This window comes from Pseudopipra pipra, chromosome 2, assembly GCF_036250125.1.
Source record: "Pseudopipra pipra isolate bDixPip1 chromosome 2, bDixPip1.hap1, whole genome shotgun sequence".
NCBI classification, from domain to species: domain Eukaryota; kingdom Metazoa; phylum Chordata; class Aves; order Passeriformes; family Pipridae; genus Pseudopipra; species Pseudopipra pipra.
Genome location: NC_087550.1, coordinates 29,399,362 through 29,640,407, shown reverse-complemented (window position 1 = coordinate 29,640,407; position 241,046 = coordinate 29,399,362). Strand labels below are relative to the sequence as shown.

Genomic DNA, 241,046 nt, shown 5'->3' with positions numbered 1-241,046 from the left:
GGAGATATGGTGGATCTGATAATGAGAAACTGGCACAGCTCTCAATGTGTAAGTCCTATTCTTTCTGCACCTTTGTTTTTCCCATCATTTTGATCTGACCCAAATTAGTCTTAGCTGGGAGAGAAACTAAGCAGGAAATACTACTGGGCATTTGTTCTTAAAGCAGTAATATTAGTTGCATACGTGCTAATGCAACGTTCTTGAAATCCCAGAGAGATCTTAAAATAAAGATGGAAGCATATTAAACTGTTCAATATGAATCCTAAAGGCAGGCCTAGTGGATGGAAACAGCTCCTAGGCTGCTATAGGCTCTTTGGTTCAGAAACATAAAAGACAGGGAATGATTTCTTGCTCTTTTAGGGGTGTCTCATTCTCATTGAAGTTCTTCTGCTGAATTTGGTAGCAGTAGGATAGGGGTTTGTTACTGTTGGCAAAGTTATTGTATTATACTTTACTTGGTGTGCTCCTCTACTCGCTGGTATTAACAGCTCTCTAAATCTCTCAGTTGACATTGAATTAGGTTTCCTGTTCCTGGTACAGAAGACAAGCAAAACCTTCCCTGTGATTTACAAGTTGAGCTAAGAGTTTGTGTGTAGTCTTGTGAAATGGACCTATGGACAGATTCCTTCTTTGGCAGAGTCAGGAATCTCATCCTCTCTGCCACAGTGTCAAACTGTTGTACACAACTGCAGTTTGGAACTAGTTCAGAACTAAGAAAGACCCTTAAGTTATCCTGGGGCTGAAAGCCCTGCCAGGAAAGAAGGTGGAGACGCTGTACCACTGTTAACTCTTGTATCTCTTGAACTGTACAGTCTATTGAGTTTCTGTCTTATTCCATCCCTTAATGTGTTCTATATAGAATTATTATTTTCTCACTGGAAGATGGAATTCACTTCTTTTGTCCCAAAATGGGAGAAAAAAACCAGAAGCAAACTAACTTCACCAGAATGCATTAAGGTAAAGGCTATGGTAACCATAACTGGCTCTGGTAATTTAGTTCAATTTAGAGACTACATAAATGGGTGGATGTATTCCAGAGGCTGGAATTTGTGATCATTTACTTTGATTCAATCGACATTTCCAAAGAAGGTGAACCATTGCACTGTCTGTAAGAAAACAGCTGAAAATCATGAAGAAAGCAAAGGATTTTTTTTTTTAATGTTTAATTGAATTGAGCCTTTTATTAAAGGAAAAGTAATACTAATTTACTATGGGAAAAAAAGGCTTTATTTTATAAACTGCATAACAAAATTATTTGGATAGAATACAGATAGGTTTGGGGAATTAAGTCTCTTAAGTTTGCCCAGCTCTCTGCTTTCTGTTCTAAGTGGAATAGTTTGCTTCCACATTACCTCCAGTAAAGGAAAAAAGAAAATCAACCCACCACTAAAAAACTTGCATTCTCCTGAGTGAATTTCCATCTGCAGTTGACTGGAGTCCTGCAAACAATCTGTGTGATGATTCACAGGAAGGAATAGGTTTCAATTCCTTCTCTTTGAGCTGTGTTGATTTGGCAAGGAAATGGGAGCAAAACAATATGTTAGTCACATAATTATGAGACCTAGCCTAGAGTTCGCAGTGAATATGTGTGACGAGAAGTGAACTACCTTTCATATATGTTTTTTTATTAAACTGCATGTTTTTAAATAGGCCATGGTAGAATTAGTGGCTAAATCATTACAGGGCTTTATATAACAAACAAAAACCACACAAAATAATTTCATTGAATTTTGTAACATCATCTTATTTATATTGTATGTACTCTCGGTTGTATCAGAAAACCTTATTTTTATGAAATTGATGGGGTTTGCCACTTGGTTTCTGAGGCCTTAGGCCACATTTAGGACCTGATTTCAGTCTTTTCTCTGCAACTTGAAAGAGTTACGAACTTTTTTAGCTTTAGGTTCTTACCAAAAACTGAGATTTTTTTAAAATTCCATTTCTACAATATACTGAAGTTTTAAAGAAAGCCAACTATGTTATAACTCTTTGCAGGTAGTTATATGCACACCAGGCATCTCTGAAAAAGTTACCTGCTAGAGCCGTGGAAAAGTTTATTTTGCTGATGTAGCTGCGTTCCCAGAGGTGCTACTAGGATGTAGTTACATTTACTAAACTTGCTCAGCCTGGTATCAGCATTTTCTAGCGCAGCACGCTGGCACTCCTGTATGAACGGACAGGAAAAGAGCAGCTTCGACGTGAGACTGAGAAAACCCACAGGGGACATCGCTTTGCTGTTAGGCGAGTAGTTTGCCGCCTGGGATAACCACTCTGCCGTGTTGGGGTTGAGTTGCTCGTTTCGCAGGGGTTCAGCTATGCTGGGTGGAAATCACAGCACGTCTCTAAGGGGCTTGGAAGCAGCGCTGCCGGCGGGCCGGGACCGGCTGGCAGGGATTACCCAGGGAAGCCGTGTCCTGCCCGGGCGGGCGGGAGTGTCCCCGGCACCGGAGCCCCCTCACCGGGCGCTCTGCCCATCGCCGGAGTCCCGCCCCGGAGAAAGCACCAGGCAAGCAGCGGCGTTCCCAGGGATCTTCCCCCTGCTGAGGTCGGCCCTTCGCGGCCGCAGACTCCAACTTCTCCTGTGGCCGGGCGCCGCGCCCGCTCTCGATCCCTGGAGGCGGCGGCCGCGTCCCGCCCGCTCCCAGAGCTCCCGAGCCGCCCCCTTCCCCCGCTCCCGGAGTTTCCTTCCCCCGCCCCCGCGGGCCCCTCTTCCGGCCATTGCCCGCGTTCCCTCCGCCCCGGTCACACGCAGCCCCCGGCCGGGGACTGCCCGACCCCGCTGGGTTTTGTTCCCAACGCCGCCTCGGCCCTTCTCCTGCTGCCCCCCGCCCCCGGCAGTCCCCTCCCAGCCCCGTCCCAGCCCCTGCTCTAGCCAGCAGTCCCCTCCCTCCCTCGGCCGCGTTCATTTCATACCAACTCTCATTCCTAGCATTCCTCACTTCCTCCTTTCAAACTCCAGGGGAAATAAAATCCCTCCCTTTTCCTCCCAAACTCCTGCCCGGCCGCCCCCCCGCCCCGCTCGCCGCTCCGCCGGCCGCTCCGCGCTCCTCAGGTGAGTGTGCGCTTTGTGCCTGCGCTCCTGCCGGCCCGGCCGCCCCCCCGCTCCTCTCCCATCCCATCTCATCCCATCCCATCCACTCCCGGCCGCCCGCCCGGCCCCGCATTGTTCGCGTCTCCCCGCCGCCGCGGGACCGAGGAAAGGGGAGCCCCGAGGGCCCACCCCGGAGCCGCTCCTCGCCAACTTTTTTTTCTTTCTCTCGGACTTAGAGGCGGCGATGCTGAGCGAGAGGCTGACCCGCCCGCTCCCCCTGTCCCAGCCCCCGCTCCCACCCCTGAGGGCTCGGGGGTGGGGATCGGGCGGGAGCGAGGGGCAGGCGCGCAGTAACAGCGCTCAGTGCTCTTTTGGCAGAAAGTCCTGGAGCTGAAGGAGGATTTGAAGCCGGTCCCCGCTGCCCCTACGGAACCGCAGCCGCTCTTGCCTCGCTCAGGTCAGGACACGCTGTTTTACGGTCGCTTTCGCGCGGGGCGAAGGGGCGCGGGTGCCTGAGGGAGACGGGCTGGAAGGGAGAGTTCGGACCCGGTCATGTGCGACAGAGGAGGCACAGGCGTACAAAGGAAGCGATGGGAACATCCTCAATGGAGGCTCCGGCGGCTTCTCCCGTCGGGAAGGGGCTGCCGGCGATGGCACTTGGGGAACTCGGTCTCTTGTCGCATCGGCTGAAAACTACAGCGCTAATGTGAAAAAAAAGAAAAAAAAAAGGTTTCTGTACCGTTCGTAGAGATGTGCTTGGGGAGGGTAGAGAGGAAAAGCAGTGCTTTCTGTAATAGATTTTAATGTAAATTATGGAAGATGTTTTTTAGAAAAACAAAACAAAATTTCCTAAGGAAGCCTATCTGAGAGAAGGAGTGTGGGTTGTTGCAGAGTATTTACCAAAAGATGAGGGAATAATGTTTTTCCCAGTTCAGTTTTTCTGAAGTTAAGGGTTCAGTTTTAGTGGCATGCCGTCGGAAAGGATTAAAAACAACAAACAAACAGACATAAAAACAAACAAAAAGCTTTCCCAAGGAATTTCTTATCTGACGTAGATAATTCCGTTTAAATAATCTCTTGCATGGGATGGTAAAGATGGGCCTTTTTTGCAGAAGAACGTAACTCAACGCGCTTAAGGACTTCTGTAAAGTGTTTTAAAGTGAATGGTCATATGTAAGTTAAAAAAACGCCCAAAACCAAACAAAACCCCAGAACTAACCACAACTAATTACCAATTTTGCCTTTGTTCAACCTGAAGTTACACTCGTGTTGCTTTCTTGCCTTAAAAGTTGAGTTCTGCGGCTCCTCTACAAATAAACAGCAAAAATACTTTTTCAAACGCGGGGGACTGGGTGGGAGAGAAGGAGATTTAGGGTTTTTTCCCCCCACCCCTTTTCCTATTACTGCGAACAGATCGGCTTCCCCAAGACCTTATTGCGGTGTCTGTGTGCAAAGTGAGCGGAGCATTCGTTCACCTGTCTGTCCATCTGTCTGTATAGATGTAAGAGGTTTTATTGTTCTCCTGCAGAAGGAAGTAGGCAGTAGGACAGGGCAGAGAGTAACGGGGAGGAGCGAGAGGAACAGAACAAGGGGGAAAGCAGAGTGGATATATAGCAAGTTGAAGCTGCTGTGTTATCACCTGTGCAGTTAAAGCCTTGGTTTTGATAGGCTTCTTTCTCACGACTGAAAAGCGTGGTTCATCCTGTAGTGAATACAGGGGGGCTTCTTTATTAGAGCTGCTGAATGCTGAGGGACTCCAGTTTTCTCTGGAACTTGGATTGGCAGAATCCAAGGTCAGCCAGCCAGTGGGTGCAGTCACCTTCTGAGTTCTTACTAAATCCCTCTGTGGATGGCTCCCTCGAACTCAAGCAGGCAACAAAGTCTATCAGTCTCTAAACTGGACTATCAGCTCATTGTTTGTATCCTCTTGGAGGTGATCTTGGAAGCAAATAAGTGTGCATGAGAATGGGTGCTAGGAATTTCTCCACTGTCTTGGTTTCTGCTACATCTTTTGGATTTTAAATTAGTTCTACCAATGGCTTTGAAATATTTAAGGTTATTATTGTGGCAAGTGTCTTAATGTTGGTGTTTTACAGAACACTTGTGGCAATATGGTATGAAAATAGTATCACGAAATTTTAAATAGAAAAATGGCTCTATGGCACCCAATCTTGCTTGTGGCTTACATAAAATCACAGTTGCCGTTGACTTTCTTACTCAGGTATTTGTTTCACAGAATTTAAATACAGTCCGTAGTTTCGAGAGGGTTGCTGAAAACTACAGTCACCAAGAGATGCTACTTTCATCTCTGTTTGGAGTGACGTTGTGCTTATTCACAGCTTTCCTTCCTTAGTATTGTGTCCTTTTCTGATTGTATCTTTCAGCTCTTGGTTCTGTCCCAGCATAACCCAAGGGGTGGGTCCACAAAGACTTCAGGCTGGCACTGCTGTGGAGAAAACCTGTCCACACGTCCTCAAACTGTCCATTTCCTTACTTGTTACACCTCTCTGCTTTGTTGCTGGCATGGACACTGGCACTGCTGTTCACTGACTTGGGTCAGGGGGCTGATCCAGATGAAAAATAACACTCTTTTAGCAAGTTAGTTTTCAGCCACATCTGTTCTCCAGGCAAGTTAATCATACGGTCACGTGCTGGAGTGTCTGGAGGAGGGGGTGCAATGACTAGAGGGTGAGCAGTCGGGGAAGAATGGGGGTATTTTCTTAGCAACATTGCCATTTTTCCACACCTTAAGTTGTTCCTTGGATCACATCTACAGTAGTTCCTGTGATAGTGAAATGAATTTCTGGCCACAACTGTATCTTAAGAAAGTGAAAATTCAGTGTTACCTTTCTTTAAAGATCTATTATACTTTCCCTTTAGCTGAGTTTTGTCTTTTGTTCATTTGTTGGATTTGGTTTGGTTCCCATCCCCTCAAATACTACGTAAAATTTTCTTGGGCAACTTTTTCATCACCCAATGTACATCAGAAAAGTTTTCTTACTCTGTTGGAACAGTTTTTGCCTTGCTGTTTCTCCGAATGATTCTTTATTCTCTAGCTCTGCATTTGCATCTTTTAAGTTCCTAAAGCTACTACTGAGGCTAAAATTTTAATATTTTTCAATGTCTATTATTCTAGTCCTAATGTGTTTTTTTAATACTCTTTTCACTTTCTTCGGTTTATCTGTGTTCCTTCTGCAGAATGAGATTGGATATTCCATGAATTGGAGGTGATTCATCTCTCTTTGTTGCCTGAAGTGATATCTGAGCCCAGGCAGATTAAAGTCACATCGGTCATTTTGCAGAAGCATTTGCTTTGCTGACAACTCTGTCATTTGTTCAACATTCTCACTTTTGCATGTCTTTTGCATGTCTTTAGCTCCTGCTTCTGGCAGGGCTTTTTTCCTTGATTTTATCTCTGGGGTTCTTTTCATTGTTATTTTTTCATTTTCTTTGCATTACTTTTTCCACATAGTCTTATTTGTCTCCCTTGCTTCTTTCATTTGTTTTTATGCAAACTCCCTTTGAGTAGTTTCTATCCACCAGTGTTTGTAAATGTCATTCTGTATCATGCAAGTTTCATTAACATTACCTTTATTCAGTCTTAGACCTTTAATTAAGATGTCAAAGGCAACTGGACTAGCAAAGATCCCTGCAGCAATCCAGTAGATGCATGCCCCTGTACCTGTTGGTTTTGTTTGTATATCATTATACATCATATCTATGTTATATAACATATGTATCATTATGCTTATTTTTGAAGCTGTTAATTTCCTAATAATATGAACAACCAAAGCCAATTTTTAGCTATGATTTCCTTAAAGAATAACAAATAGTATTCTAAGTCTAAACTTATTACGTTGTGCACTGTATTCTTTCCATTCTCTACCTTCACAGCAATTCTATCCTGCTCTGAAGAGCAATCAAGTTTATTAGTAAGGTTTATAGTAACGGATGCTCCTCTCTCCAGCTTCTGTCAACCACCCTGTTAAATAAATGCCCAACGTGTTCCTTTGTAGAGCCTTGTAAAAAAAGTCAGGAATTCGCATGCGTGGAGCTCTTTACAAGATCTGAGACTACATGATTAGAAAGAGTTCTTTAGGGTTTGGAGGTGGTATTTTGGGTTCTTGGGTTTTTGGGTTCTTTTTGGTGGGGGAGGGTTGGTGGATTTTTGTTTTTATTGTTCCTGCCCCTCAGGTCCTCCTTTTTCTGGAGATGATGCAGTCACTCTGCTTTGTTTTTAACACCATATGAATTAGACGTTTTCCTGCTAGGGAGGGGCAGGTTTTCCAGTTCCTGGTGCCACTGGCTGAGTCACTGGCTCTGTTTTTCTGTTCTGTTGTAGATTTATAATTACCTTGTTCTTACCTTTGTTAGAATGTGATTGCCAAAGGGTAGGTGTTTTACTTTGGTGTATTTCTAAGACATGAGTGCCAGTGGCTTTCAGGGCCTGGGTACAAGCTTTTGAAGCATCTGCTTTGCTATTGCCAAAGAGAAAATAAATCAGTGTAGTCCTCCAAGTGCCTCCTTTCCAACAGTATGGTAACCATTAATGACAGATGTGCAGGTAAAGTCTAATTTCTTATAACCAGGACTGCTTTAACTGAAGCAGGAAATGTCAAGAGAGCATGGAGCATGTGTGTGCTGAAATGGAAAGGGAGGATTTGCTGATGTGTCTTAAGTTCGTTTTACCTGATCATACATCTCCATAGCAGGTCCTCAAAATAAAGCTCATTGGTAGCAGATTAGCCAGACTTAGACTGGTCTTTTGGTCTGAAAATCTTGTCAGCTTAGGGAAAAAAAAAAGGGAGGTGTAAAAGAGAGGTTGGTATAAGAAGATTATCTCCAAGCACACTCACTGCTCTTTGAATTATTTTTATAAAAATAATAAAATCCTCTTTATTTCTCTGCTCTATTTGTGAAAGGTCTGTATGGTCAGAAGAAAATAACTGTGCAGGGGAAACAATGTAAATCTGTTTCTATCCAGCTTGTATGCTAACTGAAAAATAGAGAAGTGTCTTTTTCTGTTCCTTTTGGTCACAGGTTTTATTTGTAAGAACATGCTTTAAAAACTGGAGTAGAGTCTGTTGTTGGCTGTGTCCCTTTAAGAATCTAGTTTTGCTTGGCTAGCTGCCCTTGTTCTCCTGTAGATTAATCCAACAGAAGGTATATAACCTGTTGACCTTCCTGGCGAGAAGGGTCTGGAAGGGCAAAGAGATAATTTAGAAGGTTTGTGCTTTCCTGTAATATCTGGGGACAAGTTTAACTTTTTCAGTTTTGGCATTTCTTTTTATTTTTTTTTTTTTCTTTTTTTCTTTCTTACTGATACCTGTTTGAGGATTGGGGTTGTAATTACAGATTCTCATTATTTTCATTTGCTTTCTGTGAAATCACTCTGTTTTCAGCAGGTTGGAAATGACAGCTTGTTTATGCCATATTTAGAGAAAGGACAGAGTTTTGAACTCAAAATTACACTACTCTGAGTTGAGGACAGCTTTACTGTCCCATGTATCAAGCTAATAGGAGAACTGGAATCTGGTTTAAATAGCTGATGTGTGTTTGTCTGCTAGGAAATCTCAGACTCTTACAGGAAACCAAATCTGTTTGACTTTCCCCAGTGTCAGCCTTAAGAAGTGACCAACTTTGCTGTAAGCTGTGAATGTTTACCTTCTGCATGTTCCAGATGGAGCGTGTGCTCCAAAAGTGAGCTGGGTGTCCGAGTACCCCGAGGGAGGGAAGCTTGGTTGGTAGCCATGAGTAGGGTTCATTTCATATGATGAAGATCTTTCATGACAGGTATTCTTTACTTAGTCATTGTGTTATCACAAGTTTCAAACTCCTTTAAGCTCATGTCTGACTACTACTAAAATCAAAGCACATGTGTAATTGGTTGACTGAAGGAGGAAAAGTCAATGGAGCACTAAGCATTGCTCCCATTTTATATACCTGTTCTGCCTGATTGTGGTTTGCATTTGTCTTGAGGCTTTAGTAGAGGGCTTAGCCCTGGCCAGACAGGTCATGCCCACAAAACAGACCACCTGCAAGCACCGCAGAAGTGGAAGTCACAGGTTGTGTGGTCAGTGTCTCTGTCTGTTTTCTTGTAAGGCTCTTAGCCCAGGTTCATCTATTTCGTTTCTTGGAGACTGACTATAGTCTTGGAGCTAAACATTTTCACCACTTTGGATGAGGTTTGCAAACATCTGTCTTCTGTCTGAGTTCATGTGCAGTTCTGCCATTAGTGTCATGGGAAGCTAAGTACGTCACAGTTGTGAGTTTTATCTGGAACATCTACCTTTGAGTCCTAAACAAGAGGTTGAAAGATGTCAGGAGCAGGAGGCAGGATTAGGAAATAAGGATTTGATTTGGATATCATAAAATGGGCATTATGAGTCTCAATTTAGTGTTAATTGCCAGTAAATACTCAAAAGATGTTCTATTTCCAGACAGTGTTGAACATGAGTCCCTCTGAAGTTAAACCACTTGCAATTGCAAATCGCTTTTAAAGTTAACCTTTTCTTGTCTTGAAGTTCTTGTCTAGATTTTAACTCCACTCTGATTTTGCTGTTGGGTGGTTCACTTTCGTCTTTGTGCTGTACTTTTTTTCATAGGTAAAATGCAGGCTTTTGAGCCTGATGGTGAGATTTTCAGGACAACTGAGTTTTGGTGGGTTTAGGAGCAAGGGTTTTTTTAGTTTACTATTAAAGGTTCCCTATCCTCTAATAATTAAGTGAATAATACTCTTTGGGAAAATGCTCAGCTTTGTTTATTTTTGTCTCTAGCTTGGTTTGGTAAGACTCAAGTAATTTTAATCTGTCAATATCTACACTTGTCTGTAGTTCAAGGGACAGTTATAATTTTAACACATTAACTAACACTACCAGTGATTCTGTGATAGAAAAGGGACTGATTATCTGACTCCCTCCTGGGTCTTTGCTTTCTAAACAGCTCTGTGCTTGATGGGAGAATGACTCCTGGTCACTGCTGCTGCCAGCACGAGGGTGACTAACCATTTTCACCCTGCCACAACCTTCATCTGTTTGGGAAGCTGGGAAACACATGCCACATGTCTTGGAAAGTCAGGGAGAATGGGAGCTCTGGGAACAGTTCCCGCATGGGAGATAACAGTGACTCCCCAGGAATTCCACTGTTCCTTTGAGAGCTGGGGCCAGCCCACTGTGTGGCTCAATCCCAGGACAACCTGGCAGTGTCAATCTCTGCTGCCCTTGCTGGCTTGTTTTTTCCCTCCCAGCTGAGACATTAATCACGCCGTAGTCATTTTGTCAGTCCAAGGCTGATGGCCTTATGATGTGGCCTGTGCCTGGGAGCTGTGCATCAGTTACCCATCACCCAGGATTGATCCCCAAGCTGGCCACCCCTAGACTAGTGGGATCAGAACCAGCCTTTGGGTTTTGTTGTTGGTTCGTGGGGTTTTTTTCTTCCCTCCTCAGGGCAGCAAGGCTCTGTGCTCTGTTTCCTTTATCGCAAATGTAACCGATTGGATGGTGTGCAAGGCCACCCACAGCCTTATCTCATCACATCCTGTTTGACTGCATTATCCAGGGCTGCACTGATAGAAGTTCTGCTCTCTCCTTGCTTTGATTTATATCACTCTGCTGGACACTACATCCTCTCTCTGTTTCAGCCAGAGCTAGCTACTGCAATAATTTAAGAGTTGTTTTGCTTTGCTCGGGAAGTCAGGTGCCTTTTGAACAGCAGCTGCTGCAGGCGGTTTTGGTGTAGCAAACAAAGCGAGCTTGATTTTGCGTTAGGCAGTGTGACAACCATTCAGCTGGAGCCCGACCTTATGCTGGATATGATCTGAGGATTGTAGTGCTTGGTCCTTCGTAAACCAGTCTTATTCAGAGGTGAGACAGAGGTAAAAATCTCACCATGCAGCTTTTAGATGTAATGAGTAAATTACCTTGCCCAATACATAGAGGAAAATATCAGTTCTTTCCTCTTTGTCTGGCACTGCTGCCAGCTAAGAGCTTTTGCTTCACCTGCAGCAAGTAACACTTACCTTAACTGGTTTTATTCATTGGATTATGCAGCATTACTCTGGTGTCCTAGGTGGATAGGGCTCTTCACTGGGAATAGCCAGCATTGCTCAGGATTGCAGGATGCTCTGGGCAAAAAGTAAGATTATAGCCAGGTTCACCATTTGGCTAAGCTGTTATGGAGTGCTTGAGTGAAGCCCCCTCAAAAGGCTCAGTGAACTGCACCCACCCATCTCCACTGTCCCCGGATCTTGTGCTGAAACTGAGTGGCTCTGGCTCCAGGCTGGCTTAATGATGGGAGTGCAGCTCCTAAGGGGCCTTAGAAACTTGTTGCTGTCTGGTGCTGCAAAAATGCTGTTACCTTCCTAGATACAGTTCAGTGCTAATTAGTACTTACTGCAGTTGCATCTTTATTTTTCTCTGTAAACATGTCCATGATTTTTGTCCTCTTTTGCCTGCAAGCTTTAACAGACCTTGAGTTATCGTTGGATAGCTGTTTTCCCATCTTTTCCCCTTCTAGTATGTTTTTCCTGCAGTCTTTGAGTTGAACTGTCTTGAAGCTGCTCATCTACTGATTGCACTCATTCTTCTCTTTCAGAGGAACTAAGATACTATTGTAGTGTCCCATAGAATTTCCCAGCCTTCTTCCTCTGGTAAGTTGGAATGCTATCTTCCATCCTGTACCTTGCGCAATAGGTTTCTTAGTATTTCAAATCGTTGTTCCCCTAAACCCAAATTTCCTTGTATGACTGCATTGTGTATGCTCATTTGTTAGCTGTTCTGGATTGAAGTAATCGACTGGTCGTTCCTGTTACCAGATTATCTTATTGTTATAAACTGCTCTATGGTTTGAGCATCTGTTCTGGTTGAACTAAATTTTTTTAATTCGCAGTTTGACTGCTGATCAGATATGAAAATGTTGTAGTTCAGATCCTCTATAGTAGCAGTATTTGGTTCACGTTACCAGTTGAATACCGGTATTGTTTGGTTTTGTTTGCATTACAATGACACCAAGGAATACCTGTAAGGAGAAGCAGCCCCTGCCCCCACAGCTTGCAGTTCCATTGAATGACACCAGGGATGATGGGATGTTCTTAGTAAAGCACAGTGACTTTCTCAGAGCGCTGCCAGCTCAGGAGCAGGAGTGGAACTGCACTGTCAGACTCCACACGGCTGTGCTGGCAAGCGTTCCTACCTTGGAGAGGTGAGTGAATAGGGACCTCTCTGGTTAGTGTGTTGTGATCAATTCCAACAGGGAAAGGGGATGGCCATGGAGTAGGGGGAGTTTCTTTGGACAGAGCAGCTCTAAGAAAACTGAACAACTGGAGGCAGCTGGCTGCAATTTTTCAGATCCTCAGGAAAGTATGATTTTGTGTTGAGCAGCTGCCACAAACACTTAAGAGGGAGCTGTTACCAACAGTAATGACTGAGGGATTAATATTAGAAAGCAGATGTGTCAGACTATGGAGTCTGTTAAAGATGTGCTCCCTGTCAATGAGACCTTGCTGAAGGGCTCTTGGCAGCTGTCTAGCCCTGCAGGATCTCTGAATCTCAATGAGATACCATGTGTGAAAGGAAACAGAGTTAGTGTTGAAATTACCAAAATTGGAACACTTAAACCAAAGCTGCTGGAGCTGAAAGATTTTTGTGCTTTCTCCATGGTTTTGCTTTCCTCAGACCCCAAAACCTGTCTTTGTGAGTGACTCGTTAAGAGATGGGCCATGGCAGAAAGAAGAACAGGGAACAAGATGAATAAGAAACAGTAATTTGACAGAGGGAAACATGAAGAAGGAAATAGAGATACTGTGGTGAGGAGGTGGATGTGCTGTGAGGGGCCTTCTGTCTTCGATCCTGGGAGAGAACCCATGACTTGACCCCACGAAAAATAATTGTTCATCATCTCTCAGTAAAATAAGAGTGGGATCAGAATAAGAAAAACTGTAAGGTACAATTGCAGATATACAAGAGCCAAGGAATGGGGCATAAGTTTTAACTGAGGGAATCTAAACAGAACAAACACTAAGCCCTATGACCTCTGGCAAAACTTGCTATTATGAGAACGGGACAACATCCTCTGACACCTCTGATCTTAAGAACTGTGCCTGTTGAGGGAATTCAGATGGGGAAGGAATTGTCTGAGCATGTCTGGGATGTCTGTTTAGTGCTTTCAGAATCAAATTCCCTCCATGTCAGAAGAAAGCTTTGTGATTACAAACTCTTCCACAGGCAAAACTTGAGAAAAAATACAAGTACTAAAATATTTACAATATTAGAACACTCAGTAATAGAAATCACCATTAGAGTAACCAAGATGTATGCATATAGCAACTATTGATTGGATGCTAACTGAAACATTTCTATTTTGTTAAAGTAGTTACTAATGAATATTATTCAAGCCTTTATTACAAATAAGACACTCAACATTCTCACATTTCTGAAAAATGCTCTGTTTTTCATCAGATTGCTCATTCCATGGGAAGTGATTCCACTGCCAGTTTTTTAATTTGCCATTTACCACAGGGTTTAGCTCCCAGATTCTTTGGTTTGCTTTGCTTAGTTTAATGAGTGGTCACCTTGGCCACCAGTGAGTACATATCAACAATGCAGGAAACAGGCCTGAAGTGTTCAGTGAAAGCAGAGCCACAGACCCCAGATAGAACCCAACTGGAACTCCCTGAATTACTGTTTATTGCCTCTGAGCATAGAGTATTGCCTGGAATTGCACTTGGAGCTTGCTAGTTAAGCAATATCATTTAAGAAAACTTTGCAGGCCCTTTCAGCCCTTGGCATCTTACTAATCTAGAGGCATAGAGTTATAAGGATTTTCATGGCTATTTCAATCCCTGGAATTTCTTCAGAAGTTATCGAAAAGAAGTCCAATTTGTGTTAGTGTCTGGGTGGTTACAGAGTTTGCAGCTGGAGATGGCCAACATCCTTGATTTTATAGTCTGTACAGTTCCACTTTTATCATCATCCATCAGGAATAGCTTTTGTACCAAGAAGGGAAAGCAGAATAAGGCCCCAAGGTATAGAAAAGTTGGGATTGCCCACAATAACACATTCAGTTTCTACTGACCTAGCTGTAGCTTGGGACAGGACTAGCATTGCTGGTTGAGGCACAAAAAGTAAGAAGCATAAAAAAATATATCTAGTCGCTTCAAGATTTATATAATTTCTTTTGTCACTGCTATTATGTTCCATATCTCTCTTGATTTACACCAATGTGAGAGAAAGCTCACATATTCAGTGTCTTGCTTGGTGGACTTCCCTGAATGTAAAAATGACATCTGCTCAAGTTGGTGCAACTTTTCTTTCATGTTTGGAGAAGAGAGTCTGGAGAGCTGACACTAAACTGAAGAGAATGTTTTTTCTCCTCCAGTTATTCTGGAGGAATGGAAAGGACCTAGAGATTCCTTTGTCACCAAAAGCACTTAGTGCTAGTGCTGATGCAGAGCCTTGTAAAACATGGAATGATCAGGCAACTACTCCTAGGGTGTGAATGTGGGAGGAGGAGAGTTGTGCTTCAGATATATTTACTTAGTTTCAACCTAGGAGTGTGCCATGATAAAATCATCTGCTAGGTATTCTGTGTCAGCATGGACATTAAGGAGATGAAAATAACTGGATTCAAAGTAGGTGCTTTTTATGGTCATGATAGTCATTCATTCCCTAGATGACTTTGTCTGCTTGTATGCATTGCTAAGAGATTTGGCTTGACAGCAGAGGAGTAGCTTCCAGTGACCATGGCTATGGGAGTCACACAGCTGAGCAGGCAGAGCATGTTTTCTCTTCGTGTGGAGCCTGCTGGCTGTTATGAGACTTGCAGCTCTCAGTGCAGGTGGTACCATGAATACACATCCTGTCACGCCTTAGGATTCTTTCTGAACCCTTCCATTTCTCAGTCTGTCAGCCTGAGTTAAAACTAGTCTGTGCCTTGTGTTTGTGGAGATTTTAATGCACATAAACTACAGGGGGTTTTGAGAGCCTCTAGGGACTAGGGATGTTTTGGGAAATTTCAAAAGAAGAAGAACATTTGGAACTTCTGTTTGTCTGTCAGAGTCTCCCTGTGGAAAGCTTACTCCTCAACACTAATTCTGCAGCAGGACAATCTCTTGAATGCCCATATAAGGTTTTATTAGCATCTGTCAGTAAAAGGTGATGTGTTCGTGGTAGATTCTTGGTACGGGAAGCAACTGTTACCCTTCATTTCAGGGTCTCTTAAAGTCACATTGTCTGCTTTGGTGCCATTGACAGTGTGCTTGAGATGCCTGTCCCATTGGTAAAGGCCAAGTGTGAGTTGCCCTTTCTGCCCTGCCCCTTTCAACTCCCATTTCATTTTTTCTTCTCACGTTCCTTTGAGTTCTGAAAATGTATACTGTGGGTCAAGAGGATTGAAATAATCTGATATAGGGGCTGAAATGGATGGATGGAGAGTAGTTCACCTGTTCTAACAGGAAATAAGTTGTAAACTGGGTTTTCTAAATGTCTTTGTGAAGCACTTGTTAAAATGCTGCACAGTACAATGTGTCTAGAAATTACTAAAAGGCCCAGTGTTGTCTTACTTGTTTCCTTACCTTTTGGTGGGTTATAGAGATATAAAATATGCATCTGCTCCCACCTAAAGTCATTAAGGAGCAGAAAAACCTTCTGAAAGCCAGTGTTGTCAAATCTTTTTACAACTTCAGCTCTTGAAATGTTAAAATTCCTAAAGAGTATCAGTTTTTCTTAAAAAAAATAAATAGTCTCATCATTATGGTCTCAGAGAAGATTTTTGTAAACAAAATCCAAAGAGGTAAGAAACCAAAGAAAGACTTAAAAAAATTTGATGTCAGAAGAGTTTCTGGAGCCATGAGTCCTGAATTTTTAAACTTCTGAAGTGTAACAAATGGATCTGCTTTTCCTCTTTATCAACTAGGGCATAGCATGACTGCATGGTTTTATTTTCTATCTAGTTTTGGACATAGACTATGCTCCAGTTTCTCCCCCCTTTATATTTTTAATGTGATATTTCTGAGCTATAGACTTGGCATGTCAGAGCCCTCTCCTTACTCTCTTTTTCAGTACAGGTTTGATTCTGTTGCTCACAGAAAAAAAAATCCTTATTCTGATTTTCTTGCTACACAACTCAGTGTTAATACACAGGGAAGTGTTGAACTCTCTGGCTGGCTTCTCAGATGCTGGCTTATGAATATTCTTTGTAGCCCGGATAAGCAAAACTATTAAAATGGTAAACGAACAGCTTTGGGATTAAGCAAGAGGAGTGATCTGTGTCTTTAGGAGGCATTTGTCTTCCTGATGGTTGACTGGAAGTGTCTGTGTGGTCTTAAGTCTTTCTCAGTGAGTGTTTCATCAGCTCCGCTCAGTGGCTTCAGCCTCTACAGCCTCTACCATAGGCATTTATAAGTAGACTGTAATTTATTGTAGTTTCCAAGAGCTAGCAGCTGCCTGCTTAGGTTCAATGAGAAACTAATTTCTGCTCCTGCCCAGTGGCAAATCTAATAGCCTGGGACCGGTAAAGGATAAGGGGGCAGAGAGGCAGATGGAACTGAAGGAATTTGCCAAAGGTCGATCTGAAGGTGAGCAGTAGAAATAGGCAGAGCACCTAGGTTCTTGACCTGCAACCTAGTGCTTTTATGCCTTTACTCATGGTGCTTTCTGCTCCTGCCAGAATATGGTCCTGAGATTTGGGAGACATTGCATTAAACTGTCAGGCTCCAGGAACAGCTTTTAAAAGCGCAGATGATCCTTGAGAAGAAATGTCAGTGTTAAAAATGACACTGACTGCTAACTCTGATCCAGTGAAACAGTATCTAAGAAGATTTCAACCCCAGTGCTCCCGTGCTCAGTGATTACTAGATACATCACTGCTATATTTTGTATAGTCTTTCACACAGACTGAATCCCTGTGTGTGTGCTTCAAAGAGTTAAATAACAGTTACACGGATAATAACAGCAGAGGGAGAAAGAAATAAGGAGATAAAGACAGATAAGAAGACACATCTGAGGAAAATTGGGAAGTGACAGAGAGTTAATGAGCCAAAGAGAGATTGGAGCAGGTTGTTTTGTCAGAAAAGATTTTCATCTCAACATAAATAGAAATCAAGCACATGGTTGAGTTACCGTTTAAGGTAAACTTGAAGTAAAACCTCTCCTCACTTGTTGTGGACGACGGGAAAGTATCACACGATCACAGTATTGATCACGACTAATCCAACTTTATTGCTGTAAGCTCCATGCTTATAAAGGTTAATAATTAGGCTCATTAATATTCCAAATACAAGCTCATCATTGGCTCCTAATTACCTAAGTTATATTTGCGCAAATGCTGCCTCTTTCTCATGGCTATAGTTACTTTATTTACTATTTGCTACTTTCTCTACCTTTCCCATCCTGTTGCTCTAATTTTTCTATCACGTATGCAGTTTCTTAAACAATACAGCTTCACAGCAGACAATGCAGCCTTGCAGTTTCTTAGACAAAGCAGTTTCACAAACACACTGATCAGTGACCTTCTAATAGTTTTCTTGCTTTAGCGTGAGACCAGCGGTATAGAATCTTTAATGTGTCCTCTCTCTACCAACCAGGTTTCTGCAATATCTTCCACACTCACTGACGTTTTTTAACTTTTTTTTTTTCCTTTAGTATCTCCACATTTTCCTAGAGAGGAAAACTTGCAACTGACATGCGCTGTGCTCGCCATTGCAGGTTCTGAGTCTGCTTCTCCACGTGGCACCTTGGAGTTTCTAGCTGGCACCATTACCTCCAACGAGTGGAGTTCTCCCACCTCCCCTGAGGGGAGCAACGACTCGGGGGGCAGCGAGGCCTTGGATAAACCCATTGACAATGACGCCGAGGGGGTGTGGAGTCCGGACATCGAGCAGAGCTTCCAGGAAGCGCTAGCCATCTACCCACCATGTGGTCGGCGGAAGATTATCTTGTCAGACGAAGGCAAGATGTACGGTAAGGAGAAAGAAAGGGCACGTCACGCCACTCCAGGCAGCCTGCCCCATGCAAGCCACTTGTCTTGTGCCAAGTGACGTTCTGAATGAATTCCCTTCTCTCAGGTGTTCCCAAGCTGATGCAGTTGGTTGCTTCAAGTTGTATTTTGGGGAATCGGTTAAGATTTTAACATTCACATATCAGAAAGAGTTACAGATGTCTTTTTCAGGGGACTATCAAGGTAGATCCCAGAATTGGGCATACTACTGAACTAATCTTTAGATACACGTAATCTAGTGGCTTCATGATATGCTAAGTATTTTTTATGGTATCTCTCTCTGCTGTCTCCACTGTTCTTGTTGGAGGTAGGAACAGGTAAAGGTCTGCATCTCTGATCCTGCAGGGCAGAAGTTCAGCTCCTGAACCCCTGAATAGCTCTGCTGATGTGCGAACACCTACGGTTTGCTAAGTAGCTACAGTTTTCAGACCTTAAGAAGGGCAGAAAGCAGACTTTTCTGTCCACTCCCTTTTGTTGTAGTTTGCTTTCTCATAGTCCTGACACAAATACCTTTCACATGGGTTATTCTCATCTAGCTAGCTAGATACCCAGCCCTGAATGCAGAGGAGCACTGGCTAGGAGCTGTAGCAGAATTCAACTTTATAGGTGGTACACATGCTTTTGAATTTGATTTTTGACCTTTTCCACAGTTGAAATTTCTCTCTTGATTTTGTCCACAAAAAGCTGGTCTGGCCTGGATCCTCTAGCCTAGCATTGGAAGAAGCCACCTGGTACTTCTGTGACTAAAAAGCAAAGGCAGAGTGCCCAGTATTTGGTTACAAGTCCCAAGGTGGACTGTTTCTCAAAGCAGTAGCAAGGATCTTATGGAAGGCAGCCCTGTAATTATCCAGTCAGTGCTTGTTTTGTTTTTTTTTTTTCCCTCCTACCTTGGAATCTGCTTGGCTCTGCAGGCCCCATCAGGGGATGCTCCATGCATGCCTCGAAGTTTCATATGGAGCACTTCACAACTCATTTTGCTCGTTTCTGTCCACCCCTCAGGCTGTTGTTCCCTGAGCAAGGAAATAGATTGCTCTGACTGTGGGGGCATAGGTGGGGTCTTGTTTACATGGCCTTATCTACAATGGATGGTTTTACTGGGTACACACATCATTGTATCTGGAAAGAGCAATATATATTGGGTGATGCTGATCACCCTGAGGCTAAGCAAGTGTTAGTATTCTCAGCCAGACATCAATTCCTGCTCTATGCTGGCACAAACATTTTTGTGCTTGTGCTATGGAGTCAACCAGGGGAGTGATCTAGCTTAAAACTGACACAGCCAGAAAGGGAAAAAAACTGAACCTCAATCTGGATGCTGCTCTACTGCTTGGGTTTACAAGGACGATGAGAGTGGGAATGAGCAGCCATGGTTGAGGCGAGGGTAGGACTGCTTCTTTCAGGATTAATACTTGCTTAAAATGTTACTCAAACTGAAATATAACTTGAGAGTCCACCCCATGGTTTTTAAGCATAAATTAGTGACACAGTCCTTGTTGCTCTATGTCTGCATTACTTTTCACGATGGGTGACTTTTAAAGTTACTGGTGAAAAATTACAGTTGTGTTTTAAGACTCTATTAATTTACGAAACATTCTGCATGGTCCCTGGAATATTTCAGCTTTGCAGTGAATGTGTCAGAGCAGAGAGTGAAATGAACCACAAAAGAAATGAGTGAGAGCAAAAGCAAAGTACAGTGGACTACAATGGAACTTAGCTGGGGCCTGACCTAGCGTGGACTGGTGTTTGGTAGAACACATCTAGTTGACTGGACTGGTGAACTGCAGAAGGTAAATAACCCACTTGCAGGGTGAAAAGTTAAGAGTAGGCTCCAGGAGAGGAACAGCTTCTCTGCAAGCCCTCCCCCACTACTCCAAATGGGACAGTGTCCCTGCTTGCCTTCAGTGCACCTGTTCCAAGTATGGATGGTTGGTTCAGTGTGCTTCTGACAGAACTCGAGGCAATGATTTATGCCCTCCTTTGCTTACTAGTCTCCAGGATCCTGTTCAAGGAAGCAGGGCCCAGCCTGCGATCTATAGAAAGATATGACCGGGCAGGGAGAATAAATATAGTCCCTGATTTCATCTTCACTGCTTACAAGCCAGCTGGTGGAACAGAACAAGCTCGATGTGGAGCTGGCCCTGCCTCTGAAGAGATGGTTGTTTAGCTGCCCTGTGACTGACTTGCACAGAGCTTGCTGAACCAAGGGGTGAGGTGTTACAGAGAACTGTACATGCCCCTTTCCCTTGGCAAAACTGGGACCATTTCACTTTTTCCCCACTAAGAAGGGGCTCGTGTGGTAATGGTACTTTGGCAAGATGTTCCAGGTCCCAGTATCTCTTCTATGTGCAATTATATACTTCTCACCTGTTGTGAGGCAACCTATTGTCAGTTTAAAGTTTTTTGAACTATCTAAAATGCACTGAGCCAATATGAAGAACTTTCACTGTTTTGCTTAAATACCTTTAAAAATGCACAGAAAGGTGTGTTTCAGCCTGTGCACAGACTCCATGCTACTGTTTCCACGACTCTTCAAAGCTGGCTTGTTAACAGCTCTTCAGACAACACCCTGCTGATTGCTGAGTGGATGTGGTTCCTTCTTCACCTGAAAGTCAGCCAAGCTCTTCTCTGTACATTGATGATCTGTGTCTTGATGCCTTTCCCGCCTTTCCTTTCATTATCTTTTTCCATCCTAGACATGTTCCATTTCTGCATGGAGGCAACATCCTGACTGAATAAGCTCATACCACAGCACAGCTCCAAGTGGAAGCCCTCACTTGTCCTCTCCAGCAGTCTTTGCTTACCACCTGCTTAAGGCACAAGCAGCTGTCTTGTGTGATATGGAATGCTGTCCTTTCTCCTAATCATTGTGTTGACATTAGAAGCAGTGAGTCTGGGGCACTTACTGATCTCGTGCCTTCTGGTACAACTAAGGTCTTGCAGAATAATTTTTTTTTTTTATGTGTTGCTGCTAGAATAAAATAGGGATATTACAAGTCTGTTGTTCACTTTTTCCAAGTATGTTTTTTCCATGGGAGAAATAATAACTGTAGTATTTGTATGAAATACTAAACACCAAATTCTGTGATAGTTTATCTCCTGGCATCTTCAGCACTGATCTAGAGAAAGCAGAGGGAAAACGCTTAGTACCTTTGTGAGATTTGCATGGAGGTGCTAAATAGACGAGGTTTCCCAACACTACTGAGGACAGAGAAATTAAAAATAGTAACTTGCAAAGTGATACTTATTTTGACAAAACACTACTAGGGCCTTCATTTGCAAGAGAGAAAGCAAAAGCTTAGAAGACATGAGCTACTGCCTTAACTGTCCAGTGTTGCCTTCTGCTGCACAAGCACCTGTCTTGGAGCACCTTTTTGCAAGATGGCTAGGATTGGTGGCTGTTTGTTAGATTGCTGTTCTGAGGGAGTAAATAGTTTAGCAGCTGCTTTACAAACAGCTCAGCCATTTCTGTGCTGAGCAGGGAGGGGCAGACAGCTGGGAGCAGTCATCTATCTCCCAGGCTGGTGCCATCTGTTTGTGAATTGCTGATAGGAAATACTTAGAGGTGTCCAAAGCTCAGAGGCTGAGTGATAGAAGGATAGTCAACCATGTTACTAGTTAAAACCTGGAGCAGGCAGTGGACCATGAAGACTTGAGCTTGCAGTGTGAATTAAGAGGGAATAACAGGTCAGTTTGATGCCAAAAGCTGCCATGTCACAGCTGGTCCCTCCCACTGCTCTTCTGAAGTAACTAACTAAATTTGTGGGATAATGCCTTTATCTCAAAGGGATAGGCTAGCATTTCATGTTTTCCCCAACATCAGAGTCACTAAAAGTAGAACTGAAAAGCAAACACATAAATGTGAAGAAGCATAAAAGATACACTGCCTGTCCCAGTTCCTAAACACTTTTCTTTGATGCAAGGGAGGATATGAAAACCTTCAAGGTGTCAGTCTTTAAATGCTTCTATGTTGTAGTTTAGCATCTCACCTGATGATATTTCAGTCAAAGCAGTTGGAACATGCTGAGAATGTGCTCAGTTGACACTGAAGTGTATGGTCCAGGTAATTGCAAAATTTGTATTTCAGCTGTGATATCCCTCAGAGAGATACTTCTAAAGTTCCTATCCCTTTCATTATTGTGACCTAGTGAACTGCAGAACAGCCCTTTATCCTACAGTTTTGGTGAAAAAGAATATTTCCTATTTTAAACACTAGAAGATAGACAAATTTTGGACTCATAGATAATTGGTCAGGATGCAGACTTTGCCCTCCCCATCTGGTAGGCGATGTTTTCAGAGTTGCTTAATAACAGAGTTTTGTTTCACTCAGTCATCTTTCAGTTTTGCTTTTGTGTGGTTCTAGTTCTTTGTTGTTGATTAGATGAAACAAGATTTCTGGAGACATTTGCAGCAGGTTGAACTTCTGCTGGAGTTTGTTGTGTTTTTCATTCTATCTCCTTTGTAAGCAGAGTTTAGGGTTCTTTGTGTTAAACTGTATGTCAGTTTAACTGATTTTTTTCCATGCAAACATAAAAAGAAATATTTTTCTGCGAATTCCAAGCATTTCCTGAATATTGAGAAATTTGCCACTTGTAATGCCAAACAACAAGGAATCTGCTTGCTGTTACAGTTATTAGAGTTAATAGTTCTGGCTGTGGCATCTTTCCTTAACGTGCTTAGTACTGAACATAAATAGAGTAGCAATTTTATTGTGTACTACATGTTATCAAAATTATTGTGACTGTTTTGAGGGGCTTCACTCTGTTGCTTCAGTAAAGGGCACACATTTTTTCCTGTGTGTGCACTGATTTTTAGCAGGTTTGTAGTCCCATATTTATCTGTCAGGCTTAAAAATCAAGTGTGCTGTTTTAGTACTACATTTTTCTCACGGTGTATGTCTGCAGCCATAGAATTTTCATCATGTTATAGTAACTTCCTTTATTAGCAACATGGCATTACCCCTTTTGGCTCTTCCTCTGAGTTTTTAATTTTTAAATTTCAAACTGTTAATAATTCTCCAAGATAGAGTTGATTGATAGTGGTATATTGTCAAAAAGGCACTTGATCTGAACTTTTTGCTTTATAGATAACATATCCAGTTTAATTGATTTCTAATTTAGTAAACCAGCTTTATGTTTTGTAGATGTATCCACTCATCTGCCTTGTAACTGAGAGACTGTTTCAATTTCATTTGTCAGCCTTTTCCCTTGTTGCAAGTCACTGTTTTGCTTCTCCTATTCTTATGGATAACTTTATCCATTTCCAGTGGTTTTCTGAAAAGTTTAGTTAAAAACCCTTAGCGTTCTTTAAAACCCACTGCATTCTTTCACAATTGGGTTCAAATATTACCAGTTGCTAATCTGCTCTTATGCCAAATGTTTATTAATATTTAAAAATATGGATTGAATGAAAAATCTGGGAACAAAATCAGACATGGAAAATGAAAATTAATAATGTCCAGTGACTTGTGTGTGTTCTTTCTTTAAAATAGGTGCATGTAAAGCTCTTGTCTGGACAGGTTTTTGTAAACACATTACCAGAAAGATCTCAAAAACATGGAGTGAGTTCTGAGAAGAGCGGCAAGCATACCAGACTTAACATTGAGCTCTGAGAGTAGAAGGGACTGATTTAGGAGGAAAGATTAAAGTAGCTAAATATACATAGCTTGGCTAAGCGATGACTGAAAGGTGGAGAGTGGGGGGACACATAATAACAGTCTAAAAATATTTGAAGGGTGTTAACATTTAGGAGGGAGAGGGATTTTATGTGGAACATGTGAGCATGACTAGGATTAATAGGGGAGAAAGAAAGAATATAGGATGGATATCAGCAAAGACTTCAAGACAGCATGGTGCTCAGTGTTGAGGGATCTCTAAGGAGATAGAATGGAAATGCTGTTGTTGGGGACTTTAAAAATTATATCAGACAAAACTAGTAGGATTGTATTTGTACAGCCAGTCCCAAGGAATGGGGTGTGTGTGCTCATGTGTATCTGTGTTTATATGAATGAGAGGTGGATTCCAGATTGGAAGTGCTATGGTTTTACCCAGGAGACAAGAGAACAGTGGGCATTAGGTGACTTTACACTGTAAATATCAGCAGTTTTTTTTCTAAATTGTTAGTCCTGTGATTCATGCTGTCTGGTTTTGTGACATGAATATGTTTGTGAGACTGGATATGTTTATTGACACAGAAGCTTTTTCTTAGGTCTGAAACAGAAGCAGTAGACTTCTGGATAAACACTAGGAGTGCTTTCTCAGAATATGCCTTCTGTTGATTAGCCAAGCATTGAGTAGAGAAGGGCGATAGCATTTCTCAAGAAAGGGTGTGCATATACATAGAGGGAGCTGTTAAGTGTCAATATGCAGATTGTGTGAAGACCTGGCATAGGAAAAAAAGGAGTTTTCTTATTTACACAGTACATGTAAGCAAAACCTATTATATGAGCTCTCTTTTAAAGTCTCTTTCAAGGGCATTCCTTAAGCAAAACCAGTATAAGACAACACAAGCATTCCGGGTTCTAGTGCCTTAAGGAGTGCCCCAAAGTGGAGGAAAGCTGCTTGTTCAGAAAAAGACACTAATATTACAGCTAGAAGAAGAAGCAGTATTCTCATTCACGCAGGATCCAGATAATGAGCACAGGAGAACTAGGATTGTCTATTGGTTTAAACAGTTGCTCATTAACTAGTCCATAACAAACCCTGTATTGTCTGTGTGTGGTGAAGATCTGGGCAGCAAAACTGAGAAGGCTGTATGCAGTTCGTGCCCAGACAGATGGTCTTATAAATCTGTTGGTCACTGGCAGAGCTGACTTAAACCTCTGGGGCCTGGGTACACCTGCTACTGAAGGGTGCATAGCCAGCAGCTGTTCCTCATTGCTGTCACCTTGAACTTGTGACCCGTCCGAGTACTCCTTTGCATTCTCACTCAATGCACACATACAGGCAGAGCCTTGCTCTGTGTCTGGCTTCTTGAAGAGGAAATGACACTGTTTTCATATAAAATGGCTTTAGAATCACTCTTATTTCCTCTTGAATGTGGTTTGTGCAATAATTACAAATGCCTTTTCAGGAGCTTAGGTTGGAGTGTGTGGGCTGGAGTGCAAAGAGTGTAACCAATGCTTGATGAGGTAACCCAATAGCAATGCTCCAAGCTGTTGACTGCAAGGGCTGTAGGCATAGGCCTGTTTCTAAGCTTGACAAGTATTACAGGGAAACACACGTGCATGTGTGGCATTTAGCACAGTGTTGCCTTCAACCTTGACTGGGGATTATGAGCATTCCTGCATATAAAGGCTGCATCATCATCTTTAGTTGAAGAATTGTAGAAAATGGTGCTGGGAGGGACCTTCAAAGATGATCTCATCTGCTTCTGGGCCCAGAGGCAAAGCCAGCTCACTTAAACTGTTCGTGTCTAGTCTGATCCTTTATGGCTAAGGTTGGGGGAAAGTGGTTTGGCAAGTTTAGATACAGCAGCTTTTATTTAGAAGGTAGTTAAAGCATCTAGATATTTGCAAATTTCCTTCTGGATCCACGAGTTTTTAGGTATCTCTGCAGCTTAAATAGTTTTGTCATCCTCTTGTTCCTGCTCTCCTGTCACTGCCTGAATCATAGTTGCTCAGCTATCTATCAGACTTACACTGTAAGCTCAGTCAGGGAACAGGTGTTTAAAGAATGTGGAACAGAATTGTGCCAGTGTTAGGAGCAGGAAGAAAGTGGGGCAGGAAGGGGGAATATCCAAAGCCACTGTAAGGAAATTTTATGAGCTTGGCAGAATTCAGGTATTATCCAGACCAGTTCCTGGGTAGCCATTCAATTATGAAGACTGTGTTTCTGCTAGACTTTGCTGTCCACATTCTCTCTTCACCTGCTACAGAGCATGACGTCTTTAAGAACTATTCTTGCTAATGTTTGGATGGTGTAAAACTGTTCTGTGTTGAGACCAAGAGTATATTTCTTCCAGAAATGGTGAGATGACCTAACAGTTCACTGCAGAAAAAAAGAAGGACTTGCCACTCCTGTTTCCTTGTTCCTCTGCTATGCTTCCAGTTTTGTGCTCCTGCCCTTTAGACTGCTAGTTTCTAGCAGACTCCTTGTGGATGCATTTTAGCTTCCTAAATTGATAGCAAACTATGTTGGCAAAATGACCTGGGCAGATTTCTGCCAGATTAGAGAGTTGAACTGACCCATGGAACAGTCTGGTGAGAGGTAGGTAGGTTGGTTGGGGAAAAGGCAATCACTTTTTTCAGGAGTGTCCAGCCATTTGTTTAAGCTGAAGCTATAACTTAGTAGTTTAAAGTAATCACAGACAATGACTGCACACTAAATTATGATGGCAGAACCTGAAGCTGTGTGGTAGCAGCCATTCCACTTAAAAAAATCAATATTCATTTATTCATATAATGCAAGAACCCAAAAGTCTCTGGATTCTTTTGCTTTTCTTGAAGCTGCAGCATAATTTGCAGTCATTTCACTGGAACTGGGTTGTGGTGTAGTTTTATGTGTTAAATGAAGCAGTCATGACTCCTCACAGGAATAAGCCAGACCACACCAGATGCCTTGAGAGCTGCACGGTCTGTGCTAGTCATGCAGCACATCTGCATAGATCTCACAGACCCCTTTAAGCTCCACTTTCTGTCATGGCTGAAGCTTTGAGTACTTGGTCAGCCTGTCATCTGGGCACATGCATAAAATTAGCACTTGGGGCAGAAATCTGCAAGAAACTCTGTACTATTGGTACTGGCAGAATCAGCTGACCACAAAATCAGGAGGAGGAGAGGTGCTGAAGTTTTTGCTGTCGTTGGAGACATCACCAAAGCAGTGTTGAGAGTTGCTTTCAGAAGCCCTACAGCTATTGGAAGTTACTGAAGCAGACATCTCTTGATCTAAGGAAGAATTTAGCAGATGTCCAGGTCTGTAATGTAGAACTTGGACTAATGGGAACTGGAGAATGTTGTTACAGTTAAACATTGGTTTCAGTGCTGCCTTCAACAGTCATTTTCTCTGAACCTAGGCAATAGTGTTCTTTGTGCCTATATAAGGTGGTCATTCTCAGGTGTCCCAAGAGACTGAAAGCTGTTAGTTTGACATGCCTTTCCATGTAGGATTGTTATTGCTTCTTTCAGGTGTTATCTGATACACTCTAGCATATGAAGGACTCGTATTAGTATATGCAGCTGCTTTGGTGTGATCGTGGGATTTCCCAGCCAAATTGAATCTAATCATTTTTAGGAGGATTCTCGTCAGTCTTAACTTGGAAGCACCACAACAAGCCCGAGCTCTGTTGCTTTTGCGGCCCTTACTGTGTAGATAGAGGAGCACTTATTGGATGGATTAACTTAACGCTTCTGTGGCCTGAGGTGATAATGTGGGAAAACTGAGCTGATGAGGACATTCAATTTATGCACTCGAAACTACTGTTAAAAGACTGAGGTGTGGTGAAGACCTGCATAGCCTGGAGCTTCCTATTAGGCTGATGGGGAGGGATTGCTGCCTGCATACATTGTTGTACCTTAGTTAAAGCTCATCTTTACAAGGAATAACTCCATATGCCTTTGGGGCAGTAATTAGAAGGCACTTAAACGATGTTTAGCCTTTAGACAAATAATGCAAGCACAGGAAGTGCCTTGCCCTTTTTTTTACCAACCTGTATGAGTGTGAGGGTTAGGTGGAGTACAGTTCCTGGTGTTTCTCTGGTGGTAAAACTGGTTTAAGAAGTTCTGCACTGATTCTTTCTCTGTTCTGTCTGTTGTGCCAACGCTGTGGTAAATGTGACCACAAAATGAACTAGTTCACCAATCCAATTATAAATAGGCTGATGGGGGAAAACCAAACAAAACCAACAGAACCCAAATGGGGGTGGGTAGGCTAATTTTTTGATATTGGTAATTAGGGTGGTGCTTGCCAGTCTTTCCTCTCTGCCCCCCTCTCTCCTTCTTCCATTTAGTTGGTACAGCTAACTGTACTCCATCAACAGGAGTTGATGGAGAAGGAATGACCAGCTAAGGAGTGGGAAACCTCTTCAGATTGTATTGCTCATGAAAAATTTGTTGCTGTAAGTACACTCGCAGTGACTGACTTCTCATTTTTCTCCACTCCATGTTGGGAACCAATAAGATGCTTCCCCAAACCTGCGGGGTCTGTAATTATTATCTCTTAAAATGACCATCAAGAAACAGCGGTTTCTAAATGGTGGTAGCATTTCTTGTGTGTCTGACTGTGAATTTAGGTTATACATTGAAAAAGGAGAGAAGTAAATACTAATCTTTTCAGCAAAAGGCCTTTTAGACAAGAGAGGGTTGCAGTCTTTAGATGAGTTTGTAAATCAGACAACTGAGTTTTATGATCTCAGACAGAGATCACCTGACTCAGACAGAGATGACAGAGATCTCAGACAGACACCTGACTGCCGTTTCTCCATGTGAGGGGCTTGACTGGCGCATTCTGCCCAGCAAATGAAGCTTCAGTTTTGTCATTTTAGAAGAGGAAGGAGCTCAGAACTTGCACAGTCAAATGATGAAAACAGGTATGTTGGGGAAGAGCTGACAATGTGATGGTACTAATCACTTCAGTATTGTGTTTTCAGGGATCTGACTGTTGATATTTTTCAGAAGTACTGGCTCATCTTGCTTTGATTGTTCATCCCTTACTGTAGGGACTGCATAAAAACTCAGAGAATCTTCTTGTGAAAGGTTAATCCTGAGCAAATTCAAGCACAGAATAAATGAGCAGAGTGAGGAAATTTGCTTTTCCCAGCTGAATATAAAATTAATTCACTAGTATGTGTAATTTTGCTATGGGAACTCGAACCTGACTATTGAGCACTGAAGTTCTGCATTGGTAGATTCAGAGATGTCTTCATAAGATAGGCCGGTGCAGTAAAATGGTTTTCTGTGGTCTCTTTTGTGGAAAATGGTCACAGTATGATGGTCATAATGGAGTATTAAGTTCTTTTATTACCTTCTGAGTACAGGAACCTAGCAAAATCTTCTCATCAAGGCTTTAGTAAGAAAAGTTGGTTTGTGATGAAGGGAACATCTAATGAAGGTAGGATTAAACTTAAATTTTATCAGTAAGAGTTGTCTGTACATCTCGAGGAAAAGATGGAATTAGCCATCAGAAAGACAAAAATTTGTTTTCTGACACATCTAGCCCTATTTCTGGAACAGCTGATGCCCAGGAAGGCATTTAGCATAGCTGGAAGGAGGATGCAGTGGAGTGAGAAAGTAAGGCTGTGCACGGGAGTTATGGGTGGGGCAGACCAGATAGCCCCATATGCACAGGCAACCAACCACACTGCTTTTGTCTTAAGTGTCCTTCTGGTAAGAGTTGGTTGGCAGTTAGTTTTGCTTTGTATGCATAGAGAAACATTGGTATTCCGTGGAAAGATGAGGTGTCCTTACCTTCCCTCTTTTGTCTACATTTATTTGCCTGATGCACAGTTCATTATGCTTATGTTGATTGTAACTAACAGTTAACTACCTGTGAAGTATCAAGTGACACAGAAAGATAGAAATGATAGTTGAGATGGCTTTTTTGACCTCACTTTGATAAACCTTTCACTGGATACAGCTGGATAGTTGCTTCTGTAGTTCTCTTGAAGAACTGCTTACAGATAGTTGCATATGTGTGCTTTGGATATAGAAAAGATACGGTATCTACTAAGACACATACTTTCAGGCAGTTTCCTGCTGAAAGGATTTTGCAGAAATCACTAAGTTCTTTGCTCTCACCCCTCACAGAAGAGAGGCTTTTTCTTCTACTTTCTTTGGCAACAGGTGTGAGGAAGTAAAAGTCTTAAAGAGATACTGTTTGCAAGAGGCAGAGAAACTAATATACCTTTACTAACAGAAAGCCATCATGAAGCTTCGAGGTAGGACTGGGAAATGCTTTCTATGGTGATGGGAATCCCCTTGATTATCCCCTTTCCTTACAGAAAGACATTTGTCTGCTGTTATACTGAAAGGTGCATAGGTGTAGAATGGAGAATCAAAAACCTCCTTATTCACTTCTCTTCTCAACTCCTTCTTAAATAATTTTGCAATTTAGTGTAAGACAGAGTGAGAGGCAAATTGATGCCCTTGGAAATTTATCTGTTAGGAGTGAGAGGTAAAGAACATAAGAGAGTATCTCTTGACTACTTTTCTTCATGCCATGCTTCGAAGGGGAAGGCTACAGGGAGGATAAAGGTGCTGTGCTGCAGTTGGTATGTTGGCTAGAGCTCCGTGAAACCCAATGCGAGGTTTCGACAGAAGAGTCACAACTGTTGGCAGGTTCTGGTGACCGTGGCAGACCTCAGCGGGAGTTATTCTAAGAACACAACATATGATCAGATTACTGAGGGACACTTTACATGGCTCTAAAAAATGAACCGTCTGACGGTTTATGACAGCTCTGCCTGTTCCAGCCAAGTGAGGAGTGCTAGTCGTTGCTGACCCTGCAGCCCGGGTTGTGAAACAAAGAAAGTGCTTTCCAGAGGCTGTGAGCCTACAGACTTCCAGCCACATAATACCTGCTTGCACCTGACTTCTGATAAGAAAAACAAAAGACATTAGGACTTGCTTCTCTTGCAGTTTTGATTCATGGTAATTTAATGCGTTCCTGTTGCATTTTATTGGGCTTGGCAATTTGCGTAGTTCTAAATTTAGTAATCCCTGTGATGAATGTCTTTGTAGAGTGATCTGTTTGTTTATTGGTTTGGGGGGGTGGTAGTTTGTGTGTGCTACCAGTACCTTTATTAGCTTAATATAACCTGCCACTTTTCTGTTTTTCTCTGACTGAGGACACACTTGTGGAAGAGGAAGACTGTATGAGAATTGGTAGCAAGTGGGAAGTGAATTGTAAAACTGGAAAATTTGAGGATCTACAATTAAATGCTCTCTGTGGAGAGTTTCCTTCTAGAGAATTTCTGTACTCACGTCTAATATCTGCAATTTGTACAACAGTTTCCCCTCCCACTAGTCTTTTCCAGTGAAGTACAAGGCCTGAGAGAACTTTGCAATTTTTGCTGATGTTGTCAAAGACAGACATTTAAATGCACAGTTACAGAAACACCTCCCACTTTCCCAGGCTTGAATACAGTTTATTGTTTCTGCTCCCTGCTTCCTACCCTATTTCCCTTGTTTTGTCCTCTCTAACACTTAGTCCCTCTTTAATTCTTTGAGATGCTGGGTGATGCAGAAGGCTGGCATCACTGTATAAAATAAAGGTTTCTTTCTGCTAGTTCCTGCCTTTTTTTTTTGTTTAGTTCTTTTTCCCCTTTGGTGCTCTTTGTTTCTTGCTTCTCCTCTTTTCTACATGGGTTTTCAGAGTTGTGTCTGCTCTGGCATGGCGCTGCAGTTGCCTCAGAGTACTTCTGTACTTCTGTCATGGAGCACCTCTTTCCAAGAAGACTTTTCCGGCCACATCCCCAGCAATGTCCACTACCATGTCTCCTTTTCTCCAATTTTGTCTTTTTACATAGCTTTTATTTTTCCTTCTATGCATCCTCATGTCTCCTTTTGTGGTTCCTTTTGTGTCTCGTTGTGTGTCTTATGTCCCTAATGGCTCTTGCCCTTTCCAAAATATATTTGAGCAAAGGTAGCTTGTGCTTCTCTGACTGGTTGAGGTTCTAATGGATTGATTGTCATTTTCATCTGGTTTGCGGATGGCTGGAATTGACTGTGATTGGCACAGAGCTGTTCATGGCATCCTCTCACACAGATTACTCCTTCTACCCTCTGTTGCTGAAGCAGAATAGTGCTCTGTCATACTCTGTCTGTATGATTTTTTTACTGTCATGGAAACACAACAAAGCTAAATTTACTCCTTAACACTTATTATATCTCATTGAGAATCCACTGAAATTAGTTTTTCAAGGCTGACCCATAATTGAGCCAATGTCTGGAGAGTTCCCATATATTCAAATTTTCACCATAGCCCAATATGAGCCCTTTAAAAGTTTGCCTAAAATTCTCCAATATCCACTTCTTCTCAAGGCTAGTTTTTCATCTCTCTTACACTAACTTATTCCCCTTACCCCTCAAAGGGTCCCCTTGGTGTGCAAAAATTCTTGTTCTTTTTTCTTTTAAGGTAATAGCGTTTGAACACCTTGTTTTATTCTGCACATTTCCCACTTCTGCTGTGTGTCAAACCATACTTCTGACATTTCATGTATGTCGGCATCCATGTGAGAAGAATCACTTCAGTTGTTTCATACCTCTCAACTTGGATCCATGTCTAACAGATGGAGGCTTTGAAAAGCCATAAATATTGTTGGCACTAGAGTAAGGTGGTGTGGATATGTGTTGCTAGTAATTGGTCTCGGCTTTGTGCAAGTGGTTATGTGGGTTGGAAGAGCAGCCAGGTGGAAGGTAGCATAATAACATCTGCTGCCATCAGACTGTCCTGGGCATGTCACCATGCTAATGCTGAAACGGTGGGAACTGAAGAGGTCAGTGGTTACATGCTGGGCATTGTGTTTCTGGCACAGAAACAATTCCTAATTTGTGTATACAGGAGCTGGAGCTGAGTTCTCAACTACAGACCTGTTTCTTCTCCCAGAGGAATAAGGACCTGCTGTAATGACACCATTAGGAAAACACTGAGATCTGTAAATGTAAAGTGCTTTCCTGTCCCTATGTGTGTTTTGGTTATGTTTCATGTTATGGCTTAAATGCAGTCATGGACATTTACATTCTTCTGTTTCAGAAGCAGATGGAATTAGGAGCTTTGCCAGCCCTTCCCCAGAAGGTTGAGCAGTCAGTTTCAGCGTAGAGTCTTCCCTTGCATAATTTTTTTCAGGTCTGAGTGAAATAAGAGTTTAGAATAAAAACAAGTGACAACTTTTCCATGGAATATTAAACCACTGGAATAAATATTGCATTTGATTTCACTGCTTGCTTTTTGATGTCTCTGATGTCCTAATGTATAAGTTCTCCATTCAACCCATAAACTTTTCATAGACAACACTGGAGTTTTATAATTTTGTTACAAACTTCACAATAGTTGTGGCTTTGCTTCCCAGTTCATTCCTACTTCATTCTGCAAACACTTGCAGGCATATAAAAATGTCTCACAGCCTTGCAGTTCCCACTCCCAACTTTTTATTGAGATACTGTATTGCTACTAGTGTGGTCACCACAAATGTATTAATTTACAGAGCCTGTTCTTCCTGTCATGATTTCTGCCTTGAACCAGCCTAGAGTTCAGATGTGTTGCTGCTGCCTTTATGTTTCTGTTCTTTATTCCTCCATCTCCAGGAAAAGAATAAAATGTGTGACTGCTTAGATTTGATACATGGGAGCCAGTGTATGGAACCTGGATAGTCTGCCTGCAAGAGCCAGAATGCACTTGTAGTTCACTGTATCATGTCATACTGATAAATTCTGTGTAACTGTTTCCATGTACTCCCCCATTGTTGTTTATTTTCTTGTACTTAGATTCACAAAATGACAGACTCATCTTGGTTGGAAGGGATCTCTTCAGGTGGCCTAGTCTGGCCCTACTGCTCAAACAGTGATAGGTACAGCCAGCTGCCCAGGATTCTGTCCACTAGGCTGTGACTATCCTAGGATGGAGACTGCAACCTCTTTGGGCAGCCTGTGCCAGTCTTTAACCACCACTATAGTAAAAAAGATTGGGGTTTTCCTTTTTTTTTTTTTTTTTTTTTTTTTTCTTCTTTTTTGTTTTTAGGCAGAATTTCATGTGTTTTAGTTTGTGCCATTTGGTTCTTGTCCTATCACTGGGCACTATTCAGAGGAGGGTAGTTCCCTTTCTCCTTTTATTCCCTCCCATCCCAGGTACTTGCATGCATTGATTAAAAGCTACCCCTCAGTCTTCTCCAGGCTGAACAGACCCAGTTCTCCCAGCCTTTCCTTATGTGAAAGATGCTCTAGTCTCTTTAAAATTTTTGCTGGACTCGCTTCAGTATGTCCACATCTTTCTCATGCTGAGGAGACCAGAACTGGACAGTATTCCAGATGTTGCCTCAACAGTGCTGAGTAGAGGTGAAGAATCAAATCCCTTGACCTGTTGGTAACAATCTTCCTATGCAAACTGGGATTTGCCATAAGAGTGCATTGCTGGCTCATTGTCAGCTTGTTGTCAAGCAGGACCCCATCTGTTCAGCCAATTGTCAATCCACCTCCTTGTCCAATTATCTAGCCCATATTTTGTCAGTTTGCCAATAAGGATGTTACGGGAGACTGCTCATAAAACTCAAATTTCTGCCATGTGAACTAATAAGTTCCTTTCTAAGAAAGAAAATAATGTGACAGGGAATCATCCCACTGCTGATCTCTGTAGATATACAATGGATATACAATCTATCTTTTTCACTGGGGTAATGGTTTTCTAAACTTGTGTTTGCATTTTTTCTCTGTTTCAGGCCGAAATGAGTTGATTGCCCGCTATATTAAGCTGAGAACAGGGAAAACACGCACAAGGAAACAGGTAAGTGCACAGTTTTCCCTGTAAGCATTGATCCACAATTTTCTTTCTACTGTTAAACAGTGTGTAATTTTATTTCCTTGGTCTGCTAGTGAATGTTTCAGTGAACATCAGTGGTTCTCTACCTGAAGACTCTTTGTTCAGCCCAGACAGACCCTCAGCAATGCTGATTTTGAAAATACCCGTTGCACAAGATGAAAAAGAGGAATCTTTGTGATTTGGGAGTGACAGCCCAGGCTATGCTGGACAAAGCATTGAGCAACATAAACCTACTTTGGGTAGGGGGCTGGTTGCTGGCATTCAGAAGTTCCTTCCAACCTAAATAATTCTATGATTTGTTTCAGCCCACATTAGATATGGAGAAGTTATGAGAGTCATTATATAGCAGCAGAGGTTTCTCTTCTCCCAAGAGGAGGCCAAGATTGGGAAACAAAGAGATCAGAACTCCCAGTCCCTGGTTTTAAGGATGAGTTCTTTTTTTTTAGAGGAGGTCTCTGGCTTGATAAAGGCATTTGAACTGAAAAAGGCCTTAAATGGCCCATCTTTTCTGTCCCTCCACCCTCCACCCCATTTCATGGCACTTCTGAACATAACTTCTCCTTCCAACCCTAAATAACTTCCTATTGCACAAGGTGCCTTAAGTATGTTCACTTCTACAAGAAGCTACTAAGTATTCCTCTGGAATGAAAATGGATTTTGTCTTTCAATGCAGGTATCTAGTCACATCCAGGTCCTGGCAAGGCGGAAAGCTAGAGAGATCCAAGCCAAGCTCAAGGTAAGATGGGTGTTCTTTAACATATCACAGAAGCCCCCAAGTCAGCCATTCCCTTAAAAATGCATGAGATTAGTCACTGAACTGTAGTAAGCTGGAGAGGAAAAGGTACTTCCCAGGAAGTGTTATGCAAACATTCATTATTGTTGAAGATCAGTGACGTCTGGAGCAATTCTATTTAAAGAATAGAGAAACAATAACTTTTTAAATTTCATGTGTCTTATTTCTGCCTCCAGTTTGTGCTGTTGTCATCCAAGTCTGAAAGACCCTTAGACTTAAGAGTATGCTAAGAGTGCTTACCTGAGAAGGAGGGGTTTCTAGTTAACAAATGCTGACCAGTAACCAGTCCTTGGTGTTGTGGTGGCCTTGGGAAAAGGTAGCCTTATAGTTCCTACAGCACCTGTTCCACCTCTACCAGAGGTAATGGTGTAGAGGTGTCCATTGAGAGGAAGCAATAAGCCAGCTGGCATCTTCTCAGGTAAAGTGATGCCAGCTGAATAGACTTTACCCCTTGATTAATTCAGACCTGATTTGAAGAGGCCTGGGCTAATGAGAAAGAAAATGGTTTGACTACTTGCTCCAGAAAATCTGTGTTTTCATTTCTATAGGAAAAGCTCTGAGATCACACTAATGAACTGATACCTCTTGACATTTATTTCCACTCACATTTGATGCAGGGAGATGGTTTGTGTGCTCAGACTGAATTGCCAGAAATATTGAGAAGGTCAAGTGCATGTGTGACAATTGCACAAGAGGGTGTCCCCCGTTAGAATGTGAACTATCCAGAAAGGTCTTGCTGAGCAGGATGTGATGTCTGGGCCTTGTTATGTTTCACTAAGACAGCCAGAGAAGAAAGGTGAATGCTGACCTTTCTGTTTGATATGGCAATTAGTAATCTGGAAGGGTGTTGCCTTCCCTGATTTTCAATGCTTCAGGTGGCAATGATCTTGACAGCCCATTCCAACCCTGACTGTTGAGTGGATGGCTGTTAGTATGTGCTTCCTCTTGGCTGTCTGGGCAATTCCTTTCTGAGCACCAGCGGAAACAGACTGTCCTGTGAGTGAACTGTTGGCTCTCAGTCTTGACCGGTGCTGAAGTGCATGCAACTCTTTTGCAAGCAGTGATTACCTCTAAGCCATGACTGAACCCCCCCATCCCATCCCCAGCCACATTTTAGAAAACTGTGCTATGTCTGTTATTAGCCTGCTGTGTTTCCAGCTGCTCTGATAAAAAGAAGGAGCCACAAATTACAACTATCTAATTCAGTGCACCTAGGTAGGGCTGCCTAAGCTTGAGACCTGTGGTGCTGTTAAGTGGTCAATTCAGGTGGAGGCCTGCTTGAGAGGCAAGTTAGAGCGAGTAGGAAACAACAGCTGCCCAGGGTGTTAAAAGCTTTAGTGCTGCTTATATCTGTAACCTTGATTCTGTTCCTTGTGTGTCACAGCTCTGGGATTTGGCATGATTGAAAAGCCAGTCAGCCGAGCCTGTTTCCACTTAGCACACAGGAGCCGGCTGGTTTTGTTCTCAGGGAACGAAGGTGTCTCAGGGAGCTCCATGGAGCCATTGGCTGTTGTCCTTTTACACCACCCAGGCCATGCTGTGAGCTCTGCCCAGCTGCCTGCAGTGAACCCTTCCCCAGTACCAGACTGTTCCTTTCCGCCTGCAGAGGCAAGTCGGTAGCACCAATTTGACTCATTTACTTCTTTGCTTTTGCTGGTCATTTCCATAGAGCAAGGAAATGAAATCGTGAAAGATGCTGCCCTTCTTCCAAGTTCCTGCTGATAGCTATGTGTTCTTCTGTCACTGTTCACTTTTCATACAAGTTTTCATACTTATATCCTAGAGATTGGAGCAGCTATGTGATGACTTTTCAGAGCAATTTCTATAATACTTCTGTTTCCACACAAATTGGGGTGTCTTTTTTAAGTGTGCACTGTCTATAACAGATAGAGGTGGAAAATACGGTAAAGCTTGAAGAAAAATCCATTCCCTGAAGTCAGTAGTTTTTCCATGCCCTGGGTGGCTAATACATATCACCTGTACTAAGGAAAAAGTGGGAAATTGTGGTGGTATGCTGATATTATTGTCATCGTCAAGAAGAAAATACAAACATTGTAAAAGTTTTTACTGATTTGTTTGTTTGTTTGGATTTTTGTTTGGTTTTGGTTTTGTTTGTTTTTTTCCTGGAAACATGTGAAATGAATACAGAATTGTTAGCTGAAACAGAAAGAAGATGTCCTTTACAAAAACATGCTCTTTCCAGCAGTTTGTCAGGTATTTAAACAAAACAGAAAAACACAACAGGGATTAATAGATAAAATATTTTCCCTGCTTGCTTTTTTCTCCTTTTAACTTTAGTATCTCCACAAGTAAATGCATCTTTCCCATAACCCATGTATAATGTCAGGTAGGCAATTTTTCCAGTGAGCAAGTAAGGAAAAGAAATAAATAGCAACTGGGAAATGGTCCTGATGTACGTTATGAAAAAAGCCCCTAGAAAATAATAATTTCCCTTAAAAAATGTAGGTAATCCTTGAATTATTCCCTAAAGCATCATTTAAACTGGATTCTGAAAAACTTTCCTATAGCTTTGGAGAACACTAGGAACTTTCTCAGCAATTAAAATATTTTCCTTTCATACACTTGAATAGTGCTAACAGAAGTAACAGATGGTCTAAAAAAAAAAGATACATAAGTTTTGCCCATTCCTACTGATCATTCCACTTGAACATTAGCATTTATTCTTAAGGGGTTTTTATGCCTCCTCCACATAATGTTTTTGTGTTTGATGCATTAGAATCCCTGGACTTTAAACTTTAGAAAATTTTAGATAGATTGGAGAGGTTAGAGAGAATGGAGATCCAAGGGTGAAAACTTACTGCAGTTCAATGAATGCAAGTGGGAAGTGAGAATTCCTGGAAAAGACAGCAAGAGTGTACCTCTTTCAGCAGTTTCTACAAGCTGTGAATTCTTCTGTGCCATTGTAATTACAATGTCACAGATAAATGTGGAGTGTTTGAAGGATAAAGATTAATTGTAGGGGATGTAGAATGAAAGGCAGAATTTGGGGATGTGCTTCTGTTTGTCTGTTTATTCCTTGGAAGAAGAAATGAAGAATGCTATTTGTTTTATACATACATCACTCACTAGTGGTTGCACTGTAATTGCATATAAAAGTGTGTGTAAATCCACAGTCCTGTTAAAATAAAAAAGGGAATGTCCTTGCCTTGCATATGTGCTATGGAGATTATTAAGGTTTCAAGTTTCTATGGAGATGGGAATAAAATTATCAACTCTACCTGATACTAATGCAGTCCCAAATTAAACTAGTCTTTTTTGCAGTGATAATGACATTCTCTTTTTGTGAGCTTGTGTTTAGAGGGATTTTTTTTTTAATTGATAATAAAGAGTCTTTCCCATTGAATATTCTTACCAATTATTAAAACACAAGAGTCAACTAGAGTTGTACTTTCCACAACAAAACTTTTCAGCTATGTGGCTGAAAGCTACAGAATGGATAAATGCTCAGCAGTCTTTAAACAGCATTTCAGAAAGGATGATAATTCACATATGAAGCTATAGTAAAGAATGAAAGACTTACATGGTTTGAAGTGTTCTTAAGGCAGTTATTGTTGAATTTGCTGCCCAGGTTTTCAGAGATGCTTGTTTTCTGCAAAGAAGCTGATGAGAATCCTGGTTATACAGCATTAGAGCAGCCAATTTGTTAATCATTGTAGTAACTGGTTTTTTGGTTTCTGCTCTTCTCCATAGGATCAGGCAGCTAAAGATAAAGCCATGCAGAGTATGGCTACAATGTCATCTGCCCAGATTATCTCTGCAACTGCCTTCCATAGTAAAATGGCCTTGCCTGGTCTCCCACGACCAGCCTACCCTGCTGTTTCTGGGGTGAGTGAATCAGTGTTTTAGGGGGAGTTTGGCTGAAGACATTTGAGTATTTGAAAGGGTGTTGGGACCTGCTCAGGAAAATCCTGAGAACATCAGACAGAATGGGTCAAAAGGCATTGTCTATGTAAAATAAATCTGTTATATGGCTTCAACAGTTTGGGTCTGATTCTTTGCCCACACTGATGTAAAACAATAAGGTTTCACTATATATGTTTTTTAATGATACAAGTGAAAGAACAATAAGTTCCTTTGGATTTTTATCTGCCTGAAATGTTTTTAGGTGTCTTTATCACCTTCTTAGTACAGGATCTTGTTGAATTAAAACAGTTTAGGCCATCCTGACCCTTTCTCAAGATTATAATTCCCAAGCTCATCCTGAATGCTTAGATTACAAACAAATGGCCATTACATAAAATCCTTAATGGAGGAGGCCTGTCGACATCCCCTAAACTATGAGTTGGGCCTAGTGTGCTTTTGCTGGGCATTGGTTTCTGCTGAAATACTTCCAGCTCTCCTGGGGAAAATGGCTCTTTCAACAGAGTGAGTATGGCTAGAGCTTTAGAGATGGAGGCACAAGGTCCATGTATAATATTTAACATTGAAGCCCACTATCAGTTTCTTGCATGTCAACAGTGGTGGTGTGTAGAAAGAAAACAAAAGTGAGTCAGTGCCTCCCTAAGAATGAAACCAGGAATGTAGGAAGAAGAGATATAGGTCAGTCACATATTTAAAAGTCTGGGAGCTTGCAGTTCCTCAGAAAGGAGCAAGCCTTGCTTTTCATGTCGTTCCTAAGAGTGCTGACTTCTGTCTATATGTTGTTCTCTTGCAGTTTTGGCAAGGAGCCTTGACAGGCCAAGCTGGATCTTCCCAAGAGTAAGTATTCCTTCATGTGAGCATCCAAAGCAGATGGTTCTGCTGCTTTCTCTGCTGCCTGAGGAACACCATTAGCTATTACAAGATCTATAAAATGCTAAGATAATGTAGTAAGGCAGATGCCTTGACTGTGGATCTGAGACAGTTAGGAATAGACTTTAGTGACACGATAGGAAAGACTACACTGACAAGGTGTGGGGCATGCACAGACAACTGGCACCTTTTTTTGGCATATTCTCCCATAACATCCCATAGCAAATCTTGTGCAATCCCAAAATGCTTTTCCTTTGCATTCCTAATGTGTCCCATACCATCCAGGCAGTAACCCCTCTCAGTGTATAAGGTTTGTGAGACTGCCCAGCTGGCTCACTGGGTAGGTTTCACAGCTGGAGATGAGCCTTGGATGGGCTGATGATTCACTAGTAATGGCCCTGAGTGTAGTGGTCAGAGTGTTATTCAGGTTGCTCCATCTGCCGTTGTTTCCCTGTGCTCCTTTGTTTGTGTGGAGACACACCTTTTATCACATAACCTACCAGGAGCAGTTTAAGCAAAATTTAAGGACAAACAGCTGAAAGGGTGTATGTTCTTTGCCTATCGTGGTACTGTTGCTAATGTTTGTGGACCAAATCAGGAAACAGATACTATAAAAATATCTTGTGGGGAAAATGTCTAGTAAAAGAATGGAAGCCATCCTAGGAGAAATAAAAAGTAGGTTTTATACCTTAAGCTAGAAAGTGAACGGGGAAGCATCAGTGTGAGAGGAGAGGTTCTTTTAGAGGCTGATGTATCTGCCACCCTGCTGTCAGATATTGTCTCCAGATCTTCATTTTTCTTGCAGTAGTGTAAAAAAATGAAGCTGAGCTGTCTTGAATGCTAGCTTCAGTTCTGTTGATGTTGAATATCTCTAAATTTGGGTCTGAGAGACATCCAGCCCAGAACTATATCCACCTGCATAAATTTAAAACTATTTGTAGTTGAAAGGAAAGGATAAGTCAATGGGTACCAGCATATTAAGAGGCTGATAAAAGGATCTCAGGAAAACAAATCTTGTGGGAGACACTGTTGAACACCTGCAGGGAAATCTTAATTAGTCTAGTCCTGGTTGCTTACTGGTTTTTGAGTCTTTCCCCGTGACCCTCTTTTGCCAACACAAAAAGATAATTTCCAAAAGACATTTATGCCACTTTCTCCTTCAGAAGAAATACTTGATCTAATCTGTGCAAACAGCTGGTCAAGAATATTTTTGTTTGTTTGTTTGTTTGTTTGTTTTTTTAATTAACCACCTCTCTTTGTGTACTTCTGTAGTGTGAAACCTTTTTCTCAACAACCTTATGCTGTACAGCCTCCACTTCCATTACCAGGTAGGTAAGGAAATGTAGTACCTTTGAAATCATATTCCAGCTCCAAAAACAGCCAACACTTTAAAAAGTCTGAAAATTAATTTAAAAAATTACCTATTACAACATTTCAATGAGCTGAAGCTTTTTAATATTGTTTTATTTTACAAAACTTCTTTTCTTGCTTTATGTTGGTTGTGTTGGTTTTTTTTCTTCCTGGCTCAACAGAATATAGAAGTTTACTGCTCTTCCACCATGCTGCATGTTCTAGAACACTTTTCTCCATCACAACATGATTGCCTTCCTAATTTCTTATTAAGTGGAATAACAGATGTCTTTTCCTTCTTAGCTTCCCCATCTTGAGAGGTTAATGGTGACACTTCATTTTGATACTAAGCAGTTTATTTCACTGCTCCTTTAGGGCTCAATCTAGGTCCTTTTAAAATTACTGAACATCTTTTCTCTGATGTCAAAACCCAGGTAGATTGTCTTTTACATCGTTACCTACCCTGATAGTGCTGTCTTAGCAGAGGGTAACTGACCAGCCATTTAGAGCACAGGTAGACCTTGCGAATGATATTTTTGCATGATGAATGAAGTCATAAGAAAATGTAATGAGTCAGCTTTGATATCAGGTGCTCTACTGGAAAGCTATTACTGACTTTTCTCTTTCTAAATTTTGTTATATAAATCCTGTGTGCTTAGGGTTTGAGTCTCCTACCGGCCTCTCGCCTTCCCCATCAGCACCAGCTTGGCAGGGACGAAGAGTTGCTAGCTCCAAACTTTGGATGTTAGAATTCTCTGCTTTCTTGGAACAACAACAAGACCAAGACACGGTAAGAAATACACCTGACTTCCACCCCTCATTAAGTTTTGGTGTTCAAGTAACTCCTGTTCATCTCATCATGGATTTGTTACACTACTCTTTGTCTATGGAAATACTTGCTTCATTGCTCTTCAGAGAATAGAAAGCCATCTTTGGGAAACACCACAAATCCTTCTTTTAGAGGATAGATAGTGATAGAGCCAGCTCTGTGCAATGTGCTTCTGGTCTCCCTCTCCAGGATCAGGGTATTCACGTACCAGAGCTCAAGGCACTGAGGTCAAAAGCTCCTGCTGGGCTGTTCTAGCTGTCCTGTTCAGCCTTGTAAGAAATATTCCAATATAGAACCCAAAATCAGATGATGGTAAGATCACATAAAGCCACATGTTTCTCTGCTGTGCTAGGAACTTAAATCTAGGGGCAACTGGGATGAATTTGCATTAGTGGGTTTCTACGGTGCCACCTATAAAATGGAAGTAGTAAGATTTTCCTGTCTCACTAAACCTTGAGGTACTGCATCTTGAGATGCACTTTGATGATGGGCTGAGATAGGAAAGTTCAGAAAAGGTAATATTATTTGGCTGGTACCTTGCTGTGGAATTTCAGGCTCTTCGTAGGACAGGAACACTGATGTTTTACCAAGTGACCTCTCACAGGAAACACTCTGTATCTCAGGTTGTTTCAGACTATATAACACTAGCATGAGGCAATGGTTTAGGAGTGAGTATAGGAAGAAAAAAGCCAACAATAATGCTTCAGAGAAGCATGAATGTATTGATAGGAAGGAAAGAACAGCATGAGCTGGTATTAGCAGAGATATTTCTGTTAATTTCTTCTTCTCTTTTAGAAAATGTTATCAAATCTTCACTGACTTCCAGTAGTCTTCTGTGAAGAACAATCGATGTTCAGTATGTACTGAAAGGTACTGAACAACTTCCTAAATCCGTGTTTTTCCTCTTTTTGCAGTATAACAAACACCTGTTTGTGCACATTGGGCAGTCAAGCCCCAGCTACAATGACCCCTACCTCGAGGCAGTGGATATCCGGCAGATCTATGACAAGTTTCCTGAGAAAAAAGGGGGCCTGAAGGAGCTCTTTGAAAGGGGGCCAGCTAATGCCTTCTTCCTTGTCAAATTCTGGGTAAGAGAAGGACCCTTTGTAGGGTACCCATTTGCTATGAATTTCCCACTTTAAAGGCAGTGACCTCGTTAGCTGTTGAAAGACTGCTGCCTCCCAACACATTTTTCCCTGTGCAGGTAACTCAATACAGCCATGACTGTCACTGGAGATCTTTCCTTGGCTGCACAAGGCACACTTTCTGGCCTGCAGCAAGATATATCTTTCACATTGTCATCTTTAGAGCTGTTCTTGACTACTGTCTGGAGATTTTGTTTGGTAGTGGTGACTTGGGCCCATTAGATTTTTAATTTATGTATAAGTAAAGAATTCAGAGGAAATTATTCTTTGCATACTCATATATGTTCACTTCTCTTAGTGTTGTGTAACTTCTGAGTCAGAAGCAATATTTTTCCATCTCTTCTCCTGTCTCATTAGCTGCATTTTGTGTTATCCAAGTACTAATAATTTACAGATGCATGTTTACTGCTGGCACTAGGACAGACAAAAGATAAGAGACATAATGAAACTGGATTATGCTGATAATATATTACTGAAATGACTTCTGGTAAGCTGGAAGAAATCAGCCTGGCAGAAGCTTACTCACTCAATTTGGATATTTGTGATTTAGCTGAAATTTGCAAAGCTGTGTGATTGTGCTTCAGTGTACTAACAAAATGGCTTTGGTGACCAATATTATCATAAGTATTACAAAATTAAAAATAATAGCTTCTTGGGGCAGTTGCATGTTAGATGGCTGAGGGAATGTGTAATGGGGTTTGGAGCCTTTCACCTTGAGTTTATCACTTAAAATTCAGGATATATTATAAGTTTACCATTTATAATCCTCAGGTCAGGAGTGAGATGATGGAGAAATAAGCTTTCCTGTCTCATACTCTATGTATAAACTGGTGCTAGAAAGCCTCCTAACTGGTGCTTTCAGGAGGAAGAATTGACTTAAATGCCTTGATATGTAACTTCCCAGCTGTCCCAAGCCTAGCCTTTCCAGAAATGAGTTGGAGAATGTTGCTGGGAGTCTGCTGCTCAAGTGTCTGTGCCTAGAGCGCTAGTTCCTGATGATTCTTGGAGACACATAATTTTGCTATCTGCAGACTGTGTGCTACTGAGTTGGGCCTCTCATGGGATTGGCCTCTGTTGAAGTACAGCAAGGCCTGCTTGGGAAGGTCAAAACGAACGGTGAAAGATCAGCTCTGTTCTGGCTGGGAAAGACAGCAGCACCTTACTGAGAAGCATATCTTTTGACAGGGTACCCTTTGAAAGGTAGTGATTGCCTTTTGTGCTTCAGAAGTTTCAAGAACCAAAAGGAAGAGCTTAGAGGGAGATGTTACATAGGGAGAGAATAAAACACTTTGAATTCCTTGACTCGAAGAGAAAGAAGTCATAATGAAATTGTGGTCTGGTGTGATTGTGATTTTATTTATCAAAACTGACAGCGTGCTTTTCTGCTTTTGTGATTTGGTTTGGGGATTGTGATAATTTGGTTTTCAGTATCAGAAGGATAAATGTAGCCTATGCTTCATGTCAGACCAACCTATATCAGGCTTTTGAAAGATTTACATGGATGTCATTAAGTTGGACTCTTTCTGGACCCATGTGAGGTGTCTGTTCAGAGGGTATCCACTCACTGGAATTCAGCTTGCATAAAGAGATGTGACACAGGATTTGAAAGACCTTTACTCCAATGTATACATGATGTTGTGAGGCTCTGCAATTCTACACTTGTAAGGAGAGTAATATTTCTGGCCTTGATTTAATATTTTGACTTTCCGATTCTTTTTTTGGTACCCTTGCATTGTTGCATCCCATCTGGAGTTAAGATTGGTTTTATTGGTGGCAACATTACAAGTTGTCACTTAAAAATAAACAAAGTTTACAAATCAAGTCATTGGTCGAATGGAAGTTTCTTAGCCTTTAAGGAAGTAAATAAATAAATAAACACTTCCCACAGATAAGGCAATTTGATTTTAAAAAAATTACAGCAGAAAACTAGATTTCAGGAGAAAATTTATATCCCTCTGCATTTTTATAATTGTAGCAGTATGTGCTAGGGTGCTTTTTAATTTTGCTGCCTGATAGCTCTGGACAACTATATAAATATGCTATTGATGTTCAAAGAAGCATTGAATAAAGCAACTACTACACTGTTGAATTTATAGAATCATTTTAAGATAAAAATATTATCCAAAGGCAAATTAGTGATAACCTTAAACTTGGTGAGTAGAATTAAATAACTGGAAGGGGTGTTTTGAGACATGAAGTTATGAATGATTTTTCAAAGGTTCTGAATTAAAGTTGTGGTTGCAGGTGACAAAGACTTTAAAACCACAAGGAATGAATAAGTTGCATTTGTATATATGCAGTTTTATGCTTGTAGAACATGGGGCATGAACCTGCCATTGCTACACTAAGCATTGAATATACCAGATGATCTGTTGTGCACCAGAAACTTAACTCTAAACAAGAGGGTTGGGGTTTCTTGACATCTCTGGCAGCACTTAGGATCTAATATGACTGAGAAAGGGATGTCCATGTTTGTTCCTGTTGGTATTTAAGTTATTTATACAATAGCTAAGAGTTAAAAGTTGATTACTTTGAAACAAAAGCAGTGTTTGCAATTCTTCCTTGAATTTGGCATTGGGAATTTGGTACAATGAACTAACTCTTGGACTTGGACTGACAGGTTGTGTGTGACATCTCTGTGACATTTCTCTGTGCTCCAAGTGCATTCTAGCACATGACAATTAATGTGAGACATTAGCCTCCCAACACATGGGCAGTGGCAGCTCTGCTCTTTTCCAGTGTAATATTATCTCTACCACCTGTTACTTGCCTCTCCCCATGAACGCCTCCTATACGCATCGTTATTAATAGTTTGGGCAAGAGGCATTTTCAGGGCTTTGCATGTTAAAATGGTGCACTTGCATCTTAAAACTTTCAGTAGTTGTGAGACTCTGGATGGAGGACAGAAGGAAAATGACAAACCAGGAATTCAGGACAGGCAGTACTTTGTACAGAGCAGCCATCTGCAGAAGGGTGGATTGGGGGAATTTCTTGGGAGAGCTGTCCTGCCAATATATGTAGGAATTTCTTCTCGGTGATATGCAAACTGAACCAGTCAAAACACTGAGTGTTTTCTTTCAGCTAAATATATTATACTTTTGTGGAAGGTGCTGAAGAGGTGGCCTGGAGACTGATGTCCTCCACTTGGCTTCTCTCCTGTCGCAAGCAAATCTTGTCAAAGAAGCAGCAGTGCAAATTCCCCTTGGCACCCTGCCTTGCCCACTGTATGTCTTCAATCCTGACCTGGCAGAAACTGCTTGGAGAGCAAGGAGATGGCAATTCAGTTCCCATGTCCATTCTGTCCTTGGTACTCCTTCAGAGGCAACAAACAAGGCAGCAGCTAGCAATAGAGATTTTTATGATCTTTGCACACACTAATTTCTCTGCCATCACCTCCAGTTGCTGCCCCATGTAAGGGAATTCTGCCAATAGCCCTTCTTTCATCAGAGTTATTCCCCACAGTGTTCAACAGTATAGAGGCTGTTGGCAGCAAAAAGCAGATTGAAAGACTGAATTGCTGAGGAGTCTATCTGCTGGATGTCAGAATAGCACAGTTCTGCTGGGCCAGCTAAGTCACAGCTCCCCATACTGCTAGCAAGGCTATCTTTGGCTAGATTGGGAACTCTTCCCACTTTTTTGGAGGCTGAACCTGCAGTGGCTCAAGTTTTGCACTGTTCTTAAAAATTGTTCAGCATATGCCTTTTTATTGACCACATGGAACCTGTGTGCAAGATATCAGCAAGCTATTGTTTCTCATGGCATTTAATGCCACCTGAACTCTTGTCTAATCATTGCTTTTCAAAGCCTCCGATAAACTGAAGGCTGAGTCTCAAAGGCCACATTTCCCTTTGTGAAGAGTTTCAAAGAACTTTTGGGAACGAGGCCTTTCTCAGTAATTAGTTGTGAAACTCACTCCCACCAAAGAACAGACAAAAATCTTGGTTTAATATGTGGTTAGGACAGTGCACAATGCCAGCTTTTCTGTAGTTCTTTCTTGGGGTTGCAAAAGTTATGTGATATACTCAAGCTCATCAGAGTTGTTTTCAGTTGCTAAGACTCAGATCACCAAAGATTTAAAAAAATAGAAAGTAATACTAACTTACTGAGGGATACTACGCTTTTCCCTGAACAAATCCCTTCTCTTCCATCTAGAAATCTTGTAGCTATTTAAAAGTTCTGCTTACTTTTCTGGAAAGGAGAAAATCTCAGGTGTTTCCCCCAAAGCAGGTAGGTCCAGTCTTGCATGTAATACATAGATCTCAGATGTGCTGTATCACAGATACCTCAGTGATTATAGTTTCAGCGTATTTGGAAGTCATCAGGCAAGCTATGGATAAGTGTGTCGTCTGTGTTGAGCTTGCACAGCAAATTGAATACATCCCAGTACCTTCCTTGAGAGAGCGGGAACCATAAGTAAACAAGCTGTAAGGCCAGCAGTGTGTGTCTGAGGTGCTGAAGCTCCATTGTCCTGTAAAACATGAACTGGAGCCCTCAGCAAGCTGCTAATGTCATTCCCCAGAGTTGCTGATATTCCATGTATGTATGTTTATGATCTGAGATTTTCAGAGGTGACAGGAAGTGGGTACACAGCTCTTGATGACTCACCACCCTGTCTGATGGTCCCAGCCCATAATATGGGACAAGCTTTAGAAGGAAAGGTGCTGTGCAAATGTCAGGGAGTTCCAACATGATCCCATTGCTTCACTGCAACAGGACTTCCAGTAATCTGATTGTACGTAATGTTAGTGAATGCTGATGACTCTTTAATTCAAATAGTATTACCATATTTTTTCCTATTGCCACATAGTTCAGTGCAGATTAATTAGATGTTAATTAGCTGTGAAATTGATGGAAGACTTGTCAAATTGTGGAGGCACCTAGAGTGGCTTCTTAGGGCTAGTAAAGCTTTTCTCATGAAGTGGAACTAGCACCTTTCTGCTTTGCCTCATATTGACTGCATTTATCTTTTAATTTCCCAGTAAGTCTTAAGAAGAATGTAACCTTAACTTTACTAATGAGACCCTGAAAATGTTTGTCTGGTTCTGCAGTGAGAGCCTCTGCTATGTTTATGTAGCAGTGGTCTGACCAAGCCTCTGTAGCCTTGACCCTTTGTTCTTTTTGACTCCGTGGGACAATTTTTTTGGAAAAGCGGAATCGGGTCCATGCGTTGTGTTTATCGCTCCCAAGGGAAATAGCTGAAAAATATTGCAAAGGACTTAGTCTAGTTCCTCTTTGGAGAAGGGAAGGCATTAATCTTTATTCAGACAGTTGGAGTGTGGGTGAAATATACAATAGTTGCATTGACATGGAAATGAGTATTACAGTAACTCAGGAAAACCTGGACCAGAATAGAGTAGCACTGCTATTCTGTAATACAGGTACATTTGTGGTACAAAGAAAGTAGTTGTATAACTATAGTTATTTGATATCAAGGTCTTCAGCATGACCATAATAATTCACTTGGCATCCTGAATTATGGTGAAGTCTGTTATGCCTATGCCCTGAGCTACCAGCTAAAGCTAGCCTGGATTTGCCCATATACGCTCTTCCAGTGTAGACAAACCATTGGAGCAGAACACTTCATTACAGTCATTTAGGTGGTCATGACAATGTACAAGCTTCCAATCTTCCTCTAGCTGTTGTTTCCAAGTTTTATGCTGTTATGCTCTCCATTAAGAGCCCTGTGAGCAGAGTGAAAGCTACGTCCATCCCTCACACTGCTGTCTTTGTGTCCTCAACTTCTGCGGTGGCACAAAGGCAGCAGCAGCAAGCTCACGTGTCTGCAAAAGGGGAGAAAGCTTGACTGGCACTTTCTAGATTGACTTAAACCTTTTGTGAACAGCATTATCTCATGGCAGAGAAGAGACGGGTATTTTGCATGGCAGAGAAAGGGGGGCATTCTTTATTATGGTGATCCTATTCCAGTGCTAGCATTGCTTGCCCTAAGTGCTGCTCTAGGTCTCAGATAGAAAAACCCTTCACTGACATTGGCTAAGAAAAGCATGCTAGAATGGCATGTAATGCTGTCCTGTTCACACTGTATCCACTGTAGCAGGAACACACTCTCTTCAATTTCCTCTTTCCCTTGGTTCATCTGGAAGAATAAAATAGTCTGAAGTAACCTGTGGGAACTGATTCTTGCTTTTACGCTGATATAAACTGGCACGTGAGCTTATGGAGCACAGAGAAGCTCTACCCTTCCAGTTTTGAAAGTAAGAAAGCTGAGCTGGGCATTCCCACACCCCTCCCCTTGTATTTCCAGAGCTTAAGGGAACCACCTCTTCTTTTCATAACTGTGGCTTGAATGACCCCTGGTGGAAGCTTCAGACAACCAGGATTTTTAGGAGTTAGATCCCAGTAGGAAGCTTTGGTTGGCCAACCTGAGGCACCCACATTTGAAAACTGTGGCTGCTAATGGAGATGGGTTTGCATTCAGGTGGAACTGAGCTAGATCCATCAGCAACCTACATTCCTTATTGCATTCTGTCTATCTGCATTCTTTATATCACAGTACCTGAGCCTAATGTGTGTGTGTGTGTGTACTCACACAGTCCTTTTCTCTGCTGTCTCTTTTCCCTTACCTACACACATACCTAAGAGAGAAACACTTTATTACCGTTGCTTTTCCCTTATTTTCCTTCTTCAGTGAGGCATCCCAGTCACACCTGTCTGTTGCACTGCTCTGTCTCTACAGTGCCCTCCTTTCTGCTCTCCAAGAGCAAGCTGTGAGCAAGCTGTGAGCAAGCTGTGTCATATGTTTTTAATGTTGGGGATATTCCAGTGTGTATGCAAATCCCCACCACCATTTTCTGATGTACACTGATCTGCTTAAGGAGCTTGGGACACTCCAATACTTAACTATCTTGGCTGTGTAAGGTAATGGTGAAAAAATGCCACAACTATCTATTGATAACCATCTATTTGCCCCCCCTTTTTTTTGGCAGGCTGATTTGAATACCAATATTGAAGATGAATCTAGGTCTTTCTATGGTGTTTCCAGCCAATATGAGAGCCCAGAAAACATGGTCATTACCTGTTCCACCAAAGTGTGTTCCTTTGGAAAGCAGGTGGTAGAGAAAGTAGAGGTAAGAAGCAGGCACCTGGGTGCAAGGTTCTCCCTGGTTGCTGTTTTTTTACTTCAAATATTTGCATCCTGCATATATCTCAAGATAAAATATATCCCATGCTTCTTGTCAGAGAGATGGATGCCGTAGATTATGATTTCTGAGACATGCAGGTGTAAGATCGCTCCAGTCTGCAACGTGACCTTGTCTCAGGAGTTCCTTGAAGGTCTGGGAGTGTTTGTTATTTTTTGTTATTTTTTCCTTAAATCTCAGTTTCTGAAGATATGCAAATATACAAGACTCTTAGCTCTGGTGATTCTCTGTTTTTTTTAGGGGAAGCAAAGGAAAACTAGGAAACAGACCCTTGTTTTGAACTGCAGAAAGGTGGAAACAAAGAGGCAACACCTCACTCTCATTAGTGTTTTTAAACAGATCATTTATAGACTATAGCTATTAATTAATAGACTGTAATAATTTACAGACTATAGTCTTGCGGTTTTATGAGACTTAAAGTTTGTACACTTACCGCTTATGCTGCAAAATTATGCATATATCTGGCATTGAAGAAGTTCTTTCTGATCCCACACTCATTTGCTGAGAGCTGCTTTGACATGCATCCCGCTGCTTTCTTTCCCAAGGAACCCTTAGATGGAGGGGAAGCAGCTATGTGCAGAACACCAGGTGCTCTCATGTCAGCAGTCAGTTCAAGCTGTATCCTTCCCAAGACCCATTTCCAGTAACATGACAGACATGCCTGAGGTCCGGTTAAGTATTTGCAGATGGGATAGATGGGCCAAAGGAAGATGTCATGGTGCCCAGGAACGGAGACCAAGCTCATGGGGTGAAAGGAGTAACAGGCATTTAGGGATCTGCTGTGAAATGATAGAGTCTTGCTTCAGCTTCTGTTTAAAGGAACATGAAATATGCAGGAGCTAAGATGTGAATGTGAACAAAACAATCCATCTCTTTAAGATTGGTCAGACCCTCTCCCAAGGAGAGGAGCAGAGATACTGTGTTTTCTCTCTCAGGTACCAAAAGGCTTTCATCTTTTTCAGCTGTAAGGCATCCTGAGCGTGTGTTTACCACCATTACTGGGTCTTGCTAAAGGAATTTTTTCAGTATATTCATTCCTAATGTTTTTCCAGGAGAGATGCTGACCTTAGTATAGGTGACAATTGGTCTGTTCCTCTTAGTTACCTTTCACAGCTCCTTGACATTTGCTGCTTGTAAGCTTGAACCCACTGTTCTATAAAAAAAAAAGAAATCAAACTGAAGAAATTGGAGCTCTCAAGGGGACCAACCTTGGTACCAAGTACTGTAGTTACTGTTAGTAAAATTAGTTAAAAGTGCCACTGTAATTTTTCTGTTCTGAATCCCTGTTACTAATGTGACAACATAACCCCATGTGCCCCTTTTGTGTTTTGCATTGCAGACAGAGTATGCACGCTATGAAAATGGACACTATTCCTATCGCATTCACCGTTCCCCTCTCTGCGAATACATGATAAACTTCATTCATAAACTCAAGCACCTTCCTGAGAAGTATATGATGAACAGTGTGCTGGAGAACTTTACCATCTTACAGGTGGGACTTTCAACTGTTTTGGTTGCAGCTTGGCAACACGAAAGCCCAATGCAGGAGTTCACTGTTGTGAGTCAAAGCAATTTTCCTTTTACAGCTCAGCGCCTAATTGAACTTAGTATCTCTTGTGTGTATTGCACTTCAAGACCATTTATGGAGCTCTAGAGATAGTAACTCAAGCAGAGAAACAGCAAAAGAATTTGAGAGACCTCAGTAAGAGAGGAAAAAGAAAAATAGAGGGAGATTTCATGAGGCAGAGAGATAAATGAAGGAGAATGATGAAAAAGACACTGAAGGAAATGCTTATTCCAACACTAAACAAATGTTGAGATCCTTTCTGTGCCCTGGCCCTTTTTGCAAGATAAAAATACTGCAAGAGCACTGTTGAGTGGCTATAAAACATTTTTATGGGAAGAGTTCTTCACTGACCAGATTGGGACAGGGTGGGGGGTGGAGAATTAGTTTCCTCAGGACCATCCTGGACCTAGAAGGAATCTAGAGGCATGTAAAGAAAGGGGCATGTTGTGGGGAAGCTCTGTGACACCTGCATGAATCACTGCAGCCTCTAGGTAAGGCAGTACTACAAGGCTGCAGCAACTAGATTTGCATTAGTGTTTTGTTATACCAGGAGCCTTTCCACACTCAGATGCAGCCTAAATTTGGGAAGAGGGCAGGCAGCTTAAAACATAGATTTTTCTAGTGGACTGAATTCTGTGTTTGCCTCTATAAGAGACATCACAGATCTTCACCCAGAGAATCTGAGGCTGGGTGAATAGAAGAGATGATAGTGACTGAATGGAAATCAAGTGGTCTTCATTACATTCTCTGAAGATCTTGGAGAACCTCAGGCGACTCATTTCACTGCTCTGTGGCTCAGATACATCAGCTATATAACACAAGGTTAATAATATACCTCACAGGGCTTTAGGAAGTTTATTCTTTCATGTTTGTACAAAGATTTTAAACATCTGGGAGAAAGGAGGAGTATGAATGCTGAGAGTTCTTTTAGATGAACAAAAGCATGAAGCGGGCAGGGACAGAGATAGGGAAGGTCTGTGTGTGCTGTAATCCATACTGAGGAACACTGTGACTGCTCTCTGTGAGTTATATTCCTCAGTCAGGCCAGCACTTCCTATAAATTCTATCAAAAAGCTGTCACATAGTTACACTTCCTCTGGGCCTTTGTGTTTTGAGTAATCTCATGTCCTTCCCTTACCTTTTGTCACAGAGAAGCATGTCTCATGTGGGTGCTGGCACGGCCTTTTGTACATTGCCTTGCAGTCCTGCTCCCTGAGCAGCAGGCTGAGCATTTTCCACTCCCTACGGGGAAGATGAAAAATGCATAATGTAAGGCATGTTGCTAGTCCTCAGTCCCGACTACCAACTTCTGAGGCAAGTCTAATTATATTTTTTCTAGACCCTTTCGTGAGCTTAGAAACCCCTAATCCTATAAGCATGATTTATCTTGCTTTGCACATTGCTTTGGATCTAGTACTCTGAGGTTTCAGTGCCCATTTTTCAGAAAAGGGTCTGGTGCCTTACAACATCTCGATGTGTATAACTCATCACAGCCTGCAGAATAAAGGAGTTTAACTGCAAACCCGATCATGAAGTAAGAAAACAGAATAGACCAAAATCAGCCTGCTAAAATTAATAAGCAAGTTTGACAACAGTTATTTTCTTTCTGTTTTCACAAGAAAAATTGGGCTTTGGTACAGTTCAAGCCTCCAGCTGGAGTTGAGTTGGTGCTATTGCTGACGAAAATCTATCTCCTCCAGCAGGAGAGAACTTTAACACAAACTCAGGCGACAAGAATGTGCAAAGTTGTGCAGTGTCAGAGGGAGAGGGAAGCTGAGCGAAGAGCTCTGGGTGCAATATTTCGCTCGTCCCTGCCACATAGTGCATGCTTCTGAAACATATGGACAACACTGCTCCTTCACCATGTTCCTGACACTGATTCATGTTGTAGAGTAGCTAAGGTTCCTGAGGGACCATAGAAAGAGAAATTGGAAAGAAGGAGCTTCTGTAAGAATGCATAAATGTAGCAGCCATCCTTCTCCAGACATCTGCAGTGTATGAAGAAGGATAGCTGCTACATTCATGCATTCTTACAGAATGTGTAATGGAGTCAGACCTATAAGTCTCCTGTAAAATGAGGTATACTCTGTAATCCTCGTGGTCTGTGTCTACAGGAGGAGATGGAGGGAAAGAACTGTTTGTGGTTGTGGTATATCAGTATCCATGTGAGCAGGACTGGATGTGCCACAGAGGGGGCCTCTCTATAACCAACAAACAGCAATAAGAACTTTTTTGTGAAACACTTTCCCTCTGCTGAAATCTGCAACGCCAGGGCATGGGGAGTAGAGGGCCTAATGGACCTGCTTCCACTTATGTGGTCACTGCTGGGTCACAGTGGGCTTCTCTCCACAGTGGACTCTGCTCACCTCCCTGTCTCTTCACTGCATTGTATTCTGATACTGTGAAAGTGCTTTGCTTTGGTGTGGGGGCACACAGACTGGGCACTGTGGTGGCCAAGCTGCATATCAATCCTGTGCTTCTCTGTTCTTTGTCTATTACTGACTTTTTGCTTTAGGTTAAATGTATTGGAATATGTAAGCAGAGAAACAGCAGTTGCCATCTCAGCTTCTTCTCCTTTTCTGTCTAGGTTGTGACAAACAGGGACACACAGGAGACCTTGTTGTGCATAGCATATGTTTTTGAAGTATCAACTAGTGACCATGGTGCCCAACATCACATCTACCGGCTGGTGAAGGACTAGAGACTCTCTGCTTTGAGTTGTCCATGGAATGCATGTATAAGAAAAAAGCCTGTGCTTGAACAACCCCTGCCCCCTCATACCAAACTGAAAAATAAACTGCAGATATTGTGTATTTTCAGAAAAGTACCTCTGAGCTGGTTTGTGCTTGATAAAGTTTCTGTCTGCAGGTTTGTGCAAATGGGAAAAAGACTTGGAGTCAAAGAAATAGACAAATGACTGCTTAAGGGTCTCACCAGAAACAGCATCCTGTGAAAAGTACTCTCCACAGAGTACACACAGAGTGTGAACATACACATAAAAGGAGTGGCATGCATCTGGGTATACTGGTATGGCAATGGCAGCAGCTTCCTCAAGTTTCACCACATATGAACAGGTTGAAAATGTTGATGCTAGATCTGGTCTGAGTGTGTGCACTCATATACAATCATTTGTAGGTCAACTTGTGCACAGACGTGATTATTGTATATATTATACATACATTTATATAGATGTCAGACACCTGTGGGCACATGTATGTGTATAGAGATGGCACGTGTATCCTACACAGCTGCCTGTCTAGCTGTCCACATTAGCAGCTGCGTAGTCACAGGCTCATTGAGCCTTCCTCTGTTAGAATCTGGTTACTTTTTCCCTCTCTTCCATGCATGACAGTGAGAGACCAACCTTTCTTTTGCCTTTTAAATGAAGTTATGCTTAGAAGATTGGATATGTTAAATCATGTTGTCTTGCTCAGCAGATTTCCTCTATGTATCAAGTCTGCTGGCTTGACTAAAATAATTCTTGCTTCTTTTGCTTCTGTTCTCCCTGCACAACTAACAATGCTCAGGGAGCTAGACTGTACTCTTTCTTGTGCACCAGTAAAATTATTGTTTACCAAGATCAAATTGTTCTACCTGCAGCTGCAGACAGTGAAGTGCAGAAGTATTGTAAAGAATGCCACTTGGCCAGCAAACTGCCGAGGAAAAGGAAGAGAGAGAATAGTGAAAGAGGTTAGCTTTCCATGTTTCCAAGGCAATCAAACACAGCCCCTCTGCTTTAGTTGTAAACAGGTTGTTTACTCAAGAGTCACTGAGAGGCAATAATCTTGGTCCCCACAATGCTGCTGATGTGGGGAGAAGATCCAGCCATTCATGTTACGCTGAGGGAAGGGTCATGATGCTCTCTGGCAGGCACTGAACAGGAAATTTACTTGGTAGCCAGGCACAGTCCCATGGCTGGGACAAACAATTTGATGGGGAATGGGGACTAAATTATTCATTTCCTTATTAAGCCAGTTGATCTGTTGTAACTGTCTAAGTGCAAATTTCTATTTGCATGTAGGAGGTCCCTCACAGGGATTAGTCTTCATCAGATATTACTATGGAACATACTACCTCTATGTGCACGCTGCACCTTGCTGCTCCTGGCTGTGTTTAGGTCATAACCTGTGCTTAGAAGCGTGGAAAGGAAAGGACATGGGTAAGGAGGATAGCAAAGACAATGCCATGAAGTCAGAGCTGGAGAAGGATGCTTTGGTTCTTGTTATAGGAAAAGGGCTCCACTAATTTTTTATATCTAATGAAGTATTTTTCCCCCCAGTCCTGCAGACCCTGCACTTTCAGAGGCTGCTTTTCAGGACTGTGCAGGGCTAGTGCTGTTAACCTTCTCTGTGCAGGATCTAGAAGTGGATGGTAAAGGACAGAACTTTTGCTTGCACCTATTGAGCAAAATCTACACCTTCATCCTGTACACAAAGTTCCTGCTCTGCCTGCTCTCTCCAAGACAAAGAAATGCCTTCAAGTACTGACTTCCAAACAGCGATACAGAACACAGATGCCAACAGCCTTCCATAAGATCTGCATGGCTGGTAACCAGAATCAGTCAAGTTTGGAGAAGGACAAGCCAAGTACTTTAAACACCTAAAAAAAGCACCCTGAAATGCCTGCTGTTTTGCTGCACCTGAAAAATCCCATGTAAGCAGAGCCTGCTCTTGCCCATCCAGTGCCCATCGGGTATTATTGCTAGTCACAGCCAGGTGATCAAACCACCCAGGAGTGAATTAACTACATCTCTGGAAACCAGCCAGCCCCTCCAGTTGGCCACACAGATATGAACAGCACCAACTGGCTGCAGTCCATTACTGATGCATGTTCCTGCCTATTTCAGCCCTACGCAATCTCCTTCCTGATCTCTGAACCATGCATGGAGCAGACAACAAATCAAATAAAACCTCACTAACAAAAAAACAGACTGACTCTTGGGAAAAGTATTTTTGGCCAACACAGACAAGTGTGTTTTGAAATGAAGCCAGGGCTTCATTCAGAGAAAGACCCCAGTCATGGAAAGTTGCTTGTGATTTGTACTGGTACTTTCCTGCAAACATGAGCTTGGTGCCTTGCATGCATCCACTGCAGGTTTAGACCATGACAGCAGACTTCACAGAGTAGTCCCTGAAGGAGATGAGCCCTAGAAGTCCACTTATTTCATCAGCTGATCATGAATAAAAATGCATTAGCAGAGTTTTAAGCCAACAGGCTGAGGATCAGATGAAATCTTTGGGCAGTTGATTTAGGGACACTCATGTAGTTGTTTTTCTTTTTTCATTGATAACAATGGAAGACTATTCCCTGGCATTATTCCTATCTACTCTTGTGCTTGGACTTTACAGATCCTTGGTGTCAATAACAACGGTCAGCAAGAGATATCTACCCACCTTTCAAACTCAGAAGAGAAACCAAAAGAAAATTCATGTGTCTGGGAGAGCTTGCTTTTATGTAGGCTACCAGATGAAGAAGATTTAATAAAGCTGTGAAGCAAAAGGAGTACTGGAAATTTTGGTCTGGACTAAAAGGCTTCTGTCCCCTTGCAGAATGAGTGAGATCCATGTAAAAATGCTTCGAAAACTGAAAGGGACTGTAGATCTTTGTCCCTGAGGCTTCCTTTCTTGGAATTTCACCAGAAGAAACCAGACAGTAAATCAGAACTAAGAGCCAGCTGCAGTTTTGCTAAAAATAAAGCAAAGCAAACACCAAAAAGCAGCATAGGTAAAAAAAGAGATAGCCTAGTTTGAAGAGGAAAGGCTAAATTGAACTCTAAAGAACCTACAACAAATGAGGATGTCAGTGTTTTTTCAAGTTTAATTTCTGTTGGGGCAGAAATACCAGAAATGTTAACCTCAGCCTGTAAGAACTTGCTGTAAAATCAAAGGGCAAAACAGCAAAAGCTGATTCCCCTGGTCACTTTACAGCTACAGCGCTGAGATATTAGAAGATAAAGTGACGAAAGAGGGATGTAAATATCTTCTTTATAAGAAAGCACCTAAAAAGTTTCCATTCAGCTGTGACTACTTTTTTTTCTAGTGTACATGCTTCAGTTTATCAGTCCTAATTTGTGCAGCTGCATCTGCTTGTGGAATCATGTCAAACTGAATTGCTAAAATGATTCCACCTAAAGATAGTCTTCTGTGATAAGACAACACACCATGGGTCTGAACAACACAGAACTAGGGAACACAGGAGCCCTCCCTTCATCTTTACTTCAAAGCCAAAAGAAACACTTCAGGTAAGACAAGTTCATTTGAATTCCCTCATTCATCTGTGATGAGGGGGTGGGAACTTCTTAAAGCTAACTGCCAACAAAGAAAACGTGTAGGTAGGCCTAGAGGCAAAGTTAGGTATTGAATTTAAATCTCTTTCTACTGCATAATCTAGACCCAAGGATCATTATTTCCTCGAGTATTACACTTATTTTAGCCTTTGGTGCAATGGTTTCTCAGTGACCTTTTCTTTCCCATTTTCCTGCTCATTTTTATCTTGGTTCTGTGACATCTTGGCAAGATGTCACAGGTGAAGGAGGTGAAGAACTTGAGTGGTGACAGCAAAGAACTAATTCAGACAGGTGAGAACACTCAAATTTGCTCTAGAGCTGTAGAAGAGGCAGGAAGAACACATGCTGAGCCTCCAAGAAGCTGCCCAGGAGTCATGCTCTTTCATGAGTCCTGCAAGCACAGTCTACATCAAAACCAAGCAGAGAGGCAACAGGCAACTTGCATGCTTGTAATGGGATGTCAAGATCAGGGCTACTCTCTACAAGGGAACGATGGTCAGAAGCTTATGTTGATAACAGCTCTGTCAGTAACCTCAAAGACTGAGGTGCAGTCCCAATCCATCTCTTGGACATCAGATCCGTTACTACTACACTGGTAGCCATGTTTGCCTGCATTTGGGTGATTTAACACACTAATTCAGCAACCAGTCAAGACTCCAGATCTGTGATCCATACCATTTTTGGCCTCTTAAATGAGCCACAAAAGTATTGGTGCTTATTCTGGGGAAAAAAAAATAGAACATCACTAAAGAAAAGCACCCTCACCTCCTTCAAGTGGACAATATAGCAATAATGATGGGAAGAACCTGAATAAAGCAAAGTTAGAGAGTCTAGATGAGTGATCTCATTCTGTTAAAAAGAGAAGCACAGACTTTCTTTCTCAAAGTCCCTAATTTCCCCACAGTACTCAGCACTGTTGCCATGTTATTGTTTCATCTGAAATTGGTGGCTGGGACCCAAAGCCATAGACTTGCTATTACAGTAAAGGGGGTATGTCCTGTGAGTCACACTGGAAAGTGTGCATCCATTTTTAGATGCTTCAAATGCAGCTACTTAAAGCTGTTCTCAAAAGCTATATGTAGCCTTTAGGTTTTCTGGTCACATGCCATGGGTTCAAATGTACTGCTAATGAGGCGCAACTCTTTCTGCTCCTCACTCTATGGACAACATCAGAGTGTTCCTGTGTTAGGTTTGGTCGTGTGGAAGACAGCTAGCTGAAGCTGAAACACAAGTGTATGAAGATTACTTCCCTAAACTTACTGGTATAATTGAGAAGAGACCTGCAGACTAGCACGATCTCCTTGGTAGAAAATGCAGCTGCAGTATCAGCCACTCCAGTCCCCAGTTTCACAGTGATCCTCAAGCTTTTCCCTGAATGATCAAGTTCATACAAAGCTACCATATATCTTTTATCTTCTTTCTGTGCATTTTTTTTACCTTCTTTCCAAGATAGACACCAAACGATGACTTGATTTCACATATTTATTTTTTTGCTTTCACTTGAACTAGAGAAATCCCATATACCTGAGTAAAAAGCTGCTTGTGCTTATGTCAACAGGTGAAGAACACAACATCATGCTGTTTCTGTTAAACAACCAACCAAACAACAATAACATTCCACCAAAACTGTCAAACATGTTCTTGTTGTCTGCTGACTTCCTGTGCTGCTTGTCTTTGAGGAAGTAGCCGTTTATCTCCAAAGTGAGTTACTTAAAGATTGACAACAATTCTGAAATGAAGATCCTTCAGTTCTCAGGTACAATGGGAGTTCCTGCATTAGAGGAGCATCCAGGAGACTGACCTTTTTTTGAAGTCTAGAACCAAAGAATCAAGTAAAATTCTTCCCACAGATCTTTTTATCTCCTGCTGCATTGCAAGACATATTTCCTTCATTACTTGCTTTAAGGCAAACACACAGCAACATTTGGGTACTTTTGTACATGAATAAATGAAGAACAGAGAGCTGCTGCACATACTTATGGGAAGAGAGAAACAAATATGCAGCAGATGACAGTTGTGTTGCTGGCAGCACTACCACCAGGATGCTTAGAGTCTGTTGAACCAGGCAGTTTATAAAAATCCACTTAGGACAGAATGGAAGGTATGAGAAAATGTATTTGATGTGAACATGCCCTTGAACTGAGAAGTGTGACAGCAGCAGCAGCACCAGAGAAGGAAATGAGAATACACAGGGGACCTTTGAATGTGAAACAAATCTTCCTTCTGCAAAAACATGTAATGAAAAAGCCTTGAGTTGCTCTTCATACACTGTAAAATACAGTTCCTCTCTGGAGGCCCATGTCCATAACCGCACTGGTCTACTTCTGTAGGCATCTCTGCTCCAATTCTAGGCCATTTCCCCGTCACACAATATTTTGCTTAGTGGTCCGTGTTAGAACCTTCCAACAGCTCGATGATGTTTCCTCTTCTCGTATCACTTGTTACCTGTGAGAAGAGACCGACCTCCACCTGTCTACAGCTCCTGCTGCGACCACAGAAAGCTCAGGCGAGCACTCTGACATACCTACACTCTGTGCTAGAAGACGTAGGAATATACTAACAGTCATGGTGGGCTTGGGACCACCGAGCATCTTAGCCTGGGTTTGCCGTTTGCAGCAGTGGTCCAGGAGCCAGTGGGCTGCGCCCACTCCATCCTGCGGGCGCGAGCACTGCCACTGCCCTTCTGAACCCAGAGGTGTCGTTCAGCCGCGGGCCCCTCAGGGCAGAGGGGCAGCTGAGGGGAGGATGTACGTGCCCTCCGCCCCGGGCGCATCCCTCCAGCTCCGGGAGGGTACGCCGGGGATGCTCCTGGCGCCCACCCGAGGGAGGTCCCGGAGGGTCCCGCGAGCGACAGAGGGAGCGGAGCGAACCCCGGGCGAGCCAGCTCTAGGCAGAGCTCTGGGAAAGGGTCTCCGCAGGATGGAGCGATGGGGTGCGCCGGAGTACCCGGCCGGCAGCGCTCCCTCCCTCCCCTCCTCCGCGGGGCTGGAGCCTCCCCTGGGCAGCGCCCCCAGCTCCTCCCCGCTCGGTAGCGCCGGTCCGAGCCCCTCCTCCCGTTTCCGCTGGCAGGAGCTGGAGCCGTGTCCTGCCGTACCTCCGCCGCTCCCCCTCCACTCGGCCCCATCCGGCCCGGCCCAGGGACGCGCGGGTGAGTCCCGGCGCCGCGGGGGGCGAGGGGCGGCGGGGACCTGCGAGCGCTTCCCGGCCGCGGGAGATGGGAGATGGCGGGGGACAGCCGTGGCGGGCGTGCCGGGGGGTGCCGCTGGCAGGGGCCGGGGGTCGCCGGCCCGGCGGCTGGAGACGCTGGGGAGCGGCGGGGTCCCGGCGGGATAGGGGAGCGGGCGGCTCGTGGGGGTGAAGAGTGTTTGGTGGAAACAGTAACCTCCCCCCACCCCCCCTCTGGTGCCTGTGTGATTTTTGCGGAAACAGGAAAGTTAGTTCAGTGGGATGAGACGAGCCCAGCGGCGTCTGCGTGCGCGGTCCTGTTCTCTGCCGGGGTGCCCATCCCTCGCTGGAGCTGATGGCTTCAGCTGGGAACTGATTTTTCCCCGCCACCGGGGGCAAACACTCCTGGAACAGCGCTGCTGGCTGGCGGTGGGGGTACCTTTTTGGCTTCAGCGAGGTGTGAGGGGGTGGGAGCGCGGAGAAGCCCCCGCGGGAGGGAGGCTGCGGTCCGGGGTGCGATGGGGAGCGAGCCCACGGCGGGCTGACAGCTCCCCTCGTCAGCCGCCCGCGGAGGTGGTGCCAGCAGTTTCTGCCTTCCCCCTTCTTATGTAAAACTTGACTCCAGCTTTGCCTTTTCCCGTTCAAGCTTTTGGAAACTTTTCTTGCTGAATCTTGGATATCCACCTGTCACCGTGCTCCTGATGGGAGGTGGGAGCTCCGTGAGCTCTGCCTCTCGAAAAGGCCTTTAGCTCCAGAGATTTCTCATGGGCAGAGAGGAGGAACTGTGGTATGGGGATGCTGTGTTGGGGGAAAAACTAGACTACAAGGGTGAATAACACTGCATTTCTCTACTTAATCCTTTTATCAGCTCTTTTGTTCTGTGCTTTTACTCTGTATAGTTTTGTGGTTTGAGCCACAGGGCTAGGACTGGGGGCACCTGATTTTTCTACCTGACTGCACTGAACTTATTTTAAGGCTCGGGGGTAAGTTACCTGGGAAAAAGTTGAATATTCTCCAGGACAGCCATGAGAGTCAAATCACCCATTTTGTTTGTGCTATTACTCCTCGGTGGACCTAAACTTCCCCTGTGGAAGCCAAAACTTAACATGTTACTGTAGCAAAGTTCTTAGTAACAGGTACCACAAACAGTTTTAATGGTTTATTTGTTAAGCTGATAGATGGAGTCCTTTGTAGCCATGATGAATAATTGCAAATAGCCACTGAAGAAATGCATTCATATGAGTTTTATTGGTATAGAATATGGACCCAAAGTTAGCACTCAATGACTTTAAGAATGTCAAAAGATAAATTAGCAAAGTGATGTTGAGAACACTAAGGAAAAAAAAATCAGTCCTCATAGTTCTGTGTCCTTTGCTTCTATTTTGCATTTTTCCTCAGCTTCAAGGAGCTAATATAGCATCTGCCTCCAAATTTTTCCCTTTCATATTTTTAGACCTGTGATGATCAAATTGCAAATCCTACACACAACAGCTTTTCTATAATGGGGCTGACTTATGTCAAACTTGGTTTTGTGTACCTGCCCTTTCTTTAAACCTAATTCTCATGAATAAAGTTGCATTAGACCTTGAGGTCAGAATGTAATAATGCAGATTCATCTGCATTATTTAGACAAAGCTCTGAGGTTAGAACAATTCTGTTCATCTCTCTTGAGCAGGGTAGAGGGTTAACTGTGAATGTCAGTGTTATCTTAGCTATTGTGGTTATTTTAACAGAAAATAGCTATCAGAGATGCATATCCCACAGTCTTTGCTTTCCAGGCTATTTTAAGTTATTTTCTTCCAATGCATGCCAAACCTCAGCCTGTCCATGAGGGTATTTCCAACACAACTGTATGTTTAGTGTTTAAGCCATTCCTCCTCAAATGCACAAACTAAAAATGGCAAAAGAAAAGTAAAACTTGGAAGAGCACAGATTAAAATAGCAAAACAACACTTAGGCAGCAGCACTGTTTGGAGTAGTTACTTTCACATTTGTGTCGCATATGAAACTAGCATATGAAACTTGCAGTAGAGAATACAAAACTTTGTCTTGGTATTACTCTGTGGGAGCTGGTATGGAGCTAGTTGGGCCCGGAGCAGAAGTGACTGCTTGTTTTAGAAACAGTATGTTAACATACCTGAGGCACTGGGGTTTTATAGTTGAAAACCCATCTCAGTTTTTCACTTTAATCATGTTTCAGAATTGTGCTGTTTGCAAGTGAGTGATGCCCCATTAGTTTTCTATGTTGCAAGAATGTCACTAGATTTATTGATGTGTTAAAAAAAGAGATGAGGTACTTTAAAGAAGCTGAATGTGAGCTGGTGGCGTGCTGTGGAAACGAAGGCAGCTGACAATACTCAGGGCTATTTTAGTAAGACTGCAGCCAGTATACCAAGGAAGTGATTATCTCCATGCACTTAACACTTGTTATACAGAGCCTAGCAGACTGCATCCAGTTTTCTGCCCTCAGAGCCTAGAAAGGTATGGATAAACTGAAGCTAGTCCAGTGGAGGGCCATTAGGACCATCAGTGGCCAGAGCATGTCATAACAGCTGGCCCTTGATAAGGGATGGGGAGCTGGGAACTGAGTATGGTAACCCAGCTGGGAAGGCAGGTGCCCCACCCATCAGGGCCTTGTCCCGTGGTACCGAGTTTGACAGTGCCAAGCATGAGTCTGGATCACTAAGCAGGTTTGTGATGATAAGGCAGGTCCAAGATCAAGTTCAGGTGTGAATCAGCAGGTCAGGATCAGGCTGACAGATGGTAGTTAGGGCCAGACACGGTCACCACTGAGCAGGTCAACAGTGATGCAGCAGGTCTGAGGTCAAGTGGGGAAGCAAGACCATGGGTCAGGGTCTGGATCAGTAGGGTGCATGATCATACAGAGGCATGGTTGGAGACAGGCACACCTAAAACGTACGTTGGGCAGGCACTGAAGGCCACAGACAGAGCTTAAATGAAGTCTCTGATGCCACGAACAGAGAGCAGGGGTGGATGTGAGGCTAATGAGTATATTTAAAGGCCCCTCAGGGCTCTCAGAGCCCTCGTACCGCATAGGGACTGTATGCTGAGGGAACTAGGCTTGTTCAGCCTGGAGAAGAGAAGACTTTGATGGGACCTATAGTGACCTTCCAGCAATTAGGAGGAGGTTCTCAAGAGGGCAGAGCTAGGCTCTTCACTTTGGTAGGTGGTGGCTGTGTGAGAGCCAACAAATACAGGTTGAAACAAGAGGTTCAAGCTAGATGTAATGAAGTCTTTCCTGCAATGAGGACAGTCAGATGTTGTAACAGACTGCCCAGTTGTTTGCTCTCACAGGTTTTCAAGACTAAAATGGATAGAGTCCTGTTGGGACCTCATAGCTGACCCTGTCTAGAGTAAAGCAGAATGGAACCCCCTCAGGCCTGCTCCAACATGAGTTCTTTGATCCTGAGATCAAGCAGCTATTTGGTCTGAGAAGGAAGGAGGTCTGCAAAACTTTAGCAATACTTGTAAGTGCCCCAGATGAAGAAATAAAGAAAGGTTTTAGGATGCTGATGTGCTGCTAAAATACTAAGAAGAATTTTAAAAAATTAAATTAAAAATTTTCCTCACTATGCTAGGAGCTTATACTGAACAGCTCTGTGTGTGTGTGTGGTCAGGAGGATACTTTGTATTTGAAAACTTGCTTTCCTTTAGTGACTCTCAAAGTACAAAGTGCCTTTTTGGCATTATGTTGCTTAAAGATGCTTTCTGAAATAGGCAAAACAGTGTTCTTTCAAAATTCATGTAGGAAGTGTGATGACAATAAAAGATGGTGCTAAGCTTGGGGAAAGACAGAGTATGATCAGGGAAGAGTTCTTACCTGAGGGGTTACCTTCTTTGATTCTCTTGAAAATAGAACAAACATGTCAGGTTCAGCAGAGCATTTCCCCATTTGTGCCATGGTTGTTAGCAGATTTTAGGAATGAGTCAATCCTGGTAGGGCCAGCTTGGCAATACCCAGAGAATGTGAGTGGATCAGAAATAAGTCTTTGTCTTCTCTACATGGCAGTGAAATTGTAAATTGTAAAGTAGGGGTGTGCTGAGGAACTGTCTTCTCTTCACTCAGTAAAATGCATGATAGAATTTAATTTTGAGGAGAAGTACTCATTGGGAAGATACAATCTTGTTTATATTTTACTCATATGTAATAAGATGCTCTATTGGAGAGTAAAGAGGTATCACTAGTGCACTCTGTGCTTTCTCTTTATCTTCCCGGTCTCCTAAAACTGAGGAGTCTAGAGACAATTTCTGCTACTCCTTGTAGCCTCTCTCAGATGAAACATGCATTGCTCTGTCAGCATTATGTTTCCTGGGAAAAAAAACATTAAGTCCATCTTCTGGGTCACTTTCTTTTGTTCAGTGACATGTTTTCTGTGGTGTGTTTGTGATGAGGCAAGACATTGCTCTCCAGTGAAAGGTGTTGGATGCTTTCTTCGTTGCACAAGTGTTTCTAGGAAAGTTGTGTGTTTCTGTGAGTTGTCTGCTACCACAGTTAGACAGCACTGTTGCTTAAACGTCTTTCAAACCCTACCTCACCTTTCTTTCTGTTTTTTTTTCTAGTATTCCAAGCACTTGCATTCATTGCTGTCAATGCCAGTCTTGAGGGCTAGAGTTTGTAGAATAAGGTATGATCTTTGGGCAGAACCCAGCTGCTTTTGGCTTGTTTGCAAGCACAGTAGAAAAGGAGGCATCTGACCGTGCTTCACACGAAAGAAAGAAATGTGGGATCCCCAGTAAGTAATGAGCTGCGTTTTGATGCCAGTGAGTTGTATTAGGCTGTTAGATTGCCTGTTGAGGACGGGTGAAAAAGTTCTATTGTTGAAAAGCTTTTAAAATCAAGATTATAAAACAGACAGGCAGGTTCTAGGGATAGCTCCAGGCAGATGAGGCAGACTAAATTATAAAAATATGCTCCAATAAGCCTTTAAGTGAACAAAGGTATTAATTAAGCTTAGCATTTCTTTGCAGTGATGTGAATATGATATTGTAATATTATGGTTACACTGAAGTAGTAACATAAATTTAAAAGATTTGAAGTTTGCATTAATCCTTGTTTCAAAAAGTATAACAGGAATACTTTTCTTATTAAAATTCTTTTGAAAACACTTTTCCCTTTTGCTGTCAGAGTTTCTCCTTTCTAATGCAAACGCTGTCATGCTGTTCTAATGCCTGATATTTCTGAAGGTGGAAGTGACTAATAGCTAGGGTGTTTATTTCCATGATCCCTGTTACAAATGCAGAAGAGGAAACAAACTGCATTAACTAGTGAAAAGCCGGTTAAATTTTTGAGGCCGAGTCACTGTATGTCTCTAGAATCAGCTGAATTGTATTACCTGAGCTTTAGCTTCTACGCTGATATTGCTCAGGTAGAGCTGCCTTTGCTGTGGGCAGTCTTCACTGATTTACAATTGCTTGGGCTGGTCTGTGTAAACTCAAAATAAGGATATGATGGAGTATATCGACCTCATGCAGGCATAGGACCACAAAAGCTGCGTTAGCCATATGTGGCATGTGCAGGGAGGAGGCAGGGTTAGACTGGAGAAGGAGCTCAGGGAGGAGTGGGTGGGAAGGCAGGAACCTTGAGAAGGCAGTAGGCTAAGGGAGAGGAAGTCTGGATCCCTCCCATGGGAGGAAGGGCTGAAAAGGAAGGATGAGGTGGTACACTGAACAGAATGCTGAAATGGCACACCCAGCAAGTCTGAAGGAGACTTAGCTCAAAATTTTAAGAATCTGTCCTAGGGAACAGGGATCAATATAAATCATAGAGAACAGAGGGCTCTGTGAACTTTCCTGTATTTGGTGTCCTTCATTTACTCCTAGTGAAATTAATTTGACCTACAGGATTGAGAGAGGCAAGACTTGAAGTTGAAGGAATTCTGGCTTTAGGACACTGGTGCAGAGAACTCATAGAAAAGAAAATGTGACAGACCTAGATGGTAGGTTTAGCTCTATTCACATGGGCTGCACTCTTCTCTATAACCTCTAGGTAATCATTACTAATTTTCAAATGCATATGGATACAGAGGGGCAAAGCCTGAGAGACAGCACTGTGTACTTACTGTTACTAACCCAAGTTCCTTGTCTTGTGCAATTGGGTGGTCAGTGCTGTCTGTTCAAGTGCCTTATGGCAGTATGCTGACAAACACTTTTTATGGTGATTGCAGCCATACTCAAAACTCATGTTAAGCACAGGCAAGGAGACTTTCTATTTTGATTTGCACATTTCTAAAGGTTAAATAATTCAAGAATGCTTTTGAAAGCATATTTTCCTTTCTCTGTGTCTATTTCTGTTTTTTGCCCATAATTCTGCATACAGTTGAGTGTAAGGTAGTGTTCAACTATCTTTATTTTAGACAGTTCCCTGATTTCTTAAATACATACTTATCCCCAAGTCACCTTTGCATTCCATTTTATTTTAAGACTGTAACCATATGTGAATGAGGGTTGTTACTTGACTTTGTCTGAAGAAAGTGTAGCTGAAGTTGTGAAGGATAGAAAGCAACGTTCTAAGAATGTCTAGTGTGTTGTTTCCACTGGAGGACAGTCTGCACAGTATTGTTTATATATATTTATATACATGTGGACAAAATACCATTAGGGGAATGGGATAATGGTTCTGGCAATAGAAGAGACCTGTACTAACATGCAGATGGGAGCATGTCTCCTTGTAAAATAAAAACCTAAATGGCTGGCTTAAAAGCCTGTACAGGAAACCTTCCAAATATAAATAAAGTTATTCTCTTTCACACAGCAGAGCATTTGAATCTCTCCAGTGCTGCTGTGCTGTCTCACAAAGTTTTGCCAAGTAACAGTGGCTCTGAGTGTTAAAAAGGCTCTTGCTGATCTGTTTCCCAGCAATAGAGAAATAGCAGGACAGGCAAGACTGCATTCATAGCACCTGGGACACTGTGGACAGCAGCAGAGGCAGATATGGGGAGTGTTGACACCTATTACTGAGCTATTTGACACCATCAAAGATAAAGAGCAAGAGGGAAGACCTGCAGCTCTGGGAAAATTTCCAATATATTCCCCTCGCACCCACTCAGGATGGAAGATGGAATAAATCCTACACTCTGAAACTTCTCGTATTTCAGGTGGGTAACAGGGAAGACTCAAGACAGTATTTTGGGTGAATATGGTCATAGATTAGGATAAGCCGGCCATGGTAAAAGTACTTGTTGGGACCAGTGATCCATAGAGGAATATGACTATTTGTAGAGGAAGAAACTTCATTGTGAAGAGGAGCTTTTTGGATGTGTTCTCTATTTCAGTTATACAGGAGGTAAAGTGAAAAGGACTGTGAAGCAGAGAGGGGATCTTCTAGGGAAAACCAGGAGGAGGAAATGAAAACAGACAGTGTCTTAAGTTCCCACACCAGTGTAAATTTATCTGTGTGCCTTTCAGTTTTCCAAGCTCCATGTTGTCCCACTGTTCCCTGATGAATAGTCACCACAAAGCATCCCCCAAAACTTAAACAAGAAACTCTTCCCTTTTCATTCTGTTTTTCTTAAGATAATTTCTGAAGACATGTCTTTGAAAGCAGTCAGTTTTCCCTGAAAAATTCACCTTTCATTTCCTACTCTCCAGGGAGTTCAAAGAAGTCCCTATTGCATCTTGCTTTCTTTTATGAAAGCAGAAAGTCCTGCTTGTGTCTCATTGTACCTTGATTTTCCCAGCTATGTAGTCTCTATCTTCAATTCTTCCTTCTTATTCTGTTCTCTTTCAATTCCTCTTTGAAGAGCTGAGAAAGTTCATTCTATGTTAAGAGAACCATAGATTCTGTTTTGCTGCCTTTAGTCCATTTCTTCCTTGCTGTTTCTACATTAAACTACAGCAAGGGAAACAAAACAGGTCCAAGTAATTTAGATATGTAGCTGGTTTTCTGAACTGCTTTTTAAAGAGCTCTTTAAAGAGAAATATTGCTTCATGCAGGAATCCCCACCTTTCTTCCTGCTTTAGCAAATAGTATTTATTTAATCTGTTTTTAAAATTTGAAAGTGATTTCTCAAAATTTTCTTAAGGCTCTTGTCTGTTTTGAAGGTGCTAAGGTGTCCCTCTTAATTTAAGAGACACTGAGAGGTTATGTTCTGTGCTCAGTGTTCTTCTTAAGTTAGTAAGAGATTACTATCAGACTGTTTCTGCTTGGATCACTAGACAGTGCAATTTCTGTTTCAAAGATCTGAAAGTAGTCAGACATGTAGGTTTTAATTTTGTTGATAAAATCCATCCATCCCATACTTCAGAAATAGAATATCCCCATAGCAAACTTGAAACTGTCAGTGGCAGCCAAAGTAGGTATTTACCTGGTGCTGATAACATTAGTCCAAGGTATCCATTTACAAAAGCAAACAGACTTTTCTCACCCTTGGGGCATGATTTGAGGAACTGGAAGACAAGCATGCTTTATTTTAGAGGATGAAGTGTGGTGATGTACCTAACAGTTATCAGGAGATGTGTCTACCTGAGCTTTCTAAAGGAGAAAAGATCTACATTTTCTTCTGGGTTTTGCTGGCTCTCATATTGTAGGACTTATGCTTTGAAAGGTAGACCTGTCTCCTTACTTCCCTCAGCTGTGAACTGTGAATTGGAGAGGTTGCCTGGCTGCTGAGTACAGTTCCCTACTCATGTAGACACCACGGTGAAAGATGCAAATTTCTGAAGGATGTGCAGAGTGGCTGTTCCAACAGCATCATTCAGTGCAACAACCTTGTACCTACCTGACGCCTGTGCTGAGTCTTGGGGGGGCATGAACTGAGCTCTTCAGTTCATCTGCCTGTGAATTTTCATTTCACTGGTTCTGGTCTGTCAGAAGGTTCTTGTTTCTTTGAGTTTGTTGTCAATGTTAACAGCAAGACCTCTTTCCTCCAGCGGTTTTCTTGCAAGTATTTAATTTTCCTTTCTTAATTTTACTGCATAGACCTGGTTTTGTCAAGCCAAGCAGTGTATCTCTGATGTGGCTAGGACTGCTGTCTGTCACTGGATTACGTGACTTGAAGTAACTTCTCTCAGACCATTTGCTACAGATCGTGCTGTGTTCGTAATAGTCTTACATCAGTGGTAAATGGAGTTCATCTCTAAATGTGGTTGACAGCATACTGTGTGTGACATCAGTTTGACTAACTAGCCAATATTTATGAGTGGAACTGTGGGAAACTTGGATTATTTAATTCTCAATTTTTTTTCCCAGTTTTTATTTATTGCTGAGCAACATTTGAGTTCTATATGAGTAGTTCAGTGGCTGAAATTGTTGTCACTTCTGTGTTTTGGGAGCTATTTAGGTTGGGTGGATTTCTGAGTGTGCTTGACATAGAGCCTGACATCAGTGATGAGGTATATAGAACTGATTTGTATGTTATGTTTAGGTGTCCATGTGCTCAAGCAGGTAAGTTAATACACTGTGAAATCAACAAAAGTGTTTCATTATCTTACTTGGTACAGTGAAGCAGGCCAAGGGAAAGCATTCATTTAAAAATCAACAACAGTGGAATAATGGAAACATTTCTGGTGACAAAGTTTAGTGATTAATCACAATTCTTTTTTAAATGATCAGTCTGTACTTTTTTTTGTATGCAGCTGCAATAATTTTGATGGGCTTTTAAACACTGGAGATGGTACTGTGTCTTCTCCATGTGGCTGGAGGAAGTCCTAGTCTCACTCTGGTCAGTTTGCTATTTTTGTAGCACCCTTCTGACATTGGAGTAGTGTTGTTACAGCCCTAAAAGTTCCAGTATGAATTGGAGAAGGTGGAGTGCTTTTACGTGGTGTGGATTTGTGTGAGTTTCATTCCATTTTGTTTTACTGGAAGCAAAGGTGAGACCAGTCAGAAAGTGAGGTTAGTGTAGGATGGTTCATCAGGAAAGGTCTTGCTTAATTTCTGGTTTTTTTCTGCTGTAGGCAGGTCATCGGGTGTCATGGTGATAATGGGGGACCTAAGTTCAAAGGGTAGAAGCACTGAATTTTTCTGACTAGTATTTCTGACTTCATTGACACACAACTTTTGCTTTTCCCCATGGTCTCTGTTCTCCCTTTAGTTTCTGTAAATCTGTTTTAATATTTTGCTAATTGCTATTATTTAAATTCCAGTCCAGATGAAATCAGTATATTATGCCCTGGAGACCAGTGTTTAGACTTACTCCTTCTGTTCAGAAGCAGGTGGAATTTGACATACCTTTTCCTGGTTTTTGTTTGGGTTTGCTTTTTTTTTTTCCCTCCCTTAATCTCTTCTTTCTGTCCTCCTAAGCTAATTACATTTGTAGTGGGAAATGGGTTCAAAAGGCAAAAAAGTTAATTTTGTTCTTCTTCTCTCCAGGTTTGATCTGTGACTTTTTCATTGGTGTACATCGAATTACCTCAAGTAAGTAAGATCTCTGTGAAGGATACTTGCAGTCAGTCAACCTTGGCTTTTGTACTGCTCACATTGACATTAAGGGTAGATGAGTTGGTCCAACACTAAGCCCTTAGGAAACTTTCTTGTAATCCATTATTTTCTTTCCACAAGTGCTGAGAGAGTCCACACTAACATGGTTGTTGTTGGGGTTGTCTCCAAATGCTGCTCTAAGTACCAAAGGAAGTGTAGCAGAGGAGGACAGTAAGTGTCTTCACTATATGCAAATATTCTTCTTCCTCTCTTTTCTTACCAGTGACATTTTTTGGGAAAGGAAGCAGGGAAGAACAAAACAGGGTTCAAACTGATAGCACTTTCATTAGTCCATCTAAGTTTTATCCTTTTGTGCAAGGGTAATTCTATTAACACCCTATTCTATAAAAGGTTGGAAAAATAGACTTATCGTGGAGGAACCCACTGCTACCCTGGGGTTAGTTGTCTTAGTACAGCTGCAGGCCCATTGCTTTGTGTTTTTACATTCCCTGTGTTCTAAAGGGATTTAGCCTTGGCTAGAAGTAACTTTTCATTATGTTTCTGACATAGTAGAAGCAAGTTTTGCTCCTTTAGGAAAAGAAAAAGTGTGAGCTACCTCTCTGCTGAATGTCATGTGTTCTGCCAAAGGCTGCAAGGAGTGCAGGTTGGTGAGTCCAAGCAGTAATAGCAACAGAGAGATAATAGTCCACTCTTGCACTTGGCTTGCCAAGAACTATTTCATACTTCTGTGCTGCTGTGTAAAATTTGTAAAGACAACTGCAGGCAAAGAACATCTATTGTTGTACATTTTGGGATGAATGAAAGAAGGTTATGGTCTGTGAAGGAAAAGAATCTCCTTGCAATTTGAAAAAGGTAGGAATATGTTAGGTGAGGCTAATATAAAGGAATGCTGAAGCTTTCCTTTACACCTGTGTAAATCATCATTACAGGTGATGCCACACAATGGCTCAGTCCTGGGCACATGGCAAAGATGCATCAACCTTGGGATGCTGTTTATGGAAGGGAGAACTGAGAAATATACTGGGAGGGATTTTTCAGTGTGACACTTTCAGTGTCAAGGCAATAGTTCTCTTGTATAACTGCTGTGGAAAATTTCACTAGTAGGATCCGTGTGTTTCCAAGAGAAAAATTAATAATAAGATGCATTAATATGAGCTTAAAATCTATACATTTGACATAGGACATGACTGTGATTTAACCCCAGTCAGCAGCCAAGCTGCTCACTCACCCCCCTACCTGCGAGACTGGAGAGAGAATTGGAAGGGTAAAAGCTGGAAAATTTGTGGGTTGAGATAAATACAGTTTAATAGGGAAAGCAAAAGACACGCATGCAGGCAAAGCAAGGAATTAATTCACTGCTTTCCACAGGCAGGCAGGAGTTCAGCCATCTGCAGGAAAGCAAGTCCCCATCAAGGTGCCTTGGGAAGACAAACACCATCACTCCAAGTGTCCCCCACTTTCCTTTTTCTTCCTCCCCCTTTATATACTGAACATGATGCCATATGGTCTGGAATATCCCTTTGGTCTGTTTGGGTCACCTGTCCCAGACATGTCTCCTCTCAGTTTCCCATGTACCCCCAACTTGCCAGCATGGTCACACAAAAAGCAAAAAAGGCCTTGACTCTGTGTAAGGCCTGCTCAGCAATAACAAAAACATCTCTGTATTATCAACCCTATGTTCAGCACAAATCCAAACATAGCCCCATTCCAGCCACTGTGAAGAAAACTAATTCTACCCCAGCCAAAACCAGCACAGACATGAATAGCTTCCAGGTATTTCTGTGGCAAGACAAAGAGTGAAGAGATAGTTGGGGGTGTTAGGCATCGATGCAGGTAACATCTGTATTTGTAGTAGATGAGACACACTGTTTTAGTATGTAAGATAAAGAACCTATGAAATTTCATGCTGTAGAATTTAAGATTGTTATAAAGAGTCTTGGCTTAGTCATAAAATGTCTCTGCTTAAGGCTGCTGTGTATTTACATCTTGCAATGAGTTTTTTGACTACATTTTGCATGTGTGCCATGCTCTGAATCATACAGAATGGTGCTCTGTTGATTCCTGTGTCCTGGGAAAGCTGGGTGTTGGAGTACACTAGGGAAAAGATAGCTGGGGAAGATTGAAATGGTTGTTATTTGTTCCAGGAGTTTTCTTTCTGTTCATGCTTGTGCCACTTGAAATTATTGCTGTACTGTGAGCTCTTTCATCTTGTTTCCACACCTTTAAAATTTGATACTGCAGAAATTAATGTAACATTATCTATAATGTTTAAACTGCCTTATGTTATGAAAGTGAGAATTCCCACAGCAGCCTTAACTCTGTCCCCAGAAGAGAAAGCAAATCAAGTGAGTGTCTTAAGTTACACCATTGTGTAGCACTGGGCACTAGGATGTACAGTTTGATAAATATTTACATTTCAGATCTGGTCCAAATCCATGGCAGTAATGAAATATCGCATGTTAATTATGCTAAATGATCATATTACACTGGTAAATGGGAATAGGCTTGATTCCCAGAATGCCGATCTGTGATTCACATCATCAAGGAGTACAAAAGAGTCCACATCCCTTAGAGAGGGAAGATAAATAGGATATTTCAAACATTTTTTTGCATTGTTGGTAATATGCAATTGTTTCCTCTTTCCATTATGTTCCTGAAATCAGTTTCACAGCAGATTGAAAAATTAACATCCCATCTCTAACGGTGCTTTAGAAATTACCTCACTTTCTTTACCTTGCTGATCAGTGTTAGCTACTAGATTTCAGATACTCTTTTACATTAATTCAAGGATTTTCTTTTCAAAGTTGTCCATTTCTGCAAAGAAGATAGGACTTGGGCATGCTGAACAGAATGGGAAATGTGCTTTTTGCTTTCTGTAAAACATTCTCAGTCATATTAAAAAGCTTGCCAGACTTGAATTTCTAGAAACTGAACAATAAATTGTTGTTAAAGTGATTAAATACCTTGCTAGTGTGTGGTGTTGAAGTTTAGTGAAATAATGCTATTCATCACTCAGAATTAAATACAGTGTATTACAAAAGCTATTGTAGGAGACTGCTCAGTAGAGAACTCAGGCCTAGATTGAGTAGTGGAGGTGGTCTTCAGTTTGTGAGATGCTTTGTGATGGTATGTTTTTGGCAGGCAACCACTCTAGCTAAGATGGACATTTTAACATACACAGTGTATTAAATAATGGGTTTTAAATTTTTAAGGTGTTGTCATATGGGAACAAGTTGGTGCTATGCCTTACCCATGTGGTGGACTGTGAAATCTTGTGGGGTGACCCTGGGCACCTCACTGGGGCAGGGCTGCTTTTCGTTTGTGTACTTTGTTTTGGACTGTGAGCAGGGTCATTGCTCCCAAGTTCATTATGCTGCACCCAGCAGAGTGAGGCGCAGAGAGGAGGGCCTGGGAGGTACTGCACAAATACAAGCTGTAAAGTTTTATTCAAAATGAGATCAGACAAGCAAGATGAAAAAGGGAAGCATGAGAAGAAATTTCGTTAACTTATTTTGCTGTCTTACAGTCACAGAAATAACTTGGTGACCCGTTGTGCCAAAGGTGCATATTTGTAAAAATGTGTGAAGTGTGCTGGGGTGTCCACAGTTGGACCAACACCTTGTTCGTATCTGATTTGAATGACTTCTTGGCAGCAGCCTCTGTTCTTTGTCATAAGTATAAACTTGTCCAATTAAATGGATAATGTTAGATCATGTCTTCAGGAACATTTTTGGAAGTTGTGCTAAGGTAGCCTGAGGAAAAGAAAGTTGTAGTGGTCTTGGGGTTGGCCTTTGGCCAGGTCAGGGTAATTTTGTTTGCAGAGTCTCTGTTTAAAACAGAATCTCCGTTTTAAACTGGATTCTGAGGTCTTGAGGCAGAATTGTAAATGATCCTGTCCTGTAAGTTACTAAGTAATATGATATAGCTGAATTTTAATGTGCCATAAACTTAAATTCCCATATATGAGAGCGCCCTACTGGTAAAAGATAAATTAGTTACGGGGAAAGGAAAATTATTTGTCCCATAGATACTGCTGAATTAATCGCTGGCTCTTCTCAGGTTGCTTGAACCTGGAATGTTTGTCCCCATCATTAATGAACATGTTTTCTTATTCTGCTCCCTTGGAATATCAGATTTGTGACCCTCTCCCAAAGGTGGATTTTTATTAAAGTTTTTTAATAAAGAGAAAGATTTTCACCTGAGTCCTTAGTGACATGTAACCAAATCTTCTTATGAATGATAGGGTGAGGCTGTTTCTTACTTGCTTATCACATGAGAGAAGGCATGGAGGAATGTGATCACCAATGGAGCACAATTCTCTGCTCTTCCTTGGCTTGTTGTCTCTTGCTTGATACCAAGCTCCCACAGAGCTGTGATCTGCAGCTGCCTTCCATAAAGCTGTTCTTGAGTATGGCAGCCTCTGAAAGCAATTGCGGAGTCTGTCTCTTTGGTCTGACCTGGTCCGTGGTACCTGTTTTTTACATGCAGCATATTGTCTGCACTCCGTGATGAAATTAAACCCCCTCATTTTTAATAGTGATGTGTATATGTTCATATAATAGCCTATTGGGCAGCTGTGACCTAAATTCAATTTCTTAAAGCAGTAGTTTTCATTTTTTTCTACTATCAGATCTTTAACATTTTCTACTAGAGGCTCTCTGTATACTAAATTCAAATCCACTTTGATTTCTGATTTATTGGCTGCTGTATTTAAGTCGTTTACCCAACTATTAATTTCTGCCTGGTATATCAAACTTGTGTAGCTCAGCTTCAGAGAGTCTATGGATGGTCAGGTGTGTTTGTTTTAAGGAACCAAGAAAGTGAACTAACCAGAGTACCAAAACTTTCACTGTCAGTGGGTTCTTTCTTTTTCTTCTTTTTCTTCTTTTGCATAAAATTATTGCTCTTGTAACCCCTGAATGTTCTCTTTCAGTGTAGGAGAGAAATCTGTAGCTTCATGTGGGCGTAGGTGGGAATTTCAGGAGCTGCACTACTTTCCATGCTAGTAGCCCCCCCATCATTTGAAAAGGGATACTTCTGTCATTGAGCAGAAGCATTTGTGGTATCACAGAGGTTAGAGATGGCAGTGAGAAAAAAACATTAAACTTTCCAGCCCTCTGTAGAGCCAATATCAAATTGCTCCTAATTAATGTGTTTCTTGGCACTTCGGTTCAGTTGCTGCAGATTTTCTGGCAGCTGCGTGCCCCTCCGGCGGGTGAGTTTCCCCCTAGCAGAGGCACAGAAGTATGTTCCTGATACACTGGATACTTTTTGTATAGTGTATCATTATGGATTTAGAAGTCACTGCCAAGGCTATCGCTGAGCCCATTGCTTGGGCTGACAGTTTGGTGCTTTTGAAAAAAAAGTTGGGGATATATGTAGGTATCGAAAGTAGATGTTAATCCTCTTTCTTTCCCTTTTATCAAGCTAATTAATCACTTCCTTTGTGTGTTCCTATAGTGGCAGTACTGGGAGTCTGTTAGCTTGTGCTCAGCCCTGTGCTGTTCTTGACTAAACTGTGCTACTCAGCTGCTTTATATTTGCCATCCTGCCAGTTCCTTCACTGCCTGCCTCTGTATTGCCCTCAGGCTGACATGGAGATTAATTGACCTAGTAATGTTTCCTGTTTTAAAGTCATCACTCCAGGAATGTTTAAGAAGGAAAATAAGGGAGTTAGGAAACAAATAGTCGGTTAGCTAGGGTTTAGTGTGCAAGATCTGAAAACAGGTAAGACAAAGCAGTATTATTAATAGAAAAAGTATGGCACAAATGCACTATTGCTATATAGAGTGCAGGATGTGAGAGATGGAAAGCCTATTGTATTTCCTCTAATTTGCCCTCAATAGTGGGTTTCAGAGGCTCATGCAGACATTCCCTGAAGTAACTCATCAGGAAACTTCTTTTCCAAGTGGTCTGCATCAAGCAAATCCCAGAACCTTCCCCAGTTCAATTATCTGATTGAATTGAGGGTTGATAAAACCTTTTTGGGGTTTGATAAGTTATTCAGTAACAAAGCCAGGCAATAAAGTCAGATGGAAACTGAAAGACACATGAACTGACAAAAGCCTGTCACGTGGACTGAGAGGAGGTAAAGCAGTAAACATTTTGAGGTGACCTCTTTGATGCTATGCAAGATGGGGAAAATTTGAACCCAAGGTTGTTAGCATTTGTTTTGCCTCCTTGTGTTTATTTTTGCCTTCTGTTTCAGGGAAGCACGTTAAATCAGGCTTGACTGTACATTGCTAGCGGTGGTAAGGATGACAGGAGACGCTGTGGGCATGGAGAGTGAGCCATGCATGGCTAAGGACAGAAATGGAATTTGATGTCTGTTACTCTGAGCAGGACAGATAACACAGATTTGTGTGGAGCAGTTACGAAAGCACAAACTCATCCTCATAGAAAAATGAGGTTGAATTTGTGAAGAAAGTAAGCTTAAAGCACAGTCAGACTTTGCAAGGGGCTCTATCTCTGACATGAGTGTTTACACACAGTGTTGACACTGTAGTTATTTTGGATTGTTCTCAGCCTAAGCAAGATAAAGGATGATGGATTTGTCACGTAACACTGCTGAAAATAGGGATGCTAATATCAGTTACTCAGCAGAACTCATATCATGATGCATATATTCTTGTCATAATAATTTTTGTAAACATTTTAAAGTGTTTGTGCTATTTAAGGTGAAAACAGAAAACTAAGTAGTTTTAGCTGCCGTTTTTTAAAAGTGGTTTTGATTTTAAAATTATTTGCTTTTTTATAAGCATACTTAAAAAAATGTGAAGTCTAGCAATTAGTTTATATTGTCTCTGGAGATCTACTTTTACCCTAAAAAGTGTTTATGTATCTAATTTAAGTGTTATGTGCTTCTCTAACAACATTACCTACTTGTTTCTTACATGTCTTGTTCATATTAAAAAGAATATAGAAACAGTCAAGAAGAAATGAATGAAGGCTGTGTTTTGTGACATGTATTTTTTTTCACTGTTTTGATGTTAATTTTTTACAATTAACATCAAACTTACAGTGTTGTAAGTTACTATACAATTTCAACTTACAATATTGTGAGTGGCATTTCTTAAAATATGTATTATTAAACCTGTTTGTTTTTTTCTTGTGGCTTGTGATTCTAAGTTCTGTTCACCTGCTAGAAAGTAAAGATGTACTAAGAGCTGATTTTTGCATTGGGTGCCTCACACAGAAAAAGTCTCAAGTGTGGTCTTTGTCTGACCACACCTATTACAGTTAGTGCTGTTTGGGTCATTCCAGGGACATGCAAGATGGGAGGAGGATTCCAGGAGTAAATTGAATATTGATATTTTGCAGTTTTTAATAAGTAAATCAGTAGGCTGGAAACCTTCCTTGTAATTTATTATTATAATCTTGTTACTTAATTAAAAAAAAGGATAATTTCTGGAAAGCCAGTGAGTATGGCTGTATAAGAGTACTAATTTTTGCCCTTTGCATTTACTGACATTTGTATATGTCTGGCTTTCAAAGCTAATGGCTGAAATAAAAATCTCAGGGACAACACTGACCTTTGTGAAGATTTTTTACTTGTCACAATTGTTTACTGCTTTAGTCTTCAGTCTGCTGGTTGTTTTTTTTTTTTTTTTTTTTGCTGAGGGAGGTGACTGTTTGGTTGGTTTGATTTTTGTTTTGTTCTTTTGTTGTTTGTTTTTGCTTTAAAGCTGCTCACAGTGCACCTTTTATTTATTGGTGTGATACACTGTGCAATGAAGACTTAAGCTGGCAAGGAGCTGGTGCCACAGAATGCACTTTTTTACTGTTTCCTGCTTTTGTATTTTCATGCGAGTGCTTCCTTTGATAGCAGCACAGAACAATACATAGCCTAAACTCTAATTTTTTTTTAACAATTGTTACTTGTTCAGGAACAGTGGTTTACAGTTGGCTAGTACCAGTCATCTACAACTGGTGGATGAGTGTGCAGTTGAGGGAATCCAGCCAAGCTCAGACAAATTCCTGTTTGTTAAAGCATCCTGAGCTCCCAGTTTGAAATATATTAAATGAGGCTGATTAACCTTTGATGAATGAGAAAATATGACATGAATATAGAAAGAAATAAAGTAGTTTGGGCATGGAATATTTTTTTTAAGGGGGGTTTGTAAAGAGAGAGAAAAAGCTAATCTTCAACATTGGTATAGGTTAAAATAGCACAGTGACTTTGTCTGCTCTTTGTTCCACTCGATTTACAGAAAGCTGCAGATCTGTTTGTGTACCCTTGTTTCAAAATAACATCTGTTTATTCACTTCTAGGCACTTTTATTTGCATTATCCTAAGTCCATGGATACCCAATTAGAACAAACATATGAAATACTTAAAAATGAAAATATATATTATACATGCTGTCTTATCTTTTAATTTGGTAGTCTCCCAAGATGCTTAAAAGAAACACGGGGAGGTTCACTGAAACTCAGAAATGGGAAAAACAATGAAAGCAAATTGTGCGGTTCCTGTCATACCTTTTATCATCATTATAGATTGTGGAAGCCATCATCAAGGTGATGACTCACAAGGGCTGTGAGTTAAGGGCATTTAAACCAGTTTGGGGATACAGTTAGGTAGTGAATACCAAGTGTAATACACAAGAAATCCTACCCGGTGAAGGATGTTAAATATCTGGTTTCAGCTCTTAAGCCTATTCTCCACCCATTAAGTTCAGTTAAGGATTTTCTTGTCCCTTCCTGTTTGACCATAGCACTCGGCATTTCCAGACTGAGCGAAGGTTTTCTTAAGTGAGACACGAACAGACTGTGCATCGCGGTGTGTCTGCTCTGATCTGACCACAGTGCCCACAAACAGGAAGTTCGTGGGAACTGGTGACCTTCTGGTAGTGTAAGGACACAGAACATGAGAGCATCACCATGTGACAGGAAGGTTGTCATATTTGATTGGAGGCGTGCTTATTATTCAGCAAAAATGGAGACATTTTCCTCCCATTTCAGTAACTGCTGTCGTGAAATGAGAGTATATTAAGGGAGTGTCAGGAAAAGGAGACAAAGGAAACAGGCTGCAGGCCCCTGGGGAATCAGTGTGCCCACAGCTGTTGGATGGTCAACAAAGATGATGGGAAATTGCCTTTGGGTTAGATGAGTCGTTTTGTAAAAGTGGGTGGATGTCAGACTAGATGCTGTATGAACTCAGAGATTCCCAAAGGATAGTACATGTGCTGGTTGTGCTATCTGAGCATGCCCATGAAGCAGAATTGTATTATCACGCTGAGAATGTGCTTAAAGCAGCAGCACTGCCACGAAAGTATGTAGCTGACCAAAGTGATTTTGAAACTTCTGTAAGTCTGTAAGTCTCCTTTAGAGACTTTGACATTCCTATCAAATATTTATAAACATAATTCTCTGCTTTAAAACTGTATTTGTCTTTTTTCCTAAATATTTACTGTGCTTCAAAGATTCAGTGTGCTTACTGTGATATAATGCCTACAGCTGATAATGGTGTGAACAGCATTGAATTTTTTGACAGATTTCACAAAACTGCTGAACAAAAGTATCTGTGTAATGTGGGTGACTGTTACTGTATGTGTAACTGAGAATCATGGGAGCAACTCGAAGCCAAGTATTACATCAGACTCTACATTCCAGGCAGTGATTTGGTTTGGCCCTGCTGGGTTATTGCTGCTCTCAGAGTTTGTGTCAGCAAGTTTACTCGTGATTGACATGAAGCTTTGATCCAGATTAATGATATTAAATGTGGGCCCCATCATTGACTACCATGATGAGATACTTGACACTGCTCTACAACTGGCAGTCTTCATGCTAATGATGGCTCTCATGGAGCAGATACAGTAAGGGTAATGGCACTATAGGGGTGATACACAGGCCAAGGGCAACCATCTGTGTCATGGAAGCTTTCCAAAGACTTTCTTCCAGCCTGATTAAAAGTTTGCGTCTATACGATCTTGGTACCCGTATCAGTATGTTTGTACTGAAGGAAGCATACGGAGGGAGTGGGGACACTGTTTTAAATTTTCTTGAAACAAATGCTGCTAACTAAACACATAAGCCGTGGGTGAGCAGCTCAAACATTCCTCAGTGCTACAAACATATGCTAGTGCTCCTTGTGCATTGCATGTAGAACAGGAAATCCTGGTATAGGCATATGTCAGATGTTAAAACCATTTCAAATACCATTTTATAAAACTGCATTTATAAATGCACCCAACAATAAATAAATATTGATATTTATGATGTTACTATCAGAAAGGGCATTGAATCTATGATACTCCAGACTCCCTGTGCTTAGGTTTATAAGGTGATGTTACTTGCAGAATCATTCAGGTTGGAAGGGACCCCCAGGGGTCATCTAGGCCAGCTCCTACTCAAAGCAAGATCAATGCTGACTTCAGACTAGGTTGTTCAGACTTTGTCCAGGTGGTTCTTGAAAATCTACATGGATGTAGATGCCACAACCTCTCAGACACCTGTTCCAATACCTCAGAGCGGTGATTTTTAATATCCTGTGGCAGCTTCAGTTGTCTCTTGTTCTCCAGCCACATACTTCCATAAAGAGCCTGGTTTTGTGTTCTTGGTAACCTTCTTTTGGGAACTGAAAGTCTGCTCCTATGTTACCCAAAGCCTTAATAGATGAAACAAGCCCTATTTCATCAGCCTTTCCTCACAGGCCCAGTGCTCTAATTCCCTGAGCAATTTACTGACCTTTTGGCTGGACTTGTTCAGGTTTCTTATAGTTTGGGTTGGAAGGAACCTTTTAAAGCCCCCCTGCAATGAGTAGGGGCATCATCAACTACATCAGAGCCCTATCCCAGCTGGCCTTAAATGTTTCCAGGGATGGGGCACCTACCACCTTTCTGGGCAACCTGTGCCAGTGTTCTATCACCCTCATTGCAAAAAACTTCTTTCTTATATCCAATCTAAATTAATTCTCCTTCAGTTTGAAACCGTTCCGCCTCATCCTATCACTGCATGCCCTTGTAAAATGTCCCTCTACAGTTTTCAGGCCCCCTTTAGGTACTGGAAGACTGCTGTATCTCGCCAGAGACTTCATTTCTCCAGGCTGAACAATTCCAAGTCTCAGCATGTCTTCATTGGAGAGGTGCTCCATCCCTCTGATCTCCTTCATGTCCCTCCTCTGGCCTCACTCCAACAGTTCCACACTTTTTATCAACATCTTTCTTTTACTGCAGGCCCAGAACCAGATTTAGTACGGTGTTGAGTGCAGGAAAACGACCACTTCCATTATCTACTATGTATGCTCTTGTGGATGCAGTCCAGTAAGCTTTTAGCCTTCATTGCAATTCTGAGTCCTGTTTACCCTAGTTGCCACAGAGTTGTCACGTTTCAGCAGACGTCTGTTCCTGGTGGCCTGTTTCTCTGGCCCCTCTAGTCCCTCAGAAGGGTAGCTCTGCCCTGGAACTTACCCCCTACTTTTTTGTCATCAGCAAACTTGATGAAAGAGTAGTGCGTCACCGTCTTCAGGTCACTGATGAAGATGTTAAACAGGATAAGCCTCAAGACAGACCCATGCAGTACTCTACTCATTGCTGGGGCTGCAGAATAGAGTATGAACTTCAACCACTATTCTGTGAGCCCAACCTTCCAAGCAGTTTTTTACCTGTCTAGTTGTTCACCCATCCAGACTGTAGCATCATTACTTGGATAACAAAGGCACTGTGAAAGACTGTTAAAAGATTTGCTGAGGTAAATGACATCCAGTGTTCTCCCATTGTCCACAAATCCAGTTGGTCAGGCATGATTAGTCACTGATTAATCTATGTTGACTGTTCCCACTCACCAACAACATCTGCATCTGCACAGAAATGTGTTCCAAGAATGTGTACCTGCTTCATGCACCAGTGAGTGCTGTGGGCTGACCTCTGGAAAGTAGCTCTGCAGTGTCTGGTTGATGACAAGCTGACCATGAACCAGCAATGCACTCTTGTGGCAAAGGCTGCCAACGGCATTCAGGACTGCACCAGGAAGAGCATTTCCAGCAGTTTGAGGAAGGTGGTTCTTCTCCACTCAGTACTAGTAAGCCACAGCTGGAGTACTGTGCCCAGTTGTAGGCTTCTCAGCAAAATTAAAATATGGACATGTTGGAGCTAGTCCAGCAAAAGTCCACAAAAGTTATTAAGGGACTGGAGCATCTTTCATATAAGGAGTGGCAATGAGGTCTGGGACTGTTCAGCCTGGAAAAGAGAAGGCTCAATGGGGAAAAATCTTATCAATGTGTATAACACCTCATGGAGGGGGTGGAATGAAGAGAGGGAGCCAGACTCAGTACTGCCCACTGACAGGACAATTTAAAACATTTTTTTAACTCTGAACATGGTCAAACACTGGAATGGGTTGCCCAGAGAGGTTGCAAAGTCTCCATCTTGGAAGATATACTCAAAAACCAACTGGACACAGTCCTGGGCAACCTGCTGTAGCTGGCACTGTGAACAGGGGGCTAGATGATATGATCTCAAGAGGCACCTCAAGATATGATGATATGATCTCAAGAGCAACCTCCTTGATTCTGTGATTTCTCAGGGATCCCAGGATCCCTGATCTTTTGAAGACAGAAGTACACCGTAGACTGTGTTCAGAAAATCCCTTGTTATTACTGACAAAAGGTGTACACACCTGTGGTATCACGTGGAGATATTATCTAAATCCTGAAAGAAGAATAGATGTGTTATTACAGTGTTACAGCTGAGCTAATTACCCTTATCTCTCAGCAGAATTAATTAGATCAGGAACAGCACTCTCCTGATGTGATTACACTGTCACTGTTTCTGTAGCAAACTTGGTCAGTACTAGCTCGGAGTAAAAGCTTTGTATTGCATAGAACAAATCCATGAATAATGGTTCTGATGATTTCCATTAAACTGTGTGCATTATATCCAGCTTTAGACTGGGCCCTCACTTCCTCAGTAGTAACCCTTGCTGAATTTGATGTAGCAATCCAAACATGGTGTTGATGTCTTTTCCTAGGTATTAAATCCCTGATCTGTATTTTCTTATTTTAGCCCATTATAAAACTTATCTGTTAGAACATTTCTCTTTCTTCTGTAAGTACCTCATGTTCTTAGGAGTGGCACTTTTCACCATATTAACTTTGTTTTGTTATTGGTGCTCAAGATATCACTTAATTTGCTGGTAAAGGACTTTAGGACCTTCAGAGAAGATTTGCCTCTGAGCTTTCCTTGTTCTGCATGCTGTTTAAACTCAAAATTTATATGTGGGACCTCAGGAGGAAAAGGAGAATTTTTCAGCTATGGTTGTATATAAACAATTTATTTTAAATAAAGTGAATTGTAAAAGCCAGTATTTCTCATTGAGTTTTAGTATTTGCTTGTCTTACATCTTGGGCTATGGAAGTAGATGACTGATTATTTTCTCTTTTAAAATTCTAATAAATTAACTTTTTAGCATTAAGCAGAAATTTTTCTTGGGCGCTGTTTCAGGTTTCCACAGAAATATTGGGCTAAAGTTGAGTCAAAGATCTCCCATTATTTCATTTCAGTAGCTAGCTGCTGTGAGGCAGAATTGCAGATTACAGAAAAGGTTTGAAAACCTCCATGTTAAGACAGAAGTGCCCACTGGTATTTTAAAAATCTGATTTATAATTTTTAGTTTTACAGTGGTTAAAAAGAAGCCATAGTGATTAATTTCTTACCTGAAACATCTTTTCAACCTTCCTCTTGGCTTGCCTGTGCATTCATTTTAACACTAGAGGGCGGTTGAAACACTCGAGTTCTTTCAGAAAACCAGCTTTAGGAGAACAGCTTTCATTCTTCCTTACCAGGAGAAAGGAGTTTTGTTAGCTGCCTGTTATGCGATGCTTATTTTTAGCGATTAATTTGCTTTAATTCTTTCAATCTTTTTAAAGCCTAAAAATCTAGTTTTTAACTTTCTAGCTTTCTTTTTGCCTCTAGCTGTATCATGCAGTTAGACTGATCAGTAGTCAAGGAGGCAGAATAGTTTCACAATTTATTAGCTCTGAAGACATACTCCTTGTGTTTCCTGTCTGATATTTCAAACCACCTTGTTTCAGAAACCAGGGGAGAGTTGCCAGAGATGGGAATGTGTTAAAGATTCCTTCTGTTCATTTTTCTCAAGAAAGTAAAAGTTAATATTATAGCACTTACAATTAATTTCGTAGGTTTTGTTGGTATGTAATTTTAAATTAAATTCCGAAACATCTGAGTTGATCTTTTCTTATCCTGTGCTTTGCTTTACAGTCATCTTTTTTGCCCTAGCAGAGCTTCAAAATGGCAACTCCTGTCCTTCCAGATGGTTTTCTATCCTCTCAGCAAGTAGAAAACATAATCCAATATGCACACTTTAGAAAGGAAAGGTCAAAACAGTTAAAAATTACTATTTTCACAGGTCTCATGAAAACTGCCAAAGGAGCTCTTCTTTACTTAAACCTAAAATTGGAAGTATTACGTCTTAATTAAAAAAGTGTGGCGAAATACCTAGTGAAAAGTGTAAGTTGTTTCACAGGTGTATTGTGAGAGATGTGATATTCATCTCTTCTGATTCTAAAGTAAGAATCTATTCTGTTTTGTGAGGTTGTTGCTTATGTATCTTTTTAGGGTTTATTTCCTTTCTTTCTGTTTTGAATCCATTATGCTTACTGCAAGTGCTGAACAATATTTTTCAGCAACTGAGTGATCAAATGTTTATTTGCACTTGAACTTTGAATGGTGTTTGGAACAGTGACAAAATAATATCAGTAAGTCTTTAGGAAAGGCTCTTATGACTCGTATAAGATATTAGGCTGATTTTTCCTTGACTTGGTGTCAGATATTTGTTTCCCTCTCTGCAAATGATGTGATCTGAAAAGTAATCTGCACCTCTCTTAAGAAAATCTTGTACCCTAGAAATTTTGTACTAATAGTAAAGACATAGTGTTTTCTCTTTCAAGCTAAGCTTCTGGAACTATGTAATTATAAGGAAATTTTGTCTGTTTTTGTCAAAACCTTTTCTTTAGCTTCAGAGGTGGATAGAAGAAATAAAATACCTAAGCTATAGTGACAATAAGAGATAAAAAATGAAAAATTTATTATATTGGAGAAAAAAAGAAAAAGAAAAGTGGACTGCATGGTTTGGCTGTGTGATGCTGACACTGATTCCAAAAAATGGATTGCAGTTTTCCCAAGTTCGAGGAGAAAAAGGCCTGAGCTGGAGTCACTTTGAGTAGAATGGCTTTATTGCTTTTTGTTGTGATATCCTGAAAGTACTGCAGGTTTTGTGACTTTGCTTGCTTTTTTCTGCCATCGTTTCCATTTTATGTTGCAGAGAGTATCTGTTATCTCTGACACTTTTTTGGCAGTTTTGGACATAACATAAACATTCATGCCAGCCTATGCTGATTGATAGGGCAGATTTTGAAAATGCTTGCTTAATTTTTTTCATATAGGGTTTCGGAAAGTGCAGGGCTGCTTGGCTTTTGGACAGTGCCATACCATTATTTTAGTAAAAGCTGGATTTACATAACATTCTAAAAAAAATGCAGTAGTAGAGCAGTTTTCTTTCTCTTATTGGTTCTGAATCACAAGAAGGAACCAATTAAAATGAGCAAAACCATAGCACTTTTGTTTTGTTCCTAGCTGCCAGTCTTGCAAATTGAGAGATTATATGTAGGCTTTATTTATAAACAACAGAAGAGAAGTTGCCGAGAGTCAAATTTTGTCCCTATGAGGCCCAGTTGTGGTGTTGTGGTTATGCCCCAAATTGTCACTATGCAATCTCACCGTTTGTAGATGTTCAGAAATTAAACCAGTTGTAAATTGTTTTGATGATTTACAGTCAAGGATAAATGTCTGCTCCCTCTCTTTGAACTGCATTGCCTTCACAGGACAAAAGGAGCAATAAGCCTTCATTGGCTATTTTTATCATTATATTTAACAGATGAAACTGCAGCTGTATGCTAGGGAATAGACTGGTGGAAAGTCACTGCTCTTCTGATGACATTTGAGAGCAGATTGCATTTGAGCTTGACTGCTTAATGGGCCATACTTCTTCAGATGTGGCTCCTGTAAAAGAAATCACTTTGTAGTAGGCACTTTCTATATTCTAATATTAAGGTTTCATATTTAAAGGTCCTAGTACATAACTAAGCTTTGCTTTGGTATTTCCCCCTTTCTGCTTTCCTATTTAAAATACGAGTGATTGGAAGACTAGCCTCATTCAGTAGCTTGCTTCATTTTATGCCTGGTTATGCAATGTCCTGGCAGCAGTTACTTTGTGCTCTCGGGAGAAAATTTCTTTCAGAAGTTTAGATTTTCCTAGTCCATTACAGCTTCCTCTAGTGTGTGAGAATTTAAAGGAAAAAGTACTTTTCCAAAAATATAAAGCTTTGATGCTTTTGACATAGAAAATCGTGCTGCCATTCATTCATTATCATTTACCTCTCCTGCACCACCAGCTTTCATTTTGATCTTGTTTGAGCTGTGCTGATCAGCACACTGCATGGCCTAAGGGCAGGCTAGACCTGAGCAGTCAGAAGTGAAACAAAATCAAGATGGTGAAAAAATCCTGCAGTAGACCATGAGTCTTGTTCTCTTCCATGTCAAATCTTTTCTCTGTGCAGTGTGAGGAAGATGTTGAATATCTTCCTGTACTCCACTGCAGTCTGTCTGGGTGGAATGAGGACAGTGCAGCAGTAGCCATTTTTCCTCTGTTATGCAATATGGTGTGGCTGTGTGAGGAAGTCACAGGAGTAAAATAGGTGAACTTTCCTTCATAATTCCGCTATCTCTGGAAGATCAGGAGTTGAGAAACACTCTCCCAGTGGAAGAGTTGCAGCAGCCGGTAGTTACTGCTTGTTTGCCCCTGTGTTTCCTTCAGTATAAAATGAATTGGACTGCTGTCTGTAACAGCATCACTGTATTGGTTTGGTTGGTGATCTGAATAGCTTAAATTCTCCCTGTAAGTTAGTTAAGTCTGTGAGGAACTAATGTAATGGTCTCTTCCACCCTAAGGGTGTCAAGATCCCAAGAACAAACATGAAATCATTAGCAATAACAAAGGCCTCTCCTGTCTTGCTCCAGTTTGTCTTAGTTTTCTGATGAAGAAGCATCTGGTACAGCCTTTAGCTCTCCCTTTATAGGCCATAAGTCCTGATACATTGCCAAGTGGCATAATATTACATTTCATTTTTATAGAGGATTTTGGGGAGGGGAAAGTGCATAATAGGTTTATTTGTTGTACGATAAGGTCATTCTTTAAGAATGAGGCAAAACTATGAGCATTTGATCAGCTTTGACTTGTGATTAGTTACAGCTTCCCACAACCAACACTGTCACAGCAATTTTTATTCTGGGTCATAAACAATGATTATAAACCCTGTTGAAACAAAACCAGCAAAATAAATCCCTAAAAAGAAATGTATTTTCAAGTAGATTTATTTCTGTCGTGAGTCATACAGTGCATGAACTTCTCACAGATGAACTTTGATATGATTGCTTAGTGTATTTCCCATATGTGACAATGTGGGAAATCATTAGTAGTAATGCTGGTATCTAAATCATTCAGGTATTACCTGCTCCTGAGTGACATAGGGTGCTGTGTATTAGCACATCTGCACTATGCAACTGTGTTCCTAAAGTAATCCTATAGCTCCTTCCTTCTGTACAAAGCTAAATCTGCCAGTTGCTTAAAATCTGACCTGTGTTGTCTTCTTAGTTGTAGGAGGTACCTTAGACTTCAGGAAATATCTGGGATAGTTTTTTAACTGCAGGCTATAAAAATGAAGGAAAACGGAGAGAAAATGTTTTGAATGAGAAGAAAAGAATTCAGTTTTTTAATAATGAAAGTTGTTTTGAGTAGTTTCTAAAAAAGATAGTATTAGAAGATTTCAGTCTAGAAGCATTTGAAGATTTATGAAGAGGTAGGTTATTGCATTTTGATAATACACTTAAATTGCATGTTTCTAGAAGAACAGGATAGGATTGGCAGTGGCACCTTTCTGCTTTTCCTGAATATGTAAACTATATTTCATGGTGAAAGGGGCCATTATGTTCTTATGCATAAACCAAGAGATGCATATATGATAGGGTTGGGTAATGTGTGATTTATGTCCTAATGATTCCTTTAGTGATTTCATGAATTTCTGGTGTGTGCATTGGTTCAAAATAGATTTAAACATCCTTAACTGGAAGTAACTAAAGCAAAATTGGCAAGACGTTGCAAAACACCTTTCCAAAAACACAGAACTAGAAGTGATGGTTGTCAGAGAGGAACTACTAAGTGAAATCCTGTGCTCTTAGTTACTTTAGTGGTCAGTTGAGATGTCCAGAGGATCTGCATATGTAAAGGGATTTGTTAAAAAAAGTTTTGCTTCATAGGGACTTTTTATTTGTTGGGTTTGGGAGTTTTTTTGTTTGTTTTGTTTTGTTATTAACAGCAATGTTGTGTTTATTGAAAGCCTCTAAGAGCATATTTTGTGGTATAGTTGCTTTAGTTGCAAATGAAATGCAGATAAAAGGACCATCAGTCCTAAGTCAGTCACCTCTCACCTCCAACCCATCCTTTTGCTAGAGTTTGGGAAAGATTGGATTGAATGAGAAAGCATGTCCTTGTGTATCCAAATGAATTTGAACTGTGCTGAACTCTCAGTGGGCATGAGCAGACCAAATCAAGAACCCGTCTTTGAGACCTCCCTCTTTGGTAGTTTTGTTTATTGCTATGCCAGCAATGACAGGCAGTAGAGTACAATGAGATGAAAATGAAAAATTGTTCTGTTTGCTATAGCCTCTAGTTGACGCATCTTCCTGGCAAATTCGTACTTTGGTTTTGCTTGAGTACCCAATATATTGTTCTAAGAGCGTTCTTACAGAACTGGTTGATCTGAAAATTACACTGGAGCTAACAGCTTATAATGGTGTGGTAAGGATCTAAAATGGGGATAGTACAGCTTTACGCTATATTAACTGTAACTGGGCAAGAACGTAGGATTTCAGGAGACTTGGAAGAAACTTAAACCACAAAAGTTAAAAAAGAAACATAGAAGAGAATAAAATAGAATAGAATATTTCAGTTGGAAGTGACGTAAAACTATCACCTAGCCCAACTGTCTGACCACTTCAGGGCTGACCAAAAGTTACAGTATATCATTAAGAGCATTTCCCAAATGCCTCTTAAACACTGACAGGGATGGGGCATTGACCACTTCCCTAGGAAGCCTGTTCCAGTGTCTATCACCCACTCAGTAATGACATGCTTCCTTCCTGCTCCCTGGTGCAGCTTTGAACCATTTCCAGCTTCGTTGCCTTCCACTGGGTGCATTCAAGGACATTCACATCCCTCTTATATCATAGGGCCCAGAACCACACTCAGCACTCCAGGTGAGCACAGTGAGATGTTCCCCTCTTCTGACCGTGTTTGATGCTCCCCAGGACGTGGTTTGTCCTCTGGGCTGCCCAGGCACACACGGGAGACTCACACTGAGCTGATGCCCACCAGCACCCCTAGGGCCCTCTCTGCAGGGCGCCCTCCAGCCAGATTCTCTGAATCTCTCAACAATTGGATAGGAAAGAAAAAAAAGCAATGAGCGGAAAAAAAAAAAAGACCAAAAATGAAAAGGTCAGTTTTTAGAAGTACAGTTAACTTTTATAAGTACAACAGATGCTGTTTTGTGTGGGTTTTCCCCCTGTCACCCTTTCTATAGAACTGACCACCTACTTTAGAATTAAGATGTGGATTATGCCCAACTGATGGGCATTTCAGCAAATCTGTGTAATCTGTTATTAGTCTGTATGCCTGAGGCTATCAAAAAGAAATTAAAACTTCTTAATTTCCACAATTTTAAAATTACTGATTTTTAAATTTCTTTTAACTAGATATTAGACTGAATGAATGATTGACTCAACAGTCACTGAATACTTAAGTATTCAAACTGTCTTCGGGGTCATGGGTACTTCAGCTATAGCTAGAAAAACTCACAGTATTTTGTACCATTTTAAGTCTGGTCCTGGCTTTTTAATTTCTTTAAAATTTTTTTTTAGTCCCATTCATTTGTCCCTGCAGCACTCCATAACTGGTGTCTTTCTGTAAATACCCATAGAACAGAAGTATTCAATTTGGCTTAAGCAGCATTCTCATGGGCAGCTGGCCAGGAACTCAAAGGCTTCACCTAAATTGCATATTGCTGAGAATAATCTCACTCTCAGCTGTTCTTATCTTTTGTTTGTTTCTTGCTTAGACCTCCATCTGGCTTTTTACTGGGTCAAGTAGCAGTAAGTGATGGTGTCTGTAATTCATGTAGTTTGTAGCTTCATAACGTATTTGGAGGGAGGTTCAGATCAGAGACACTGAAGCTAATAGAAGAAATTTCCAACCAGTTCCAGTGTTTCTTAAGTAGTCCCTACTGAGAGCACTGGCTGTCAGAGCATAATACAGCATCCATAGGTTCAGCTGTGATTTGGTAACAGTCTGATTTCAGCTTATTAAGAAATCCAGTGCAGCTTCTAGCCACAGTAATTGTAATGACCTGGGACATATGGTCTCATCAGTGTGTTCCCTGACTACAGTATGAGGCTGCATGTATTTGAGATACAAGTTGGAAGGGTTGGTCAGGAAATAGGGTTTGTCTGGACAACAGTTTAGATAGACTTTATATTACTCTTCAACATATCATCTAGAGAAAAGATTTTCTCACATAAAACATGTCTTTGCTTGGAAGATGGAAAGGTTTCTTAATAGTCTGTGCTACTTATTTTTTAACATGTAAGTCAGCGCTCCCTGATGTGATGGAACAGCTTAAAATTAGGGTTTGTTTCCGTAGATAGATCAGTGGGGGTTATTTTCTGTTGGTATTGCAGCTCACAGAGAAGGCTTTGAAACAATGATTTGTGGATTCTAAAACACTTGAAACAGCATATCTGAACCTATGCCATTGCAGGACTTCATGAGCTGAGCCTTGAGGAGAAACTGTGACATTTCAATGCAGTCATGAAGACTGACAGTATAGAAATTCTTCAAATCCCTAAAAGTTACTGTCTATTCATGGATAAATTTAATGAAAACAGAACTTCTGTCTTAATAAAAAGGAATGTTCTTGGCAGCAGGGTGATTTTGACTTTTGATTAGAAAGCAACTCATTGTCAAACTTCTAAGTGGGATTTTTTAAATTTTTGGGTGCCTGATTATCAAGAGTAAAGAGCACCAAGAAGAATAGCTGATTCAGTGTAGATGTTTTTTCCTCTGCTTTGCAGTGATCTGTACATGATTCACCTGGAGTGAATGTAAATTGAACCCAAAGCATACCTTGTGCTGCCCCTCTTCTTTTCTCTCCCCTGCCTACTGGGCATCTTCTTTAATTGTGTAAGGATGCAGAACTGTGGCATCCTGATTTGTATAGATTTAAACTCTCTACCACCCCAAAGTTAGAAGGAGAGAATCAAGAAGTCTTGTGCTTCATATCAAATAGGTAGCTCATTGACCAGTCTTGTATCCAGCTAGACAAGTCCTAAGAGCCTAAGAACAGAGATAGAAGGTAAAGTTCAAGGGTAAAGGACAACAGCTTTGTGGAAGTCTCAACTTGCTATTTATTGTGGATGGAAAACTGGGGAAAGCAGGTTAGGGAAAATTCTGTTATTTGTGTTCCTTTATTAGAGATTTAGGATCAACATGTTCCCTATTTTAAAGCTCTGCATTTAGTGACTGCTGCTAATGTGCTCCTTGGGACCAACAGTAACATAGACATCTGCATGAGAAATGTTAAAGCTGCAGCCATTATGTTTTGTAAGCTTCCCAAATGATGAGATGCCTGCCTTTACTACTTGTGTTTGATCAGTCTTCACTTTTCCTGAAGTGAGCCTGTAAATTAATTCTCGTCCTTTTATTTCCTATCTGTTGATCTATTGGGATCCTTTCTAATTGCATCATAATGGAGTATGCAAGTTATGGCTGTGTTAGCTTGTCCAAGTAAGATAGGAGGGCTGTGAAAGCTTTTAGGTGTAGCAGAAGACTGAGGGAAGTGCTAAGCAGATAAATGCACCTTTGAGTCACAGAATACCAGCTCGATTGGATTTGAGAGCAAACACAAGAACCAAGACCAGTTTGTGGGAAGAAGAGACCTCAGGAAAAGTTAATTAAATCAGCCAGCAGATAGTGTAAGAATTGCTATGTCACTTCTGCCTATATAGTATTAATGGCAATTGCTGTAAGTAATATAAAACAAATAAAGTTAACCCATGGATTAATCCACCCAACCAGGTGGATTTCAAGATGGACTAGTGAGCTGCAGCTGATACTTCTGAACTCCATCAGATATAGGGGAAAAGCAGAATGCCTGAGGACATGTTTAACACTTTCAACAGTGACAAAAAAAAGTCCTCAATTTTGCTGGAAATGTTCATTTTTTGCTCACTAGATCTACTGATGGCCAGGTGTTGTGCCCAGTGCTGGTTTGTTTTGCCAATGGTTTTATTTAATGGCTCTGCGCTGACTGGACATCAACTTTTTTAGTAACAAATTGAAAGTCATTAACTAAGCTTCTTCTCAATGTTGTCATGTCTGAATTGGAGAAAAGAGATGGCAGGATTGTTTGAGGATTGCCCTGATCATACCACAGATGTTACATGTCATTAATAGTAGTTTCTTTGGCTTTTCTTCACAATTGGATTTCAGTCTTGCCATTCTTCACCATTTGCTTTCTTGAATGTTTAAAGTTCTCATTTTTAAAGTTCGCAGGGTAGATAAAGTAACTTTAAAGCAGATAAGTAACACTCAAGGTTGTGTAGATGATAAAAGAATCTGGGGGTTGCTAATGGTTCAACTGTATAAGGCAGACCGAGAGAAAATTCAAAGTCAGAACTTCTCAGAAGAAATGAGATTATAAAAAAGGAATTTCTGTGTGATAGAAGAACTTCATGTTTCTACAGGTAAACAGGAAAAACAGGAGGCTTGTGCAGACTGGAAAATATATAATTTAGTGGAATGTCAGTAAGTTACTTCAGTGTAACTGTGTCAACCAAGTGAATTATGTTTCAGAAGCTGCTGTGCGAGAAGTGGGAGCTTTCCAATTCAGTTTCATGGGAAAGAAATTGGAACTCTAAGAGCTGGAGAAAAAAAAGCATAGTGCTGTAAATGCACTGTGGATATGCAGTAATAGCCATATGGGAGCTCAGTATTGCAGCTTATTTATTATACTGTAAGTCTTTTTATTTGTAGAGGTATATCAGTAAGTTTCCTGTTGGAGCTGCAGTTTAAATCAGTTCTTTAACTGGCAAGATATACAGTGGCAAGTTGAATTTTGTGATGACACAGTATAAATTTCCAACCTATGTCAGTTTAAGGGTGGGATTGAGGAAGACAGCATTGTCTATATGGGCAAAACTGAAGTGTAGACAAATGACCCAAGTCTTCATTGGCCTATTGATGGCAGTACTTGCCTAAGTAGTGCTTCGTGGTCAGTGTACTCTGCCCATGCAGTCAGTAGTGCTCACTAGAGCTCTAGCCTTGCTTTCAGCTTCTTGGATTTCTTTGTTTCTGTAAGCATTGTTAAAAGGCATTGCAGGCAAAGGCTGTGACTTGAAGACTGTTGGTACGTGGCAGGCTGGACCTGTGCTGCAGAATACAGCCCTAAGCAGAGAACCTTGAGGTAATAATAGAGGCTGTAGCTTTGGACTGTGTGACGTGGTGTGGCTTGGTGCAGTCTGTTGCTTTGATGTGTGTCAGCTACAGTCCAACATTTCAATCCTGTGTCAAAATGCAGAGCTTCAGGAGATTACCCTTGCACAAAGAGTGTGAGACTTTCCTCATTTAAAAACAAAACAAAACAAAAAAAGAAGAATTAAATTCTTACACCAAGGGGTCCAAATTCTATTGAACTGAAACCAGAAGTGAACTCAGGCTCAATGGAGATTAAGTAATTTAAGGGGTAGCTGCAGAAGTGGAAAAAGTCTGTAGTGAAAATAGTCTCCAGCAATCGACTGGGGATACTGTTGAGCTCTTGATTTAAACTGTAGCATTTCTCTTCCTTATGTAAATCCTGCCCTCTGGCCAAAGGACTCATTTCCATGGTTGCTATGTTGCTGGTTCTCCAACATACAGTGTACATGGACGTTGCTGTTTTCATTGGCTCAAAACTTCCAACTGTTTGTCAGCAACAAAGATGCTGCATCAGCTTCTTGCTCACTGCAGCTGGAACAGGGAACTGCCAAAACATTCTTGAAAATAATAATAAAAAAAAAAAGCTAATGCAAATGTGGTGGTCAAACAGCTGAGAAGAAAAAAATCACTTAAACCTTTCATTTCTCTCTCCGTCCTCCCATTTTCTTCTCTTTTGTCCTCACTTTTCCCTGTACACTAACTGAGCTTTAGTTCATAGATGCATGAAGGACAGGAGCTTTGCTGGTGTGTAGAACTGAAGATCCCGAAGTGTGTTATAAAGAAGGGTGTTTATCACCATTCCCCTTCTAGGTGCAGGATCCCAAAGCATTGGTAGTGCTAAGTGACCTGTGAAGCCCCTGTTGCAACCGAGAAGCCAAAAACCTCCTGCAGCCAATATACCATGGTTTCTGACTTGAACTATTCTAACTTGAACTTTTCTAACCTGATCTGACTTGAACTATGTTAAACTACATACCTTCTTTTGAAAGTATAACTTCTCATTAAAAGCTTATTTGCTATTCACCCTGCTACTCTTCCTGGTTTTTTATAGTCTTGTTTTTAATAATAAAAATATGTACAGGACCTAGGCCATTGCACGTTCTCACAAGAATTTTACTAACACATAAGTGCTAAGCAGTACCTCCTTGATTTGAAAGACAAGGCAGCAAGGAATTATAATTTAGGGCTATTTCTTTTTAGTGAACCTGCTGCACTACGTTTATATGTCTGCTGTGGAATGTCATCACATATTCCATAACTCAGTGTAACTTGCATCAGCGCTACGGTGCAGGCTGGGATGCGTTTTATCTGTTGGCTACATTTCTGTAAGACTAAAGACTAATTCTTCATCTCCATTTGAGGTAGGAGGGCAGTGGGAGCAAGATGAAGTGTTGCAGCAGTCCTCATACTTAATCCAGTTCCCAGAAATGACAAAAGGCAATATGCCATGTGATACGTTTCATGCACAGTGGTCCCAACCACCAAGGGCCTGGCCGATTGCCAGTGAGGACCTGAGCAGGGCAGAGTTTCAGAATGTGCTTGGGGTGGTCATGAATGTCAAGTTCCTGATGCCTCTCTGAAATGAGATGTAGTAACAGCTGTGCATTCCTATGCTGCTGCAGAAGAGGAGTGGGATTCGTGTTCTGATTCATATTCATTTGCTAGTGGGAGCTTCTGATGGCCTTCCAGATGGTGGTCAACTGAGTGTCACTTGGGTGTCTTGAAAAGTGCATTACATCAGGAAACTTCTGGAACTGGGAGTGAAGGAAGAGGGAGAGGAATAGTCAGCAGTCTTCAGAGAGCATTTTCCTAGAAGCCTGGGCTAATGAGGAGTGTGTTGGCTGTATAAGGCAGCTGTTACTCAGTGCAAAAGGATATGATCAAGGGGAGTGGGGAAATTCTGTTTGTAGTTCTTTAAACCTCTTGGTGATGTTGTTATAGTAGTTTTACCAGCCTCTGTTTCAGTATTTCCATCCGCTAGATGGGATGCTGCTTGTGATATGTATTCAGCTCGACAAAATGAAGTTCCTCTCATGCAGCCAGTTACTAGGAATTGCATTTTCCTATTATAACTTTGTGTAGCCAGTATGCAGGAAAAGGGCATTGACATGAAAAAAAGAAGTAAAAGGTAGTAACTTCAACATTTTCTGCTTTTGTTTCATATAATGCATTATCAGTACTACTTGTTTAAGCTTTTGAACAAGCTTTTGTCTCTACAAATAAGATGCTGACATTCTTGTGGGAACTACTCTATTTCCCACACCTCTAAAACTTGTAATAACCTGCTGATTCATAAATGAGTGTCTTCCTTTGCCTTATGGTCTTTCATGGCTCTATCTTTCCCCTTCCTCCAGGTTCTCAGCCCAGTCTAATTACTGTCAGTGCAACAGCTGCTCCCTCTGCACTGCTGAAATCTGTGTCTGTCCATTTCAGTGAATTCCCCTCTCATATCCAGGCTCAGCTGAGAGGTACCCCCTGCCTGTGCCTCTTTTGTCTCCTACTAACTAATGACATAAAGCATTTTGGTGTAGAGTTTGCATTAATAAGGTGAAAACAAAAATTGCCCCACAAAAAAACAAACAAGCACTGAAAAAACTGTGTTGTGTGAGACAGTGGCTCATTTGGAGCCTTATTTTGACAAACTTAGATTGGAAAAAAAATCCCACTGTGCATCTTCATGTCTCACTGAGCTCTTTCTTTAGTGAGTTAAGATCAGCTCCCTTTCCCGCCAGCTCATTGTTTGATCAGAAGCATGCAAGTGTCTGAGATGCAGAACAACACAAAGAGATGTTGTGTCTGTTCACGTAGCATAAGTATATATATGTGGGGCAGGACAGCATAGTCTGAAAATGTAATTAAATATAATAATAAAAAAAAGGAGTGGTGGTGAAAAACATGCATGCATTATTCTAATCCTGCTCCTTTCATAACAAAGAACAAATGTGTCTGCTGCTACTCCAGTTGCAGTCTGATTTTCTTCTCATGCATGCATGAGAAGAATCAATTCAACAGAAAGTAAATGTAAAATCACGAAATAATCACTGTAATGTGTTTAAGGATGGCCTCCTGTAAGCTTGCTTTCTTTGCTCTTTCTTCGTCCACTCTAAAGCTCATATAATAAGTATAATGTGAATATAAGGGATAGAGAAAAAAACTAACCAATCTCTTTTTTGCTTTTGAGCCATGTGAAGAATGCCTGCAAAGGTGTTAGTTTCTTTTGTGTATTTTGTTTACTTGTATTATTTGTTCCTCTACACTAGAAATGCAGATGCACCATCAGTGCAAGCAAAAATCTTGGGAGCAAGATTGGTGTTTGTATGAAGTGAGGGAAACAGATGGGAAATAAAGGGATAAAGGGCACCTTAAAGCTTTGTCCTTTCTCTCTGTGACTTGTCCTTTTAAGCTATTTTGCCCTTGTTTTATTTCCCATTACAGCTCAGTTTTTTGAGCTAATACTTTACAGCCCTGGAGACCAGAACTAGAATCTCCACTCCCATCCCACCCCTCTAACTTTACTAGTACAAACTAGAATAAAAAAAAAAAAATTCTTCAGTTTCAAAACATACAGCACAACTGAAAATGGGAACAGGAGGTAGCATTGAACACGTGTACTGGTGCATCTAAGGAGTTGGTGCCTAGTATTGCACACTTGATTGCATGGAAATAGCCATGAATTTGACTCTTCCATCTCTACTCTTTCCTACACTTTCATCAGTTGATGATGGTTTCCTCTGTTCCTACTTAAATATGTTGTCAACTTGACATATTAGAAACATGCTGGAATTTGCAGGTGACACGAGCATTTAAATTGTCTCCTTGTCAAGAGCTGTTTTTTGACTTTTGTTTTCATGAGGCAGAAAAAGAGAAAATTACTATTAGTCTGTGATTTTATGGTGATCTGAACATATGAGTCCCCAAGGCTGCAGCCCTACTCTTTCCGGTATAGACCCCCTCACTCACACACATGGACAGACAGCCTCTTACTCCTGCATCTCCTGCATTGTGGATCCCCCAGTTGTTAGACTTGGACATAGAGTTCATCCAATAGCAGGTCTTCCAGTTGACCTCTAGACTTGAGTCTCTCCAAAAGTTGGTCAGGACCACCCTGATCTCTCCAGAAACCAATTCCACTAGTTGCCTCACTTCCAGAGACACAGCTGCCTGCCAAACCACCTAGCTTAACTACTTGCTTAGCCAGCAAATAGCTGCCAGCTATTGTGGCTTGATAGTTCCTAGCAATTACACACTCACTGCAGTTGCTGACACCACAGATGTGTAGACTCTAAAACCTGTAGTCCCATCCAAGCAGCAAACCTGTTTACACATGACTGGCCCATTTTATCCTCTTGTCCCTCTATTTTCCATGCTCACTCCCCCCTAAATCACCTGGATCCATCCCTTCCCCTGCTTTTGTTTCTGACCCTAAACATCCTATAATAATTCTTGTGCAATTCTGGAATGATATTTCTCCACATCCCATAATGTGTCCCATACTCCTGGACACTAACCTCCCTTAGCCTATAAGGTGAGTGAGTGCTTCTCGAGTTGACTCGTCAAGTGGGTGTCACACCTGGGCAATGGGGCTGAGGGCTCTTCTGGGTCAGGTCTAGCAGGGGGCTGGGGCTCTGTGTTCCTGGCAGAGTTCTTCTAAGTCCCCATGCCTTTGTGCTCATATGTATGTGTAGATAAAAGCCTTTGAGGGGATGATCATTCTTCTTTGATGGCCCTGGGAGTACCCTAGATGTTACTGGGATTCCCCACCTGTCCTTACCTCTCTGTGCTCCTGTTTGTTTGTTTGGTTATCACATAACCAAATCATCATCACCTACAGGGAGGTGAATAAGTAGGCACCAGCCTTCGGATACCAATCATTCCCCCACAAAGCACAAAAAATTAATTTTTGTCTCCCTTATTTCTCTTTTTGTGTGACTCTTATTCAAGAATTCTTAACTACTGGGTAACTGCAAAAACTCTTTGTGTAGGACATGACAGTGATTGATGCTTGGCTCTCTAGTCATATTTGCATTTATTTTTCTATTGAGAGGCTTTCTGTAGTGTTTGTCATCAGTGTATTTATGTGCTTATGTAAAGAAGATTCATGATGTGATGAATAATGACCTGACAGGGTTGATATTAACAATTCTACTTAATTTATTTATGTGCTACTATTGTTTTGCTGTAACTGGTAAAATATAAGAGGGACAAAAAGGATGTGGGAGCTCCAAAGATACCTCTCTCTTAGGCTGTTTTTACCCAGCTGTTAGTTTGGCTCCAGTCCTTCAGCATCCCCCCATTTCTATCTGCTTTCTCCCTTTCTTTTTTCCCCTCCACCCTCCAATCTGCTGCAGCTGTTAAAGTTTCATCATTGTGTACAAATACCACATTTCCCATTATCACCTCAGACCCTTCTGTGCTAAGGGGAATGTCATTTGTGTGCTCTGCATGTGTATTATTGTTAGATGATCTGCAGCCAAAGCGGTACTTACACCTTTGACTGCAGCAAGGCTGAATTCCCTGGTAAGAGGCACACGTAAGATGTATAAATATTGAAGGATGAGATTTGCAGACTCGCTATCAGAAAGTGGTTACACTTTTTTGTTCCTATGCTCCTCTTTTCAGGTGCCTTTGTACCTGTAGTTAGCCTTATCAGCATCTGATTTAACACTGGATGCCAGCATATTTATCCCTTTTGGCAGTTTTAGTGCTATGTCAGTCATTGACTGTCACAGCTGTATCATATATTAGATAGCTTATCCTAAAATATGATTTTCAGGTATGAAACTGCTGCTCATTTTAATATACTTTATCGACCTGTTGGGTTTTTTTTTCAGATGGTTTTTAGGTTTGTGTGTGTTTTGAATCAACTGCTTTTGTGAACTTCTTTCTGCTCACTATCTTGAGATATCTATGATATCCATTTTGCACTTATCTTGGCTTCCCAGCAAAACTCTGGCAATGCCCCTTTTCTTTCTGTACAGTCTTCTGTGATTACTGCAGGCCTGGCAGTGCATCTTAATTTGGACTTAGGGGTCTGCTTGGAGTTCTAACTTACTTGTACCTTGGTTCTGTCTCGCTGTCTTGTTCTTCGTATCTCTGCAATTCTTACTGAATCATTTGTGGGTAAAAGAGACCTTGAGCAAGTCATTATTAGGCTTTTCACATGTACAGTAGGAATTGCATATCCCACAAAAGGGCCTAAAATAGATGTTAATTATAGTGTTCCTTTGCAACATTTGTGATCCACATGACTAATTCCCTCTAGTTCTCTTTAAGAGAGGTCTTATATCCTCAGACTGCAAGGCCTGTAGATCTAACTTACTAGACCAGTGGGAGGAGAACCTCATTCCAGGGAACAGAATAGGCCTTTCAGTCAAAATTGGTAGGAGGCACATTGGTATGTACCTGCACAAGTGGCCTACATGTGTGTATCTATGTGCCAAAATAAACTGTATAAAATGAAGTCAGGGGACATCTGTGGTCACCGATGTAAAGCTTCTATTTGCACACTGGAGAACTGAAAGCATCTGTGTTCAGTGTTACGTGTCATTGTGTGTTGCCTCATTTCTACACTGGGTGCATATTGTGAATTCTGTTGTGCAAATACAACCTTACTTTGTGCAGTCTAAGACAGTTTAAAGCAAAATACTTCTGACTGGACTTGTCATCTCGTGTTCTTCCCTCTCAATAAACAGCAAGGGTATTTGCACACAACCGACAATTCCAGGTATTTTTCTTTCTGCTGTTGTTTGTTTCATTAAATCCTTTGCAAAGAGATAGTGGATGCAGCTCCTTTTGCAGTACTAGTTCTCTGTATAATGGGCTTAGGATGCTTTCCTGAGTGCAGGAGTTGCAAAGTTAAAGGTTTGCCAGGGTGCCATGTTGAACACTGGTGTTGGTCTGGGGTTTGTCACAGAATCAGTGAGGCTGCAGAGGACCTCTGGAGATCCTTTAGTCCAATCCATTTGCTTAAAGCAGGGTCAGCTAGAACAGGTTGCACAAGTCTGTGTCTAGTCAGGTTTTTAATACCTCCAAGGATGGACATACCACAAGCTTTCTGGGCAATCTGTGCTAGTGTTAGGTAATCCTTAGAGGAAAAAAAAGATTTTTCTTACATTTAATCATAATATCTCAGCATCTCCTCATATGGAGGATGTTCCAGTCCCTTAAACATCTTTGTGGCCGTTCACTGGAGTCGCTCCAGTATGTTCATGTCTGTCTTGTGCCCAGCACATGTGATAGTACTCCAGGTGTGTCCTTACCAGTGCTGAGTAGAGGGAAACAGCCACATTCCTTGTCCTGATGGTGTTGTTGCTCTTAATGTAACAACGTGCTGTTGGCCTTCTTTGCCTCAAGGGCATGTTGCTTGCTCACATTGAGCCCATTGTCCACCGAGACCCCCAGGTTTGTTTCTGCAAAGCTGATTTCCAGTCCATCTTCCCCCAGCATATACTGGTGCATGGGGTTATTCCTCTTCAGGTGCAAGACTTTGCATTTCCCTTTGTCACTTTTCACAAGGTTCTTGTGAGCCCATATCTCCAGCCTGTCAAGGTCCCTGTGAAGGGTAGCACAACCATTCGGTGTATCAGCCAGTCTTCCTGATTTTGTAGCCTCTGCAAATTTGTCAAGGGGGGAAAATGGTAATGGCAAATACAGCTTCACAAAACTCTCATTTACTTTGGTAGATCAGAGTGAAAGCAGGATCTTGCCAGGTGCCCCAGAGAGAAAGAGTGTTTGCTGGATGCAGTATGACTGTTGTGTAAAGCTTAAAAGAGTTTTCCTCCGTGTCAGGGCTCTTGGATTTGTGTACTGCTGAGGACTGTATGTGACCTATCTGTGTTTTAATTATTCAGGAAGGATGTCCTATACATCAGTGCCTGCTGATAACAAATCTCAAATGAATACTTCAAATGACTACTTTTGATGCTTACTTTAGAGCCTGTAAGTCAAAGAGATCCTAGTTGGAAATCCTTATGAGACTCTAGGGAGCCGGGATGCAGGTGTTGTCTCCCAGTACATAAGTAATGCTCCACACATTTTCAGTTAAGGGAAATGTGAGTTTTTGTAAATAAATATGGATTCATGACTATCTTGGATGGACCTTTCTGTTTCTTACTTTTACTAGTCAGGAGGTACCTGCCCTCTTCAGCAATCTGCGACTTGTGGGCCACCTGATTTTGACATGCTCCATTCAGGACAGAACGCTCAGCCCTCCTCTACCTGGTGTTGAACGCTGTTGGTTGAAAATCGCATCTGCTATGGCTAATATTCACAGTAAGCAGTCCTGAAAGTGCATTTTTACCTTGTGTTTCTTGACCTAGAGGTTGTGGGGAGATCACTTTAAACGCTGTGTTTAAACTCTGCAAGCCCTGGTCTGAAAACAGGTGTTGAAAACTGATTGCCAACTTGCTTTGGGGATGTGGACTTAATTGGTTCATTCTGTTAACAATGTTTTTAATGGATTTATCTATTACAAGTCTCATCAAGTCCTCTCTGCTTTCTCCTGCCAAATAAATATTCCCTAATAATCCCCAAATCTGTTCCTTCATTTTCATTATTTATTTGCTTGTTTAATAAATCAACTTTTTTTTTTTTTTTTTTTTATCCCAAAAGCCTAAACTGACTTAAACATGAGCTGCTCCTTGGCTGAACCACATAGAAGCTTCTGTATAGTGTGCTGTATTTTGTCAGTGTTCTTTGAAGAACCACTGGTACTCCAGATAATCAGGACTACATAGTGATGTTCCTGAGGCGTGTGTAGGTGCCTTGGGAGAATAATATGAAATAGGTCTTGCATGTCTCTGCTAAGCTAAAGCAACAGGGAAACAGTTAGTTCTGGGCTTCCTACATTGTACTGAGCTTCTCATTTCTAAAGCTGACAATGAAATTCTTGGCTATTTGCAGGATATGAGCTGGATCTCCCATAGAACCCCACTGAAAGTGCCTTCATACTTGACAGTAAAACATTAGTAACTAATAACCTGTTCATTTAAACTCTTACCTAAGCATTCTGCATAATTGTTTCATAAACAAACTGAATAAATATTTTGAATAATCTTATTTTAAAATTCTCTTGATCTAATTTATTTTGCATAAGTATATCTTTAGAATAGAATAGACTATTTAAGTTGGAAATTTATTTCAGATAAAATTCTGCTCCGTCAGCATCCTAATGGTGGAATTGCACACACGATTTGCAGCACCATTCCCAAGGAAAGAAAAGGAAGGAAATGCAGATTTGCAGATTTTGTCCATGTCACTCACTTACAAATAGGTCCCTGCAGAATAATAAAGAGCTTCAGTGTCATTGGCTTTTTTTTTTTTTTTTAGCTAAATAGGCATAGACTTCACATACTATAAGGTGCCTCTAGCTGGGTACCATTTTAGGAGAGTTCTATATTATATTACATGTTTCTAGCTGGTGGTTCAAATTTCTAAAGTAGGATTTTTCTGATTAGAAGCTAAAGTTTGAATTTCCAGTCCCACTGAATCCCCCTTCAAATCTGCTGACTCTGCCAGGCAGACTGATGTTTTAGTGGATTTGTTAATGTTTAAGCTGCATTCTTATCATTCTTTTCTCACAGGAAAATATCTGTAAATAACTCTGTCTACAATTTCTTGCTCTGCTGGGTTTCCTGTCACTCTCAGGAATTTTAGTGCCTTCTTTATTTTGAGTCTTAGTATATCTCTAAGAGTAACTAATTGAGGGTATGATGATGGATCAGTGCCATTTGGGTAAAGGAGCATATGCCCCTTTCCTACCTTGTTTTAAAGGTACATAGTATCACTTTATCTTTGCATGTGTTATGGGAATTTTTTATTTCTGGGTTTTAATCTTAAAGTAGGATTATTGCAGCACTAGTTTCTTCCTTTGTTTTCTACAAGAGTGATTGAGTCTATTAAGGTTAAATGCTTGAATCTCACCCAAAAGCCCTTCCCCCCCCCCCAGTTCTAAAGGTTTCAACCACAAAAGCTGGTGTCAAAAATTATATTGCATTTAGTGTATCAAGAACAAGGGGTCCAGTTTAACTAGGAAAAAATTGCCAAACTGTTACTGAGTAAGAAAGATAGTTGTATCTTAAAATGGAATTTAAAGCTTTCTTACCCTTCAAGACAATTGGACATATCTATTTAGCCTCACCTCTACTTTTTTTGTTTCATTCCCAAAACTACTCTTTATAGTTTCTTTTGATTCGAAATAGAGGAAATAATGAACTCTTGTCAATAGAGCTCTTGTCAATATATATATATACATATATATATATAAATACTAAACGATTTTGTAACATGATTGAAGATAATTGAAAGTTTTACAAATTGACCTGAAATATGAATTTCAGAATTCTAGAGCAAACAAATTTCAAAAGTTAGCCAGTAGTCTTTGTTTGGACCACTGCCAATCCTCATTACACTTGGGATTGAGGTTTCTATGTTTACTTGAAGAGTTCCTGTTTGACGTTTTTACTAGTTAATTTCTCTCAAAAAATACCCCAAAATCAAACCTGTTATCCGGTTTCAAAAACTTGATAGAGCATCTGAGGAGTGCTAGGTAGTTCATGTTCATTGCGGATATTATCTTGAATATCTGATGTCTTTTTGTGACTTTTCACTCCTTTTAAGGATTGCTGTGAGAGTCAGTCAGCAAACTAGTGAGGACCTTGTATGGCATTGTGCTGGGGCAAGAACAAAATGGGTTTTGCTTTGGTTTGAGAAAATTCTGTTGAGTCAGCGTTCAGCTGCAGTGCAACAGCAGTGCTGGCTTGTGTCAGGAGTGCAGTTGGAACAGAGTATAGAAAGCTGTGCATTGCATCTACTCCAAGCATGTAAGGATTCTCCTCTTTCTCCATAGCTGAGTGCCTGAGTTGGATGAAAGCTTTATCATATGCCTCAGCTGTTGGGCGTGGAACTCTCTTCACTGAAAGGGTGGGATACATGTAGCTCATGGAAGTCCTGAGCATGGAAAGTCATGGTTGTCTTACAAATGCCACCTTAGGAATTTCAGGTTTTTTAGCTTTTCTAGTCTCCATAGTCAACCCTGAGGGTTAGACAGCTGTATGTGGAGGGGAATGTGTTGTAACTGTGTGTTTGCCTATAACAGGTAGGCAAGTATATGCAATAAGTGTGACACAATAATAAGAACTACAAGTGCTGACTGTTTTAAGTAACATCTTTTTGCTGTGGTTGGCTGGCAGTTTGGACTTAATTGGAAGTTATTTTATTATTGTGATAATTTATATTGAATTTAAATGCATTGTGCTGGCTGATAGGAATATTATAAATGTAGCAAATCTTCTGCTGGGTAGTCTGTAATACAGGGCATTTTCAAGAGCTGGCAGGTTTTGTACAGGCTGAATTATCATGCAAAATGTCTGAAAGGATATGATTTATGCCAAAGGTGCTGTAAGATTGCATAAATTTAAGACTTTTATTCTGAACTATTGCATTCATGCACTAAAATAATTATAGGGTGCTGACGATGCAGCACCATTTAAGAAAATGAATGACTTAATTTTACTTAAGTCTATTGTTAAACATAAAACTAAGCTACTGTATTAAAAAAAAGAAAAGAAAAACCCTGCATAAGAAGATGAAATGCTGTCAAGTCATAGATCATAACACTGCAACTGGGAGTTGCTCTCTGTGGCAAAATTGTATTGGTTTTACCTCCTTTTTTTAAAGCGTCCTTACATGATCAAACAGTTCATTCAAATGTTGAAATTTGGTGAGATCTCTGTTGCTGTTAACTTTTTGTATTGGCTATCTGAGAGCATGGGCAGTTCTGATCTGAACTGACTCACTGCTAAACCTGCTATAATTATTTATTATCACTGTCTATGATTGGGGGTGGGGATATCACTATTTCTGGCATGGTGATGCTCAGAAGTAGAAAATTACTAGGTCTCGTGTGCGTTTAGTACCATAGCGGTTCACGTGATGGTTACCACTTGGATGTGTGCACCTACACTGTGAAGTTGAACCCAAGACTGTCTGCATGACCATGTTCTCTCTGGAAACCACATTCCTCTGTGGGTGTCTATGGGACATCTGGGAGGCCATTGTTTGTGCTGTTGGAGTCCAGACTATCTTCTGGACAGTAGGAGAGCTTGTCTGTGCACTCAGGCGGGGGTTTGTGAGCCCTGCAGGGTAAGGAAGAACTTGGCAGGCTATTGGCACAAAAGCAGTCTGTTCTCTTGTCCTCATCCTTACAAACAGGTTGTGTTTACCAGCAAAGTACTTGGTTTTCTTTGTTTGACAGACCAGATGAAAAAGATTAGTAAACTATGAAAAAGACTTAAAGAAAAAAAAATCCCCACCAAGTTACATCTGCTGTGAAGCAGAGCCTGAAGAGGTAACTTTGAACCAAAGAGCTTGGTCAGTCAGTTGACAGGACAAAGAAATGATGCTGAGAGATGGCCCATGTCAAACTATGTGTCCAGCCTGTGTCAAATCAAGACGTAGCATCCATCACTCAGCAGTCCTTCCTTGTGCAGTGTTGTGGCTCGTTATGTCCCAGTCCTCATTAGTTACCCATTAGTAGCCTACCGCTGTGTGGCACCTTAGTATAAGACTGGGTTTGGTGTCCCAAGCAGAAGCAATGGAGCTGGAGAGGAGGAAGTGTAAGGAAGGATGGATGCTGTAGACATTCAGTTGTACTATTCTTTGACTCCCTGTACAACTCCCTTACATAAGGTCCCTGAGTGCAAATACAGTGTTAACAAGAGAAGTCTACAATGCATCACAAGTAGTTGCCCCTTCATCTGTTTCTCAGTCACCATCAACATTGAAGTGGGAAATGGAAAAAAGTGCAATGGGAGAGGAATAATAGATAAATAGCTGATGCTATTTATTAGCAGTTCTTTCCAGGTCAGCATGACACTGACAAACCAAGTCCAAGTCATGCTAGAAATTTTTGATAAGAGCTCAGACATTTAATATTTGAGGTGACATTTCTTGTTTAAGTTGTGATAGAGGTATCTTAGCAATTTTTATATTTTTGTGCTTCACATCAGCCCTCCAGTTTTATTTATCATATTTCCAATTCTGAGCATTCTAATCTTTTTCTTTTTAAAGTAAACCTAAAATATTTATCTGTATTTGTCTGCCAGAAAGAGTGCTGTTGATATAAACAGATATACTGGTGCTCTGTTTTCCCAGCCTTCCAGAAAACAGCTATTCAGCAATACCTACAGTGAAATACATGGTCTTCAGGTGATTGAGGAGAGGTGTGAACTTAAAGGCTTTTGTGGAACTATGCTGGATTCTTCTAGGATAACTTTCATTCCAACTTTGATAAAGCAAGTGAAAGAACTGTAAAAAGCCTGACAATTGCAAGAGTGACCCATAGTAGGTGACCTCTAAAGAAGGAAGAATGAGCAGCTTCACTTTTTTTTTCCTCTCATCTATGCTGCTTAAAGAAAGTTTGGAAGATTATTTCCATGTTTTTGCCACTCCTAGCAATAGAAACTCAGATCTGGCTAAACATCAAAAGACCTTTTCAGTAATTGGAGAGTAATGGCATCGCATCTTTTGAATTAATTTGGAAATAAATTATTAGTTAAAGATCCCTATCCTTTTTTTTTTTTAATGTAAAACATTTTTTTGAATTCATTGAGAAATTTAAGGATGGAGGAACCACAAGTCCACAGCAGAATTGTCTATTTTCAGAAAACAGTGAAAACCAAACTTTGTCATTCTGCTGTATTAAAGACACCCAAAAGTCGAAAACCTGTTGAGAAAAATGCTTACTTTTTTTTTTTTTTTAGTGCAGCTTTAAATTTCTAATTTTATGGTAAGTTAAATAAAATGTAAATTATCTGATTTTTTTTTCCATTATTAATTTAGTTGCCATCATCTGTGGAAAAACAGATTTGGTGTTAACTTTGGTGCTCGTTTTGGCTGGGAGAGTGGAAAACAGGAAAATGATTTTACTGCTTCTCATGGATTAATGGTCCACCGATTAGGAATTTTAATTTCCATATGGTTTGCATTATGTTAAAACCCTCAAAAATTACTTATTAGCTGTTGTAATATTTAATTTAGGATTATGTAAAATTGGATGTGGTTTGAAATCTGGAAATGAGTTTAAACTGTAAAAATTTGTTATATAGTTATATAAGGCTATGTTAATTGTGCTGGAGGCTTGAAGAATAATGTTTTTGAAAACATGCTTTGCATTTAAAATTAGCACTAGTATCTATTAAATGGTGAACTTTATTTGTTAGTCACCATGTTAAAGTATAAAAATGGAACTTATCATTTGTGTTTCAAGGTTTAGGGTTTTCTTAGTTGGGAAGAATCTATTTTCTCTTTTTTTTTTTTTTTTTTTTTTTTTGTACTCTGCAACTTCATGTGAGGTCATGTTGGAGATTAACCCCAGCTGTCAACTTAGTCCCATGCAGCTGCTTGCTTGCTCATTCCCCCTGCAGTGGGCTAGGGGACAGAATCAGAAGAGTAAAAGTGAGAAAACTCATGGGTTGAGATAAAGACAGTTTACTAGGGAAAGCAAAATTTGAGCACTCAAGCAAAGCAAAACAAGGAATTTATTCACCACTTTCACAACTTCACATGGGCAGGCAGGTCTTTGCCATCCCCAGCACAGCAGGGCTCCATCACACATAACAGTGACCTGGGAAGACAAACACCATGGCCCTGAACATTCCCCCCTTTCTTCTTCTTCCCCAAGCTTTTTATACTAAATGTGACACACATGGTGTGGGTGATCCCTTGGGTCCTGGCTGTGTCCCCTCCCAACTTCTCATGCACCCCAAGCCTCCTCACTGGTGGGGTGGTGTGAGGAGCAGAAAAAGCCTTAATGCTGTGCAAGCACTGCTTAGTGATATCAAAAGAAACATCTTTGTATTATCAGCACTGTTTCCAGCATAAATCCCAAACACAGCCCCATACCAGCTACTGTGAAGAAAATTAACTGTACCCCAGTCAAAAGCAGCACAGGTGGTGATGAAACAGAACTAGTTGTTTAAGCTGAAATGAGAACAGTAGCTACTCAGAAAATATTGCTGCTGTCAAAGGTGGTATCACCCGGTTCTATTCTACACTTTAGTTAACAGCAAACCTGGAATGCTTGAGTATATCTATCTAATTAAAATAATTCTAATAGCTTGGCAATTTTTAGCTCTTAGAAGTTGTCATAACTTGTAAATTTTAGTAATTTCATTTTAGATGAAAATATACCTTATCCTTGCAGTTGTATCTGGTTTACTTAAAGCATTGAGAGACAAGGCAGTCATTGGTCATAACCAGTACAGGTTCATGAGGGGAAAGTCCTTTTATGAAAAGGTCACTCCCCTAGTTGGCCAAGGGAAGCCTTCTTTTTTTTTTATTAATTTAGCAAAGCTTTTTGTACTGGCTCTCACAGTATCCTTCTCGTTAAACTGTCCAGCACACAGATAGACAAGTCTATAGGATATTGAGTGAATGATTGGTTGTCAGGTTGGGCTCAAAGGTTATAGTAAATGCAGTTACATCAGGCTGGCAGTTGGTCACCAGTGGAGTTCCTCGGGGCTCAGTTTTAGGGCCAGTGCTCTTTAATGTCTTCATAAATTTTCTGGACACTGCAATCAAACTTACACTAAGTAATTTTGCTGACAAGGAGGAGCTGTGGGCACCCTCAAGGGTAGAGAGGCCTTACAGAGAGATCTGGATAGCCTAGAGAGCTGGACAGTCACCAACCATATGAAATCTAGCAAGGGCAAGTGCTGGATTCTCCACCTGTGATGGGGTAATCCTGGTCCTCTCTCTGGTCACCAGTGACAGGACACAAGAAAATGGAATGAAGCTACATCAGGGAAATCCTGCTGAGACATTAGGAAAAGTTTCTTCACTGAGAGGATGGTCTGGCACTGCAACAGGCTCCCCAGGAACTGGTCACAGCATCAGGCCTGTCAGAGTTCAAGGAGCGCCTGGCCAATGCCCTTAGTCCTACAGTTGAGTTTTAGGCAGTCCAGTGAGGAGCAGGGAATTGGACTTGATGTGTCCCTTACCTTATGTGTCCCTTACCTTCAACTAGAAATGTTCTGTGATTCTATGATTCATTCTTTTACCTACTATGTGGAAAATGACATGGCTCTCATTTAAAATGCAGCAACCACCTGCCAAGTTGTTAACAGAATTTTAATGAATTCATTTTCCTTCAGTTACTCTGAACATTTTAGCGTATTCAGTCTTTGTTTTAAAGAAATGGCTGTCTGCATTCACTTACGATGATGTAGATTTTTGCATTTGAAAGATGAACAAAGATCTTGGATAATGTTAATTTCTGCAAGGTCTGGTGTAAAAGTGCTGAAATGTATTTTTTAGCTGCTCTGCGAGACTTTTGGAGAGGCTAGTTTCCCATTAGGGTTTCAATTTCAGAATGGAAAAGACACATGTAGCAAGCAGTCTCTGCATTGCCATGTTGCAGCAGAATCCCATAAGTGAGGTATCTGCCTGTAATTCAAAACTTCAAGAGGGATCCAGCTGAAGCAACAAAGGTCCCACTTTTGGCATTTGTGCAGCAGCTGCCTGGGCATTGTGCCATTCATCAGAGGCAATACACATTCCCTCTCAATCCTGCTGTGATTCCCTTCCTCCCCCCTGTTGCAAATGCTTTCGTAGGGCTAAGCTACGTGAACTTTCATCAGAGGAGGTGAAAGTGGTGTTGCTCATTCTGAACATACTGGCATTGTTTTCCCAAGTTCAAGTCCCACTGAAGGTTTATTCCTGTTTTTCTCCTCACGGTTGCTCCCTTTTAGCCCTACAGTTGACTTGCTCTTTGGTGTAATTACATGAAAAAAGCTAAGAGCCTTTTCCAGGCAAAGAAAATTAATGTCCTTTTATACTGAGCTGTACTACATTACCAGTAATCCGGTTATGTTTGGTCCTTTGCAAATGAAGACCATAAAAGACAAGCAGCTTTGATCCATCTCAGTTACAATTGCCATGATATCCCATCCTTGGAGTCAATGTGGAGTTTTTTCAGCAACAGTTGGTACAGTTACTGAATGTGGAACTTAATTTTCATTGTTACATGATATAAATGATGGTTGGGGAGATTATTACATCATTTTGTAAGAAGCTGTAGCTAAAAACAAATATCATCTATCTCTCTCCTGGGAAAAAAAGAAATTGAAATAAAACCAAAACTTTGTCATCATGAAATAAATCTTAGGAGCCTCTGCACTAGAGCAGCTGTGAAAGGGAATACCGGATGGGTGGTCTCTCCATCAGGGAAATTCTTTCTCTCTCTCTCTTTCACAAAAGCCTTGCTGATGCAAAGAGGTTGCTGAGCATTTAGATGAGGTCCTAAGGGATAAACCAACTTTCTATTTTAATATATATTGTGGTAAGATTGTTGTGTTTAAAGTTAACTTCAGCTATTTCCCATGTGATCTTTTTGGTTATCTATTAAAGTAAGAAACTGCTGTGAAAAAATAGGTGTAGAAGTAATGTTCATTATGAGTACTGATACATTTTGGCGGTTGAAAGAGCCTCTTTGGGTCACCCCTGCCAAAGAGGAGATTCCACACACAGAACCTAGAAGATAGTTCTCTGAATTGCTTTTAAACCCTTTAAGTTGTTGAGCATTGCAGCTGGCCTTTTGACCTTCCTCTTAAACCCATCCTTCCAGCGTTTAAGGGAAAAAATTCCAGGAAGACAGATGATATGTATGTAATGATCTACAATATTTTCTCCATATCCGTATCACTGGTTTGCATCTAGCCCAGGTGGTAAAGTCTGAAAGCTGTTGCCAACTGATAACTTTCTACTGGGCTGTGAGAAATGAGCACCCATCCAGGACTCAGTGAGTAGAGACTTCTAGAGCAGAAATGCAGTTTCACTGCTTAGTACCTATTTGCAGTGTCAGCAGAGCTGCTGATGCAGAAAGAGACTCAGGACACTGAATTCCTTTGAACTTATGCAGCCCAAAAATAACTGTGTGTGTTTCAGAAGAGACTGTAATGGAGGGTTATATTACAAATAGACTTTGTACAAACACGACAATTTTGTTTTCATATAGTAAGGTGTTAGCAGCAAATATAGTAAAACCAGTAATAGGAACTAACTATACTGGGTTTCCATAATAAGTAGGAAACAAAGGATAGCACTGAGGCTGCTGAAGTTAAGCACTGAGGCTGCTGAAGTTAAGCACTGACAAGAAGTTAAAAGCAAGGGGAGCTTGTGGTGGCTGCTGTGACAATCTTGGCACAGATTGCCTGAGAAAGGTGCAGAGCTTCCAACCTTGGAGGCTTTTAGGAACATGTATTGTATAAGCCACTTAGATGGAGACCCCAGCCCTGGATAGTGAGTAGGTATTTCTGCAATTATATTGAGGTCTGGTAGATGTGAAATATTTCCCACTGAACTGTGAGAGGTAGTGGGTTTTTTCCTCTGCTGGTCTCTTGGGAAGCAGTTACAGGCCATCTCTACTGTTTCCCAGCTGTGAATGTGGCATGAAGCATCTGGAAGAGCTGGAACTGGGATACAGCTTCCTGCTGAGCAGATGTCTGTATCTGTTGATACTGCTTCTGGAGAGATGGGTATACTAAAGGAGTGTTTGAACCTTACTTGGCTGTGAGTCTAATTCTGTGAAAGTTAGGGAACAACGGGATTAAGGTACATGACTGTTGGTCAGTTACCTTATGTGGATTAAGTGTGACACCACTTTACAAGTTCCCTGAGATGCCATCTCAGTGTCTTCAAGGGGAGTGTGCTGCACCATATAGCCAAGGATCACCTGTTTTACTTTTTACTCATTATTCAGTTGTAATTACTGTATGCTGCTGAAACTCTGCTCTGAAGATTGCAATGACCTTATTGTGATGATATTGGAGTGCTTCATAAAATTTTAGAACTTAATTTTTCAGAGCACTTGTTTGAGGGACACTGGAGGGGGTTACCATTTCTCCATTATAACACATGGAAGTTGAGCACAACAAGGTTCAGAAAGTTTTTCTTTTCTGCCCTGTATTTTTTCAGGACACTTTGCTTTAAATAACAGCCTGTGTTCATGGTGCAAGTCCCACTGTAATTGTAAGTGCTTGACCATTCTGCCTGTGGAGCAGCCTTGGTCTGAAGAAAAACAACTAAGGAACAAGGAATGTGATTAGTAGGAACATGACTATGTGAGGAATTTTGCTATGCATTGCAAAAAGAATCTGTGGTAAATGAAAGGATCATGTTGGATTTCAAGGACAGGAGTTGACTGGCTTGACATTCAGAGCATTGTTCCTGTCCTTCTCCCTTGCAGGACCTGTGTCCTCAAGTGTTACATGATTAGGTTGTACACGATACTGCTTTCTCCCTAGAGCTAGCTAGTCCATGCCCATGGAATGTGAAACTCACTTCTATTTTCATAGAGAAAATAAAGCTGTAATTGCAGGAATGGACCTCCAGTGGACTAGTAGTGATGGTTCCCAGTGTCCAGTGGGTGAATTTGCAGTCGTAATGTCCTTTTGATATGGATGTCAGCATATTACTTCCCAGGTTTTAAAAAAGCGAACATTAATCCCCCTCATCTCTTTCATGTATGTGTTGCTGCTATCATGGATTGCAGGCAGGCAGCTCTAGAGTCACAGAACTCACTTCTGCCCCTTTGCTGACGGTTCTATTCCAACCTTGTTTGACAAATGGTTGTCTTCTGTGTCGGTCACTTTGCCTTTGGGCTTTGCAGCTCTTACCTGTGCACTGAGATATTTAAAAAGGCAGCTGGGTCTTGCCCTGCACTCTGGTAAGGAATTCCTTCTTGGAGGAAGCTCCCTTTCCCTCAAAGATAAGTTTGACTCTGTTATCAAGTTTCAGTGGTGACTTGCGTATCTGTGGTTTTATTTTAGTCACCTTCTTCTCCTCTGGCCTTTTCACATCTCTCTGCTCCACAGATTTTTCATATTTGTGTTCTTGTTTGTTGCTGATCTGTGCCACTGCTATTTCTGAGGGCTTTCAGTGTAAGCAGCTGGGTTTTCCACAACATTCTGGTGAGCTTTAGAACGTTTCTTGTACAGTATTCGATAAAATACCATCTCATGTGGAAAGTTTAACCCCCTTTGAAGACAAAGAAGCATTTTATAAATATATTTGCAAATAAATGTATTGCTATTTTCATCACTGCAAATACAGCCCGTTCTTGGGATTGATTATGGTAATTATGAAATAGTTGTTTTTTCTATACTTGCCAGGTTTTCTCATTAAATCTGATGGTAGGTACCTTTTATTTTAACTCTGGACAACATTTTGCCCAAAAGGTCATTGTGCATGAAGATAAAGTGGTGCTGTTTTGAATGTTCCTTCCTTGTTCATGAGGTTGATTCATTTAAGTCCCTAATAGTGTTACGTGTTCCTCCCTACTTTCTTCTAGAATCTAAGACCACCCTCTTGAGTGCTTCTGCTGTCTCAGAGTAATTTCATGATACTTACTTGCTCCTTCTATAGAGGAAGCAACCTCTAATTGTGAATTATTTCCTTGAATACTTCCCATCTTTCATGGTGGTGTTCACCTGGACTTGGCTTCCAGCACACACATGAGCAAGAGCATATAGAGAAAGTGAAAATTATTCATTAATGATCTAACACCCCGTTGTGATCAGAATTGAGCTCTATGGGCTTCAAATGTGAAAGATCATATCAGCTGATGAGAACAACAGATCCTTACTGCAGCGGGAGTATGATTCCCATTTTCTGTAAATGGAAATGGAAAGCTACAATTCTCTTGTCAGTAGAGTGTGAGAGCTGGGATGAAGATGTATCAGTATTCCTAATAATGTATGTATAGCCTGAATGTTCATAACTCATTCCAAATGTGACCTTCAAAATAGTTATGCACTGAATATGCAAGGTTGATTTTGTTTATTTTTAACTTTGGGAGAGGGCTACAGGTAGAAATAGATTTTGTAAAATGTGTTAGTTCTTATGTGATCACCTCAAAATCCATAATTCCTGTCAAAGTCTATTGAGATACTAAGTTCTCTATGTGAAAGAAGTGTAGAAGGCTTTTGGGCTCCAAGCTCTCTTAAGAATCTGAGGTTAAAACAGGAGCTTTAATGCTACCTCCTCTTCCATCTTTGAAGAATTAATGGATGTTCTCCACTGTAGCTATTTTTTTTTATTAGTTTTCTCTGTGAATTTTATTCTGATATTTTATATGCAGTGTCTTTCAGGCTAAGACTGTGAGGTGCTTTCCAGACTCCCTTATAAAATTTCGGGATCTGCCTTAGTGTTTCCTTTCCTCTTTTAGACTAAAGTGCTTGTTCATTCTCTCCCCGCCCTCCCCACCCCCACTGCCCTGATTTCCCACTGCTATGTCAGGATGCAATGCTCCTGGTGCTTTGATATGCTTGGGCTTACACTTTCTATTTGAGCTGAGCTCCCTGTCATGGGATAGTTACAGGCCACATTCCCGTGCTGGAAATAGATACTTTTTGCATAACCTGCTTCCTTATAGCCTTTAGCATCTAAAGCCTCTGGTAAAGCACTGTCTCCACTACCATAGATGGAGCAGCATGGGAATCAGCAGAAGATGAGAAAGGTGACAGGAAGAATGTAAAAGCTTGCTAGGTTCCTAAGAGGTGGAAGTTCAGAGTGTCTGTTTGTTGTGAGATATCCTCACTGTACTATTATTTTTATTTAAACTAAATAACAGAACCCATCTTTTTCTTATTAGATATAGATGTAGAAAAACCCCCAAATACCTTATGAGGCACTGAATGACTTAATGCACAAGCACTTGTAGTCTCTTCATTCTCCTCTGTGCCCTTAATAGGAAATTATTCAGCATGTTCTGCTTTTGATTTTGCCAAAAGATGTCTTCTCAAGACCCAAGCAGCAAAACTGAAATATTGCTCAGAATGTGTTCTAATGATCATCAACTGCCTATTTAACTGTTGTTTACTTCCTCATAAAAAGAAATGTAAGGAGTTAATTTTTTTGTTAAAAGGTTACTCTCCATTTCAGGGTACTATAATATTAAGCAAACATAAAATTCTGTAGTTCTGAATTAATTTTTGCCTGTGATTCTGTCAACAACTACAAATGACTTTGAGAAAGTCACTTTTCTCATATGAATATCTGCTTCCAGTCTTTAAAATAGCACTCCTTTTTCTCTTAGGATTCCAGCTCTTTACTGCAGAGACAGCTTCAAGTGACGGTGTCCAGTTGTTGGAGGAGGCACCCCTTGAATCATGACAAACCTAAATTCAGCTTCCCACTCCTGCCAAAGTTTCCTGTGTGAGCTTTGACAATTCACTTGACATCTCTTTGCTGTCCATGAATGGGATAATAGGCAATGTCCTGCTGTACAAGAATATCCAGGAGATGCACCTTCAAGAATCGAATTTCAAGAATTTAGGTTGTGGTTACAGAGCTTTTGAAACTGACCCTAAACTGGGGTTGCTGTGATCCAGTTCTGCCCTCCTTTTCCCCTGAGTATGCTTTCCTCTGTTTGCCCTGGCCAGACTGATGGTGCTTTTTCTTCATAGGGATAGTTTGTGATTGGCTCAGCTTCTTGAAGTGTCTCACTGAATAGATGTGAATGCCAGCACTTGGGAAGGGTGGGGTGCTGCAGGGGAAGTGAGGAGACCAGAGGAACTCAGGGGTTTGGATTTGCAATGGCTCTAAGTTGCCAAAACCCTGCAACCTAGAAAGAGACTGCAGTGTCTCTATGTGAAATAACGATGTTGAATAAATAGCTACTGGGACAGAAACACCTTGTTCTCCACAAGCTTGGTGTGTGGGTCCTCCTTGCTTGAAAGCTGGTACAGAGTAGTACCTTAAAGTAGGATTCTCAGAGTTTTCTCCAGCCCACCCTTTGTTGAGAAATACTCATCCTCTACCCACAATCTATATTCCATTCAGTCCCAGGGTTTCTTGTTGCTGAATGTACCTCCCTCTGCTGAGTCTCCTCCAATTATTCTCCTGTGCTGTTCATAGTATTTGTCTCTGATCTCCAAAGTGGTTCTTCTTCCTTTGCCTTAGTCCTTTTCTCTTGCAGGGCAAACCTAACCCTCTTTCATGTTGTTCTTAATATGTAGAAGGTTACTTTCCCTCTCCCTTTCTTTTCCAAGGTACTGCAACGGGGTAGGTTCAGATTAGATGTCAAGAAGAAACTCTTTACTGTGAGGGTGTTGAGGCATTGACCAGGTTGCCCAGAGAAGCTGTGGATGCCCCATTCCTGGAAGTGTTCAAGGCCAGGTTGGATGGGGCTCTGAGCAACTTCATCTAGTGGAAGATATCCCTGCCTGTAGTAGGAGGGCTGGAACTAGATGATCTTTAAGGTCCCTTCCAACCCAAACCACTCTGTGATTCTATGAAATGCAAGCCCCTCCCCGCAAAAAAACCCCAAAAGGCAGGGAGGAATTAAAAACACTTGATTTGACTTGGTCTTTGAGACTTGTACTAAGTAATTCTAAAGACAGGGGAAAGAGTGTTGATAATGCAGTGCTTCACTGAAGAGTACATACTTCCAAAAGACATATCATAAGGAACAAATCACTGGAAAAAGTAACTCTGGGGTTGTACGTTTATTTCTTTGGTGTCCCTGGTGGCAGCAGACAGCAAAATACTTTAATTCATATCTTTGATATATACTGTAATATATGTATGTGTGTGTGCATATGTGTGTGTATATATATATATATATATGATGATGATGATTATATATATATATATAAATACACACACCCCATAACTTCGGTGTAGGGAGGGATATGAATTTTTAGGAGCAAGTTCTAAATTTTAAAGTCTGTGTTTAACAAAGGACTTACATTTTCTTCATCAGTTTGCAGCATGTTCATGATAACCTGTATGCCCCGCCCCTGTTTCCCTTTATTGATTCTATGGGAGAAGTGCAATTGTTAAGCACAAAGCACCAGTGAATTCATTCATGCCAGATTTCAGAGGATACTGCTAGATTATATGATAAAAGGGTCATAACTATAAAAGAGCAGAAGGTGAGAGAACCCGACTAACTTACAGTCACGTGAAGGGAACACCCTGATTTGACTTCTCCCCAGACTATCACAGGAGAGGGATCAGCCTATGGTCTGGGCGTAAAACCTATCAAGATGAGTCAACATGAGAGGCTGGTCAGTACATTTGCAATCATCCATGGCATGGAATATCACAGGAACAAATGCCAGATTCTGCCCCTGGGACAGAGTAGCGTCAGACACAAGTATAAACTGGGAGAGGAGTGACTGGAGAGTGCCCTGCAGAGAGGGAACCTGGGGGTACTGGTGGGCAGCTGCTCCATGTGAGTCGGCAGCCCAGAGGGCAAACCATGTCCTGGGGAGCATCAAACCAACTGGTCAGAAGGGGCGATCATCCCACTGTGCTCAGCATTGGTGTGGTCTCACACGGAGTGCTGGGTGCAGTTCTGGGCTCCACCATTTCAGAGGGGTGTGAAGGTCCTTGAATGTGCTCAGAAGAGTGCAACAAAACTGCTGGATGGGCTGGAAGGCATGTGTTGTGAGGAGCAGCTGAGGGCTTTGGGCTTGTCCGGTTTGTTTGCTGCTGGCTGGATTTGGGGACAGGAACCTGCAGCAGCCTTGCCTCTGTGGGGCTATCAGATTTGGCAGCTCTTAGCAGGTTCTAGGTACCCTTTCTAACTGAATAGCTGGAAATCTGACATTTAGATATTGGTGATGGGAATGGAGTGAAAAGGGGATTGGTTTGGTGTGTATGGCTTTTTTTTGTTTGTGTTGGACATTTGAGAACAAAGTAGTTCTCAAATAATTCAGTATCTTTTATACAAATGAGTCATGACACAATATTCTTAGATGTTTGCCTGTGTTAGCAACTGAGATTATGCTTGCACTTATATGTCTTAGTTTCTATGCCTCCTTCAGGCACTTCCAACTGGCCTTTCTCCATGTCTGACATCTTGCTGTTGAATAACACCTTTGGTCTGTCCCCATGAAACTTTTCCAGGACACAGGATGCCTGAACTCTAGGGCATCCTAATAAAATGGCTTGGCTAATCTAATTTTGAAGGCAGGCTGCAGAGAAGTACACAGCTCGTTCTGCTGACAATGCAGAATGCTGTTACAGGTGCTGAAAAGTGATAAAAAAAAGTGTATTTTAAAATAACTTCCAGTGGATTTCGTGTCATCCACTTACATTGTGACTCATCTGGTGATCCTGAACTGTGAAGCTGCAATGTAAAACCACTAGATACCACTTTGTGTACTTCTTGGTCTCAAAGAGCTCCCCTCTCCACTGTCAGACCCTGTACTTCTGTTTCTTCTGGAGACAGAGCTGGCATTCTGCCTGGCTCCCCAAGACATTGCTCCAAACAGCTGGCTTCTCACAAGAGAGGGAGCTTCTTTAACTTGTGATTTGTGTAGCATATAAACCTTTGTCTCAGCCCTCAGATGTTTGCAAAGAGACAGTTTTTTAAGCCATTCTATTTTCTTACTGTTTGTTTTTTCAGCTTTTCTGTTAAGCCACTAGATGAATGCAATAAATATCCTGAGAGTAAAATTGAGTCTGTGTTACTCCTAAACTATAACAGAACTATTCTGCATTCATCAGGCCATTGCTATTAAAGCAGAATGGAAAGCAGTGGCTGATGTATACATCTTAACACAGATCCATGGACTGAAATTGAAACTCCAAAAATTTGTACAATGCATATGTCCCTAGTCTCCTGGCCAACATTGCCCCTTTATTTATTTTCTGTTGCCACGGGAGCCATTGGTCTATGCTGTGTACCAGGAGAGCATTAAGCTTGGTTTTTCCATTTATGACAGAGTGTATATGTGAAAAAACAGACCATCTTCACTCATTTCTCGTCTTCACCTTCCATGTTCCCTGGGATATGCCCAGTACTGAGAAAACTCTTTCCCAATTTAATATGAACAGCAGCACAGAAAGTGTTTAAAAGTGCAGCCAAGGTAAAGCTTTATCTTGTTGGGCTTTAAGCATATATATGGGAAGGCCTTCAGTTTTGTGTGTGTTTACTGTTTCCTGACTTACTAAAATATGAACCTTCTGAACCGATTGAATTGCTACAGCCATGTGCTGCTATTTGCCCTGTCCTTTTCTCCCTCTTGTACTGCTTTTCCTCAGGTATAACAACAGTGTTTGCACCTTACACCATTGCTTTTTGTTCTCTTGTAGGTATTTACACTTCTAGGAAATTCTAGCTCTGAAGTCCCATCTATTCTCTCTTACCTGGCCTGTTTGTTGCAGATCTTCTCTCTGTCACTCTGTGTTGGTAGCTGGAGACTCATTTAGCCTGAAGAACAGGCTGATTTGCATGGTCTGGCTTTACTTAGAGAGGGTTGTAGAGAAGACAGGTAGTTGGTTTCTTCTCAGAGATGCACAGGAAGGACATCAGACAGTGGTCACAGTTGGTGCCTAAGACTCAAATAGAGGTGAGGAAAAAAGTTTTTCCTGGGGGTGCTGCTGTGGGAAGAGGTTACTCTAAGAAGCTGTGGAATCAGCAGCCTTGGAAGTTTTCCAAATTCAGCTGGACAAGCTCTTAAGTAATATGATACAGCTTTGAAGTTTGCCCTGCTTTGACCATGGGGTTGGACTAGGTGATCTCAGGAGGTTCCTTCCACCCTGCATTATTTTGTGAGTACAAACAGTATCACTGAGTGCTTTCTTGTAGCAGAAGGCTGACTGTTAAGTTTCTTTTAATGTTAAAGAGTGATTAAGGGACTATGTGAAAAAAGGTTGATTTTTCTCTTTTTGCCCCTGAGTTTAAATAGTTTACATTCAGTGAGCCTTCTTGCAGTGCCACTATTGTGTGATTATTGTTTTTGTGAGACGGTAGCTAAAATGAAGTGTCAGTGTGAATGAAAGCTGGCAACTATAGTGTTGACCTTCAAAAGAAAGCTGAGGTTTTTCTTAGCAATTACTGTCCTGAAAGTATAACCACTGGTAAAATAATGGGCCTGATATTAAAAGATGATGCAAACTTACAGTCTGCAGGGTGACAGAGTTCTAAGCAATAACAACATGTGTTCATAAAGAATATGTCTTGCCAGACAGTGTAATTGCTTTTTTTGATAGAATTGCAAAATTAATGATTTTAGGGAATCAAGAGGGAAGTAGGTATATGTTTACTTTCTAACATGAAGATTAATTGAAATTCACTGGGGTAGGAAGAGAAAGTTGGGTGAAAGATAGTAAACAGGAGCTGATTATCCGCAGCAGTGTAATGGTTATGTAGGTTGAGAGTTAGACTGGCGTTGTGTAACATTTCTGTTAATGATATGACAGAGGGAGAGAGAAAATACTCTTAATGAGCTTTGAAAACAAACTGGGAATTGTGAGCCTCAGAGCAGAAAAATAAGGGGGCGAAGGGTTTAGATACATAAAGAGAAAATAAAATGAGATTAAACTTGGAGAACTGTTAAATCAGAAGCATGAACGCTGTCTGGAGCATATATCCTAAACAGAAGTGGGGAGAGATGTATTCAAAAGAGATGCCAATTTGTGGTGCTGAAAATGGCAGCTAAGGCCCTAGAACCCCTTTTGAGCAGGGGACTTGGTCTTGCTCCTGCCACTGGGCAGGACCACTTTAAACCCCTTGCCCAGGCCACTGGGCTTGAACAGCAGAGTACACTGTTTGCAGAAATTCACTTTCTGCTACTATTGTGATATTCTGCCACTGTTGTGATGTGTGCTTGAGGCTACTCCACACACTGTTTGAGGTAAAGGTGTGACTGCCCTGCTGCAGTTCTGAAAAACTTTACTGTTACTGTTTAAAATTCTGCCAAAAGCAGAATGAATGAGTTTTGATTTTCTTTTGGGCTGTGATGGTTGAGCTCATTACAGATTTCTCCCTTCCTTCCCCACCTTCCACCCTGCCCAGACTCCAAGATCTCCCCTGTGTCCCTCTGATAGGGCTGTGCAGGGTAAAAGCAGAGTGCACAGAATGTGAGCTCAGAGTCATGTGCGTGCCCATTTTTCGTGCAGGCTCCATGTCAGCCTTGCACACTGTTCTGCCTTGCTGCTATTGATACTCCAAACACATGCCGCTGTGTGTTGGGTTTCCAGGACTCATACAGCACTGTGCCTGCTCCCTTCCCTCAGGTTTCACTGAAGTCTGGATGCATAAATCTTATTTCTTTAGATATCCAGAGTGAAAATAAATTATGTGATTTTGGGGAAGGAAGAGTGCCCAGGATCTGGTACTGTTGCCATGTTGCAACTTCGTTTATAACAAAGGGGGATAATTTTTTTTTTTTTAATAAATGTGGAGACAGAGAGGCCAGCGGGATAAACTAGGATTGACCACTGAATGACTTAGGTATATCACTGTCCATATTTCTTTTAGAGCTTGAAAAGGAAGTTCAGCTAATTTTCTGTATGTTCATCCCCTTGTTTGACTCTTTTAACAGCTTCATGTATGCACTTATCTGTACTGACATGTTAAAACGAGACTTTTAAAAATCTCAAGGAGATCTGATCCTGTTAGGAACAGAAGAATTGCTTATTACTTCTTAAATCCATAGGAACAATACCATGGGTTTTTATTTTGGACTGCAGCAAGTTTTTTCCTCTGAGTTACAACCGGCAATGCTACTTTAGCATAGAAATGGTCACTTGCTATGGGAAGAAGCTCTGTTGTCAACCTGCATGGCTACCCAGATTAGCTTCAAAAAGATAACTCATGCCAGGGTATGAAAATCCATTAGATTCTGTAAGAATGAAAGGAATGTACAACACTTTGAATGTATGTGCATAGGAGTCTTTAACTTCATCATCGAAATTAATTGTGTTTTATTGTCACATGAGTACTAGAAGTTGGGAAGTTAAAAATATTTCAGTTCTTTCAGCAGTTTCATCAAAACAGCTCTTTAGCATTATTAATACCCAATGATCAAAACCATGTTTGTTTACTTTCTTCGTATTTTATGCTCCTTGTGATGTAGCACAGTAAAGACAGGAAAACACTGCAGAGGAGATGTTTCCATGTGCTACTGCTTGCCATTAGAACAGCTCATTACAGAGAGGTTAGAGACAATGAGACTAGTAATCCTTCAAAATCCCAAGGGAAATAATGCACCATGTATGTCTGATACAGAATGAAATATCTAGGTGGGCTCAGCCCCATGACAAGACTGTCTGTAACTGTTAAAGGCTCTAACAATACAGCAGTTATTTGGGGATGTGGCCAGATGTAGCAACATTTTGCCTTTTTCCTTCAAAAGACTGGTCCTTAACTCAGTATTTTGATGGAAAGCTTTAGAATCAGACCACAGTACATTGCTCGTATACATAATCTGATATATCTTTTAGCGCTTAAAGAATCAACAGCTGCTAAAGTCAGACTCCTGTCCAGAGAGTTTTATTCACTCTTAGTACAGTAGCACCTGAAATGCCCTGAACGATGTTTGAGTGAGCAAAAGGATTTTTCTCCCTTCTTCTCCCTCTTCTCATCTCAACTGATCGTTTTTGTGCAGTTTCATGAACTCTCCTTTCTTCTTCAGTGGGGCTATCAGAAGAAAACAGTATGATAGGAAAGATGTAGGGAGAAACTTGCAACACAAGATGTATCTTAACTTTCTAGACTGTCTAGAGTGACATTATTTTATGTTGTTAATGCCCAGTTAAGGAGATGGATGCATCTAAAACTGTGCCAGCTTGTCAGATCAAAGTCTTTAAATAGCTTTCCATTGTCATGACATAGTGGCAACACCAAAAGAAACTCCAGCATCTCTGTGCTCAAGGATCAAGCTTTCTTCTTCTTTATAAGTAACTTTAATTTAGGATCTTTCAGAAATTTACTCTTGAAGAGATTAAACCAGCCCTTCATCTGTGTAGCTGGTACGTCTCTAGGGGCAGATGGATTGCCTTTAAATAATTACTAATCCCTGTTTTTTGCAAATATATTACATTCCTTTCCTTGAGGAAGGTCCTTTATTGTGACAAATATACTCCTGTATGTAATTCACACTCCAGTAGGAAAAAAAAAAACAGAACATGGTGATGGGAAAGACTGGAATTCATTGTGTAATTTCTTCTGTTAAAGAAGAAATCTCTTCTGTTAAAAGAAAACATTTGTTAACAGATTAGAAAGGATAACTACCAAATTAAGTCACACAGATCAGACAGGCTTTATGATCTGCAGATAACTGATAGGATGAAGATGCACTAATTTGTAAAATCTAGCTATGATAAGAAACACATCTTTTTTTCCCTTCTCATCCGTGTGATAGCAATTTCAATTTGCCACTTTTTCACTACTACTACTACAAGGAGTTCAGTGTCAGTCTTCTGCAGTTCAAGGAGACATTATGCTTTGATAAGAAATTCCACAACCCATCTTTGGTGCCAGTAGCTGACTCAAGTTTTGGATATTGGAAGAAAATGTTAGAATCACAGCAAAGTCTAGGTTGGAGGGAGATGCCAGAGAGCACATGGTCCAAACATCTATTGAAAGCAGGGTCCCAGTTCAGGTTATCCAGGCTCCTGTCAAGCTGAGTGAATATTTCTAGGAAGGGAGATTATACCATCTCTATTAGCAAGCTACTCCAATTTTTAATTGTTCTTCACAGAATTTTTTTTTTTCATTAATATCCAGGACAACTTTTTCCCTGAGCAATTTATTTCTATTGTTTGTCCTGCCAACATGCATACTTGTGTACCACCATCTTCTATAACTGCTTTTTAGTTATTGAAAGACATTTATTGGCCTTCTGGCAAGTGAGAGTCTTTTACATGTTAGGCAGCACATCTGTCCTGAACTTAGTGTCTGCCTAAAGCCCCGTATTAACATTTTATGAGGTGAAAGTTTTATTTCAAAACAGCGTATAGCATCTCTTGAGGGTATCTTAATTTGGAATCCTGTCCCTAAGCACGTATCTTTTCTCTTCTATAAGAGAACTCAATGCTTTAAGTTTTCCCAGTACTGAGAAATATGTGTCAACAATGTGTATCTGGCTTTTCATTTTGAAGAGTCCCTGGTTGCTTTAAAAATGTGGTTTACAGATTGTGCATAAGAGCTACTGGTGACCAGCCTGTGAAATCTGAGAGGGAATCTGGTTGACAGAACTTTGTAGCAGTGTACCATGTCAGGCCTCCAGTAGTCTGAGGGTTTTTTTTTTTTTCACTGCTTGAGAATGCTGGACACTGTGTAGAAATCTGTTTTGGATTATTTGGCTTTTGAGCATTTGTCCTTTATATTAAAATAAAAATAACTGTATCTTAAATATGAAGGATGTTTAAAATGCATGAAGATAGCTCTGTGCTAGACATTTTGAAGGGTCTGGTGCCTGGGAACAATTTGTTAGGGAACAACACAAAGAGAAGAATTCATTATTCCCCTCTCCCCTTTCCTGCCTATGCCTTCGTACAGATGTAGATTTTTATACTCAGTTAGATATCATCGATATGTGATGGAGACTATATAAACACAGCAGATGTATTAAGTAGGGACAAAAGTGAGACATCCTTATAAACGGAGCTAAAAATGCTATGGAACAGCGATAGGCACTCTTTGGGAGGCACTGAACTGGAATAAGGTTTCTTTGAAATGATCAAGACATTTTCTTAGTCTTTTATTTGCAGCACAATACATAAGCCTGTCATCCAATTACAGGACAGGTGCAAAGCATCATTCTGTTTGGAAAAAGATTCCGTGTAAAAAAGAAACTGCACCTTGCAATTTATCAACTCTGTTCGCTTTGTATGTTTGGAGGTCCATAACTCCTGATTCTGTTTATTAAACTTTTATTGTTTTTTGTTTCCTTTAAACCTAGAGTTCCAGTGGTACACCTGTTGGGGAGTGAGAAGGGTTCTTTTCTTCTCTTTTATTTTCGGTCCTAGACCCAGTTACTTACCATATTACAGTTTCTGAACCTTTGTTTTTTGTGTATGGAGCAGAAAGCATTCAGGTTGATTTAAAAAGAAAAAAAATGCAGGGAACTGAGCTGACAATGTAGCAATCCTTGGAATACAAGAAACACGGGATTTCAGACTACAGTTCGCGCACTCAGGTTTTGGTTGGAATTGTGTGTACTCGAGTACTGTATTTCTTCAAGAAAAGAGAAACATACAGAATCTTTTCATGATTGTATCTTGCTTCAGCTTGCAGTAGAAGGAAGTAACACCATTACCGATAAATGTTTAATATAACAGTTTCCATGCTATTAGAATAGAAACACTAAGTACTATACAAGAGAGTTCTGCATTAAAACCATCAGCACAGAAGAAGGTGGGGGAGGAGAAGACTGAGGCGTGGTCATTCTTGAAAAGTTGGGTTTCAAATATGGGATAAGATGATGAGTTTGTAAAACTCTTCTGAAAATTATCCGGGTGGCTTGAAAGAATTTTCTGTGACTTCTGGGCAGATGTCTGGCAGAAAAGGGAAAAGTGCACATAAGAAATGAGTATATGAGAAAAATAACACAGAAGGAGATCCTGTTAGCTGGATAAAATCCAGGGAACAAAGTATCTTTCATGTTAGGGGCATTGATGTCCAAACCTGCATGGATCTATTCTATAGACACTGGGATTATAGAGTTAAAACAACAAAAACAATCAAAACATTACCAATGAATTATATTATTGTAGATTTACCTTTAGCTTGTTCTCTTGAAGGGAAGAAATCTGGAATGCCTTTTCAGTAAATTAGTTTAGGTTTAAAGTTGGTCTAGACTTGGATATTTAGGAGAAAAGAGAGAAAGATCATATACATATTGTTGCTAGGGACATCGAATTTGACTCCTACAAGGCATATTTGGACCAAAAGGAGCACTGTCTACCCTTACATGATTTTGCATTTTCTAAGCCTTTAGTTTAATTCATGTTGTTTAAAAACTCGTCTGGATGCACACCATTGACTGAGCATTTGTGGCCACGTATTTGATAGATTCCTCTGAACCAGTCTGCAGAGCATAGCGTGAAACATCATGTTGGTTGTTTCTGAAATAAAATGCCAGCATCCCAATTAATTTGTAAATGGAAAATATCTGCCTGTGATGAATTAACGAAGTGCTGCTTCTAAAGGCCAATTGATATTTCATACTATAACTACTGCATAGTTGTGACATACCTAAGTAGATCAGAGTAGGTTGAAGGACACAAATAGTTTTCCCCTCCAAAAGACACTATTTTTTTTGTCTTTATGATTCCTCTATGGGGAATTTTTGCAAGGTTCTTAGTTTCTGATTGCTGATCGAGGGTATCTATCTTGGTTTTCTCATCTCTGAGAGACACTGATGATACAATTAAACTTTTTCAAAACTGAAGTGAATGTGGGCTTGGCTTTTGGGAAAGAGTCAAACATGCTTGCATCTATTCTTTGCACCCCGTATTAGGCTCTGAATGCCTGGTATTGCAGCTAGCACACAGCATTCTCTCCAAGTGTAAATGAGTCCTCCATAATGCAGATAAGGTTATAAAAATTATGTTTTGTCATTATACTTCTGCCTTTATAAGAGCTCATTAAGTAATATACTCTAAAAAGTTAAGTAGCTCCTACTGTAAGTCAGAGAATTGAACTGCTGCATGATTTTTGTGGCTTGACAGGCAGGGTCACATCAAACTGTACTCTGATTTTTTCCCTTTTCCTTTCCTCCTTTGTCATTTTAAATCTCTCACACCCTTGTAATAAGAGCTGACACCGATCACAAAGCTGATGAATAGTAGCACCGTTACATAAACCTGCTGGATTATAGTAAGAGGTTTACCTTGTTTTCATTATTACACCCTTTCTTGTGTCTCATGCAGAATAGATGAGAACCATTTAGCCTCGTTCTTGTGAGATGAGTAAGGTGGCTAAAATATCTGCCTCCTCTTGGGATTTAAATCTGACTCTGTTGTTGGCAAAGCAAAAAGCATTAATTGCATGACTGTTACGTTACAGGCGCATCCTATTTTAAATGTTGAAGTTCACCACATTCCACCATTCACTACACAACATGGAAGAAGCTTTATTGTGAAACAGAGAAGCTTTTTTGCAAGGGCAGGTGCAGATGCTCAGATGGGATTGTTTTTGTAAATCTAAAGAGCTTCAAGACAGGAAGGAGTCTGTGGACTTCGCTCTGAGAAGAAGTTGAGGAAGTTTGTTGAAAGCCATAAAAATGAGTCCAGCCCAAATGGGCAGGATGGAATGTGGCTGTCCTGCAGTGGTTTGATCAGAACTTAAGAAGTGTTGTTAATGGCAGTTAAGGTATATTCCATTTACCTTGAATTACTCAAAAACTATTTCTCACAAATTCAGGAATGTCTACCTTCAAAGACAAAAGGAGGTATGTGCAGGGAATTGTTAGGTAATGTAGCTTGTTGTCACAGTTGGTAGACCTCAGGGAGGGCCAGGAGTGAGCTGGGGACTAAATGGCTATAGAGACTAGTTCCCATCTTTGTTTCTAGACATTTCTGCCCCTGGGTGATGTTGAGGGCCCAGCAGAGGGGAACATGGTACTGTGACTTGAACTCAGCCCTCTCTGCTGACAACCTTCATCTGTGAGGCTACTGGCCCTGGGCAGGTACTTAATTTATTTGGCAGTTTGACTCCTTTATGAAAGTTGTGTCTCTGACCTGAAGGTGGGACCTGGGATCAGGTTTTGCTTGGAAATGTTTCTGGTAAACAGCTTTTTGAGAATTTACATCCTTCTGAGGGCTGACTCTTCAGTAAGGCATTCGCTTTGCCACTTACAGTGAATCTTAAATTGGAGGCTGGGGCAGGTGATGAGTTAGTGGGGAAGGAGCCTAAAATAATGGTGCAAGTTTGCTGCCCATTGAAGACATCTGGGTCGCTGCCAGCCCTGACACAGTGGTTTTAAATGTCCCCATTCATAGAATGACACCTGTTTATGCTTAAGTGCCAAAAAATGAATATTTTAGCAATGAAGGAATTCACTCAATTGTGAAAGGAATGTGCTTAGAAATGTTGCTTCATGGCATAACTGAGCAGGTTTCAGAGATGTGTGCTGCCTTTTAAAATGAATGCTTACATCATTCTCTTGGTCCTTTCTTTGCATGGAGCCATTCGTATGAGGGTTTTTTTAATTTGTTGGTTTTTAAGTTTAATAGTTCTGCTAATACATAGACACCAGCTGTCAGTTAATTCAAAACAGCAGACTGCTGGTGAAAGACAGCCTCTTTGGAACAGATGTTAGAGAAAATCCACCTGATTTTGTCCAAAGGACTGGTACACATTGGACACAGTGAGAAGAGTTATTGTATTAATGAAGTCCTGGTGCACCATCCAAGAGGAAGAAGGGATGCCATCTCTCATGATAGGCAAAAACCTTTGGCTCTTTGCTAGCTTTCTTTAATCTGTAGTCAATATAGAAGAAGTAAAAGTCTAAACTGTCATTTAAAGTGGGAGTGGAAGAGAAGCACTCAGATCATGTACTTTACCTCTGCAAAAAATAGATGTTAAATAAGAACCCTTCTCACTCTCGCCTCTGCTTTCTTTTTTTGGTCTTTAATTTTTGGAGCATGGTTTTGGAGGTCTGATTTGTGATGTTTCATCCCATGGCGGTATTGGGGATATGATGTTGTTGCCTTCCTGCCTTGGGTTGACAGCTTTCTGGCCCCTTGATCTTATATTCTCTGTATGTGAAGTAAAAAGCACTTCCTTGCATATGATTTTTTTTGTGTACTGGGAGGGGACAGCAGTTGTACCACACATTCATTTGCATCATTGATGGCCAAGGCTTGATTGGTTGTGTTAGTATCTTCACAAGGAGTTCCTGACTTGAGGGTGGTCTTATTGATGACTTTACAAGAAATTAGTATTACTAATGCTGTTGTAGTGAGAAAACTCCCTTTCCTCCTACAGGTAAGATACAAATTTAAACTACAAGGGTTTTCCTGTTAGGCTCTGAAAAGTTGAACATTTCAGAGCCAAATTTTGAATCTGAAATAGAAAAGCAGATTAGGGATGATGAAAAAAGGTCTGTTGAATCTGAGTAACCTCATTTTCATAAAGATAAGGTGCTGATAGATACAGAATTGATTAAATTAATTTTGAATTTGAATATTAACTCTTGTGTCCTTTGAAAAGAAGATCTTTTTATCAGCAGATTGGGAATGATTATGGTATAAACATAGCTCAGTCAGAAAGAAGCCCTAAGACGGTTAACTGAACTTATTAGGGAATTAGAGAGTTTTCAATAACAGGAGATGATGAAAAGATGAGTGTTTAGTTTAATGAAGGACAAATTACATGAGATGTAATAGAGGATTATAGAATGATGAATTATGGGATGAGGATGAATACCAGGATAGAGGACAGAGCTGGAAGGCTTAATAATGATAGTGAATAACAGGAAGATGCTGGTTTTTATAACATAATGCATACCTATGGAACTCACAGTCCTGAGATATTGAGGCTAAATTCTCAGCAGAATTTAAGAAGGATTAGCTGTTGATGGAGATGAAACAATGTATTAATTGTTAGAGAAGTGGAGATAAACACCCTGCAATTAAGCATAGATTCTTATGCTAAAAGTCATAAACAGACTGGTATTCTCTGCTGCCCGGCAGGAGACAACTATCTACTTGGGCACGTGCTGTTCTCTTGCCCCTCATATTCTCTGCTTTTTCTCACCTACTAGTGGAAGAGTTGGTAAGGTAGTTTTGGGACTTAAGAGAAAAAAAAAGTCCAATAGTTATTTTTTTTTCAGAGTCAGCTGTTAATATCGGTACTGTCTGTTGTATGGGTTCACTTGCTCTACGTATGTACAGTGCCAAGCCCAAGAAGATTCTGATTTCCAGGAATTCTCAGAAACAAACAGTAAAAAGACTTTCTGGATTTCAGTTCTTAGAGGTGAAACTAGCTATGATGAATTGTATTCTGACATAGTATTTAGAGTACTTCTTTCAGATCTAGCATATTTCATGATGGTGTTTGTGAAGTGAAAAGATCTCTGTATTAGTGCAAATGTTTTGATTTAAAAACTTAAATGTTGGTAGCAGGATTTCTATTTTCTGTTCTGTTTTTCTGTCGCTCTGGAAACTCAAGCATTCGGCTCAGTCTGAGGGCCCCTGAAGGCCAACTGGTGTGAAGGTGTGACATAATCACAATTTCTTAGCTTTCAGACCTCATATTGCAGTTTAATCCTCATGTCCCATATCTCCTGTGCATTAGCATATCAAGTCATCATCTGCATTTGATCACAGTGGGTTAAGGTTCCTGACATGATTTACAGCTAATTCCTTTGCACATTTTTGAGACAGGATCTTATTCTGTCTCTAGTGTGAAATCCTAAATGAGAAGTCTCAGCCACATACGCATTGTTGACAGTAAATGATTTTTAGTGGAAATCCCAGGGACCAAATGACATAGAACGTTTGGCACAGTAGAAAGTCTTACAACAGGATCTTATTTTCTTGGTCATCCGTCCAGCGAGGACTCCATGTAGGAAGGATAAACTCTTTTTATAAGTGTATGTTAGGATAAACTAGCAAGTATTAATTTAGTCCATTCAAAGAGATTTTCCCTCTTTTTTTACCTCTTTGCCTCAGGGAGGCAAGGAACATTACTCGTCAGAGGCAACCATGAACTGTTATGCAAGTATCATCGTGTCAGAGGAAACAGATTATTCATTTCCTTTCTAGCAACAATTTCAAGAAATATGATTTTTCCGGGTCAGGACTGATGAAGGTGGGTGTTGAATTGAGATGGCTAGACACTCAATTCCTGTATCTGTAAGAACAGATTAACTCCCCATGGATCACAAACTCAGTGTCTCCTCAGGTGTGCTCCTTCACAGGGTTCCTGCATCCTGGAGGGCTGTCTTACTCCTCTCTCTCTCTGCCAGGCCTCCCTTTCCTTCAGCTGTCCCAATGCTAGGTGGAGACCCAGAACATGGAGCTCAGCCTCTAAGAACCCATCTGTGTTTTCTTTCCAATTTATGCTGTATGCACATTTACCTGTCCCAGATAACTGAAGTTACAGTACTTCCGTCTGTTTCTAATGGAATACTTTTCTTCTTGGAAAATGAAACTGTGTCAAAGGTTAAATATGGCTTGGGATATTTGGTTCTGAAAAACACAGGCAGATTTCAAAACTTGTCTACCATACAAAGTTGTCCTTGAAACCTACCTTGTTTCTGTTCAATCCCATGACGGCAGAATGCTTTGGATTTACAGGATGCAAACTGTGAGCTTGGAAGGTCCTAGGATGTGTTTTACAACCCTCAGAGCATCCAGGATTTGCTTATAAATCCTGTAGCCTTAGTAGACCTGGGAACTCCAGGTATTTTGGCTCACTGGTGTCTGTCTCTTTGTGGTGGAACCAGGAGCATGGAAGTCCTGACAACCCCATGGTTTTGTCTCTCATGTGATCCTGATCTCAGTTCTACTTTTTGGACACTCTTTTCCCTTTAAACTTTTTCCAAAATCAGTGGTTTTTGTTTGGTGGGGGGTATTTGGTTTGTTTGTTTGTGTTTGTTTTTGTTTTTGTTTTTGTTTTTTTTCTGAGGTTTCAGCTGTATGTAACTGTATGCCAGAACCACAAGCTGTTCTTTCCAACTCTTGTTCCATAATTTTCTCATGGCCTTCCAGGATTCGTAGTAGTGACTGGAAAGCTGTAGTCACTGAGTTTATACTCAACATTCTTGGTTCTTCGTCTACCTAGTGTACCCTGAGGAAGGTTTGTACAATTGAATTCTTGGTCAATATAATTCAAAAGAAAAGGATGAATTTAAGAACTATATCTATCTAACACTTGGTAGCGTATGCATTTGTATGTCTCTCTGCAGGGCTCAGTAGTGTTCTGAAGTCATGTGGCAGGGTTACTAAAACTCATGATTTCTAAAAATAATTAATTTGGGAACGGTGCAGTGGTTAGTGTACTAGCTGAGGACATGTGAGGCAGAAATTCAGTTTGCTTCTCTGCCAGCCATTTCTTATTCATCCTCAACAAGCGTCTTGGTCCTCGAGTTCCCCATAATTAAAACAGTGGCAGTAGCATTATCCTACCTAATGGAAATTGCAAGGTAAAATATGTAATAAGTTGTAAAATGGCTTGTGTATTGTGGTGACTGGAGTTTTTGTTTTTCCTTTTCAAAAACTCACGGAGTTTCATATTTCATATTCAGGAATCATGGGAGACATAACAAAAGCTTAAGATATTTTTGCTCAGTGTTCAGTATTTGTTCCTGTTCTTGCCTATTGTAGTTCCTCTCCCTCTCACTGAGTCAGCAAGATCATTTAAGGGGAATGTATTGTAAGATGGATTCAAAACTTCTAAAAGGGGAAAAATAAATGTAATTTTTATATATTGCTGATATACTTTTTATATCTGTATTATGTTACTATAAATACATGGTTATAAATACGTGTATAAACTTGGTCAACTTTAACTCTCTTTTGCAGCATGTTTCCAGAAGCCAGTTGTGCAAAACAGCTAGCTGGGTATAATTGACACTCAGGTTCTGGTGAGATTAAATTAAGGGCTGAGAAAAAAGGTTAAATATTTTGTGACTTGCACTGAAAAGTGAAGTTGTTGGAATCTATACTTTGAAGACTGTGGTGGACTGTTCTCAGGAGGGAACCAAGTAAATCATTTTCAGTAGGAGAACCAGCCTATGCCTTTCTGGCCATAGTACTAATACTCTTTTCCATTTTTTGGCCACACCTATTGTGACATCCACTTTTATACCTGGTTATCTGAAAACTACCTAAATTTTTACCTTTAATACTTGACAGAGCCATTTAGATGGCTGATGTTTATTGCCTTGTCCCAGGCATGTACGTGTGGGACTGAAATTATTTTCTTGATGTGGAGGCATCACTCAACAACAAAATTCTGTGATTCAGTAATCAAACATTAATGATGTACAGAGCGAGCTTTTGAATGTTTTTCATGCCCTGATTACTAAACAGAGGTAAGGTTTGTAGTGAAGCAAAATGCGTTTGTCCTCGTGCTGAGGTTACACTGTCGAGTGGGACCACTCTAAGGTGCTTTTGAGTGGCCTGCAGCAACACCTGCCGCTGAATTCTCAATCAAAGTTAGAGTTAAGTGCAGTGGTTGGTCAAAACACAGCTGGACAGACAGGTTACAGCTTTTTCACCATGTATTTTTTTCAGCAAATAAGCAGTTCTGGGTGATTTATTAACTGAGCTACCTAAACACTGAGTTAAGAGTTCCAGCAGGAGGAAGTGGTGTCTATCTGTAAAGCTGCTCCATGGCTTCAAATTCAAGTGGCGGAAAGTTACTGAAGCTTGTAAAGTGTCCCTGGTGGCAACAGCATAACCATAAGAGAGTCATATGTTTTCTTGCTACGCAGCGGGAGGGGAGCCTGATCTGGAACTGTGTTTTCCCTAGTGCTTGTTGCTCAGGCCTGCATTTTGAGGCTGGCTATTAACTTTACGTGTGTCTTCGGTTGTTCATGCTGAAGTACAAACTGTGCTGTAGACCAGCTGTGGAGATCTCTTAATGGAAGATACATTACAGGTACTGATAAAGTAAACTAATATTTTGTAGTATTTGAAGGTAAAAACAGAAAACTAGAAAACTTCAGTAAGGTCTAAAAATGAAAACTGGAAAAAAATAAGGTTGGAGGTATAGTTGTTTTGCCTGTTTTTTCTTTTCTTTTTTAAACCACCAATAGAAAGTTTCCACTATTTATGAACTAGGATTGGCTTTGTGGAGATTTTTTATGTATTTCAAAACATTCTTTTAATTTTTTAACCTTGAGGTGGGCAGATTAATTATTATTGTCATATAGCTTCAATGGGAAGGCAAATATTTATATTGCATTATTTTTTACAAGTGAATAGCAAGTTTTTTTCTGTAGCTAGTCTATGTCAGTATAAATTTTATGGCAAACTGAAGGGTGCAACAGGAAAAAATGCTTTAAAATACCTGTGCACTCTCATAATTTTTTGGCTGAGAGCTCAATTTTGTGTGAGAAGTGAAAACCACTGAAAGTGTGGTTTGCTGCAGCATAGGTTTGCGGTGGCACAACTTTACACTTTCAGTAAGTGAGTTTCAAGCAGAAGAGTTTTTTCAGACTTCTAAATCCATACTCAGGCTTGTGTTTGAATGTGAGTTATGTGCCGGGCTGCTGTGTCTGAGGCAGGTACCTGGCCCTGACCCACAAATCACTTCCATGTTTTTTTTCTGGGAAAGTTGATTCTTCTTCAACTGCTCACGTTGAAGTTTGTATGTGAACCACAGACGTGGATAGAAATGCCCCATTCTGCTTTGGTTGCTGCTAATTATTTTTTTTTTATCTTGATGTTTTGTGCGTAGCCGTTTCTGCTATCATACACAGTGCTGAGCAGTCATCTTGCAGTTGTCTCTCTGATGGACACATTTGATGCAGGCAGTTCTGAAATTACTTTTGAAAAGCAAAGTAATAAGCACTGTTGATACAGGCTTGGGCCTGCCTGTTGCTAAAATGTTATTCTGTAGCAGAATAGGTGAGAGAATGATATTACACATACAAATGCTGGGTATTTCATGGCATGAAGTACTTATGGTGGAGGGATATTTTCACAGAAAAAGCCTATCAAGAAGGGTATAGCAGTGCTATAGGGTGTTGATTCTGATATTGTTACATAAAAAATATAGAATTTTAAGAGGCTTTTGGGTATAGATGTCTAAGATTGCATAAATGTTATATTGTCTTTTCTCAAAGATACCTGATACAATAATTGACAGTGCATTTTAATGTGCATGTGAAAGGGACAGTTGAAAATGGTGCAGAATTTTGCTTTTCCTGGTGGCTGTATTTCTTTCATAGTGGCCTCCTAATGTGGTTTCTTCAGAGACAAAAAGAAAAGAACAACCTGTATTTTAAATCTGCTATAGCACTTTGCACCATCAGTGCACTGCTTTTACTCTTATGACAAAATGACAAATTTGGAAGCACCAGGCGTGACCTGAAGTATTTCTCTTCCTCTCCTCCAGGCACTTACACGCATATGCACAGGCACACATGTCCTCTCTGTTTCAGAGTCCTAGCAGGCATGTTGTGCTACTATGTGGAAAAGAAATGTGGCATTTGGGTCAGTGTTTCTAGTTCACAGACTACTTGTGATGTAAGATGGCTTATTGCCGTGCATACGAATAATCTCTGATATACTAGTTAAATAGAGTGTAAATAGCTGCGGGTTCAGATACTTTTACATTTCAGGAGTTTTAAGAATTGATTGATGACCCTGTAGGAGGCAACAGCTCTGCTTTTCTGGTTATGGTTAATTATATCACAGGTAAAGGTGTGATTATGTGCATGTATAACTGAGACGTGCCTATTCAGCGTATGCTGAGTGCTAGCCTATTCCAGTTCCTTGTCCCATGGCATTTGTATAAGCCAGGAAAAAAAAATGTAAATTACTGTTAATTTAATGAGCAAGGAAAGGTTAGCACCTGTCTATCTAATCCATACTTTTCCTGTATTATATTGCATTGAAAGAATATCACTGCCTGACAGTTCTAGTGCATAAACAGCTAAACAGTACTTGACATTTAAAGAGATTTTCTGTTGTGCACTTGTATAGTCAAGAGTAATTCTAATCCTATTAAAGATATTATGTCATGGAGGCGTGCCCTGCAGGAGAAGGCTTCTGCTAACTGGCCTGATGGAAAGCAGAGGGGAGGGGCGAGCAGGAGGGCGGATTTATTACTCGATAGTTAGGTCAGGGATTTCTGTGGGAAATGCCCAGTGGTTGCAGTTGCCGATGATTTCACGGCAACAGCAGTGAAACACAGAGTGCACTCTGGTAGCTGGTTACTGAATGAGACACTGCGAATGGGTGGAAAGAAAAAAGACAGCGTGTGAGAGAGAGTCAGAGAGGCAGAGAGAGGGAAGCTGAGAGCAAGGAAAGTGCTCCGGCTCGAGGAGAGTCTCCCAGGTGTACTGCAGAAGCTTTTTGGAAATGGATGCAAGGACCATCTGCTGCCTATAGATTAGAGGGCTGTAGACTAGGAGTGCAGAGAAAGAGCTTATGGCTCTTTTGAATAAAAATCAAAGTTCTGCATAACTGATTAATCAAGATAAATCATGAGTCTTCTCTTGCATGGGATATTAATGTATAAATCCATGCTTCCGATAGACAGAGTACAGCCTACATTGCTATAAAAAATAAAGACAGCAAGAATGCAGTGAATAAATTCTGCAGTGATTATCTGATTTATGTACGAAGAAAAAGAGAAGCAAAACACAGACAGCTCTTATCGCACTGTGGCATTTGCAAGGCACTGCATTTAATGCTGAGAGATGCTATACATTAAATCTGACAACTGTGAAAAGAGAGATCATGGAGAAGTCAAGTAGTGAGGATTCTTCAATTCACCGGAGTCCATCTTTGGATAGCAAAGACTCAGATTTTGCTAAACCTTCTACCTCAGGGAGGCAATTTGGTCGAGGTTTTACTGCAGGAGCTTTCTATGGTACAACTGGATCACGCACACAGAGCCACACTGGGGTCGGAACCGGGACCGGCGTTGGGACTGGAACTGGCGTAAAAAGTGACAAATACAGTGCACCCAAAGGCAGCAAATACGTGGTCTTTTACCTGGATCTATCCTTTGTTTTCCTTTTAGAATTTAAGAAGTGCAACATGGCAAGAGGCTGCCTGTGTTGTTTGAAATACATGATGTTCCTTTTCAATTTAATATTTTGGGTGAGTACTGCCTTTTCAGTTGCCTTCATCTGTTAGTGTATCCTGTACTGCTGCATTATGTGCATGGTGCATCTTTGAAGCAGTACAGTAAGTTCCCTCCTCCCCTCCCTCTCTCTCATACCTGCTTGGAATATTTTCAGTGTTAAACTTGTGTCTATTGGGAAAATGCACATGCTTTCTATATCTTTATTGCTACCTGGTTACTGTAGTTTGACTTCTAATCACTCAGACTTGCTGTTCTAATATGTTTTGAACTGGGTTATCTAAGAAAGGGCAAAATTGTTACCCTTTAAGGAAGAGCAGAATAATCGTAGCATTAAAATCCTGCAGTGGCTGGATTTTGGCATTCTGTTGTAATGTCTTGTGTTGCAAAAAGCTGCAGGTTAATTTTTGAAGTACATTTTCATTGTCACCATAAATCTCATTTGCTTTTTGTAAACTTCATTTGACAAACTTCTTTTTCATTTGAAGGAAGTTCTGTTCCATTTCTCCAATTAAAACCAGTAAATTGTGTATGTTCTAACCTCTTAAGGTCTCAGCATAAACGTGAAATGCCTCAAATGGTGAAATAATCTGGATTCAGTTTCAGCTGCAGTTGTACACATTGGTGTGTGAAGTTAGAGACTTGCACTTGCTTCTCAGGGATCAAAATTGGTTTTCCTCCATCAGCCAAGAGGCATGAGGAGTTGTAACAATGAATGCCTCAGCAAGCAAGTTAAAAGCTTAATGGCTACTTTGAGCAAAGTATTGTCATATACAAGAGAGGGAGGAAAAGTTAAATCATCTAGCAGCTAGGCATCCTTCAGTACAGTATTTTTAAGGAAATCACAGGCTAATTGAAATACTGAGTATGCATGAATATAACCCAGTATGAAACTGTTTGCTTAGTTTGAAAGCAAAGTCAATGCTTTCTTGATGGTTACAAAGCCTGGGCACATGAACAAAGTCATTCATGGTTGTGATCCAGAAATATACAGTAAGCTTCACAAATAAATAAAAACACTGTCCCTGGATTTATTTTGGAAAAAGGGGCATTAGCAGTCTGATTCAGATAGCTACCTCTAGTGTATAGTATAGATATCATTGTTCAAATTAGGAATCTTACTAGCAGGTCCTGTTTTTATCTTGACCCACTTACTGAAATAACCTTTAAGAGCAAGAGTTAATGGGAGATTTGGTACAGTGTTGAACCGCTCACGCAACAGTGAGCTTTTATCAGTAATAGCCTGGAATGCTACAATTACTGAACTAGTGGACATCTTACTGAAATAGAAAGATAGAACTGATCACTGAAGAATATCTGATCAAAGTTCACCTATGATTTACAATTTTTTTTTCTTTTTCTGTACACAAGCCCTACTAGAAAGTTGCCTTAACTATTTTTGGAATAAATAATTTTAAACATACCAGATTTATATCAAACTGGCTATTTGACCCAATGCTGCATTATTTTGACACCTTGGAAGTGTTTTTTTTCATATCTGTATGTGGTGACTAGTTTTGGAAAAGCTTTTTTCTTATCATTACTCATGTCCTCTATGATCAGTCATTTAGGTGTCTTTCACCCCTCACCTCCTTAGATGCAACATCTTTCTTTGATTTTACCTTCTTCCCAAGCAGCAATTTTCTTGACTCTGCATCAGACCTTTAGAGTCCATTTTTATCATTCCTTGAACTCGTAAAAGTATTTCAGACTTCAACTGTGTGCTCATCTCTGTCTGCTCAGCTCCCACTGGACTTTTATACAAACACATTGCTTTGTAGGTTAAAACTAGCCTACCATCTGGAGCAGTTCTCTAGTGTCCTGTGCTTCTTCAGTTCTTACTCTTACCTCTTAATCCCCTTCACACTCTCATCACCATGTCTTTTGTTGTGAAGCTTATATCACTTTTCTTTCTGTTATTGAACTTTGTCACCATATCTCTATCCAATATTCTAAAAATGCTTTTTGTATGAACCGTGCTATACGGAATGAAAATGATACCCTGGCGTGGTAAATCTGAGAGATTATAAAAAAATACTAGATGCAAGATGTCAGGTACTTTTCAAAGTAGTTTACAACAGAAATTTGATCCTCTGTCCTGGTTTAAATTGTTCAAAAGTGCCCCTTCAGTGTAGCTGGCTTATACTCAATTTTGCAAGCCAGAATGATGTTACCATGCATCCTTCCAGTCTTGCTGTATTCTTACTTCAGTTTAACTGGGCTGTTTTATTGTTTTGAGAAATTCAAATTAATAATATTATCATCTTCTTTTACTCATGGAAATGCAAACTAGAATGAAGCATACTACAGGCAGGTGTTCTGTAGTTTGCCACAGCTGGCTTCATACCTGGAACCTACCTATGCCTATCTGACAGGTTTTGAATGTTTGGCTCTGCTCGTGCTCCCTGCTGATGCTGTGCATGTGCAGTATCTCTCACTCCTGTCCTGTACTCTCCTGCTGGTCCAGCTCTGGACTCCCCACACACCCATGCCAGTGCCCTTTGCTCCTACTCTGCCCTGAAGCACTCCCTGCTATTTCAGTCCTGTCTTTCTTCTTAACCTTTTTTTTTCCATTCCCAGGTTTGCCCATTCTTTTGCTTCCTTCTGAATTTCTGTTAAGAAACCCAGGTCCAAAAACATGAAGTTGTGGCCTGCTCTTGAGCAGTGACTATCTTTTGTACTGCAAGGTGATTTCTTTTTAGAAAGAGAAGACTCATTTTTAAATATGAAATTTTCTGAGCTGTAATTTAAAGCAGAATGAGACTCCTGGTCTTCAGAGGTGAGGAGACCACTTCCACACTGTTATCTTCTGGTAAAGGCAAGAAGCATTTTGTTTTGATCTCTTTTAAATACAGGAACTGGTTTAGGCAACTGGAAACAGAGGTGGGAAAACTGTGTTTCAAGGAGTCTTTAAACACGTGCCAGTCCAGCAGCTGTACAGCTGCAATAGGCAATCCAGCAGAGCAGCTTGGTTACCACAAAGCTGCATTGTTCTGAGCCTGCAGAAGCAGAAAGCTTATCTCATAGGAAGTGTTGTTCTGTCATAGTAAAATGGTTGTGAGATGCTTCCTCTGAAAATGAAAACAGGAGGTGTCCTTTGGCATCCCAGAATGCTGGGCACTATTGTCTTAAATGATTCTTAGTGTTGGGTCAAAGGAGTATATTCTTCTATAGGAAAAGAGGAACCTTTTTCCATTTTTTGCTTCTTGACACAGAGAAAGAGATTGGGACCTAATCTGTCCCTCATGGGCCAATGAGCTGTGCTACTCTTTCAGCCTTGCATCTAACTTGTGTATCTGAAGACATGTGAGTTATGTATTAATATTATATATTGCACACGGTATTTTATGTAGAATATGTTTTACCTATTTTAATATATATTAATAGATATATATACACATGTATAGGTTTTAAGGTGGTAGAGAAGTGCAGTGGTTAGTGGATTCTCTCTGCATTTTGAAGCCAACATACTGTTGCTGTGATAGCTACAGTCAAGGGTTGTCTTATATTGCTTGTGACCAGCAAAAATTCAGTGTTTGTAAATTAGACTACAAGATATAGCTTTGGAAAATTAGTAACCTGTGTATTATTTAACCTGGAAGGATCACATGTGAGTTGTGCAAACCAAATTTGTCTAAGTGGGGCCTAGCAGTAAGTTGAAACAGAAGGTGTTTCTCCACCATATTACCAAGAGCTTCAGGTATTTCTCTGTGTCCCTCTGATTCTCAGCAGTTGTTCATGGCCATCTGGCATTGCTTTCTTTTAGAGATTAGGGGAGTCTGAGCTGAGGGTTAAGGAAGCTTATAGTATTTAATTGTGTGGCTAGGATGATGATTTACACTGAATTCATCCTAAGTGCATAATATGTCTTGCAAAGAGACTGGACAACTACAAATGTTAAATGATTTAGTTTGCCTTCAAGAATATTTATGTGCAAACACATACAGAGATTGCAAAGTAGCCAGTATCACTCTGCAGAAGAAATAAAGTATTGATTTTTGCTTCTACAGATAGCAGCTAAATTGTCAAGAAAGGTTATTGCCAAATATAAACATTAGGGTATATGTCTTTCTATGGTAGATTTCACTTCTCTGTTATTAGAGAGAAGGATTACAATAATTGTTTTCACCAAATGTATTAGAAAATCTTACTGGTTATAAAATGGAAATTCTACAAAACATGAATTTTTAAAAGAAATTTTGCTCAGGAAATGAGAATTTTACAGGCTCTTAAAAGGGAAATTTTGAAGTGACTGCAATAAGATAAAAAATTCATTAGATAACTTTGCAAGGAGTCAGTGGTCATGACTACATTTTGGGTTGTTCTATTAATTTAACTAAGGTTAATGAGTCCACATACAGTAAAACATTCATAATACACATCTTGTTAGTTTTTACCAATGCTTAATTTTAATATAAAATGCATTTTATTAGGGGGAATATGTGGCAAGATTATTAAATCTGATGTTCTGTGTTTCAATAAGAGCTAAGGAAAAGCTAACCATAGTCAAGAAAATCCTTAGTGGGGTTTATTTGTTAAAGTGCTTACTTTTAAACTACTAAAAAAATTCTGATAGGAATAATACCTATGTATTAATATTATATTTATAAGCAGAAGTTATAGGTTATCTAAGATAAATGGAGTCAAATTAACAAATTCAGTAATGTAATACTCAGTTTCAAAGTAAATTTTGTTATAGGTTTGGAGCATTTTCCTTTCACTGAAACATAAGTCTAGAAGAGTGATGTCTAAAAATCTTTAGGCATCAAGAGGAAAAGTTGGGCTGGAAACTTGATGGTCCAGCAGTAGCAGCAAAAGTCAAATTTTTCGCTAATACTCTGTTATTACCATAATGGATACTATTGCTCCTGAAGAATATTTTGCTGCATTAATTGTTTGTCTAATTTAATCTTATAGTAGGAGTAATTAGTATTTTTTCCTGTGGAGTAAAAGCAATTTTTTGTGTTTATCAATGAACATAAGGACAGTAGTACAGCAGCCATGCAGGTCACTTTTACTAAAGGCTCAGATCAGACTAAAAGAGAGGGAGCATGTCCATTCTCTGGGTCTTGCTGCTGTCAAAGCTATTGGTACTGTAAAGCACCTAACAATTTTAGAAGGGTTTACATAAAATAATCCATCCTTATTTATGCCAAACTGGAATAAATACTATAGTGCACTGTTTAGTTTGAAGTACAAAGCTTTAATGCCTAATTGAACCTGTTGGACAGACAGTTAGATCATGTGAACAGACTTTGTCCCTACACATAACTGAAAATTAATCTCTGAGGTTTAAAAGGGGTGGACAGTTTGTCCCTTAAATGGGAATAAAATTGCTAACTACAGACAGTGTAGAAAAGGAAACACGTTAAATTTCTTTCTCTTTTGTTGTCCTCCCACTGATATTCCCCATTTTCTGACGCAGGGGATAACAGCAAGGGGAGACAGTAGGTGGCCCTGGAATGCTTGTCTCTTGACATAATAGCAATATTTATTTCTGTTGTATTTTGACTCTAATGACATAAGTGCAGTGACAGTTGCTGTACAATCCTGTGAAAGTAAGACTATTCAAAAACAACCAACAAACCAAAACCAAATAAAAAATCCCAAACGAACAACCCCTTCCACCCCAACCGTAAAAAAAAAACCAACAAAAAAACCCCCCCAAAACCCCCCAAAAGAAACCAACAAGACAGTAAATTCTGGAAAAACTATGTTTTCAATGACATTAGCAGGAGAATACTTTTTTTTCAGTAGAAGCTTGAGAAACTGTGAAAAGATCCCAGCTATTAGTTTTTAGCTTCCCCTGCAAATGGTACAGCACTGTTGGGGTCCCTATGGAAATGTGCACCTCAGTGGGGGAGAACTATTAGATAAATGTTTTAGCATGACAATATTTTGGCTGGGAGAAAAAGGAAAGGTAATATTGAGTTCAACACTGTAGTGTCCTAATGAATATGATGTAAATGAAGTCCATTTGTAACCAGCGTTATGACATTATAGAATAATATTCAAGCATTATTGGAGGCCTGAGACTAGTTTTAATTTTAAATAGTTAGGTTTACTTGAGAGCTGAGTAAGACTGGTTAATCCAGGTGGAGAGGGCCCCATAACTTGTTTTAGGGTATAAGCTGTTTCAACTTGATAGGGAAGACATAAGAAATGGCATTTTTTGCAGTGGTTCTCTACTAACTACTCTTTGCTAGCACCATATTTTATTCAGGTTGTTTTTAGGTGTATGGAGTTTTTAAAATTATTTTTTGTTTTCTTTCAGCATGGAAGTGTTTTTACTCTAGCTGTAGGTGTGTGTGAGGGCCATTTGTGTCTGTTATTTTGAATAAACAATGAGTTGATTCATTACTCAAGTAGATTTGTTGTATAGAACTGTTATAATGTAGCTTGCTGGACAGTTCATTTGTACAAGAGGAGGTTTATGGTCATTAAAAGTGAAAAGTGGAGTAAGAATTTCAAATTGGAAAACAAATTACAAATTACCCCCTCCAGTCCTCCCTGCCCCCCCCCCGTAATCCCAGAGTTCAGTCTTTCTTTAAGTGTATGACTCAGGTTCTGTTCCTCATATCCTTTATCTGCATGACCTTAAGAAAATTTCTTCAGCCTTCTGTGTCTCAGTTCCCCTAACTTTAAAAACAATGATATATCAACTTTTAAAAAGCAATGGTTATAAAAATGGGATACAATTATTGTTAACTTTGAATAAGCCTAATAACTGTGATATTTCCTGCTTACTTGTGGATTTTTAGACCCATTTCAGTAAGCTGCTTGGTTGGGCCTTGGTTAGCATGTTCCCTTTTTTGTCTGTTCCTGCTACCCATGAGGGAAGTAGGACTGCAAGAGGCTCATCCAAGGGGGTATAATCTTTCTCATGTGAGTAGTGGATGAGCTTGTAACTCCATTATCTGTCTGTCCAAGGAGGCATCTAATTTGTTTGTTTAAACACTGCTGACACAGAACAAGATCTGGGTAGAAAAGATAGTAGGATGCATTCCAATTTGTGGAAAGTAAAGTATCGTTTATTGGGGTTTTTCTGTGCACAAAGTTAGGATGTTGCTAATGGGCCTCCAAGTCACCACAGATATTATGGTGTACTATAGCTCCTCTGTGTTTATAATTTGTGAAATTGCCAACCTTTCAGCAACTTACTAAAACTCTGAATAAAAGGAAGAATTCTGCTGGGTATCTTGGGCTTTGCTTCAAATATCTTGCAGAAATAAATAAACCACACTTTCCAAACAAAGTGAAGGAACCTAATATAGCTAAAGGTGTGTTATTAGACAGTGAATGTTTGCTGAACTTGTTGGAAACTTGTCACGTAAAACTTAATCATTTTAATAACCACTTCATAGAAATTACTGCAGACACTGAACGGAATGCAATTTCAGAACTTTCTGAAAGAAATTAGCTTTAAATCAACTTAGATCTCCACTCAGCTCAATCCCTTGCTGCTTAGGAGCAACTTAAATTGCTGAATTTATTCAGCAGAGATAATTGAACTTCCAGTTGTTTGGAAATTTGACTGGAATGATTGTTCTTTCCAGCTGCTTTTATTGAGCTGAGCTGAAGTTCACATGGCTATCCAAACCTTTTTCACTTAACTACTGCATCCAGTGTAGCAAGGATTGTGAATATTCTTGGGACCTACTGCTAGTTTGAAATGTAAAAGTCATCTACAGCTCATCTTCAATAATGTCTCTCAAAACCTGGCACCTTGGCCAATAGCTTTATCACTGCTCAGGTAATGTAGGTAGGGCTAGGTTTTCCACAGGGTTACAAAACATCCAGTCAATGTTTTTTGTTGTTCTTAATCAAGTTATAGCAAGTCCCTACAATCTTAGTAACCAATCTGAGCCCATCTGTAGGTGTTTAGTTTTGCAGTTAACATGTTGGTTTTCATGTCTTACTCAGAACCTCTGTGCTGTCTGGTAACAGAGCTGATGGTTACCCCTTGGAATGCAATGCATCCCTGGGAAAGGGGCGGAAACTGAAGCACAGGAAGACTAGTTTGCCACTTCTTTTATTTCTTTCTTTGCCTTCTTATGTTTGCCATGGGTTTTTTTGTTAAATGCAGGAAATGAGAATTAACTTTTCAGAATTGAAAGCATTAATACTGTTTGAAAATACTGCTTCTGTTTTAGTGGGGAAGGAATTCTGTCCTCATGGTCTCCTGAATCCCTTGGTACTCCTGTCTTCTGACTCTCCTGAATGAAAACCCCTTGTCCTGTTTCTAATCAATGCACCAGGGACATGTAATTTTGAAAACAGCTTAACCTAATGTCTTTATGTCTTTCTTCTCATATAATACTGGCAAGTCATGAAGCATCAGAGATTGAATTTGTATCTTTTTTATTTCTTTTGTGGATTTCCTCATACTTCTGTTTTATGTGCATTCTGGTACAATTTCTGCTGCTGTAGGTACAAATTATAGGTCTGCAGTAGGAAATGATCACATTGCTTTTGATTCTTAAAAGCGTATGACACATATTGAGTGTTGCTGCAAGGAATTGAAACCAGCAGAAACTGGTATGCTAATCATTTGTTATAGAATTATTAATTTCTAACACTGTATTGTGTTGTGACTGATAAGTATTTATTTTTTCACTAGAATAAGTGGTATTTAATGTTTTTTAATCTTTTTTTATGATGAAGAAAACTGAAACAAGACAATAATGGGCTATGGATGAAGACAAGATTATGAACAGATGACTATAAGCTGTAGGGGTTCATCAGCTTAGCAAATTACTAGTCATTAGCAGAGATGCATTAGTTGCTTGTGTGCATGTTTCTACCATGTTGCAAATGTGATGCAAAGCATGTTAACTTAAACCACACAGTTTACTCTGCAAATAATGTATATAATGGTTAACAGTGGAAGCAGAAGGGCTACTTCTGCGTCAGAGGTTTGTTCTTTTAGGCTTTTTAATTGATGTATTAAGCACACTTGGTTTTAAATGGTGCTGCAGAATACTTATATTTTGTTGGTTAGCTGTGTCACTGCTGAATAGTATGGATTTTTCACGTCTCCTTTCTTCCTCTGTATTGTCTTGGAGAGTTTCCAGCTAGTTCTGATCTTATGCAGGTAAGAGAGATGTCTCTCAACAGATTGTAATTCAGAAATGCAAATATCTCATTTTGTCTCATTTCATAGTAGTTTTAAACTCAATTGGTGGTTAAGAATCTTACTGTCCTTTACTTATGTACCCACTCCTCACATTTTCCACTTCATCTAGCTATTGCTGCATTCCAAAGTTTGCCTTTTCTTCTGCAGTGTCCTCTGGATGCAGAGACACAGTTAAACTAGAAAAAATAAAGTTCATCTTCTCAATTGCTCTTTCCTTAGAGCTTTGATTGCCCTGTCTTCTCTATTTTCACTGCTTTAAGGAATTGATATTACATCTGTTGCCATAATCCTAGAGTCGCTTAGGACCACTTAATGAATTTATCCTCTTGACACTCTGTAAGTATAGGCAGTGCTTTTATCCTCATGATACAGATGGAAGGCTGAGACACCAAAACAAAGAGAACGTCTGCTTTGGAGCACAAGGTAGAGGGCTGAGAGCTATTAGAGACCAGAACTAGCAAGTTTCATAGTTTAATCCCAGCCAGCAACTAAGTCCCACGCAGCCACTTGCTCATTTCCCCATCCCCCCACCCCAGTGGGATGGGAAGGAGAATCAGGAGAAAGGTAAGTGTGTTGAGATAAAAGCAGTTTAATAATAGAAATAAAATATAATAATAACAATAACAAAATAATGGTAGTTGTAAGGCAAACTGAGACAACAGAGGTAAATAAAACCCAAAACCCCCCAAGTGATGCAGGGTACAATTGCTCACCACCCACTGACCAATGCCCAGCCCATCCCTGAGCAGCGATCAACAGCTCCTGGCTGAATCCCCACAGTTTATATACTGAGAATGATATTCTATGGTGTGGGTCAGCTGTCCTGGCCATGCTCCCTCCCAGCTTCTTCTGCACCTCCTTGCTGACAGAGCATGAGACACTAAAGAGTCCTTGACTCAGGGTGAGCACTGCTCAGCAGCAAGTGAGGCACTGGAACAGGTTGCTCAGAGAAGTTGTGGGCTCCCCATCCCTAGAGGTGTTCAAAGCCTGGATGGGCTGATGGGGTTTTGAGCAACCTGGTGTAGTGGAAGGTTCCCTGCCCATGGCAGGGTGGTTTGAACTAGGTTATCTTTCAGGTCCTTTCTAACCCAAGCCATTCTGTGTTCTTTTCACACTAAATCCAAAACACAGCACTGTACCAGCTACTAGGAAGAAAATTAACTCTATCCCAACCAAAACCAGGACAGAAGTGCATGTGCAGCAGACTTCAGCATAGAGAAGCTTGTGTTGAGTTCTGCATGGCAGTGCCCATGAGCTCAGAAATCCTGCTGATCACTTATCTTGAGCTCGGGTGTCTTTGCAGCAGTCTTCCCTGCACTTTCGTTTCCAGATTAGCTTGGGCAGAGACAGCTTAAATCTGTCTATATCCATGGTGTAGATGTGTCCTATTAAGAGACTTGTACAAAGTTAAACTGAAATTGAATCTGGATCTCTGAAGTCCCTGGTAAGTGTCTTAAGCAACACACCATCTGTTACGCTCCATGCCTTGTGAGAGACTTCAGAGGCAATTACATACTTGTATGGCGTTGTCTTGTCCACAGACGCAAAACTCCTATCAGATTTAGGAGTTACCATCCTTTTCTTTGGCTGTGTACTCCAGAGGTCTAGCATCATGTCACTGACACCCAGAAGAGTGGAAGTTTTTCATGACACAACACAAATCCTAAACCTCTCCACAACCTACGAAGCCTCACTAAGTAAACTGAAGTTCTCTTCTTGAGATTGTCATGCAGCGGATGACAGCCAAGGTGAAGAGGGATATCTGTCTTTATGATGCATGTTGTAATATTTTTTTTATGACTCCAAACCAAAAATTAATGTATATTCCATAATTAATAAACAAATAAACCAACATAGGATTTAACAGTTACTGAAAGTAATAAGAAGACAAAGTTACCTGTTGCATGGCTGGCAGTAACAATTCTTCCTACTTTCCATAGCCTCTCAAGCCATATGTTTGTCTTTTACTGTCTGAGCAATGTTTGCCCTAACAGCTTTTTCAGCATGTGGAATTTAAAAAGAACTCTCGGGTGGGATCTTTTTTTCCACTCTCGGCATCTGGGAGGATGTTGGGATATCTTTCAGTGTAACACCGGTTTTGTGTCTTATGGGATGTAGTTTAAAATGCAGATAGATACAGTTACATTTGCTCCCGTTTTGTTATTTTGTGTTTGTTTAGGCTCTTTTTTAGTTGTTATCTAGTCTCTTCATAGAAGTGGCCTGTGGAGGTGGCTATGATGTATGATGACCTTAGTGTGATAGAGTTATCTATTACTTTGGCAGGTTGGAATCCCATTTTCTTTGGAAATTTAAGTCTGTCTTTCTGCCATTAGGTAGAGGTGGAAGCTGACACTGTTGCTGGATTTTCTTCTTGTTTTGTTTCTTAGCCTGTTCTTCCATTTGTGACTTAATTGAAATAAATAATTGTTGTGATTTATGATTTACTAGATGTTAGTGGTAAGATGTACCTTACTAGTGGTAAGGTTTCTATCATTTTGTTTTCAGTATTTAAATTCATGATCCCACTAAACTGTAGTGGGGTTACAAGTTAATACCACTGTGCTTGACTTCGGTATTTTGATTTATCTCTCATTCATGAGACTCAAATGCAAAACTGGATATATTGGATCAGACCAAAAGTTTGTATACCCTGTCTTTCAAAGTAGATGGTAAAGAATGCTTAATAGACACTAAAGGAATTGAACAAATTAATGGAGCTCCTTTTGGTCATTTATCCAAAATTCTCTGGCAGTAAATTCACTTGTTTCTGTGAAACAAAATTAAGTATTCTGTGAAAGGGCACTTCCTTTCAAGCCTTCTTGAATAGATGCTGACAGTTATTCTGAAAAACGGTGAACCCTTCTCCTTTTGACTCGTCATTATTGGTTTTGGGGGTTTTATTTTATTGCTGGAATGAGAAGAAAAATCAGAGAAATTCTAATTTAAAATGTGTTTACTGAAAAAGCAATATTTAGCAATGCTTAGCATAGCATATGTTTAGATCACAGAATCATAGAAAAATTCGAGGTTGGTAGGGACCACTAGAGAACATCTGGTCCAACCTTCTGTTGAAGGGAAATCCTTAGATTGTGTTACCCAAGGCCCTGTCAAGCTCAGCACTGAGTATTTATAGGAAGTGAGATTCTACTCTTGGTGATCTATTCCAATGTTTAATTGTTTTCAGTTCATTCAGTTTGTTCTCAGTTTTCCTTATAGCCACACCAAAAATCATTTTTTGTCATGGTGGAACTATGTAGGATGGTCTTCAATTTCTTGAGCTGGGATGACCAAACCTGGATGAAGCAGTCAGAGCATGGTCTAACAAGTGCTGAGTAGAGTGGAATAATCACACCTCCTGATCTGCAGGATATAGTCTTGCTGGTGCTGCCTGAGGCTGTATTTAAATGTTTACACTAATATTTATGTTGTTCTGTGGTGTAGCTTTTAACACCAAGTTTAGAGCAGCAGCACTTCATATAGAGTTCAGTGAGATGGAGAAGCTCTGTTATGAGGAGAGAAATATTTTCTTCCTCACTCCTGAGTATGTACACTCTTATTACCTTGCTGAAACTAAGCACTTTTAACCTTTTGTTGTTTTTCCCTCCCAAAAGTGGGTCTGACTGCCTTCCCTCCTAGCCTCCCCTGAAGTACACTTCAGCTAAACCACTTCTACTTGTTTGAGCCATTCAGCAGGTTTTGTAGCCCATCCTGCAGCTCTGTCACTGTTAGTCATACTCAGTTTTAAACTCTGTCCAGCGCAAGTGCTGACAAGAACAGAAACATTGATCTTATCACTCCCCCATCCAAGTAGTTGCAGCGTGTGATTGTGTTTTCTGGTATGGTATATTGATTTTATGCATTGCTATATGTGTTACATGGCTTCACAGTATTGTTGGACTTGCTGACTGTTCTTTTTATTCCACATTTCAGGTCTGATTAGGGCTCCTGAAGTCCACCTAGTGCTTTTTTCTCTGTAATATTTATTCTCATTAACGTAGTATATATCTCAGAATATTGCAATTTTAGTAGTTCATGGTTTTTACCAGCAGGGCTGGGAGTGGGGCAGGTTAATGGTTGTGGGGTTTTATTTAGGTTGGGAGTTTGTTTTTAAAGAAAAAGCAAATTTGTGTGTGTGTGCGTTCTTATGTATGACATTATTTTAAATGATACTTTATATTTTAGACTTACATTGAGGGAGGCTGGGAAACAGCTAAACCTTGAAAACAATTTGCCTGTATGAAAAATAGTCTGTAGAAACAGTGGTTTTTTAAAAAATGTTTTATTGAAGTGCAGACTGCATGACAACTCTGTTTTCCAACAGTGTATCTGTTCTGACATGTGTCCTAGTTTTAGACCTTCTCTAAGTTCATGAATGTGTTTTCTTCAGAGGGCTATATTGAAGCCCAACAGTATTTCTTTCAGGACACTTCATCTTGCTTGTCCTCACAGAACTAGCTGGGATCAAGCATGTTTCCACAACACACACAGTTCTGGAACGTCCAAGAATGCAGGTTTCTCACTTAAAAGCTTCTGCAGCTGTGTGTGAGCAGTAATAAATGGTTGACACAAGCCCCTGGGGACAGCTTTAAATGGGTGAACTGTTCCCTGTTTCAGCAGTCTCAGGGATTTTTTTCCCCACTGGTTGGATGCTGTGTTATGAGTCTGACCCAATCCTTAGTGACAGCTTGTCGGGCTGATTAATGTGGACTCCAGAGAATAGCTCTTTGCTCTCTGATTGATGCATTTTACCAATAGAACTCACATTCCTGTAGTGTGAATAATAAACAAGTGATTTAATGAGTACTCCCCAATCTATTCCAAATGGCATATGCTGGTTGAAGCAGCGCATGCTTTTGGAAAGCTGAAATACTTGCTGTATGTTACATGCTGAAAATCACTGAATTATATACTTCTCCCATAAATCCAAATTAGAAAGTTATGGATTAATTTCCTTCTGTGCCATACCATCAGACACATTGTCAGAAATGTCACTGATATTTAAATTGTTACTTCCTTCTAATTTATCTGGTTCTTAACCACTGATTTTTTTTCCTCTCTGCTTCCCACCATGAAATGTATTTCTCATGAAACTATTATATCTTTGCAGCATTCTGTATTTTTTACCTCAAAAGGTGACATGCAAAAACTAGGAAAAAATTAATTCTTCCTTGAGACTGTCCTTACCTCCGGCATCCTTGATGTTGGTACTTTTTGGTAGTGTCCCACCTTGTTCTATGGTTCTGTGTGTAACTCTTCATAGGTATTGGCTCTCCCAGTTCCTGCATCGTGGGAGACTCTCAGAAGTAAGAAGGAACAGATAGCATTACAGCACTGCAGGAGGACAGGGGAGTGGAGCCAGAGCACTGGAAAGAAGGACGAGTTTTTTGTTTGTGTCTGGATGGTTTCTGTTTCCTTATTATTCAAGAACTCTTACTACTGCAATTACAAGATCCTGCCTCTGGATCTACAAAGAATTCTCCAACAAACATATTAAAGGAAGATGTGCATAAAATTAATGTGAAAGGAGAAAAACAGCGCTATTGTAATTCTATTTACTTATGGGTACATATACATAGAAGTATTTTTGTCTTTTAAATTCTTACTGTGTGTTTCATAAAGAAAATGGGAGGACAAAAGCACCCTTAATTTCCTCCACTCTATCCCCCCAGCCCCTTTCCTCCTTTCTTTCTTTTGCCAGAATCCACAGCACACCATCTGTTTCTGCCCAAAGCTTAGCTGTCCACCAACCGATCTGTTCTCCACGCCTAGCCTTGCTGGTACTAATGTCATACCTGCTCTTTTGTGATTCAAAATTTGAGTAACCGGATGAGGGGAAGCAAAGATCCTGACGAGGTTATGATCAGGTTTCTGAAGAATAACAGCTGCTGGCTTACTTGCTTTCTTTCCCAGCCTCCATCAGAGAAAGCTGAGAGGGTTCATTTGCACTTGTGTGAGGCACCGCTTTTATAATTCCCATAGCACTGCGCCTGCATGCACACAGTTCTGTGAGGTGACTTCAGATTTTTGAGTGAATAATTGAGAGATGTTTTTCTGTTTTCTGTTGAAAGAAGCTCAGCACCTTCTAAAGAACCTTCTTTCTGTCCTCAACTCACTTGCAAAAGGTTCTAGAAGCTTTAATTACAATACTGCTTTAATGACAGTCCCTGGCCTAATTTTTTGCTTCATTGCAGCTTGGGGGAGAGAGGGAGGCTTCTTCCTTCACTGTTTCTGCCCTGTAGTGTCTCCTGCTTCTGTCTGTTGTTCCGAGACCACAACCTGATGTGACATTCATTTCAGCAGTGGCTCTTTTTGCTGCAGTATCTGTGCAGATTTATGTCTGGTCATTGATGCGATGTATTTTATGGGTAGTCAGCTCAAGGTTTTCTGTGTTGTTGGATGTGCTGTGGGCAGGTTTAACAAAGAAAATGTTCAAACCCAATAGCATGAAGAGAAAAAACAGGCTTGTTGAATTATGTCTGCCTAAGATTATATAGACTGTATAGATTTAAGATCTGTCTTAGGGCTGAAATGAGCATGGCAGTGCTGAAACAAAAGGCAGCGTAAAGACTCAGGAACATATGCTTTAAAGGAAAAATCTTGGGAGTACAGAGTTTGTCACAGAGGCATGACAGTGTCATCACTGTGCTGGATGGACCCTAATTTTTTGTTTTTCTGAAGGATTAGCTAGTATTTATAGTGTCTGTTCTGCTTAATTCAGGTGTCCCATTATTTTAGTCTAAAAACGGTCAAGAAACAGTGATAGCATGACATTACATATGATCAAGTTTGAGATTGTTCTGATGATAAGTCGCAGCTCAGCTCCTTGAGACTGAGCAGAGGTAGCCTTTTGCCTGGCACGCCAGGAAGGAGGAAGAAGAGTTTGCAAATACTTTTGGTTCTCCAGGGTGAAACAGTGGGCGCTGGAGAAAGACTGAGTACTCTTGGTCGTGAATATGCCTACCTTGAATTGGTTTTGAGTTCTTGAAAATAGTCGAGCCCATTAAAAATGCATTTTCTAATAGACTATTGTTTTCAGTAAAGTTTTTATTTTGTAACACTTTTGCAAGCTCTTGGAAAATCAAACCTTGTTCTGTAATCCTATCTAAAATCCATTTTTAGAAAATTATAGCTGAGCCATCAGTTGCAAAAAAACCCCAGCAAAATAAGCAACCAAAAAACCCACTAAACCAATAACTTCCAGTGAAGTCCTGAACTCAAACATTCATAATCAAAAGTAGGATTTTTGAAAGCTTTCATCACTGACTGGGCTTTACTGCTGCTAGAGTCAGCTCTCTTAGAGAAGAATGCATTGATGGCCAGTTTTCAAGCTCCCAAATGCCTGGTACTCTATTCAGTCACTAGCCAGATGCTATTGCCTGAGGATTGTTAAGCTTGCTCTCAACAGCTTGTGACAGAGTTCTTTTTGTCATCAAAACTCCATTGTCTTTCCAGCTCTATGGATAGCAGTCATCTTGCATAATTATCTGTCTATGCCGAGATGTCTGCTATGGATGCTGTACCTGAGAGATTCTCCAAAAGCTCCCTTCATAGGTGACAGAGAGGCTATGGTTAAACTTGTTCTAAGGTAGATGCTGCAAATCTGACAGGTAGACATGATTACAAGAGCTCTACAGTGTTACTTTGTAGATGGCTAAAGCAAAGTGAGATGGAGCTTAGCTTGAATATTCAGTTTAACATTGTGCCTGAGTAAAAGTGAGGATGTTTCCATTTGCAGACTCCTAGGGCACATTTTTTACTGCTTTGGCTTTTTTGTTTTTTTTCTTTCTGTTTTTGTGGTTTTTTTTTCTTTTCTTTTCTGTGAAAAGAATTGTCTGTCATGCAGTGGGAGACTTAATTTAAAATGTCCTTGGCATTGAGCAAGAACTCCTACCTTGGTTTAGTTACTCTTAAGTCACATGACTCCAAGTTATCTCTGTTTAAGGTATTAATTAGGAAGAGACTTCCAAAAGTTGTTTTCAAAGTCTAGTCATTCAAATATAGCAATGGAGATAGAAAATACATTTCAGCTGACAAATGACATGAGCTTTTATTTAACATGTCTCATTCAAAGGTACTGAATTGGGAAGACCTGCTTAAATGAATCCATTCTTCTACCTTCAAAATAGTGTGGTTTTGTAAAAGAGATTCCTGCTCATTTTGGACTGATATGCCCATGTGATCCCATGGCAAAAGTATAAAGAGCTCTGTTTATTCATGACTTCACGGGGACTTTCCACACTGAGTGCAAGCCAACAGCACAGGAACACTGCCATAACTACCACTGAACTGGAGCCTTGAGGCAATTTCTTTACAGAGCTTTCCTTTAATAGATTTGCTCACAAAAAATGTGTGGTGATGATGCCTTCCAAATAGGTTTGGCATACACTGGCAGAGCACGAAAGCATGAAAACGCCTTATCTCTGCTGCAGATGAAAGACCTTGTGGTTTTTTAATTTCCTAAGATAAAACAGGCGGTCAAAAGTGAGAAGAGCCCAAGGACCTGGCAGATACTGTATTTGCTTTGTGGCTGCATGCAATTAGCTTTTTAATGTTTCTTTTCATGAGCATAACTCAAATAAATAAATAAAGTCAAGACACATGAGTGCTGTGGGCAGAATGGGACTTCAGACAAAGTCTATTAAAGAAGCCCTCCCGTTGAGTCACGAGGTACACAAAGGACCCTCTTGCTTTCTAAACTTCTTTTCAGAGGGGAGTCTAGGTGCAGCTGGATCCAATCTTGGCCCCAGAGTTTGTCAATGGTTTATGCCTAAAGGATTATATAGGTGCAATTGAACCTTTACAGAACTTTATCCTGCAGTATTAAGGATGGCAGTCCAAAAAAAATATATATATATACACACATATATATGTAAAATAAAGTATTTATTTAAATTTATTATGATAATTATAATGATTAGACTGAAATATCTTAATCAGGATTATTTACTACACAGTATAGGTAACTATAACTAGTGCACTATTTTTTAAGCAATATTGAAGCAATTACACTGAAGCTAGCAAATTCAATTATTATGAAAAGATTGATGTTACTCATCCATACTGATGACTGTGGCCAAATCTCTTTCGCTCAGCCTGGAGTAGTAACCTTGAGGGGCATCTCCACTCAAGGGAGAAATTTCCACATACACTCTGAGAAAGGGGTATGTTAGAAAACCCTACAGTTAGTAAGTGGGAATGGACTTTTATGGTATAAAGTGATTGACTGTCAGTCATATATATCTCTAGGCCAGCTGTGCCAGCTCAGCATCTTTAGATAAGTTGTAAGGAGTATCACTTTTTGGTTCCTTTATCAGGTACTTTATCAGGTACTTTGTTCTTCCTCAGAATGTTTAACTTTGGGGTTGGTGAGTCAGGCTGGTTTCAGCATTCTTCAACACCAAAGCCAGCATGACATCCCCTTTTCCGTTCACCACTGATAGCTTTGCAAATAAAAAAGTTCCATCTGGCTTACCCCCACTCTAGGCAGAGCATCCTGCTACAATGAGAAACCTAGTACTTTCCCTGTGCTAACCATCCTGAAAGGGAAACTAAAAAAAAATCCAAGATGAAAATAGGGACAAGGTGTGTTAAGACACCTTTCTTCTTAAAATTTCAAAGCCCTTTATTAAGGATTACAAGTTACCTGAGATACTGAGGGTTTGACCGTCTTAACACAGCCATGCAGGAGGACATGTTAGACCTGAGATCAGCACTGTGTACTTGTCTTCTAGTCAGGCCCCCTGTGTGCTATAGATTGCCTCTCTGCTTTTTTCCACTTTTTGTTTTTTGCTGTAGTTTTTAATGGCCTCAGAAGTAGTAAGCAGATGAGATGACATTTTATTAGCTGTGCTGCTTGTGTTCCAAGAGCTGTAGTAACACTTAATGCAGCCATTTGTATCTTACAGGTGTCCAGCTCTTCCAACCCTGTGAGACATGAATTAAACTTCTCAGCAGTGGAATGCCACAGAGTACATACCTCATATTGAGGAGAGTTCTGGGGAAGGGGGTTTCTATGAGTAATTCGGGAGAGTGAGGTGACAACATCTTCTTACAGGTCCCTTTGCTTAGTTGCTGCATGAGGCTAACCTAGGTATGTAGTCAGATAGGACTGACCCGTGAGTGTTTCCTGCACTCCAAGCATTCAAGCCCCACATGGCTCAAATGCTGTAAGTTGGCCACCAGTGATGCATGTAGTCACATCTATTGATTTTGTTGACTGAGGTAACTTGGGGAGGTTTTAACTTCTTGTCCTTTTAGTGCTTCTCCAGCCCAGAAGCAGATCTGCATGTTTCACAGAAATAGTGGGTTTGTTAAATCAGTGAGACCCTTCACAGAGAACAGAATTTGCCTGTGAAAGTACTGCTATGAGTGAAAGAGTGACAGAAGAAAATAGCTCAGTTTGTTCCTAAAACCCAGGGCTGATACTTCAGGATTCGGAGTCAGCAGAAAAAAATAACACATAAAATTGTATTTGATAACTGCAAACCTAACACGACTGATGCAGAAAAAATTGAGAAATAATGTAACACTGGACCTCCCTATTGCGTTTTGACATTGACTTTTGGAAGTGAGCCATGCTCAATGCAAAACACTAGGGAGTATGAGTGGTTTAAATTTTTGATGCTCAGGACAGAAAATCTATTTGCTTGAAATGGAAAATAGAGCTCTCTGTAAGAGGGATCGTGTGTCATCACTGCCACATAAAATAATTTTGCCTTGATAATTACAATTTTCTATCTAGGAGTCAGACCTGGCACTAGAAAATATCTGCTTTTTTACTGTCTTGCAGTCAGGTTTTTGCTAGACTCATGGGAAGATTGAAGTAAGTGAAAAATTGATAGAGGAGCTGCAAGGACTTAAAGAAAACTGACTTAAACCCTGGTACATAGTATTTACCTGCCAGCCAAGAAATTTGTCCCAGGAGGATGCTTTAACTTGTATCGTTCTACCTGTATATGTGACTCTACTACTCCTCTTGGGAGCCTGCAGGTAACTTTGAGTGGAGTACAGTGGGGCTCTACCCATGTTTCTATATGCAGAGGTACCATATCAGGATGCTGTTCAGCAACTGAAGTTCTACTTGATGAGGTTATGAATTAAAAGACAGTAAAAGCTGCTTCCAGCAGCTGAGTATTTGTGATCTGAAGTGGGAAGTGCTTCTCCATATATATTTACAGATGGTGAGCATTAGAGAGTGATTTATGAAAGAACTGAAAATTGAACCTGTGTCTCCAGAGGTTTGATTAAAGGTCTCGTTTGCAATACTGTTCTTCCTCCCCTTAGGCTTTTAGATGATGATGGTCTTTCTCAGGTGTTAGAGATTTTTTGAGTCAGTGATTCTACAGACACTTTCAATAGTCCACAATGTCTCCATTCTGCAGTGACACTGCATCTGAAATGGTCTGTAGAGTTGGCGGGAAGGTAATGATTCTTGAAGAATATATGTCTATTTTGGCCCTCTGGCTTTTCCAACTGGAGAGGAGGAGAGGAATTTCAGGAAGGGGGAAGCAGTAAATCAGTGCCTTTATAAAAAGCAGAGTCCTGTTAATGTCTCTCTCGTTTGCAATTGTTGTGTTCCATAATTATTGTAGAGCAGTTGATTGTAAATATGTTGAGAGCTCAATGAGAAAAGTACTTGAACAGTGAAGGGAATATGAATCACAGTGAATCCTTACAGAAAACAGAGGAACTTCACATCTTGACCCCCCATGTCTTGACCCCCAAACTAAGGGTTCTTAATCTTGGTGAATGGTCTGTCTGACTGTCTCCTTGGAAATCTGCAATCCAAGCCCTCCACTCAACCCCGGTATAGAAATTTACTGTATTTTTTATTTTCCTGGCTACAGTTTATCATTTAACAAAGCACATACTCACCAGAAAAAGTGAGCCAGAGCTGTCGTGTTCTTGGAGGATGGCTAATGAGAATGTGGTTTTTAATTACAGTGGATCATTACATGTAAACTGACCATCTGTTAGAGGAGAGTACTTGTGAAGGAGAGAAAAAGGACGTAGTGTGTACCTTTCAGTGAGGATGCTGCTCACTGATGAACCAGTAATAGATGTTAGCCAGGAGGACTTTGGAAGTTTCATCCTGTTGCTCTTAGTTACTTCCTTATAAAAGGAACTTTCCATTTGCATGTTTCCAAATAGTGGGAGTTGTCCAAGCTGACCAAAGTCCTCTTGGTGAAGCCTGGCATTTTATTTAGCTCCTGCAGTCTTGCCACTTCAATGACCATTTTGCGATAGGTTCTTGCACATTGCTAATTGCACATAGCCACAAAGCAAACACAGTGTCTGCCAGGTCCTTGGGCTCTTCTCACTTTATCTTAGGAAATTAAAAAACTACAAGGTCTTTCGTCTGGTAGAGGACTTACCTTGCTTCTTTTACACTCCATGGGAGTATGTGCAATTGATGTCATAGGGGAGAAGTCTTTGGAAGCCATGAATTCTCAAAGCAAGTACACTGAGTTTTGTGCAATGAATTTCACAGATGATGTAACATGAGGCTGTCATGCACACGTGGCCTTGAAAAAGATAGTAATGCAGGAGTGATGGAAGATAAAACTTAGCTTCATCTGTTGCCCTTCCTTACTGATGTAAAAGTATTCCTCTTAGAATGCTGACTCTTCATGCCCAGCATCATGCTACATAGAAGCTCTTCTTCAGTTCTTCAGCTGTTGTTAATGAACCCATATAGTTAGCCAGTTCCCTGAAAAGTCCATGACCATTCTCTATCTTATGCTCCTTCACTTTTTCAAGCTATACATAAGGGTAAGTCATACTAAGCTGATCTGTATCCTGGTTCATTTGCCTATTTTTTGCATTTAAATGCAGTTTTCTGTTGAATTTATTTCTTGGTGGCTCAGATTTTTTAGATTAATTATGTAAACTATTTTTTGATCAGATTAATAATGTGGTAGGAATCTATCATATTCCTGTTTGCTGAGTGTCTTCAGCTATGCTCTTTGCTAACTCTAACTGGAACTTCTGTACCGAGACCTTTCTTGATCTATTTAGGGCCGATACCTGTTGATGCTTAAGAAAATTAAAGAAAATTCCTATACATCTAAACAATTAAGCAGCGTTGTACTGTGGGGGAAAACAACTTTCCTTCATGACCCCTGATTTCAGTACTTACTGAAGCAAGAGATTTGACTGCTCATGTCTTAGGATGAAGAGCTGCACATTAATGTAGTTTATACTCTTTTTCTGTGTTTGTGTACATCATGCTAACTGATCTAAAGGAAAAGCAAGGCTTTTTAATTTCCAGTTTGCATATTCTGTACAATCCTCTAATTGCCAAAAGTAATATTAAATACTCCAGAGAGAAGGTCATTTATCAGGAAGAGGAGTTTTGGGACTGCTAAAGAATTAGGTTATCTTTACATTATGAAACCACAGTGTCAGAATTAGGTCACTGTTTCCTTTAATGTCTCTGTGTCACTGGCTGAAAAATCTGCAGAAAAACTAAGATAGCTAAGGGTGTGTTTTTGATGAACCAGGGAAGAGCCACTTGGTTTTCTGGGTTGATGCTGGTCCAGTGCACTGTTAAGGGATGCATTGATGCTGCAAGTCATTCAGGTGGATCAGTAAAGACACTTTTCTCAAACCTGTGTGAAAATAATGCCTTAGGTAGTGTTTGGGGGCCATCTAGCAGATGATGGGTTTATTTCCTTTGGATGAGAGGCAAAACAGCCTTCCTGGCCACTTTTCAGAAGTGCTGGAGTGCTAATCCTGGCATCCTAGCCAAGACCAGCTCGGGTAATTATGCTCTGACTTCTTAAATTCCACATTGTGTCTGAGTGGGCAGGCTATTCTTCAATTCATGTCTCAAACATGGTACACAGGTACTTTCCCTCCTGTGCCTTGTGCCGATAATGTGGGTCGTACAGTGCTGCTGCTATTGCTTTTGCCACAATTATTATTGTCCTATTATTATTGTGTTGAGGTTTGTAGAAAGAGATGATACGTTTATTTGACCGAATAACATAGCTAGACAGAAAAAGCCCTAATATAAGTGTCAGAACAATGTCTAGAGACTAATAGAGGTCTGGGCCTGGTTGTGCAAGGTGTTGTGTAAATGCAGAGTTAAAGGCAGAGCCTCTTTTGGGAGTTCACACACACAGAAAAATGAGGCAGGTAAAGGGATAAAAACGTGCAAGCAGAGGGATTGATGTGGTGATATTTGCTGGTGAAATATGAGTGGAATTCATTCTGGAGGTGGTGAGTTAGTTCACAAGATAGAAGAAGGGAGAAGAAATGTAGAAGAGATGGGACTTAATGAGCTTCTAGGCCAAAGAAGATAGGGAAACTGGTAGAGCAGAGCTGAGATTAATGCCAGCTGTGCAAGCTGGCATTCAAGCAAGTGACTGATTGGAACAGTGGAAGTTTTCAGGCAAAACTCTATGTGATCATCAATACCATTTTGCCTACTGTGGAACAAACTGGGATTCATAATCTTTGCTTTGTCTCTGGTCAAAACTCCTGGTGCCCAGTTCTGCAAGGCTTGGGGTGAGTGTGGAAGACTGTTGCGTGTCTATGGTTACAAAAATGGGAATAGTACTTTGTTCCAGAGTTTATGTTTAAGATGCTTTGGGGAATACAGATAGTCCCACCTCGGCCTCTTCATTCATTTTCCACTGAATATTGTGTGAATCACATGGCATGGAATGGTGCTCAGATGAGTATCTCACATGACTGGCAATTGCTATAGTCAGTGCAGCTACTCTGCCACTAATGAAAACAGTACAGGGCTTTTAAGGCGGCTTAGGTGGGCCAGCTTTCTGTGCTTTGTCCTCTGTCTTTGAAAGCAAGGAAAAGAGGGCTATTAGCTTCAGATTAGTGTTGGTACTTTGAGAGGAATATCCTCTGATTGGAAGAGTCCTGAGATGAGAACCCTGGACTGCTGTTCAAGCCATCTGCTTGCAAAATGGCTCTCTTCCAGCTACTGTGGAGATCTCACTATTTGTTTGTGATATTGGGGAACACTTGCCATAAACACATCTGCTGTTTATGTTAGTGTCCTAGAGTAGAGTTATTTTTTGGGATGCTAGTTTATGTAAAAATTATCCCTGCCAAAGTGAATTTTTCATTCAGTCATTCCCTGCATAATTTGCCAACTGCTTGTCTTTGAGCAACCAAATATACAAAGCAAAGTGTTTTGTCATTTTGTGCAAACTACAGAAACTGGCCTACACATGGCCCAGCAGTGAGGTAGGTGTAAGATCTCTCCCCCACGGGCTTCTCATGGCCCCCATACCTGATGTGAGTACAAGTGGAATTTGAAATAGCCTAGCCTGAGGAACAGAATAATTCTTTACCTATAGCAGTTACTGTGCTGAATTAGGAATTCTTTACCTATTACAGTACCTGTGCTGAATTAGGAGAGCTCAGCACATTTTTCTTAGTGCTTCTTTTTTTGGTCAAAAACCAAACCGCTAACAAAATGCACAGGTCTACATTTATTTTTTGACTGCTGAGTGGAAGTAAGTTTTATGTTTTATTTAACTATGTTCTTGCAGAGATGAGCCATCCTAGCAGATGATGGGGTTATTTCCTTTAGATGAGAGGCATATTTTCACTGTTTCAGCTCCTTGGGCTCTGATTTAGTTTTTTTTTTTTTAATTATTATTCTTGTCCTCAGTTCTGAATCCTTAGTTACCCCAGTACTGAACAGATGAACATGATCACCCAAGAGAACAACTTTCCACTTTTTTGTGTTCTGCAAATGTTCAGTTTTAAACTTTTAGAAGGATATATTATGTTGTAATCTTAAAATGTTCAGTGAGCAGATATGCAAAGAATGGAAAAAGAGGAGGAGAGACGAGTTCTTATAAACAGATCAGTTTGGTTGTTGTTTGAACCTGCTCGTAGCGGTCTGACTACATTAAGCGATGAAGAGTCTCTCAAAGTTATGAAAAAAAATCAAGTTGTATTAAATCCTTAAAGTAATGAATTACCATTTTGTACTGTTTGTTTTGTCAGCATTAGTGTGATTTGGTTTGCTGTTCTGCCTTCTTGATTCAAAATAAACTTCTTTTCTTTGTATAATACCTCATTTTTATTAGGAAGTGTGTGTGCTAGCACTATATGGATAGATGAGAGACATCTCATGATGTTACCTTCCTTGACTGGATTAAAGCTCCATTTGAAACCAGTAATGTGGTGACTTTACCAGCAAATGATAAAATAGCAATGTAGAAGTTAGGAATGGAAAGATTTAAATATTGCCAAATATTGTGACTTTAAATCTCCAGTTATCTTAAAGCCTTGATCCCAGAGTCATGTGATTATTAAAATGAATAATTTTAATTATTCATAGCAGAAAAGAAACCAAACAAAAATGCTAGACAGAGCATTAGCCCTGGAGATTTTGAGAAAAGCTTGAAAAGAGGAGTAAAAACTATAGCGGGAAAACTAAAGACAGAAAAAAAAACCCCAAATGTATTACTTGATAAAAAATAATTGTGGAGTTTTTTTGCTTGGTTTTTTTTTTTTTTTGGTGTGTTTGGTTTTTAAGTTCTTAAGTACAAGTTTTAGAGGCACCTGACTGTTATTTTTTACTGTAAACAAAGGATGTAAAGAGTAAAAGACAAAGTGTACATTTGGAAAGCAAGTAGCTAGGCTGTTGTAATAACAGGAATTGACATGATGTTGGAAATGAAAGAGGCTTCTCTTATAGTAACAGAAGATTTCTAAGTCCTTCCATTGACTGATTACACTCAGCTCCTTGTATTTTCAGTGGGAGTTGAGTGATGACTCAGCACTTTGCTGTCTTCCCTTCAAATTGATCCATTTATCGAGAGAGCTGAAAGGGGTGTTCAGAGTGAGAGAGTTAATACAAAAAAAGCGAATTAAGAACTCTAGAGGTCAATAAAATGGTTCCTGCTTGTAATGGTGAGGAGCAAGTTTTAGCTGTGGAGGAGACAGCAAGGCAAGATACTCCAGATTTTATCAAGTGTCTGCAGCACTGACTCGAAATGCTTCCTAACTCTTATTAGTTGTTCTATGAGTTGAAATTGCAGTGCCTGTTTGATTTGGAGGTTTTGGGGGCAAGAGTTCTGTCTCTTATCCATTAGAACAGTGCTTTTCCTATCACTGGGTACTATTGCACGCAAACAAACAGTAATGCCAATAAAGTAAAACTTGTTCTCTCCTGCTCCCCACAAAGCAAAATTTCTTACAGAAACCTAGAAGAGTCTGTTTCTGATTTTTAAACAAAAAAACATTGCCTGTGCTGTGTTACTTTTGAAGTCTATTTCATCAAAGGAGCAAACGCTTAGTCAGCACCTTCCATGCTGACTAGGAAAGTACCAGGGAATAGAGATGTATAGAGAAGAGAATAGAAGAGATGTATAGAATAGATAATGTGTAGAGATAGATGTATAGAGATGTATGAAATGGAGAATACCAGATGTAGTGCTTGTCTGTCATGTACATTAGCAGTATCTTGAAATGACAGTCTCTAAACAGAGATTAAATTTTAAATACATTTCTGAATATGTTCATTGGGTTCTATGTTCAGCTATATCATAAGCTGCCTTGACTGCTGTCTTCAATTGTGTACACCTTTGAATATACCTGAATTAACAGGGAGATAAAATTTGTTTCAAGCCAGAGTTGCTTACTGTATACTTTGCTAAATAAGATATGCCTGTTATTGCTCTCTCTGGAAGACTTTCTACTATTAGGAAAGAACTCAGTTGCCCGGTATCTAAGCATATACTTTAGGACAGCTACTTTGTAGCTCTGAAATACTTCAAGATCAGCTACTGTGTGGTATGTAATGCAGCCAGAAGCAGGCTGCTGGCTGATCCAGTCCCTGCCTGCAGAATGGAGCAAGTTATCATATTCGAGGAGCTGCTGAATCTGACATCTGGAAGTTATGGGGTACATCTACATGCAAAGCCAAGCCCATTGTGTGTTAGAGAAGGGGGCTCTGGAAAGCTGTTGTTGTTCTCTTGTTTTCTGCTCTGTCTGTAGTGCTCTGATAAAGTCAGAAAATGCAATTTTGCTGCTTTTTAGGTTGTGACACTTGTGACTGGCTATTCTGCACCAAGGGGTGTTTCAAAGCTGGTAGTGAAGCAGAGAAGAAATGAACTTTTCCCCTAGTGCTGTAGGAATGGATTTTTATGGAATTTTCTCTCATTTAAACCTGTTGTGAAAAATGCCCAGAGAAGGGGTTTCTAATCAGAGGGTTTGTAAGAACCATTGTGTAACCCCTCCTGTATCTGATGTATGCACAGAGAGGAGTCAAAGTCATGGATGTGCTGGAATTTGGAAGGGTGATTGTCCTTCAGCTGACATTTCATAGGGCCAAATTAATGTTTCCTGGTATTTAAACAACCTGAGATGAGGATGAGCTTTTAGTTGAAGTAAGAACTGACTTGAATCAGCGTTTCATCTCTCTTGGGTGCTTGTGTGATAGAGTTTGGAAAACATTTAAGTAAGACGGTGTTGCTGGGGAAATGGGCTGAGCTAATTTTTTTAACTCCTTGAAATGGCAATTCCTTTCTTTTCTTCTGTGTTGAAGCTTTCAGTATCAGTGAAAAGTTAATTGTCTGCTAGCCTTAGTGTAAGCAGGTTTTTAACTGCAGAACAGAGGAATTTGAGTTCTGTCAAGCAAGCTTTCTACAACTGTACATCCCACCCTGATGGTGTTCCAGAGAGAACTGGTTGAGGTCATCTCTGTGCTTGTTCATCCCCTAGTGTTGCTGATTAAATGTTAGAAAAGCTGCCAGTTGCTGGGGGGTGGGGGGAAGGACTGGGATGGGCCAACAGGTCCTTTCCTGTCAACTGGTAATTTTTTCAGTCTGTTTCAAACTGTTGACCTAGATAAGGTGAAAGAAGGAATATCCCTTGACCAGCCTGTCATCCCTGGAGCCATCTGGCTCCTTCCCATCCCTGTACATTTGCACTTATAGTTCAGATGCTGAAAGACTGGAGAGTGCCTTGCTTTAATGCCTGCATGCACTAAATGGATAAAGCAAAAAGCATTTATTAAGTGACTTTCTTAAAAACTTCATTTCAACATAGATGAATATTGTCTCCCCAAGTTATTACTGAATTTTTTGTATCCTGTTAATAAATTTTTCTTTTAAAGTAAGATTAGTAGTGATATATGAGCAGGGTAGTAGAATGGTAGGAACTCAGGTATTCTGAAGTTTTGTGCAGAACATTGACAGCTGCATGGGTTAGTGAAGGGTTTGGGAGTACTTTTGTTTTTATTACCTCAGTTGTCAGTGAGTTCACAACTTTCCAGCAAGCATTTTAGAAGTAGACTAGTCAAAGTTTCCTACCTGGAGCCAGTAATTCAGCTAGATTAAAAAAAAATGAGACCAGCATTACAAAAAGGCTTACAACAATTCTTGATCGTGCCTGCTGACTCTTTGTGTGTGCATGTGTGGGTGTATGTTTACAGAACAATAAAAAAAAGGACAGGGACAGATTGCTCAGATGTTAAGTAAGCTTCCCAACTAACACCTGCTTTGGCTTTCCTGTGCCTCTCTCTGCCAGCTTTATTACTTTAGTAAGGTTTGGTAGAACTCAATAAGTCTCCCATTGCAGTGGTCATTAGAAATGAAGGCAAAGAAGACAGCCCTTGCCTCATAAAGACTGTATTTAAGAAATTTTATTAAATTTGATGGATGATGCCCAGGCAAAAAGGGAAATTAAGGGAATGTAGCAGGTTCACTGATACGTGTTAAATACTTAGTGCTTTAAGTCTTGGTTACTGACAATCAATCTAACCGGGGGCAGTTGGCTGCTATTTTTGTGAGAACACTTAAAAGAAGATCAGACATCTCTCTTTACAATTTTGAGTGTTGAATGTTTGTGTGTTTGACAGAAGAAAGCAAATAGTGTTTGGAAGATAAGGGTATCAGTGAATGCTTGTGTGAACCATACATGTTCAATACATGACAAAGGAGTTTTTACAGTCCAAGAAGAGAGGTGGTAGGTGTTGTAGGGATGTGTTGTCTACTAAAAATGTGGAATGATGTGAAGGTACCTTATATAATAACTATGCTACTGCAGGGCTGCTGAGCTGCACTGGGATTGCTTCTCACTGAAGCAATTTTTTACAAAATAATCATAGAATCCATCATCCAGTACTGAGTGGTAGACACATCGTCCTTGCTTTTATGTCAAGAGTTGTTTCATTTGTCTGTGTTGACACATCAATTACTTCTACATTTAGAGTTAGGATCTAATTAATTGGAAAATTAAATGCCTTGCAGTCATTGCCTGGTTAGAGTGCAACAAAGTCTTCTTTCTCTGGTACTGATACTCAGAGGAAATGTGCTTTTTCCCTCTTTCTTTCTTTTTTTTCCCTTTCATTCTTTTTCTTTTTTTTTTTTTTTCTTTTTATTTCTTTGTTTAGTGGTATCTTGGCACTTATTTCTTGAGGACAACTTCTGTCCATCTGCTGGATGGACTTTTGAAGAAGATATTTCTTCCCTCTCCAGAATACCTGATAAACATCAAGACTCCCCTCTTGGGAATTAAAAAGCAGCTCTGTGTATTCTTCTCACTGAGCAGGGGTTTGGTTGAGTGGCTGCATATGCTTCCACCCATGGCTGTGTGTTAACCACATGTTTGAGAGCACCAGAGCACCTTTGAGACCTTTCAGTGTCTATTCAGTGTCTAGGCAGTGCTTGGGTTATCTTCAGCTCATGAAAAAGAGAATTGTGGGCACCTCTGTTATGGATAAGGCAAAAATCAGGATGCTAGCACATCTCTTAAGCCTTTCATTTTTTGCTGGACACATTTGCTCAGGAATGGATGACAAGATGTCAGAACCTAATTTTAATTGGAGTCTTTTTCTGACTTCATTGCCTGTTTCTTAGGTATATGCTATTATAAGCATTACAAGTTTAACCATAAAATATCTCTAGTCTTCTGAGCAAGAAACTACTAAATATAATTAATTTCTCTAGTTTCATTGGCCTGACAGTGCACTGGAGGCTTGATCTGTGCTGTTATGAAGTGCTTTCTTATATTACACAGAAAGATTAATCTAATCAAATCTTAGATCAAGTAATTATCACTTGCTCATTCAACATCCTGCTCTTCTGTCATTCTTTCATGGCACAGTAGTTGGAGATTTTAATACTATTTCCACTCTAAGGCTGTATGTGAAGGGCTTGTAATGTCAAGCAAATGGCTCTCCTGTGTTTGCACTTCTTACCCTTGCAGAAGGAAGAACCTGCAAGTCATCTTCAGTTCTGTGTATGTGGACTAACAGTGAGGGACACAGCAGTAAAGCTACCATCATTCAGCAATTCTCTTCCTATGTTATGTGAATGACATAAAGCACAATGTAATGGGTGCTGAAGTCCACAGATGTAATATATATAAAACTAAAGACAGATCTTCATAGTTGTTCTCTATTAATTTTCTCATGTTTGGCTCCAACAGTGACTTTAACAGTTTGATTTATAGTGCTGATGTTTTGCTTACAAATTGGAGACGTTACTGCGCTAAGTCTGCATTTAAAATCAATGCAGAGTAATTGCAGTGTGCTCATAGTTTAAAACCATTAACAAGAGAAATGTGCTATAGCAGCAATGCTTGGCATAAACACAAGCTATTACAGCTAAATTCCATGTCCATTTCCAAGCTAATTTGAACAAATTTTTACAGTATAGTTCTTAGACTTTTTAAAGCTGGTTACTGTAGAAAAAGGGATAAAAAACATCAGGCTGAGCTCTCTTGATAAAAGATATTGCAACAGCATTCTGCTTAGGACCCATATGCTGTTTATCTGTCCTTCAGATGCAGTTTTTCAGATGTCTCTCTCCAAGTATCTGCTGCCCCTTTTGTTTTAAAATATAAAATCTTTGGTCATGTTGAGACTTCTTAGGATGTTATGTTTTCTGTTCTGTGGTAACTTTACCATTTGGCCCCATCTTCCTCTTATTTGCCATTTTAGCAACACTGCTATGGAGAAATATGATCGGTTCTATTTGGTATACATACATCAACACGTTCTCAAGCTCTCCCAACAATTGGAATGTTGCCTACTTACAAAGCAAGTTGTTCAATCTAATGTAGAGCTTTCCACTAAAGAGGTGTTTTTTTTTATTTACCTAGTTTGCATATAGGAGAAAGTTTGTTTCACAAGCAGTGAGAACATGCTGTTATGTCTCAGTTTCTCTGAAGGTGTTGGCAGGTCTTCTTTTGGTAGACTAATAAACAATGGTAACTGTAAATCTGCAGAAGTAGTGGAATGCCTCTGGAGTGGCTGCTGAGGAGTTGGAGATTGCTTCAGAATTGTACTGTTGCATTTTACCTGGCAAGGCATAAAGTTGGCTGAGGTCCAATGAGTATTTATACTCCTGATAGGAAAGAAACAAGTGGAATTTCACTTGTAATCTCTTGCCAGGCATCCATTAAAGGTATAAGAAATGTGTACAAGAGTTGTCATGAAAGCACTGAACTAGTCAGTGGCTTAGACAAAAGGCTGTATGTTCTTCAACTGATGTCGTAGTATGGCCTAATGTTCTCTGACGCATGACAGACAAATAGTGACAGCTGCCACAAAGCATTTAATTTTAGGTTTGGCCTGATTCCAAAATCAATTTGCCCAGCTATGTTTCTACACACCTCTACTTAGCAAAAATGTACAAAATGGAAGTTACTTTATAGCTCTATCAGGTAATTGCTCGGTTTGGCTCTCTAGAAGTGTGTGCGTGTATTTGTGTTACAACTTCAATGCTATGCTGAAGTTTTGGTGCGCAGCAACTCAAGTTATTTTGTTAGAAAGATAAAGGAATATTCTCTGTAGATGAATAGAAAGTTAATAATATGAGTGTCAAATGTATACCCTTAGAGCTAAGTGAGTATGTCACTATTTTATTACTTTTTTTCACTGCTAAAATTTATTTCTCTCTTTGGTCTCATTCAGTTGGAGGGAAAAACACCTTTATTATTACTCCTAGTATTGATTAATGTCAGGAACTGTAAAAATGCCATTAATGTGCGTTAACGCTTGAGCAAAAAATAAAAGGGTTCCGTCTTGATCTGAGTAAAAAATTTACATTATTGCTATTGTACCCTTCATGTAATTGCTAGTTTTCTTGCAGCACTCTTTCTTGGTTCTGATGTCCTCTCCAGGGCTGAAAAGGTGCTTGGAAGTTCAGGTAACAGTATCTTCATGCACACATTAATAACAGTGTTTCACTATCACTTTACACTTCCATAGAGCCTTTTGTGATGGTACTGTGACATGTTTACTATAAGAATATTTGGATTTAGTGACTTCCCATGCCCGAGAATTACAAGCACTGTACAAGTAAGAAAGATGGGAATTGATATTACGTGGCCAGGGTCACACAGCAAGTTGCTGGCCATTGAATATGAGCACCAGAGCTGGATGCAAGTGTTAACACTTAGTGGTAGATGTAAAAATCAAAGCCAGAAGCTGAGGATGGAAGTACTGACTTGAAGCTAACTTACTTTAAGTGTTGTTATCCTGCTGAAGCTATCATACCTTTAATATATTTTACACTCGAGAAAACTGAGGGGCTTTAATAAAGAAATGCAACGAGCCTGTCATTGTGAAAGGGAAAGATGAAGGATATAGACAAGTTCATGGGAGTATGTATTGCATGCGAGAAGGAACTGTAACACTCAATATCTACATCAAAAGTATGGCATCATTCTGTTTTGCAGCCTTTAAAGATTTGCTGGGGAGTGCTAATAAAATTATAGTAGTGATCTGCTAGTGCATCAAAAGGATGTGTGGAGTATCATAAGAAATTAAGGGAAGATGCACATTCTTTAATTAAAGGGTGCATGTAGGGGAGAGAAAGCACTTCTATCTTTTATGTGAGTTCATGTATGTGAGAAAGGAGGCAAAAAAAGGGATGTAAAGACAGGGTCTCTCTCTGTTGCCATCACTCTTTTTGTGCTCAAATGTAGTAAATTCCTGAACCTTTAAAAAACCTGAATGTCTACTGCTCCACGGATGATGATGGGAAGAAAGGAATGGGTCCAGGATGCTCAGTTCTCCAGGGGAGTGCAGTAAGTGCTTCATCTGTTGCAGGGACACATGCTGAAGGTGACATTGAATTGATAAATATGGGTGAAAACTCATTCTGACCATGTAGAAAAGTGTCAGAGAAAGATAAGAGAAGATCCTTTATGGCTGACATCTGTTCTAGATGCTTACCAAAGGGGAACATGAAGGTTAAGGGTTGCTAGAGGAAGCTTGTATTGGAATGAATAATCTGGAGACCCTTGAGGTGTTTAAACAATCCAGAAACCTTTTGTAAGAAAATATGTATAAAAGAAAATTTATAGAATTTTAGTGAAAAACAATTTCTTGTTTCACCAGATTGTAGAATCTTATACCACACCATGGTGGGCTGAGCTGATCTTGCAATCTGTGCTGGAGTTGGGCATGGTAAAGGCTCAACTAGGTGATCCTAAACGGAGGCTGTTTGCTGTAGGATTTGATGTTGGGAACCAGCAGATGCTGCTCTGTGTTCCCATTCACAAATAGTTAAATATGCTGTGCTGCAGTAAGGCACAAGATCCTGATAGGAAGTTTGCTGGGGTGACGTGTTGGTTTTCCTTACAGCTTCCATATTTTCAAGCTGAATAATTTTTGTCACCTCTGTAAGATAAAGTCCTTTTTTCACCTGTCTAGTTTTCATTTGGGGGTTTATGTATGTTCCTTTAAGCCTCCTCTGGCACAGGGAAGACCCAAAGAATAGTACCAGGTTCTAATCTCAATGCTACCGTTAGTTACATGTGCTGTCTCAACAACAGATGTTTGAATTGTGGTGCTGATTTATGATGTACTAGGAAGGGTTGGCTGGTCGGCTTAATGGCTGGTTACATTACTGTCAAGGGTGTGAAAGGATCACACGCTGACTGTACTATGATGTAGCTCCTACATAACCTCATTTCTTTTTGGTGTGAAATTGAGGTATCCTGATGATTTTCTGCCATTATGAATTAGATTTTTTTTTCAAGATGGTCTATCTGATGGGGAAAGGGGGAGACATTCAGCTACTGTTTGAATCTGTGTCTTCCCTGGGACAGCCTGAGCTATGTCATCCCCAACCTGTGCTGCTTCAAACTCATTAAGTGTGCCTCTGATCATTAATAAGCTACTTTAAGAGAAGTGGTGCACCTGAGAAGTGCTGCTTGCAGCTAGCTGGTGTGTATGATGCTGGAAGTTCACAGATTATTAAATGACATGCTGATTTCTTCATCCTCCAAGTTATATGGACATCTGTTTGGTGCTGTTTCTGTAGTCCTTCTGATGACAGATTTGGTATGGGCAGGGTGAGCCCACTTTCTCAGGCTTGATGATGGGATAAGAACTCGGGACAGAAAAAGTTCTCTAGACTTGTTCAGGCAGGCAACATGTGATATGTGTAAGGTGCAGAAAGGCTTGTTGAACACACATCCCTAGATCTGCCCTCCACATGTGTAAGCCATAAAACATCCTGGTGGATTGAATCAAGCTAGAAGTCTTTTGAACAAAAGATGAAAAATATAAAAAAGCTATCATAAGCTTCAGGAAAGTTACTAGACTTCTAAGTCTGTACAGTCGTATGGATGTTGTTATTCAGAAATGACCATGTGCTCCTTGTGAGTGGACAGCATTACAGAGTAAGCAAATTACCCTCATGGATCGTAGAATTCCTGCTCCAAGGAAGAACTCCTGTCTGAGTCTGAATCTGTATTTCTGTTTACTTGGCTTTCATAGTCAATTCACACCTCTAACCTTCCTGGTAGTTTCTCAGCACTTGGAGCACTACAAATCCATGAACTCTGTTTTATATTCCCAAAGAAAGAGGACTCCCATTAAAACCAAGTTATAAATACTCTTGGTTACCAATGTCATTCCTAGTGTTATTGGGCTGTTTGTAGTGGGGGAATTTCTGATACAAACATTGAGTTCTTTCCTGATAGTCTAGGATGAAAATCAGGAAAGATTAGCATTATGACACTGTGAAGGTCAGAGGCTATAAGGAAGCAGTGCTTTGTAGGAAAGCATATTCTTTTTATTATAATTGATTCCCCTCACCCCCCCCAAAAAAAAAAAAGAAAAAAAAAAGAAATAAAAAAAAGAAAAAAGAGATGATTTGATTATTTCAGGCATACAACTTCTTTGTTAGATTTCAATATCTCTCATCTTTACATTTCTTCAAATCACCTCCATAGATTCTGTTAGAAAGCAGCTGGTTTTGACATACACCCATCCTGGATTTAAAGTTAATGAAAAATGATCATTCAGGGCAAGGACTCTACCAAACTCCTGAATTGTAGACTGATGTTGTCTTTGCTCCTAAATGCTATAAACTCAGTATGAGCTGCTGCAGAATTATTTCTGCATGATGAAAATAGCCTCTGTTACTCAGCTCTGTCACAGCTACCACTAGCAGCAGTAGGGATTAGTGGGACAATTATCATATAAGCATTTTGCTAAGAATATTAGGAATAAATGCATCCTAATGTATTTGTGGTGGCATGACACAGAAGATCTTACCATTCTTAACATTTCATGGTTATTTCAGTCAGAGGTAATAATTTTGTTTCAAACTTCAGAAGCTGAAGGTCATATTACTGTTTCTCTTTGACTTCTGTTCAGCCAAAAGAGCATGAGAGGCATGGGAGGCATGGGAGGAGACACAGCTAGTTCATGATTTGGGGAGATTTCTGTTCTGATTATCATTGTTTCATAGCCTTTCAATGGTTGTTTCAGACTTTCAGACTGACCTTCAGAAGTTCCTTTGTTCCTTTGTATATCTGTTGTTCACCTCTGACCTGGAGATAATCATGCTTATTTGCAAGGGTATTTCTTGGGAAAATTCATTGCTGCCTGTAATATGCCTTAGTAACACAGTGAGGGAGCCATATAAGTGTCTAATAGATAAATAAATGCAAATTATACTACCTACAGGTGAGGTTACCTGGATACTCACAACAGATGTCTCATTGTAATGTTTTCAAAGCCTCAACATGTACTTACCATGTTGGTGATAAGTGTGCTGTAAGGTACAGTGAGTTGTGTGCACTTCTAATATTATTCTGAGTATCAAGTATTTTACTTTCTGTGATGTCAGGGATTTATGCCATAGGAAGTGAAAGTAAAGGTTTTGGACAACAGCCAAAAATTTCTTATAGGGATTATTACTGTGCACTCAAACTGCATATTTACCACTGGGGACAGGAAGGGAGCAAAAGAAGGAGGTGATACTTTCTCTGTCTTTTTGGCTCTTGGACAATAAATAGAGTTCCTGAATGGAGAATTCATTTCACTTGAATTCCAACTGCTTTGAATATGTATAGGGTCCAAATGTCCCACACTTATCTGAGGTTAATAGACTACTCCTGACATTATTTAAAAATGACCATAATAGAACCTTCCAAAAGGTTTTTGAAAGCCTCTGGAAGTAAGTGAAGCCTTCACACAATTTTAATGCTCCATCAAGCAGAACTGGTGAACTGAATTCTGTTCCAGTAGCTGGAGAATTTTGCTAAAAGACCCAGTGCTCATTTTCAGGATATTTTGTGTGCTTATTGCCAACTTCTTAGAAATAACAGAAGAATAAATACCGCTGAATGGAAATTCAAGAGAGTTTTGAGTAGTGGTAAAGCTGTGGCATACCTCAGATCCTGCAACTGCTATTTCTAATAAAATAGATGTCTTTAGTGAATTGCTTAACCATCAAATAAGTGGTCCATTTCTCCTGCAAAAGTGCTGAGATTGTAAACTGGTTGTACAACACTGATTGTAAAAGATGTACTGAGTGTTTAACACCTAACTTATTTTCATTGTCCTGCACCAAGCAGGAAAAAAAATTGGACTGTTCTAAAGTTGCTGTTATAAATTAATTGAGTCTGTGTAGCTTTCATGGTTTGAAATAACTTTGTGTTATTTTGTGAATTAGTATTGAAGTGCACAACTGAAGCACACAAACTAGAGTTTCTTTGATGGAGAAATCTCTCTGAATTATAGGCAAAAAATGCAATAATAAGTGCTCCTATGGGTTGTTTAGAAATGTCATACCTCCTATATTTGTCAGCTCAAAATTTGTTCTTGCAACATCTTTCATACTGCCTAGGAAGAGAAAGTCTTGTGTCACATTTAGATGCATTTGGTTTCCTTTGAAAGTAAATGTACCACAACTCTGCACAAAATCTACCTTTTCCTGGCAGTTTTCCAAGTATTCCTCCTTTTGACAGCTTCTTTTTGTGCTGTGTAGGAAGTGAGATGGACTTCTTGATGAGTCTCTGGAAAAGCAGTCTTCAGTTGTTTCACAATCTAATGCATAATAGCAATAATACACAGACTTTTCCTCATTTAACATTCATATAAAATTCTGTTTCTCTTCTATATGAAGAAAAAGTCTGCAGTTTAATATTAAAAGTTCAAAGAAATTACACCATGTTTTAAATGTAGAGCCCCTGTTAACATTGAAGATCATTGTAAATACATCATCAAAACATTTTTAGAGAAGAAAAATTGTTGTGAGGAAAGCTTGTGTTTCATATATAATGAAAGCACACTGAAAGAGCTGTTAGTTACATAGCTGAGACTTCTAAATGCAACCTTAATTATGCAAGCTCTTATCAGTTATATATAGAAGACAGTCCATGGATAGAGCAATCTAGTATGTCTTGTGACAGCAATGACTTTATTAAATTGCATACTCTGGTGGCATTCTGCCAGGCAAATGGGACTGTAAAATTGAAAGAATAAGATTATTTTAAAATGCTAAATCTGTCCTACACCCATTGCTACTTTATCTCTCTAGGGATAGAGCTAGATACGTTGGTACTGAAGGTTGTAGAAAGCAGGCTTTGCATCTCAGATCAGTAGTAGCAATATTGCTCTTATGCTATAAATTATGACATTCTCTTAGTATCTTTTACATATTTGTTACTGATATTGTTGCAGTGACAGCATGCTCAATGACTCTAAACAGCTCCTCAATGACTCTAAACAGAGGATACTCGTTTCCTAGGAAAATTTTGGAAAACATCCTGTTTAGAGAAAATACTTCACATTAGCTGGTTATATATTCTCAATATCTGTGCAGTTCCCCCCCCCACTGACTGTGTGAACCATATCCATGAAAGTACATTTATTACTTAGCTATTCCATCTGCTTTTGCTTCTAGGAGATCATCTGATATACCTGTCCTTTCCCTGGAACATCATGTTTTGTAGAAACTGTGAAGTTTGGGAAGTTTTGAATAGTGTTGCAAACGTAGAGATAAAAATTAGTAGCAAATTACTTGCTAAGTATGCAACTTCTGCCATGAAATGAGTTGTCTCTTGTTCTCCAAATAAACTGAAAATTCAAATATGATCTTTACAGTTGATGTGCACTCTCTTTCTCTGGTGCCGATTTTTATTTCAGCTTTCAGGGTTGGATCTTGCCTAGAGAACCATTTCATTTGGCCTGCCAGCTTCCCAGCTGTAATACTGTGCAGGGAAACACAGAGCAGAATGCAAAGTGTGCCAGTCAGTAATAATTGCTTTTCCTTTCAGAGATGTAATCCCCATTTTGTGCTCCTGTGTTAGTTCAAAGGAGGGAGAGGAAAGTAAGGAGGGAGACTTTATTGGTAATTCTAATAGAGTTAACTTGTCTAGAGATAAGTCAATGACATTGGTGTGGGAGGAAGGGGAGGTTGATTCACAATGGAAAATTAGTAATCTTTTATGTGCATCTTTTATGAGGGGAATGTGCATCCTTCTGCGTAAATGATGGCATGCTGTTGGCTCAGAGATTTTTTACTGTTTAATTATCAACTGAAACATTGCCTCAGCAAAACTTTTGCACTGAGAATAAAAAGTTATAAACACACTTAAAATTGGCAAGTTGTGCAGGGACATTAAAAAAACCCTGAAAGCAAGATAAGAATTGTGTGAAAACATGCTCTGTGAATGCAGGTGTTCTAAATGGAATGTGGCTTCATTCCTTGCTGCTACACTTCAAACAGCTGTGGAGGAAGGATTGAAAGACTATTCAAGTGGTGAATCAATAAAAGTGTTCCTGTCATATTTTTTAATATTAAAAAAAAAACAGAAAAAAAGAAGTGAGAGAAGTCCACATAGGAAGCTCATCAGGAACTTTTTAGTTTACTTTGTTTGAAAGAGGGCATCAGGCCTCTCTGATGTTCTTGGGTGCTTCCATCTGTCATCAGTGGCTTGAAAGACCCGTCTGTTCCTGAGGTGTGTCTTTTGTCAGTGCTGACACCATCTCCATGCTTACAAGTTCATCATTTGCTCTTCATTTCTTCTATCTTTCTGCCCTTCTTTATTTTGTCTAACTAACCTGAGACCTTAAGCACTGCAGAGGATGAGAAATTAATTTAGTTTTAGAACATGCAACCTTATTAAAAAAGGAAATATTTTTTGTTATGGGGAAGAGAAAGGATCTTGGGCAAAAGCAAGCGAATCTTACAGATGTATTTATTTCTGGAGTTCAGAAATACTGTCTGTATTTCAGCTCGTGATTAAATTAGATACCATCGGGAATTGATTATTGGTGTCAATCTGTTAATTTCTTTCCTGAGTTTGTTTCATCTCCAACATTTTGCTGCTGTTTGTCAGACCTGTAAATGCCGTGTCTGAATAATCAACTTTCTCAACACAGATTCACAAATTGAAGTAACCTAAAGGAAGTAATCTTGTTTCTGCAGCAATGTTCTTCCTAAGATACAGTGATTGTAATGACATGCAAATATTCCCTTGGTAGTTTAGTAGCTACCCTTTTAATAACTAGCCTTGTAGAGTGCCAGAGCAAACAGTGTTAATTTTTACTTGGTCTGTGCATTTCAAGACCTGCTTGTTACTTCTGCACATAAAATCATTTTCAGTAGTTCTGTTAATCAGACCTGATTGTGATTGGTATTTTTGTGTGTCACACTGAGGCATAGGTACATCTGTACCTAAATGTAATGCATTCTGTGCATTGATCTCCTCTGAATTTCTAGCTTTTTCTTAGATGTGTAGATTATGGGGTTTTTTATTACCCTGAGTCACAAGAAAACTTTCATTGATTGCATAATCAATGTACCATAATCACTTGTAAAATGATGAGCATACCCATATCAATTTAATTCAAGCTAATAGGCTGACATTAAATGGCTTAAATGGTAGTGCTTCTGATTTCGATAAGAACAATGTGGCATTATTTGTGCTCAGTCAGACTGCATTCAGCATGCAGGTTATCTGGTGTGTTGTACCTGAAGTGATCTATATGGAATGGCAAATTTATTTGACAGCTTTCATACCATACATTACTTCTAGCTTACGTATTTAGTTTATAGCCTAACTTTACTGTTCTGAAGCATCATCTGGGAAAAAGAAGTTTTAATTCTATACCCAACAAACTTGTAAAATGTGCAGTTAAACTCCATGTTATGAAACAGAAAGTAACACTATAAAGGTATATGAGTCTTAGGCCTGAACTGAATCACTTTGAAATTATGAGTCCTTTAAGTGCTTTTCTGTATTTGGAGACTTCTCATGTTTCAGATTATTGCACACTTCAGGTGCACTGGGAAACATGGAGCTGCATGGACCTGAGCCAAAGTGCACAGTGGCCTGGGAGCAGGGGGAGCAGGCCTATTGGTAGCCATTTGGAGGTGTGGTTCATCTTCCATTACAGCTCTTCCAAATGTATAATTTTTTCTGCTTATTAGGGGTAACTTCAAAAGAAGAAATGGGGCACCACTGATTGGTATAAAGGGGAAAAGAATAGGGTTAAGACTCCAGTCAGTGCATCCAATTCTACTTGCCTCATGTGGGAACAGATGGTTTCTGTCATGTGAGGACACACTGTATAAGGATTAGGTCTAAGGAGCTGTTGCTGTTGGTGCAGAATTCGGTGATCCCAAGGTAACAGCAATGATAGAAATATAGACTGATATTACCTTTGCTATCTATGAAAGGTGTGATTGCTTTCATAGGCATGTTTTCCATGCAAGGCACCTCCCTGTGCCTTGCATGTTCTTCTGGATGCACGAAAGTACAAGTCTTCCCTTCCTCTTTCTCGTCAAGCAGTGACATCATGGCTAGTTCCATCCATGATGTTACGGATCAAAATGGTCTTCACCTCTGGGTGTTTGGGGCTGGAGGAGCACACATTTCACTTAATATGTTATTCTTTTGTTTCCAAGGGACAGCTACCTCATTGGTTTAATTTGGAATAGAGCAGAACAGTATCACAGAATAGAACAGAGTACTTCCAGTTGGAAGGGACCTGCAGTGACCTAGTCCAACTGCCTGACTACTGCAGGACTGATCTAAAGTTAAAGCAGATTATTAAGGACATTGCCCAAAAGCCTCTTAAACCCTAATGGGCGTGAGGCATTGACCACCTTTCTAGGAAGTCCGTTCCAGTGTCTGACCACCATTTCAGTAAAACATGCTTCCTAATGTCAGTTCTGAGCCTCCTGTGAGGCAGCTTTGAACCATTCCTACACCTCCTATCACTGTAAATATCCCTTCTCGCTGTCAGGTAGGAAGCATCAAACATTTTTTAGTTACAATGCAGTCTGGCTTATGGTGGTTCAACATATGGAGATAGACTTGTACTCTAGAAATCCTTTTTGGACAAAGGATTCTGGGGTCCAGCTATTGTGAAAGCAGTCTGCATTGTAAAGGAGACAAGGTAAAGTACTGTTTCTTTTTTACAGGAAGCAGGCATTCACTTAACAGGCATTCACTTAACACTACTGGCATTGCAGTAATGTTGTCCCGAGTTAATAGCTGGTCTGGACCCAGCATTCCAGAAATTCACCTATCTGTAGAGTTACTGAGGACTTTTTATGACCTTCCTGTCAAGTTCACTACTATGAGTTACATAAGAAAACACGAGAGTGGGACTTATTTCTTCATTTGCGGAGTCTTTGTTTGCTGAGGTGGTCCCACTGAAACCAAAGGCTTCATTATCCTAAGTAAGGATGTATGGGATAAGATTCATTCTTCTGTGCTGAGATATGTCATACATTATCTTTCTTTGATAAGTGAAATCTTCTTCAGAAATTTATTAATGAACATCCTTCAAAGATAAAGAAGTTTGGAGTTTTCTTGTCTGTTTTCTGACTACTCTTTTCAGATGGGGATAGTTTTGCACAGGAAGGGATTTCCTCGTATTCAACTAGATATGATTGGCCATTGCCGGAGGCAATTGAATTTTCTGGCTGAATAATTATCTGATAACTTAGACAAATCCTGCTTATAATGGAAGCAGAGGAATGTGAGAAATGCCCACTCACTCCAGTGCACAAAAGTCCAGTCCACATTTCATTTTCAGTGGTTATTTAGTTAGTTATTTAGTTAGTTAGTTAAATGCAGTGTTTAGGAAATAATGAAGAAAAGATGAGTGTCAGAGAAGGTACTTACAATCATAGAATCATAGAATATCCTGAGTTGGAAGGGACCCACAAGGATTATCAAGTCCAACTCCTGGCCCCACAGTAGACAGCTGAGAGAGTTGTCCAAACACTTCTTGAACTCTGTCAGGCTTGGTGGTGTGACCATTTCCCTGGAGAGTCTGTTCCAGTGCCCAACCACCATTTTCTAGGGTGAAGAACTTTTTCCTGATTTCCAGCCTAAACTGCCCTGACACAGCTTCGTGCTGTTCCCTCGTGTCCTGTCACTGGGACCAGAGAGCAGAGATCAGTGCCTGTCCCTCCACTTCCCCTCGTGAGAAAGCTGCAGAATGTGATGAGGTCTCCCCTCAGTCTCCTCTTCTCCAGGCTGAACAAGCCAAGTGATCTCAACCACTCCTTGTATGGCTTCCCCTCTAGACCCTTCATCATCTTTGTAGCCCTCCTTTGGATGCTTTATACCTTTTACATATTGAGGTGCCCAAAACTGCTCACAAAACTTGAGGTGAGGCTGCACCACTGCAAAGTAGAGCGCTCGATGAATTTCACTTCAGCTCTCTTACCTTGTGATTGTAGTACTTAGCTTACATAGGATGTGGTCATATGAAATGTATGACGAATTGATTTTTTAATAACCTGGTGAGCATGTTTCTGTTGTCTGGTGTAATGAGTTATTATCTTTAATGACTAAAGGAATATTAGTACTCAAGTTGAATCAATGTTAGAACTAATTTTATATTGAAATCTAATTTGCTGATGTTAGGACACAAGTCAAATACATTAAAATAATATCATTAATTATAGCAAATATACCTTCTTAAAATAAGATTAAATCTTCTAGAGGTTTATAACTCTTGCTGAGTGTGATGGACCCAGATGCAGTTTATTCTAAGTGATCTTCCTCCCAGATGCATAACTGAAAGCACTAGTGTTGTATGTCCAGAAATTGTTCTGTCTACTCTATAAATACTATTTTATGGCATATTTTTAAGATGATAGACTGAAGCTCTTTGGAAGGTAGATTTGAATTAGTTCAGTTTTGCTTTGTTCTGATTTATGTTTTCCTCCACATTCTTTTTGATTCTCAGATAGAAGAGTAGTATGGTTGTCCATAGTTTTTACTGCTTGCCTTGAAAGTGGATTCCATCCAGCTGTTTGTAGTTCACACAGCCAGCTGTTGCAGCTGGGCTGAAAGGTATAACTGTTGCCATCTGTGACGGCTATGAATTTTGAAAAATATCTTTTTAATAGTGTTTATGGACCGTAAATGTGTTCGTTGTATGCTGGAATTTGAAAACTGAGAAACTAATTAGCTATAAAAATTACAGGTTCCATATGAACCTCTTACTCCTTTTAAATAGCTCTCTCTGGGTTGTTGTCTTGGGCTTTTTTTTCCAGGTTGGTTTTTTTTTTTTTCCCCAGCTTTTGGTGCCATAAAGTGGTGATGGAAAAGGCTGAGGAGAGAGAAACATATTAGATGTATTAGACAGCATCAGAAAAGAAGCCTTTTTTTTTTTTTGTATTTGTGGCAGATATTTTTTAAGTGACTCACGACAATATGCAGTAGCTTTCTAGGTGTTTTGCCCCTTTCTTGCTTACCCTTATGGGAAGTTCTCATTTAACGTCATCTGCATGTAAAATGACTGTTCTTAGAGATAAGGTTTCAGACTACTTCTTTGTGGGTGAAGAGAAAATAATCTCTCTGTGGTATGTCACACTTCAGAATTAAATAGTTCTCATGATTCAGTGTGCATGTAGAACTCCGCTTCAGCTCTGGTAGTTCAAGGTGGTTTAATTTCAGCCTTGCTAAATGCTGACAGTATTTATGTTCTGGTTATTCTACCAGTGCAGCTGTTGTCACACGTTTGCCTAACTTCACTTCATAAAAGCAGCTAAAGAACACTCACTGTAACTATGGCAAGAGCACGGATGTATTCAGTAGCTCTCAGAAGGAACCCCAGATCCATAATGAGGGACACAAGGAAGGGAGGATGTCCCCATAGCCTGCCTTGCTGCCTATAGGTAGAGTTGTTAACTCCCTAATGGCAATTTCCTTCCCCTTTCTTGACCCGGCACTTGGGATCTCCTCTGCCCTGTCTGAGAATTGTTAACAACCCATGTATCTGTGTACTAGCTAATTACCTTAGTAAAGAACAGGCAGTTTCTTTCTCTCGTATGCAAAACAGTCACCGAAAATGTGTTGAGGGGACAGAGCAGTGAGGAAACATGCTTGTAGTGAAGTATTCAGGAAGGGAAATGGAAAAAGTTGAGTGCCACAACAGTAAAAAACATAATAATGAGGTAGTCGGAGGACTGCAGCAGCAGGTTTGGGTTGTTTAAAAGAAAAGAGGAGAGAAATTAGGAGGAGGAAGAAGAGAAAGGGTTGGGGAAGAGGCTGAGAAGGGAAGGGGTCAACATTATCCTTTTCCCATTGCTTTTGTAATAGATTAGTAGTAGTAAAGTAATTCACTCATCAAATTAGAAGTAGTAATAGTTGTAGTAATTTACTCTTTTAATAGTATTGCATGTTATATTCATATATATTTTTGTAATCAAGGTTCTGTTAAGGCCGGTGGATTGTAAATTACAGAATGGGCAATTAATCTGTCCGTACTATAAGCTGATAGTCCTGCAGCTGCAGTTTCGAAGCTGACAAAACAAGTTGTTATGTTTTACTGAATGTCTTTTGTATATTGTCTAAAAGTGTACGCTTAAAGTAACGAAGGGAAGGACAAGGATCAAAGGGTCAAGAACGAAGACGATAAAAAGTATCCAAGGTGGACATCTGGAAGAGACTCACACAGTAGGCCTCAAGGACTAAAAATTACCTAAGACTACTGGATGGGGAAGTACCTGGCAATTAAAAGTGAGCCTGCAAAAGAACCAACCAGAACCAGACTTGCGAACTCGGATCCAATAGAAGGATAACAAGTGACTATGGGAAGGGAATTGACAATAGTATAAAAAATACTGTTCTTGCCCACTGCTTTGCTGGCCGTGTGTGGAGCAAGGGGTCTCCCTGGCAGCCCAGCGCGCTGATTTGCTTATTTGCAATTTATATAAATCTTTAATAAATTTTTGCTGCTATATTTTAACCTAAGTCTCAGTTTACTTATAACACTTTCTTGAGACTGCTTCTCCAGGAAATAATTCAGATAGGCTGGCATGCCCTTAGGTTACATTTTCTAACTGGAAACATCAAACACATATTTTTTTATTCCCTTCATAAAGCTTAATAGGAAAACAAACCCCACCACACAAAAAAGAAAACAAACCCTTCCATGCACTATAGCAGCACCCAGCATGCTCACTACTGGATCATCGGTTTGATGGTTTAAATACAATGACTTTTCATTTCAGTCTGTGGTTGTCTTTTGAACTGAAAAGCTGGGAAGGGAGAAGTGATTGCTGGGTTGTGACTGATGTTAACTTCACAACTCAGGTGTCTCACAGCTGTGTTTCAAACCCCCAGACTCCTTCACCATTTTGTCAGCTGGGTCAGGTGCTGAGCTCTGGCACTTCTAAAAGCTGTGTGTTTTTAGTGATCTGTTTCTCTGTACCCGTATCTGTGTGCTGTAATCTGTAGTTAACCTTTTTGTTCACAACTTGGTATGCTTATTGTCATAAAGTGGCTAGACTTGGTTCTTCTTTTCTTGTGTCAAGCCTATTGCAGCCTGAGAGAATTTAGTCTATTCCCAGTGTTTCCTTTAGCTTCTCTCTCCCTTCTTACTTCAATTTTTAACTCTCTGAGCATGCAGTTTTCTTTTACAGTCCTATCAGCAAGTGTTCACACTTGCTGTGTGTATATGTGTATATATATATATATATATACATATATGTATATATATATAGGGTTTGATATAAATGATGTGATATTTTGGTATAATTGCTGAACTCTGTTGTTTATACTTGCTGTGCCAGTGCTGTTGATGTATGTATATCTAGAGGAAGACAGCATTTCTGTCTTAGTCCAAGCCAGATGCACAGAGAGAAAGACAGTATAAGACAGTATACCTAACATTTACTTCTCTTTCAAAGTGATGCATGAATTTATTGCTTAGCACATCATTACTACCTCCTTTTTATTCAAGATGAATGGAAAAAGGACCAGGTAGAAAATCAAATACAGAACTCTCTATCTTTTTATAAGAAGGCAAGGTCATTTACGTGAAAGAGAGGGCTTTGTGCACAGAGAGTGTGTGTTCATATGTCTATTGTGATTTTAAGTGTAGAATTATGAATACAATTGTGTGCATAAATTCTGGTTTATGGACAAACTATATTCTGTATTGCAGGCAAACTCCAAACGTGAACACTTCAGGAGGGGAAAGCAGCAGTTGTCTGGCTCTACATTTTGTTCTTGACTAGACTCTGCTGTAATTCCAGTTCCCTGCAGTAATGATTCTCCATTTCTTGCTGATAGTGCACATGTGTAATCTAAGGGGTGGATGTGTACCTAAACATCTGAGACGAGCATAAATAATTCACAGGAATTAAACTGGGAAAGCTCTCTTTATTAAAGCATGTCCCTTTTACTGTCTTAGTGGAAGAAACAGAGTCTGCAAGGGACTTGTCTTCTTTCTTAGTGTCATCACTGCTCATTGGGAATAATCTGTATGTAATTTAAACCCTATAGTAAAGAACTTCTGAAGCATCTATCTGAAAGGCAACTGTTTGTTGGTGTGTAAAGAAATAAATTAGACTGAGTTTTTGCAAAGTGGTTGATAATGTTGTGGCCCATACAGCTTGTAAAGAGGTTTAACTGCGATCATTGGTATAGGTACCTACACTGCTTGGGGGTGAACAAATAATCAGAGCAAAACACAGAGTGAGGTCTCTGTCTGATTATAACTCCAGAAAGAGAGGAAACTTCAGGCGAAGGAGTGCTTCAGCAGAGTGTTTTCCACTGTCACTGTTAAATGGGGCAGCTGTGCAGGTTACCTTGTTCCAGTAGTAAAGACAGAGGAGAAGCTGAAATGTCAGAGTCAGCTGGTAGCTTTTCACATGTCACAGTGCATCCACAAACTGAGTAAACCACCAGCACTAACCTCAAGACCATCATAAATGGGCTTTGGGAAGTGAAAGGCAATCCTGTGGCAAAGCTGAAATGGATGGCTTGTATAGGCTGTTTACAGAAAGGCTGAAAGATGCTTTTTCCTTTTGTCCTGCTCCTTTCCTTTAATGAACTGTGCCTACCATGCTGAGATAAGAGTGAGACATCTGTGGGGTAAGGAGATAGGAGACAGTCTGGTACAGTGTCCTTTGCCATTGTGTCTTTCTCCCTCATTCAGAAGGTCATCCCTGCTGACCAGAGCAGGTGATGGGATTAGTGAAGAGTTTGGCTGCTTGCTTGGGTAAATATTTTGGGTGAGCACTTGACTTTGGCTAAAACATAACTGTGTGCTGTAAAGAACAGATTATCCATATATTGCTGTATGACCACAAGACCACACACTCCCAATCCTTCTAATACTTTGGAGTTTTTTGCATTCTGGATTATTAGCCTAGGGTGTGTTTGGTTGGGATTTTTTGTCTGTCAAAAAATACAACTAAGAAAAAACAGATGTCTCAAAATGTGCTCAGCATTTGAATTATCTCAATTATTAATCAATGATACTCAGTTCCTCCCCCCACTTTGCTGAATGACAGAATCCTTTCACTCTCAGGTCACCAAGGTCATTGGGACTCTGAAGTTTTACAGTACTCATTTTGTCTAATACTTATTTGATAGAAATTGCTGTTATTTCCTTTTTGTTCACCTCTATAGGACAAAATAAATCTTAAATTTAACCTCTCTGCATCAGCCTGATCAAACTGGATTCCTAATTCTGTTTCTATTGACTAATGGGTAAATGAGATTTTCCTTTCCCTATTTTAATGAGCCTTCCACGTTCTGAGTAGACCTCTCAACTGTGCATATATCATCTCTCCTTTCTAAATTTGTTGTGTTATTGTAACCCCACATTCACTGGCATTACTCAGCATGGAGTTAGCATAATTTAGAGAACGAGAGACTCACTTAAGGAAAAAGAAATGAAAATATGAATTTCTAAATGCAGGGCTTTTGCCACATTTCATTAAGAAAGGCAAAACATGAAGACTAGAAAGTGAATAATACATAAATTAGTTATGAAAGGTCAGGGCAAAAGCAATATAAAGAGACTTATACAATAAATAAGTGTAAGCTTAGTTGCACTGCTGAATTGATTTTCACATCTAGCAATTTTTGAAGTAAAATATTTACTGAGATTTCCAGGCATGAATGCCTAGGGAGGCACTTCGACTCCAGGATTTGGGAAGCCAAGCTGCCAGCCTGCAGTCCCAGCTTATGCTGGCTAGTGAGCAGGCCATCAGAACAAGAAGACCTCTGTCTTTTGGTTACTAAAGAGGAAATGAAAACCAATTTGTCATGCATTTCCCTTAAACTTTAAAAAGTAGTCTACCCTAATACATTGATTTATGTTTAAATAAATAAACTCTCTAGGCAGGTGTCATCAGCTGAGATTGCTGTCCCCCACTTCCATTTTCCATTTTGGGAACATTATCATCTCAGCATTCAAATTCTGTGTTCAATTTACTCCCAGTCTGACCAATAAGATCTGTCTGTGTGGAACATCTGCCAAGCCAGTTAACCCCTGTTCTGTTTTTGTGCATTAGAAAGGAATAAGCACTCTGAATCTCTTCCCATTTGTCTCTATTGTAGTTCACTTTAATTCATTTCTGTCCTCTCCTTCAATCTGTCAGTTTTATTACTAGATTGAATGTTAAGCCTAAGCTCCTTGGCAATATCCCAATTTTAAAGGTACATTTTTATGAGATGGGTGTAATTTTTTAAATAAATTATGAGGAAAGCCAAAAACTCTTTTTTCTTTGAAAAAAAAAAATCTGTTTTTTTTTCCTTTACCCCTATGGTTTGTGACAGTATAGAATTGGGAAATAAATTTGTTTTAATCTTTTTAAAAGTTTGTAGCTCAGACAGATAGAATCCTTAAACAGTAGCATACGGTATGTTAGCACAGAGTAGTATTTTTGAGTATGGCATTTTGAAATATGTATTGCTAGAGGATTATTTCTCAATTTGTTCAGCTTAACCTCTCCATAATTGCCATGAACATAATTTATGCATATCTGGTTTTAATTATTAATGAGGCTGAGACCAGCCTTTCCTTATTGGAGCAATAGACCAAAAAAAGACAGAGAGAATGCTTGTTCAGCATACACACTTCCCTGGCACAGGACAGGTTTCGTTTTGCTGGTATTTCACCTCCGAGTGCAGCACAGGGGAGAGAGAGAGAGACTCAGCTTCCAGGGTTCATTGCTGTGGTTTATGTCACCCACTGAATATAGAACAGAATTCTGCCAAGAGACACAGCAATTCCTATGTGAAAATAGATGCTGTGCTGTGCTTTCAGGCTAGCAGCTGCCTGCTTTGATATATGGGCTTCAGCAGGGAGGCAGTCACATGACCTTGATATAAAACTGTCCAATTCCTTGAAAAAGTTCTCTGTATTTTCAGTGCATGTCAGCAAATGAAGCCAAGCAGCTTTACTTCATAAAAGGAGCAGGAAACAGTCTGCGATACCATTTTGGTAGGGATTAACCTCATAATTGTCTTTCTGGTTTGTTTTTTACACTGCTGGCCTTTAAAAACTGCCAGTTATCACTTGTGTATGCTCAAAAGAAACGTGTTGTCTACCTTTGAGTCTTTTAGAGTTGTGAATTGCAGAGGTTATTTGCATTACAGTTGTAACTGCTCATGGTTGACCGAGAATGTGTCACAGTGAGATGCGGTGCTCGTCTTTGTGCTGTGCTAATGTTCAATCTTCATCTGTACTGAGGACAGGATGGATAAAAGACTCTCCCTTCCTAGATGAAGGGAGGATCCTGCTTCTTTTCCAGATACTTTGGCAGTGAAGGGGAAAGCTTGCTCTGTTCTTTGCTTCAAAGAGATACAACAAGTATGAAAAGCCTGAGAAGATGGCTTAGAAGACTGTCTTAGAAATAAGTTGAATAATGAAATTACATGAGTTGAATAAATAGCACTGTAACGGAGTGCAAAATAATGAAACTTGACAGAGAAGGGAATCTGTAATTTCTCTTCATCTTGTTTCACAGAATGTGGTGAATCAATATGCAAACCACTTGAAACCCAAAAAGTTCCCAAACGCTGCTCATATGGCACTTGCTATGGTTGTGGAATTCACTGCTAAAAGATGGTAACGACAATAAGAGATTCAAAGATATTTTGGGTTTCTCTGTGAAAAGACTGTCCACTGGTCAAATTTTAGAGCAAAAAAACACATCTCACTTGCTGTGTGACCTAATCTCACCTTTGTCTCTAGGGCAGCAGTTGACATTCTTAAATTGACTTTTATTTTGCATTTTGCCTATTGAGCTTCCTTTGGATGTGTTTGGTTTTCACATATTGTCAAAGGCAAGATATGGCATAGTGGGAACCTTGCATTTTATCTAGTATGGCAGTTCTTCTGTAATAAAATCCTAGAAATTATGGTACTAAACTTGGAATAAGAAATATGATTGACAATTTACCCCATGCTTTCACATTGCCATATGGCCTCACTTCACTGGCAGCTTCTGATCCTACTAGGATTTGTCCAGCCTCTGTGGCGTAGTTTCAGAGTACTTCAGTCATTGATCTTGGCTAAGTCCTGTGCTGTTGATAGTAATAAGGAAAAGGATCTTGGATTTTGTTTTCTTAGGCACCAGTAATTCCTGTTAGGGGCAATCTAGACTAAGGCTTTTTCCATTAAGCTTTTTACAACTAGTGGTAGTGCAGCTTCCGTGACATAGAATTATCTAACACAGGAAGAATGCCATGGCCAACTAAGGTACTGTCAGGCTACAGCATCACTGTTCTTTAGCCAGGGAGAAACGAAGGTGACATTTGTAGCAGAATTCTCATACTGGCTATGAAGCGATGCTTTCACAATATCACGCACTTGCCTCGTCCTCTTGAATTTATAAAATGGTCCTTTGTGTATATTTTAAAATAACACTAATGAAGAAGGATCTTAATAGAACAAGAGGGAAATAAATATCCTTTGAATACCTTTGTGAGAAAGCATGGCCCAGAAGTATTACTGCTAAAGTGTAGTGGAAAAGAATACTGAACAAAGTGTAGTCATTTTGAGGATCTCTCTTGTTCTTCTCCCTATTGAAATGCAGACAATAGAGGCTCAATGACCTTTTTTCTTCTTGCTCTTCATTTATTTGGGCCTTTTTTTTAAGTACTACCTTTTTTTTATTAAGTAGGGAGGAAAAAGTATTAATTTCTATGTCTATCCTTCATCATCTCTAACTTTGTTAGGTTCTTAGGTAGTCACTTTACTCTGACCTGAAGGTTAATAGCTACACAGGACCCTAACAAAATTACAAATAATAGTTATGATCTTCAAAAATATCTTTCATCATAATTGCAAGAGTGGTTATTTAACAGTACTTGGGCTCCTAAGTCTCACTGTAAATAATTTGGAGCCTTTGTGTCTCTTATAAGACTCTCTTCTGCAACTTATGCATGGGTGGGAGCAGTAACAATGGGTTGCTCCATAAGGGGAGGTGAACTAGGAACTTAGGAACTTTAATTTCAGTTGCAGGATTAGTGCAACTAATGTTTGAGAAACAGAACTAAGGACACACTAGCAAGTTATCAAGTGAGCTGTAGATGCGGATACTGAAACCATCGTGAACACACTTGGGATTGTAAGGATTGTATCCTCACAGAAGAGCCAGCAGTTGGTCATTTCATAAAAGGAAGAATGACATCAAGGTGACTAGGAAAAAATTCTGCCGTTCTTGCACTGGAGCCTTCAATTTTGTAGACTCTGAAAAGCTGGTGGGCATCACTTCCAATGTGTAACTTACTTTTAATCAATAACTGTATAAATGGACTATAAAAAAAGTAGCTTCAGCTGCAAGAATAAAGGGAGAGAGATAAAGTTGAAAAAATCTGCTCGTCTTCCATTCTTTATTGTATAGGCAGAGAGTGAAAAATCAGGATTATTTTTCCTTCTTAAAAAGAAATGTCGTGACATTAACTTTGGGCAAACTAAGTCTCTGATGACTCTCCTGTTGATTGTCTTTGAAGATGTAGGAATCTTTTGACTTTCTCCTTGGCTGAGGAAAAAATGTGGAGCTTTTAGAAAAGAGAATTTTTCATAGCACATTTACAATGAATTAGATAAGCAGATGTTAACAAAAGGAATTAACGATTAGATTTCGAAAGTTTCTTAGACCTATGGTTAAGAATTTTATTGACCTTAGAAATGGCAATCTCCTGTCAACTGTATGAATCTATTGAAATAGAAAGTGTAATCTCACTTTTTACTTATGTGCACACATGTTGCTTGTGCGTGTACAAAGCAGACACAGGGATAGATTAATTTTTTGTTGTTTGTTTTTTTTTCTTGACAAAGCATATGGCTTACTCATAATGTATCATAAGCCTGTGTGGACAGAGCGGTGAAAGAAGAGGCAGAAAAAGGACACCAACTGGTTGGATTTTCTTGACCTGTGTTTGGACTATCACAATAATGTTTCTGTCCTAATCCACAGACATTTTTGCACTCTCCTAGATTTTACAGAAAAGATTGCAGGTGTACACTTCAATCATCATAAGGGCTTTTCATGAAGTAATGCAAAATGAAGACCAGCAATAAGCCAACCATGCAGTTTGCTAGTCCTCTACTAGGCCTTAGAGACTTAAAAGTATTCACGTGCTACTTAGATGTGTGGGGCTTTTCTTTCTTTTAACATGATCTGATTATGCACCTACGAATTGTCCATTATCAATATGTGTCTTGGCTAGATGCTGTCTCTACAGCATTTTCATAGAGACAGACATCTGGCTGAGGGTATGGTAGTAAAGGGCAATGTATGACTAGGTAATAAGGTAAATTCAAGAAAAAAAAAAAGGAATACCACCATAATATTTTCTTTTATTATTTCTGGGATATAGGAAGAAGGGAACTGCTCATCTGAGATATAAAGCATTGTATGGCAGGTCATAGTGATTTATGTGTGTTAATACATGTTAACATGTTATGGGTGTTAATAACATGAAACAATTCAGATGGTATATTCCCTCTGTTTTTGTGTTGTATGTATAAGTCATTCATTGAGAAAAAAGTTAGTGTAATTTATCTGAAAGGAATCTCTAATTCTTATAAAGGAACAAGAGGTTGTTGCTCTTTCTGGTTTCCCTTCATTGATTGACTATTCATGTAGATATTGGGTTGTTACTAGAAATTCCTTTGGGTCTAGAAAAAATTTGGGAAGTTTTTGTGAACAGCTAAGTAGAACATCTTCATTCTTCTACCTAGCTGGCAGGAAAAAAAAAAAAAAGGAGAATTTGCTTTTAAGGTCTTTCTGGGACTGCTTTGCACAACTTTGCCCACAGAAAGAGCCATAGGTTTGGGCATAGTCACCTAGGGCATGGTCAAAGACCTTCTACTTCTCTCTTGGCTACTAGTATAGTCCACAGGGAAGATCTAAAATTAGGAAACTGCAAATAAGGTCCTGTCAAATCTTGTACCAATCTTAGCACCTCTAGGCAGGGGCTAGCATTTAGGGCCAGAAAATCCAAACTATTGATGTGAGTATCTATTTTAATTTGATTCCCTGAATATTCTAAACAGCCACATTGGGAATGGAAGGGTATCAGCTGCCCTTAGAGGGAGAAGTTACAGAAGTAAAAATGACAGGCTGGGGTGAAGATATAAACTAAGAAATGTGCAAAGCAGTTAGAGAATTATCCTTATGTGTAGCAGAATACATTTCTGCATTACTTACAGTAGCTTTTAATTTTGCTACAAGGCCTAAAAGGAACAAATTTAGATCTGATATGAGGTTTTGTTTGTTCAGTTACACTTTTTAAGTGGAACAATTGGTGCCCTTCTCTGTCAGTTGTGTAGCATAAAATTCATCCATTCGACATTCTTGTTGCAAAGCTACAAACTGTAGGAAATATGCGATCATTTTCTATCACATTTAACCAGGGTACAGTCACCTGACAATGTATTTAACACATCTGAGCTAAGACCTGGCAATGCTTCATACTTCAGAAGGGCTTGAAGTTCTCTGAGTGCCACTAAGTACCCATATTACAGCAAACCCATGCTATGTAGATCAGCAATTCTGTACTTGTTTTGCTGGGTCTCTGTATTTGAAACATCTGGATTTAGCTGCTTTTGCTTTTGTCTAGCTGTTAATTGTTGCACTAAAAAGGTAATGTGTGACTTTTCCCTTTTGATAAGTGTCAGGAACATGCTAAGTAGAGATTAGGCCAAGACCTTGGAACACATTATTGCATTTCTATCTTGGGCTTTCTTGCCAAAAATCCTCAAAGAGGCAAGGTCATTCCACTCACTAGTCTCTAAAACGTGAAGAAAATAGATAACTACATGTTTGAAGCTGGGTGCATAAGACTGATTTTCTATACCTTTTTTTTTTGGCTCCCCAAAAATGTGGTGAGCAGGAGTTAACCTATTTCTTGAAAAGCAGCAGTTCAACTAATATAGGGAGAACCTTAGCTGTGTGTTCAGAAATGGGGCAGTAGCATTATTTGGATCCTGCTGCCCATCATAATGGGTCCTTGTCCTTCTTACGATCTCCTTTTTCTACTCCGATTTTTATGAATTTTGTGTTAACTATCTTTGCATTATGAAACATTTAATATGAAGAGGATCAGGAAGGCTGGCTTCCATTCCTTCTTTCTGTGACTCTGTTGAAGTCAGCAGAAGCTATAATATTGATTTCACTGTTGCTGGAATTTTATCTTTTCTGTTCAAGAAAACCATTTATGCTTAGACCCTTTTACCACTTAATTTTCCCACTATAGTCACAGCTAACTGTTCTTTGTTGCTACTACAACTACCTGTAGTTTGTTGCTATTCAGGAAACAATAGGTTAGTTTATTTTTCCTTATTTTTCTTTATGAGGAAATTAAAATAGATACGAACAAAATATTTTTAAGTCTTTGTCATGTATGTAGCTATTTTCCAGGCCTAGACATTTCAGATACACATGACGGATTTTCACACCCATGCATGTATGACAGTGAGATCAAAAAGACTAATTCAGAAATAAGTTTAAAAAAGTGGACTTGAATGTGGTATCTTTCTAAATATGACTTTTGCCAGCTTTCCTCTGCACAAAGGACATCTAATCTCTAGATTGTGTCAACCAAGCCTTAATTTAATCCGAGTTAATTTGGATTGAACCTAAAAACTGATTGGAAAGTGATTTACAAACAGTATTACTAAGGACACTAGTCTCTTCTTAACAAAAGTATTCTTTAAGGCTTTTTGCCGACAAAATCAGTGAAATGGCTGCATTAATGTTAAGTGGGAGCCACTGCCACCTGTATTAAATAAATATTTAAGCTTCTTCAAACATTTCAAACATTAGAGTTAGACTAAAGGTCCCTTCCAATGCAAACCATTCTATGATTATATGATTTCACCTTCTTACAGGGACTGTTAGAAAATGACCCAACAAACCATTTTCCCCTAGAAACTTTTCTGGAATTTATGAAGGAAATAGCCTTTGAAAATTTTTGCTGCAGCAAAGAATCACCACGTACTGCTTGTCACCAAGAAAGGATTCATTTAGCCAGAAATTAATCCTGAGCTGCCTCCTCTAATTCTTGTGAAGCACAAAGCAAGTGATGCATAAACAAGAATCCCAGCTCATTTCATTTATGGTTGCTAACCCTGCTTCATTTATGACCTTCATGTTCCTTCAATGTTTTATGTGGTGTCAGCAGTTCAATTTGAAGTCTTAGTGGCCATTTTTTGTTTCTACCGTTTTTGCAGATGTTACAGAAAAGTGAGAGAGCTGTCTCTGGTGATTCAGTTTAAATTTGGCTGTACAGCTGCTAGCAAGTGGTTTAGCATGTGCACAAAAAATTCTGCATGGGCTGAGAATGAATGGAGAGATCTCTACAATGGCTTTGGAAAACAGCTCAGAAAATGTTTAGTTCAGAGTGGCAAGGCAGAAAAAACATTATTACTGCACAAAAATGTGTCTCTGTGTTTAGCAAGTTGTCCTTCTTAAGGATTTCCCAACTGCAGGCAAGCTATGCTGGTCAATAAAGTCAAAGCAAAAGACCCCTGAGTTAGTGTTGGTCTGTGCAATAAGTACTCTTACAACACAGCACAGCCCTCCTGGCCCATATCTAGAGTCAATTTTAACTTTATAACTGCATCTTCTGAATCTGGGACATAGGTGCCCAGTTGCAGAGTCAGCTTGCCTAGACGGTGCTATCACTGTACAACCAATGCACTGAAAAGTATGTTGGATTTTCTTCTTGCATGGAGTGAGTGGAAGGGAATGAGGAATAAACTGAAGGTGACTATTTAGACAAAATGGCCAGCCATGTATTTGCCTGTCCACATCTGTACTTTGGTTTTGTTCAACTTTGAGGCAGTACATTAAGTATTTGAGGCAGTTAGCATGCTTATAGAGTGATAAGGAAGATGCTTTGCAAGTTCAAGGATCTTCTAGTTTTACAGGTCAAAGAAAGCAATACATCTAGCTCAGATTGTGAACTGACTAGTCCGAGGTCATATGACATGTCAGGAGACAAATTACAAGTTGATTCTAAGAATGCCATGTGGCTGACGTAATGGCTATATAGCCTCTACCATGACATTTGGGTTGCATTTCTTTGCAGCAATTAGGTTGCTCTTTTTGTGTTGCTTAAAATTGGGCAGAGTGAGAATGGTAACATGACTAAGAAAGACCTCTGGATTGATGGCAACTTGAATATGAGTCAGCAGTGCCCTGGCAGCCAAAAGGGCCAGCTGTGTCCTGGGGGAATCAGGCAAAGCATTGCCAGCCTGTTGAGGGAGGTGATTGTCTTGCTCCACTCTGCACGGGGGCGGCCTCATCACGTATGCTGTGAGCCATTGTGGGAATTTTTATATAAGAGGGACTTCAGACTATTAGTTGTCCCAAGGTGGGCAACCAATATGGTGAATGGTCTCAAGGGCAAGACTTAGGAAGAGCAACTGATGTTAAAAAGGAGAAAAGAGAGAAAAAGAGAAAAAAGAGACCACCAGTCCTAGTTCTAGCATTGATCCAGCTGATGGGATGTTGATCTTGGTTCCAGCGTCGATCCAGCTGATGGGATGTCGATCCTGCTTTCAGCATTGATCCAGTTGATAGGATGTTCAGCGTTGATAATCCTGGTTTCAGTGTCAGTCCAGCTGGGTTGGTCCAGTCAATGAGATGTTCAGGGTCCCGGAGATGCTGCCTGGGCTTTTTATGTGGCTGCTGCCACCTTTTTATGTGGTACCTTTTCTCTGCCCCGAAGACAGGTTTCTTGCTTTCTATGCAAATTAGTTGTCGTGCGCAGTCCATTCTATCAGGCCTTTCTGGAAAAGGATCAGAGAAATCTGGGAGTCTTTGGTGGTCTTAATCCCACCCTACAGTCCATGCCAACTTCTTGGCCTTATTCCTTGTGCTGTACTCTGTTGTGGTTCTTTCTCAGGGAAAAGTGCTACCCTATTTCTGCATGGTCCCTTTGTCCAGCCAAATCTTGTTCTTTCTCATAGTGTGTTAATACTATTTGTTGGTTATTACCCACAATTCTTTTCTGTTATTACTAACAGTCCTTGGTTGACTCCACAGCAATCCTCTTACCAATTATGTTTGAGACATACACATTAGCCCCTTACCTTCTGGAAATCAAGAGCTCAAAAGGATCTCACTCTGGACAGCTGTTTATAGGGTTACAAGAGAGTGAGTAGTCATAGTAATTTCTATCCTGGCCACAATTTGAGTCAGTAAATTTCTTTGAAGTTTCAATAACAAAAATATTATTCCACTTGAGTTGTTATTCAGGCAAGAATAAGTCTCCAAGGCTGTTTGTTAAAAAAACAGGTGCTCATTAGACACCTGTTAGTTCCTGGGAACAGACAGTGCTTCTTATAAGCTCAAGAGGGCCTTAGCCCAGGTGCAGTTTGTCAAGGCTGAGGCCTAACAAGCATTTCTCAGGTCACAGTGTACCACCACAATTGACCTCACAACTAAAGTCGACTTCTCTGAGCCTCTACAGTAAGCAGTTTCTCTTTGTGAGGTGACAAGGGCAATAACAACTGGCTTATCAGTGGCAGAAGTCTCTGTATGCTCTGCCCTCCTATTATGCAAGATACTGCTCTAATTTTCTGTTTAGTATTGTTTCCTAATACAGCTTTAATTTGTAACATGATGATGATATAGCTAAAGCTACCATGGGAATGACCCATGATACACATGGAATAGAGAGCTTGTGAACTCACCAACACTATCATATATTATATATATATATATGATATATATATTATATATGATATAATTGTAAACAGATAAAGAAATCCACTGATAAAGCAGGATAAATTTTCAGATTGAGAGGAAAATGAATACCCCATGGTGCTCAACACTTTGGTGGGTACTTAAAACAGGTTCCATCTGTGGCTTTGGAAAATGAGATCAATACTGCATATTTTCCATGTTCAAGTATAGAAATAATGGTGAACACAATGGTTGATGGCATTATTCATAACTGTACATTATCATTCATCTAAATATGCTTGTTTATGGTCCACTCAAAAGCAAATTGAACTTAACAGTGACTTTTTGATGACTTCAGAGGAGTGTGAAGATTGCATCAATACAGTTCTGTTAATTTGCCTGTTTCAGTAAGCTGCTCTCAGAATTAGTCAAGTTTACAGAGTTATGGAACTTCTCACAAAGTATGAGATGTTGTTGAATGTGCCGATCTTGTCACACTGGGAGGTCTGTTGAAAGACAGCAAAACCCCCACCTTGGTTATACCTAAAGGATCTCAAAGCAAATGTCTGGCTAGCAGCTTCTGCTGCCTGAGAAGAAATCAAATCTGTGCTGCCTCTCACCTGCTTTATGACTACCTAGGAGGCAATTAGTGTAGAAGTGAAGGAAGACTATCAAATTCAATTCAAAATTCCCCCAGAAATTTCTGTGTGAAGCAAACAGTGTCAAACACTAGGAACTGGGTTTCAGCAGAACTGCTGAAAGCTTGGATGAGTGAAACAGGGAAGTCAAAGGGATAGATTTACATGGCTGTTGTGTGTGAGTGGCTGTTGGGATTTGGAACAGAGAATATGTGCGTATTTTGTTTGAATTATAAGTGTTGCAGACACTTATACATGTATCTAATACATCCATCTGAAATTTCTTATGCTGGCTTGAAGTGAGAAGGATCACTATGTTTGCACAGTATTGAGGCTTAAGGCAGTTAGGATTAGAGACATGATGGCTCCTGTCAGCTTTTCTGTTTCCTGAAACAAGCACTGGCTTTTCATTGAGTTAGTTTTGCGCACTGCAAATCTGAGCTCAGTTAGTATACGCCTGCAGGCATACATGGGCTTTTGAGATGCTTCTGCAGATTTCAATTTAAAAAAAAAAAATAAAAATCCTTAAATGGAAAATGTCCAAAATGAAGACATTTCAGCCTGCAGGCAAATTTTATGCAAATTAGACGGTAGGCATGAATGACTGTCTTGCATTATTGGTGGTCTTGGCAAAGCAGGAATAATGTTGGGAATGACTGTTGTCTCGTGTCTGATGAGACGGGTGGAACATACCACCCTCTGGTTACTGTACTGTCTTTGGCCCATATATAGTAGCTCTTGCAATCAGATGGTAGTTTGGCTGGGTCAGGCTGATGTTTTTAGTAGGCCTGGGACAGGAGAGCTACATCACTTACCGTATGATCAGTTTAGCAGACATGCATGAGCTGCTTAATGACAGACTACTGCAAAGGCTCAGTTACGGTGCTTGTTTGGCAAGGAAGATATAATTAATAATGTCATTGCATAAAAGTCAGCTGTTCAGTAGTCATGTTAGCTGCCAAATGTTACACGATGCAGATTTAGAAATATTTCATCCATCTGCCAATGCTTTCAAATCATTCTGGCAAGGTTTGTTATTTCTATTTTAAACTGTGTAAAGGGAAATTGCTCTCATTCTCTCAGTGCTAAGGATGGTGCAAGCCTTACCCTACCTACTTTTAGAGAAATAGAAAAGGGGAAGAAAAGTATTAGAGGTCATCACAGAGGTATCATTTCGTGTCTAAAATGTACTGGACTTATGCCAGAGTGATTATGATGATCTTTTTTTTCAGAGAGGGAAAAGAGTGGTACATCTCAGGATCAAATGTGTGCATCCAGGAAACATTCCACAAAAAATTGTGAAGTAAATTTATCACTTCATATTGATAAACCATAGGAATTTTCATTCTACACCTTCAACTAATGCTGTGGAATGAGTGTCATTTTAAATTATGTCCTGCTAATTCACTGTGCTAGTTATTGAAATTTTACCTATGCAATTTGATTATTTTTCTTTATTTGAAAAAAACCCACAAGGTCTTTCATCTACATGTCCCTTTTTACTTCGCACACATGGTGAGCCAGTGCAACCTACAGTGTTCTCCTGGTTAATAATGGCATAATCATTTGTGGTGAAAACTTGTAGTTTTCACTCTTCTTCCCCTTCTGTTCCTGACCGTACCTGTAATCACAGCTTTTAAACCGCTCCGTATGGCTACAACCAATCCTTTAATGTCAGACATTTAAGTTAGCGAGATCCCTTAACTAGTAAAATTATAGGTAAAACAAGGATACAAAATTCTTCAAAGGCCAAAAATTATTTATTTCATTACTTTTGGTCTCACTATGAATTACGAGCTTTGTAGTCCCTTATGTAATCTCATCTAAGTAGTCCCTAGTACTAGGTTTTTCAGGTGCTTGCTGTATAATCAAAATGATTCACGTTTTTGCATGTAAAATCAGTGTTTTATGCTCTCGCTTATTTGCATGTGGGGAGCAACTCTCTCTGGTTAATGCAGGATCTGGAATGGATTGAGAAACAGAATGAAAAAAAGGAAATAGCAAGAATATTTTTGCTGTGGGGAAGAAGGAAGAACTTTGACTTTATTGGTGAATGAACTGAATGTTAACTGGTGGAAATACTGTGGTATTTCCAGAGCACTGGGTTTGGCTACATTTTTAAGGGACAGACAGGAACTTGTGAAGTTGTACTGCAAAATCATCACCGTTAAGCCTGGGACAAAAACACAAGAGCAAACTGAAACAGTGCTGTTCTGGCAGTAGGAGAGGAGCCTAATAGACCTAATAGACCAAAATGTCTAGAGGACCAGCATAGACTGATGTCTTTACTACTATTCCCAGGTTGCTGCTTTTTATGGAAATATTTTTCCTTGTTTGTTATAGCTGAGTGAATTTGCATGTGATATTCATTTCATGCTGCTATTTTGACCATGGTATGAAGAGATATTGTTCCATTGCTACTGTAGTGTGAATCCTTATAGCATCTGCTCTGTTATCTTTGTGACTTCCCAGCACAACTACTATCGGAGATGGGCTTTTTTTTAAATAAAGAGGAAAGTGAAAATAATTTTTATTTTTGAAAAGGAGGACTTGAAATAATAAGTCCAACACAAAGAATTACTGGAATTCCTTCATGCTTTACCAAGAGAGTGCTCTCCATTTTTTGCTAATTGTTAACTAGCATTCTGAGCTGGAGGAGAAAAAAAAGATAACTTTTAATTTAACTCCACTTAACTCCTTTTGAAAAACTAAACCCATTCAAAATCTTCACAACACATTTCATGACTATAATCTCAGAAAATGCAAGTTTAATAAAAACATTCAAGGGTGCTTGCTGTCAGTTTCTGCAAAGAAAAAAAACTGGTAGAAGTCTTAGCAGCTGGAAGCAAAGCTGACTGAAAGACTAAAACAGTTTTTGAAAGCCTAAACCAGCAGTAGCTTTTATTTCAGATTATTCATTTAGTTCTTCTCAACATCTAGTTCATTTAGTACTGAAAAACTGGCAGCTGAAAAAAGCAGACAAACTCACTTTCTATTTTTAAGCACGGAGAGAGAATTAGATATTAGCATAAAAGAGCTACAGTTTCTATGCTTTTAATGAGTTTGGTCATCAGAAGTGTTCAATTCTTTAGCTAAGGTTAATACTGCCACTGTTAAATACATTTAAAATGAAAACTATGGTGGATTCTTGATAAGAAGCCATCCCTGTTTCTTATCCATACAGCACACTAGATATAGTACTATGTAACTAATAGTGTGTAGTTTCAAAATGTTATATTGTGGCTTTCGATTGAATGCCAATTTCTACTGAAATTGAGTTACTATTAAAAAAGAAGTTAAATAAAAAGATATCATTCACTGCTTCCTGACATACTAAAAACAACAACAAAAGATGATTAAATTTACAGACATAGATTCTCTTCTGTCCTGACAAAAAGATGCATTAATTACATACAGAAAAGTGTGAGCTAGGAGTTCATGAGTACAAGGCACAGGACTCAAGCCTCAGTAAGAGATGCACTGGGAACAATGCAAAGAAATCACTGCATGGGTTTCTGGATTCTTGTAATCCTCTGAGGTCAGAGGATACTTGGAGAAATATGTCAGCACATATGAAGTCATATTGGGAATTAGGTTGGTCTTTCCTGACTTCAAGGTCTTGCTGGATGGATTTCACTATGTCAACAATAACTGAAGACCACTTTAACTTCTCTTTGATGTATGTGGTAAAAGAGATGGAAGCATATGGGAAGGTAAGGGAGCAAGCACTGTGGTTTTGGATGTTCCGGCTGGAGCAAAAGCTATTTGAACTTATGGAATGGGAAGTATTTTTGAAAGCTTTCTGGATAGAGACTGGAAAGGTCAAAATCCCATGACTACCTCTCTGCTGAGAGATTATTTTAGTCAATGTGTTCCTGTAATCCGTGTTTGTATTAAAATCTATAGCACAGCTTGCAGTTTAGGATTACCTATATATGCCAGCCAGATATCTTGTGTGAGGCAAGTCAGTACTGAGATACTATGTCAGGAAATTACCCCAGAATGATTTTATCATTACAAGAAGTGCAATGTAGGCAGGTTACACTGCACAGATTTACAGTCAGCAACTGGAGCTTTACTATGAATTTTACAGACCTGGTAAAGGAAACTCAAGATTCATATATAGAGTCAGGATATCCTGACTCTATAAGAAGGTAACCAATCCCAGCATATGTGTTGACCGACGCATCCCTTCGGCACATCTGCTTTTCTCAGTGTGTTTAAGTGCTGCAGTTCTTACATATTTGGAGAATTTGTTTATGTGTTGCTTACACTTTGACATGTTGCTCCTGGAAACTCTTCTTCTGTCTTTTACCTTTTTATGCTTGTCAGATTCTGAACTCCTCATGGGCTGCATAAGTTATGAGAGTAATTGTGTGACAGACCTATCTCTCTGTGCCCTTGCAGGAAGAACATGTTGCTTAGGGCTCATTTGGTGGCTCTTACTGCTTAGCTCAAGATATAACATCTCATGGTTTTTTGCTACAGAGAGGCCCAGTATAGTTTTAGGTGAGTTCCTTCTGCTTCAACCAAAATATAATCGTGATGTGGAGATGGTTTTCATGGACTGATAGGAAACGCATGAAATTCAACAAGGGAAAATGCAAACTGGGAAGGAGCAACATCACTCACCAGTACATGCTGGGGTCACCTGGTTGGAAAGAAGCTTGGTGGAAAAGGACCTGGGAATTGTGGTGAATACCACATTGAGCAGGAGCCAGCGATGTGTCCCTGCTGCAAAGAAGTCTAAGAGTATCCTGGGCTGCATTAGAAGTGTTGCAAGCAGGTCAAGAGCAGGTGACTCTTCTTCATTCAGCACTGGTCAGGCCACACCTGGAGTTCTGGGCTTCCCAGTACCAGAGAGACATGGACATAGTGGCCCTTTGTTTGACTTTTTCCATTATGATGAAGCATCTCTCATATGAGGGAAGGTTGATTGAGCTAGGACTGTTTAGCCTGGAAAGGAGAGGCTCAAGGATCTAACTAATGTATGTAAATACTTGACAGGGAGTGTAAAGAAAACCAAGCCAAGTTTTTTTCGGTGGTGACTGTGACAGCACAGGAGGCAATGGGCAAAACCTGAACATCATGAGACACTTATTTTACTGTGAGGGTGGCCAAGCACTGGAACAAGTCACCCAAAGAGGCTGTGGATTCTCTATTATTGAAGATATTCGATAGCCACCTGGACATGGTCCTGGGAAATTGATTCTAGGTGTTCCTGTTTGAGCAGTGAGGTTGGTCCAGATGACCTTCAGAGGTCCCTTCCACCCTCAACTGATCTGTGATTCTGTGATTCATCTTTGTGCCATTTTGAGTATGTTGTCTGCGCATAATCACAGATAATTCTCAGTTCTAAATATAGTAAATGAGCAGCCTCAGTACAACCCAAGGTCCCTCCAGATGGGCTTTAATGCATAAAGGCTGATGACTTAGCAATGCCATGTGGGAAAGGACATTCCAGGTATACCAGGCCTGAAAGAAAGACCAGAGAAAAAATTGTGAGAAGTTGAAGATAACAGACCTCTGACTTTGGAAGTTGCCATTTCTGGACAGCTGAATTTGTGCTATGCAAGTTAATCACTGAAAGCATAGAAGGTTATCTACTGTAAGACATCAAGAATTCAAACTGATGTTGACAGCTCCATCATCTGTTGTCATGTAGAGCTGTATAAACAAACACATTTCCACATAGTGGGTGTTATGAATTGTCACCTTCCAGAGAATCCACTAGTCCTGTTACATGCACACTAAGGTATCCTGTGGCAGCCAGTAAAGACAAGTAAGCATACATCCTTCACAGCAGTAAACTCAACTATTTTTTGTAAAAGACTGGCTGTTTTTGGAGACTGTGTATAGCCATGCATTCCCACTGGCTTCATAAGGGAAAGACATCACTCTGAGTGAAAATACACATCAGAGGAAAAATGTTGGTGGTGAGTCCAGGCTTAGAATAAGTTTAGCCTGAAATGGTTTGGGTTTTTCTCAGGAAAAAATGAAGAATTTAATTTTGATGGAGAGTGTTATTTTCTTTGTGTTTTAAACTCACAAAGATATACAAATTTGGATTTAGGAGCCTGTAGTTACATTTTACTTTATTTTAGATGACTTAGACTTTTCATGGCTTCACAGGCCTCAGCCATCCACATGGCTTGCATATATCTCTCCTTGTATAAAACCAGCAAAACCATAATTAGTAACAAGGAACCAGCTTGCTAGAATGACTTTTGATAGCTAGTGTTGAACATTAGTTTAGACATGGAAACAATGGGCCAAAATAAAACACAAAATGGCACCATGAAGAGAAGCATCAAGAAAATCCAGGGACTGAGAGTGCTGCTCAGAAATTGTTCTTAGTGAAAAGTGGTCCTTTGAGATGGTTCCCAGTGTAAGGTTCATGGATAGTTGTGCAAGTAGCATAACTAAAAATAGGTATGGCTTAGCTCTTGAGGGATTCTATGCTCGAAGTTTGTAGACACTACAAAAGTGCCATACAAGTAGGAAAAAAAAATCACATGAAAGTGCAGTTTGGGCGGTAATAAGATGGAAATGTTATTTGTATTTCATAGTGTGTGTATTCTGTTTTTGCTTCAAGCTTTCCCCTGATTTATTCTGGTGCTTTAATTGTTTGCTTTTCCTCATAAGGATGTTTTAATTAGAGAAAGAAGATACCTTGTAGGGTAGAGAAGTGTTATTTTCTAATCTTCCAAATGGAGAATCTTGTATTTCAGAAATAATAGAAGGCTTTTGACTCACTTAAGTCACAGTACTTACGTACAATAATGCCTTTTTCCCCATTAATGGGTAATTTATATGTAGTATCCAGAATGATGGGAAAAATTAAAAGATGAATGTGAGATTCCAAATGCAATTCATAGCAGTCTGTTTCATACAGGGTCTCATCCCATTTAACTGAACTACATTTTTTTTATTTCTATCTACATGAGTTGTCTTACCTGTAGATGTGGAATACAGATACTTTCAGCACTCCAAATCAGCATGCTTTCTGAAGTGGGACGTGTTCAAATTCTAATTACACCTGATATTACGTTTTGCAATACGGCTTTGCAGTTTTATGTCACAATTTTATTTTAAGGCAACAATACTTGTCTATGTGAATGGTCTCTCTCTGCTTGTGGGCTGTATAGGATGCTATCACCTACTTTGTGCATAGCTACCTCCATGTGGTGTGAGTCTTTTTCTGAAGGTGCGCATATTTGTACAGGCGGCCCAAGATGATGAGGTTTTAACTGAAGCGCCTTAGGAAATACATAAAATTATAGGATGGAGAAATTCTAACTGTTTTGCCAACAGTAGGGACTTGAATTGAGGTCTCCTGTGTAAGTTGCTGAATCTTTCCATGCAGTGGAATGAGTCTTCTTCAAGAGGTTTGTTTATATCTTTGGGTTTGGTCAGGAAGAGCCAGGAAGAGCTGTGCTTCAGTACCAATTACCTCTGTAGCTGCTCGTATACCTTCATACGCCGCTAAGATTTCCTTTTCCACAGGGGTGTAATTAGCCTCAGAACCTCTGTAGCTTCGGCTCCAGAAACCCAGTGGTCGCCCTCGTGTCTCGCCAGGCACCTTTTGCCAGAGGCTCCAGGAGGGACCTTTATCTCCAGCTGCAGAGTAGAGTACATTCTTTACATCTGGTCCCGTTCTAACTGGTCCAAGAGCCACGGCATGTGCAATTTCTTGCTTGATCTGCCTGAAAGCTTGTTGTTGCTCAGGACCCCACTGGAAGTTGTTCTTTTTACGGGTCACAAAGTAAAGAGGGCTCACAATCTGACTGTATTCTGGGATATGCATCCTCCAGAAACCTATTGCTCCCAGAAAAGCTTGGGTTTCTTTCTTGTTTGTGGGGGGAGCCATTGCTACAATCTTGTTGATTATGTCTGTTGGTATCTGGCGTCGTCCATCTTGCCATTTCACCCCTAGGAATTGGATCTCTCGGGCAGGTCCCTTGACTTTGCTCTTCTTGATAGCGAAACCGGCCTCGAGGAGAATCTGGATGATCGTCTGTCCTTTTTTGAAAACTTCTTCTGCTGTATCCCCCCATACAATGATGTCATCGATGTACTGGATGTGTTCGGGAGCCTTACCCTTCTCTAGTGTGGCCTGGATCAGTCCATGGCAGATGGTTGGACTGTGTTTCCACCCCTGGGGCAGTCGATTCCAGGTGTATTGAATGCCCCTCCAGGTGAAAGCAAACTGTGGCCTGCACTCTGCCGCTAAGGGAATGGAGAAAAACGCGTTGGCTATGTCGATGGTGGCGTACCACTTTGCTGTCTTGGACTCCAACTCGTATTGGAGCTCCAACATATCTGGCACGGCAGCACTCAACGGTGGCGTAACTTCATTTAAGCCACGATAGTCCACAGTCAGTCTCCACTCTCCATCGGATTTACGCACAGGCCAGATGGGGCTGTTGAAGGGTGAATGGGTTCTGCTGACCACCCCTTGGCTCTCCAACTTCCGGATCATTTTGTGGATAGGGATCACAGCATCTCGGTTTGTCCGATACTGTCGTCTGTGCACAGTTGTTGTGGCTATTGGCACTTCTTGATCTTTAACTTGCAGTAATCCTACAATGGAAGGGTCTTCTGAGAGGCCAGGAAGGGCAGACAATTGCTTGGACTCCTCTTCAATCACCGAGGCTATACCAAAAGCCCACCGGTACCCTTTCGGGTCCTTGAAGTATCCTCTCCTTAAGTAGTCCATACCAAGGATGCTAGGGGCTTCTGGCCCCGTCACAATGGGACGCTTTTCCCATTGGTCTCCCGTCAAGCTCATGTCTGCCTCTACCACTGACAATTCTTGAGACCCTCCGGTCACTCCAGAAATAGTAACAGTCTCGGTACTCTTATACTCCGAAGGCATTACAGTACACTGGGCTCCAGTATCTATCAAGGCCTGGTATCTCTGAGGATCCGATGTGCCAGGCCATCGAACCCACACAGCCCAGTAAACTCGGTTATCTTCTTGGTCCCTCTCCTTCTCCTGGCAGAAGGCAGGGCCCCTCTACTGGTCTTGATCAGAGCATTCGTCGTCAGAGTTTGACTTTGACTTCTTAGACTTTTTACCGTTGTCGAAGCGGACCTCCATCTTCTCGTGTTTCGGCGATCGCAGTTTCTTTTCTAAGAAATCTCCGTCTACTACATAGACAACTTTCTTGTCAGTCTTCTTTCGCTTCAGCTCCCTCACTCTAGCTTCAAGCTTAAAAGTGGGTTCACCATCCCACTTCTTCATGTTTTCTCCTTTACTACGAAGGTATGCCCATAGTTGGTTACGTGGCCAACGCTTAGAGTTCTCTTTCCTTTGACTTGTGAATGACAGGGACCGTGAGCGAGATCGAGACCAGGATCGAGGTCTAGGCCGAGGTCGTCTTTGTCGGTCCCGCCATGATCTTCCCATTGGCCTTTCCTGGTAATCTCTATACCTTCTGTCCTCTCTGTCTCTAAGGTCGTCCTCATATCTGGAATATTCATAATCTCTCTCCATTCTTTCCCTATCATAGGGGTGTCGGTATAGAGGGTCGAAGGGGTCTTCCAGATTTTCCTCTATGCTCCTCATCCAAGCACACATGGTGTCCACACTTGGTTCATCCATCTTTGGATGATATGCGGTTATCAAGCAATACCTATATGGTTTAGGGGCACCTTGAATTACCTTCTTCCACATTGGTTGTGTGCAAGGAACATTCTCGGGAACTTGGATGTCATAATATTCTGGATCAGAGTAGACAATTTCCTGCATGGCCAATTCCCGCAGGTATTGGATGCCTTCTTCCTCTCTCGCAGTCGCGCCTTCATCACTTGCTGTTGCTCCTTCTCCCATTGCTGCCGCTCCTTCGTTCACTACATCCTCTGTTCCTTCTTCTTCTTCTTCTCTTTCTTCTGTGCGTTCTGGTTGCGGAGATGGGTCCGTAAGTTCCTCGATCTCCCTTACCCACGTCTTCTTCTTCTTTATAGGGGCAATGATGATCTTCCGGTTCTTAGCTTGAGTCCCGGTTCTAGTGGACTTAGTAGAAATGTCATTGACTTCAAGTTGTGTTTGGACCCCAACTTCTGTGGACCTAATAGGGACATCACTGGTTTCAAGTGGCGTGGTTTGGGTCTCTGTGTCGACCTTAGCCCTCTGAAGGTGGTCTATGGCAGCTCGATAAGCATTAGCCAGGCCCCAGCACAAAGCGGAGAATTGCATATTCGGATCTTTGTAGGAAAAACACCCTTCTGCCAAACAGTGGGCCATCTCACCAGAATCAAACATTTGTTCTGGTGTGAACTCCCAATTAATGGGGGGTGACACACGTCCTACTAATCTACCGAAATCTCCCCAAGCTCCATGCCACCCGGGGACTGGCCTGTCTGCAGCCCTTTCCAAAGTTCCAGCGAATCCCTTTGAGGTGTGATCTTTCCTACAAGAGGGAGAGCAACGGAACCCCATTCTTCCAAGTTTAAGGAGCACTTCCAGTACCTTTATCAATGACAGTACTGTTGCAATAAGATTTATATAGTAATTAGAGCCGATTTTAACCATGGGGATCTCCTTTACCAAACCTTCGATGTCAAAATTAAAGGATGGAAGCAATTCGTTCCATCCATCCTCAAGGTCTGGACGTCTCCCTATAGAGTAGCCTAACACAGGTGTAAAGACGGCTAGAATTATAAGACAAATTAATGAAATAGCCATTGCTTTTTGTTATTATTTCTTCTTGATCCCAAAACAAACTTTTGTTTTATATAAACAAAGTTTCCTTGGCTGTTTTCCCAGACTCTGGCAGTGTTCCCAGACCTGTTCCCAAAACAATAGATTGGCTTGCAAAACAACACCGAGCTTAGCTGTCTTCCTGGAAAATGTTTATCAAAACAAGCCAAACTTAACCAAAATATCCCACTTCTGACACCAAAAATGTTGTACAAGTTTCGAGCTGGCTTCCTGCCAAGTCCCCCGAAACTTGACAACAAGGACCCGCCTCCCAGAGAGGGAAAAGAAGAAAAACCAAGCAGCCAAAGCTATAGCAAAAAATATGTATATATATATATATATATGTATATTTATATATAAGACAGATACACGAAAGGGGAATACCACACACCAGGGGGGGAAGGGGGGGGGCGGGGGAGGAAAAAAAGGAGAAGGACAAAAAGGGGCAAGGACCGAACAAGTCAAACAGCCAGTCGAAGGCAAACTAGCAAGAATCTCACCACTTCCCTTCGAACAGGCAGGATGGCCAGACACGGTCCTTGGCTCTCCCCTCACGCGTGGCAGATAACGGCAGTCACTGTAGGCCTCGGCTCCAGATAAGCCCAACCGAAACAGGGACCCACCGTTCTCGAACCTCGCCGGAGAGGAAAGAGGGCGAACTCTCTTATCCATGCCTTATTTATACCCTGGGTTACGTAAAGGAATAGCATGGAATACTTCCTTGGTCACCTTCCTAGTTCCTTCCTGGTTACAAGCTGGTTTCCAGGAAGGCCTAGACTGAAACCATCACATTCTCCACCCCTTATTCCATACTATTTCTTTACGTAACACCTGTATATTGTGTTTGTCTCTATCCCGTACATATACACATATATATATATAGTCCATGTTTATTTTTTCTCGAAGGTTGTCGTCTGTCATTGAAGATCAGCACCACCAGCAACTCGATTTGTGTTCTTGGCCCTTTCGTCATAATCACAGTTCCGGTTTAGGGCTGGCTCATTGGTTTGGGCTGTGTCATCACAGTCCTTGAGTCAGTTCCCACTTAGAGGCAATACTGCCCTAAATTTAGATGTTAATCTTCAGGGTAATGAAGCTTTTTGCTGAGAAATAATCTGAAAATATATGTATTTCTCTTCATCATGGATCTAATTTTTGTAACCAAGTAGTTCCATTTGAGTTTCATTATTAGAGTATGAAAATGTGAAGACACATTTATCATTAGCAGTTGAGAGTCTAGTCAATGCCATAGCTACAGAATATATTCGTAGCTTGACAACTTGGGCAGCTGACTTTGGTAAAAATCGAAGTAAGGTAACATTGCAGTTGTGCTTGTAGATGTAAAGAATAGCTATAGTTAGTCTCGTATTAGGTTCTTCTAAGTTAACTTTTTTCATAACAAAGTTAGATGAGATACCAAGAAGAGTGATAAATCCTTTATTTGGAATAAATTTATTTAAAATAGGGGTTCATAAGTCATTGTCTATGACTATGTTTTGTTGTTTTTCTTCTCAGTGGTTAACCATTAACTATTTCTGACACCAGAATAAGTGTATCAGGTAGCTTGGTCTTAGTAACAGGCAAGTCAAAGAGATTACTGGAGAGTATGGTCTGGACTTACCAGAAGAGAAGCCTACTCTGTACCTAAGATGTTTTGTTTCTTGATAACTTACCGATTAAAAGAATTAGAGGTAGGGAAATGGAGGTATTTTTAGGCCATACTTGAGGGATTTAATCAATACCATCTGTTAAGTTTTTTAGTCAAGCATGTGTCCAAACCCCAAATAAATAGCACCTGGCATAACAAAAAAATCAAACCTAGCGCATTTACTTTTTGAAATGACCTTTGAGGCTAACTTTCACTGTATATCATGACTAGCTCTAAGTGGCTGTCTATTTTGGATATCTGCATAATGCAATGGATGAAATGCCATTAACAGTCTTACGTTTTTTCAGTAGAACGTAATTTACATTTTAATGAATTCTGCAGGGACAGAAATAAAACTGAAGATGTGACTGGATAGGGGATACACACCCTGCTTCCCTTAGAGCAAGCCTGTAGAATGAATTCTAGCTTTACTAGATGCCAGAGAATCCACACGAGCAAATTATTTTACATGCCCTCTAAGAGGGCAAGCATTAACAGAGGTTAGTTCACATGGAATCAGAAAGCCGAGATTCCAATCATGAGTCACAAATCTATGGGAATCCAGGTTTCATTATGTCTCCTGTGGCAAAGTTGTTTGCTTTTTTTAGGCCCCAGTCAAGTGAGTATGAGTTGTTGAGGACATATTTCCCTCCTGTAAGCTAAAATAAGTAAATCAGTCTGAAGAACTGCTGGATTTTTTTGCATGTGGAACGAATCACACATAGGAAATATATTGATTCAGTGCTGGCATGGAATACTTGAGCCCTTAAGAGTAGTCTCACTGCATCATACCCAGATGTAGCTTATGGGCAGAGATTTTTGTTCCTTACAGAATCTGAATACTGTTTGTTTTTTTTTTTCTGTGTGCATATGATGCAGTTAGATAATGATTTTCTCAAACAGTGAAGCTGCTGCTAGTATCATTGTGTTGTTACCAGTACTTGAGCCTTTTAAGAAGTAGAATATGCTGAGACAGGATTTTGCATTTTACCTTTCATTTCTGATATTTGGTACATTTATTTTGGCTTTCACATACGTGAAAGTGGCAGAGCAGAGATAAGAGATTGAAAAATGTCTTGCGTGATGTTGTGGCCAACAGCTTTTTTTATCTTATTCTGAAACATTTTGTAATTAAGTGTGTCTTTTGCTGTTTTCATTGATTGCTGAAATGGTATTTTAAACTGCAGTCAGCTATGAAAGTGTTTTTAGGTAAAAGCACAAAGTAAACCAAAATAATTTTGAGTGCAAACCCATACTCTAGTGAGTATTTGTCAGTACAATTTGTAACTCTTGTCAACACAAAAATTAGGGGAAATTGTTTTATGCTACTGCCACTCATCCGGCAATCACCTTCTCTGCTGATGGCTGAATTTTGACTTGCAAAATAAAATGCACTTACTCCTATCAGTATGGCTGGTGTAAAAGCTCTGTTACTGTTCTGATCTGTGCAGAAGTGAATACAAACAAATCTGTCAGACAGTGGGATGGAACTGTCTTCTGTAGTCCCAGTACTTCCCAACTGTGACCCCTATAGTCTTGTCAGCATGTTCAAATGTAATGCTGTCAGAACAGCAGCTTTTGTCTTTAATGAGCTTGTGTGGTGGACGATGGAGAGGCTCATTGAAAGGGAAGGAAGGGTGAGGCTACAGCAGTCTCACTTAGTCTTCCTCACTTCTGGTAGTATGTTTTCTGAACCTAATCCAGCCCCAAAAATGAGAACATATGGGAAGTCTGTGGAGAACCTGCAGAAACCAAATGATTTTTTGTGTTACAGTGGGAATTGAGACCTGTAACTTTACTTTACAGATTGTACAGCAAGTTATTTTTATTTAAGGTATTTCTTAGATATTTTTGAGAGTGTAAATTACTGTTAGAATCTAGAATTTTCCAGTACATTTATATCCATTGCATTTGTGTTTTGGAAGACTAAAGTGCAACTGGACTCAAGTGGGAAGTACTTTTCTCTGCTTCACAACATGTTCAGTTAGATTGTAGAGGCACAGAAAACACACAGTGTCTGCCACCTGAAATATTTCATCCATTGGTCATGTTAGCAGACTGAACATGTAGTAGGGAAAGGACAATGTAAACCACAGGTAAGCCCGACACTCCTTGCACTTTTCCCTAGGTATCCGGGACATCAGGTGTCACTGTTAGATGTACTGCTTGCAGAGTGCCCTCATGTTAATATTTGAAGTTGTAACTTTTATTACTTGTGAATCCTTGTGGATTTGTCTTTGCTAACCCAATTTCCTCTCAATCTGGCATGTGGAAAAAAAAAAGATACATGAGCTTATCTTCTGCTTCTCATGTGGCCTTGTTTGTCTTGTAGTCACTTTCACCTTTTCTAGGACTGCTCCTTTTAGATTTACCTTCTCATTCATTTGAAATCACTGCATCACAAACTGTGCTGTGTCTTTTAGTAGCAGTGCCTGTCTGAAGACTAAATATGTACATATCATGAATACGCATTTGTTTGATACAGTAATTGCCAGAGCTATTAATCATTGCTGATATTTACAGTTGGTTGCCAGACATTCTTTTGTCCCAGTCTCATTTTCCAGCACTTCAGATACCAGGATAACATCACAGCTCCTATCTGGCAACAGTGACTTCTTTCCTCGCTTTTCTGATAGCAAGATTGTTTTGTCATGGTATATGAAAAAAATACCATAATGGTGATGAAACAGCCCCAAGTCTTTCTCACCCTGATGGTAGCTGGACCATGGAAGTTAATCAACACTGAGCAGGATCAGACGTGACCTCAGTACTCCCTTAACTAAACCATTCTGGCATCTGTTCCTCTGCAGGTTCTTCCTCTTACAGTGAGTTTGGCATGAAAATATTGTTAAAATATTCTAGTTATAAATTGGAGCACATCCTTTTTTTCTTGCTTCCACAATAAGTAGTCCTCAGTCTCCTTTCAGACAAGTCAGTGAAAGCTTTTAAAAGGTGTTTTCATGGAAGCAATGCAGGACTCAAAGACAGTTTGCAGTATGCATCTGTATTTGTTAAATGGTTGAGAAAGCACGCAGGATCACCCTTGAGGAGAAAAGGCAATGCAGAAAGAATCGTGCCTTGCAGAATATACCATCTAAGGAGTCTTTCTGCTGTGCCTTTTGCAACCGGACATGCCTGTCTCGTATTGGCCTTTTCAGCCACCAACGTGCTTGCAACAAACGTGGGTAGAGCCCTTCCCAAATCTTCATTCGCGAAGCCCAGCCATGATGATGATGATGTTAAATGGTCTAATGCCGCTGTCCTGTGTTTGCTTTGGGATAGCAAAGGTATTTGTCCACCTGTAACTGGCTGAATTTTCTTGTGAATTTTCACGCTTCTTCCTGAACCAGTGTGATTGCCTGTTTTTCATTTCCTTAAGACAGATCTCTGGATGGAAGGGAAAAGTGAGATTCAGTTAATTAATGAATCATCTGCCTACTCTGCTGCTTATAACTACCCTGACTGTAGCTCATGGCTGCTCTACTACCCCTTTTTATTTATCTGATCTGGCCCCTTTATAATAGCAATCCTTGTTAGTCTCTCTGAAGAGAATCAGGTTCAGCCTTATAGTATTTCCAGCAACCTGCAGGTGAAAGGTTTCACTTGCTTGAGGTTTTTTACATCTTGAAAAGTAACGAGATAGAGATGATTCAGGCAGTGATGGAACACATAAAATATTTTTAATTGAAGACCTCTTGACAGAGTATTTAACAATAAGTAGGAGGTGTTCCCAATCCACTGGGAGATGTTATTTGCCAGGTAGTAGCTTCAAAATAGAACATATTAATAGAAAGGGGTAGAATAACTTTAACTACTTCCAAAGAAATATTAAATCTGCACTGAATTAGTCAGTTTTAATACAATTTCTCTCTGGTAGATCTAATAGAGTTATTTTTTTTTCCTTAATGAATGCTGAGCAAAGGTGTTTCTATTATTATCATTGCTATTTCACTATTTATTTATTATTGCTATTTATTATCATTGCTATTCACAAAATTGTACTTCAATACCAAGAAGAGCAGACAGTGCAGAGGACAAAGAACTTGTTTTCCTGCCTTTGTTCCTGTTAGCTGTTGTATTTGAGTATTGGCGTCGTGCTTGTTCTACTGAAAGCTTAAGCAACACAAGGTCACTGGGAACTGGAAGCCGTGCTATTATCTGACATAAAGTAAGTAAAACTGAAAGTCAGTTTTACTCCTTTGTTATCAGTGGTGCCAGAAGAATTAAAGAGAGGAGTGAATCCTCTACAGTTTTGTGCTGTTTTAACAACAAATTGACTGAGAGTAGAATGCTTATAGTCCAGAAAGTACAAGGCTTACTTCACACTTATACAGTGATGGGTTTACAAATAACTTCTGTAGGAATATCCTTCACATTGATTCCTCACGCCTTTTCTCAGAAATGCCTCCAACATCTGAAAGAGAAGGGTACAAGTCAGTTTGCAGAATGTAGTTTAAGCCCCTTTTGAGCAGATGGAGAGCACTAAGTGTTTGAGACGCAGTGTTCTTGGTTGTAGCCTGTAATACATCTTCAAGAGAGTATCTTAGATCATGGTAACTTCTTTTGGGCTGTACAGGTCCTCAGTCCTTTTAGACAAATTTGGGTGAGGATTGCTGACTGTTGACGCACCACAAGTCCTTTGAACATCTGATTTTTTTTTTTTATTTTTTTTTGTTACTGCTGCATTTATTTGGTATTAAGAGATAGAGCAGAATTAAGCAGCTGTGGTTAAAATAAACAAAGAGGATAAAGAGGCTTCAGGAGAATTGGATCAGGAAAAAAGAGACAGATTAACAACATGTGACCAACAGAGGTGCCTAAATTTCATAAAGTTATGCCAGTGGATGCTAAATACTGTAAATGTTTGTTTGATGGTAGACTGACCAGAATCTAACTGTGCTCCTTGTTGGGCATAAAGTGTCCATGCATAAGTAGTAGGGGCTTCCGTCTCAGAAGAAAGTACTGCAGATGCATGCCCCTGCATTTGTGCAAATATATAACATATGAATTTACCATATAGTTTTAAACAGCCATACAGTTCTATTTTCAAAAGGCTTTAATGTAGTTGCCCAAAAATTAGAGCACTGAGGGGACTCAACTGATAATGATTACATTTGTTTTTCTCTCTACTAACAATGGAATAAAATATGGTTTCCCGTCTTGTCTGATACATTTCTCTTGTGGGTTTTGTATACAGGAATTTGGACTGTGATTTAGATGTGATGTTTGTTACTCTGGAAACTGTCTTGGTAAAACTGTCTGTTCCTGGTGACATCTATGAAAGTAGTTGAAAAGTCTCCTTCCAGCTTTCAAAGCCTTGAGTGCTGGTTTTGAGTCTGTGAATCAAATGGTTTTGGAAAGAGGTTTTAATAGTGAGGCAAACGAAAACATTTTTAGTAGCCAAATCATGGTTGCTAACATGTAAAAATCTTGTCTTTTGTTATGGTTGCACAGGGATTAAGGATTGTAGTAAAATATTCTCCAAATTTTCCAAGAATTAGAAGAACAAAATTCACTTCTCTTTCTGTTCTGCATGTTTAATGGGATTAAACAGCAACATGCACTTGCTTTTGCTATCAAACTCAGATATAAATGTTTCTATGGAGCAATGAATTCAGGAGATCTTTCTGTTCAGCTGGTTTTCAGATTGGATTTTCATCTCAAGTGAAATTAACTTTATGGTAACACACTGAAAAATGAAATAAAATAATTTAAAAATCATTGCACATTTCCATTTTGTAATTACTGTTATTACATAGGGAAAAGCCCTAAATTTACATCTCCTGACATGTAGTTTCAAAAAGTTTTGCACTAACAGGACAGCATTGTAATTTGCTGCCTGTTTTCAGTTTGAAGTCTCTAGATAGGGTCATTTGCAGGAATTAAAGAGAGACTGAGCTTAATCCCCAAATTTTGCATTTCAGAATATCTTTTCATATCTTTTCAGTTATGTGTGTTTAGGAAATAGGGCTTAATGCTCAGAAGTGCTTTGTTAGGCTGATGGATTCTCATTCATTATGATGAATTGCTTAGAGAATTTTTCAGCTCTTATCCCCTTGCTTACTAATGAGAAAAAGGTTTAATGTGAAGATTATGTATAATGCTTTGTTACTATATTTTAGATGAGCTATTATTGTCAGTCTGTTATCAAGGACAGCATAACTGCACATTCTAATGTATGCATAAGGTTAGTGTTTCTGTAGGAACCACAAGTCCTTTTTGGGCTTTATGAATTACATAGCCTTCACAAATTACATAGCCTTATGAATTATATGTTAAATATCCTTCCAATCAAGTTTCCACTGTGGAGTGACTGCATAATTCCTTCTTCTATATTAGTTATTCTCTGGATTTTATATATGTTGTCTTTGACATTTTGAACTCTCTGTGGTCTTTGATGTTTTTCCATCCAGCAGATGAGTAACTGGGGTCCTGCCAGTCCTTCTGATCTCGGGAGTCTCAGTATTTGATCTATAATTTTTAATTTTTTTTCTTTTTTTCTAATACTATTTCCAAGTTCTGCCTCCATTCTCCTTCCTGCCCTCTGAGTTTAACTGTCACTTAGATTGTAGTGCACATTCTAATCCTTCTTCATAAATCATCTCTGAATCCTCTTCGAATGTTCAGTCTTCTTTCTTGCCAACTGCACTTTGGGCACTATGTCTTATATACAAAAAGATTATAGTGCTGACATTGGGACAACTAAATTTGACCTTTCACAGCTTCAGGCAGAGACAGTTTTGTTGTTTTTTGCTTTGTTGCCTTTCTGCATGCCACTCAAAATAGCTGTGAAGTTTTGGAAGAAGAAATACTGCAGTCCAAAGCAATGTCTCATTAGCTTTGACACTTTGCTTCTTTATATCAACTTTTCCCAAAACATCTTGCAGAAAGTCTGTGTTTTGGAATATAATTCTGCAGGTGTGTGTTTCCTTTAAATTAATCCTTTGTTTCCTTTCTATTGCTACTTTTCTCCACACTTGTGTTTTAAATACTGACAATTTATCATCTTGAATTTCATGAACAAGCTGTTTACCCCCTCATAATTAATGACAATCATTAGCAAATCAGTGCTGTGCTTGTGTTGGACACAACCTTGAATAATGGAGGGGGCTTATTCCTTACCTGTTCAGGCAAACACTAGGTACTGGGCTAAAAAAAAGAGGGGGTATGTGTGCATAGTGGAGAATAGAGCTGCAATATAGTTATTAATTGATACCTGACAGCTTATCTCCTAATGAAATCATGGAATAGGTGTGGTAGGAAGGGACCTGTTCAGATCATCTAGTCTGCCACCCCTTGCTCGAGCAGAGTTGGCTAGAACAGGTTACCCTGTACAGTGTGTAGTCAGGTTTTGAATATCTCCACAAGTGGAGGCTCCGCAACCTTTCTAAAGTTGAGTTAAATCACATCGGCACCTCTCCCCTCATCCACCGAGCTAGTCACCTCATTGTAGAAGGCTACTGGGTTCCTTAGGCATGATTCCTCCTTTGTAAATCCATGGGGACTACTACATATCACCTTCTTGTCCCTCATGTATTTGGAAATGGTTGCTCCATTATTTTCCCAAGGATTTAGGTGAGACTGACTGGCATATGGTTCCCTAGATCTTCCTTCTTTAAGATAGGAGTGACATTTGTTTTCTTTCAATCTTTTCAGTAACCTCTCCCAATTGCTATGACATAACAAAAGTAACTGAGAGTGGCCTTGCAGTTACATCATCTGTGAGAAATTCCATCAACATGGAGAAGCACAGATGATAGCCCTTACACAAGTTACAGTGCCATGCTTTAGCCTGCAGTGCTGTTTCGAAGATGGCATCTTTGCTGATGTTATTTCAGCTGTGTGGTTTCCATCAGCCCCAGCTCCCACTTCCCTTAAAGTTCTGGGGGCCTCCCCAACTGTACAGTGAAGTTGAAGCTGGTGTTTTGTGGGAAGATGCAGAGGCCTCTCAGTCCCACTTGAAGTATTGGGCTCTTTGCCTGTGGCAGGCTTTGGACTGGGGCACCTTGGTGACCTCCTAGGAGGGGTCTGCAACCCTTGGACATCTTTCAACTTGTCTATGTCCATCATCCTTTTGGTGCCATTCTACCTTCTTGAAGTCTTACCCCAGCTCAGACTGCTTGTTCTGCAGTCTGCTAAATTGGGGGATCCCAACACAGCCTTTTACTTTTGTTTACATTTAACCTTGAATTATTTATTCCATTAGCTCTTATTAAAGAATGTTTTATGAATTTTATAACTGTTTTCAGCCAATCACAGAGCGGTGATATTAACAAAATGGCACCTCCCTGCCATAAAAGGGCAATGCCCTGTCAAAACAGTGGCCAAAACAAAGTAATGTTTCCTGTGTACGTATGTAGGCATACATATGACTCATAACTCTTTACTGGCTCCTTGTCATCCATCCCAAGGCAGAGTGCTGTGCATTTCCACTGCTCTCTCACATAAGGTGCAGTGTCCCCTCCTTGTCTTCCCAGCCTGATCTGCCTAAGGAGTGTTTTTATCCATCACAGCACTCCAGTGAAGTGAGTTATCCCACTATCTCTGTTATAGCCTTGTAACTGTGCTCAGATGCATGGTTCCTCCTTGTTGTTCACTGTGTTGTATGTGCTGGTGTACAGACATTGGAGAGAGACAAGTGTGCTGATTCTCCAGTGAGGGCAAGACAGCTCTCCCTGTAAGGTTTCCAAAGGTAATAGATTTTATGTGTTCATTAGAAATGACATGGTTGTTGAATTTTTCACAAATGAGGAAGAACATAGTAACTGAGGAAATTATAAAATCACAGAAATGTTCCTTGACAGGAATTTCTGCAAGTCATACCAAGTGGTACTGTTGCTAGTGCTAGGTCAGGTCAACCATGACTGCTTCTAGCAAAGCATTGCAAACCTTTGTGACTGGAGATTTTGACACCTCCTTGGTAACTTAAAGTGCTGTACTAATTTCTCAGTACTTCATGTGCACCATGAAGTATCCAAGTTGCCCTTCAAGTAAATAAAGAGGTTAAGCTGTTCTTGACAAACCAAGCAAACCCAGATATTACAACTTCCTTTTACAAAACATGTCCTTTATTGAAGACTCCAGTGTGACCAGGGAAGAGCATTCAAGCCAAAGCTTAAGGCTTCTACCTGCAAATTTACACATTCCAAAACCACAGATTGATAAAAGTGTCCGAATTTAATGCTCCTCAGGGTAGCTCTCCCTCTGCTAGTCCCACAAAAGATCACAGTCTCTGATAACCTCATTTCAGTTTTTCAGGACCATCCTAGGAGTACTCCTGGGGGAATGACTCTAAGAAGAGGATAACTGCTTTCTCTGGCAGATGAATTAAGGACATTCAGCATTTGCACAGATTCTAGTTCTGTAGCTTCTATTACTCCCAGGCTGTCATTACAGGTGTTACAGCACTAGACTCAAAGAAGAAATCAAAATGATTCCCTTGTCTTCCATCAATGTCCAGTTCATAGGAATCTTGTAGAGGAGTTTAAATTTGCTATATTGTTATGGCAGTAGCACTAAGTAGGTATTTTAAAGTATATTCACCTACTTCCATACTCCATTCTCATTTCCTAGTTTATGGCTGAAGAACTTCTCAGATTTTGATGTTCTTGCTAAATTTTGGATCATCCGTAGAAGATGATCTTGCTTTGCAAGAAACCTCTGAGATTGTCAGCTGTTAAACCCCAGTTTTGATTAATCCTGTGGATTATCTAGCCAGTGTGGGAAAATTTATCTGGTCTTACCTGAAAATCTCCTTTAAGCACCAGCCCTTTCCAGAGATGGATTAACCACCTAAATCCAGAGATGGCGATTGGCATCCAAAAACTTAATTTGCAGAAAGCATATCTCTGTTTTCTAATGTGTTTTGAAGTGGTAGAAACCATGTAGTTCTCATCTCTGCTCCTCTCAGAACGGTTATTCTGATCTGTAACTCAGAGAAGGATACTGCAAAAGCAAAAGGTGAGCACCTCTGCCTGATGGGAAATGATAGAATGACTCTTCTGCTGAGCTTTGAGTCTTCTTTCCTCTTTAAGTCACCCTCACACACCCCCTTTGATTAATATTCTGGTCTCAACAGAGCAGTTAATGCATTGTGATAGTTTGAAAAATCCCGTTAATTCTTGTCCCGTTAAGTCTGGACAACAAAGTTAATATCTTCCAGAACTGAGGTTAGTTAAGGTGCATTAAAATAAGACCAAAGATCGCTATGTCTTTTGAGACAGGATGGTGATTTTTTGAATGGTATCTCTTACTGGTTTGAATCTCTATACCAGGCTGCTTCCAAATGAAAGCACCAGATCCAAAATGCACAGAAGATGTGAATTCTTCCTTCTGATCTGAAGAGTCTTTGAATCAGGTTTTCAGTTGCTAAAGAAAATGATATCCATCTTTATATCTCATGGAAGTTTTCTTTAAAAATTCCTGCATGGTGCGAAAGAACAGCCTTTCAAACTGTTTTCCAAGATGTATCGCTTCTTGATTCCTTAGGAAACCTGTGAGCTCATTAAGATACCATAAATGAAGGAGAGGGGAAAATATTAAACCAAAACCCATGATCAAAGTAAGACTTTACTGCTTCATAAGGGCCACTGTCTTCCTTATCTCATCTGCACATTGACTGGTCTGAGAGTCAGTTGGAGAAAAGCTGGAAAATCTTTCTATCTTGAAAAGAAGAGCTAAGATAGGTAACCTTTATCTCGTAGAACTTACCAAACAGAAGGAAAATATTACTGGCAGCTTTTCCAAAGTGTTGCTGACACCAGCAGAAGGGAGGGGTTTAAGAGCCACCTGGACACTGAAAAACCTTTCTGTGCTAGGCTTTGGTGGTGCATTCTGCTTGTCCATGTGGCTTTTTCATTCTTGTCCTTTTGGTGCAGGTCATCTTTCTTTTTGTTTAAATAAAGGCCTGTTAAAGCCTAATTCAGAGTGTCTTTCTGTCACTGCAGTTGTCCTGAAATCAATTCCCAGCACTGACACTTGTTTTTTCAGTCATGATGTTAGTATTTCCTAGTAACAAACCTCCTGTGCTTATTGCCACTTATGGGGGCCATATTTAAGCTGTTCCGTGTATTTTTCATTGTATCATTTTTGCTTCAGGCAAGATTGCCTGTTTTAACACAGCACAGAAGAAGGTGGGGAGCTTTCTGTTATCTGTAACTGGGCCACAGACAGCCCAGGGCATGTTATTCGAAGTGGAGTACAGAGACACACGCTGCTTCTTTTTGTCCCTTGTGGTTGTCTCTCAGTGTTTGGTTTCTAAATGTCTCTGTTCTATTCCAAGTGCATTAAGAGGTCTCCTGGTGTTTAACCAGCACTAGGAAGTCTGATGGCAAGAATAAATCTTCCCTCCGCTCTTTCTCTCTCATACTTAGTTGTGCAGCTTTTCCATCACTCATTTTGTGCATGACATGGAAAAGTCAACAAGAATATGGCCTCATCCCTTTTCCTGATGCTGTTCAATGACTTCAAGAGCAAGTCTATCAATATAATTCTATTAATAAACCTTACCAGAATGACATTTCCTACCCCTTCTTTACCCCACCTTGTTTGCTGCTTGGTAGTTTTGCTGGATTCTGCATTCATTGTCTTACTCTGAGAAGCAGGAAATGTCATTATTTATGTATATGCTAAGAAACTACAAATGCTATTACCAATACATAAAATCATCTAGCCCTTACTGACAATTGTGACCACAATGCTTGATTCTTGTAATCACCTATGGCATAATTGATCAATTTACTTCTCAGTTATGTGAAGCAAAATATACTAAAAATGCTTGCTAGTAGTCCCCTTGTTCCTATTATTGGAAAAGACTGAAGAGACAGGCTGTTTGGTTTTCATACTGACCTCTGGAGTTCTGAATGTTTCATTCACATCCTGTCTAGTAATACTTCCCAGGCTAGCTAATCCTGTGCACAATCTCCTTCTGTACAATATGTCAGTGTTGGCATACCTCTGACCATCTGTGTTGCCCTTTCCTAGGTCTTATAAATTCTTCCTATATCTTCTTTTTGATAACGCAACTAAACCTGGATATGGTGCTGTATTGTCAAAGTTTGTATTGTATTAGTTCATGCAATGCTCAAAAATGTAGAATAAAATAAAAGAGCCCGTTTCCCACTCTGGTGATAGCATTTGTCAGGGAAAGACTTGTTTTGGAGTTTCTCTCTCTCTGAGTTTATCTGGACTTCTCATTTCTCTTGAGGCATTTGAGATTCTTATTGTTTCCTAGAATGTTGTAATTTTTCTGGGCACAGTGATGATGACAGATAGATGTTGAGGTATTGAAAAGAATTCAGATTTTGATCAGTGAAATAGCAAAGTGTGGGAGATCCTGTGAGGAAAGTTGGTGTTCCTTTTGTTTGCTTTTAAGCCCAAAATATATGTACCATAGCTTGGCTAAATTACTCAGTAAGTAAAAGTGACTGACTTTATGATAGTGTTCTGTGGTGACATAAACACCAGGGGAAGGAGAGATTTGAGAGTTGCCTGGAGGATGATGATTTCTAATCATGAGAGGGAAACAAGCCAACATTTTTTGAGAAGAAAAATCTAGTGAAATTTATTATGCTGTTGAACCATTTCTCTAGGGAAAGAATGTCAGTGCCATCACTCTCACACAATTAAATACCAAGCAGCATATATTATTTCATTATATGGTGAAAAAGGAATTAATAAGATGACTTGATATATTTTTTCTCCTTTCACTCTCCAGGATTCAGTTGTTCCGAATAGAAAGAGGTGGATCCTGTGAGAATAAGAAGCAGTCAGAACATTTTTTATAGTGTTCATGTAGTATAAAAAATGAGAATGGTATAGAATAAACTGTCAGAGAAAGGTAGTTTATTGCTAGAATGCTAGCTAGCTTTGGTTGGTATGGTGTATGCAATTAAGTCCCATGTCAGTAGCATTTGTCATGGGACCTGAGGTTTAAAGCATAAATTTTAGCATCAACAGTACTGCTACTCTGTAGAAAGACAGGGAGAAAAACAGAGAAGAAAGTGCAAAAATCAAGGAGCTGTGGAGAGGAGAAATACTAAATTTGTCTTAAACTCTTAGAGCTATTTGGTATGGGATGACCCCTTGTGGAAGTTTTTAGGATGCCATGTCTTTTATTAAATCTCTTGCAAGTCTTTCTGACTTTTTACTCTCTTCAGTCATTGTAGATAATCCTGCTTGCATATATCAGCCTTCGTCTTTAATAGCCCCTCCATCACCTGATTTTTTATGTAATCTGAACTTTCAGTGTAACTTAAGGGTGGAGAAATCTTACTTTGGGAGGTAGAAAGTCTGTGAAAAGGAGAATTTAGCTTGGAAATCAGGCGTGGTGAGAACATGATCAGCGCAGATACTGTGGTGTAGTTGTAGTACTGCACTACATAAGTGTTTTTACAAAGCTCTGGATGATACTGTAATCACATCCTGCTTTGGCATGCTACCCAATCACTACAGAAGTTGGAAAGGAAAGTTGTCTTCCGTGGGACATTAGAATTGCAGGAAAAAATAACAAATGTCGATATGTCTGCAGCCTCAGCTGATGTACAAATTCATTTTGCGTTGTAAAGGACTGTCCTCCCAGCATGTTCATATGTCTGGCATTCAAGTTGCATCCCCACAGTGGTCTGCCTAGGGACAGCACCAGACCTTTGTTGCAAACATTTCACATCAAGTATTGAAGACTTCTTAATAAGGCATTGTGGAAAGGTGAAGGTGCAGGTGACTGGTCTTCTGCCAAAAAGCAAAGTGTTTTGCTCCTGAGTTTACCAAAATACTGATGTGGCTACCACAAGCAAGTGAAGGTATGATCTGCCCTGTATGGAAGCGTATATAGAAGGCCTCCTGAACTGAGACCCTGTCAAAGGCACAGAAGCCATCTGTCTGTTTTTCTGCCCTGCAGCTTTGATTCTTCTTCTGCTCTTGGTCCTTCTTTTTAGTCTTCATGTCCATCCCATGGAGCACCAGTGGGCCCATCACTTTTCTGATTTCCTACACTTGAAGGTAGCTCTCCCCTCATCTAAGTGATTAGCTGCTTCTGACTTTGTCTAATTAAACATAAATGTGAGCCTTGTAATTTCCTAGCTACCTTTCTCTTCTAGACTCAATCTCAGTCGAGACTGTGCTGCAGAATTTTTTCAAATATAAAGAGATGCTGGTAGGGGCTTCTTTCTTCTATCTCTGTTGCTGCTATCTCATAATTGGCATTAGATCCCAAGATGTGACTCTTCATGGGCTGATCTTTCTATTGATCACATTTGTCCTTTACTTGCCCTTCCTCTGTAAGCCTTTTGCCCTGATCTTGCTCTTACCACCACCTTGTTTATCTGCAATGATCTATTGCTTTTGGCCCGATGGTTCCAGAATTCACTGCACTCTTTCAAAACACTTGAGCTAGGACTGTGATTTCTGAGCCTAACAGAGTCTGAAAGTCCAAGGAATACATTTGTGAATGACCTTCAAAGTCTGAATTCAGGTTCTGATGGAAAGTTACACTGAACAATTTCAGGCTTTGGTAGAAACTTCTTTGGAAACCTTTCAAGTCTCATCCATGGGGTATTATGAAATCATTGATTGAAGTGCCATCAGCTAATGGCAATGGCAGCCCTGGAAGCTTAGAAGTGCCATTTAATATCTTAAATGAATGTTGTGTGGTGAGAGCTGCTTCTGACCTCCTGAACCTTTAAGGTCTCAGCCTAAGCAACTGCCTGCAGTTCTCATCTAACGGCGAAAACAGCTGAGCCATAGAGTAGATTCCTGAGTGGGCTTGAGGCACCAAAACTGCAGCAGTTCAAGGACAGAGCAGATGAAATTTAAAGCAGGAGCAGTAGGGTGGCTGGTTCCACAAACTGCAGACAGTTTAAACCTGTAGCAATACCTATTGGGTCCTGCAGCAGAATACAATCACGACCCTTCTGTTTAGTATCCCCCCCCCAGCTTTTTACTGCTCTTAAGTTCACACTGACCTTGCTGACATACCATGGAAGGCAATGTGAAATCAATTCAAAACTATTAATCGGAGAGGACAGATTTGAGGGAAGAGATGAAAGTCCTATAGCCCTCCCCTGCCACACGTGTGTGTGTATGTTTTGTACCAGTCTTAGCACAGGGATAATAGGTGTTTGACTTTTTTCTGCTACACACACTCATATTGCAGCTGCATACAGGTCTGTTATAGGAAGCAGATGTGGTGACGTTTATCCTCACCCAGTGATGCAAAGCTCCCCAACTCACTCTGAAGAATTACTGTGTGTTGAGTTTTGGAAGCAGAGGTGCTTCCCACTCTCCTTACAAGAATGCTGAAAATTTCCTCTATTATTCAATGCATGTTCTTGTGAGCTTTAGACACTTGTGCGGTTTTCCTCCAGATTGCTAAACTAAAGCTTAAGTGCAAAGGGATGTGGAAATTACCACCAACACAATATAGTTACTCTCCATCTCTCATTTTCTTTTTCTACCTACACAACACTATATTTTTGTGCTTGGTACATTGAGAGATGCTTTACTCTGCCTTCCTTGGGAATGCCTGTGAGCATCTTGCATAAGGACTACTCCTGGTCCCAATTTTTCACTGAACTGATGAATCTCCCTAGATGCAAAGCAGTTTCAAAAGCTTCAAGCAAACTAGGAAGAGGGCTCAGAGGGGACAAAAGGGTCACAAGGGAAGTAAAAGAAATTAGTATGTATATGATTATAAAAATATAAGCTTATCTCAAAGATAAGGTGATGTGATTGCAAGAAGATACTATTCTAGTTCTTCTTCCATGTTCTGTGAAGCAGCAAAACCAAAAGAAGCCAGCTGTACCCGGAACTATCAGCCCTGCTGGTAAAGTCACCTCAGACAGATATTTGCCTGCAATGACAGGTCTTCATCATGCCAGATTTGTGCTCATCACAAGGAAGGATTGAAGCCTGGTTTAGTGAAGGAGCTATTCTCTGATGTTCACTTTCCTGTTTGAGTAAAAGTATGCAAGCACGATGGGGTAAACTGGGTGTGGGGAACCTGCTAGATGACAAGAACTCATGTTCCACTGCTGACAGGTGAACACCAGCAGCTTTGGGATATTACTGTTAGTAATGATTAGGTGCAGTTTTGTTTTTCCCATACAGTGGTCCAAGTAAATTGGAGCAGAAATACTCTGAGTTGGGGGTGGTGGGTTGCACTTTGATCCCCTTGTCACTTGAAGATGATGTGAATTTCACCTCTGACCTTGGCAAAGGCTAGAATTGGTGGGAAACTAATAGTACTGTTGAGTAGTTCACAGATTTAATGAAAGTACAACTAACTCCTACATCAGATTTCACTGCACAGTGATCACAGGTCAGATGGGAAGTTGTATAACAGCCATGAGCTAACTTTGAGCTAGTACTAAAAGATGGCCAGCTTAAGGCCCCCCATAATGCAATACTTGGCCCTTGTTCTGAAGACCTGCCCCATGACTTAAGATGGGAAACCTTATTTTCTTAACCAGACATCATACTATTAAAAGTGAGAAACAAAGTGAAGTTGATTTTATGGTTTTTAGCAGCTATGCATTTCCTTCAGGTTCTTTTACTGATGGAGAGTAGCAAAAGTTGAACTTCCTCTAGAAAATGAATGTAGAAATATGATTTTTTTGACGTCGAACACAGGCAAACAACACTAAAGCTATGAAAACTCATACTAAAACCCAACATGGCTACTGGGACTGGGCATTTTATGACAAATATTTATTGAAATGATGCTATTGTTTAAAATTGCATTGGGTTTTGCTGTTGGGAGATCAATGAATAGCTCTAGTTTCATGTGCTAAGTCTTTAAAAAGAGAATTCTGCCATCCAGTGGCTTTCAAATAGAATTATAAGTATAGGCGACATGACCAAGTCTAAGTAAGAACATTTAATTTCACTTTGTTTCTGCACCAAGCCAGTGAAAGCATTACTGCAGAACACTTATCTGAGAATTTACCTGTGAAATTCTTTCTTTTCAGAGTTGCTGAGAAAGGAGACGGTGACAATTTTTTTTAATGCTTACACCTTTCTTTTGTTTCTCTCTTTGCAGTTATGTGGCTGTGGTCTGCTGGGTGTGGGCATCTGGCTGTCGGTGTCGCAAGGAAACTTCGCCACATTTTCTCCTAGCTTTCCATCACTTTCAGCTGCCAACCTAGTCATTGCCATTGGCACAGTGATCATGGTGACTGGCTTTCTGGGCTGTCTAGGTGCTATCAAGGAAAACAAGTGCCTCCTGTTGAGCGTAAGACATCAATGCTCCTTTTCACTAAGGAAGTGATTGTTGCTTTGTTATGATTTTATTTGAATGATCAGTGCAAAATAGCCTTGTGACTCACTGTAATATTGCCCTTGGCTTTCAATCCTCTGTATGCTTGCAGTATGACTTCCCACAGCTTTGATCACAGTGATATCAATGGTGTATTAGCAAATGTATCCTTGTCACTATGTGCCCTAATGTATTAGATAGCACAGAAAATTACTATCAGCTACCTCTAGTTAAACATGAACTGTAGGATCAACCTGGATAGCCCTTCTAGAAATGCCTGTTGGAAAGATGGACTGAAAAAATCATAAGCACGGAGGGGCTCAAAACCTCTCATTACTATTTTCTACATTTCCCTTACCTAAGGGCAGAGGGTGGTGGAAACCATTTGACCGAAAGTTAAGAAGTCCAGGTCTCTGCCAGGCCTTATCAATTAAAAAAAAAAAAAAAAAAAAAGAAAAAGTCTGATCCTTGCCAGTTGCTGTTCAGCACTGAAGCACAGAGGTTTGGATCCCTTCTCAGAACACACAGTGTGGACCACTCCTCTTGCATAAACCCAGGAGGGCTCATCATGCTTCTCCCCACCCCAAGGAGAAAGGTAATGTGGCAGAAGGTGAGAGGAGGGCTTTCAAGCAGACAGCTTCCCATTCGGTCACACCTTATGAATACAGATGCTGTGATGTTCAGGAGCAAGTTTTCCTTGTGCAAAAGTCTCCCTTATAGGATGTTGGGGAACAGCTGGGCAGCATTCCTTAAACCACCTCAGAGAGTTAAACTGGAGGGAAAATGTGCACCTGGTTTTTGCTGTCTGATTTCTTGGATTGCATGTTGTACAGCTAGGAGTGCAAAGAGAGAATAGTAATGAGGTCCACGTCATTCATCCACAGACTGCAACACCAAACACCAGCTTTTTTTTTTTTTTTTAAGAGTATTTATATTCTTACAAGGTTCTGCAAAAGTCTGTTTATACTACCATGACTATCATGAGTTTCCAACTGGAGAGCTAGCTGTACTACATACTGCTTCTCCCCATGTTTGGGCAGCTGGTGCCATGCCTATCTGACAGTCTGCTAGGGCATAAAGGCATGGGTAAAAAAAAGCATAGTGGGCATGAAAAGTAGTGAGAAACTACTAGAAGTCACACTTGGGGTGCCCCTGCAGACAGACATTTCAGATACAGAGAGTTGGGAATGGAAGGCCTGAGTAATAATATAATGACTATTCCACAGTCAGATGTGGTTAAAGCCCACCTGCCAGGGAATCACTGCTGAGGCACATGACATTGATCTTTAAGGTAAGGGGTTTATCATCTGTCCTGTAGTCTGTATGAAGGAAAGAGGGCTGTGTGCTGTGACAGCAATCAAAAGGAGCAAGACAAAAGCATGGCTGAAACCTGCAAACTGGTAATGGGCCAAAACCTAAGATTTTGAGAATGCTACACCGTGAATTTCCTCACTGATGGCAAGGCCCTCAGAAATTTTAGTGGCAGTATAGTATCAATATGCCTGAATAGTTTGAAATCAAACTTGCATGGTTTTGGCAGTGCAGGAAAGGTTTAGAGGACAAGGCCCATAGTCTTCATAGTTTCTAGAAGCCCCAGCTTTGCACTCTGTTTGGCAAGTGTGTATACACTGTTTGTTTTTGCTTTGTTCTAGTTTTTCATCGTTTTGCTGATAATTCTCCTGGCAGAGCTGATATTACTCATTTTGTTCTTTGTTTATATGGACAAGGTAAGTAAATATGCCACATAGATTAATTATCTGTACTAGCATGTAAACCAGGTTCAGTTTGTTTTCGTTTGATAAAAGTATGTGGATTCTCCTTGATCTTCACTTTGGTGAAGGTTTCACCTTGAAACCTTGGCTGTTTTCTGCACGCTGCTTCTGAAGAGGGGGGAGGAGGTGATGAGGAGAGCAAGCAGAAGAGAAATCCCTGACATAAAACTGTGGTCCAAGGCCTCCCTTTTAATTTTCTTTTAAAATCTTAGATAGCCTTCAACATAGCTGTTTGATGTCTGCAAGGAGCTGATCATCTTGTGGACCTGAGTTGTGGGAGGTCCTACTTAAAACCTAGTTAGCTTCTTAGGGCCAACTCTTGGAACAGGATTGGAGGAGAGAGGCATGGGATATTCACAGGTTATTCCAGATGCCACCAGTTGTCACTTGACTGGGCAGTCCCAGAGAATTTGGTAAGGGTGCAAAATGGATCAGGAGGCAGCTTCTCGTAAAGCTCATCTGTTGTAATCTGCTATCTCATCGAGACCAAGTGAAGTAGGCACAACTGGCTGGCCCCTTGGATATGTAAAACTGGAAAAGTGCCTGAGGAACTGGAGAACTCTGCTAAACACAGGGCAGAACCTTGCAGTATGAGCATGTCCAGACTTATTTTAAAACAGCTCCACCAGATCTTTATCTCTTCTCAGGTTGTCATTTTAATGCCTGCTACTTCAGGGAGCTAAGGTGAACTTCTGATTTTGACTGGGATGTCAAAGAGGGATTAAAGAGATCTTATAATATAGTTGACCTTTATGCCAGGACCATAATCCTTTCTCTGCTGCCAGCTCACTAGTGTCAGAGGCAAGGTGCATTCTTACCTGCATCTGGGACTCCGAGCTCAGACTGAAATTTATACAAGAAATGAGACATCTCAGATCTCTCATTAAGCATTCCAACTTTATCCTCTAGGAAAAGAAGCACACAGTTGAAAATCATAAATCCTAAAAGTCTGTTCCCACAAGGAGAACAACAATGTCTTTTTTCAATTGATTTTGTACTGACTATTTACTATAGCCTGCCTGAACTCAGAACCCATACAAAGATAACTCTGTTAGAGTTGGAAGGCCAGAACTCTGGCCTTAAAGTAGGCCATAGGTTAAAGGCAGGAGAGGCTGCTGTGGGGTGTTGACAACAGCTATCTCTGGCAAGGTTACAGTAAGCTCAGCAGATTTATGCTGTTGATGTTCAGTTAGTTTGAATCAGATGATGATTACAGGATGGACTCTTGGCAGAGGTCTCCTATCTCAAGAGAATTAATCCAGTATTTTGCAATCTCAGGGAGAGACTAGGCCTTGGCAGGTGCTTAAAAGTCCCACTGACTTGTGAGAGTCTTGAAGCTTTTCTACCTGCGTTAAGTTTGTGGTGAGAGAAGTTAAGAGACAGATGTTCTATATGTGTGTCTATACCATTTGGTCCTTTCCTCTGAATAGCATTAACTTTCTCTATCTTTTACATGGTGCAGGTCAGTGAGAGCGCAAAGAAGGATTTGAAGGAAGGAATGAAGCTATACAATTCAGAAAATAATGTTGGACTGAAAAATGCATGGAATATCATTCAAGCAGAGGTAATATATTTTCTCAATTAAAAAAAAAATAATTTGTTCATGAAGCCTGCTGCAGTCTGTTAAGTGTGGCCTCCATGCCAAGTCTAAAAGATGGCTAATGCACATTTTGGTTTCTGATTTTGCACTCCAGAACATCCAGGGTGTATTATGAAACCCAAGATCAAAGTGTACTCTGTAAGGTGAAAGATGCTCACCTGTCTGAGATTCTCTGTGCCTATCACAGGCATAGAGATGATCTGAAGGAGCAGAGAGGCAACAAAACCTGCATAGGTGGAACTGAAGCTTTGGCAGGCTTTTGCTGTTAGCAGTTGAGGGCAGATTACCTTATGTTTTGATGTTTGGGCTCACGTCTCTGTGACAAGAAGATTAACGTACCTTGGACATGGAACCATTTATTTTCTTTGATTTTGGTTTTTCTTTGTGTTTTTAAGTATTTGCATTTAGAGGTCAGCGACCACAGAAGACTTTAAAACTACAAAAGTGTTGTGGCAACCCTTTGGAAAATACAGAGTGGTTTAGTGGAAGTACAAGTTTGTGGTTGTGTGTGATTCACAAATTGTGCTACTTAATTTATTAATGCTTTACTTTTGCACAGATGAAATGCTGTGGTGTGAATGACTTTACGGATTGGTACCCAGTCCTGGGAGAAAACGTTGTTCCAGACCGATGTTGTACAGAAAACTCCCAAGACTGTGGAAGGAATTCTACTGAATTAGTCTGGAAAACGGTAAGGCTCACTTTGCCCAGGTAAGGGCAATCTTAGGTAGGGGTGGGAAGGAACAAAATAGAGGGAATGCACATGAAAGAAAATGTGACCTTGGGGTTTCAATTTTCATCTTTCATCATTTCAGGGATGTTATGAGAGAGTTATGACCTGGTTTGATGACAATAAGCATGTCCTTGGTTCAATTGGGATGTGCATCCTCATAATGCAGGTAATACTGGTATAATGTTTGTCATGTGTGATGGCTTTGATTTGCTGTCAGCATTCTTGATTCTGCTGTGTGAAAAGTGATGCTCAACTGCTTGAGTTGGAATATTATTTCAATAATGTCAGATTTGTTTTATGAGTTCATATAAGGCCATCTGCTCAGAAAGGAAGCAGGTCAGCAGTGAGTCCTGCAAAGAAGACATGCTGCAGTGGGGTTTTGCCTCCACTTGTGTTTTGACTTTAGAGTACTTCTTTGCAGTTCACATATTTAGCCATTTGTTATGCTGTCCCTTAGGGAACTGGTTGTTTTTTAATTTTGGAAGCAAGTTCTAGAAATTCCCAAAATGAATCAAGTCATGGCCACTCAACATGTTTTAAAAAAGAAATGCAGAAGTATCATAATAATCCATTAAAGTTTTGGAGTTCCTGTTCTAGGGATGTGGTCACAGCACTAAGCCGACCAGAGTTCAAGAAACATTTGGACAATGTTCTCAGGTACATGGTGTGATTTTTGAGGTTGTCCTGTGCAGGGCCAAGAGCTGGACTCAATGATCCTTGTGGGTCCCTTCCAACTCATGGTATTCTCTGATGCTATCACTCCTGTACTTTTGGGAGATGATACCTGGATCTGACATTTTCAGTCACAGTTACCTGGCTAAACAAGCACAAGTTGTTGGGTCAAAGGGAAGAGTGACTCTTATGTACTGATTCTGAAAAATTGTTGCACATATGACAAAGAGCCCTGAGAGCTTTTTGCCTCCATCTGTGCTCTGACAGATACAACCCTGGACATTACTGTGTGCCTGAACAACATACATTCAAGTTTACTGCTCAGTGTTGAAGCTTGAGAAATATGGCTAGTGTAGAATGACTGTTAAAACTACAGCTGGGCCATGAACACAGGTCAGCAGTGCAGTTTTGGAAGCCTTCCTGTATTAAAGCCCTTACTGTTTGTTTTCCTTCAGATTCTTGGCATGGCCTTCTCCATGACACTCTTCCAGCAGATTCACAGGACTGGCAAAAAATATGATGCCTAAAGCCTCTGAAACATTATCACATCAACCCTTCTGTCTCATCATAAAAATGAACACAAGGAATGACCACAAGGAGCATCACACTTAGCCCTGCTGAGGAAATCCGTCCCATTGACTGATCCACTTTGTTACTTGTTCAGTTATTATCACAATTTATTTGACTCTTTTTTTTTTCTGTTTCACATTTGCCATTTATTTGCCAAAGAGGGGGAACCCCCCCCAAACAAATGGATTTTCTACACGAAATCATAGATCTGCTCTAAGAATGTTTCTTAACTTAAGAAAATGTTTTGCTCTACTAATCCATGCTATATGTGCAAAAATTACATGTGTTCGACTTCAAGTGAGAATTCTTCAAAGTCTTCCATTAAGTTTTCAACCCTTATATCCAATTTACTGGAAGACTCGGAAAAGCCACTCTAACTGAGAGTCCTAGGAATTGGAGCTGCTTTGCTTTGCAGCTTCTTGTACCTTATGGTGTATACTTTTTTATTATAATAATGATGATGATTATTATTATGATGGATATAGCTTAGAATTTAGTTGCCTGACTTATAACTTCTTACTGGTTTTGGTTTTACACATTTATTGTACATTAATTTGAGAACCACTGTGCGATCTCCAGAGGACATGTTTTTCAAATTTGACAGTTGGTGCAGGCAAAGACACAACTTTTCTCAAGTCCATGGGGAGGCATCGTCTACCTTTATCAGGGCATTGATGCCCTTACTGTAACAAAGGTGTTCCTTTAAAATCAGAGACTCTTTCCTCAGATGGGATGCAAAGCCTTCCCATTGGACCAGATGATGAGCTTCCTACTTCTATGAGGCAAAGTTTCAATGCCTTTACTCACCCAAAGCAGTGCCTGGCTGCTTTGATGTCATGCTACTTTGAAAGCTAAAAGCACTGACTAAGCAAGTTATTGCTAGCACAAAGGAGAGAGACTGCAGTCTGACCTACTGGCAGCAGACTTCACAGATTGTGTTGTCTTTTTCAAAAAGTTTGCCTAAGGCATGGCATGCTGCTGGATGTGAAGGAAGGGGATGGCAATTTGATGGCAACATTGGCATGCCATGCCCTTCATTGTAGGGGTTTCCTTAAGCCAAAGACAGTTGTCTCCCTGAGGTAGAAAAGGTGGTTTGATTAAAGGTGACCAGATGGTGCAGGAAAGGGGCAATTTCCAAAACAGCACTCAGAGATGATTTGTGTTGTCACACCTTCAGTACAGAATTGATTCTTGCTGATGGATTGCCAAGTCCATCCCTTGGGGTAGTTTACTCAATGCATATTTTTACCAACATTCCCGTTAGAAAACTTGAACATATATTTCTCTACTTTAAATGCTTCTTCATTGCAAGGAACCCCATTTACCCTTTGTTCCAGGTTTTTGCTATTTTGTGAAGGAAAAGGGAAAGGCTCAGGCATTGGAGGATGTTCTGACTAAATTTCAGTCAGGGCTTGACTCAGCTCTGAAAGAAACATAGCTGTTTACATTAGCAGCTGTCAGAATCAACCTTCACAGGTTACCTTATCCAGTGTCACTCGAAGAAGGGGTACTGACATATATGTAAGATGGGGTTCACTATGACAGTATTGGGCTGAGTTTCAGAATCTGTTGAGGATGGAGATATCGTGCCTTTCAGAGCCATGCCATGTCAAACTACTCCTCTGGTAAACAAAATTCTCCTAACGTCCAATCTGAATATTTATACTTTAAGCTCTAAAAAGATACAATTTTCATTGTATCATTTAGCCTATCTTTTCCTTGTGGGCTGAAATAGCTGTTGAGCCACTTTATATCTGAGAGGTTTTAGTCCCCTCTTTATATTCCTAGTAAGTCCTGCATGCATCTGTACATCTGGCAGCAACAGTGTTTTGTCTGACTTATGTGTCACTTTTTTCAGTTCCTATGAAATCAGTGTGACAGGAAGGAGTGTGAATGTGTGGGTGACAGAGATGAATTTGGGTGTTGCAGTGAAGAAAGTTACTATTTTTAGAGCACAGTCCTTGCCCATATGAGCACAATGCCCAAAGTTTCGCAGGGCTCTTTTTTCCCACTGAAGCAGACAAGGCCATATGGGTTCACCTATTTCACTTGGATAGCCTTTCAAGGAGTTGGGGAAGAAGCAGAGGGAAAGCACAGAAACTGAATCCAGTTTTACTTCCATTTCCAACAAAAATTGGGACCAGGAGCATCTGAGCCTCACTGGAGATGGCTGTTCCACATTGAAGAAGGGGCTCTGATGCCCAGTGTATTTGCTGCTACATGTAAGACTGTATCCAAAGTTGCTAAGATGCGTTCCCATTTTTGCAAGAAAAGACAGGATGATTTTCATCTGATGGCTCCACTGCATTCTCCCTTTGGGCAGAAGTGCTTAGCTTTCTCTAGCTTTCTCTGGTGCTTAAAAAGAGCAGGGTGCAGGGTTGAGCAGGAGCTTCATCTCTGTCCTTTGGGGTCACACAGTGGTACTTGCCACATCTTAAATTTTAATCTGCAGTCAGTTTTTGTACAAAAATGGTAAAATATATTAGTGAAAGTAATAAGGAAATAAAAAATGTTTATGAGTAACTCAGAGATGAAATGTGTAGTTGCAAACTCAGCTACTTTGCCTTCCATCCAAACTTATTTTTCTAGAATGCTTCATTCCATTTCATGATCTAGCAGCACAGATCCTGAAATCTTTTTTTAATGACTACTTTTGGCATTTTAAGCACAGTATTAAGTGAGATAGTTACATGAGCTTCATGTATTCATCTCTATGAAGCCACCTACAGGAGAGGAGTCAAAAGCAGGACTGATTTGTGTCTCTAGCTGAGTCTCTGATGTGGGAAGTGATGACAGACATCCTCAAAGGAGCAAAAAAGTAATACCATTTTCCAGGCAGCAAAAAACAACTCTGGAAAGTGTGAGGCTGCATCAGTCAGTTTGTCAGAGAAGGCACAAATTATCCTGTAAACTGGTCAAAGGGAGCTTTGGCTCATGTATGTATGCACTTTTTTTGCTTATGCTGGTAGGTGGCTATCTGTGTGTTTTCCCCAAATGTCACTCTGATTATTTAACTATAAGTTTTTAGCATGTTTTTAAATAAAAACTGATACTGAGTAAAAGTATCTTTAATATACACAAATATTGATTTGTATAAATGCATACCTCTCTGTATCTCTAATTCATGAAAGCACAGTTCAAGTCTGTGAAAGTGCTATTTCTCTGAGTGTTCCTTCAGACTGTAGCATACCTGCTGTCTTACTGTCCTTCGTGCTTGGAAGCTGCAATAGAACTTAAGCAGAGACAAAACAGGAGAACTGCCTGAAGAACCTCTACTTGAAAGCTGATGAAGTGTTAGCAGTGAATTCTGTTCCCTTCTGGACGTACCGAGGCTGTTAGTTACAGGAAGCCCAGGTGGAAGGTGCTCAAAAAAAGTGCCCATAGCATGTAAGATGTTAAAAACAATGACATAAATGTCTTCAAGATGACAGAAGATACCTTGGGTGTGTCATGCATTGAGTTCCTGGACTATGGTCGCTTTAGGCCAACTCTCCTATCCTGTGTCAACCCCCCCATTTGTATGCATGTAATACAAACTCACACACAGGAGGGGTGCAAACAGGGGGCAGCCAAACTGATCCTCGAGGTCTTTCTTGGGCAACTAGTGGTCACACATAGAAAAGGTCAAGGGGAAAAGGGTGGTTTCCCATCAGATGGTTCTTGGGAGCAGCATGGAATAGCCCACACATAATTCTGATGTAACTTCTTTCCACAGAGTTGAGCAGCTTCATCCTGTAGCTGGCATGGGGAAACCTGGAGATGTCTGGCTGTGGGCTAGCCATCTGTTGTGCAGTAGATAGTAGACACTAAGAAACAACATGCCATTCCCACCGGGTGATGTTTGCACCAGTGTTTCTTCTATGCAATACCTACTTTCGCCTTTATATAAAAGATTTTTACTAGGATGATATAAAAATAAAGCATTTTTTCAAAGGTGCCTCTTTGAGCTTGTTTGTCTCCTAACCCCACCACCAAAACCAAAAAGGGAAAAAAAATTCCAAACGGTGACTGACAGAGATCTACTCCAGCTCCACTGCACTTGAAATCCAGTGTTCTTGAAACTGTTGCATCTCTGAAAAAATTCCCCTCCTCCACCCTGCCCCAGTCCTCTCTCATCCTTCAAAACAATACTCTAATAGAACAGAAATAAGTGTGAAAAGTACCCAAAAATGGGAAAATGATTTTGAGAGCCTGTTAATAAAGGAAAGAGATTGCAAGTCTCCCAGAGAATATAGAATAGCTGAAGAGAGGACAAAGTAGTAGAGAGCTTGAAAGACATCCAGAGGACACTGAGAAGTCTCAGACAAAATGTGAAAACTGATTAACACTCAGACAGAGAAAAACTGCAGAATAGCCTTCCAAATGTCAGGAAAGTAGAAGATGGCCTGAAAAATCACCAGATGAAACTGCGGAGCCAAGCAGAAGGGAACAAAGCAACAGAGGGTCTGAAAGAGATTTAGAGTATAAATTAGCCTCAGGGAAGGGAAGAAAGCCTGTAAGTGCTCAAGGAAACAAAATATAGCAATGTCAAATTGGCCAAGAAAGAAATAGATAAGGCAAAGAATCCCTCAGAGAATACAGAAGAGGCTCAGTGATAACAAGAAAGTCTCAGAACTATGACAGGAGTCCCGGAGTACTCAGTAGTACCAAGGATGGCCTCAAGAGAAGACCAAGAAAAAGAAGGAACTAGTAGAAAGCCTGAAAGAACTATGATAAACACACAAGAGACCCTGATAATAACAAGAAAGTATCAGAGATTCTGCAAGTGCACTGGAAGTGTATATCTGCATCTGCTAAGAGAGGAGAGAGGCTAAAAGAGCAACAGCAAAATAGCCTTGGAGAAGGGAAGTAACAAGCAGGAAGGCTGAAAAAATCCCAGGAGAAAGAAGGGTAGTTGCTGAGATGCCATGAACCTTGAAGGGAAACTAAAACAGCTGTAGAAAACCCAGTCTAACGACAGAAAGGGAGGCTGAGGTGAGTGAGATACAAAACAAGCAGAAGGACTTAAAGTGCTCCAAAGTCATCTCAGTGAGAGGAAGGAAGAAACTGAAAAGCAGCCATAGCAGCTTTGAAGAGTCTAGGGAAGAAGTGGAGAGGTTGAGAAAGTCCCAGAGAACAGAGAAGCCTTGCAGAGCTTGAGAGACTAGAAAAGAGCCTGAAAGAACCTCAGAGAAGACAGAGTAGGCTCAGAGAAGTTAAGAAAATAGCAGAAAACCTATAAATGTGAAGGATAACAAAGATTAGCTTCAGAAAGGTGGAAAAAAGTAGGCCAGAAAGAGACCCAGAGATCAGAGTAGCCTTGGAGAGGTGAAAAAGTACAACAGAAAGAATGCTGAGAGAGCAGAGAGTGGCCTCACAGAGATGAAGAAAGAAGCAGATGTTAAAAGGAGAGCACATGGTACCACTGGAGGGCCATGGAAGTATGAAAAAGACTAGAAGAATCCCAGTGCATGCAGAGTATGCTTAGGGCAAGCCCTCCTAGCTAGGCTGGAAAGCCTGTTTGAAAACATGCTCTTGCCCTTGTTCCTCAAAGCAGGGGTCCACTCTCATGAAAGCCAAAGCTCTACCTGCAACATTGGCTGTGCAGTCAGGTGTTAACCCATAGGTTGGGGGCCCTCCTGCCCAAGCCTTGCCTTTCCACTGGCAGGACCAAGGAGAACAGCACCTGGGCTCCAGTGCCCTGTAGCCACCCTTGGTTTATTAAGGTCTCCCTTGACAATATCCTTGGTGCACACATGGATGAGCAGGCCAGGGGAACAGGCCAAAGTCTGGACATGCCTTAGTGCTCTCTGCAACAGTCTCAGGTCTAATTTCCCTCAATCAACAGGTCACATGAGGTAGCAAACAAACTCAGTAGATGCCTCTGTATCCTGTAGAAGGAAGTTTCCAACCACTGTCACAGTGCTGGCTCAAGTGTGGTTCAGATTCATCTGGCTGTGATGCATTCCTTGGCAATTCACAGCACCTGTGTTGTCCTAGGGTAAACAGTGGTGTGGTGAGTGACTGCATTAGAGCAGATGCTGGGATGCATGTATGTGCACGCATTTGAGTATGGGAATGTCCTATAGCTTTGTGGAAGCATGAAGAGACTCTGGAGGTTTTCTTTTCTCACTTTGTAGCAGGTTGACCCTCACCCACAGCTAAGCACCACACGATATCTCACTCACTCCTCTCACAAAACCACAGTAGGATGGGGAGAGCAAAAGCGAGAAAACTCATGGGTTGAGATATATATAGTTTAGTAAGTGAAGGAAAAAGTGATGCAAAAGCAGAGTGATGTCCAGACCCAGTCTCTGAGCAATGGCTACCTCCCCAAAATCTCTCTCTCCTCAATTTCTGTTACTGTAAATGATGTTATAGAGCATACAATATTATTTGGGTCAGCTGTCCTGCTTGTGTCCCCTCCAAGTTTTTGCCTACCCCTGAGGAGGGCTGAGTGGGAAAAAGAGAAAGCCTTGATGCTGCGCAAGCACTACTCAGCAACAGTCAAAACATATGTGTCTTATCAGGGCTGCTTTAGTCACAAATCCAAAACACAGCATCATATAGCTTGCTACAAAGAAAATTAACACTATTCCAGACAGACCCTGGTACACTCTTAAGCATCACTTGAGTGCTGGTGGATAGAGACATCATGAAGATTCAGAGAGATGGGGAATGCAATTTTGCCTTTACTTCTTACGGATTACTATCCTCTCCAGATTTCCCAGACAACCCCACAGTTTGCAGTGTGGCATTGTCTCTGATCATCCCAATCTTGCTCACTGCATTCTGCAGACACAGAATAAACTACTGAAACTACAGTTGCTTCTGCTGCCCAATGTAACTGGGCACAAAAGTTCTCTGCAAATGCTTTTCTCTCCTCAGAGATAGTACAGCTCAGCACAGGGAGCAAAGATGGAGAAGCCGTTCCCTTCATCAGTGTTATTCACTAGGAGATGAGGTGGACAGCAATGCCATCTCCAGTCATTGAAGAAGGTTGCAAGTAGTCCCTGCATTCTTTCCTAGGTTGTAATGAAAGGTGGGAGAGGAGTGCATCAGGCTATGAGTAAGGGTTTTTTTCTCTGTACGTAGAATTAATGTTTATATTGAAATCTTAGGCTGACAGAGTTCAGTGCAGGTGTGATATGTACATAGAAGCACAGAAGGATGCGTAGTATCCCTGCCATATATGCAAAGTATGCTACACAAAGTAAGGGAAGTAGGGCGATGAGTGAAGTTTAGTCATTAGAACAACATTAGGCCTTGATGTCATTATGCAATGCTGCAGTTAGAGATAAATGGTTGTGCTAGCCTAGAAAAGATAGGAGTCCAAAATGAGTGCAGGTATCAAAGTGTTCTCTGTGCCCATGGATCCTCTATGTTCTTCTCTAGAGAAAAACAAACTAAAAGCTCTCTGCGGTTCTCCTGCTGCTACAATTGCATCTATTTGCATTTAAATTCAATTAATGTCAGTGAAGGACTCCTCCTTCAAAACAACAAACAACAAAAAAGACAAATTGAGATGCTGGAGCTCAGTCTACCCATAAAAGGAGACAGAAAGGCAAGTGGCAATTTGGCACACTGTGGGTTGTGTTCTCCATAGGGGTAGAACATATGCGTTCTCCATACGGGGTAGAAC

The 241,046-nt window shown here is 40.4% G+C and overlaps 2 protein-coding genes and 2 long non-coding RNA genes across 13 annotated transcripts; 2 read left to right on the top strand and 2 right to left on the bottom strand.

Moving 5' to 3' along the window:
* The first annotated feature begins 2,866 nt into the window (after window positions 1-2,866).
* On the top strand, window positions 2,867-54,905 carry TEAD4 (TEA domain transcription factor 4). Of its 7 annotated transcripts, none has more exons than XM_064644774.1 (13): window positions 2,867-3,052; window positions 3,410-3,488; window positions 17,731-17,985; window positions 34,385-34,449; window positions 35,159-35,221; window positions 38,990-39,124; window positions 39,954-39,997; window positions 41,303-41,358; window positions 42,040-42,170; window positions 43,124-43,297; window positions 50,299-50,439; window positions 51,851-52,003; window positions 54,666-54,905. In XM_064644774.1, exons 3-13 carry the CDS (start codon window positions 17,979-17,981, stop codon window positions 54,777-54,779), a joined length of 1,083 nt encoding a protein of 360 aa, XP_064500844.1. In that variant the 5' UTR covers window positions 2,867-3,052; window positions 3,410-3,488; window positions 17,731-17,978; the 3' UTR covers window positions 54,780-54,905. The 7 variants fall into 7 exon arrangements, with proteins under 7 accessions (XP_064500844.1, XP_064500843.1, XP_064500847.1 ...); XM_064644773.1 differs by lacking the exon at window positions 2,867-3,052 and adding an exon at window positions 11,624-11,678 and having other exon boundaries at window positions 3,289-3,488; XM_064644777.1 differs by lacking the exon at window positions 2,867-3,052 and having other exon boundaries at window positions 3,289-3,488.
* On the bottom strand, window positions 3,383-4,343 carry LOC135409372 (uncharacterized). The gene is made up of 2 exons (XR_010428148.1): window positions 4,264-4,343; window positions 3,383-3,732 (listed from the first exon to the last, which is right to left on the bottom strand). It is a non-coding gene; the product is annotated as an uncharacterized LOC135409372 (long non-coding RNA).
* A 6,486-nt stretch (window positions 54,906-61,391) lies between the features above and the next one.
* Window positions 61,392-237,362, top strand: TSPAN9 (tetraspanin 9). 4 transcript variants are annotated; one of them, XM_064644789.1, is made up of 10 exons: window positions 61,424-61,512; window positions 71,860-71,904; window positions 103,649-103,797; window positions 138,977-139,056; window positions 227,863-228,054; window positions 229,731-229,805; window positions 231,313-231,414; window positions 232,010-232,141; window positions 232,266-232,349; window positions 233,311-237,362. In XM_064644789.1, the coding sequence occupies exons 3-10, from the start codon at window positions 103,782-103,784 to the stop codon at window positions 233,380-233,382; spliced, it is 753 nt and encodes a 250-aa protein (XP_064500859.1). In that variant the 5' UTR covers window positions 61,424-61,512; window positions 71,860-71,904; window positions 103,649-103,781; the 3' UTR covers window positions 233,383-237,362. The 4 variants fall into 4 exon arrangements, with proteins under 4 accessions (XP_064500857.1, XP_064500859.1, XP_064500858.1 ...); XM_064644787.1 differs by lacking the exon at window positions 103,649-103,797 and having other exon boundaries at window positions 61,392-61,512; XM_064644788.1 differs by lacking the exons at window positions 71,860-71,904; window positions 103,649-103,797 and having other exon boundaries at window positions 61,427-61,512.
* Window positions 213,816-218,894, bottom strand: LOC135409371 (uncharacterized). Its single transcript, XR_010428147.1, has 2 exons — window positions 215,147-218,894; window positions 213,816-214,214 (listed from the first exon to the last, which is right to left on the bottom strand). It is a non-coding gene; the product is annotated as an uncharacterized LOC135409371 (long non-coding RNA).
* Window positions 237,363-241,046: the final 3,684 nt, after the last annotated feature.

What these genes read in the sequence shown, in the direction of transcription:
- TEAD4 (XM_064644774.1), top strand. An exon ending in AACAACAAGACCAAGACACG is followed by an intron (nt 42,171 to 43,123) that starts GTAAGAAATACA and finishes CTCTTTTTGCAG; the next exon opens with TATAACAAACACCTGTTTGT. An exon ending in AGGTGGTAGAGAAAGTAGAG is followed by an intron (nt 50,440 to 51,850) that starts GTAAGAAGCAGG and finishes TTTGCATTGCAG; the next exon opens with ACAGAGTATGCACGCTATGA.
- TSPAN9 (XM_064644785.1), top strand. Translation starts at nt 138,691, where the DNA reads ATGGAGAAGTCAAGTAGTGAGGATTCTTCAATTCACCGGAGTCCATCT. An exon ending in TCTTTGTTTATATGGACAAG is followed by an intron (nt 229,806 to 231,312) that starts GTAAGTAAATAT and finishes TACATGGTGCAG; the next exon opens with GTCAGTGAGAGCGCAAAGAA. An exon ending in TGTGCATCCTCATAATGCAG is followed by an intron (nt 232,350 to 233,310) that starts GTAATACTGGTA and finishes GTTTTCCTTCAG; the next exon opens with ATTCTTGGCATGGCCTTCTC.